The sequence below is a fragment of the Carassius gibelio genome, chromosome B2 (assembly GCF_023724105.1).
Source record: "Carassius gibelio isolate Cgi1373 ecotype wild population from Czech Republic chromosome B2, carGib1.2-hapl.c, whole genome shotgun sequence".
In the NCBI taxonomy this organism is placed as follows: domain Eukaryota; kingdom Metazoa; phylum Chordata; class Actinopteri; order Cypriniformes; family Cyprinidae; genus Carassius; species Carassius gibelio.
The window spans coordinates 16,593,643-16,817,634 of record NC_068397.1 but is presented as its reverse complement, the minus strand read 5'-3'; the positions used below and the strand labels follow the sequence as shown (position 1 = coordinate 16,817,634).

Genomic DNA, 223,992 nt, shown 5'->3' with positions numbered 1-223,992 from the left:
TGATTCGCAGAATAGGATTTGTGCACCTGCAGTGAAGGATTCAAGAAGATTTAACCGTTGTGTTGTGTTTGTGGGAGAGAGAAGAACATCTACAAGTTTGTAGCTTTTGTCTGTGACTTCAAATATACTGGAACACATGTGTGGCTATTCTCTACAATAAAAATTCCACTGTCACACGCTCAGTTGTTTTGCACCGAAAATACCTTCATAAATGTCCTGCATCCAGATGTCAGTATAAAGTCAAAATCCACTTCTATCGGGACAAATATGCACCAGCTTAATGGAAAGGTAAAGCAAAAACTCCCAGAGTGCAGCTTTAAGTTGAGATAGGTGCAAAATCCTCTATGCTCCAGTGGCTGCCAAGTCAAATATATATATTTTCGCAGTTAATAATTTCAGTGAAGTCTTAAAAAGAGATGAAGAGGTGACTGAGGCAGTAATTGCCTCCTTAATTCAGACGCTTTGGCATAGTTCAAGGACAATACACTATTCATAAATTAATTAAATAATAATTCCATGGAAACGCGGATGCTCTGTTCAATAGAATTAATTTACAGTGGCCTTTGTTTGCTATAGAACACTAATCTAAATATATTAATTTGTTTGAGAGCAAAACTGAAACACAATGTAATAGATTTTTTTGTTCATCAAAAACAAGAGTTACAATACAATTCTTTGTTTTAGACAGACCATTAACCCAAGAAGACCCCTTAACAGAGCATTTAAATTTGGTACTGTAGGCAGCGTGGGCACTATTTCACCACTGGGTGGTTAATACATTGCAATAAGCTCATTAAAATATAATTTTCTCCTTTAGTAATTAAACAGAAAATGTATATCTGCCATAAACTTCTAATTACACAATGCTTCCATAACAGGATTGGAGTCTAAAGAAAATGATGCACATATGCATTCAACTGAGGAAGGAATGAGCATGTGCCCTTTTCACCTGTGAAATAACACTAGAAATATAAACACATTGTTAGAAGGAAATAGTTAGGTTTAATAACATCATCTGATTATCACTACAGATCAAATTCAGTGCATTTTTCTTGTCTTTCATGCAACTAGTTAATTTCCTGTCTGACAAGAAACATATTAGTACCGCAATGCATGGAACTATTTTTAAGCAATTACTTGTGCATTTTGAAAAGCTTCGCACCCTCAAATCCATTTGCTAGTTATAATAGCTTGGATGTCAAAGACTAATTGAGGATTAGAGACCACTGACTGCTAAAAGCAAATGAACCATTTCAAAATTCGGGCAGCATGTCCTTTGTGCAGCAACACTTTTGACAATTTATACTGTATGTGCTACAGACATCTCGTAAAAATGACAGTTTACTCAGTCTGGCCCATACTGCGGTATGCAGTCTATTTCAGAAACAGTCTATCAGTTTGCCCTGTTCTTAACCACACCTCAGTCATTTCACCAAAAACCATTTGCATTTCTGTTTAATGGTCGTGTACTATGAAGTCTGTCTGATGTCTGACATTAAATGTAACCAGTGATGCCTGCTCGATTGTTTTATTTTTCAGCTCCACCGCATACAAACCCACATTTCCGGATATTTCAGAGATACGGGTGATTTTGAGGGTAAATCAAAATTTCACAAGACACCTACGCAACTGTCCTGTCCTGACGCATGGATCGCTCCACTTGGCTTTTCAGCAGAGGTATGCGATTGTCTTTTACTCACCTTCAAGCTGTCTCAAGCAGTGAGAATAAATATTCAGACAGCTCGTATCGCTCGACCCTCCCAGTAGTCAATTGTATTCAGCTTGACTTAATATATAAATAAATGGATTACACTTTAATCAGAAAACCAATTAAAACAAACCTTTATCTTGGAGGGATTACACCCACCTTATTTAACACATGTGAGCGCACATATAGATAATCTCCCTCAGTCTCTCCCTATGAATTCACTCTGTTATTGTGGTATATGCATACATTAGACATTCCTCCGTTTGCGATGCAACAGTTGAGTCAATGAGTTCTGAAATTGAATTTTGAGAGGTACCTGAGAAAAAGCCTCTGAGCAGAAGCTTTGCAATTACAGCATGGATAAATGTAGCATCAGTGCTGTTTCTGTCTAAACGCATGTCGCAGCACTCCATAATCTACCATAATGCTCTAGAAGGACGTGTATAAGAGAGTGATGCTTTTAAATATCATCTTGCGACATCTACATTCTCAGCACATCCTACGTGACTAATTTCAGCACAATCTTTTGTGTCCACCAGACAGTTCAGCCGCACACTGGATGCCGTGAACCATCAGGACACTAACTGCGTGAGAGGAAAGGAGCTAACATGGATAATTCTATTAAAATCCGAAGTGCTATATACTCGTATATTATAAGAGAATTTGCTAGAGGCAAAGCAGTTGATTTTCCTTACTGTGCTAAAAAGATGATGTTCTTGCTTGGCACAGTCTTTCAATGCAAGCCAATTACTTTGTGAAAACGGGAACATCATAAACATTCTCCCTCCCCTGCCTTGTGTTTGAGATGAAGAGTAATTTGGACTTCAAATTAGGGTTGGCATGCATAAACAGCGAGCACAGCGGGAGGGTATCTATATGAAACCTCATTTCATTTGGTCAAACACTCCGTAACCCCTCTCTGTTTTATCAGACTGAGCAAACATGGTTGTGATAAAAACTAATGAGTTTCATGTGGTTAATTAACTTAACATCATATTATTAAGGTGTAAAGTACTGTGACTGCACATTTGCTAGTCCCTAAGAAGTTGAAAGAGATTGTGAAAACTCACACATACCATTTAGTAGTGCACTTTTTGGAAATATCGAATATAAAATGATCAGAGAAGCACTGCAGATCTAACTATGGTTTAAAATGGAAAATGTCTCGTCCCCGGCTGAAACACAAGTTGTGTTCTGTGCGTTAAAGTTTAATGAAGGCCATGGTTCTGTATTTCAAGGAATATTTCCCTACATGCACTATGTAAATACATACATCTCACTCTCTGCCGCTGGGTAGGCTAGGATTGCTGAGCTGGATTTATTTTTACCATGGTTCAGACATTCTTATCAGATCCACAGAGACGAAACCTCACTGCTTGTGTATATTTATATATGTGTGTGTAGGCTATGTGCATGTCACAGGTTGTAGCCACAATCATTTGAAATAACCTGCTCTCTTCCCCTCTTTTTTCCCTGTAAGGGTGCAGGGAGCTGGTGGAAAGGCTATATTGATTTAGCTTCATGTATCACAAGGACAATGTTAGAGCAGAAAACCAGGTTTACCCTATCAATGATAAGTGAATTATCACAGGGATGCTATTCCGCCATGTGTACAGGTGCTGTCTAGTCTCTTCATTTGCTGATTGTGCTTGTGTTGCAAGGAATTTCAATCTTGGTTTGGCAGGTCATTGCTGTTTGTGTTGTAAGGTTTATGATTATACCACCCTTTTTTTAATTATGAGGAAGTTATACATCTAATAGAGTCATTAACTCTGTTCCAAAACCCAATGAGTTGTTGCTTCTAATTAAGAAGCCTAATTGTAAAGAACCTCAGAAGTGACTGATTTGAAATGTGTGGCAACTTCACATGCCAAGCAACTATTGCTCCATAAAAAAAAAAACCAAAACTGATTTGCTAAGCTAAGAAGCAAGTTCTGTCAGCATAAAAAATACATTACACACACACAAACTGTAGATTTTAATTACATAAACGATTATTTTTTGACATAAAGTGGCCCACATGACTTAGACTACCATTCAAAAGATTGGTAAGATTCTTATTTTATTCTTTTGTTTAAGTAATTAATGCATTTATTCAGCAAGGATGCATCAAAAGTAGCACAGTTTCCGCAAAAATATTAAGCTGCACAACGGTTTTTAAGACAGATAACCAATAGAAATGTTTTTTTGAGTCCTAAATGGGGTTTCTGAAGGATCACTGGAGAAATGGCTGCTGAAAATTCTGCTTTTTTATTACAAAATATATTTTTATTAACATAGAAAACATTTACCTTTAAATTGCAAAAATATTTTAAATATTACCATTTTACTGTATTTTGGATCAAATAAATTCACCCTTGGTGAGACTTCTTAATTAAACTCTTACCAACCCCAAACATCTGAAGTATGTGTACTTTTATATACACTTAAAACTTAAATTGTTTAAGAAACAGACTGAAATTCTGTAACTAATGTGCTTGCGTAACGTAGCAATATCTGATTCATGAATTAATCATTAGTTCGACCTGAAACATTTCAATGATTCATGAAACTAGTCTGACTTCTGATTTGTTCACAAACTGGACTGCTTCAGTTCTTGGCTCACTGACTCATTTCTCCTTTCTCAGTGGCTAACAGCTCACCTGATCTGAACGGATTTTCAGTTTGTTCGGCACCTACCATTCAAGCCACATAGACTAATTTATAATTTTTTAATGATGCTTTTGCCCATTCTTCATTACAGTTTAATGCTGCTTTTGCTCATTCTTTGTAATTGCGTGGAGAATAAGAACCAATACATTATTCAATATATATCGTATATTGCATCACCTTAGAAAGCCATATGGGTTTTAAGACTACACGAGGGTGAATAAATGATGACCAAATCTTAATTTTTATGGTGAGCTATCCCTTTAAAACCATGTTCCTCATTGACGCATATCCGAGAGGCTGCCCTTTAGATTCAGAGGTAATTGAGATCGGTGGTAATGTACGTGAAAACAGAAGCTCTGCTGCACATCTTGGAATTTAGCTGGACCGTCTCAGTCTTATCATCCTGTTTCCTTCTAATAGGGCATCTCATCAAACTGAGAAACAGAGCATGTGTAGCTTTTGAGATGATTAGTTCACCAAGCATTGCATTAACCTGACCTACAGTAAGTGATTAAAAGGGGCAGATCCATTGATCCCCTTTGTGGTTCATGCATTATTACCTTGAAACCGTCTTCATCCAACAACTCTGATTTCCCGTGCCCTTCGTATGATGATTTGCAGTCTGTGACCTTTGCAGATTTGGAGGTGTTGAGAACGGCCAGAGCGTTCATGCAGAACACTGGCACGGGACGAGAGACGCCCGAGTCTAGTCATGCCTGCCGCTCTGCTTACCTGACCTTTCCTACCCCCATCTCATGTCCTTGGCTCTTGTGAGATCACAGAGAGGTGAGCTGCTTCCTTCTAATAAATCGCAGAGAGGTAAAAAAAGAATCTGCTCCGTGCTGCATTATGCAGCCTCATGCAAGTGTAAACCAAATATGCTTTGACAGAGCTTGACATAAGCCTTTTTCATAGAGCACTGAAAAGCTAATGAGTGGTATAAGAGCACTGAAAGAGCCCGTAATAATGGATGCTGTCTGCTTTAATGCTTTTCAGGTGCGTTCAGCATCTAGCTTTCACAGAGAGGCTGGAGTCTTGCTGGCAATATAAAGAAAGCCAGAGAGCTATAGATTTTATGACAAGCATCAGTCTTCCAGTCCTGAATTATAGTGGAACCGGAAAGCTTCAATACTTTGTAGATATTTTCAAATGTTTACCTTATATATGCTTTTACACTGAGGCTAAGGACATGCTGAATCCCAGAGGAACGGGTGATTGTTTCTTTCCATACATGACTGCTTTGTACACATATAGTGAGCTGTGAAGAAAAAAAAAACTCAGTGAACTGTTGACATGGTAAAATATAGATAACTGTGTATCTTCTATCAATATATGTATGTGATTAATGGTAAATAATTTATTCTCAGTTTTAAATATGTAAGTATTGAGGTTATTATAGTAAACTAAAAGTAAATCAATAAGAAACTGAAAACCATTTTCAATATATTAATAATGACCCTGATCTAAAATAAAATAAAGTATTTTCAAATTGTATTTTATTTCATCTAGTTGATGATGCAACATTAAAAATAAAACTGAAATAAAAAACTGTTTAAAATGATTATTATTGTATAGAAACTATATTGCTTATATTTAAACAAATACCCATATGTTTTAAATAATAATTACTATTATTATTATTATTATTATATGAAAACTGTATTGTATATGATCATACTCAAATCGACACATGAATATAAATGTTAACTATGCCATTTAAAAATATTTGATTGTGTGTTTAAAGTTTTGTGAAACTGAATGGACTACTCCACAATATTTATTTTACAAAATATGAATCAAGCATTGCTATCTCATCCTTTTAGGTCAGCAAATTTAATAAACTTGGACTGCTACAGCTGATTACATGTCTTATTAATGATGATCAAGCGCCGGATACATCACGAGGCTGCAGTATCTGCCTCCGTAACGCTCCATCTTGATTTTTTCCCCCCACTAATGCTTTCTGAAATCAAATTAGGAACAACCTGATTAATCTCACCCATTATTTCTGTTTCATAATTTCATGCACTCGGAAAAAAAAACCTGGAGTTGTCCCAAGAACCCCACTGCTTCATGATTTAAAGTACAAAAATGTAAAAAATAGTTTTGGTAAAGTATTTCAGGAGCCTGAAGAATTAAATGAGTAAAATGTGTTCACAGAGCCAAGCTGAATGAATTAATGTATGAATGGATAGTTTATTTCAACCTGAACCTCTGCCAAAAATGTTCCAGATGAACAGATTCACCAAATTACCAAAGTAATTTTAATAATGGATTCTGTTCCAAAAAAGGAATCAATCATGCATTTTGCAGCATCCACTTTCATGATGGCACTAGACTGGAAGTGGGGCTCATAAAGATTGTGTTTGATCTGTGTTGGGTCATCTTTTAACACATAAACATCCAAAGAGTCTATCACTCCTCTTTCTCTATGCAGACAGCATCACTGCTCTGCTCCCCAAAGCCTAAGTTCAAGTAGCACAAATCCTTCAAATTTTCATGAGTCAAAAGTTTCTGCAGATTTGGCTGCCCCAAGATGTTTCATTTGTCCCTTACATCTGAATCACTAAATCATCTGAACGGCCTACTCATCCAAAAGGAAATTCAAATGATTTGAAATAGGGCAGTGAATCACTTCTCCAGAGAGAGCAGTTAAGGCCAAGTCTGACATCATAGCCAAGCTCATCTGAGGGCATGGAAACAGACACATAGTGAACTTGGCAAAAAATGATCTGACCACTGTGACCTTGCAGGGTAAAGTCATCCTGACCTTTCAGAAACAAGATCAACAGAACAGTATACTAACATCCTGTACTTAAGGAACAGCTCACAGATAAATTATTTTGTCGTAATTTTTTCACCCTCATATTGTTCCAAACGTTCACTTTTTTTCAGTTACTGTAAAAAAAACTGGAGCTTTCAAAATTTATAAAGGATGCAAAAAAATAATACCATTCATCGTGCAGTAATTGCATGGAAGGAGAGACCATAATGTTTTTCAAAATACTTTAATCTCCTTTAGTGTTAAATTGTGCATTTAAAAAAATAAAATAATAATAATCATTCCTTTTGATAGGAAAGGATGACATATACGAGAAAAAATACAAATAAAAAACACAAATGAAGATTTCAGACTTTTCAGTCTTCAAGGACCTTCAAACTTGAATATATTCAGAAAATATTCATATTGTCATAAAAAATTCTAATTCTCTCATGCTCACGAAGGCTACATTTATTTGATCAAAAATATTTTTTTTTTTATTGTAACTATAATTACAATGTAAAATAACTGTTTTCCATTTAAATATATTTTAAAATGTAAAATAATTTATTCCTGTAATGGCAAAGCTGAATTCAATGTCATATGATCCTTCAGAAATCATTCAAATATGCTGATTTGGGTTAACACGGGTAGCCTGGGCAGTGTGCCGAAAAATAACGATGTTCGAATTCGAGTTCTAATCCTGGCTCAAGGAGCTTTCCTGATCCTACCTCTCCCACTGCACTTCCTGTCTAATCTACACTTCCTATCTAAATAAAAAAATAAACCTTTATAAATGCTGATTTGGTGCTCAAGAAACATTTCTTATAATCAGTGTTGGAAACAGTTCATATTCAGCTTCATAATGTTTGTCATAAACTTTTTTTGTGGTAATTGTTTTAGGAATTAGAAATAAATATTTAGATTTTTTTGTCAAATTTAAAACTTCTTTACTGCACTTTTGATACATATACTGAATTTTTGCTTAATAAAAGTACCAATTTCTTTAAAATAAAACCTTTTGAGCATTAAAGCATATTAAAATCTATGTAAATAAAACAAAACAAATCAAAATAAATTTTAAGGTTGGAAATGAAAATGAGAATATCATATATAAATTTTTCATGCCAAACAAAATATATTCTAGTCATTTATTTCTTAAGAGGTACAGGAATGATTACGATGTACATTTTCAAGTGAAGTATTCCTGTAATGAAGGACTGTACTGGAGAGGTACTGTAAGTCATAAAGGAAAGACAGTGGAGGAAATTTCATGGAACAGGATTTATGTGCAGTATGCCAGCCAAACAAGTGCACAGGTTACAAGCATGCACGCGCTTCCTAAGATAAGCACCTTAAAGAATGCGAATACATTTTCAATGTTCCCTTTGATGTCACTGTATCTTTGGGGTAAACGCTGTTTGCATACCTCAGCAGGGTTGTTTCAGTAAGGATTCTTAACATGCAGCAGCTTTTTTCCAAGCTGTGTGTTTGTTATTCCTGGCATTGCCCACACCACGCCACAGTCTCCCAATCCTTTGGTGATTAGGCTGTTGATATCAGCTGCATAATGACTTCCTGCGTTTGTGTGGGACCTGAGAGGTGTATATTTAAGCTTCTGACAGTGTTGAGGGATGGATGAAGAGATCGAGAAGAGCAATTCCTCAGCGGAGTGCTGCATCAGGGGATTGTACTGCCAAGGACGGTCAAATGCACATTAACAATACTAAGGGCTTGATTTATAATGTCAAACTTACAATGTAAATCCAGAGGTTTGGTAACCCTTTTAATGGGTTTGGCTCATTAATGTCTTTATAAAGAAGATTCACTTTACAGAAAATTAATCTCAGGAGATAAATAGAAATACTTTATGGTCCCAGAGGAGAAATTCAATTAAACTTTTGATGGAAAGATAAACCACTAAAATGCACACAAGCAATGGATGCACATAATAATCTTGCTCCAAAAAATTAGGATCCCAAAGTTTTGAACAATATAAATAAGTGACTATATATTTTCTAATATGTTGATTTGTTTAAGAAACAATTCTTATTATTATCAATGATGACCAAAGTTGCTGTTGTTTAATATTTTTGTGGAAATTACGAGGATGCTTTGATGGTAGAAATTTTAAAAGAACAGCCTTTATTTAAAATCTTTTGTAACATAAACATCACTGTCACTTTTGAACAATTAAATGCACCCTTGCTAAATTAAATAATATATAAACACAGTCTTTTTAATGCTTTAAATACGTTTTTTAAATAATTGTAATAATTTTGTTCCTGTAGCATTTTGATTGGTTTTCAGAAAAGTTTTCAGAAAGTGTGCAATTACCCAAGTTAGAATATTGTGTTTTTAACAACATATATAGTTTTCTCAATACATTCCTAATGAACTCTCTATGCAGTAGAAGATAGAACGTGCATTTCATAGTGCATTCTGAATTGTTTTTCATTTCAATAACATATTGTGTCCATTTACTTATTACAATACACACTTGCATTACAAGTGAAACAATTGTTATCAGTAGAGAAAAATGTACACATGTTGGTTGAGTTCTCAGGCAACACGAGTTAATTAATAATACACAGCAGCGGCGGAAGGAGGCAGGCAGTGTAATTTGAGTTTAATCTCTAATGTGAGGAAATGACTTTCAGAGTTATTCTTACCTCACTGTTTCCATCCGCCTTCGACAGGAAGCTCAGAACTTACTGATATTAAGTCTTTCTTGTCTAAATGACTTGAAACCTTGTGTTAAAATGATCAAATATTGATGCATCACATTAAAACAAGAATATTGCTAAAATAATAAATCTCTTAACAACCCTTCGGTTACAGGAAACCAGAAGAGGAACTCCTTAAGAGCAACACAGACATCGGAGTGGCATGAAAGATTTTCTAGACGGTTTGATATGCTTGAGGAAAGATGTAAACTTTTTTTTTTCTTTGATCCGAGAATAACTTTAGTGTTGACAAGCGGGTAATGGTTTTAGGTTTGACTATGACAAAATGAAGTCACATCATGCTTTCATATTGTGCCAGAGGCTTTGGTTCTTCCCTCAGCTTCGTACGAGTTACCAAAGCAAGGATTACTGTCTCAGTTGTTGACAGTAAAATATTTCAACCAGACTTACTGTATTGTCAACTACGGATACAAACCTGATAGTAGGAAGCTATCGCTGAGAACCCGATGCAATTGTTTTGCGCCTGTCAAAGTGAACAGAGAACCCAACCTGCGCTGTAAGTGCCTTGTAGGATCTTCTCAGATTACTATGTCCCAGCAAAAGATGAGAGAACAATGAATTACAAATAAAACATTTTCCCACAACCAAAAAATTAATGGTGACAATTTGCTTATCCACTCACTGCTGGCAGAAATGTATAAACAGATATGTGGATGTTAAGCAGAAGAGTATATAGGCCCAGGAATAACTGTTTAGTTAACCATGGCATATCCACAGCGTTTTGTTGTCTCGTGCGCTGAGCGAAACAAATCACTACATTATATGCAGTGGAGGATGGCAGTGGTAAATCTGAGGCATTGAAAGAATGATGAACACACAGATGAGAGCACAGGCTCAGGGGCGTAAGTGCATCATGGGGTTCTGTTTTTAAACACCCACTGTGCCCGCCATTAGCAATGAATTGTAGTTAGTGTTCATTAGGGTAAAGATTCCTCTCTGTGGGCTGGTGGGAGCCGCTAGTCCTGCACATTGATCACAATGTGTTTGGGAGCTGCTACCTCCAGTCCTGCCCTCAGCCCACTGTGAGCTGTAAATGTGACTCTGGGAAAATCAATCATCCAAATTATTTCTTTAATAATCCTGAGCAGGTTTCCAAGTAAAGGAAACAAGAAGGTGGCATGTAGTTGGTAAAAGGTCAAATCTGAACATAATGTTTAAGGCCAGACTGAAAGCAGAAATCTTTGCAAAACATTGCCAGCGGAGAAAGATGGAGATGGAGAGCGTAGTAATGTTGTGCCTGATAAAGACAAGACTAGTCGAAACATTGCGCTGTTTGGTTAATTTTTTTTAAGCTGTAGCCTACTCCCAGTTTGCAGACATTTTTCTTTGTTTATTATTAGATACAACATGTACAACTTTAACCTTTTTAACTACAACCAACTACACTTCAAGTCCTACCTCAAAAACCCAGCTGAAAGTGTTTACTAGATAGCTAGCAACAATCTAGGCTACTTAACACAGCTTGCTTATCTATTAAGTGACAAATTTAACAAAATTATAAATTGTGTTTATATATTGAGCTAAGTAGTTAACATATTTAGATCACAAAAAAAATTAATTAAATATAATTGTTATTGTTATAAACAATGGGGAAAAAACGCAGTTAGTAACTTATTTTAATTTCACATCTTCGCACTCTTAAGATGGTTTTTGCTCATTTTGATTTAGACAAGAATAAATTCATTGACTTTTCACAAATTGTTGACAGGAACCACTGGAGTCAGAGCAGTCTTTGGTACAGTGTGGAAATGCATCGTTCAGTGTGATTTGTGAACTGATTCAGATTCATTGAAAAGAATCTGGTGAAGAAGAATGATGATTCACTCACGAATCGGACTTGATCTCGTGTTTCTTCAGTGTTCTTCTCTGATTCTTCAGTTATCTATTTTGTTACCGTATTATTCAGACTATAAGTCACACCTGAGTATAAGTTGCATCAGTCCAAAAATACGTCATGACGAGGAAAAAAAACATATATAAGTCGCACTGGACTATAAGTCGCATTTATTTAGAACCATGAACCAAGGGAAAACATTACCGTCTATGACCGTGAGAGGGCGCTCTATGCTGCCTCAGTGTAGACTGCAGGACCAATGAGCAGCATAGAGCACCCTCTCGCGCCTGTAGACGGTAATGTTTTCTCTTGGTTCATTTTTCTCGGTTCATGTCAAATAAATTTTGATAAATAAGTCGCACCTGACTATAAGTAGCAGGACCAGCCAAAATATGAAAAAAAGTGTGACTTAGAGTCTGGAAAATACGGTAGTAAAACGAAAACATTTAGAATATAACCAAATTTATTTTTTACCAAAATAAAATCACATATAATATATATTTATATTAATTGCGGCCATCAGGGAGCCTTTTATGCATGCCATTGATCTGCTTTTGAGTTCACGATTGCTTTTTAGTTTCACTTTCGAGATTCAGGATCTCTGTACTCTGATTATACTATGGAGCAGCAGAACTTACCACACATTTTGCAAGATTAGATGTTTTGTCAGTGGTGCTCCGAATCTACAAATCATTTGCCATCATATCTGATGAACTCAACCAGGTTCTAACCACGACCTGGCCCCTCCCCCATCCCCAAACATTCAAGTTTTTGTAGGCTGATTTATTTTAACGATATTCTAATAGCCTGCTTTTGTGATGTCACAAAACCCGGAAAACAAACGCTATAGTCCAAATGAACCATTCGTTGTTGTTCTTGAAAAGTTTTTTTTTTTTTACGAAATATCTACCTTTGGAGTGGACTTTGAAATTTGTAACTTTGTAGATCGTTTTATGCCCAAACATACACACTGCACACTGACTAAAATTCAAAAAGTGAAAAAGCACAATAGGACCCCTTTAAAACAATGACAGTATCAATTGAATTGACTTATTAATATAAAGAGTACATTTTTCAACACCAGGGGCCTGATTTATAATCATTGCATATGCACAAAAAAGGCATTAAAATGTGCATACGCTGTTTTCCACGCAAATATATGGATTTTCTTGCTGTAAATATGTGTGCACCGTTTGGATACTCTTGACTGTACTTACACACTTTTTTAGTGGTGTTTGTGATTTAGCAATACCAAATGGCCAAGGAATAAAATTAACATGCACTTTTCATTTAGGCTGTTAAACCACTTTTAAGTCAAATATGCATCAAAAGATATGTCAATCAATATATATTTAACATTCATCCAGGTGCAATACTTTGTGTTAATTTATTTACTAGAATGAACTGTCTATAAAAAAGGGGTGTGTGTGTGTCCAGTGTTTTAGGACACTGAGACAATGGATGCACTAGCACTATTAGAAGACCTTGCCAATGATACTATGCAGATGGAGCTTGTGTTTAGAGATTGTGAGGATTTCTTGGCTTATAATGATGATTGGCATATGAGCCAATTTCAGATCCTGAGGGCCATCCTCTTGGAATTGTGTTCTGAATTATGGCCAGTATTGGAGAGACCTTCACAAAGAAATCATGCTCTACCCGTTCCTTTGCAAATACTCACAACATTAGGCCATTTTGCCACTACTTTTCAGTTGGAGTAGGCAGAACGATTGGGGATGTCACAGACATGTCCTGAGCCATGTCATGCCACATCATGAATGGGATGTCATAATAGGGATATCACCCCGATAAATCCGTTTCCCTTACACACAAGCTGAACAGTTCAACATCAAAACACAATTTGCAGAGATCGCCAGTTTTCCCAATGATCATTAATTAAATCGAAACTGAAAGTAAGTAAAACGTGCACGTCCATTCAAAATCGATTTTAAAGGGGTCATATGACATTGAAAAAAATTATTTTGTATATATGATGCAATGTTTTATGCGGTTTAAGGTTAATTAAACATTCTTTTCCACATAATCTACATTATTGTTTCTCCTCTATGCCCCCCCTTTCTGAGTCGATTTTTACAAAGCTCATCGGTCTGATGATCTGAGGGCACTTACAGTCGAATAGAACAAAAGTCGTACGTGATAAAGGACAGGTCTGGTGGCACCGTACTGTACAGCCCTACAAAAGTACATAGATAGATAGATAGATAGATAGATAGATAGATAGATAGATAGATAGATAGATAGATAGATAGATAGATAGATAGATAGATAGATAGATAGATAGATAGATAGATAGATAGATAGATTGATAGATAGATGTGAATATATTACCTTTCTGTATGGGCTACAGGAAAAAAACTAACAAAAAAACAAACAAACACATTTTTGTAAGCAAACACACATTTTGTGTAAAAGAGTCAGAAAACCTTCAGCTAGAAGGGAAGAGGTCAGACACAATAAGCAAGTGTCCCGTCACGAGATAATATATTTGAATATAATGAGAGACAGTGCATGAAATTACACATTTATTTATAGAATGACTAGTGTCTAAATGCCATTTCATCTTAACAGAGCCTAAACTAATGTGATCTACCCATAATATAAGATGAATTGCCAGTAGCATAAAATAGATCAACGTTATGTGTGATGCTGATTGTTTCATAAATCTCCTCAATGACTGGTTCTGCTGCTTTTGATATTGACACTTTATGCATGACATTTTCTAGTGCACTCAAAACCACACTTAGATACTCCCGATGAAGATGGTGAACTCTATCATTGAACACTGCATCAGGGCTAAAATCCATATCATTGTCAAGTCAATAACAGCAATTTTGATGGTCTCAAAATCAATCACTGCAGTGCCAGTGAAGACTGGTGTCTGTATCTGCCTGAGCAGTTACTGATGTCTCTCATCTGCTCACAATTGTGCTGCTGCCCATATATAAGGACTGAGAGATGTAATTCAGTGCTAGAGATAAAAGCCTAATATGATTTGATCACATGTCTCTCCTCCTTAGGTTATATAAAGATGTCCGGATCCACCCAGCAAGGTGCTTACACAGCACAACTCAGTTATGCAATACATTTAGATCATCTTGCACTGTCAGGCCGATGTCAGGGCCCCCTTCATTAGCTTAATTTTCATATTCCAATGCTTCCATGTTCCTGAAGCAAATGATGAATTGCCTGAGATCTTTGTGAGGTGATTTCTATAAGGCCCCCTGAGGATCAACTGAATGACTGATATAGAGGAACAAGGGTGTTTCTGACAGCTTATTACATCCACAAGCAGGGATCTAATAAGGTAAACAAAAAAAGACCTGCATTTTTTGTGAACAGCCATGAATGCAGGAAATACCAGATGGTATCCACTAAGTTCATTTTTGATTAGACAAAGAGTGGGAGGACTCTTAAAATGAATGAAAAACTGCTATTGTTATTCAGGTTGTGGAACGTCTCCACAAGAATGAGGATGAACTGCAAGGAATGAAGCATAAACTAAAGATTAGATTAGAACCTGCACGGAATATTTGAAAGAGATTAACATAAACTTGCAGAGGTCAAGGTCTGATTGTCATTCAAGCTTAAATATACATAGGCCTACTTGATGCTTCATCAGTCTGTTTTTTTTTTCAGCTTTATTTATTTAAATATACAGATATTAAAGAAAAATTGATGAAGGGCTGTTGAATTATTATTATTCTATTTTTGGTACACTTGCCGCATCTCAAGATGTTGTTCTTATGTGTCATTTCAAGACATTTGTCAAGTTTTTGTCCTTAAAACATTCATGTTCATCGTAGGACTAATTATTTTTGCATCTCATCCAAAGCCTGTGTTATTAATTCCAAAATGTTATTTTAGTATTTTTATATTATTTTATTTTATATTTAGAAGAGTAATGAAGGCTTGAGACACTGATATGCTTGGGGGAAAAATGTAATAATAAAAATAATGTCTACACACTGTGGTTTCAATAATAAAATAGAAAAAAAAAACTCATTTTGTAGGATTTAAGGACCTTTGAAATCAACAATTTGGTTTACTAATATGGAACTGTAATGCGGTCAAGACATGCTTGGAACTACTTTAGCTGTGCGTTTGCTGAAAAGTAATTGTACATATTTGTCAACCAATATATATTATAGATATGTTCTGTACTATTACTCAGTCTTTTTTCACATTTTTCAATTACTAATAACTAGCCAACCAGGCAAATGTCAGTAAGATGAATAGAAATACTAAAGGACAGCTGGATAGCTGATTGCTATTATAGGCATCCTTTTGTGTTTGAAGTCAAACGAGTCCCCCTAGTGGATGAACGAAGGACACATACTCATTGTGATGTTGATGTTGGATTATTGTTACAGTATGTTGACTTTGTAATTAAATAACACGTTCTTTACAAAGAAGAAGCCCCAAGAGAATGTACTGCACATCACCAAATGTCACATATGAAAGATTCAAGAAACAATTTGTCCAGCAAGCGTAGTGTAGAATATATTTAGAAGCAGATACAGATCAAACAGATGCTTCAAAGACCTGCATTGTGTCTCTTTTCTTTAACAAAAGCCCTCAGGCTTCAGAAAAACAAATTCAATTTAGGGTGGTTCTACAAAGTGGAAACTATTCTCTTTGCTGCAACCAAAACACCAAGGTCATACTGTACGTAACAAAGCATCATAACTCTTCTTTTGGATTTATCTGCAGCTTTCAGCACTGTCAACACGCTGGCAGTGATATCTGAGTCATCTCTTTGTTTTGTATTCTTGGAAAACAGGTCCTACCAGGTCATCTGGATAACTCGCCCTCGACCACCTGCATCCTCAATCACAGGTATGGTACTTCAAGGATCAACCCTTAGACCCCCTTTAATGACCCTCTACACCAGATCACACAGAAAAGTCATCCATTTCCCAATGGAATGCTGCTGATATCTCTATGTCCAATTTCCCCCTCTGTTTCTTCATCTGCAGTCTCAGACAGAATCGCTGCATGGCTCTGTGATTTATCAGCCTGGATGATCAACTCAAGATGGAGCGCCAATTCCCTCTAGCCAGGATGTCCTCTATATATCCATCACAGGTCACACAGTCAATGCATCCATGTTTCAGAGCTCACCTTCAGTGACCACATTACAATGACTTCCAAGTCCTGCCACTTTATGCTTCATTTTATATATATATATATATATATATATATATATATATATATGTGTGTGTGTGTGTGTGTGTGTGTGTGTGTGTGTGTGCTCTTGTTTTTGTGACATATCAGGACACAACTCTATATAATGACATGGGTATGAAACAGGTTTTACAAGGAGAGGGTGACTTATGAGGACATAATCCATGTCCCCATTTTTCAAAACGATTATAAACCATAAAGAATGAGTTTTTTTGAGAAAGTAAAAATGCACAAATTTTCCTGTGAGGGTAAGGGTTAGGTGTAGGGTTGGTGTAGGGCCATAGAATATACAGTTTGTACAGTATAAAAACCATTACGCCTATGGGATGTCCCCACTTTTCACAAAAACAAACGTGTGTGTGTGTGTGTGTGTGTGTGTGTGTAAAACAAAATGTCTACATTAATATCTTAAAGGAATAGTTCACCCAAAAATGAAAATTAGCTGAAAATTTACTCATCAATGGATCCTCAGCTGATAAAAATGTCACAGAAAACTGCAAGGAAAAAGCAGAATATATTTCTTTGGAACTGGTTTGGACTGTTTTGGTTGTAAACTGTACTGTTCGTTCCCTCTTGTTTCAGATGAGATTACTTATTTTACTGAAATGTTTCACTTGTATTATAACCAGAGACAGTGATTTGATGTTAAAATGTCTTGAATCATTTTAAAATAATAAATAAATCAATTAATATTACAAATATGTAAATATTAATTTTAGATACACATATAAATGTGGATTTGGTTGAAACGATATCAGTGTACAGACCTTTTAAAGTATCTACTGTATATTTTATACTTTAAATTTTACAAGAAAAACAGTAACGGGGTAAAGAGCATATATTTTAATGTAATTTATTAATAAATAATTGATCCTCAAATCTGAGAAATTAGCCACCAGAGGGCAGCATATATCACACATCCATTAATGACATGATGGAGTCAGAGGTGCCAAAGCCACTTGAGCAAACATAACTTTTTACAGTACTTGGCGTATTGAGGATTAATTTGTAAAGCGTAATTCGTCAGTTTTATACATTCTATACTTGTCCTTTAGTATTACATTACAGACTATAAACATGAAAGGAGATAAAGAGGAGAGAGAAAAATAAGAGATAAGGAGTAACCTTGGGAAGTGTCTGTACTCATGTGATTGGCTGACAGTTCTTTTGTCTCTGTAGTTCCACTATAAAAGCTCTGCTAACGGTTCTCTCATGTTCTATCAGCTTGGAATACTGCGCACCAGAAGGATCTACAACTCATCATGATTTTTACGCAATGGATTAATTTACCTGGATATTACCACTTATAAATTCTGCGAAGTAACCTGTCTGGTTTTTAGATATTCTGATTATCAACTACTTCAAAGAGTACTTTTTCCCCAACTATTGTACACATTTTTGCGCACTCTATACACCATGGCAAATACTTGCTTACAGTTCACAGGCTTTGTGATGAGTTTTCTTGGTTGGATCGGGCTTATCATCGCCACTGCCACTAATGAATGGGTAGTCACTTGTAAATATAACATGAACACCTGTAAGAAGATGGATGAACTTGAGGCCAAAGGTTTGTGGGCAGACTGTGTGATCTCTACTGCGCTGTATCACTGCATCACACTCACCCAGATTCTCGAGCTACCAGGTACGTGTGAAATAATACTTTTTTTTTTTGTAATGAAAACCATTACAAAATAATACAGTTTCAATATTTAATACACGAGCATAACTAAAAATGACATATAGGCCTTAAATAGTTTCTTAAATAAAATATCAAACATTAAATGTGTAAAATTTGATGTTTTAAAATGTGTTTTTAAATAATGCATATAGTAGCATCGTTACCTACACTATTTATCTAACATATCTAAATATAGTTAATCTAAAAATGTGTTTAATTGAATTGTTTTATTGTTATGGAATCAAGAATAAAATGTTTACGTAATTTTCTTCTATTTTTAAGCGTACATCCAGACATCTCGAGCGTTAATGGTCACAGCATCGATTCTGGGATTGCCTGCTGTCGCGCTCGTGCTCATGTCCATGTCCTGTATTAACCTCGGAAGTGAACCAGAAAGCGCCAAGAACAAACGATCAGTGCTCGGAGGAACCATAATACTGCTGACTGGTAAGCTTGTATGTGTATTTGTAAAAAATAAGCTCATACTGCGCTCAAAAAAAGCACAATAACATACTGTTAGCATATGGCAAATGTAATATTTAGTGAAGATGTTCGCCAAACATACATGGCCTGCTGTTCCAATGAAATAAAACGTATAATTTCTGTAATAATGAGTCTTTGAGGACTGAACCTATTTCATCAATATTAAACTCTAATTAGCTTTAAATATTCACACACACACACATATATATATATATATATATATATATATATATATATATATATATATATATATATATATATATATATACAGATTTTCCTTTAGATGAATAAATCTGTAATCCACAAAAAGAGCCAGCCAGGACAGTTTTTAACCTTTCTAATGTGTCTTTCTATCACTTAGATTAATGTCATAATGCAACATTTAACAAAATAAGGTGGATTTGAATGTTAAGTGTGTTTTGTCCTCCTCAGCTTTTTGCGGCGTCGTCTCCACTGTGTGGTTTCCCATCGGGGCCCATCATGAGAGGGGGTTGATGTCCTTCGGCTTCTCGCTGTATTCGGGGTGGGTGGGCACTGCACTTTGTTTGCTGGGAGGCTGTATGATCACCTGCTGTTCAGTGGACACCCCTGCTACATACACTGACAACAATCGGTTCTACTACTCCAAACAGGGCCCCGCTCATTCCGGCCCCGCCTCCACTAACCACGCCAAAAGTGCCCATGTTTAAGCTTCGAGATTGCTGCTCAGAGCTGATTTTCTACTCCGTTTTTGCTCTCTCTCTCTCTCTTTCTCTCTCTCTCTCTTTCCACTGCTTCTTGTTTCAAAAATGCTAAATCTACAGTGGTGGTTCTTTGGATAGTTATCGTACAGCTAAACTCTGACCTTTTGATATTTCAGCAGGGTTAGTCTCCCAAATGTTACATAAGAAAGAACAGTTACTGGTGAAGGAACTGCAATGAATGATTCAGTGTTTAAAGGGTCTTCTACTGATTCTGCTCAGTACAATGTGCCATTCTAAGTCCTATTTTTGTAGTAAGAAACTCGTTTTTGCATTTTTATATGAATACTAACAGTATTGCCAGTGTTGTTTTTATTCTAAATCTTTAAGTGTATTTCGGTCTGTTTGTACAGCTATATATTTGTTTTGAAAAAATTTCAGAATAGCCGTCCAAATGAAACTATACCAAAATTGGACCAAAGCAGTAATTATTTAGCAATATTATTTATTGTAATACTGGTATGCAGTTTTTATTAAGTTTGTTGTAATAAACAATGTTGTCCATGTGAAAATGCCTGTGAAATAGTTTTTTTTGATTATAGGTGACATGTCATTTTTATAAATGAAACCCTCTGTGCTGGGAAACTGAACTGAATTGCTCTCCGCAGGACTGTATACTGTCTAGAACGCAGCGTCTGCTGTCAGATGCCCAGGCAGGTGTAGTGCATCATCATTAAACCTCTCATTCATTCTCTCTGAAACCACTCGAGACGCACATACAGTTCAGGCACCCAAGACATGTACGCATATCGATTTCTCTTACTCCAATGAGAAACTCACCCCATTACGACCAACGGGCAACTCAATGACTGGCAGACAGCGCTGATTAAAGGTTAACGGTCACATTTGGCCATAAAGGAAGATTTATGCGACAAGTCTTCGTCTTTGTTCTCTGGTTGGGGTCCTTGCACTGAATGCTTCCTGTAATTCATGGAGTTTCAGTGGATATACAGACAAAAATGGCTGAGCATATAAACAACACGTGAAAGCTTTTATACATTGTGTAAAAAAGAAAACAGCAAATTTAACCACTACAGTATGATTTATCCGTGTAGCATGATGTTTAGGTGTCAAATATTGCTTTTCATTGATCTTATACATTCAGTCTTTGGTTAGAGGTAGTTTGGGGTGAAGAAAATTCAATAAAAAATTCTATTGGAATCTACAATATTTTTCTTTTCCAGATATGGCTGAAAATAACAACCTAAAAGCAGAGGGTGGGTAAAAATAAAGCAGATATTGATTTGAATTAGAAGGAATCAGGAAGATGAAAAGTTATTGTTAATACAGCCTTGATTGGAGAAACGTTGTTTAGCACTTTTTTAAAGGGTCATGAAACACTAACAAATTTTAAAAGGTTAACAAATACTGTGTGTTGCAGATAATATACATGGTTGTTCATCTGAAGCATAAAGTAGATCATTTATTAATTTTGGGTCCATTTGTTTTGTATTTGGTGTCATGAACAAAAGAGCCCCCCTAGCATAAATGTGTCCACCTAATGATTGTACAGGCTGAAAGGACTTTTAATGTGAGCTCAAACAAAACATACACACTAGGCCCATATATGTCATCTTAATTACGTAAATATGACTCTAATTACCTTAAGTTAATAATCTAATTACGTTTTTTTTGTCTAATAATTTACCAAGATATATAGTGTGAAATATTCCTCATTCTTTAACTGCTCAGCATACTAGCTTAGCATACCACTAGCCTGTTAGCCTGCTGGATTAAAACATCTATCATCTTTCATTATTTAAGAACATGCAAATAAAAAAATAAAAAAACGAATAAAATATTGAATGTAAAATACATTTAATAAAATCACCTGTTGTACAATATAAGTACTATTCCCAAGTGTGGACCCAATTGTTAAGAGGGGAACCAGCTATTCATGGCACCAGATTTGAAATTAATATTGAGTCAGAATCAATTAATCAATTAATCAATAAATATTTGTTAACTAAAGTCTATGTCGGATGTCTCAAAATGTATGAAAACTGATTACTGTGGGTTTCATGACCCTTTTAATGTTCTTTGCATAATTTTAGAAAGGTATATCAGCATTTGTACAAACATATGACAACTTCATACACAAGTCAAAGTGCTGTAGGGGTCCATTTCTTGCAAGAGAATAATCATATTTCTAATATGAAAATTCAGCAACCAGGACTCGCTAATTTTGTTTTCCTCGGAAAACTGATAGTAGCTTAAAAAAATAAAAATATTGTGTACCTAATACACCAGTAAAAAGAAAATAGAAAAAAAAAGGAGTTAATGATAAAAATACATGCAGTTTCCAGAATGTTCTGAAAACACTAAAAGGCTTCTTACAGGAAATGACTTTGAGCAGTGAGTTAATATCACCTTGCATACATGTAAGACTTAGGATGTGCTATTATTAAAGCAACTAATAGGTTTGCATAAGCATAAAAGTGCATATTATTTACATGTTTTTAAGCATATATGGAAAATTTAACCATCTCCCACACACCATCAAAGCATTTACCATCATCGTCACATCCAGGATTAGCACCAGGATATTTTGCATCACAAAAAGGGGAGTCTTCCCCTTAAAACTGATGACGTACAATATAAGGACATCACATTTAGATTTGATTCAGGCTGATGACAGATGACACAAATGATGTCCTATGAGTGCTTCATAGGAATAACACTTATGAAGACCCTCCCATGAAAGGAGTGTGCTTCAGGTTGTGTCGATGTTTGCGCCATACAGACAGACGGGTCTGAACTGTATGAACTGAACATAACAACATGCTTTGAGATCTCCAAACCATATTGTAGTACATCGACCAACATTGCAGCAATGATAATGGAACAGTACGTCTCGATCTTTTCATCTCATTCCTCTGCATAGCCAGCAGCGCCCCTCCCAGTATGACCATGTTTGTTTTGTGCTCAGGTACGACCCTCGGATCGCTGTTATTCTAGGCTCAGCGCTCCACCCCACAGGAAACAGAGTGGGCCTGCACCGCTTACACAAACCACCCATGCGAGCATATTTATTACCTCTGATTTTGAGTTGTGTGAGACACCCTTAAAGCAAAAGGAAAACCAAGAGTCACGCTTATCTGATCTGCAATAAATGACTTTCATTGTTGCATGGAAGCAATATTAACATCTCATTACACAGTGCAACGGGAGAGCAAAACCACAAGTAGAAGAAACAATAAATAGATTCTTTAAAAAAAAATCATTGTAACTAGAATACATCCACTTCATACCAAAATATACAGCAGAAACAAAGATCAGATTTGCAAGGGAAGCCAATCTCCACATTTCCTGAACATATACCAAACAAACTATGATAGCAGGAAAGATAGTTCACAAAGTACAAACACTGTACCTTTTCTCAGAGACAAATAACAAATAGTAGCTTACTTTCAAAGCAATAGTGGAAACATTTTTTATTTTTTTAGAGACATTTTTTTTTTCTGTACGTAGATTTGAATCATACTTAAAAGGAAAGTTCACCGACAAAATGAATATTATGCCATTTTTTACTCACAAATCTGACTTCTGGTGAACTCAAATAAACAATTTTTGTCTATACAATGGGAAATCCAAAGTCAATGGGATCCAAAACAACATCATTGAATTCTGTTGTTTAGACAAAAAACATTTTCCTAAATACCTTACAGATTTGGATGAGTAAATGCTGACAGAATATTTATTCCGGGATGAACTATCCCTATCCCCTGCCCTCTTTAAGTCTATTCTTATGTGCTAACATTTATTTAAATCACAAAACTAAATCAAAATCCAAACATCTCCAGTAACCTTTTTAGAAAGAGCTCCTTAAAAATATATGCTTTCACCACTTCTCTTTAGAAGTTCTTCTGAACCCACAAAAAACACCACCAGCGGTGGCTACACTACCCCAACAGAGAACCTGAAGGTATGAAACGCCTGTAAAAAAATACTTCTCTTCGATATTTCGTGTCGCCACACTGTTATATGGTGTTCTACTCTACAGAAGTAAAATGGTGTCTTTTGTCGGATTCAGTAAACAAAGGTTTCAGACTTTGGCTTGCTTTGTAAACAGAGGCCACTCGGGAACAGGAGGGTTTTGGGGGTGTACGGTGGGCAGGCTGCTACCCTCATCTCTCAGAATGCTACTTTTGAGAGTTACATCAAGTCTTTCAACACTCACCACACATGCAAATACTCACAAACTTAGTTTTACTCTGGGCCAGTTTGTTCTGAACATGCTACACATTCAGCGAAATGCCACAGCAAAGACAAAGAATCACATCATAGACCAGATGCAAGGAACAAAACCAACCCAGGCCCCAAAATGAAGCTCTACAGAGTAGACCCGATGGGACTCAATGGACACAGCCTGCAAATCATTTACGGCTACTCAATCTTTTGTTTTTTAACATTTCAACATATTTGAGGGAGACATTTAAAGCAATATGGCATGATGTGCCCAGTGCATTATGAACACATGTGGCCTTCCAAATGTATGGACTTGAGGCCTGGCTTCGTTTTTTTTTCCGCCCTTTTCGGCTGGCAGAGCTGTAGCACAGATAGAGTTAGACTGGACAGATCAATTAAACGCCACATGAATTATGGCGGAAGAGCAGAAGAGCACAGCCAAATAAAAACAAAAAATCACACTCCCCACCACATGCAATGTTAACTCCTTCTGGTTTCCTACAACTCTTCTCTGGATTTTTTTCTTTTTCTTTGTTTTTTTTTTTTCAGCGGACACACTGACCAGCCGAGAGACACAAATCGTACTGTGGTCACACCGTCAGTATTTACACAGAGCTGCCTGCTTGCAAGGATGAAGCGGAGTCACTGGCACATAAGATGGATGGATGGTCGGTGGTGACACAGGACGGCTGACAGGCACCTTCACCAAGAAAACAAACCCATGGATATGTCCACATCAACAGAAATGACAAACAAACAAGCATGGACGTCTTGATGGTCATATTTAAAGCACACACTGACAGACGAAGGCACTATTGCAAGCAAAGTCCAATTACTATTCGTGACAACCTACAGTCCAAACCTCACTTGGGCTAGAAGTTAGAGCGGAATTGAGCGAGGCCTTTGATTCAATGGGGTCACTATCAATTCCAGTCGCATTTTATGATTACCATCTATCTTTGCTTCTCAGAATTAACTTTTTTGTATTCAATATTAAAACAGCTGCTTACTGAAAAACACAAGTGTGCAAATCGCTTTAAGTGTTTTGGGCTTCACATGTTTCCTGGTTTTATATTGACCCTACATAGTGTTGGGGCTAATAGACTTCAGGAAGTGACCTGTAAACGGACATCCTCCTGACAGCTGAAAAACGCTCATACTGGGAACCGCTGTGGGAGTGTGATAACTTACTGGGCAGTAATAAACTACTCAACGGATAATAAATTCCATGCTAGTTTCTGTAATTTGAGTTAGGGGGAATTTCAAGTGAAACAATAGATTATACATATTTAAGAGTTGGATAAAATGATTTAGTGAGAATTAGGGATCTAAATGTTAAAATTGATTTAATTTGAAGAAAGAATATTTAGGCTGTTTAGGTTCTGTGTGGTCAAAAAAAGCCTTCTAAAAGTTCAGTCCCATCTTGTGCATTCTCATGATCCTATCAGTAGTGAAAAAGGCTGCAAATTAAGGAATAGGAATAAAATACAAACTCATTTCAGAGACATAACAACCTAGCCCAAGGTTCTGCAGTTGCTGGCAGGCGAGTACATTTGGATTACATTCTCATTCCAAGGGATCGTCCAAATCGTCGTCGACTACTAATGCCTCAAAGCCTGGACTGGGTTTGCCAGCTTTGTTTTTGGCCCTGCTGTGTGTGGCGGAAGAGGAGGTCCTGTGGTTGTCCACCCTGTCCAGGCCGTCAGGCTGAGGTTCACTCTGCTCCTGGCGTTGTTGTTTCTGGTGCCCACCTTTGCCCTCATGGGAGCCCCAGCTTTGGAATGCCCCTCCTTCTCCAGAAGGGTACAAATCATCATCCACTGCAACGTTTTCGTCCACACCCATGTCATAGCGCTGGTATGTGCTGGCATGGGCCTCTTCCTCGCGTGCCGTGATCTCCAGGGTGCTGTTCCACATTCCGTAGCCAAAGTAGATCAAAACACCTGCAGAGACGAACACACAGATACAACAAAAACAATGCACACATGCATATGCTACAGCACAAATGTTGCTGATGAGTGTTTTTTCTCACTTATCAAAGGTTTATCTCAGCCAGATATAGCAAATGAGTAATAGTGGAGGTATTAGTCTGCTCATATAAGATAAGGGGCTGTTGGAGACCAGTGGTGACCAACAATAGGAACATGTGGGTCATTCCTGTTTTGCAGTTTGAGTTTTGACCTCTGTAAATTCTACTGTAAAATGCAATTTAAGGAAGTATTTCTATAAAATAGTTCACCAAGAATACAGGTATATATTAATTATAACTTATTTATAATTATTTGAAAAATGGCAAAATGAACAGGATGGAAACAATGAGCTAATACTAGAAACTGCTCAGTGAGGGAATAACAGTTTTGATGAAGGTGTCAATATGAAGTTAATTCTGATTTTTACAATCTTTCAAAATTAATATAAAACATATTAAATTATATTATCAATTTTAGAAAAACTGAACCAACCAACCAACTAAAGTGACTTACTAAATAAATGAAATAATTTTTTTAATTCCATTGGTGATAATTACGGATGTTTATTTAATGAAAATTCATCCATCTTCTACTCACCCTCGAAGCATCCTACTGTAGGTGTGTGTGACTTTCCTCTTTCAGAATAATCCAATCAGAGTTATATTAAAAATTGTCCTTTAGCTATTTTCTTTTTGTTTATTATAAGCAAAAAAAGCCTCTAACACTAGCTGTTTTCTAAAATCCTTGCTACGTGTACTAAGTTAAGCTAACTGAGACTTGATATAGCACTTGCATATCATTGCTCTTTTGTTGATTTTGATTGCTTTTATTGTCCTCATTTGTAAGTTGCTTTGGATAAAATTATCTGCAAAATGACTTAATGTAAATGTAAATATTATGTCACTTTATGTAGGATGATGTCATTAGGGAACTGTTTTGAGCAATATTACAAAGCTTGGAAGAAACACGAAGGAACGTTATATTTATAACATAGGAAAATAGTTTTAATGCAAATTAAAACTATGTTTAAATGTTGTTTTTAAATTAGATAAAAGGAAATATTAAGAAACATAATAATTTGGCAAGGTTTTATTATATGAAATTCAGTCCATGCTCATTTAAAGTTTTTATTTAAAGTACTTTTGGTCCATCTGTCCCGACACTACACTATATTTAAAAACTTTGAGGTTGGTGAGATTTTATATTTTGGAATGAAGTCACTCATTCTCATAAAGGCTGCATGTTTTTGAACAGAAAAAAAAAGAAAAAAAGTGTAATATTGTGAAATAGTACAACAATTTCCATTTTAATGTTTTAAAACATAATTTATTCCTGTGATGGCGAAGCTGAATTTTCAGGATAATTTCTCAAGTCTTCAATGTCACCCGATCCTTCGGAACTCATTCTAACATGCTGATTTGATGATTTCAAGAAACATTTCTTCTGATTATTATTGTATGTCTTATTATATCTCATTATTACCAGTTGTTAACACCATTTATAAACAGTTTTTAAAGCCGCTTATTTTTATTTATTTTTTTATTCTTTGATTTATATGAAGTTCAAAAGTTCAACATTTCTCTGAAATAAAAGTCTTTAGCATAAATATCTTCACTGTTAGTTATAAGGAAGCAGAATAAAATTAATTTCTATATTATAAATTAACCATTTCTTTGTTTTTTTTAAAAGAAAAAAAGAATACATATACTGTATCTTACTGAACCCAAACCTATAAACCCGTCTATTTGAAATAATACTGAAACTCACCCACAAAGCACCATACGCCAAAACGGATCCATGTAATGGTGGAGAGCTTGAGCATGAGGTAAACATTTACCAGCATGGCAGAGGCCGGGACGAAGGGAACACAGGGAGCCATGTAGGGCAGGCGCTTGGGGTTCTCCGGCTGCTGAATGATGATGAAGATCAAGAGCGTGATGATCAGCAGCAGCAGCACCAGCAGTAGCACGGCCCACCACTGGCCATCAGCGACCTGACCCGACCCGAAGATGATGAGAGAGCAGAAGCAGAAGATGAGGATGAAGAGCAGAATGACGCAGCGGGTGACGACGCGGCCAGTGGCCATAGTGGGCCGGTCCATCTTTCCCGGCAGGCCTAGCCGAATGCGCATGGTATAATAGTGAGGTCCCAGCAGCTTCTTTAGTTTCAGCAGGTACACGCTATCTGTCTCGCCTGACTCGATGCCTGAGGACATGTCCACTGTGCCGTAGTTGGGGTGACTGGAGGTGTAGGTGGACTTGTCAGGTTTACCGATCAGCATCTCGTTGTCTCCTAGAGATGGCAAGTTCTTGGCTCCACAGGTGTTTGTTGGAGCTCCTCCATACTCATCGCCCTCATTGACCGGCGAACAGGCTTCCTTCTCACACTCTGCTAGAACTCCCTCCTTACGCTTTGTGTTCTGCTCAGAGAGGAAGTTGACAAATCCGTGAATGTCTCCTTCAGGCTGGTAACGCAGCAGTAGCACACACACCGACACAAGCGTGTAGGCTAGCAGAGTGCCAATGGACATCATCTCGATCAGGTCCCTCAGACTGACGAGCAAAGCCAAGAGAGCCGAGAGGAAGCCCGACACAACACAAGCCACTGCAGGAGTCTCTGTGTATGTGCTCACACTGGCCAGAAACCTACAACACACAGATGCACATGAAACCTTCAATCCTCCATAAACATAACTGCGATGCTATGGCATTGAAGTGAGAGTGCTGATCTTTATTCTGATTTCAACCATTAATTTCAGTATGATTTAAATCTTTGACATGGCCATGCATAGCCAATTTTAAAGATATCATGGTTGCCTTTTCACAGAATGTTCTTTATATTATTTAAGGAGGATTTTATGTAGAAAACACAAAAACTTTAGCTAGGTTTTCACAGGCGGGGCCAAAAATATTTAAAAACCTGTTTTTGGCACTGAAAATAATAATAATAAATATTTCTTGAGCACCAAATCAGCATATTAGTCATGTGACACTGAAGTAATGGCTGCTGAAAATAATTTTTGCCATCAAAGGGATAAATTACATTTTTAAATATATTAATACAGAAGCCAGTAATTTAATAATACTTTTAATATGAATTAAAAATTTTTACTGTATTTTTGATCAAAACATAAGAGACTTCTTTAAACAGTAGTGTATGTTGTGAGACAGATGATGTGAAGCACAGCTGAAATTCATTACAGGTAGATCCTCTCCTTTTATTCTGATCATATAAGTGTGATGCATTTTGAGATGCTTCGAGCGGTGTTACTACCAAGTGTACTGTATATTGCAATGCATCTTGTCTGACCGCTTCTGATCACCTGTGATGGGTGTATTACCAGGTGTAAACAGGATGAATCATCCAGACATTCATTTCATCAAAGAAGTCTTACACATACCCATTATTCTGGCTTTGATTTAAAATGTCATGGCTCTAAGTAGCATTTATTTTGAGACTGCATGATGGCAGAAGCTCGCGACTCCAGCAGAGAATGATATTTAAATGGCATTTTAATCATTTGCAACATATAATGGAGACAGACGCATTACAGATCATCAAAGATCATTACTTAACCCTGTGATTTCATTTTTTTACCTGAAGAGCAAACCATCTCCAGCCATGGCATAGATGACTCTCGGCATTGGGAAGAGAGAGCCCAACAAACTGACTGTCAGTCCCGCAATGGAGCCAATGGCCACTATGTATTTGGCAGTTTGGAAGCCGTGTAGAGAAAACATCTCCATCAGTGGAGCATCTGTGTCGATGTCCATGTAGGGGACCATCAGAGTGAGGATCACACTCACCTGTGAGAAAGAGAGTGAGAATCACTGACCTTACGAATGAAGGATTTTTGTTGTTGTTTTGTTACTGTGACTTTAATAAATGCCTCCATTATGAATGTTAGGACCAGACTGAAATGAAACGTGGAACGAGGAACATGGTTAAAATGACAATTATTATCTAATGTTGAGAATCTTTGAAAGATTATGCAAAGTAGACTGAAACAGTACAAGGTGTCAATTTTCTTTTCTTTTCTTTTTTTTGGTGTTTAGGATTACTAGAATTTATTTCAACGTTTCTGAACACCAAACAGGTGTCATGGATGTGTTCATTTTTGTTCATCAGACATCAGGTTGTGAAAGAACAGAACATACAGACAGAGAAATGAAATGTATGGCTAAAATTAGCCTCCACGACAACAGAATGAGATCTGGAGGGGTGAACGCTGCTAACAAGTTTGCTCCACATCAGACAGTTCTGTAGGTGTGAAAATGAAGAGCCTTTTTAGTAAAGGGAACTTCATTCCAGCTAAAATCAAACCCACATGAGAAAAATTTGAGAGAGATAAAAGATAAATCAAAGGAAAACAAGGAAAACAGAAATGAAATATATAGATTATATTGTTCTGAGATGCAGAAAAGATGTCTGTTGGTGAATTAACACCCATTGTGTTACTATGACAACCTCCTACAGCCAGACTGCATTGCATGGTGATAAAGCCGGAGAGCTTTACAGTTTTTCTCAGTCACTTTGGTACATTTCTCAGATCAGAATTGAAACTCTCAAAACTACCTGTTCAATTCTCACATCATTGTGTCACTTGTGCACATCAAAAAAGCAGTTTCTCATTTCTTTGAACAAGTTGCAAATGCTTTGGTACATTCATGCAAATTATTATGTACAATTCTCTGTTGTTTCCTACATTATCAGTTGCTAATGTCATGTTGCTCAAAATTTATTATATAGTTCTCTGTGCAATAGTCTTACCCCTCAAAACATCGGGTCTTTAGTTCATCGTATAAGTCATTCAGTGTAAAATGGTTAATCTAGTTGTCATAAACCTTTTTTTACACATTATTATTAGACTTTTTGTCAATCTGGCATGAATTGTGCAAGTGAATCTTTACTAATGAAGAGAACGTAGATGATAAACCAATGATAAACCATTTCTCAGCTCAAAGGTTCATCTCATGAATCTTCAGTTGGAAAGCTTATACTGTATAGACAGAGGACAACACAAGAGTTACACATTCTGAAAATTGACTTATTTTCATCTTTGTGCCCATATTTATTTTTCCATTTCTATATCACAGTGACATTGTTTTTTTTATTATAATTCTTTGGGACAGACCACTAGTAAAAGTGTAACTGGGAATTCAATCCAGTCTCTTTCAGTCAATACCCCACATACAGTAATGTGTAAATGTGCATGTGTCATTTATAGCACAATTGTTTATACACTTATGTATTTGCTTACAATTTTTTTTTTTTGTCTGTATGCTGGTGTCTCTGTGTACTGAAAGCTTATGTCACTAAAACAAATTCCTTGTATGCGCAAGCATACTTGGCAATAAAGCTCTTTCTGATTTCTGATTCTGATTCTGATGTGTACTTTTGAAATGATTATATGGCGTACATAAGCATATGGCATACTGTTCAGTACAGTTACTGTCATCCAAAATGTTGCTATAGTTTACATCAGAACATCGCTCCAGAGTACACTGTTATATTGACAACATGACTAAACAATTTTTGCTATTTGTACGAGTTGTTTTGAGAAATGCACTTACTGTTTTGCAAATTGTGAGTTTGATTCGAGAAATGCACCAAAGCGACTGAGAAAAACTGTAATAAATTCAAACATTCTGCATGAAGAGAATAATCAATGAGTCTCAATGAACAAAGAAAAGTTATGCCACTGCAGATTATGTTTTTAAATAAAAACTCATGCATTGTTTATATTCTTATAAAGAGAAGAGTTGATACTTATACAGGTATCAACAGACTGTTAATGACATAATGAAAAATGTATCACCTGAATACATTTTTGAATAAAATACAATTTTACATCCAAAAGATAGAATTGTCGTGTTTGAATGAAAAAAAACGAAATCAGATTTTCAATGTGGTCTCATAATTCCTATATGGAAAAAAATAACCCAAAATTAGTGATGGTTAATATACCATATACTATTACTCACAGAGACATAGGCAGTGAGACAGGTGACCAGAGAGGCAGTGATGGCGTAGGGGATGGAGGTGTTGGGACTCTTGGCTTCCTCTCCGGTGGTGGCTATGATGTCAAACCCAATAAAGGCATAGAAGCAAGTGGCTGCACCCTGCATGACCTTTTGGGCAGAGCAGTTTATTATAGTTACAAGACAATGCAATTTCCTCCTCAGTGTTTATGCTGAGAGGCACTAACTGCTCTAACAGATTGAACTTCAATAAAAGATCTGAAATGTACTTTACCCCTGACCAGCCATAAGGCAGGAAACGTCCCTCATCCCAGTTGCTGACACTGACGAAGAAGAGGCCTGCAATCATTATGAATACCCACACCACCAGATTGATGACATTCAGCACGTTGTTGAACCCGAGAGAATTCTTCACACCTAGAGCAACTATCACTGTGACCAGGATGACTATGACCAGGGCCAAGATGTCCGGATACGCCTGCTCCCCTTTACCTGAGAGGTGAGGAAGGAGGAATTTACAATGAATTACCTGGTTAAACCAATTTGGATGCTGGGGTTATAAAATATTGTCTGGAAGCATAAACAAACCTAAAAAGCACTCCTTAAAAAGCATTTTTGAGGTTATTTAGGCCTCATGATGTCTCAAATACTTTATGACTCTAACCTATACAGTTGATAAACGAGCACTATAGATAGAAAGAAAGATACAACACTAGACAGAATGTAAGAACGATAGAACAGTAGAACGACAGATAGATAGATAGATAGATAGATAGATAGATAGATAGATAGATAGATAGATAGATAGATAGATAGATAGATAGATAGATAGATAGATAGATAGATAGATAGATAGATAGATAGATAGATAGACAGCTGTTTTCACAACTTGACAACAGACAGTCCTCATATGACCACTCAATGCCATCATGAATAAACCATCCATTTCTAAAAATACTCAGCATACTAACCAGGCCTTAAGCGGAAATGACTATGAACCATAACGTGGCTGCTACATGTGTGCAGAGACACACACAGATGGAGGGATATTTGATTCTCAGAGGAAAGGGATTGGTTAAAGTAAAAGAAGAGATTTTGCGACAGGTGCTGGCTGAGTAAGATTGTGTATTTTGGCATGATATGTTTATATGTAATATCTGTCTGCAAACCAAACATGGAATGCAGGAAGCAAATATTGTCATTTCTAGAGTAGCCAATATTAATATTGCATTCCTTCATCTGTAGTCTGAGGATCTACAGGTATTTGACAACTCAAATCTTTGAAGGTCAAGGGTTTTTAATGACAAGGTCCCCCAAAAAAGACAATCCCTTTGATAGGGGAGCTATATACAGTATATTGATGTGAGAGAAATGTGTGACATTCTAAACAATAATACATTTTAATTACTTTACTTTAATGAAACCATACATTTCAACCATATTAAAACATTAATATGTAAAAAAAAAATAAAACACTTCTTAAATAGTATTATTCATTTATTCATGTGTGAAACATTTGAAAAGATGATTGCATAACCTTTTTCACATGAATATTTAGCAAAACAAGAATATGTCAAGCTCTAGAATTTGCTTCAGATCATATCTGCTTTAAAAAAATATTTCTGACCTAATTTTAATAGCAAATGCCCAGCCTAAGAAATTGCTTATTTTTTCCTTTTCTGAAATTGCCGATAGGAAATTGCCGATTGATTCCGAAAGTGGAGCAGCTGTTTCACAGTTTAACAGAAGCTGTGAGGAAGGTTGCTCTGTTTTAACAAGCTTTCTTCACATTGCCATTGTCACCAGACTATTGACGGCTAAAGTTAGAGGTGCCTTTTCTTTTCTGCAGCACCATTAGCTCCAGTCTATTGATAAATTAAGCTTACTGTAGCTTGAGTTGTAATTGCTGAGTGTGTGTGTATGTGTCAAGGTTATTAGTGTCATTACCAAAAGCTGCAACACTCTGAGACATGAACTCAGTCGTTTTTACTCAGTTGGAAAACAGGCTGGATTTAATAATAACAGATAAAGAAACAAACCTATCTACATCTCAGATGGCCTGAGGATGAGTACATTTGCAATTAATTTTCATTTGGTAAAATATTCCTTTTAAAACGAATCCAGGTCTCAGACTTTTATGGTTATGTTTTAAGCACAACTTTATAATAATATTAATGCAGCTCACCCAAGCCGTTGAGCGTTCCTATGTGGTTGATCATGAAGCCGCTGATGCTGTGATTGGCCAGCGAGTCAAACATACTGCTGAGTGCACTGGCTCCTGCTGCTGTACCAATCAGATACTCCAAAATCAGATTCCAGCCAATAAAAAAAGCCACGAATTCTCCCACTGTCACATAGCTGTAAGTATATGCTGATCCTGTGGTTTTAGGCACTCGCACACCAAATTCAGCATAGCACACCCCTGTGGAGAGATAGCAATGATTACTGTAACACCTGCACTCCTGGAGGTTATCAGTATAAGCATTCATATGTCTAACTGGTTGCTGAGAAGGAATTATTGATTTTATTATTGGCAGATCAATTCTCAAATGTCAAACTCATAGAATCCCAGTGGACCAGATAAAAGGAGAGAAATCCCTCTTTACAGACTGAATCCCTGTAAACCCCACTTCAGTGGAAAAGATAAGCATTATCTGTTTCTACATTCATTCCAAGGTGTACTCTCTGACACAGTGCTATAAAGCAATATATATCATATCCCTTCAAGTTGATGTAATGTGATGTATTTTTTGAGTGAAACATTGAATGGTGAAAAGTGGCAGTTGCACACCAGAATGGAACCAGATTGAATTAAAGTTTTCTTATAAAATGGCAAAAGCTAATTGGTTAAATTACACTGATGTTGAAGGTGAGAGGAAAGTTTTGTCAACTAAAATCAGCAGCTGCATATCTTTGGATGAGAACAACGAGGCTGACAGCTTGATGAGGTTCCAGGACTAGGGAAGTGAAGAAGCAGCCGCAGATGAGCCAAAAGATGGATATTTGGTGGGAAATATGTTGGCGGGTTACACAACATATAAAGGACACTATCCAGAAACACTAACAGATGGCCAAGTAAAGCATTTTATTGTGTCACAAGCATCATGCAAACCCCCCAGTCCATTTCCTCGAGATCCATCCATTGCTTTTCAACAAGTTTTTACTCCACTACAACAAAAGCTGGTATTCAGCTACCACAATCTTGACTGCAGTCACTAAAGCTACAATATAGCATGGACAAAAGGAACTAGAACCTATCAACCTACTGGCCAAGAATGATCCATATTTGAAGGAACTGCTCAGTCGCACTGCTGGTTCCATTAAGTATCTCAGCCCAGAAAACCAAAATGAACTTAAAGGTATACTCTCTGAGAATGTCCAAAAAATTAATTATCAGTGACATTAAGGCAGAGTTTTTTTTCTCAGTGATCATGGATACAACTCAAGATGTATCTAAAGTGGATCAGATGAGTCAAGTCTTTTGGTATGTAACCATAGAGAGAGATAGTAAGGGAGCTGCAACGGTAGTGAAAATCAACTAGTCTTTTCTGGGATTCCTACAAATACCTGACTCATCCACTGCACAATAGCCCATGAAATTATATGTTTGGATGAGGAAAAAAGTCTTGATATTTCTAAATGCCGCGGCCAAGGATTTGATTTTGCGATTTTGAGTGGCATATACATGGAGTTCAGGCAAGGATAAAGAAGAGTCAAAGGCTGCATATGTACACTGCACTGCCCATAACTTAAATCTGGTCCTCGATAATTCAGTCAAGTCAATAGCAAAGCTGACAAAGATTTACAACAACATGGAAAAATGTGATGTGTTTTTGCACACAGTATAAAGAGGTGGAATGTATTGGCTGAAATGACTGAAAAACTCACTACGGGTGTCACGCTTAAAAAACTGTGTGCTGATAGGTGGGCATCACTCAATGATGCTGTGTCTGTAATCAGATACAGATATGTTGACCTGTTGAAGGCCCTGACCAAAATTTCACTTACCAGTAAAAAGGCAGATGAGTGCAACGAGGCCATGGCTTTGATAAGGCTGATGGAAAGATCTGACTTCGTTTTTATTATAATCCTTCAAAGTGAAGTTCAGGAACAGATCAATGTCATTTCAAAAATGCTACAAGAAAAGTATGCTGACCTTCATAAAGTTACAGAGTTACTTGACACTGCCATTGCAGAGACAAGGTTCCAAGAAAATCGAGGAGGCAAAAGCAACAGCAAAATTCATGGCTGAGAAGCGTGGAGTGAAACAAACCTTTGGAAATTAAAGAATTAGAAGGGTAAAGCGCCATTCCGAATAATTCTGTCAGGATGAGTGTTTGGAAGATGCTGAAAGTTACTTCAAGGTAAACGTATTTAACGCTTGCCTAGACATCATCATTTCCCAGCCGGCGATTTTCAGCTTTGTAATCAATTGCCAATTTGTTCGGAGTGGTCCAGTCACTCATACTTGCAACTGAGGAGAAGAGCACTATATACGAGGGGGCATGGAGGTTAGTGGAGAGATACAATGAAGACTCATCTCCAGCCCTTCCACAACAATTGATAGCATTCCGTGCAGCCTTTAAAAGACAGATCTCTGGGAAGACAACTGTTGAAAACAACTATATTATATCTAGCTTCAGCGACATGTGCATTAGTTCTCTTTCTTACTATCTCTATTAATTGCTTCAGCGGAGCGCTATTTTTCAAAACTGAAGCACTTGTTGAGCAGCATGTTGCAGAACAGACCCTCAGGACTGGCTATTCTCCTCATTGAGAATTCACGAAGCTGTGAATTAAACACCAAGGGCATCATGAATGAATTTGCTGAAAGAAAGGCCCGGAGAATGCAACTAAAATGAGTGAGCAGTTTAGTTTTTTTACATTTCAGGCAGACGTGCCAAGATTGTTTGTGTTTGCTTGCAGTAGTGTATCATTGACAATGGCTGAGTCTTCGTTATTTTAGACTTTTTTTGTTGTTGTTCTGTCCTGTTTGCGAAAACGTTGTTGGGTAGAGTGTTTTTTTATGTTATTGTTGTCTTTTGATACGCTACAGTGAACGTTTATAAATGTTTCTTTGATGTAGGGTGGGGTTGGGGGGGGGGCATACAATTTTTTTGCATATGTGCCACATGTGCCACTGCTCTTTACTAATATTTTTATTGCAAAATAAACATTAAAGAACTCATGCCTCATGTAATCACTCAATCAGTTTTTCAACCACAGAAAGACGTCAAAACAAAATGTCACGCAGCATTTCATTTACCTCAGGCAAGTAATCAGTGTTCACAGCTTGTTAGTTCGCTAGAGAAATTAAGTCAAGAGAAAAGCATTGCACGAAATATTAGGTTATATACTCATTATATTTTACTTTACCTGTTATAGGGATGTCTTAATTAACGTATGTTTAAATAAATCTGCTGTACCAAAAACATATTAAACCATGACATCAAAACTGAAGTACGTACCAAACTGCCATGTTTGTGTACAGTTACACCCCTATTTTCTATTATAACACTCAAAATGATCAGAATTGACAGTAAATACCTTTTTAATATTACAAAACATTTATATTTAATTTTCAAATAAATGCTATTCATCAAAGAATCTTGAAAATAGTATCCAAAAAAGTTCCACAAAAATATTTAGCAGCATTTTTCAACAATGATAATAACAGAAATTTTGAATAATATAAATAATCATTTCTTAAGCACATCAGCATTTTAGAATGATATCTGAAGAATGGAGAAATGATGCTGTAAATTCAGCTTTAACATCACAGGAATAAATAAAATGTTCTAATAAAATCAAAAACAGCTATTTTACTTTGAAATAATATTTCACAATATTATTGTTTTACTGTTAATAAAAATAAATGCAGCCTTGATGAGACTTTAAAAAAAAAAAATTAAAAAACCTTATAGATGTCAAATTTGTGAGCACATACTGTACAGTATGGAAGTTAAGAATATTTTTTCTTAGAATTATTTTACTTTAATTGAAGGTTCTTTTTTGGACCATCTAGAAAGATGGTATAAATTAAAGACTTTTTCAATGGCCAATTTTGCTAATATTTACAGAGGATGCTAATATTAGTGGAGTACACTGTATATCTAATGGCTATAAAGACAAATACTCTCTAAATTCTGTTTCTGTTTCCATGAGTGGAAAGGTCAGCTGCATACAGGAAAAAATATCCCTTTAATTTTTCCCTCCCTTTCATTTTTGGGTTCTTTATGTTGGTATCCACAGGGAAAACTAAATGGATTTTCACTCCAGCTCTATTTTGGGTGCAGCCTGCTGTGCGCAGCTTCAACCTGTAAACCTAATGAGCCAGTTCAGCGTGCGTCATCGCTACACGTCAGGAGGCATAAAGTTATACATGTGTTCACTCAGCTAAAGCCTGACTCAGGATCAGTGAATTAAAAATGATGCTATCCACAGTACAATAACACTACCTAGGCGGTGCTTAACTGGGGGCAGGTTTACAGGAAGATGACTGACCTCTTTTCTCTGTGTTTTTCTCTTTTGTGTCTGACTGACTGGAACAGGAAGTGGGGGTTGCGCTCACCTGACAGGATGGAGGCCACGGCAGCGATGATGAAAGACACAATGACCCCGGGCCCTGCCATTTCCTTAGCCACCAGTCCAGACACCACATACATGCCAGTGCCGACACAGCTTCCCACTCCCAGAGACACGAGGTCCACGGTGGAGAGAACGCGGGCGAGTTTAGTGTCGTGAGCCCCAGTGCCTCCCGTGCTCTCCAGCATGGACTCCACCGGCTTGGTGCGCAGGACACGGGACTGGAAGGCAAACCAGTTGGCCCCCCATTGAATCCGCCGTGGGTCCAGTTTGGCGAACAGCCCGCTCATCTTGGAGCCTGGTTATGGATCAGGGGCTGTGATAAATGGGACTGATACTCTGAGAAGATCTGAAGAAGCTTTGGGATATGGTCTTGTCTATGGGAGTCACACAGAAAACAGCTGAGATGTTCACTGTTCTTCAGAAGAGCATCATTATCACATGTTTCCACATGACCAGTGAAGGTGAAGGTGAAGGAACGCTGTGAACAAAATGAGATGACAAAAGTGTGATCTATCATTATTCATGTTTACCCATGCATTTCTTAAACTACATGTATACTACAAGGATGGGTGAAATTGATCAAAAGTGTCCGAAAAGACACTTTTTGTATTATACAAACAATAAAGTAATACTGTTTTTATTTAATAAATAAATCTTGAATAAAATATTACTGTATCAGAGTTTCCACAAAATAATTAAGCAGCACAACACTTATAAGAATAAGAATGAGAAATATTTCTTGAACACCAAATCAGAATATTAAAATGATTGTAAACATGCAAACAGTATTTTGTTGCCATTGCAGGTCACAATAAACAGATAAGAACTCTATTAGATTTAGAAACAGAACAGGAACCAAACTATTTATGCCATCTGTTTCCATCATTCAAACAAGAGAACTTCTTTATAAATGCACTTTCATCATGCCTGACTATAGTGAAGTTTCATTAGTCATTCATTTCCAGTCCATCTGACAAATCAGTTCAGAAAGATTATTAAAGAAATTTGAAAAATAAGCTTCAGTAGGTGATACTAAAAGCAATGGCTTTTTGTAAGAGTTTTATGGATTTGATATCTTGAGGGCCTCTTGATAGATAAGAGCTGAAGATAACATCAAGACCATGTACCATGAACTCCAATAAAATGTGCTGATGAGTCCTGGTGTGCAGCCAAATAGGAACAGACACATAATTAAAATCATAACATAATTCATTATAGCTCTCATCGGCTTCATTTCCTATCTGACATGCTTTCTCCTCTGATCTTTTCTCTCTCAAACCTCGTTCATTCCTCCAACTCCTTTTTACAGTCCTTTCCTCTTCTCTTCTCACCACTAGCCCAGTTCCTTCCCTTTTAACTCATCAATCCTGTCACTTTGAAGGATTTTGATGGATTCTCCCAGCTGTAATGATACTCTCTCTCCTTCATCCCATGTCTAACTGTCAGAAAGACAGTAACAGATCGCAGTGAAGTCTGTCCATCACAGTGACTAAAGCACATGGCTGCTGACCAAGATAATGATTGGTCTATCAGGCCACATGGAATGGGACTGTCTGCTCTTTAGCTTATTAATTACCTAAATGCATGATAATTTATTTTGTGGTTTCTAGAAAAAAAAGGAGATGTCATCCCTGTTGGTCTGCAAATGTGAAAGTAAAGGTTATTTAAAGATTATATGTCATTTCACAGCAGTGTGCAGTATAATAATTAACAATTTCCAACCTGATACAAAGCATATGTGACCTAGTATAATATCTGAACCTGTCATATCAAATTACACTGATGTTGTTTGTCTCTTTAGGCTGCTAGAAGAGTATATATTCAAACCTTGCCACTGACCTTATGACACACACATATATAAACAGTGGCCTGAGGTGTAACACAGAGCATTGGTATAATTCAAAGTGACAATATGAAGCCATAACCAAACTACATGCACAGCTCTGCCTATATATAATACTTAACACATGCATTTTATGCAACAGACACACAATACAATATATTTCAACAGAAAAACAGCACAAGGCAAAAAAAAAAAAAAAGTCTTCTCCCTAATACTCTAATGTTCTTTAGGTGTTTAAATGAACATTTAAAGAGGATCATTCTTGATTTGGACAAATCATTGTTAATTGTGACAAACTGCAAAGTTTTGGGAGTGAAAACCCCCAAACTAGGTACATGTAACAGAATCACTTAATTTAATTACAGTATGAGTTAACACTTTATTTTAAATTTATTACACGTTACATGTACTTACTATTATAATAACAATTATTATGCATAATTACATACAAGTAACCTTATACCAAACCTTAATCCTATAATAAGTAAATGTAGTTATTTAATATTGATAAGTACTTAAATGTATAATTACACGGTAACGAGGACACCTTAAAGGGGTCATATGATGCTATTTAAATGTTTACATTTTTTTCTCTTCAGAGTGTTACAAGCATTTGGTGCATGAAGAAGATCTGTGAAGCTGCAAAGACTAAAGTCTCAAATCCAAAGAGATATTCTTTATAAAAGTTAAGACTCTTCCACACACCCCTAAAATGGCTCATTTAAACATTCCCCCACATGTTCACGTCACCATGTGGGAAGCTTTGCATAATGCCGCCCAAATGTTTACACAAAGAAAGAATTCTTAACTTTTATTCTCACTGTTGCTGTCGCCGCAATGTCGTGGATGTCTGTGTGTTTTGTTGTGAAAGCAAAACTACTTGTTTGGCCTTGCAAAAGAGGATACGACTAGAAATCTGTGGTTAAGTTGTATTTCAACATTGTTCCAGAACATTCCATCACAAATTTTCAGATGTTTGCTGCACATTTTATGGAGGATGAGTACTTTTTCCTGAACCAGTAGCCTGCAATGCATCTTTGGCAAAATGGCTGTTTCTATAAAGTTGGTCAGTTCAAGGTTGCAAGTACAGTCTCTGACTCACAGCTTGTAAGTTAATTATATTTAAATAATTGGCCAATTATGATTCAAACGCGTTTTGAGAAGTGTACAGCAGGCTTGTTTGTTTGACAGAAATCAGTGATGAATACTGTAAGGTTAACCCTACCTGCTTTAAATGTCTGAAAATGGTTAATAACAGTTCAGAATTTTCTTTTAGAAAGAATTAAGAAATTAGAATTTTGAAAAGTTATTCGAAATGTAATCAGTTACAAAAGTAATTGAAATAGTAACACTACTTGTTAGATTTTAAATATGGCAACTTGTAATCTGTAACCTATTACTGTCACGCCCCTGGACTCAATATGTTGTGTTTTCCCTCCATGTTGATTGTGTCATTATGTTCAGTTGTGTCTTGTCAATTACCCATTATCGTTCCCCCTTATAAGTTGGATTCTGTTCAGTGTTTGCTTGTCTGGTCTCTTTGTATCATCATAATCCTTGTTTACATGTTTCTTTCCTGCACCACATCGTGACAGAAGACAGGACTGTGAAAAAGTATAGCAGTGTGTTTCCCTGCATTTTGTTGTTTCTTTTTTGTCAGTTATTTTTTATGTTATGGATGATCCTGTCGTCTTTCTCCTCCTGCTGGAGCAGAGGAGCCTTTTCCTCAAGGATCATACACAATTTTTTGTGGAGATCGGCAACAACAACCCCACTCCGGACCCAGAGCCCTTGTGCCCTGTGCCCACCGCTGAAGGAAAGACAGAATCCACCGCGACTGACAAGCCATGGATGGTGACAGAGCTGAGGATCGCCACAGAGCCACAGGCCGCAACATCAACCAGGTGCGAGAGCTGGCAACAGAGCTCGCCACGGTGGAGAGTGTCATGGACAGAGAAAGCTCGGAGGGAAGCTCCGCCCACTGCACCATGGCTAAGGGTGAGCAGTGCTTTGTGGTCCATAATGAGGATCTAATTAATCTGGATATATTTGCAGACATGCCCTCTCTTCTCCTGCCTTCATATCATTCTGTCAGCCCTAAATGATCTGTCTGCCTGGAACTAGATGTCTGTCTGGATAACCCACCCACCCTCCCTCTCCTGCCTTCTCCTGTCATCTATGGTTCTCGATCGCCACCGCTGTCACCTTTCAGCCCTTTTGCTCACCGTGGCCTTCCGGATCCCTGCATCTGCCTCAGGTGTCATCACCATTTGCTCTGCCTTGGCTGTCCGGATCCTCGGTGTCGCCCTGGCGCATTGGCTCTCCATCTCTGCCTCGGGCTCCTCCTCCACCTGCTCCACCATCATTGGTCGGCCCCCTGGAGTCATCGGCCCTTCCTCCACCATGGCTCCTCCCTCCGTAGGCCGCCATCATGGCTGTGGCCTGTGTCCCACCTGGCTCCACCTGCTCCAGCCTCCTCCTGTGTCCTCCCTGGCTCCTTCCTCCATGGTCTCTGTCTGTTGGCCCCCTTCCGGGGGTCCATCCTCCACCGGAACCTCATCCTTGGTCCCTACCCAGTTTCCCCCCTCTGTTATTCCACAGTGTGAGGTCGCACCTTCCTTGGGGTGAGTAATGTCACACCATGACAATTACTGCAACCCTATGTATGTCCCATATGTGTTTAGGCACCTGAACGTGATGGTTGACAGTGATAACCATAGCAACATTTTAATGTATATGTAAACATAAAAGAAACATATGGATGCCATTTTAACCATTTGGTGTTAGCCATTCTTGACTAAAATATTAGTGACAGGAGACATATTTCCAGCATCAGGGTGGTTTTCTTCATTAAAATGTATGTGTATGCAAGTACATTCATATGTTATAGGTTATATACATACATATAACACCATTCAAAGATTTGGGGTCAGTAAGATTTATTTTATTCATTTGGTTAAATATTGTTACAATTTAAAATAACTGATTTCTATTTTAATGGATTTTAAAATGTAATTTACTTCTGTAATGGCTAAGCAGTCATCACTCCAGTCTTCAGTGTCACGTGATTCATCGGAAATCATTCTAATATGCTGATTTGTTACTTGAAAAACATTTCTTATTACCATTGTTGAATTATTAATCTTTTTTTTCGTCACTTTTGATCAATGCAACTGATTAATCAACTGATTAATGCATCTTTTTTGAATGAAACTATTTATTTATTTAAAAGAATCCTACTGAGCACAAACTTGTGAATGTTGAAAGCTAATATGCATGTGAAGCAAGTATATTATTTTATTACAGAGCCAGAAAAAGCAACTCAAACAGATGGAGCCCCAGGTGGATGTCAAGTTCACCTAAATCAGTCACGGCTATCATTAAGGAATCAGGATAACAGGGTAATTGCAGTGTGATTGGTAAGACAGGAGGTGATGGAAGGTGTTTGGCCGTCTGCAGGCAATGTGAGAAGAATTGATTTCCATTGTGAGATCATTGTGTGGGGAAAAAGAGTGGGCGTTTTTACAGCTTTTGTTAAGGAGGTCTGATTGATTGAAGTGTTCCCAGTGTGAATCTGAACGGCAGTATTCGATACAAACCAGATATTGTTCATATGAGGAATAAAAACACCATAGAATTGTTTGTCTTCACTGATCAAGCTGTACAACCTAACATATAATAAATGTTTCCTTCTTTTTTTTTGGTTTCTAATTGATGTTGATACATCTGATAGTTTTTACAGCTAAATTTTATTACGCCATCACTACACCCTAAAAAACACTTTGGGACCTGGTCTATTCATATCCTTATAAAAAATTCAGGACATTTTTATTTAGATCTAACATACTTGGTCCAGTCAAATACAACATTCAATCTGTCATATGGTTAAATACATTTTATATAGAGCAGCTTTCAATGCTAATGCTCAAATTCAGGTCTCTTTTATCATTTACTTCATGATATCTATGAATATTTTAATCCAATCAACATAAAACAAATATAACAAGCTTGTCTTCATCTTGTTTTATTTAAAGGTGAGATTTGAACCTAGAGTTCCAGATGGGAACCTGACACCCCAACTACTCACCTTCCATTCACACTACATTTTTCTGCACATTAGTCAGTCTAGCTGATAACATTTCGTCCCCTTGAAATTATAAGGTTATATCTGACATTTTAGTCAAAATTGAGTTATTCACATATTCTTATTCTGTGTCAATGTATTTACGTTATATGATAGATTTTTTAATGTTGTGTACATTATGGGACTTTTTATTCAAAAAGCAATACGGTTCTATCTACACAGTCGAATGGAACACAAAAACTTTGAAGCTCAATATCTCAAAACTACTCGGAATGCAGATAGAACCTTATAATTCCAAGGGGACGATTTACAAGTTGATTAAAGCCTTATTGCATCATTTCACCTTGTGTAACACTGCTGCTATCTGCATTCAGAATAAGAAACTGAGATCTTCCACCCCACTATTCTACAGCTTTATACTTTTAACCTGACAGTACAAGACACATTAAAATACAGCAGAGCTACGGCTGCAGCAGATGGTCTGTAGAAATGGTGGGCAGAACTGCACTGCTCAAATTATGTAGAGGGATTCAGACTGCATGTATTTTTTAATTTGTTTTTTAAAAAACAGAGACTGTTCAACAGGCTGTGTTCGAGACAGTTGATTTACCTTTTTAAAATACCAGGATTAGAATATCAGTCCTTGCCTGGAATTACAGATATATGTTAAATGAAATTTTGCATATTCAGATGGAAGAGTGCATAATGTATTTGAATATTTTAAACTCATATTATAAATCCAACACATCTGAAAGCTAAAATTAATTTACTGCTGATTTGTTTTACGGAGCCCCACACATGAAATGCTGGAAAAAAATATATAAATTGTGTGCACAATTTATTAATTTGTTCCCTCAATGTACTCAAACGTGCACACATTTACCATTTAATTCCCTCAGTTTGCTAAATCATGCGCATAATTTACTAATTTGTCCTCTCGATTTATCAATTATATGCACAATTTGGCAAATCAAGGGAATGAATTACTAAATCGTGCTTTCAATTTATAAATTGAGGGTACAAAATAGGAAATATTGCACACGATTTAACCTACTATTTTTTTCCTGCATGCCATGTGTGAGGCTCCGTAGAGTTCAGAATGGGGATCAACAACAAATTTGATAATATAAAAATAATGTAAATTAAAACGTTTGCCATTGGTAAGATTTTTCTAATACATATTTTTAAAAGAAGTCTCATGCTCACTTAGGCTGCATTTGATCAAAATACAGTAAAAAAATATTATAAAAGTACAAAATATTATAACAATTAAAAAGTCTTTAGTGTCGAATGACTCTTCAGAAATCACTTTGATGTGCTGATTTGGTGCTCAAGAAACACTTTATATTATTATCATTGTTAAAAATGACTTCATTTGATTACTTTTTCATTTAAAAAAATGTTTCACTGATCCAACACTGAGCAGCAAGGATAGATAGATCAATAAACAGATAACCCACTTATGTAATGTAATACTTTGTTGAATTTCTTCTTGAATTTCTCTTTTTGGTATGAATAAAAATACAAGCATCATTTAAAAATGTACGTCTCATCTCACCCAAAAAACAAATGTGTGCAAAGAAAAGACCTATTTAAATGCAGAAACTTGCCTTCATCCACAAGTGAGATCTTTCCTCAGGCCAGTATAGTGCAACTCCTCCCTTCTTCTTGCCTTCCCTGCTCTACTCTACTCTCATCTCCTCCTCCACCTCCTCCTCCTCCTCCAGGCCGCTGCACTGTTACATAAACTGGCTGCTGAGTGGAGTGAATCTGCCTGGAACGAAAACTAACTCTATTTCAGGCCATCAGATTTATTGCTCTCGCTCTCCCCTATTACAATTCACATTTCTAAGTATCAGGGCACAGTCAGAGCCAAACTCAACCAAATATTTGACTACAGCACTCTTAAACTACTGTTTTTGCCCTACAATATTGCTAAATGTTTAACATGGGAACAATATGGTGCTGAAGGAATAGTCCACTCAAAAATGAAAATTCGCTAAAAAAGTGCTCAACCTCAGGCCATCTGTATATGAGTCTCTTTCTTTATCAGAACAGATTTGGAGAAGCAATTAAGCATTACATCACTTGCTCACCAGTGAATCCTCTGTAGTGGATGGGTACCGTCAGAATGTCCAGAGTCCAAACAGCTGAAAAAAACAATCCACAAGTAATCCACACACATCCAGTCCATTAATTAATGAATTGTAAAGCAAAAAGCTATGTGTTCGTATGAAATAAATCCATCATTAAGGTGTTTTAACTTTAACCTATTGCTTCTGGACAAAATGTGAGTCCATGATCCATAATAACGTTTCCTCCAGCGAAACAGTTCCCTGTTGTCCTCTCACATCAAAATCTGTGTATATTTCTCCTCTGATTCCGACAAGAGAACTTTTTCATTGGAGAAAGCAATAGGGGGTTGTATTTTAGCCGGAAGCAACAGTTAAAAGATTAATGATATCATCAAACACCTAAATGAAAGATTTATTTCTTACAAAAATGCAGCATTTCGATTCATTATACACTCATTATGATGGTACCTATTTACTGCAGAGGATCCATTGATGAGCAAGTGATGTATTGCTAAATTTCTACAAATCTGTGAAAATTTTTAGGTGAAGTATTGCTTTAATTGGTCAGAGATTATTAATTAACAACGAACACTGCTAAGGCAATGGTTGATATCTACTGTACAATAATATAAGCGATTAAATAAAAGCAAATTACCAATGTACTTTCATACAATACAAAAACGGTCATAAATTGTGGCCAGACACTATAAATAATCCACTTTAAAGTTAGCATTTTGGTCTTTATAATGAAAATATGGGTATGTATTTATGTAGAGAGCTCAGCTGTCCAAATTGAATTATGTCCCATGCTCACTATCATTAGCCATGCAGTGGTCCAGGTGGTCCTAATTGACAGAAAGCCTTTAATTGTATCACAGCGTGTGCGCAAACAATACGAGTGACATCACAATGGTGGTGGTAGCTTAATGGGAGCCTGCATAGGTGTGGCTCATTGAGGAAAAGAAAGCAAGTCATGCCCATGAGTCAGAGCTGAAAAGGGAAATTACAATCATGAGCCAAATTACAGAAAAAAAGAGAGATCAATTCACAAATTCAATGACAAATAGCTCTTGATTAATTAAGAGCATGCTTTTTGGTTTGTTTGTTTGTTTGTTTTTTGGAGAATCTGTATTGTTCACTCATTTGAAAATTTGTCAAAGCTACAACGTAAACATTTTCAGAATTTGAAATGAACAAAAATTACATAAATTACATGTACAATGTAATTAAAAAAGGAAAGTACATGTAATTTTGCTGCAAAACACAAATGATTGTTCTTTAGAAGTAGCTTTTAGAATACCTTATTTGTACTTTTATAATAGGTAAGTTACATGCTGTGCAATAAGGGGGGGGGGGGGGTGCCTAGAAGTCCCTTCTTTATGTATAACATTTGATTATCTTTTACTGAAATAAGAAATTATTATTTTTATTTCTATTATCAGTTAAGACTAAAATTCTCTCCTGTCTTGTACAGAAGAATAAAATGAATATGATTCAGTATAATACAGTGCATAAAAAATACGGTGGGTTGCAGTGTAATAAAAACATGAGTGTACAGCGCAGCTCAATAAATCCAAATAAATAAACTTAATAAAAAAAAACAATCAATAAGGCAAAGAAATATATCAAGATTGATTATTCAATAAAACAGCCTAATAACCTAATATAATGGAACAACGGGAAAGGAATTAATTTCCTATTCTTTTTAACTGTTTAAAGACCATTCACAAGCAAAACAACTAATGGTCAATCCACTTCTAAGGAGATGGCAAACATCAATCCCTATACAACTAATTCCTATACCAAAGTATAGAGAGATTACATCTCTTTCGGTCAAACAGGATAAAAGTCTCCCTGCCAACTATTTTTTCAAGAAGTAGTCTAATACTACACTAAAAACAACTTGATATTGTTTAAATTAGGACGTGTGTGTTTCAGCACCATGGTCAGCGCCGCTGTATTTTTACACGCCCAATTATAAACAAAGCAGCATCCATGAGTAACTGCCATCATGTCATTGGAGATTAACCTCGTTTCACTGCCTAGAGCTCCGCCACAGACACATTCACAGGCGGTGTAATCAAAATAAACCATTGCTGATCCAAAAGCCCCAGTCATTAATAATGTAGATACGCCTTTCTATTTCATAAAAAAAGCATGTTATTGAAATGTAGACATTAATTTGATAGCGATCTCGCACCGCCCCTCCCGTGAAACACAGCCAGCTGACACTACAACAAAATGTTTCTTTTTTTCCCCGTCCTTCGTTTCTTTTTGAAACATCATGCAGTGGTTTAAATAATCACTGACGAGTCAACATCTGTTTCAAATAAAGTGAATTGCGATAATATTTCGTTGTTATCCCCAAGAGAGTTGATTTAAAACACAGATTAAGTCATAAAAAAAATAAAAAAATAAAAAAATAAACCAAACAAAAAACAACAACAAATTTCATACAGTGATTCCTTGTGCCTGTAAACTGTGATTAGTTCTTATATGATTCTGATTCAGGCTGAATCAGTCTAATGAGGTCTAAGGTACATCCTGACCAAGGCTACTGTCCTGGCTCGGTCAACGCTTACCTCCCAGGCTGCTGCCGCTGTCCAGCTGTGCCGATGCTGAAGTGCGGTGCTGCGGCTCACAGCGGCGCGACACGGTGGCGTAATCCAAAGGCAGGTGGATAACAAGCAGGAGGCATTTCCGTTTGCGTGTCATAAAATTCTCACCATAAACACTACCAGTGATTTAAGATAATTTACCGAAGCACTGAAGGCGAAAATATCATCATTGTAGGGATTAAGGTCGTCGTAGGGAGGGATACTTCACTGATGCTGCAAAAAGGGACGTAAGCTAGTGTAGTAACGTAGGGGTTAAATTATTCAGACGCTGCACCCACGTGATAAGCGAGCAAATTCATTATTTATTATAGTCGTCTACGTCAGTGACGTTATAATATCATTGCGTGAGAACACAGAGCCCCGTTTGAGACAGGCAACATTAATGATCCGTCATCATTCCGCCATAGAAAGCACGATGGGAAGGAAACAGGAAGCACGGTCGCTGCATTAAATGAAAAGATGCAAAGAAGAACAAGAACATCTCCTGTCACAGTATTTTTTTGCTTCTTAAAATATGATTTAACATTTCCATATTTGCCTTCTACACATTAAAGTTGTTTTGAAATCTACAATTTATCCCTAAATTGAGTAAATTAAATGCAAAGAGTGATGTATGTTACAAACTCAATGTAAAAAAAAGAAAAAAGAAAAAAAAAAATAATAATAATAATAATAATATGTATATATATTTTATTGTTATATTGTAAATAAAAAAAGATTATTGGAGGTTTTTTTTCACAAGAAAAAAACTATTTTATTTTTTTTTTAATTCTGAATTTCATGTTTAATTCAGTGCAATACTTGCAATTTCTTTGTGATTGTAAGTGTTATTTAATAGAAATTGTAGTGTGTTTGTGTACCCTCTACTGCAGTAAGCCTGAGTTTGCTAATCAGTGTCTTCAGTGTCATTAGAAAATCACAGACAGGTTTATTTGATTAGGGTTGGAGCTAAACTCTGCAGTAAAGTGGATCTTGCGAGTCAGATCTGAGGATCACTGCTCTACAGGGAAAAAAAGGTAAGTATGTTTTGAATTTTTTTAGTTTTAAATCATGCATGATTTTATTTTAATGTTTGTTATCCCATAATGTTTCATCCCACAAAATCTCAATTTATTTTTAATCAATTTATCTAAAAATGGTAAACACTACTTAAAATGCAACATAGAGTAAATTCAAATAATAAAAAATACACCCTACAAATTATTTTAAAATCAAGTTCAATTTGCATGCATGAGCCATGCAGTATTTGCAGTATTACACTCTTGATTAATATTCAGTGGGTGGGGAACATTGTTCAGTAACAGACAGGAGTTCTCCTAGAGCAGGTTTAAACATGGCCTTAGTTCAATGTGATGGGTCACAGTTTCAGATCTTTTACTGTTGCTCTTTTTTTATCTTGGTAAAAATTTAAAATACCCTGTACTTCTCAAGCCATGTGTGTGTGATGAGTCTTTCTATGCAGAAAATATTTGGAGGGGGAAAGCAGTATCTCTATCAAATCTGTTTTCTTAAACAGGCCTGAGGACCCTGACCTTTGCTCAGTGTCTCTTCTGAGCTCTCAGCCTCTGGCCCAGTCTCTCTGTCTTGATTGGCACATGTAATAAGTTCTGAGGGCATCTTAGAATTGTTTCGGGTGAAGCATTCCTCATCATAAAACACACAAGTTTGATTCAGCTGCTTTGTGTTGTATCGTTGCCAATTAATAACCAGGTAGTTGCCATACTGTATTAAAGCTTAAATCAGGATAAAGCCATATATTAAAATCTAAAAGAAGCAGTAGCATTTACAAATAACAACACATCTAAAGCTATGAGACAACAACAAACAAAAAACATACCATTAAGCAGGGGCGCCGGACTGGGGGTAAAACCAGTACTGATTACCAGGGCCCCAAAGGAAGAGAGGGCCCTTGAAAACAGGTTTAGCCAATCACAACACACTGGACCAGCTAACCAATCTGAGCTCATCACATATTTCTGAGGGAGGGGCTTTATAAAAGCAGGAAATGATCGGCACTTTTATAGGAGAAGGACAGAGTGGTGTGGAATAAAGGCAAATTAATACGTAAAATAATATTTTTTTTTTTAAACGAAGCATTAACAAATGTTAGACTGCACCCCTTAAACACAATCAAGACTATAAAAAAAAACTGTCAACCACCCCTTTAATAAATATAACAACCCTGATACAGTCATGAAATTATGACAGTTTCCAAGCTCAAAATGCTGGCAACTCTGTTAGAGAATTAATGTTTAACAGCCTGTCTACTTTCATTTTGAGGCAGCTGAACTGAGCGTTTTGGTCTTGCCACTAATTGGCCGTGCTCAGATGTCACCCGTGGTCCCGCTTCTCTTTGAGGCCCAGACTCACCTCAGGAGCGAGACCCTGTCGCCTGCTCATTATCATTAGTGGTTAGCCCTGATTGCTTAGATGGTGCTAGGCACGCCTGCACCCAGGGATTTTAATACCAAGCCTCCTGTGATGAAGAACAAAAAGAACCCTGGCTATTCGTGCAAGCGGGAGATAGGCCAATCAGAAAAAATGGCCGACATTTCAAAAGGGTGATGGAGTCGTAAGAATAGTACACATAATTTCCTAGCCAAATGTAGAATGGTCATTACTGAGAGAAACCACAATGGAAACTTTGCATGTCTAAAGGAGTTTTGTTGCTATTGAGTTGTTTGTACAGTGCTTGGTTTGTTTCATGTTTTATTCATTTGGTTTGACATGTATTTTTATGAATGCAGTGATATTAAATTCCTGTCTAAAACAGATAATCCCATAACTATGGAAGCTCATTTCTGCCACAGAATAAAACATTTTATAAAAGTGATTGTGACTTTTTATCTTGCAATTCTGACTTTGTTTCTTGTAACTGCAAGTTAGCATCTCACAATTCTGACTTTAATGCCAACATAAATGTATTGCAGATATTGTTAAAGTTAAATCATTTTATGTCCACATTTTAAAATTAGTCTGATTCAACTGAGAATCAGAAGGCTGAATCCTGACTAACAGAGGAGGAGTTGGGGTGGGAGGCGGATAATTAGCTATTAAGCAATAAAAAAAAAAAAACTGCTGATAATACTGAGGGCCCTTATATGGCCCTGTCCCAAATAGCACACTTCATGAGGACTTTCGGTCTCGTGGACTTAAATTGTGATTCATTAAATAAATAGAACCGAATGTCAGGGCTATGTAAACCTAGTATTTATATTTGAAGCTGTAAATTCATTTAAAACTCACGGACATGTTTAAATTGTTAAAATTATGTTAAAATTGTAATCTTAGTTCAAATGGAACATTATGTATTATTACAACTGTATGCATTACATGTATGCGTTCTCTCCCCACTGCTCTTCTCCCTGTACACTAATGATTGCACATCTAAGGACCTCTCTGTCAAGCTCCTGAAGTTTGCAGACGACACCACACTCATCAGGACGGTGACGAGTCTGCTTACAGACAGGAGGTAAAAGAGCTGGCTGTCTGGTGCAGTCTCAACAACCTGGAGCTTAACACGCTCAAAACAGTGGAGATGATCGTGGACTTCAGGAGAAACCCCCCTGCACTCCCCCCACTCACCATCATGAACAGCACTGTGACTGCAGTGGAGTCATTCAGGTTCCTTGGCACCACTATCTCTCAGGACCTGAAGTGGGACATTCACATTGACTCCATTGTGAAAAAGGCCAAGCAGAAGTTGTACTTTCTCCGCCAGCTGAGGAAGTTTAACCTGCCACAGGAGCTGCTGAAACAGTTCTACTCCACCATCATTGAATCCATCCTCTGCACTTCAGTAACTGTCTGGTTCAGCTCAGCTTCTAAATCTGACCTCAGAAGACTACAGAGAGTAGTCCGGACTGCTGAGCGAATCATCGGTTCAACTCTCCCATCTATTCAAGAACTGTACTTATCCAGAGTGAGAAAAAGGGCTGTCAAAATCACTCTGGACCCCTCACATCCAGCACACTCCCTCTTTGAACTGTTGCCATCTGGTCGACGCTACAGAGCACTGAGCACTAGAACGACCAGACACAGGACCAGTTTCTTCCCTCAGGCAATCCATCTTATGAACAGCTGACAATAATGGCGAACACACTACACTTTATATTTATATACACACACTTTATTTATCTAACACACATACTTAGTATACACTTAAATTTTGCACACAATATATATGTACATACATAACTTCACTTTGTAATATACCTGCCTACAATTGTCATTTGTATATTGTCATTCACTGTCTACATATTTGTATTTTTTATTCTTTTATTATGTGTTTTATGTTCTGTCGCTGTCATTCTGTTGTACTGCGGAGCTTCTGTCACGAAAACAAATTCCTCGTATGTGTAAACATACCTGGCAATAAAGCTCATTCTGATTCTGATTATTTGAATAAGCATGTATATATTGTTTAATGCCTAGGTGGCATAAGCAAAAGCAACCAGATCAGACCAGACCGTTATTTCCGACGCGACGATCGCGTCTGTCCCAAAATACCTCTCAGTGCACCCTCGTGGACTCGCGCCGAGGGCCTTATATGTCTGAACCTCAGGACATTACCAAAGTGTGGACTCTGAGGAAGTCCACAAGTCCGGAATGTGCCATTTGGGACAGGGCCTATATGAATGCTTAGATAGGTGTCGTATTCCTATAGGTGGATGGGATCAGCTGAGAGTCAGCTGATGTGAGCTTGACTAACGTAACTTTCCAGAACTAATGCTACACTTGATATTTATTTAAAAAAAAGAAAAGAAAATGACATTACATTTAACAGTGCCATATTAATCATTATTTTTTTTCTTTTTCTTTTTTTTTTTTTGTTAGATGAAGGCATAGATCATTTAATTATAGACTTTATATGTATAATATTGACCAATAACACCAATACTGACCAACACATAATTGATAATATTGGCTAATCTACAATACTGCATTACCAAAGCATTTGTGAACACTTTTGATTGCACATCGCCAGCAGCAAATATTGCCTCTGAAAACACTTAATGGCTGTCCATAATGCTCAAGAATGGAATATTATGAGTTTTATTCTACAAATTCTATTGTACCCTTTTAGTCTCACTGTGATCTTAGTTGGTAGATTGTGATTCTCCTAGAACCGTTTTTTCTTACAGTAAATAAAATAAATGGTCACCATCTTCTCTACAGATGGACTGTTCCATTTGTAAGATGTTTGGTACACCACTGAGTCCACTGTCCAACTAATAGCCTTGCCTCTATGAAATCCATTACAAAACAATAAAATCCTGATCCTGCATTCTCACTTGTACATTCTCTGGCACTCTGTGAATTGCAGCAGACTAAAAGGGGTCATCGGATGCCTATTTTCCACAAGAAAAGTCTGTAACATAGTTTGATTCAAATTTCTTAATGGTAGTGTAAAAAAAACGTTGTTTTACCCTGTCAAAAACAGCTCTTTTCAGAGTAAGCCATTTTGTAGCATTTTTCTTTAAATGTTAATGAGCTCTGCTGACCCCGCCCCTCTCTTGTGAGCCACTTCTCTGAGGGACTGTTTACTTTAGTCGCATCATTGTGAAGCTGGCTAATTAGCACATTATTAGGAAAGGCATTTTGCAAAGATTCTTAAAAAAAACCTTATACTTACTTTTTCTGTAGGTGAAGCTGGACCACGAATGAATGAATTTGCACAAAGATAGATGCATTTAAGTAGATCGGGGTGCATTCCATTCAGAAACAAATGTAATCCACTGCATCTTCAGCAGCCCAGATGTCAGGAGTAAATGACATCTGCTGTGTCCATTATTACATCCAACAACAAAACACCTCAATCGCTAGGAGACATTCTTGTCTATATCTGCTCGGGCGGTTAAACAGTGGCGGACTGGTGACAGCTCACTCAGGAGGGATCTAAGGTAAGACACTAGTCCAGTTTGTGCTGAAACGCTACTGTCAATCAAACTATTGTGGGGGGGGGGGCTATCTTTGTGACATCACAGACAGGCATCTGAGATCGGCTCGATTTGAGAAAGGGGTAAAGATTTTAGTAGATAAAAAAAAAAACCACTGGGTGGATTTTTAGCATTATAGAGTGGTTGTGTACACACATTGCTAACACACATTTGAGTTCAAACAACTTGTAAAAGAGCATCCAATGACCCCTTTAAGTAGTTTTGACTGGTTACTACCAGACCACAAATCCAGCTCTGCTTCTAGACACCTACTCTGAATCTTCTGGACCGCAGATGACTCAGAGAGGCTTGGACTGGACCAGAAAGTTTAAAGTCAAACCAACTCGATTAATGCCAATGATACAGTCAGCCATGCAAAAAAGGGAATATCAAATAAGTCAAAAATATTTTCTTTGGAGTAAACACTATAAAGCACTGTTTCTTGAACAGTTTTCCTTGTACTTTTAGTAAACTTGGGTCACTGGGGAGAAGAGTTGGGTCTCTGGAGAAGAGATTTATGATGTTTCTCTCTTGCTGCCAAGAGGGAGTTCGACAAGTCTGCTGTGATTGGATCTTTCTTTTTCATCAGTCATCCAGTAGGAGGGCCAAGCTCCTATTAGTAAAGCAGGGCACCATCTGGTGCTAGAGTTATCCAGACTGAAGTGGGTTGGGGGGCTCATAAGGAGGGCTAATTAATGGAAACACACTGTAACGGGCAGGACGTCAGAAAGGCAATAATACCACCCATCCTTTGATCAATACAAATTAGTCATACATTCACTTAAAGCGCATTATGAAAATGGAGAACTAAGTCTCATTTAGACAGTAGATATAACTCGACACAGTATCATTATATAACTATGAAAGTCCTGAATGGTTTATTTTAAAAACAAATGCATTTACTCAAGACTAATGTTTCAGATCTAGGTTGCTTAATACCTAAAGTGCAGTTTGTACGAAAAAAAATGGTCTGAGCCGGATGAGCAGAAAATTGGTTCAAAGCAGCAGCTTTTATGAGGGAAGTGGCTTTGGAAAGTGGAAATGTTTTGATGAAGGCGTTTAATTGTGCGTGGCTGATTACTGTTGACACACTGAAGGCCTCTATGTGTACTTATGCGGCAGAATCATTACCAAAATGTAAACTTGTGCAAAGAGGAACGTCTGCTAGAAAATGAATGTAAACAACTGGAATTACACAGAGGAAATTGTTCTCTCAACCAAATCATCAGAAATGTGAATAATTACACCCTAACCACATCCACACTAACATAGCACATTACTATGGCCAAAAATACAATAGCAAGCCACAAAATAGAAATGTTATATATCTATAGAATTATACAATTTCGAGGCTATTTGTTGATTAAATATGTTAATTTACACACTGGCTGTCATAACTTGTTTCATAACAGACTTATTTAAACATACATTAAATAATTAAGACATCAATAACAGATAAAATAAAATATAATGAGTATATAGTCTAATATTATGCGCAATGCTTGAAAGATGTGACTTTGATTCTTATAAAAAGTAACAATATGTAAAACTTTCCATTGACATTTCCCTTGTACAGTGGTTTAAACAATGCTGTATTTACCGTACTGAAAATGTTTAGTACGACTACGTGTACCATTTCAGCCATAATATTTATTATATAATAGCAGTGAGACAAATCTTTCAAATGTTAAAAATCAAATGTTATGTGTGTATAATATTTTACATATTTTCTGATTTTTTATTTGGTACAATTTTAAGGCAAAATGCTTTGAATGATATATTTACTTTTCTTTTTTATTAGTCCTGCATACCTTAGTGTCACTTTGAAAGATTTTCAAGGCCTATTGTTTGGCTGGCTTACTTGAAATAAAATGATATCGGGAGTATAAGGCCCTATCCATAATGCCTGCCAAAACAGGATCAGACTTCAAAGCCAGCAGACTGAGAAAGCACATGAAGCTAATATGATCTTTTATATCTCCATTTCTCACCCTTTCACCCCTGTTTTTGACTCTGTTTTAATTGCTTTCAATTCCTTTGTAAATCCTGATGATTATAATATGGTTTCCATAGCAACCCTATCTGCAGTGCATGAACAGCATTGTAGTTGCTGTGGGAACAGAGGTCGACTCGCCTCAAAAAGAGATAGTGATTATATGCATGAAACTTGAGCCCTTTTATTATAAGTTACTGAGGACACACGCACGCTCACACACATTTGGCTACAGTGGGAAATGGCTGCAGGAGCAAGAATCTTACTCTGTAGATACTGGATATCATATTAGGCAAAATGAGACCTGTTGTGAAAGCACTGGCCATGTGGACTATACATGCTACAGCCTATGTGCAGCTTTATTAAGAAAGCAAAAATCATTGTGACTGAGACTGTACTAGTAGAGGTGAGTAAGTGTAAAAATCTTATAGAGTAAGTTTCTGTCTACACCTACACAGCTGTCCAGGCACATTTACTTGGTCTGATTCCCTCCTACAGGCCCATTCATCTGCCATCCACATGGCAAGACCATTCCTAAGTCAACTGGACTGAATGCTCTATGATGTTAGTGTCTAAAACCCAATATATAACCAATCCAAACCACCATGTACATTTCTCCTCCTCTTAAATAATGAAATATCTATTAAGAATTAATTTAGCCAGACTTCATTAGTCAGACTTGTGTGTTTAATATTCATAATATTATGGCTGTGAAGATTTATTGTGTAATTAAAGATGGCAGTCTTTTGGATTGGCGACATGGAAAACCTCTCTTGCCATACAAAGTATTACTCGATCATCTGTGGAAAGATAATCTGAGTTATGTGCAAACCTTGTGCTTTGTGCTCCACTGCTACTCTTTTATACATAAAATATGACTTTGTATGCACTCATTTGTCAGTAGCCAAATTTCCCCATTAATACAAAAGAGATGCCTCAACAAAGAGTGCCAAAAAATTAACAAAATCAAGTACGGAATTGAGACGCTAATGTATTACACTTTGTGTCAGAGAGCTGGAGTGGTTGCAGCAACAGATTTGTTGCACACTTTTATTTTACATGTAGCTTACTTTATGTTTTCCTAAGCATTTTATGTTATATTTTTGTTCAACCCCTTGAATTAAGGCTTAAATTTCATGTTTATTGTTTCATTTTAACCTCTCCGACAGCTTTGTAGTTTCATTTTAATAAAATTATTATTAATTTGGTTTTCCATAGTTAACCTAAATTGTTTTTATATTCACCTTTCTAATCCTAAATCACTTAGGAATATGTGAACTTCTCTCTAGTTCATTTAATTCTGAAATAATATTTGACTAAGGCTGTTTCTCATGACTGAAAATGTAAATATAAGTAAAAATAGTAGATATAAAATGACACTGATAGACTGGTGCTAAGGCTTTGTGTCGAGAAAAAAATGGATTAGATTTAGTGTTTAATAAGAACAGCAATCTAATCTAATATTTCTGCTCCTATTGTGATTGGTGTGAACTGGAGACAACTCCAAAAAAACCTGGAATCAAACACTCCTAGTGTTTATTCGGTTTGTAACATCTGCCTAGCCTAGAATATAACATTCACATGAAAACTGCAGTTCAGGAAGTCCAAAAAAATCTTATTCAAATAATAATAAAAATACATAGCTATATATGTTCACTAATATCCTTCAGAAAGATAAACTATTCAAATATATACGAGAAAGAAAATAAAATAAAAATGTTTGTATGAAGTATGAGCTGACCACTGGTTGATCATGGGTTATCATACTGGAACAGAGACAAAGAGATGAGTAACAAAAAAACAAAAAAACTAAACAAAAGAAAAAACAGCACCTGCCGTCTATAAACACTGCACTGGTCAAACAGGAAATTAAACTAGCTAAGTAAACTCTGGTAATGCTAACACTAGCCTCTCCCAACCAGAAATGCAAGCAATATGAAAATAACAAACATATGTGCTTGTCACACACCAGTTCAACAGTGAATTTTCATCTTTTTGTCAGTGAACTCTTCATTTGAATAAAAAACACCTCAAGGTTGGTACACACTATAGCAGAATTGTGAGTCTATTATTTGAATATCATTTGGCACAGAGAATTCAAAGTACAGGTCAGATGGAGTGTTCTGTGCTTTGAGAATAATCTCTGTGCTGTCCTTGAATGAGCTCCAAGCATGTTGCCAATTATATCTGGTATCAAAGGTCACTGGTGCAGGGGCTAAAAAAACAGAGAGAGCGAGAGAAACAGACAGAGAATACAACATAAAAACATACCAGCGCCTGAGCTGCAAACGAGTCTTTTACCAGAGCATTTTCGTCATGTACGTAGGTGTCATGAATAATGAGTCTGCAGGAGTGTATGGGCTGCTGTCTAATAGTCCTGTGGCAGTAACCGCTGCTGCCATTAGATGATATAAATAGTCAGTTTACAAGAAACAAAGATAGATTTAAAAGAAGAGGGAGAGGATAGAGAAGGGAAAGATTTCCATTTAATAGGGTCTGACTAACAAGACCTGCATGTCCATTATTCATGCCTTGTTGTGAAGTTTACCTGGATCGTTTTCTTTGGCTGACAGAGGAAACAATTAGGCTGAATGAGACAATGGATGTTTAATGAGTCTTATGAGCAGAGGAAGATAAATCCTTTCCATTAACCCAGACGACTGAACATTATATTGCTGTATACACAGTGATTTTCAAAGTTCAACATTTCATTAAGGTAGATTATTGCTTGTGTGAAACCTTATATTGCAACTGCAAATAATTGATAACATAAGGAAACACTTTCACTTTCATTTCAAACATGATCTGTGTTGCATCAAAAATGGTTAACTGAATATCTAGTTTGACCTCTGCACCATCAACTTTGCCCAGGGCTTGTCATCTGCTCATGTCCATGACTACCCTTTTGTGCCCTTCAGCGCTTTCACAATGAAACCAACAGGCTTTTTAAATGGCTGACATTTTCCAAGCCTTAGAAAAACAAGCCCATCCTCATGTGACCACCTGCAACCTGAATCTGCTTCTTCACTCTGCACCATATGTTTGTGTTTGCACAGCTGGTATTCTATATCCAGGGATGTGCACCTCTTCTTCAAGTTGGGTCAAATCTCCTGAACCTCCAGCTGTATCTGAACTACACAGTGCCCGTCAGCTACTGTCCTCATCCTCAGGCCTGAAACAACCTGATATCTGACCTTTCATATCAAAAAAATAAAAAATTCACACTAATGCGACACAGATTCAGGGGATCCGGTAGTTAGCCTGCCAAAACTCTAGACCATTTGGGCCTAGAAAGCTGCACATTCTATTAAAATAAAAAACAAGAGAAATGCAATTTCAAATACTTCATTATATTATAGTACGGTGGTAAAATGTTCCCATAAGGAACAGATTTTACAATGGACATCAAATAGCGACCTGAAACAAACAAACAAACAAATTTATTTATCACATTTATGTGGTCAGTTTCATTTTTGGCAGTTAGCATGGTTTTTTACTGTTCTCCTACAATCCTATCTGTAAATTTCCCTGTGATCACGTGGCATGCAATAGCAGATTGCTTTATCCAGGTATAATGGACCTTTGCACAGGTCATATGTGTTACATACCTATTCCCATGCTATGATTTTCTATTTTAAGTATTGGTATTTAGTAATTATTTCTGAATGCATGTGTGTGATATGAAGCAGAGCTTGTTATCCTTAGCTGTAGTGTAGCCTGCTGCCAGACAGTGAGACAAAACTCACAATCTAAGATTGATGTCTCAACACAAGCTGGAAGGAGACGTGATATTTCCTTTCCTTGTGCAGGAGAAAAAATGAAAATAAACACACCAATGGGAAGTTAATATGGAGCAGTACAGATAATCACATGAAAAGGAACAAAGTATAATTATTCTTTTTTTTTTTTTTGTCATGTAAGGAAAAAGAAGAGCGCAAACAGAACCACAAGAATGGAATATCATGTCTACAGAGTCCAGATCTGCGAGAGACTTCCACCACCATATTAGACAAACTATGTAATTTTTTCTCTTATGCCTTCCTATGATTTGTTTTTTTTAAAGGAAGAGTGATATTATGCAGTGCCTGAAAACAGTCCCCAGCTAGTTTGTGTAGTTGCAACAATAGCAGAGTAAATAAAAATAAAATTCCATTTACAACTTTTATTAAAAATAATGAAATTTGAAATTTGTGTCTATACGTCATAAACATATCACAGCAGCAGCAGTTTTCTGTTGGGGATTTGTCGTGTCGTGCCGCGCTGCATCCAGTGTAGACCACAGATCTGTTTATACTGTATACAGTATATATATGGTGGTAGACATCTTCACTGATTATACTGAGTCCAATAGTATTTTGTCACAACACTCCACTCGCGTCCATTGTAGACAAAGTTAAACATTGGTTTTTGCTTTGTTTCACAGAACTAATGGATGACTGGGTTGCACACATATGTGTGGGGTGGAGTTATCAAAATAGGAGTGAGACCCCTTTGGGGTAGGGGCGTTTTTGTTTAGGTGATTTTAAACGTCAACATTGGCTACCAGAAATCACTTACCCCACCTTTAAAGTACTGGTTTAACATGGTAAATGCAGCCGGTAAAGCTACAGCGGTTTAAAAGAAATTTAAGAGCTGACAGAGTGAGAGGAGGCACAGAGCCCAAAGACTCCCGCAGATATCAGAAGAAAAATGTGTCTGCTTATTTGTGGAATAAACACTAGGTTAGAACCATTCACAGATGACATTCATTCATCACAGCAAACAATAGGCAATCTGAAGTTAATTGAGCGATGATGGACCATTTGTGAAGCCGTACAAAGATTTCTCCAAAAAAATCATGAGCATATCATGCGTGAGTGTCTTTCTGTCTTCCAGAGGCCTTGTTGGAGACATGTGGACCCCTTTAGCCCCTATCATGAATTGCTCATTGTTTGATTTAGTGATGGATCCCTTGTCATAGTCCTGATGAAGGGAGTAGATCCAGACCAAGGCCAGCACAAAGGGCTGTAATGTCAGCGTGAGAGGAGGGGAGGATGGGAACAAGAGCATAGATGCTGGAGCGAGGGTGTTATGAAGAGACTTGGATGAAAAAAAAAAACATCTGCTTGTTATTGAGGCCTTGAAACTAAATCGATGCCATTGCTTTATTCTTTTGAAAGAGCTGAAGGCGCAAAAACTTGATCACAATGAACCGTGCAATGCGGGTACACAACGTTTCGTGAAATAAACCAGTGCTGGAGATGAAAGAGCGCCAGTGTGTACTGCTTTACTGGGGAGCTGCATGTTCTTTTAGTGAAGAGGTGATGTGATTTTGTGATTGTGGGTGAGATATTCTCATGAATATACACATGAACTCATATTCAAACACACATAGACAGACCTCACTCACAGAAATCATTGTGTACATTAAGACTTCATAAACCACATGAAGGTAATTTCAGGTTTATTTTCATAAGGAGGTATTTGGTCCCCACAATGTAGGCAAAACCTGACCTATACATGAACACTCAACACTGCTTCCCTAGTTGTTCAAACATTTACTGGCACTGGCAACATTTTCTCATGCGCCAAAACAATAAATTACTGGTTTATTTTTTCCAATGATTCAAATTCATTATTTTAGAATTTAAATTATAAATTTATTCTTTTTATATGGTATAGATTTTACATGGGAAAATTCCACATTCTTAAAGCAAGAACTTAAAACCTAATTGGAACAAAGAGAAAAATATCATTTCACTAAACACTTTTGTCATACATGGCAAAACAGTTAATTTAACTGTAACTTTCAACCAATTCATAGATTCTACCAAGACTATCACAAGTTATTCTAACAATTTCAACAAAATTTTGGCTGTGCTAGCTAAATTATTTTATCTATCTTTCAAATTTGAAAAGCTGACAAGCAGAATTCACAACCAAATGCCTCAGAAAACCAAATGTTTACATTTGTTAGGCATACAAATTCATGTACATGATAAAATAATAATAATAATAATATATGGTGTTGGTCCGATAGAACAAATGACAGAACACAATGCAAATTTTAGTCATTTTTACAGGATAATATTCTATAAATATAAATAAATACCTGGTTACTAGTTAACTGTAACTTACCTAGCTAACTAACATTTACAGTGAAAAAAAAAATCATAGATGGTTAAACGTTACATTGAAATGTTATTGTAAAACAAATTAACACGTCAAATTAAAGGTTTTTGCAAGTAAAAACTATGATTTACTATACAATTTACTGTGAAGACATTTAGTTTTTTCTTATTTTTATTTCGGTAATTAGGGTGTTTTGTGTAACATTTTATGTTATTTAATGAATTTTTATTGCATTATTTTAGTATTGGGTGTTACCCTGAGTGTATTTTTTTTCTCTCTCTTTTGATTATAACCCTGTACACCGTCCATCCACAGCTGTTGTTGTATTTTGTTGTTTTTTTTTTTTTTTTCAGAAAATGAAACAGGATATTTTTTTTACAGTGTACAAAAATATATGCTACAGTCTCAAAATTCTCTCACTTTGGCCCCAGGCAAGCAGATCATCCTTATAGTTCAGCCCTAACACACACACACAAACACAGAGACAAACAGCTGATAGCAAATTCTTCCAGAGAACAGAGCATCCTCTCCATTAAAAATATTGCAAGTGTTAGTCACCTTACTCTCTCAAGTGGTCAAATCCACTTGTGCAGAAACTGATAATTTTTCTTTCTTTATTTTCTTCCAGAAATTCAGAACAGACAAAGACAACAACCCATTTGGCTCGAGCAACTGAAACGTTCCAATGAATTCTTCAGAGATCCACAAAAGATTCATAAAACAAGTTCAAACGCAACAAGAGTCTAGAAAACAGCATGTAAGCGTGCCTTGTTTAGGACTCATTAGAGTCCCATTTCACAGTGTAAACATGTTCATTCTTCTATCGTGCATTATGAGAGATCACATTTCAAACATCACATTTTGCGTGCTGGTGTATCACATGAAAACACTGTACTGTTGGCACAATCCAATCCAAAAGAGGCCACAGGTATAACTGAACACTCACTGAATATTTAATAAATATAATTAATAGGAATATAATTAATCTACTCATGGAGCATCATGTACACATTTCAGAGCATGTGAACTAGTGCTGACAGTGTTGGACTCATAGTGTGAATGGTTGTGTCATAAGCAAGATAAATGAGGCCTCTACCTTCATTTACACAGATGCTCTTTTGTTCTTCAAGCTTTCTGATGTACAAGGCACTTCATCTCTTTTCCCAACCTGCACGTCATTTCCTACAGACTTTGAGAGCAAGAGAACCAGACTGCTATTTCAACACCAGTAAAGTAAAGCAAAATGAAGGAAATGTGACGTCAGTTTAACATGCAAAAACAGATTTCATAAGGGAGATTTATTCTGTTTAATCCTAAATCTAGAGTGAGCCTTAAATGGCTGAAAAGATGCTACTAAAAACAATGTGTACAGTAAAAGGTACTAATAAAACTTAACTACTGTACATACATGAATTTATTTATTTATATAAATATCCCCATACAACACCATTTAAAAGTTGAGGGCCTGTAAGATTTTTTATGTCTCATGAGCTATATTTTCTGTTTAAAATAACCCTTTTGTGTATTGTAATTCATTAACTTATTTAGAGCTATATTTGTGCAAAACAAAGGGTTCTGAATGGAGAAACTCAACTAGGCTAAATATAGTCCTGGTCCTCTGGCCAATTCTGCAAATAAAACAAAAAGTGAATAAGTGTTTTGTCATGCTAAACCACTTATTATTGGGAAATAAAGTAGCAGCGGTTGCTGGAAGAGCTCATCTGAATTAATAAGAATTATTGACACTCTATTTAAAAAATAAAATAAAATTAATTTATCTGTCACTACTTTTAGTTAGTAACTCCCCAACACTGGAGAATTGTTTATGTGACCTGAAGTCACCACAGAGCTGGATGTCCATGCAGGCCATGTGGTGGAAAATACAACTATGCTGGGAGTGCTGGGAAAATTGGTGGGAGTAATGTGGCTGGCCACCAGGAAAAACACTTCCCTACTGCTTAACATGAGGAAAAACAGCCTACGAATGCAAAACAATCGAGTGTCTGTGCACAACCTCAAACAAGGGTGAACAGGGTGAGAATATGTTAAAAAGAAATGAACAAAAACAATAATAAAACTAGAAAAAAATACATTTTATAATGCTTAAATATTTTATCAAATAAAAATTTATCAACTGCATATTGCATTTAAAAAATATCCACCGTATGAAAATATGAAAGGACATGCAAATGTTAATGCACCTGCGCATACATTCAGCCATTTTCCTCTCCTAAGACTCATCTAATGTTTTGTAACAATCACCCACACAAAATGAGGGAGTACAATAAAGAGCATTTTAGCATGAATTGATTCAGGATGTTGAATAGTGTTTTTAACAGCACCGGTAATGCTTAAGTCCACAAACACAAATGAAACCTACAATTTATGTCTATTTAGGCGCTGTGCTAATGCCAGCCTGCCAGTGCTGGCACTGACTGAGAACAGTTTGCGGTCTGCAGAAATTGCTTAAGGCCGTCCGTGTGCAATCAGCACTCTAGCCAGGTCACGACCTTCCAGGGCACTTCCTGCCCAGAAGGGCGGCAAGGATGAGGAATATACCAGGATGGATTAAAAGATTTCTAAAAATATCTGATCGGTTTAAACCACATTAACACCGGCATGGTGTGTTAAGACAAATACTGGCTTGATTTGATCTCTGCTGGACTTATCTCTACCACATTTTGGATTAACGTTGATTAAAGGCATTTGTAAATGGTCATATAAGAGTAAAATGTCTGATTTGCACAGGGGTCAGGATTTGGCCGGTTGGCCCCTTCTGGTAGACATCATAAATAACCATTATGTTGGCAAAAAGCTTTCTCCTTTGATCATTTTAAACAACAAACAAAAACACAAGCATTTTTTAAATTAAATTATTAATGTAATAAAGTCCCGTCAGGAGTGAGTTCTGCTAAAAAATGAAAACAGGCTGTGACATAGCCATGCACTTCCACATTCATGTCATCCAGCAGATGAGTCACAGAAAAAGAGAACCAGACCTCTGAAAATTGCTAATACTTCCATCCCTGACATTAAACTCTGATAAGGCCAATAGGCAATAGGTTTATTAAGGCTTAGGAAGGAAATATTAATCACACCTCCCATCTCTGGCCCCTCTTTATTCAAATGAACAATACTGGCTCTTGGACTCAGCCTGGTGTTGTTTCTTGTCATCCTGGAGATGACTAAGCCAACAGGACTGAGTATAATAAATGATAGTCGATGACAGTCATCATTAGCTGTGTACGAAATTGCATACTCTCTGAACAGAATTTTCAGTCCAGTCTTCTCCAGTCTTCAGAATCACATGATCCTTAAGAAACATCTTAATATTCTGAATTCTTGCGCAAGAAACATTTATTATTATCATTGATGAAAACAGGTGAGCTGCATAATATGTTTGTGGAAACCATAATAAAGTTTCTTCAGGGATTTTAAAGCTTACAAGAACAGCATTATAAAATTGATGTCAGCCAACCAAAAACACTGGATGGCATTTTTAACATTCATCAGAATTTACAACAACAACATAAAATAATCCTCACACAGAGGACAATTAAACGTTTTGCTCGAAACCAGGAAACCATTTTTTCTTTCAGCAAAATAAAAAGCCTTGATTTACACTAATAACATACAATTTGATGCTTTGACTGACAGATTCCCCAAACAACAGAGTGTTACATAATGTGTAAAGCCATGTGTGTGTTTTCTTGGAACGGAAAATCTCAAGTACACAAGGTGCCATTTCTACAACCCAGGCACACAGAACGCAAACCCCCGAGTAGATAGACATCACTAGGTAGGACTATAAGATCACTGTTCATTTCAAGTACAAAACAGGCACAGGTTTCACAGCTGGTGCACATTAGAGTGGGACGTGTTGAATCAAAGGGAGGAAAAAATGAGAGGGTGGGCACTGGACCATGCTGCAGATGGATAAACGCCTATGCCAACAGAATGTTCCCAAACTAACATTCCTTTTAAAACTACACACCGCTGTGATGGAGGGACTGAGCACCACACACCAGTGACGTGTGAGGAATCAGACATAAAGCCGAGCTACTGCTGGAAACAACGTCCTGAAATGATTTGCTACTTTGATCATCCAGTTACAAAGATCTTAACGCCACTGGAGCACAACAGCAGTTGAAAGGGTTTGTGTTTCGCGAGAGCAAACTTGATCTATCTGCATCTTCAGGCCTCCAGGAGGAGCGGCTTTGATCTGCCTGCTCTGCATGTTTCAGTAGAGATGACCAGCAGAGAGGGAAAACAGTGGAATCAGGGGCATGAGGCCAGAATAAGCAGGTCTGCTGGGGAGCTCAGTCAAGATCTCTTATATTTATTGCACTTCAGCATTACAGGGTGTCCCGACGCCTCCTTGCTTGCCTCACAAGTAGGAAAGCATGTTTTAGAGTAGTACAAGTAGTAGGACACCTCTGGGTGACCATACATATCAATAAGTGCTGAACATCCCATAAGACACACAAACTACATTAGAAGAGTAAGCCAGGTTTCAGAGCTCCCAGTTTTCAAAGAGAGCACAACAACAGAGGAAGGGTTTTTGCAGTGCACGTATCCACTCTTTGGTGATTCATTGACCTTAGACTAGGGGTGGGCTACTGTGGCATTCAAGATCCTCTTTCCTGTGGAGTTCAGTTTCAACTTTAATCAAACACACTTATAGAGTCTAATCAAGGGTTACAAGAAAGTGACATGCATGTGAGTTTGATCAAGGTTGGAGGTAATCTCTAAAGCAAGTGGATCCAGTGGGCCAGAGTTGTCCACCCCTGGTTTTCTTTCCCTAAATAGGAACTGAATGCGTTAAGCCAGTGGTTCCCATTTCTGTTCCAGGAGAACACTACATATTTTTGATGTCTCTCTTATTTGACACACACAATTGAAGTCTTGAGTCTTTACGGATGAGCTGATGAGTTGAATCAGGTGTGTTTCGGGAGACACCTAAAATGTGCAGTGTTGGGGGTTCTCCCGGACCAGGGTTGGGAATCACTATAAAACAATACCAAAACATATTTGTGATTAGCTTAATTTTACAAATGTTAACTAATATTATAGGTTTATCATAGAACTAACATTATTAAAATATAAGTACTGATTATTATTATTATATTACTTACTCTAAAAATTTGTATTAAATCAAAATCTTTTTAAGCAACCCTACAGTATGTGACTAGAGCCAGTTTGTCTTAATATAAAGTGTGAGATGGAGGTAATTCAGAGAATAAAAGCCGAATCCACTGGGAAGTCCTGTTCAAAAGCCTCATTCATATGCATCTGTTCAGAGAAGTACCCCAGGGTCAGGAGGGATCTCACCCCAATCAAAGAATTCCTGACGTTCCTAATTCAATTATAGGATTTCAGCCCTCGATCTCACTCACTCAATCATGTTTTTGTGCTCTGTCCACTGCATGAGTCAGATATGAAACCATCATGAAAGATCAGAAATGATGAATAAAAAGGGACAAAAACATAAAATGACAAAATGGACCAATTAGAATAATGGCCTTCGAGGTCTAGGTTTAATATTCTCACACTCCTGTGCTTGAAGGTATTTAGTTAGTACAAACAGTTCGATTGTTTTCACATTTGACTGATGTTTATTATTCAGTGTCGACAGTGATGAGGTTCCCAACAACGACAGGAACAGTGAGAGGTCAGTTCATTCCGCAGCTGTCCGGAATATTCCAGCTGGCCTCTTTTTCCATGACTAAACGTTATTTACACCATTAATATGAAGCACACTGCATTTTAAGCCACAACACTTACTGGGAACTGCTCTGCTCGTCCTAGACCTTTTTATTTTGTTTTCATGCTTCAGGAACAATGTCCTGGCTCAAGCCTAAAAGAAATACACTTCTCAGGGCTCAGCGCCCTCTCGATTCTCACCCTTTAGCACTTTTTGTGTACACAGGCTGCTGCAGTGATAAAGATATCCTTTATCATTTTTTGTCTGGAAACTTCCAATCCCAGAGCTGCGATTACAGTGTAGGAATAAGAGTTCCTTTTTTTAATTTTCCTCCTTTTTTGAAACCTCCACAACATTATTTTACCCTGTTTTCCGAGCGCTTTTCTTAGAAGGAGAAACAGAAATGTGCTCAAGTGGAAAAAGGAGTTTTATCCCTTTGAATTGCTCTTACTGTATATGCCAAGAAGATTCTTTTGATGTAGACACATGCCCATTTGGTTAAAGGGTGTTATCCTGCCCCCATAAAACTCCTCTGCCATGTGTCCAAACCTCATATTGTTCCAAATCTGTATACCTTTGTTTCTTCTGTGGAACAAAAAAGAGAAATTTTGATGAATGTGCTGGTCACTTCTTTCTATGCAATAAAAAATATATAAATACAAACTTCAAAAAAAGACATAAAGGCATCACAGAAAATGCAGGTGCATATAATTTTCAGTTATTTCATAGAAATGTCTTCACAGAAGAAAGTAATACAGGTTTGGGATGATATAAAGCTGAATAAATTATGACAGAACACCTACAGGATGGGAAAAGATTTAGGATAGATAAAGTCAGGTCTAAATATAAGCTTGCAGTCAAATGAAAAAAAAAATCCACAATAAAATCAGTAAAATGAATTTAGAATAGTGACTGTTGACTGTAGCCATTTCCAACAACAACAACATTTTTCTAAATATCTTCTTTTGTGTTCAACACAATAAGGAACTTATACAGGTTTGGAACAAGTGGAGGCTGAGTAAATAATCACAGACTTTTCATTCACTTTTCAACAGCGCCATCTATGATCTGAAACAAGGGTGCCACACTGCGAAGCTTAACTGTTATATGAAAACTACAGAACATTCTGTTTCTGTAAACATAAACAACGTATCTGATGACACATTAACATGACACTTCCCGGGCCGACTACCTTCCACAGATAAAGTGATGACGTTCTGTCAAGGCCAAGCAAAAATATCAAGCACTCCCACGAGAGCGGCGGCCTTCAACCTGGGTGTACTGTATTCCGGGGCTGTTATTTTCTTAACTCTGCACGACTCGGGCTCTTCAAACAAGCACAGAGCTTAACATGTGTGCTTGATTTTGCCTTTCATTCAGTCCGAGTCCAAACAGAGTCCACAAGGCAGTCCTAACTAGTTTAAGTAGAAAAATAGTCTTACATACCACACTTAAGAAGTCTTACGTAAGATGTCCTTAGCAAGCAACAGCCTATTCCTCACCTGCATTTCCCAGCACTGCCAAATGTAAGAATTACTGATTAAGTTTAAACTTGGAGGCTCTTCAAAGAGATTAGAGGTTTTTCTCGAGAAAACATTGAAATATTCCATGTTCAATCACTCTCGTGGGCTTTCTATTGTTTTGTTTTTTCTCTCACTGCTCAGATGGAGAATTACTCCAAGCTAGTATTCACAGACGCACTTTCTACACACACTCCATCATTCTGCAAACATGAAAATCACAAAATTATGAAAGACAAACATATCATGGAGAACTACTCAGCCTAGCCAATATAAAGTCTCAGAGATAGTTTTCACGCGAGCATTTGATGAAAGTTGCCTTGCTGTAATACAAGCTTTTATGTCTTTCTATGCAGAAACCTGTTCTCCCCATGGCTTCCAAATGAAGGAGTTGTGCTGCTGTAGTGTTTTCACATTGACTCTTGATTTGACTATTATTGACCTTTTTTGCAAACAGCAGCACAACCTTCTTCATGTGAGTAAACCACAGCTTAAACTATATTACTGTATAGAGGTCATTCCAAACAGTAGCCTGTGAAAGCAACAGTAGAAATGTGTTGATGTTTTTTTTTTTTTTTTTAAATCCAGGATTAGTAAAAGATGAGACCTATTTCACCAAAATCAATCTGTGATATTTGGGCAAGTGCTACTAGGCAGCTGATGGATTTCAGCCTGTCTATCAGAGACAAAATAACAGAAAACCACAGGGCTCTATAAATAAAATAACCAGAAATTGAGGAAATCATGGCTCATTACTGCTCTCCAGGAGCATTTGATTTGTGGCAGATTTCTCCAAACGAACAGACAAAAATACCAATTGTTTTAGCAGAGTTTGTCTATATCATAAATGAACAGAAAAGGTTTCAGTGTATGATACATAGCTGTAAAATGACGAAGTAAAATAAACACCTGTTGAGTATTGGAGAATGAGGGGGTTGTAGGCTGGAGCGATGCTGTCTGAACCAGCACTCAAAGCCTCCTTTGAGCTATTAGAGAAATTCTGTCTCATCTGTTTTCAATACCATCACCCCCTTCTATCTCTGTCTCTTTTTCCCTCCTGAAGCCATGCCTATTGATTTGCTGGAGAACACAGAGCCATATGTGCTTGAAGGGCATCTTATAAAAGCATACCAGAGCTTCTGAAATACTGCTTAAAGTCATAGAGAATAAAAAGACCATATTTATGTATACAGTATATACACTGATATTAAAACCAGCTGACAATAATTCAGGCAATCATCATGTTATTATGACAGATAGACGAAAAATTGCCAGTTTCTATAAAATTCTATATTACTTTGTATAAATAAAATAAATAAAACAAACAAAAATGAAACTATATCTATCAGCCATTTGAAATTCTGCAAGTGAAGTTAGCCATCACAGCATTATAATGTAGAGCATGAAAAGATTACATTTAACTGTGTTAACAAATTCTTAGTGTTTTTTAAGATAAGAAACGTATAAGTGAAATGGAAATCTAATGTAAAGATGAAATAAGCATGCACAATTAAATATCTAATAGGCTATTAGCAAAAAAAACTAAATCTAATATCAGCCTATAACAAAAATTCATGAATCACGGTGCATTAAAACTAAAATGATAATAGATTTTTGTTGTTGTTGTTAACTGAAATAAAGCTGACATAGTAATAATAATAATAAAACATATATAAGATGAAAACCTGAATGTAAAAAAAAATAATAATAAAAATATTGTTACTTTGGCAACTAAATTAAAAAAAAAAAAGTTTAGTAATACACATTAACATAAAATAAAGTTAAATATAAGTATTTACATTAAAACAAATACAAATTACGAACCGACGTAACAAAATTATAAAATGTAAAATAATATTAAAATGAAAGCTTAAAATATAAGAACAAATATAAATAATAATATATACTACCATAAAAGTATAAAAATAATATTAAAATAACCCTGATGAATCAAGTATCTTTCAAACACAAAGAGTAATTGTTCAACATCTGCCAGACAAATGGGCCTATTGTAAATGTAGAGTTAAGCCCAAAAATATACATAAAAAAAGCCTAACCTGTTTTTTTTTTTTTTTTTTTTTTTTTATGGGGATAAATCCCCAGGGTTTTGAAGATGTTAATCAACAGCAGAGAGGTGATCAGTTACATTTGATCATGTAATTTGGAAAGCTCTGAGCGAAACCATGCCTCCTCAGGAAATGCCTGAGGCTTCTTCAAACAGGAGCCACACTAGAGTTCACAATCACAAGGATCACATTATATGTACAGCTGAAGATCCAGTCTCCAGCTGAAGAGCTCCTCTCAACCCATGAAATCATTCTCTCCAGAACATCCTGACAAATAAAGCCTCTGACCATCTGAGGTGTTTATACACCTGCACAGATAACAGACAGAAAAGAAGAAGAAGAAAAAAACAGGATTCTACACTGGCTAAGAATGTCTAGAAAATACAAAGTAAATACAAAAGTAATTGTGATTTGATTAACCCCTTTTTACAGTGTTACTGTATATTTAAAAGAAAAACATCAGTTCTCAGGTTGTTATGAATGATGCATGTGCTTGGCTGGATGGGCAGCATTTCATACAAGGCTTAAACTGTATTTTAATATATTATAAGAACAAAGCAGCAAAACATTCTACCTTTACAACAACAACAACAACAAAACATTTAAAAAACAAATATATTATCAGAGCTTGCAGTGAAGCAGAGAAGGAAAAATATATTCACATACACACACACACACAAAAGTCTGAGATAGGTAATAATTTATCAAAATTAAATATTAAATTAATTTAAAAAGTTTAATTACAAATGATATTATCACCATAACAATTTGAGTGAAAGGTACATTTAAAATTGAACATTAATTTTGAGAATGTCTGTGTTGCGTTTACTTTATTGACCGCAGCCGTCAGAGCTGCATGAACGCCTCGAGTTTGTGTCAAACCTGAAGATCATTCTCCATTATGATTTGCGATGATCCAAAGATCATATTCAATCTAAGAGAAACATCGGATTGTCAGTACAAAGGAGTTTCCATAATCAGTCACAAATTGACTTATTTGATTACTGACCCAGACACACATCTTTCTTTTCATTTTATGTCATAAGATGCTTTGTTTTAAAGTGTCATAAATTGTTTTTCCACATTTAAATGAAATATAAATCACATATGTTCAAACTTGTGACCTCAGACTTTTGGCCTCCTCTGTATATATAATAAAAGGCCTTGTTTTTAGCTGTCATGTTCATCATCTGGTGATTCACCTTTCATGATTCCTGGTAGCACACTTCAAAGGGAGCCTAAAGAGGGGGTGAGGGAAGTGTCAAGTCTGTTATGAGCCCTGGGGACGTGCAGGGACACACACACTGTCCAGATAAAAGAACAACACCTCAAGCAAACCAAGCAGCACTATCAGATCTATAACAGATCTATCCACTCATCCTCCCATTCCCAACATATTTTCTCTTTCAAAAACTGTGCGAAGCATTATGATTTACATGAGTCACTGGTTGAGCGATGAAAACACTGTAATCAGCTTGGGGTGACAAAAATCACTTCCTGAAATAGAGCCAGAACATAAAGATAAGATTAAAAATCAACATATAACAAGTACATCTGGAAACACTTGACACACTTAAGTGATTGTGAGACAATCTGAACTCATGGAAAGGCCATAATCAAATATAAAATGACAGAAGATAAAAGAAAATAATGATGTCACTTGTACGCTGTTTATTCTTCCGAACAGACAAGTATGTCTATAGATAAACAGATCGAGATTGTTTTTATGTCCTGATCTTTTCTCATACACAAATCCACTTAGACCAGACTAGATCTGAAAGCCCAACACTCTCCGTCCTCACAGCGAAACATGAAGAGCCGTGCCAAGGCTTACATTATAGTAGTACTGTGGCAAAAAGCCTAGAAATTGGCTTACTCCAGCACAAGAGTGTATCTGCAGTGTCCTTTCCAAAGAAACCAAGAGACGCTGACAAGTGAAAGGACCATGAATAAATGTGTGCATACCACAAGAGTGTACAGGAATGAGTTTAAGCCTCCTGAAAGTTACGTTTTAATAAAGAGGGCATTTTCATTTAGCAGCATACTGTGATTCCTTTGGTCCCGCTCAAATCAAGAGTAAGGACTTCAAAAGAAGCAGAGGCTTAGATACAAGATCCCTCTACTGTATATGAGGCCACAGCTAATACAAAGACTTACTGACAGAATATGACCCTTTACTACCCTTTCTACTTGTCTCCTTGTCTAACTATATCACATGCTCATCACTTCAAAGAGTTTAGGGTAAGTCAACTTTGTATTGTCTTTAATGTCGCCAAAGCTGTATTTATTTGATCTTAAATACAGTAAAAACTAATACTATGAAATATTATTATAATTTAATTTTGTTTTCTATTTTAATATATTTAACATTTTAAATTATTCCTGTGATGGCAATGTGTAATTTTCAGCAGCCATTACTCCAGTCTTCAGTGTCACATGATTCTGCAGAAATAATTTTAATATCATGATTTGGTGCTCAAGAAACATGCATTATTGTCAGTGTTGCGGATTCATATTTGAATAATTTTGTGGGAAAAGTATTTTACATTTGTTTTGTAAAAATGTAGACTTACTACATTTTTGTTGGCCTGGTATGCATTAGCTCTGACTACTCAGGAACACACTGACTCATAATTCAGTGACCCTTGGGGAGGCGAATACCGTAACAGGGCGAACTGGGTGTTTTTTGTTTTGTTTTTATTATTGCTGGTATAGCAGCCTCCACTCTTCAAGATGACTTGGGTCATAAGTAAATAGACCTCAGATGGCAGCTGGCTTTGAGAGCAGGGTTAAGGTCAGCATTATTCTCTACCAGAATACACATCTGGGAATTGTTGAATCTGAGTATCTGTATTAATATAATGACAACCTGTTAAATAATTAGAAGAGTTCATTTATTAATTTTTTTAAAGCGGTATGTTTCTTTTAATTATATTTGATGCACAGGCCTTTTAATGGCTCATAGTGTATAATAAGATATAGGTGACTAGCTAAAACTAAACCTCAAGTTTTATTCAGAGGCTCAACCTGAGCAACAATATTCAATTTAGTGCAGGTTTTGATATTTATATGTCCAAAAAGTAAGATTAAATTATGATTGCTTGTAATGTAGATCAATTATAGCAGAATACTTACATAAAATGCAGATAAACAGTATTCTAAATCTCTCAATAATGTCTTAGTAAGATTATATAATGTACAATACAGAGGTGACAGAAGGATGTACAAACAAACATTCCTCAAACTCCAATGCATCACATTTGAATGATTTTGATGCATGGATAATCAAGTGAACCCAAGCAAAAAGCTGCACGTAGGCCTACCACTTGTTGTAAAATTATATAAAAATATTTACTTCATAAAAAAGTATACACTGTCAATCAGACGATAGAAGGCATTTAATTGATTTTGTGCAACAGTTTTTCACTAAGTTCTGATCATGTTGATCATTGAGAGGTCTTAGATATTTGCATGTCAATTTGCAGTAGGTAAGTCGTAACTAACTATCTACACTAAAGACAACTACACTAAACTGAAAACAAAGATGGATTGCAAATTTTCGAGGGGTTTTGGACACTTGTCAGACAATAGGCCAGCTATGTTAAACCAGATGAACACAAAGTTTGCTAGCTTGTAAAATCAGCAAGTTAAGATCTGCAAACCTCCTTATGCATTTTTTATTAGATAATTGTCATTTTAAAAACATAGCTACTGAAAAAAAAAACAGATTTATTACAGAACTGATGCAATGTCATAATTTTAAAGTTTCGACTTAGATGCAAAAGGTGAAAATGTGGGACTATTTAACCAAAGATCTAAATAAGTTTAGTCTATCCAGCACATCAGACAGTTTACATATTATACAGTGCAAATGCCTTAGATCTGAAGTCCATGGTGTAATGAATACAAACAGCCACATCTCAAGCTAGTATAATACATATTTGTTTTCAAAGGAAGAAACCACAAATACACCCCTGTATTAAATTTGAACTTCTTCACTGGTGGGAACAGCTGTCACTCCTCATGTTTCAACAATAAAACAAGGACCAAGAAATAAATGACAGATTCTTCTCCATCTGGAAGCAATGTGCAATGGTATATACGAGAACCAACTAGAATCACCCCTGGATTTGTGCACCATTAAAACTAATGGATGTGGTGGAACATTTTTTTTTCTTCCACACACATGTATATAAGACCATATGGACACAAAGACATCTACAGCTGCATTGAATCTAAATCTTTTTCTGGCCTCTAGAATGTACGTTCTTATTTCAGAGTTTAGAAATATAAACAGAGCACTTTAATTCCCAATCCGTCTCTGAAATATATAGCAGAACATTTTCTATATAAGAACCATTTGGCAATGCCTAAGGGCTCCTGTCAGCAGACTCGTATGTAAACGGGGAACGTTAAAAGAAAAAAGTAAGATAGCTTTCACATCTTAATCAAAAGCAGGATGGGCAGATCTGGACTGATAGTTTTACTGTGCTTTACTGACATCTAGTGGCCACTGTATATTATATACATGAAAATACGGAAGAGCGGTTGCGAAATAAAGGGGACAATGAAATAATATTATGTCGTAAGACTCCGTTGTGTGCTAAATATGCTAAAATGTGCAGAAAATAAATTACATAAAGAAATTGTATCAAAAACAGGACACCCGATTTTAAAGGAATGGTACCGTTGTTAACTGAAGCTTCTGCCAAAGCAGTTTAGCTGTCTTCAAGGCTGGAGACATAAAAGGGCAATAAGACTTTAAAAGAGTAGCTGTGAAAAAAAAAATTCATAAACGCTTAAAGCTTGCCAGACAATTGACATTCAAAGGGACATTTTTGTTTCAGCCTTCAAAGCTGGCACATTTCAACAAAATACCATAAAACTGACTATGCTTCTGGCAGCATTTCGACACAATGTTTAAAACAGCCCCTACAGAACAATTAAGCAATTGTAATTTCTGTGGATTAAAAATTTCTGTGGAAATTTGCTCTTTTGTGAAGAATTTTGGTTAACTGTGGGATTCTTTATGAGTCAACCATTCATTGTGGCCACCCACATTGTGGAAAAACAAACACTGCCAATCTGTACTAAATGTTGCCTAATATATATATATATATATATATATATATATATATATATATATATATATATATATATATATATATATATATATATATAGATAGATAGATAGATAGATAGGATTATTTATTTATTTATAGCGTTTTGCTTATTACAATAAAAGGTAACACTTTTTCCTGTTACCTGAATATCAGAGGAACAGCAGAAGTTAAATAAATAACAAACAATGTGTGATTTAAGTGCATTAGTGGGGTGATATCAGGCAAATTGGGCCATCAGGTAAAATGGGCTATTTAAGATTTGAGTGTCTTATCTTTTTCAAAGTTAACAGCCAATGACTGCAAAGAATTTCAAAATGTTGCCATAACAGTACTTGATATTTAGCTAATTATTTTATTGGTCTGAGGTTGCCAGAGGGAGGAGCAATGCCTCATTTTGAGACCTGGCCAGAAAAAAAGCAAGATAAGTAGCTGATATATCTAATGTTACTTCTCAATAATAAAATTGATAAATCAATAGAAAACAAATGCACATTTAGAAATATTAAAATTAATCAGAACCCATGTCTTAATGGTCTCTGTGAGGTAAAATGCTGATTTTGCTAAATAACCCAGATTTGTATATATAATTTTTTTTTTTTTTTTTAGAACTACACGTTTTTAGTTACTGGCCCAATTTACCTGAATGTGTTAAGATAAAATGAGCCATTCATTTGAGTTAAAATGGCCCACCTTCTAAATTGAGTTTAAGAAGAAATTCTGGTGGCTTCTCTTATTCAAAATTATTTATTAATGCATTTTATTACTGCATATGTGACACCTTTTTCACAGTTTTGAGTTTTGAGTATCTCTTCTCTTTAAAACTATTTGCAGTCACTGGCTGTTAACTTTTAAACTGTTGCCATAACACTGCTCGTTATTGTTATGATTACATTTTTTTCATTAAATTTGTTTTATTGATGAAATTGATGTTCTAACGTAATTTAATAGCAATGTTACACTGTTATATTATTAAATAAAATATAATTAATTGTGTTTTATCAGAAATGTCTCTATTTCACTTTGCAGTTTGACTGGCCCATTTTACCTGCACACTGCTATCTCAAAAAACGATTTCAAAATCTGTAGGGCCTGAACAATTATGTTTTATTACATCAATTCAGCACAAAAAAAAAAAATGTTAAACTGTTCTTATTAATCATAAGAACACAGTTAAATGTCATTTTTTTGTAGTGTCCCAAGTGATTAACCAAAAAGTGGCCCAATTTACCTTATTGAACCCTACTAGAAAGTACACATATTGTTGTTTTACGTCTAAGACTGTTCCAAGTCTTATTTTTTCCCTCATTACTACTACAACATTCAGATATAAAAAATAAAAGGGTACAAAATAAACAAACGAAAACACTCACAAAGATCTTTAATATTTACCACTGTTCAAAAGGTGTTTGTTCTTATTTAATAGAAACACGTTTATTATTTAATACTGCTAAGTAAATAATTTACATAAATGTAAAAAAAATCTCAGGAAATTGACTTATTTTAACAAGGCAGAATTTACATTAGACTGCAATAAAAAGACTGGGTGAGTAAATTTTTAAAAAATTAAGAAGTTAACGCTTACTAAATTGACCATTATTATTTAAATATTTTAGTCAAATATTTGTACAACGTACAACTTAAACACTGAAAGAAAATACTGTTTTAGTGTATTTTTGATCAATTAAATTCTGCTCTTGGCTAGCATAAGATACAAACACACAAAAACAACACACAAAAGCTCAGTTTTTCAGTTGAGTTTATTATAATTGCTCCCCTCGTATCCCAATCTGTGGTTTCTTACAATTATCATTCAACTAGCTATATGAAAAACACTGAACACGATCAGTTCTACTGCTTGTCCGTTTAAGCACCTTCTTACAGTTTGCACTGGCAATATAATGACCCAAGTTTCTTTCTGCCCGTCGCTGATAGTCAAGCTGCTAAAATCAAGAAACGAACCAAATATATGCATCCAGTAAATAAAGTGTGGAATTCACTCGTAGGCATGAATACTAATGTTTTGCAGATAGAGACAGAGAGGTATTTAACAGTGATATTTAGGGCCAATACTACAAACAGCAAAATAACCGAACACTGGAAACCTGAGAGACTCACGGAGTTTGATATGCCAATGTGAAAGTTTCTCAATACTGTACAGCCATACAATACTTTCCACTTGAGCTCTCAGATCTACGGCTACTTCTATACGAGAGCTAGATTTACAAGAACAAAAACTAGTTGGAACAGGGAACATCGTAAGATGACAGCCAACACAGCTGAAAACAACATTCTGCCTAACCAAGAGCATTTTCATCTGCTGATCCATCTTACAGTAAACAAAAACTACTAAGAGGAAAATTCAGAATCAAAACTAACACCTAGAGGAAAAAAAAAAAAAAAATCAAACGCAAAGATATAATAGCAATGTTCCTCATGTCTACATCAAAAAAAGGAATTTCAGAGTAAATAAAAATGCCTACTGCTATGAAAATACTATTTGTTATGAGCCAAATGCAAACTGTGCCCTGAAGGTGGGAGAACCAAAAAAAAAAAAAAAACTAAACAAATAAAGCCTTTATACCAGTAAACAAGTCAGTTGCATGTAAGATGCAATAATATGCGAATACTAAAGAAAGTGTTGCTATTGAAGCCCTTGAGCACACACTGTGCCTGTCGACAAATACAAAAAAAAAAAAAAAAAAAACGCATAAAAATTTGTTGTTTAACAAAGCTACTGTAAACAGAGTTTGTTACAGAGGGAATTCATAGCCAATGCAAAGCTCAAAGGCCCTTCTTATAATCATCTTCCCCTACAACTAAAAAGATGTAACCAACAAAGTTGGGTTATTGCTCCGTTGCTACCAAAATAAATGTATTTTATGGAGGGACAAATGCTGTAAACTAAAAAAAAAAAAAAAACTCTCAAGGGGGAGTAAAACTGTTACTCAGATCAGTTACATTATATTTGGTCTGAATTAAATGTCAGTAAATGTTGAATCTGTCTTAGGATCGCTAGTTTCCGGTCACCCCAACAAGTGGCAAGCTGTCCGAGCGACATGCAGATGAATCCTAGCCTACCTGAGACACACAGGCTTTGGCACAAATGTAGATGTACCAAAACGCCGGGAAACTAGTCAGTGTCATTCATAGAAGTAATCGTCTATGGCTGCTGCCTGATTAGCAACAGTTTAAGGCCCGTCGGCAAGAATAAAAAGGTTTCTGCAAGAAGTAGAGCATTAAAAAACTATTCCCATTTTTAATAATGAATGATAAAAGTGCTTCTGTATAATGAAGGAGGAATGGATAAGGAGAACTAAATAACAAGCGTGCAGGAAACCCATTGTGATCTGGAAATATCCTGATTAGACAACACCTCATGAGACAGGTCAAAAGGTCCAGCATCTTTACTGTTTAACAGAACCAATTCTGGGTGGTTTGTGAAGGCTGTGGCTTTGGTGACTTTTAGAACTAAAATGGAATATTTGTGGTACAGAGGCCTTCACTCAACCTGCCCGTCAGCTTCTGTTCATTAAGAGCTCATGGGCTTGATGGCAATGGGGCACTCGTCCCCCATGGCAGCCAAAACGGAGACCTACAAGTGTCAAAGAAATCACGAAAAAAAAAACAAGTTAGAGTCTTTCAAAACAAAAAACTACTTCTTGACATACAGTTATCGACTGGAAGCAGGTTCAAGCCTTTTTTTCTTTTTTTTAGAAATTCTAACACTTGTGTTTAAAGTACAGTATGTCAATGTGGAAGAAAGATTCCTCAGTTATACACATACAATAATGTATAATATTTTGGGGCAATATATGGCCCAAACTAATTATGTCTAACAGGGGGTGCCAAAAATTCTCAAACAATGTTTAATAAAGTAAATTAAAGTTAACCCTAAGAAGCTTAAAGTTTAAAAGATGCTAATGTTTCCACTTTCCATGTTCCTCCCAGTGTCAAATTACAATGTAATACAAAAGATAAATGTACAGTAATGGTCACTCGTAGTAATGAAAATGCACTTAAATGGTACTATATGCATGTTTTTAGACTTAAAATGAAAAAAAAAAAAAAACATTGTATACAGTTTGCTGCATTCATGCCATGTCATAATTAACAACCCAAGACGTTTATGTACCCTGACTAAGGGATTATGAATTTCTATGGAAACTGTTACTGATAAACAATTATTCTTTCATTTTAAAGATATCAATATAAGAAATGTGTGGAATTACAAAACAACTGCTTGACTACATTTAACTCTGCTAAAAATTCTGGAATATTGAGTGTTTGAGTGCGACAAGGCATGAATGCACCTCAAGAAAGGGAGGTCTATGATCATATAACGGTGAGGACACTTTACAAATTCAAGTTTGAAATAATGTAATGGCTACAGACCAGAAATTCATCCCCAGATTCAAACTTGCTCTCGATTTCTTTGCCCAGATCCCCCTCAGGCAGCTTAAGGTCCTCACGCAAATCTCCATTATCCTTCAACAGGGAAAGGTAGCCATCGGTGATGCCAACCAACTATCCAAAAGGAAAGACCAAAAAAGCCACATTATTTCAAAATACCACAGAACAGATCACATTTAGACATTTTCTGTGTAGTTCAAGTTCCTAAAGAGAAGAGTTTAATAACAACTACAAATGTCATATCTGAACATGAATGAAGAACATTGATTATTTTTATTTTTTTTATATAATCTGAATTTACTTGATAGTCCAGTCTCTTGATGTTAGGAACATCCATGTTGTGGGTGGAAGGACAGATATCTTCATTTTTCTTGCCAGTAAATATGTCGATTCCAACCAAGTGCACCTAAAAAAAGGTTAATGAAGCCTCAGAATTTTTGCATTTTAATAATCAAGTTACAAATTAAATAATTTGCAATGTATTATGAAATTTGGCCTTTAACCATAAGCCTTTGGCAATAAGTTTATTAACATGATACCTTGGCATGCCCATGCTTGCCAGTCTTGGAGGTAGACATCTCCACAATCTTGCAGGGACGCCCCTTAAGCACCACAAAACCGTTCTTACGCAGAGCACTGCACTGCATGGGGAAGGTCAGGGAAGCCCCAGCATCTCCACTGGTGAAATCAGTATCAAGCTCAGCCATGATGAGTTACGTGTAGAGGATTCTGTGCACAGAACAAAATGGTATTGATTGACACATGGTATTAACATAGCAAGGTTCTTCACACAACACCAATACTTGAAAAATACTTAATTGCATTGTACTACCATGATGCTATATTCCCAAATCCTTAGCACTACCGTAATACATGTACAATAGGTTTTAAAGGGATAGTACATCTAGTATAAAATAAAATTAAAAATTATTTACTCAGTCTTATGTGGTTTCAAACCTGTATTACTTGCTTTGCTTACTCTAAATGTCTTATGTCTCCGTTTCTTTTGGAACCAACAGAAACCAAAACTTATATAACCCACAGAAGAAAGTCATTCAGGTTTGAAACGCCACGAGGGTGAGTTTTTGCGGGAACCGTCCTTTAGGTGTATTAAAGCATTGGTAGTTTGCCGAATTTAAAAGTAAAATTATTAAATTCGCTGGTCATTTTTATACAGTACACTTAATTCAACAGAGAGCATCTAAAAGCTTATACAACTTTTGGCCTGGTTGAAGTGCTCTAACTGAGAAGACTGTAGTGTTGGAACGTAACTTAACTAACGTTAGACTAACCATACGAACTCCATGTCAGTGTCGTAACTGTGGAACCTACGACACATTAACTACTAGCTACCAGGACTTGGCTACCAAAAAACAAGCGTGTGAGATTAATCTCCATAAATTTGCCGAATCTAATGCAGTCGGAGCAGTATGGGTGCTTGGGCTGGATGAATGAGTCACGCACGCAAAGTTAACCGGAACTAACGTTACTGAATAGACCGAATCATTTAAAGATCGTTAATGATCTCATAAACTGTATAAACCACGATTTTGCTCGTGAACAAACACAAACTACAGCACGTCGTTCGTGACGGAGTAAACATAGAGATTCGTATCTGAATCAAGAACTTTTGCCAGGCCGTTATGCTGCTCTGTCTAGCTTTGCATCAGCTTGAAACACATGCGATATAAAACAACTCCCCACCCAGACGCTTTGAACACACGATCGACCGCTTCAGGATACCGTCTTCAATCGCCAAATCCTCTTCCAGAGTCGTATTCACCCACTGTACTGTATACAGATGATTCGTCTAAAAATGTTGCGATGCTGGAGCAGAGAGCATTGAAAACGCCAGTCATTCCCTTCCAACAAAAGACGGAAAGATCTGCGCATGCGCGTGCACCTTTACTGCAACGAGATTCTCATGCACGAGGAGGAGAAACTGCTTCAGCTGCGTAGTGCTCAAATTTGAGAAGGCTTTAAGTCAAACAATTAGGAGATACAAAACAATTCACAAAAAATTACAAATGTAAAATGCAACTAAAAAACATAAAACATTATTTTGGTTTTGCTAACAAATAGGCTATTGTAATTGATTAAATAGGCCTATACTTATTGAAAACACGTGGCAATTGCCTCGCCCTGACAACTTACCCTTGTCCTAAGAGCACACAATTAAACATTGTGCTTATAATTAAATAAAATATGATTTTATTGAAGTTTATATGTCATTATATTTGATCTGTAGTATTACAAAGTTAGATTGGTTTGGGCCTCCCATTCAAATTCAACCTTCCACCTTTATCATAGTTTCTTGAGAAACCCAATTGCCATATTAAAAATGAATTCTGACGCATCTTGTTACAATGAAAAGTTATTTTAAATAATAATATTGAACATTCTTCTTATTATTGTTATTATTCCAAATAAATGTAGCCTTAGTAAGCACAAGAAACTAATTTCAAAACCACTCAACAATCCTACCATCTGCCAACTCCAAAATTCTGAAGGGTAAATGTAGAGTAAGTAATGTACACAGCATCTTTGCAATAACTTTCCAGGTACACTGACACTCATCAAACTGCCATGAAGTATAACTTTAATGTAAGAATGACAAACAACACACAGCAAAAAGAGTTTGAGCACCATGGTGTTTTCAAAGGCCTTCCTACAGTATTTACTGTATCAACCATCAACCTACTACTGTAGCTGCAATAATCTAGGCCCTAACTGTTATTTTCTTACAGTCCTATATTCAGCAAAGCGAATCATTTGCTATGGAAGTTTGTTATTGGAATGATTCACTTCAAAATATGGACATTTTTATAATGGGAAAAATACACTAATGCAATACCACCAATATAACTCTTGAACAAAATGTAAGAATATTATTATTTATGCACTAACAAACTGTAGATGATGTTTTTTCATAGGTTAATTTGAAAAAAAAAATGAATTATCTTCTATCAGGTGATTGTTTGAGTTGAAGGACAACCAAATGTCTCTGTATTAAACTAAAAGGACAAATCACACTAATAAAACAATTCTTTTATAATGCCTGTGAAATATATTTTACAGATATAACATTGGGAATGTCAAAACAATATACAATCATTTAAGTCTCAACATCGGTTGCTACAAAGCCAGTGCATGTCTATATTTTGCAACATCTTTCACGACTATGCTGTTGTGCTAGTTAATCTCTTCACCTGGTCCTAGACCAGTTATTTCCTGTCAAATGATGAGCTAAGTCACTGAGCTAGCTCTCAGTGTGAAGCTCTGTGGAGTATACAGCAGATCAGTTGTGTCATAACAGCTGAGTTTCTGTGACAGCAGTAACAGTTTTCAGAAGATAACAGCCCCTTTCAGGCCTCTGTAGAGCCCTTGAGCTGCACCATCTCCGCTTCGTCTTGAGGTTTGGAAGGGGGAGCTCCACGTTTGCGATGGAAAACAGCGGCTATCTCCTCAAAAGTCTTCCCTTTTGTTTCAGGTACACGCATGTAGATAAAAACAGTGAAACCGAATAGGAGTACTGCAAAAACAATGAAGACATAGCTCCCACAAAGACCCTAAGGACCAAAGAAGAGTTGTAAGACCTTATGAAGAGATGAAAAGATACTGCACAACATTAAAGGTTCAACTCGATGTACCTCTAAATAAGGGAAAAACATGCCAATGATGAAATTACATGTCCAATTACAACACCCAGCTAATGCGATGGCTGCTGGCCGTGGCCCCTGACTGAAGATTTCCGCCACAATGAACCATGGGATTGGTCCAGGCCCGATCTCAAAGAACGACACAAACAGGAATATGGCTGCCATGCTGAGGTAGCTCATCCATGAGTAAACGTCCTGAGAAGCAGAATAAAAAGTGAGACATTAAACAAACACAGACCTACTTGAGATTTCTTAATTTCTGTTCTTTTGTATGTTGACTTCTATAAATATAAATATATATATAAAATGCTGCTCATACCTGAAAAGCCAGGCCCACTGTCATGGCCACAGCACAGCAGCACATCCCTCCCAGTCCTATCAAAGTGAGAGTCCGTCTGCCCGCTCTGTCCACCAAGAACACCTGTAAAAACCACATGAATTTAACACGACTGTTCAAGAATGATCTACAGTTGCCAGTATGCTGAAAGATGTTTTGAAGGTGGAATTGAATGAATTAAATTATACTGACATCTAGTGGCCTTGAACTGCTAAACACACCATTTTAACTGGGACACTTTTACCACTGAAATCTTTTGGGGGAAAATGTCCCAATTAACCTGAATTCACTGTAAATATAGACATATTAAGTTTAACAATTGTATTATTATTCATGCTCTTTTCTAGCAGTTTGGTGGACATTTTTATATTCATCTATATATGTATTGTATTGAATTTTTATTGAAAATTATTTATTAATAACTATTTTATAATATTATTATATTGTGTATTTTTTTTTATCATTGCCATGTCACCACCAGACAATATTTGGCTGCTTAAGTGATCACAATACCTTTGTGTGGTGGCTTTAAATGCTATTTATTAAGCCATTTTTACTTCATCTCGCATGAGTTTACATTTAAACCATTTTCCTTTTCTAAATTACTTCATTTTAAGTTGATTAAACTATGAATTGCTTTACATCCAAAACATGCTTGAATAAAAATCTGAAAATGACTTTGTTCTTAGGCTAAGTCTGAATTATTGCGCCTTCATGCACCAGATTCATCAAAACTTGTTCTGAATGGATTATTTGATTTAGAGTAGCTCTTGACTCATTACTCCAAACTGTTTTCACTTGCAGGCTTGCCCTTGAACTAGCAGACATAAACACTCACTCATACAAAGCCCTGATAACATGGCTGCTCTCCAGATCTGTGAGCCGAGCCGAGACAAGACAGGCTTCAGCCACCTCTCCAGATCTATGAAGCAGTGATTATAACTTCATTTGTTCGCAAGATTCAAGGTGAGATGTCTCACTGGGTCATATATGTTAAATATGTGCATGAATGATAATGTCAGCACAAGTTTGTATAAGTCTAACCTAAATAAGTGACACATTTTGATCACTGTGCTAATGAAAGCTGCTCTGCCTTCTCAAATTAGTTGGAAAATCTATAATATCAGTCTCAAAATATTGTCAAAAAGCATTAAGGGAAAGTTAAACCCGAGAGGCAACAGATCTCTGCTGTTTCTAAGAGACGAGAGCCTGTTCCTCAGCAGCCAGTGTTTGCCTTTAAATTAGTGTTAGTTTACCGACACAAGGGTGAAAATGATGTTTATAACTCCAACTCCAATAGTGGCATACACAGGCTGACCGACCCCCGCAGACTGGAAGATCGAAGTAGAGTAATAAAAGATCTAGAAAAAAAAACCAACAAAGAGAAGTTCAAATATATAATGATGTTGTCTGATAGTAATGGGGTCCATAAAATGTCATTCAAAATGTTTTTTCAATGTAATTGGAGTATACAGGTATATTGAGCGTACAGCGTTGATCCCAGAGAACTGCTGCGAAAAATGCATCATCAGGGCCACAAAGAGCTGCTGACGGTACACCGAGGAACGGAGCAGCCGCAGGATGGACATTTGGGCCTCCTTCATGGCCTCTTCTTTCTCTGCCTGCATCTCTGCTACATCCTTCGAGGTGTCGTAATCTCCCTTCAGCCTTTTCAGACCTACCAGAAAGAAGAGCTGGGAATTATTATTTTGTTGAGGAAATTCAGAATGTTCATCAACTAAACAAAATTTTTCAAAATCGTTCTAGACTAAGAGACTGATTTCTCAAACTTTTTTAAGTTGATGAACATTCTGAATTTCAACCACAAATATACAGTAGCAGTAATGACAAAGAGGAACAATATTCTTGGAAACACTTTTAGAACACTTTTGTTTCCTTTGGGTGAATGATAAAAACATTGACAGCCAATCAAAATGCATTCAACTTTAGAGTCCGCTGGCATGGACGCTGATATCGTTATAGTTTTTGTTCTTAGCTAGTTCATACAATATATATATATTAATATGTCATAATGTTAAAGGAATAAATTTGTTCTATACAAGAATAAAGTTATGTTACAAAAATAAATTTGATATCAAAATAATGTCAATATTGGAAGAATACAATTATTAAATTACAAAAATAAGATTAATGTTAAACAAATAAAATCTAAATATTAAGTCAATGTTATGAGAATAAAGTCATAATGTTACTAGAGCAAACGCATAAAGTTTGGAGAATAAAGTTGTAATGTTGCAAGTATAATATCTTCAGTTAAAAAGATTACAAACTTAATAAAGCCTTGATTTAATAGGGTAAAATAAATATAAATTACCTTCATCAATACAGAAAATGTATGTAGATGATTTAGATTGGCTAGAATGTGTTAGTATTTCCTAACAAAGAGATTATTTTGGCAAAACATCTCAGAGTCATCATTAGAATCCGGCAGTGAACGGAAGGAAATTGGATTTATTAAGGAGAAAGAACCAGACAGACATTCAGGAAATTGCTTGTTTTGTGCAATCTGTAATGACAGCCAGTGGTCAGCTCCGTTTCAGTTTGATGCTACTTTCCTTTTTATCATTCTCACTTGTATCTCACAAAATGTTTTTGTGAATTTTGACTTTATTCTTAAAATATTAGTACTTTAGTGTCATAATGTTGTGACTTTATTCTCATAAAAGGCCTATTATCAATGCATGTTTAAACATACACCGTCCAAGAGTAATGAGCGAGGAGGCTTTGGCACATACTCTTGCATGCTTCTTCCACTTTGCCTATTTTGATGTAAAGGTATCGAGGACTTTCTGGACACACAAGCAGCAGCAGACTCTGCAGGATGGCAGGAGCTCCAGAAAGACCCAGCAACACGTGCCACATGTCATCATTTCCCAGCAGGAAATCCAGACCGATGACCTGTAGAAAACAAGGACACCTGCACACATCTTACAGATTCTAATAAGAACTGAAAAAGTTTTTTTTTTTTTTTACTGAAAACGACAGTAATAGCTTAGACCTCATTAGCATCTTACTTAAAATACATGAGTTTTTTTTATCAGTTGTTCCAGTTGATTGTAAAACAGATTTTCCATGGACAATCATGTATGGTCATGTTCTTTTATTAAACAAAATGAAATGTTCAGTTGATATTCAGCTCCCACCCTTATTGTGAATTAGATGTATTGTAAAAGTGGTACTCACTTGACTAATGAGGATGCCGATTACAATAGCCAGCTGGTGAAGTGCTCCCATAGCACCTCTGTACTTCACTGGAGAAATCTCTCCAATGTACAGCGGCACCAGACCAGATGATAGACCTACAACACGTGAGATATATGAACCAGTGCACAGTCCAAATATATTGCATAAACATTCACAAAACATATAACTGTGCAATGTAATCAAATTAACTGAAGTAAATTACTTGCATATATGTGATATATATATACAATGTGTGTTCATTACATCTGTAGTGGACGAAAAGTGATTGTTTTTTCTTTAGATTGAACCATGAACTATTCAAACAACCGATTTGTTTCACATAATGATTCCTTTTGGAATGAAGCAAGTGGCTGCTTTATTGAGGGAGTCATTGAATGATTCGCTCAACTGATTAGATCAGGAAACACTGCTTCTGAATGCTGCTCAGCGACGTAAAATGTAATATATTTTCTAAATTCCTGAACATGTCCACATACGCAATCATTGATCATATTGGGAATTGGGAAAACATTCAGTCAAAGACTAATCATGAGAAACAGGTTCAAATCTTTTATTCATTTGGTTACTTGACAGACACAAAATGAATGAATTGTTCATGAACATTACTATTCCATTTGTGGAGCAAAAATAGACAAAATAACTGGCAATGTTGTATCTTAAATGTGAGTTATTTATCATTTATTTACCACTTCCTGAGATGCTGCTTTTGAAGGTGTACATTTCTAGATTTTTTTTTTTAATAAAAGCCTTGCCTTGCTTTTCTCTCATGATTCCATGAAAATAGAGACGGTTCTGTCTTACCACAGTACAGTCCCATGATAGCACGTCCTGCTATCACCATGAGGTAAGATGTGCCCATCTTAGACAGGCCCATCAGTAGCCCGGCTGTTATAGCCAGGACATTTATATACAGCATACCTTTGATCCTGTAAACCAATATTATACAGACAGCACCAAAAATATGAGTCATGTTCCACTGGATCTGAACATATAAAACTTTAATCTTTCAAGGAAGCGAAAACTATTTCTTGCGATTAACATCTTTATGCTGTTTCCTTATTATCTTATCACAAATAATAATTCACAAATACTCCACCTCCCACGGAAGTCGCTAACAAAGCTCACTAGAAAGGAGGACACCATGCCTCCGACAGCGAAGATGGCCACAGACAAGGACCAGTACATGACCACAGAAGCGTCAGTCGGTTCTTCCTGTTCTGTGGTGTTTCCTCCGTCTCTACGAGCTAGTTCTTCATTATAGACACCCAGAGATCTTGCATAGTGCCTCTCAATGACCTACAACACAAATGGCATAATGCCATGACAAATTCCTTCCCAATAACGATAATGAACAATAGTCCTTTCTCTTTAAGATATCATCTCAAAGAGATAAGTCCATATCACGCTTGCTCTGAATGCAGCCAGGAGAGTGAAGGCTGTAATGATGGTGTGATGACTGACCTTCTGTGGGGCATTGATGACGCCCAGGCTGTATCCCATCTGCAGAGAGCCCAGGGCAGCTGTGAACACTGCCAGAGCGAGTGTGCCTGTTAACTGCTGTGAGACAGGAAAACACGACGCCTCATAAAAAGTCTTTATTTTGACCTTCCACAAAAAAAGGTCTTAAATCTGTGCATGGTCTTTAATTCATAAAATCATGGCATTAAATATTTCAAGCTTTCTTTCATTTTCCAATATACTGCAAGTATCTAAACATCCTTAAATCAATATCAATACAAAATGAATGTATGAATGACATTCATGTTTTTGAAATTGATTTATGCACAAACATGTGTAAATGCAATATAAAAACCTGTTTTCCATTTGAATGAAGTTGATTTTTCTAAACCCCTTTGGCAGATATTTGTTCTTGTTTTAAGCGTAAATTCACTTAATTTTGATCAATGTCTCATGAAACAAAACATGTCATTTTACTTCTCAATTAAATTCATCTTGATATAAGAATATTTGGTAACACTTTAGTATTGGGACCAATTTTCATTATTAACTAGTTGCTTATTAGGATGCCTATTATTGCATATTGACTGCTAGTAACTTATAAAGAAAATATATATTCTGAATCCCTACTCCTACCCAGTAAATTACCTTACTATTAATAAGCAGCAAATTAGGAATTTATTGAGGCAAAAGTCATAGTTAATTGTTTGTTAATAGCAAGAAATGGACCTTAATATAAAGTGTGACCGAATATTTAAACATTTTGAATAAAAAACAAACAAAAAAAAAAAAACACCTGATACGCTGGATTATTTTTCTCTCCTTTTAGATAACATATTGACATATTTTCTTCCATTTAGTTTATTCCTTAAATTTTGTTATGCGTTTTCCTCTTAATTATATAATTTATAGTTAAGGTCAGAACTTTTTTATAAAAAGGTCTTGCAGTTAAAAAATCTTTGTTAACTAAAATAAAAATAAAGTACACATTTAAATAAGTCTTAAGTGTCAATTTTTCAAAATTGAGATTTATACATCATCTGAAAGTTGAATGAATAAGCTTTCCATTGATGTATGCTAGACAATATTTAGCCGAGATACAACTATTAAAAAATCTGGAATCTGAGGGTGCAAAATAATCTAAATACTGAGAAAATTGCCTTTGAAGTTGTACAGATGAATTATTAGCAATCCATATTACTAATCAAAAATGAAGTTTTTTTATATTTACGTTAGGAAATGTACAAAATATCTTCATTGAACATGATCTTTACTTAATATCCTAATGATTTTTTGCATAAAAGAAAAATCAATAACTTTGACCATACAATTTTTTTTTAGGTTATTGCAAAAAATATACCACCAGTGACTTAAGACTGGTTTTGTGGTCCAGTATGCCCTCTCAATGAAACCTAATATTTTTGTTAAATGAATAACAAAAAGTTATCCATGTTTGAACAAACATTTAATTCAAGAATAGTGAACATGATTAGATATAGCTGGAATATCTGAAATCGAATTAAATGTGTTTTTTGCAGTGCAGCAAATGACCAGTACCTCAAGTAAACAGAACTAAAGCCCTTGATGGTGTGAAAATCTCCAGGAATACTCATTTAGGAGTGTGCATAACACATATTAAGTTACAAGAATTATCTACTATATTAACAACAATAACGATGCACAATTACATGTAAACAAACAGTCATTCAAACAGAATGGACAGCTTTTTTTTTAGACACCTTTAACTGTTGCATTTCTTAATACTATTAAAACAGTTTTTCATAAACATAATACATTCTGGTCATTTTGGTTTATCATTTGTCAATTTACAACTAAACAGATGTTTCTTTTTTTCAGTAATGTAAAAAGTACAGCATGAATAACACCTGCATTCACTGTTCTGCCTGTCATTTCTATAATCTCTGGCTGCTCTAAAAAACTAGCAAACTTAGCCATAAGTCATATCAATAAGACCGTTTCACACCATTCAGCATTATCAACCTGTTACTTATCATTTAGATGCAAATCAAACAGAATTTTCATTATCCATATGAATTCATAAAGAAGGATTACATGGATTTACCTTCTCCATTTTGCATGAAGTGTCAAGCAAAAGCCGCTCTTGGGCGTTAATGGTGGCTCCAAGGTTCTCGGCTGCTTTCCCAATACTCAGTAAATGATCAATCCTGTCACTCCAGGATCATGCTGCACACGTATGCTTTGCTGGAGACCTTCTGCCCTGATCCACTAACGGTGTCCATGTAACAGCTCTTTATGTGCCACTTCAGGAAAATCATCTTCCCACTGAATCCCAGACTATTGTTTCACTTTTCCGTGTAGTCAAAATGATTGACATGACTTTTTATATCATTTTAAGTTATACTAATACATGTTTATGATGCAAACTTTGAAAAATGTCAGGTGTCAGCATTGCTAGATTGGTGTTTTTTTTTATTGCCATGAAGCGGCTGGATAAGACGTTGCGTGCTTGAGCAATAATAGTTCATGTTTTACACCAATCAGTGCAAAGTTCTCAGCGCTCAGAGATACCGGTGGAAAAGTGACACTAACACAAGCCAGAAAAGGTACTTATTTGTTTATTTTGTCTCATCATAAAAGAAAAAAAAGAAAAGGAGGACATACTAGTGCTTCTATCACCATAAAAGAAATGAAAATCTTGTTTACAGCTTCGACGATCATTAAAAACGTATTAAGACAGACACATTAAGTAACCATTCTTGAGTGTCAAATTAAGTAGTTAATTAAAAGAGCTCAGTGAGGTTGTTCCCCAGCACTGGCCGAACACAGTGTTTCACACAGCATACATACATACATCAGCAGGACATTATTGCTAAAAACCTCGCATTCCCTCACCATTAAAATATCTTCTTTTGCTATGTAAGAGATGTGAAAGAAATATAAATATCTATATAGTGTGCAAACATCAAGTGACTTTAAGAACATCTAAAGCATTGAACTGAAGACCCAGGCAAACATATAACCCAAAACAGAAGCAATAAACTTAAAACAGATCTAATGGACAATACATTATGGTTAATATCAGTTGACCTACTGTAGTAGTTCTGTACCATCAAGTTTCTACATTTGTGATATTTCTGTCTAAGAGACTGAATTCGGAGTACCACATAATTGTCAGATGAAGACCCTTTTCCCTTTTTGGAATGTTTCGAGCGCCATTTGACTGATTAGACATTGTGTCAACGTAAAAGAAAGAAGCTACAACTTGAGAAGTGAGACTTGCAGCCTAAAATGATGGCTGAAACAAGAGTTATGGCGTAGGAATACAAGATGCAAAAATTGAAAATCAAAGAGCCTCTAAAGATTGATTTCACACAGGTTAATTTGTGCTAGGCACTATAATGTAATAGAAATAAATGTATCATCAATTCTCAGTCGTCACTGAAATACAGGTGCTTTTCTATTTTATCCTTTTTCTTTCTATTTTTTTTCTTTTTATTTTTTGTTGATCTCAGATATCATGTAGCTCTGACACACACATCACACAACATCTGATCCAGTGTCCCACAAACATGCAACCAGTGATGAGGACCGCTTTCTTCCACGCATTACTAGATTTCTCTCTTCGTGCTTTTGTTCCTTCGTGTTTCAAACATTCCAAAAAGGACCAGAGAAAGAATTCAAAGCATGGTATGCAACTTAAAGATGCGTTCATGATCCGTTCGGCCCCGTACTTCCAACCTCAAAGCTATAAAACAAACTCAACTATACTTTGAGAAACAGTACTTTGGATAAATGTACAGTATATGGATCTTGTTGACAATATACGAATGAGCACCAGTGTTATTGTTTTCTTTTTTTTTTCCTTTTTTTTTTGTTGAGCATTTCGTTCTCTTTTGAGATATCGGACAAAAACAGGCATCACAGATATTTGTGAAACTTGCAGAAGTGTTCGCCAATATTTAAAAGTGAAACATTAAGAGACTAAAGCTTGGTCTTAGCCTGAGTGCTTGCTAATGTTATCCCCACATTTGTTATCTTTTAAATATTGTCCAATTCTTTACAATCATGCAATTGACTAAAATTCATAGGAAACTGAAAGAAAAGTCAATCAAAACCAATGGGAAACCAGGGACAGGAACGTAAACGGGAGGACCCTAAAAGAACAGGCTTTACCAGAGGCCACAGATAAGGTCTAAAACCAAGTTCAAGTTAATCAGCCCCCTCTTCTGGGAACTGTGTGCCACTGCAGGTGACGTCAGATACTGCGCCTCCATGATGAGTCGTGTGCAGAGCCAGCGCTCTTCCTACGGGACAGACCCATGTCTTCAAACTCACTCCTCAAGAGTCTCTAATATTTTCTAATCTTTTTCAGACCAAAGTGTCAATGTACCGTGCGCTCACAGATGCAATCCTGACAAGAAAAAGGCTCCAGAGTGTTGGGTCTGCAGGAGCTTCACCAGTTCATCAAAGAGTTCCTGTTCAGTGTCATGAAGAACACTTGACTGCTACCGCCTGATCGGACCGAGGCAAAGAACACCTGCAGGAAAAAATAAAGAGAGAGAAAAGAGAAAATGTCAACTTGTTTAGTTTAGATGAACAACGACATTGGTGGGGAAGATCTACAACATTAAAAATCTCACCTTGTCATTCCTCTCACAGAGGAATTTAAGTCTCTGAGCTCGCTTGTGCATGAAAACACCATCCAGATGGCCCGTTTCAACAGAGCGGATCTCTATGGCTTTCTCTCCCCAGCCCATGATCTGGTTGGAGTGGATATAAGCTGCAAAACAGAACATCTTGTTGAGTTCTCATGCACAGACAATATTTGTACCAAATACACAGTACAGTACAATAGTTCTCTCCAAAAAAGTGAACAACTTCCATTTTACTTTTGAAAATGATACTCCACTTCTAAAAATCCCTGTCAGCCAAGGTAATATCTGGGACATTTCACTAATTTCTTGTGGACAATAATAAAAAAAAAATAATAATAATAAATGAGGGGTAGACTGAGTAGAGAGACGCTCAGGACAGTTGACTGGCCACTGCTGCTTGTGGTCAGAAAGCTCTCAGATTTCATCAAAAATATGTTCAAATATGTTCTGTAGATGAACGATGGTCTACAATGACATGAGGGAGAGTAATTAATGACAATTTAAATGTTTGGGTGAACGATCCCCATTAAACCTCATTCTGTTCCTCAACAGAAGAATTGGGAAACAGCAAACAAGCCTTATCAATGATTTCTTGATAGTTACTGGTCCCGATCTTACTTCATTTTATTAAACTGAACAGACATTGTGTTAAATATTATTGCTCCGTTCTATATAATAAAGTAAGATACATAAGCATATCAAACTTTATTCACATAACATACAGTACACTCACGTATAGTGATATTTACTATATAACAAATCTCAACTTCTTGATTTATATTTCAACAAAATGTAAACTATTATTAGCTCTAATTTGGTAAATGTGACTATAAGGGAGGGAGACATTAAATTATTATAATCATTAACATCATAACTGCCCATGAGTCAGATCTAGTATGGCGTATTTATTTGCTTACACAACTTGTGTCTCATTTTGAATGGGTAGTTGCATCTTTTTGTATGATCTCTGAATGCCTTCCTTGATGTCTTTTCACAAGCCAGGCTGAAGATCAGCAAGCATTGTATAAAAATCGCCTTCAAAAATGAATAATTCTGTACGCAAGCACTACTAATAATCAAAACAGCCTGCCAAACGTCGGGAGCTCTGCCCAAACACTCCCCCATTGAGATTATTATATATGATAAAGCATGCCAAAAGCCCTAAATCCTCCAGCTATTGTGTTACTCAGACCATCTCTCTCTCTCTCTCTCTCTCTCTCTCTCTCTCTCTCTCACAAACACACACACACACACACAACCACACTCATTCTTCTCAAAACACAGAAGTTTGAATGCTTTTGAACTCTGGGTGAACTACTTTTTTCTCCTCCCACAAAGCAGAGAATGTGTGGCAGCCCTTTGTTGTTTTCATGCACTTCTGTTGGCCTTGCATCCCTCAATCTCTACCCATGTGCTGGCAGCGAACACAAACAGACACTGCAGTAGAGGCCAACAGGAAACCAGTGCCACTGTGGAATCATGCTAATTTAAGTCAATACAGCAATCTATGCTATTTTTGTAAGCGTCCACTAAAGATAAATATGAGATAACTAAAATAGAAGTCCTTCTATGGTCAGTAAATTTCCTCTTGCACAGCTGGGAAGGGTCTTGAAACAAGACTCACCAACAGAGGTGGGCATCTCTCCCCACTGCAAGACCACGTCCTTGGTGATTCTGCCATAGGTGTTGACATAAACGCCCTCATCTTCATAACACAGCAGCATCTCCATGCCATCAGTCTTGGGAAGCACCACAATGGCATGAGGAGTCACACTGCTTTGGATCTAAGAGAAAGAAGAAGAAGAAGAAGAAGGAGTGCTTAAGTAGACCATTAGATGGCCACATATTCCATTTACCTTTATCAGAATGAACCTTATTGCCAGGTACATTTACTCATACAAGGAGTTTGTTTTCGAGACAAAAGCTTCAAAAAAAGTTCTATGGAATTAAAATATTTTGGTAACACTACAGCATATCACCAATTTACACTACAACCCAACACCAAAACTTAACAACTACCTTACTAACTATTGATAATCAGCAAATTAGGAGTCTTTAGAGACAAAATTTGCAGTTAATTGTTTGTTAATAGAGAGAATTGGACCTTAAAATAAAATGTGACTAGTATTTATTGTTTCCGTGGCTCAGTGGTAGAGCATTGCGTTAGCAGCGCAAAAGGTTGTGGCTTTGATTCCCAGGGAACACGTTAGGTAAACATTTTTAGTCAGGATGCACTGTAAATCACGTCTGATAAAAGCATACATTTAATTTAATTTATTTCTGACAAAAAGTAAAGCACTAATAATTGCATTTTGGTGTCCTTGACCGATCTAATCATCCATCCATCATTATAATTTTTATAGTATTGCACCCTTTTATGGGCATTTCATATATTTTGGATTTTTCAGTGTGTTTTGAAAAATCTACCTCAAAGCTCCTGAAATCATCCTTACACTTTTCACACTTTCAAATGCCATGAAGGGAACATAATGTGTGGACTGGAGGCACATGTTATTTCACTAAGATTAGACTACAACCCCCAAGAGTAACACTGCCAAGGGAACCCCTCAACCAATCAAGAGGATGTTGCTCATGAACAACTCCCTTACCTGGAAGCACAACTAAATTGTGTTTTTACAGACACCAAACCACAGCCTAGCACCACAGATGAAAACCAAAGTTCTGCATTGCTGCATTCTGATTTAATTTGTGATATAGTGGATTTGTATTGCAAATTTATTAGCAACAAAAATGGATCCAGCATTATAAATTAAAAAATGCATCGCTTACATGTGATGGTACGTAGATGTCATAAGGGTTTCCAGAATCCACATCTATGACATGAAAGCCCACACTAGAGCCATAAATGACCTTTAACCTCTGACCCTCTTCTACAGTCAGGTCCACCAGCTGAGGCCTGTGCTGCAGCTCTGTGAATGACTGCCAGAAACAAAGAGATACAGATACAGAAGTGGATGCTGGGTCTAGGGAACTGGTTAAACATGCAGTTAATGAATGCAGACCTTTAAGGCATTTTCTTTCATTGACAAATTTTATGATAGTTAAATAGCAAGAAAGAAATACTGAGAGCACTTGGAAGATGAGGAAATGTTGTTGCACCATACCTTGAAAGCCATGAATTTATGGTACGGCTTGGGGGCCCATGCATAAATCTCCACAGAGCTCTTCAGTGCGATCACCAGAAATTTGATTCTCTCGTATTTCACTGAAAATAAAGTAAATCATGCTTTCAGTTACCTGCAGCTCACAGTGGCAGTCTGTCGTATTCAAACAAGGAAGCAGACCGTCTCCCGCTGCCATGCTCCATTAGAGGCGAGCTGAATGCCAATCCTCTGGATTAGCATCAGAGATCTCGATTAGCCTACTCAACCGCCTCCGTCCTGACAGGGAAGCCTTCATCTTTCAACCCCAATATCTTGGACATTGCTTCATTCCACATGCTCAAAAAAATGCAGTAAATGTATATGCTGCTAATATTTATATTATGTAATATTGCTAATAAAATAGAATATAAATAATAAAAAAATATATATTCCATGAAGCTGCTACTAATAGTGTTGTCAAAAGACCCGGTACTTCGGTACCAAGTCAGTACTAAAGAAAAATGAAAATGTCATGGTACCAGGTTTCTTTAAGTACCGGTGGTACCGATTACCCGGTCAACCCGGTTTCTTGACGCATACAGCGCTATGATTTCCGCGAAGCAGAAAACGCGGACGGAATCTCAAAATCCAGTCATGAAAATGAAACTTACATTTTAATATGGACAGTCACGGAATTTGTCAAAGTTAGCATAAATTAATCAAATCAAATCTCCATATGGACCAGTATCTGTAAATGTTAAGCCACAAAAGTTGGTTTAAATATGAATACTGCATGATCTGCGCATCTCTGTGTGAATGAATGAATTGTTTGTTTACTACATAGACTGAAGCATGTGACGCTTGCAGTAATTTCAGCATCTGCCATCTCAATAAGGACATAAATACATCAACAACATCACCAGAACTGTTCTAAATCACTTCACAAGCATTTTACCCTTTCATATGAGTAAAACCTGTGTCAATTTAAAGGTTTTCATGGCAACGCGTCAAAAATAAGTACATTTTTACATAAAGGCATTGTGCTAGAAATATTGCTATTATTTAGTAGAATGTATGTGATACTGCTACTGCTGTTGAAAAAATTAATACAACTTTTTAAAGAAATAAATCACACAATATTTCTTAAATGTTTTAATTTTAATAGCAAATCCCCTTTATTTACCAAAAAATAAAATGTGTTTAAATTTCATTAATTAAAAGACACATTAAATTTACTGGATTTTGTTTATGGTTTTCATAATTATACTTCTTGTAAAATCTTTAAACACAATTGTAAATAAGTATTAAGAATGGCATCGGTTTTATTTTTAGTGATACAAAGTGTTTTTTTTTTTTATTCGCATATTTTGGTGTTTTACTTTGGTACCGAAATTGGTACCAAGAACCGTGGATTTTCACTGGTATCGGTACTGAATACTGAAATTTTGGTACCGTGACAACACTAATTCTTAATGTTGTTAATAAAATATAAATAATACAATTAAGTAAGTAATTTGATATTATTTAAATTTTGTTGATGATAATATGAAGTCAGAACCTGTTAACTGTCACTCACATTTTTGAAGATAGACTTCAATGTGCATGATACAAACCTACATTTTTTTAATTCATGACTGAAAACATTTTGTAACATGATTTTGATGTACCATTTACATGGTAATACAATGTCTGATTTTAAAATGGGTTTTGAAGGATGAATTTTGAAATTTTATGTTTTCAAGTGATATATAACTTCTGATGATTTCTAAAATGTGATAGAGAAAAAGACAACTAGGAAGTCTTTTTTTTAAACAAAAGTCAAAACTCCTTTTGTAATGCAGATTTCTGAGGGTGCACTCTTGTCATAAATTAATCTATTACTTTTACTACATAGTTTTTAACAAAAAATATTGGTAAAATATATATTTGGGAGTCTTAGACCTTTCCAACGATATGTAGTTTGTCAAGATTAGATTAGATTTGATTGTAATATAGTATAGTCAACGTAGGCGTCCCGAATACGGGACGGGGTAACAGTTAGCAGGTTAAGGAAAACTAAAAGAGAAAACTCATTTAACCTTTATACTTTATTACTGGATTTAATATTTATGCCACAGTGTTAATATCATTTATACTTAAATACAAGAGTTTTATTTGGATATTAGTTGGCACAGAAAAAGATGTTGATATACAACTACAACAGGTATTGAATACTGTTCAATTTCCCTGGCAATAATTTTGACTCTAGCAGAGAAGGATGACTTACCAACTTTATAGTGAATACAGCCTTCCAGTTCCCCAACAGTGATCCAGCCCTGTTTCTTCTCTACCTCCGGATCGTTGTGCAGTATCCTGTTTCTCAGCCATGACAAGTAGTAGACACGTAGCTTGTTTTTCTTCCCTGTGAACATCAATGACAAGGCTGACATGTTAATAAAACAAATGTCTGCAATGACTGCAAATGTCAACTTTGTGTTGTTTCTTTTCGTAGTGGGACAAACCTGATATGGTGACCAGGACATTCAGACCCTCCAGCACCTCCATCTGTTGGAAGCGCCGGCGAGTGATGAGGTTATACACCTTGCCCTGACCGCTGCGGTCCAGCAGCATTAAACCGTTCTCAGTGCCCACCAAGAGGTTCACACCTGAACACCAAACACCAGCCTTGTCAGAATTGGATTATGACTCAAGAATGTATGAGAAGAGGAATTAAAAACAACAAAGGAAAGTGTCAGAGAGAGGGTGATTTACCCCATAGAGCAGCACACAGGATCTCGGAGTTGAAGCGCTTCTTGTACTTGCGGATCTCTGGAGTGTCGCTGTGAGGTCTGATGTTGGTGGGGTTGACATTGACCACAGAGATCTTGCGAGCCTCGTTCAGTTTGGCCTGTTCCTGACGCAACAGCTCATTAGCAAACAAAGCTGCAGAGGTGAGAAGACAAGAAAACACATGAAATGATACGAAAGAGCAAATATTTATCTTTTAAGAACCAAACCCCACAGAAATCATTCAGTGCCTAGAATAAGTCTATTCTAAAACCCATTTTATCCAGAATTTCATATCTAAATTGCTTTCCATAAATGTTCTTCCTTTTATTGTTGCACACTTTGATAATGAGATGTGTTTGTTTGTGATTTGTATATTTACCGGCCGCTGAGCACTCATCGTTGTCATCTGTGGGGGAGGTCTGATACACACGTGGGTCCACAAAAGGAGTGAAAGAAGCTTTCGAACCACCTCCATGACCAAACTACAGAAATATCAAATAAACCACATCAGCTGCAGTAAAATGATTTAATAGCAGGCGTTCAGAGAAAAACAGTCTGGAGTTGGGTCTAAAAATACAACCGAAGCACAGTTCCTGCTGCTTAGATAATAGATGGTTCGGAAGAAACAGCAGGACATTTTAGACTTTCATTTTTTGTGAGTCAGTAAATAATGTCTGTGACAGAATTATGAAAACATTTAGAGTAATAAGGATAGCAAATTGCTTTCCTCACCTTTTTCTTAATTATAGTTGTAGTGAGGAGAGGAGAGCAAATTAAAGGGAGAGGAGGATAGGGCAAGATTGGGATATTCCAAATTGCTTTGCCTGGCTAAATATCAGATATGTATCCCTCTTAAATGTTATCTACCTCATCCATAGATTCCAGGTCCTGGGAATTGAGGCCTGTTGGAGTTCCTGATGGGGAGTGGCTCTGCTGCACCAGGTCTGGTAGGTTCCCATGGCCTGCGAAACCATTGCTCTCGCTGTGTCCCAAGCGCTGCTTCTCATTGGTCTATAGAGAACATCAAACAGAAGTCAAACATGTGTGAGAGATGATACTTTTTTGGAGCTAAATAATATCTGTTGTGGCTGGCAGTGGTATCTCACGTCTTTCATTCGTAGGGTGCCATCCTTAGACTCATCATTGTAGGAGTCGCCGAAGGACTCATCACAGCTACTTGTGAAAGACTCATTATTTCCCTGAGCAGAGGGCCTGAGGGAGACAAATACAGGAAACTTAGGTTTAGGATTCTTATTTCTGTGTTTATTTTATTAGCAGGATAAAGGCTGGAGGAGGGGATAAAAACAGTTGAACATGAACTGCCCCCATAAGCACCCTGACTCTGATTGCTAAGGCACAGCTCTGACATCAAATGTGTTTTGAGGAACAAGAGAGAACTAAAGGTTTACACTAACATGATCCTGGGGATGTCACTGACTGACACAGTGCCATCATGCCCCACAGTACCATCCTCATCCTCGCTGCTCTCTGAGTCCTCACTGGAGGAGGAGTAGTCGGTCAGTTTAAGGGGCGGCCGGTTGATTTCATCGATTCGCAACTCTCTCAGTTCTTTAGCCAGTGCAGTCAGATCCTGAAAGAAAGAGAGATGATCATATAACTAGTAACACTGCTATCTTCAATAGCTCAGTTGCTGATTTTATTTTGTATGTTACATTATTGTTATTTTTCCTGGAACCATCAGGGTTCACTAAAATGAATTGGATTATAAGAATGTAACAGTAGTCAACACCAATAGCTTCATGGGCAGTGAGGCGCCATATAACGATCTGAATCAGTATATTTTATGGTACAAGAAAATAAACCTGTTAAAAATTATTTCACTGAATCATCTGAGTAAGTCCACAGAATTTGTATAGCTTTACTGAGGTTTAAAGGCTTTATAACTGTGCTTCAGTACCAAGCTCCAAATTTAAAGTGTCTGTCCCAACACTGGTGATTAAAATCATTCAAATGTAAAGTTTATTCTCAAATCAAAACAGCAGGTGCTCAATCATTATTAGAGGTTTGCTCAAGTAGAAGATGATTCGGTTGTTAAATTCTCACATATTCAGATACATTTTCTACCGGAAAAAAATATATCTGCAATGATTTGCGGAGTACTTTGGAGGTGTAATGCAAAGGTCATCTGTAACCAGTTTGCATTTGACATGTAATCTCAGCTTTAGGCCCAACATAAAAATGCCCCCTCTTGAACTTTAGTTGCTATAGAAACAGAAAGGGTCCCAACAAACAGCTGGGGTTATTTGCGCTGGGGCGAGAGAATCTGAGCCAAGTTGGGAGAATAACACACACCCACACATAGATTCCATTGACAAAGCCACTGGCTTGGTGAGAAAGTTGAGAGGGTGAAAGAGGACAAGCTTTTCTCAAGTCAGCGTTGCTATTGAGATTAGCAGGCAAGAATTCCCACAGTCCTCTGCCAAGCAACCTTTAGATTGAGCGGGACTGGGAGAAAGATGGATGGGAATGTTACCAACCCTAACTCTGGCTTTCCAGCCCCGATTGAGGTCCAGGTGACAAGACAGATAAAGAGAGAAAACACAGGAGAGACGTGAAGAAAGAGCTTTGGAACTGGTTAATACAGAGTCTACGTCAGCTAATTATGTAGACCGCTCTAGCCCTTTGTTCAAACATTCATCATGCCTTAATAGAAGTTTCCCCAAGTAAGGACTTGGGTTGTCCAAGCCAAAATAACTTGGAGAAATAGACCTGCCATAAAAAACAAATGTAGTAAAATAAACAAAAAAGATAAGGTTTGGTATTGTAGAAAAGCAAGTCGCTGGCAATGTCAATGTCATGGGTGTGATTCCCCGGCAATGTATAATATAATAAATTGCTAAAAATCTTTTATGCATTTGGCAGGTGCTTTTACAGAAATTGACTTCCATTGTATTTATTATTTATTTATTATTTTACATACAATTTAAGTAGTTGTAAGTGCAATTTTAGTTTATTATGCTCATATAATTCATTTTGATAAAGTTGATAGTTATTCCAAACAAGGTCTAATTTTAAATAGCAGTTTTGGCCAAGTGTGCTCAAATTTTCAGCCAAGAATTTCAGTGTATCAGTGCATCACTCATCTAAAAGCTTTGAGTGTTCACAAGTGGAAAACTGGCAGAGAGTACAGTCTGGACAATGCAACCAGTGGGACATTTGGCCTCCAACTGTAAAACAGCATCTGCGTCTGAAGGTTCTTTAATCTAGAACTGTGTTTGGAGGTCACATCTACATCTGAAGAGCACTAGAAGCACCTTCAAGCAAATGCTAGATAAAAATGAGGTGACAAAGTTGCTTCAAATAAAAGTGTACTGCATATATTTAGACAAGATATTAAGAATTACTAGATCATATTTAGGGGCTATTGGGATGCATCTTACCGCAGGTCGACCAGGTTTGTTCAACTCTCTGTTTTCCTCCTGAATGGGTTTCGAAGTCTCCTGTATTGCCACTGGAGATCCTTCTGATTTCCCAGTGTCTGGAAAACAAGATAACAGGTTGTAACCACATGTTTGAGATTAAAGGACATCAAATGTAAAAGTTTAAGAAAAACCCATACCGATCGACCCTTATTCTGATTATTGGTGAGGGGATGTAAAAGACAACTTGTTCTCCAACAGAATGAAAACTCTGAGATTGCTGGCATTACTGTTCAAACAGGCAAACAATCCACTTCATTATCTGGAGGACGAGCGCAGTTCTGCAAATCTGACATGGTAAACAGAACTGCCCAGCAAAAACAACCAGAATGAAGTCTGAACGAGTGCCAGCTTCTTCAGTCCCTTAGAGACTGTCAGACTGAGGCATTCTGGGAGGGCCACATCTGCACTACTTACAACACAACATGAACACACACACTGGCTTGTTACAAAAGGTTTGCTCATGGGGACCCATGTTTAAATCAGGCCTGGATCAAGTTCTGATCCTTTCTATTCCCCAATTGCCCGTCTGCCTCTACTGTCCTGTAAATAAAAGCTAGAAAACGCATTTCTTTTAGATGGTGTTGTGCAGTGGTCAAACCTCAAGGCTGCTTTCCAGAAGGTTTCAGGATTGATCCCTCAAAATAATTGAATTGTGACTTAAACCAGAGGGATTTTCTCATTACAAACTTGATGTCTTCAAAGTTGTGCGAGACGTTCATTTAAAAGATTTCTAGGATTCTTTTATCTAGTATTGTATTCTAGAATTGTTTTGTCCTCATCACAGAAACTCAAGCATTCTCACCTTTCGGCTGGTTCCTCTCACTGGATCCAGGCTGCGAGCCGCCCTGAGAGCTGGGTGTGCTGGAGCTGGATGAACTGTTACTGCTGGTTCTCTGCAGAGCCACATCCAGGGACAACTCTGTCCTCCTCAGGTCTGGATTACTGGAGAGTTCAAGATACAGTCAGTGCTTCAATATACCAACGTAGAGCAATGACTCCAGCATGTGATTTGACTGAGAGCTGAGTTGAGCTGACCTGGTGCGGATGAGCTGGGGGGCCGCTCGCCCCCCTCCACTGGACTCTCCGTTCCCAGGAGAGTTCTTCCTCACAAGAGCAGGGGAGATAGATGTGGTCCGCTGAGGAACCTGGGTAGTACCGCACAACTTTAATAAAACACACAAATGACCAAACGTCAGAGACGAGGGATCATAGCGTGAGCACCATAAACAGCTCTCTTAAATAACAAAGACAGACTGCATATTTTATTAATAGTCTTTGAATCATTTATTTACTACAAAGTCTTTGTCATTCAAACTACCAATCAGAATTTTGAGGTCAGTAAGATTTCTTCTTCTTTCTTTTTTTTGGAAAAAGTAATACTTTTGTTCAGAAAGGACACGCTTACCAATAATATTTTACATCTTTGATATTATGACTGAGATTTTTAAATCAAACAAATTCAGCTTTGGTGAGCATTAGATACATCTTTCAAAAAACTTTTTTTTGATTTTTTTTATCATACCGACCCCAAACTTTTGAAATGTAAAGTCTTTGTCAAAAACATTATCAAAAGATATCTCCTTCAGGTGTGAAGCCTTGAAAATAGGAAAAAGTAAAGCTCATCTTTAAAGTTCATTACTGTATAATCCTAACCTTTGGAGGAATGTCTTCTTCCATTAGCCAGGGGGAACTGCGGTCAGGCTTTTCTTCACGGCTGGCCATGCGGGGGGCCGGAGGGGGCATCTCTGAAGTCGGGTCGGAGTTCTGCCGTGGCATCTCTGGCCGATGGGACACCAGGCTCTCCTGGAAGGCTGAAACGCCCTTGGCAGATTGATCATGCAAAGACTGAGAGACTGACAGAGAGGAGCTATGGGATCTCACTGGAACCAAATGAGCCATCTAAGAAGAAGAAGAAAGCATTAAGTGCTTAGATCAGAATTATGACACTTTCACCAATGAATTTTCATGACCTTTTCAGTCTTTGGTGAATACAGGATAAGGATGTATTACAGATGATTTTTTCTAAAGAACTGTTATTTGCTGGATGGATTTCCATGTGTATTAGAACATTAACACCCCTAAAGGATGGAACTATGTTTCACACTGGTTTATAAGCGTGTTTTATAATAAATTAATTAGGGATGCACAATACTCAATTCTGTATAATAAGCGGACAATTATTTTCATATTATGGTCAACAAATGTCCAATATTAAAATTCAATCATTTAAAATGCTGCATTGTGAATTTGTGCATCACAACATTATGAAAAAAATGGATATTCTTTTGAGAGATTCACTAACGATAAAAGAAAAACTTTACTAAAAATAAATAACTAATACAGTACTGATATACTGAGGATTAAGAATTAATGATTTGAAAAAAAAAAAGGTAAATGTTATACCTGAGGCTCCACAGGGCGGTGCACAGGAGGGGTTCGTGCCGGCTGAATTCCCCCACTGCCAAAGGACTCTGAGCGTGGAGGAAGGGAAGGGTCGGAGATACGGTTAGCCACTTTATGCTGCAGGGCAGGAGAACTCTGGCGGTTCAGTTTAGAGCGCTCCTCAACCTTCATAAATAATAAAAAAAGTCACATAAGTACAGGCCAAACTGTTTAACTCAGCCACCACCAACCAAACAAGCGAAAACTAGCAAGCCCTGCAAAATGCTCTAGAAAAGACATATTTGGGAAATGCACAAGCAAACACTAAAGTTAATCAGTTGAAACTATCACACCATCTGAAAGAGAAAAGCAGTCTATTCAGCTAGAAGCTGAATTAGCTGTTGCATGTTGATCGGGTCATTCATACAACAATCGGTTAGAGCAGACCAGCACCTTCTACAAGCAGAGAGACTGAAGACCTTTGAGAGGTGAAAGGATAGAAAGGATTTCAATGGGTAAAGAATCTGCTTTGGCAATAGAAAAAGCCAATATATGAGACACTGCATGGCAACTAGATTCAAGGATTTCAGTTCCAGTCTAATTCTAAGAAAGTCATCGAGGTAATCAGTGCAGTTCTAAATATCTCATATCTACATTTAGGATATAACTTTTAGTCTTTCAGTGTCTCACAAATTGAGGGCTTCTTGTTTGCACCAACAGATCTTTACAAAGAATTAGACAGACACTGGTTAAAAACCCCAGTGTCTCAGAAAAGTGGATTCCTACTGGGGAAGAAATTTGTCAAATTCGGAGAAAAAAAATTGGCGGTTAGTGTGTAGATGGATGGCATCTTGCTCAGAGACATGATATGTCTAGAGTCATAATAGAGTCATAGAGTCTAAATGGCAACTAGATGACCCATCATTGGCGTCTAAAAAAACTGATTATTTTGGTTGAGAAGCTAGCTTTGTTTCCTATCCAAGCACAGTGCAACAAAAGAAATTTGTCTGTTTTCGATGAAATATATATATACAGTGCTGCAGGAATGAGTCTTAAAACCTGGAAATGAGATGTTCCAGAAGTCAATGGATTTTTGGTTAAAGGTCAAGGTCAAAATATTTTATTTCATTTTATTCAACTCATAAAAGTTGCCAGAATTAGCCACAGACCTTGTTTTCTATTCAGTTATTTTTCTTATTAAATCCTGTTGGCTTTTCTGTTGAGGGAATCAGGGTTTGAAAAAGTTCAGGTTGGCCTTATGTCTTTCATACAGCACTTGGAATATAGACTAATGAGATTTTGCTGACTAGGCAATCTACTGTGGCTTTGCGCTTGTTGTGGCTGGTTAGGACATGATGTAGAGAAACAAAATTCATTGAACGGATTCAGCTTTCCAGGAGTACTTCCAGAAATCTGAACACTTCGCCCAATTCATTCAAAATTCAGTGGTTGTTTTTTTTACATTAAACATTTAGTTTTCAAAACTACATAACAAAAGTGGATGTTTTAAACTATTTGAGGAGTTTACCACATGCCACCCTGCGAGAGAAAAAGAGGGGCTCCAACACCAACGTGCAATGCACCCAGAAGCACCCAGCAATGGGTGGCACTGATTATGAAGGCTTACACAAACACTGAGGACATCCAGTCGGGGTGGTGGGCCATCAGAATCAGGAGGATCAGGGGCAAACTAATGACAAAGGGGCTTTCATGATGAAGTACTGATGGATTACTTAATGGTCAGTTGCATAATGTACATATGTGATGCGATCTGGGAAAACCCGAATGTCCATTTTTTGTCAAAATTAGGATTTCATTCAGTTATTAATCCATAACATCTTGTCTATCAGATCTGAAAATATTAGGCAAAATTCACTTGTTTAGTGCAGAAAAATTATGATTTATTGCCGCAGACAGAAAAGACTGTCTTTCTCTCATGTTAAGGACACGCTATGGAGATGCTTTCTCTTAACTCCCAAAAAACTGCTGCTCACTTAGACAATCTTGCTTGTCTCAGTCTACTCAATCTTGGTGATGTCAGTGCCCTTAAAGATGTTTCACATCCAGAGATGAAGGATCAGTTACTAAAGAGGAAGAGTCCGATAACAATCTATTATATGCACAGGTGCGCGAACAGTTGCGCTGTACTGGCTTTTCTAAATGTCAACTTCAAGGTACACTATTTGTGCTATCTAAACATAGCCTACAAGGGGAGATCAAAGTTCTGAGACTATACCCATCAAATGATATACAGTGGAAAACTGTTACTGTCTAGGGTAAGGGGTTACATGACATTTTATTTTTAGGATTAAGACTGCAAATTAGTAACGTAATATAAGACAAGCTATTTACATCTATTCACAAACATTTACAAAGATCGCAGACCACCTCAATTAATGAGAGGTCTGATTGTCATCATGTTGGTGGGGGAGAACATGGAGCCTTCAGGGGATAAAATGGGGCTGACCGAGGAGTTGCGACAGCTACCTGGGGATGGTGACCTTGAGGAGGCTGGGCTTGCTTTGGGTGTGCTCCGAGGAGAGAGCCCCACCCAGCCCAATACAGAACGGAGCGGTGAGGCCATATCGGAATTTTTAGGGGATTTACTGTGAATAATATGAAGGCCATCACGTTCACAAGATTTGGAGCGTGAGATGGGGCGGTTAAAACTCTTCATGAGCAACTCCACCGAAGCGGGTGAAGACAGGTCTAGAGCAGAGGAGCAGCGATTCACAAGAACTGAATCGTCTGAACTGAACGTTGCGAGAGGCACGGCCCACTCCCATTTCGGCACGCTTAGGAGTTTCTTGGACGACACAGAGTTTGAACGCTTCTCTTTGGCCTTCATCTCTCGGAACGAGTGCTCTGGAGCTGACTTAGACAGCAAGCTGTCCTCATCGACGCTCAGACTCTCATAGTTAATGGCAATTTGTGGCTGCAACTCATCTACATCTAGTCTAAGGAACGGTGAAAGCTTTGCATCTGAGGGTGAGGCCAGGTCCTCTGAACTAACCGATTTAGTGATCACTGGGTTGGGCTTGCATCTGCGGGCCTCCTGCCCAGCCTTTTGGAAGGCCCTATGCTGTCGCACCTGCTGGCTAATCTTTTCTCGACTCTCTTGCTGTCCTGAGACACGGAAGCTGGGCTGCTGGTGCTTCATGTGATGTAAATGCTTGGCGACCTGTTCTCTAATAGGGGGAAGCATTCTAGTGGGGTCTGAGGGGCTCCGGTGAGGGACGTGACGCTGACGGGATGGGGATGAGGAGGATGAGGAAGGCTTGTGGTTGATGGGTTGGCTCTGTTTCAAGGGCCGGCCATGGACCTGAAACAGTGAGTCAAGAGTTTTTTGTTAAACACAGTTAAGTTTGTTTAAAACATCTGGGCCAAGTGCATACTACAAGACTGAAACTCAGATTGCTTTTTACACTGAGGTCTCAAAGTCTCACCAACGTCCAACACGTCACCAAATATATTCCAGTTCCATGTTTGTGGACAAGAATCAAATGTAGTGTTAAAAGTGCATTCAGTAGTTCTTTAGCTAGAGTTAGTGTTGCTATTCTTTGTGTACTTTAACAACCAATACTGTTAGACACTGCCATCTTTCAACGTGGATCAGCATGATTACACAATTATTTTTTTTGTGTAAACTACTCTATAAATCTTACCAGTATCACTAATCTGTCCAATAAAAAAATTACTCCTACTCAGGATTTTCTCTGTCATCAAATCTTTCCATGTTGTGAATGTCTTGCCAATATTTATTCTAGTTTTTCCAAATATGTCAGTCTGTCTGTCTTCAGACCTTCACTTCTTTATCCATATAATTACTGATTGTTCTATTTTCTATGCTGGTAAAGCATGATGTGTGTTACATTGTCTAAGTTTTGTTCTTCACATTACCAAACAATGCCAATGTGCATGAGGATTCTGTCCGGCATTTAGTAAAACACAGTGGATCATGAGTAAGAAATAAATACATAAATAAATTATTAGCACCAAACTATTGAATGCACCTTTAATTTGTGTGCTTTTGTGTAAAAACAAATTTTGAGATCTGTGATTACTAATTTATGCAACAACCTTCTGTTTTGTAGTGTGCGCTTGGCCTAGTAAAGCAAAAATAAAACCATAACACTGTAGCGAATGTAGTTCAAAAGAAAGACTCCAGACTGCTTCACAAAGACATTAAATACGGTTTCCTTCAGTTTATATATAGTGTTCTAAATGGACTGTGGTGGTCTTTTTGCTGACATGCTAGGATAAAACAAGAGAGTTAATCTGTCCAGTTTCATTTTGCTGACTCAGCATCAAGTATTGTTGGACTTTCAGTAAAAGTTTCCAGGCTGGTGACCCTGAAAAATGTGCTGGAAAACATTTCTGCAGTGCAACACTATGTCTTAACCAGATGCAATGTGTTTCCAGTGACAAGCATTTTGTCTGTCTGCATAGAATGTGTAACAGTGGAGGATGCCAAGCCAATCAGAAAATATTTGATGTTAAATGTACAGTTATTAGCATTATGCTTTTGGACTAATCTGATTTTACTGTTAGGTTAGAGAGTGTGCCCTGGTACTTGTTGCTTATCATGGTCACAGCTGGTCAGGACAAAAAAACAAAAACAAATAAAACAAACACAGGTTTACGGTTCACATCATCGCATCATCCATGGAGTAAGTAACACTGTGACGCTGGAAAAAAGGACAAATTCGGTCAAATTTCAGTTTTACCCACCTCTTTGGCCCAGGCAGGTTTATCACTTGGGTTGACTGGATCTTTATAATGATAGAGTTGCTTCTTCTCTGCAGGTCTGGAGTCTTGCTGCTGCTGCTGCTGCTGTTGTTGAAGAGAGACAAGGTAAGCCCTCTCTTGATGGAGCTGTCTCTGCAGTCTCTCTGCCTGTCTCTGTTCCTCCACTTGTTTACGTTTATACTCCTGAAGACACAGAGAGATTATGATAATTATATATATACTTTTTTTTTTTTTTTTTTTTTTGCAAAACATTGACAAGGGCCATGCAATTGCAAGGACTTTAACACAGTACCACAAAAGCGCAATGACTGTACACTGGCACACAAACACAATCAAAACATGCATGTGCTGGATCAATTATATGTAGCTCAAGACAAATGGGAAGATACAAATCCATTCCAGGCATAGTTCTGCCTCAATGGCAGAAATCTGGGATGGTGCTGTAGATGGAAAAAAAGACGCAAGTACCACTCTTCTCGAGAATGGAGCTACCGGGAACATAAAATCCTCAAGCGCAGCTTTTCACTCTTTTATCATTCTCTTTTCTCCTTTGTCTCCCTAGTGGCTTAGGTGGAAAGCACTTTTTTTTTTTTTGCATCATCCTGGCCTGCTCTAAACGTCAAAACCAAGATAAAAGAAAGAAAGGAAAGACCTGCTAAGGTCCACATCTCTCCCAGTTTCACATAAAATGCATCATTGCAAGTGGGATTTCACAGGAAGGATTAAGAATTATCTATCTATCTATCTATCTATCTATCTATCTATCTATCTATCTATCTATCTATCTATATATATATATATATATATATATATATATATATATATATATATATATATATATATATATATATATATATATATATATAAAATAATAATAATATTTGCTCCGCTGTCATTTGCCTGTCAGCTATAAATTAATTGTCTGTATTGTTTAGACGGTCTATTTGCTGGTGCTAATATAATGTGTAGTGAAGATGAATATATCATCATGAATAAACATGATGTAATGTACATTAATGTTAAAGACATTAAAATCTCTCTCTATACAGTTGCCATATGCTGTACAAACAGTTGCAGAGTAGTTAGCACAGTTGTGTTCCTAACAGTTGGAGTCATGCTGCTCAGATGGGAAATTCAGTTTCAAGTCCAGATTACAACATAACTTAAATCTCACTCCTCAACACCGTTACCAAGTCAAAAACTACATTCCAGTTCTTATAAATGGTGTAATTTCTCATATATTACAAGGACAAGCAAAAATAAAATAAAAAAAACACTTAATTTTAATACTTCAAAGCAAAATATAACAGAATTGTGATTCTACATGCAAGGAGGCCAAAAGATTAACAGCTAGATATGGGTCAGCACAGAAGCGGGTCGGGGGAGGAGGCACAGGGTTCAGGGGTACAGCAAGGCTAGTGTCTTCTCTCTGTTACCAGTAGGAGCGCCTGCTCTTGCAAAAGCTGTTGCTGCAGGATCTCGAGCTGTCTCTGTTCCTCTTCCAACTGACGACGAATATACTCCTACAGACCAGTCGCAACGCAAGAGATGGAAAGACAGGAAAAAAAAAATAAACAGAAAAAACGAGTTTATCATAGTTTGTACAGGATCTGGAGTAAAAGTGTGACAGGACAAGACCACAGAAGATGAATAAGTGTGAGATCAATAGAACAGCAAAATGACAATGGACAGCTATCAAACTAGATATCCAACTAGAACCATAGCTAATTCGCTAGAACGACAGCTGTTAGAATGATAGCTAGAACCTTATAGACAAAACAAAATCTAGCTAAACCTATAGAGCCATAGATAAAACTCTGTTTAGAAAAACAGCTAATTAGCTAGCCAGCTAACTAGTGAGATGAAATGATCGACAGAACAACAGCTAACTAGCTATTAAACATATATTGGAAAAAGACAAAGCTATGGTAGATAACAAGATAAAACAATAGCAAAAATGACAGCTAGATACAAAGACAGCTAACTACATTGAAACACAGCTAGGTAAAACAATAAGCTAGCCATCTAGAACCATAACAGCTATAGCTAACTGAAACCATAGATAGAACAGTAGCTAGAGCAACAGCAAGCTAGCTAGCTAGTTAAATAAAACCATAGTAAGAATGATAGCAACATTATAATAGCTAGTTAGACAGAAGGATAGCTAGTTAAGAAGAATGAACATTACTAAAATTTGCCATGGTTTTAATACAAGTAAAAAAAGAACCATATTTTAACCATGGTATTTGTAGTAAAACTGTGGTTATACTTTAAAAACATGGTTGCAACACTTTAGTTAAAGATCATGTACACAAATTAATGAAGTGGTGTAGACCCATGGAATGCGTGGGAGAGAAGAGAAAGAACAGAGCTGATAGTGTGATGAGCGAAGAGCGGGTGTAAACGTGTGAAGAGAGAGAAAGAGCACACTGCGAGTTTGTACATCAGCACACCTGAAACAGCGTGCCTGAGAGAACAAGAAAGGTGGGAGAGAATACTGATAGTGAGAGCAGAGAGAGGGGAGTGTAATCACTGTGTTCTCAAGAGCAACTGTGAGATGATGATGATGGAAAAATCTCTTCAGCGCGAGTGGTGTGTGAGCAAGCACGCAGGTCAGAGCTCTGGAAAACAGCGGCCATTAACAGATCCCTTCTTAGAAACGTACCGACAGCTCTGAAAGGTAATTAACATCACCCACACGAATGAAAGAGAGATATTCTCTTCTATTTATCAAGTCAGTGACTCAGCCTTCCCTTCATACATCATGAGATGTGTGGGGGAATGGTTCAAGGTCATGCGGCCGCACACACACACATCCCAGTTAAGGATGTTAGATGGTCAATCTTCCTGGAGTAGATAAAGAGAAAAGCAAGGGTGCCTTGCGCTCATTTCCCACATCTTATCTGGCTCTCCACAGAACCTCTTCGTTATGGAGCCATTCACAGGGTTACTTTAACAACAATTAACTTCCATTAATTGAGTGTGTAATTGGTTTCCAGTTGTGTCATCGGAGCAGCGCTGTGTGTGTACCTGCTCCCTTTCGGCCTGTCTCCTCTCCTCCTCTCGACGGAGCTGCTCCTCATAACGATGTCTCTGATCCCTCTCCAGCTTCTTCCTGAGCTCACGCTCATGCCGCTGTTGCTGAGAGACACACACACGCACAATCATGCAGCTGAATATCGGTCTTTACACAGCAACAGTGTAAAAGCATTTTTCCTTCCACATCCTCAGCGAGACTCCAATAAGACTCTGTTGGAGTGTGTGGTTTGTTAATGTGTGATGCTATTGGGATGCAACATTCAGTCAGACCAGCTGATGTCCTCCATTATCCGCATCAGTAGGTTAGAGCTTGGTGATATGACAAACATTTATTTCAGACCTCAATATTTATCAGCCTCTTGATGTCAGTGTATCTCAATATATATGTATTTGGTCTGAAAGGGTACATATATACACACACACACACACACATACATAACATATATATATGTAAGCATGTATGCATGCATGTATGTATATATGTATTTCTAAGCACAGATAAAATCTACATTATAATTTTATATATAAATGTTACTAAATATTTTTAAAAATGAAAAATTACCAACAAGGAATATCTGACTAAAACATATTTGAGCAACAAATGAAGTGTAAAGTTTGATTCATTGAAACTGTAGGGTCGATTAATTTACGTAAATCAATTCAAACAGCCCAAGTCAAAACACGTCTTCAACATACCATAACCCATTTTAAATAACCATTATTTTTAGTATTAAGAATTATGTACAGCATTATTTACAGTATTTAATTCTAACAGTAATTTTATTCTTAATTTCCAAACAAAAAAAGTGCATTCAAATCACTGTAACTGTCCCAATATTGTTTAATAAAACCAGCAAAATCACTGTTAATATTCTGCAGTTATATAATACATTACCAGGCCCTAGTAGTCATATTTCAAGAATAGAATTTGCAAAAAAAATCTAGCTTATCATTAGCATGCTAGATTTCCTCTCCCACAATGCACTTAAATCCAGTGTTTCTTAAAATAACCCTTGGCCTCAAGCTACACCGAGCCTGGTGTTAAAGTCATCACTCTCTGTAGGAGAGGAATGCTGGTCTGCATGTGTGTGTAACTGCTAATCTGGATGTTCTCTATATAAATACTGAAGACCTATGTGAGCAAATACAGAGAGCCTCAATTAGCAGATGTATATTTAAAAAAAGTTATTTTCATATGAGCTCAGAGCAGCTGAAGTCATGCCGTGAGACTACTGCTGGTGTAAACCTTGGCGGTCATGGTAAACACACTGTGGCTTGCGCGCACACACACACACACACGATGACGTACCTCTTCTAATCGGCGCCTCTGTTCTTTTTGTTCCTCGATGCGTTTCTGTCTCTCTGCCAGTAGCTGGTGCTTGTGTCCCTCGTTCTGCTGCTGTTCCAGCTGCTGTCTGCGCAGGGCCTCTGATCGTTCCTTATTGGCCAGCTGCAGCCGTAAGAAATCCCGCCTCAGAGTGGACTCTCCGGGTATGTTAATGATGGAGCTGCATTGAGATGGATGAATGAAGGAATCAGTTTGTCTTATATACCCACATGCACACATCCAATCCAACACATCATGTGGGATGTACCTGGGCTCTCCCATGTCGTTTTCCTCCTCCTCTTCTTCACTCCCGCTATACTCGTACTCCGTCTCATCTGCAAGTGTGAAAATGTCCTACAGTCACATTTCAGACATGCAAAACCCTCCCTGATGGGCTCCCTGTCAGGTGCCTTGACATTCTGTGTCCTTAAAGCATCTGTCTGCTTTTAAAGTGCCAATATTCCATGATTTTGCAGCTTTTCCCTGAAGTGCGCTTATGATGTTCAAGGATTCTAGCACCAGCCACAAATATAATTTAGTTTTTAAAGGAATATTTTTTTCACCCTCTCTCTCTGACAAACAAGCTGTACTATTGTACCTTTAAGGGACAAACCATATTTAATAGAATATCTGACAAGTGGCACCTCCAGCAAATAAATGTAGAACAAACACTTTTTTTTTTTTTGAGCAAAGCATTTCCCAAAAATAACTTAAGGTTAAGAGTATTTTAAAAGATTGTTAAAAATGAGGACAAATTATTTGAATAATGACTGGTTGTGTCGAAATATATTCGTTAATAAATACTGTGAAACCTATTTATAATATATTTGGTTTAATATTTTGTTCTATATTTTCATTGTGAAAGTTTGTGGGGGAAAATGCATCAAAACATGTTTTGGGGCCATTGTATACATTAGCTTTCAAAGTCTGGAGTCAGTAAGAATTGTAAATGTTTTTGAAAGAACCAAGGATATATTTATCTGATCAAAAATACAACATAAACAGTAATGTTATAAAATATTATAATTCTATTTTGTAAAATGATATGATGGAAAAGCTGAATTTTCAGCAGCTATTACCCAAGTCTTTCCTTCAGAAATCATTATAATACGTTAATTTGCTGTGCAATAAATATTTCTTATTATTATTATCATAGCTGAAAACACTAGAATGTGATACTTTTTTTTAAGGATTATGATGAATAGAAAGAAAGCAGCATTTAAAAAAAAAATTATATCAATAAGTATGTTTTACAATATGTTTATACAATGTGTATATATTTGTAATATTTTAAAATACAAACGGTCACTGATTTACTAAAATGCTTTTATGTCTAAAGTTTCTTCATATAGTGCTCTTCTTAATATTTATAACCACACAGCAAAATCCTTCATTTTCGATCAGCAATTTAAAGGGCTATATAGGGGGAAAAGAAAAGCCAAATGGAAAATGGAGAATGGGAGTCATGTGTTAAGTGATAAATGCTAAATGTCAGCAGAGATGGAGCATCTGGTGAGGGCATTTTCCCAGCTGTGTGCATCTTTATGGTAGCTCATTTGTTTTAGTGTGTTCAACAAAGACAAAACGGGGTATGTCTGATTTGACATGTTAATATATAAAGCTGATCAGGTTGCTCACCTTTCTCGCCTCTCTTCTTCTTGGTGCGGTCGATGTGGTCCTTGAGCTGAATGCGGATCTGTCTCTCGTTGGGCAGTTCTCGGATAAAGGGATGTTTGATGAGATGCTCTGTGCTGGGCCTCTGGTTGTGGTTTTTCACCAGACAGCTCTCAATGAATGACTGGAACTTTTTAGACCTGCAGATATGAGGAAGAGCTTAAGGGGAAAGCTGCAGGCTGATCCCTCTCTTTATTTTTGGCTTCTTGTTTTGTCAAGCTGTCTGGCAAGAGCGAATGTGTTTACAAGTTTAGGAATCATGTACATTTTGCTGTTAACAAGCAAAAACCTGTATGTCTGGTGTTACAAGCAACCCTTCTCAGGGCGTTTGCACTCAAATGAGCTGACTTTCTGATTAAAAGTAGATGGGACAGAGTGCTTGTTTGGTCTTGCAGAAGCTCTGGATGGGGGTCTGTCTTTGTGACCTCTGTGAACAAAGAGAGGGGCACTCACCACTTCTTGGACTTGAGCCTGGGAGCGGGGCTTCTAGGGATCAGAAACAGGGCTCTCATTGGGTGCATATCACAAAGAGCTGTGGGGGGAGAGAAGAGAATGTTAACACTGGATGTTTTGTACTGTCCAGCAGATCTCAGCCTAGATTTTAGAAATAGACAGGACAAAATACCCATTTGTTGAGTTTGTGCCCAAACATAAAATCAGATAGCATATTTTGTTTATTATCTCTTGAATGCTTCATTCTGTTTGGACAGTGATCAGGACCATGACAAGAAGCAATATATGTATGGCTTATATATTAATTTCCTTTACATACAATAAAGACCTGCTCTTGTCAGAAAGCATTTTATTGTGTATTGCACTCACACAATGACGCTAGAAAGCGTGCGTAGAAAGCTGGCTACTAAAGGCTTTATTCACACTGCAGTTAAACATGGATCAAATTGGATTTTCCCCACTCACATGTGACACCAATCGTGTGCCGGTTTACCCTTGGGGCGAAAAATGCACAGCTAAAAACAAAGCAAAGCACATAAAAAAAAAAAACTTTATCCATTTCCTAAACCATTTAAACTGTACTGACATTAGCACTCAAATATTGAGACCCTTGTTTTGTACAGTGACAACGCATGTCAGAATGCAAATTCTAATGCTTAAATTGAGTGCATAAATTCTAATTTAATTATATGATGGTATTTGCTGATGATGTTAGGATGAATATTCCAGGGTGGGGTGTTTAACACATCTAGGCCAGTTTCGCAGCATTGCCTGTTTAGACAAGTGCATGATATGAGTCATATTTAAAAGTCGTGTGAACACTGTCAAAGCATGTAGTTCTGATAATAGATTCTGTAAGCGCTTTTCTTGAGCTGACACTAAAAATACATCTATATCTTAAATGCGCTGCATTAGTTCCCAGCACGCCTCACTATAAAACTGCTCACAAACAATATCAAGCATCAACAAGAGGTTAAAAACTCAATTTTCAACATGTTTGTGAAGTCCAGCAGCTCGCTTTCACCAAATCAACCAAATATGAAGCTAATACCAACTCTGGAACAGGATTGTGCGGCTTTGATAGACGCAGATGGCCAGTATCAGACTACATGGGCAGGTGCGAGCGGGTTCCCAGCACAGAACGGTCGCGGTTTGAGGATACAATGTCTTTCAGCCTGGCAGCAGGGATGGCAAGCTCATTCCAATCTAGAGGACGGTCGAGCTTAGTGAGTTTGTCCAGCAATGTCACTTTTGGCCACAGATCTGTTGCTACATACCGAGGGCCAATATGCCAGTGCCAACAAAAATACATGCTCAAACACACACACACACATTTCCATTTGTTGTCAGCAGTCACAACGGTGAGTCATCTCTCCAATGGACTACATACAAAAAAGAAAAGGAGGCAGATTTGTCCTCAAGTGCACCGCCCAGCAGCTTTCTGTCCCCTGACCAAAGCAGTACCACCCTGCCAGGGCACCTTCCTACAGGATTATTCCCCTCTCCGGCCAGGACAAGATCAGTACAGTCTGCCTGCCCTTTTGCCTATCCGTCACTGCTCAGCCATCTGTGAGACAGCCTTCCACTGAGAGCGGCTAATGTGGCTTGTCCAAACTCTGACCGCGTGGAAGGTCTTACATATCTAACAGATGCAAGGAAGAGGTCTGTGACATACACATAGGTTTCAGCCAATGTCATAATGCGACGCAACTAAACATACGGCAACTTTTTATATGCGCTGGCTTGCATCCATCAAGTTTCAAAATGAAGGTACATTTATTTGCAAAATATTTAATTCACTGTAGGCACTGCTTCAGGGTTATGTAATTATTTTTTGTTGTTGTTAAACTTCCACAAAGTGAGAAATCTGCTCTGATGAACTTGAGAAATGAAGTAGCCTTCTCCTGATGGACCTTTGGATGGTGTATACCTTTATGAAAAGTCCCAATATCCCAAATCCCAATATACACAAAGCAGTGAACCATGTTACTCACGTGGGGCTCCTTCCGCCATCTCAATGGCTGTGATTCCCAATGACCACAGGTCACTCTGAAACACAAGAGAGGAAAACTCACGTGAGATGGGACATTTTTTGTTTGTTTGCCCCTTAAAATGGTGTAAAATTGGTCTGTCCCATCTAAGAGGTCTTGATCTTTTGAATGTAAAGTGCCAACAGATTTGCAAACAAGATGGTTGAAATTAATATCTGCTATTCATTCAAGAGCTATTTAATTCATTCCGACACTGGGATAAAACAGTTGGTTTCAGAGCTACAATGATTCGCCCATCCCAGATTCACATCTTTGTTTCTCTCTACACACAAATGTTACCACAGGTATGCAGATAACAAACAGGTGTGATAACCTTTCATTTCTCTTCCATGGAAGTCTGGCTGCCTGACAGTTTCACTGAAACGGCTGTCAGTAACCAATTAAAGAGTCTGATGGATTCTATTGAAACTTGTTGAGTGATTTTACATTACATTTCAAAACAATAAGATGAGTTAAAGTTCCACCCTTCTATCATCTGTCCCTTCTTCAGAGGGAAGACAGACTCACGCCTGCTGATGCCCTCTTTTATTCCAAGGCACTGCCCAAGAACAGTTAGATGAACTAGTCTGTAACACAAGTAACCTAGCTCGAAAAGTAGCTAGCTTCAAACGCATCAAAAGTCTGTATTCTCTATAAAAACCTCAGAGCTCTTGACATTTTTGACCGCAATCAATCAACTGAAATCACACAACAAATGGAAATGTTCTAAAACAAAATCAAAGGAGATGTGGTGATAAAAGCTAAAAAAAAAAAAAAAAAAAAAACTTAACTAGCAACCCTACTTAATGTTTATTATTTAATATCCATTTAATTAGTAACAGGATTAAGTTACAAATCTTAAGATGAACAGAAAACAAAACCGCTCATATATTAATAATAATTCATTTTTCTGAAAATCCTTTTGCTGAGAATTTGAAATAGGAAAATGAGATTTCGAAAAGAACAAACCTAATACAGTACAGGCTTTTATCAGTGGTGCTGAGCATTATGTCTATGACAAGTAGGTAATTTGATATGCCAATATAAATGCCATGCAGCAGAGAGTAAAACCACTGCACAAAGATGACATTTCATTCTGCAATAAAATCACTTTCTTTCTTTACATTTGTCTGAGCTTTGAGCTAAACCAGGGATGAATTTTTAAACATACATTGACATGGACTAGAGCCTAATACTAAAGAGAAACAAGCCAATATTTATTTTGACAGGAAAGGGGAGGATGATGGCGTGTCCTGTTATAGTGACATTATCAACGCTGCCAGCCGCAGCACAGATCACTGTATTAGTGTGAGTGACTTGTGGATAACGGTGACTAAATTATTACCAAGGCGAGCTTATTAGATTTTGATTGCATATGCTCACGTGTGTATTGAGTAAATTGAGAAGCCGTGATCAATACTCTCCTCCCGGCGAAATCACTGCAGACCAATTTGAAACGAGAGCGCTCTGCTGTTTTGCTGTTATAGAGTAGAATTGTCATTGGCTGCAGTAGCACAGCAACAACCAAAATTTATTTGTATGCGTTTTCTCACAACCTGATTATCACTTCAAGACCATGTCCTGAAGAGTCTCATGTGTCAAAGATTATATATTTCTGAGAAAGGAGAGCTCACCTTATAGTCATATGTGGCATCTGGATTCTCATCACATGCGATGACCTCTGGTGCCATCCAGTAAGGAGTGCCAATGAAAGTGTTCCTCCGGCTCACGGTGCGATCTAGCTGTGCACTCACACCAAAGTCCACTGGGGTGCAGATGAAACAGATGGAGAGGAAAACAGCTTGATTACTTTTAAGCAAATGCTGAGAGCTACAGAGGTACAACAGGTAGGACTAACTGCATTTGATATTTAACAGGAATGAAAACAAGCCTGAGAGGGATAGAAGTACAGTGCATTCAATGGACTGTACTGCTATTTAAAAACAAACTGATTGTTCAGCTAACAAAAGTTACCCTCCCCCCAAAACAATCAGTAGTTGTGGAAATTACGAGATCTAAGACCTTTATAAAATGTGTGCCATTGTAAACACTATAATCTGTCCCTCACAGCCTCATTTGCATCAGCGTAAGATTCAACATGGCATCTAACCTGATTAGGGTCTATAGGCCATGATGCAATTACTTCTCTACCACTGTGAGCAAACGAAGTAGATACAGCACCTAAAGTACAACGGAGGCCCTTGTTTCAAAGTTATTCAACAATTATTTTAGTGTAATGTCATATACTAACCAGATGTGATCCAATAAAGTGATAAAGATTTAGTTCTGACAAGTGGAAGATATCATGGTGTGGTCACATTTACTGTTGCTGTGTGAAAATTTGAAGACAAAATACAATAATTTCAACTGAATTGTGAATTTTCCACATGGGGCAAAAAAGTTCCCCACATAGAATTTATTCATGTTAAAGTTCACTTGAATTTGCTGCATTGAGTGGCGTTTTATGTATCGCTATACTATTGCGAAATTGGTTTGCCAAAATTCTCTAAGTTGACCACAATTTCACCAGTCGAAAAATGTCCAGTAATTAAAAGTATTTGATGTTTAATGTCTGCATGAAATCAAAGTTGCCTTTATACTTTACTAGCGCATCATTGCTATAGTCTTGATGTGAAAAATTAATCTATGCAAGTTAAGCAGCTGAAATTTTTTTTTATTTGTAATCTTTAATCAAAATCTCAACTCTGCTTCTGCTCTGGAGCTGCATTCCTTTTCTGATGACTGCTTGGGCAGAATACCCTTAAACACACACCTCCAAACGATAAGATGCTATGAGTGAGAGATTAGAGGAGGAGCATTAATTACTCACCCTCATGTCATTCCAAATACCTTTGTTTACCTTCAAAATACAAATATAGATATTTTTGATCAAATCCAAGGGCTTTCTGACTCTGTACAGACAGCAATGGAACTCCCACATTGAAGGGCCCAAAAGGTAGTAAGGACATTGTTAAAATAGTCCATGTGATATCCATGGTTATCCAATACTATGTGATCATTCTTTTTCAGAGATGAATGAAGGTCTTACGGGTTTGGAATGACATGAGGGTGAGCGATTATTGACAGTTTTTTTTTTTTTTTTTTTACAATTTCTATATACGTTTACACAAAATGATAAGGGGTACAAAAAAAATCAACAGGTGCTGCATTTGTGGTTAGTGCTACACATGCTTTGAAGATAGATGACGCCCTATAAAGAATTGTAATACATAAGAAGCTAGTTTAACAAGACAAGATAAAATGTCATAAATCAAATAGGTGCGTTGAAAAGCGCCTGTGCTTTCAGGTATTTGGCCTCTCGTCACAGTAAACACAGAGATTTAATGAGATTTAATAAAAACAAATGTTCTCAAGGCAGAGAGACAGAGAAAATAAACCTATTTCTTTTGGAAATTTCTTTTTGCAATCACAAACCTTCAGCCTTCAGGATATTTATGAAATCTGCTAGAGTAGCACTGTCAAATAAAGGATGATCAATTATTTACCCCACACAGGCTAATTGATTTACCTCTGTTTCAGTCTACTCTGTCTCACAGTCAATGCTAATTTCCTCGCTGATTCTTAAAGGAGGCACCGCTAAATAACAACAGCACATTAGCATTGCTGGGCAATGCTTCTTTCACATTCCTCTGCTTTGAATCCTTCTCTGCACAGTCACAGTGAGGCCTGTAAATGCAATGCTAAGTTATCCGAGCCTCAGGGCTGTGCTCTCACCTAGTTTGACCTCCGCGTTCTCTGTTAGCAGCACATTCTGGCCTTTGATGTCTCTGTGGATGACTTTGTGATGGTGGAGATGAGTGAGGCCCTGGAAAAGAGACAAACATGAATTAGGAGAGAAAAAAGCAGAATCCTTCATTCAGAAACTAGGTTTTGAATGAGTACATTTAATAAATGACATTTTAGACTTAAAAAGTAACAATGTTCTTCCTGAACATTTATCTGCATTTTGCCATTCTTTAAAATAAATGCAACGTGGTATGATAATGTGTCATCTAATGCAATGACATTTTTTTTCTTTGGAACACAAAACGATTCATGCTCTAGATTTAAGGTCTTCTGAATGCATACTACATACACTACAATTTAAACAGCTATAGTAAAATTTATACTTTTATTTAGCAACAATACAGTAAAATGGACAGTTACTACAAATTCTGCTTTAAATAATGTTCTTTTAAACTTTATATTCATTAATGCAGCCTAAAAAAAAAGAAAAAAAAAGAAAAATCAAAACTGACCCCAAACCTTTGAACAGTAGAGAATTTGATTAGATAGTTGAAGTACACTATAGATAGGCCAATCTATACTGTTGCTCAGGTAGAATATCTCAGTACAGTTTTTTTGCACTGGTAAATCACCTACTGTAAAACAGCGTGCTTGTCCCAAATGCTAGTTTAAGCACAGCAGGGACAACAGTGAATTAAGCAGTTACCCTGAGGATCTCTCTGCTGATGTAGGCAGTCCAGTCCTCCCTCAGTGAGTTGCCCTTGGTGTTCTTGATCAGGTCTGTCACTGAGCCTGCGCCACAGAACTCCATCACCAGCTGTAGAGGAGACAACAAGTCACTTCCTGCAAATCACAGTCGTCCTTTTGTCTTTCACGCAGTCCCTTAAAAGACTCCATTAAATCAAAGTGAGAGATTTATGGCGTTGAGTCCATGTCTGATAGCTTTGTGGTCATCTATTTGATATTGTACTGCTACATTCACTTTTATTACATGAATACAATTTCAGCACCTTACAGATTTGTGAACAACCATTCAAAAACTTTCTAAAATGATCATGTCATTCCACTTTAATATGTTCCGTTTCAATAGTAAAAATGTCAACACCGAAACGAAAACTGTTCATTAAACCATTTCAAGGGGTCTTGAAACACTTTCAAACACTTTTAGCTCCAAATCTCATTTCTGTGCAGTTGTCCCATTTATTCTAATTTTGCACTCGCCTACCATTTGCTTATCAAAAATATATTAGAACAACCCACTTAAACTGCAAGCAATCACAAACAAAACCCAAACAAACAAACAAACAAACAGCACGATAGGGGCTGCCTGCTTTCATCAGCCCGTTACTATTTCATGGGATTCATGGGATTACGCCCCACTGAGCACGGGGTGGATTTTATTTAAATTAAGACGGAGAGGAAAGTCCCACAGATCATTAAAAATCATGATAAATATTGTAGAATTCAACACAAACAACCAAGTAGGGACATTCAAATGGAGGACATAAATCTTTGAGCACTGCTCAACCGCAGGCTGAGAGAGAGAAAGAGAGAGAGAGAGAGTGTGTGTCTATTAATATGCATGTGGATGCTGGGATAAATGTAGCAGACAGGAGGGAAGGCCTGTCATCATCGTCATGCGCTGAAGATCTGATCCGCTCCTCTCCCACCGGTCCATGTCTCTCAGACCCAAGACGTGCAGTGTTTAAAAGGCCACATCACTCAGCTTTTAATTGGAACTGATTTTGCTGCAAGAATGAAACTTGCTGGCAAAATGGCAAGTAGACAGAGATCAGTAGGGACTTTCACTTTAATATCTGATGTGAATTTCATTTAATGCGTAACCGAGTATAAATCTATAAATCAATTCAAAAAAAAAAAAAAAAACTAAACGAACGTGAAACCAAAAACAAAACAAGATAAAATCTCCAAAACAAAAAAACAAACAGGAATGAAAAGAAAGGGATGAAAAAAAGAACAGAAGAACACTTCAAACGTTTAACTTTCATTTAATCTATTTCCTTCGGATTATTTGGAATAATGGGAAGGGTAATTCCTCAGAAGCAAAAGGTGATATTTCTGTAATACGAGTAAGCCCATATTACAGAAGTTAAACAAAGCCATTAATCTTTGTCGGTTTGTTTTGCCAGGGAGAGGCAGTGAACTTTTACAGATGAAAACAGGATTTGTTCTCATGAAAAGGGCAACTGACAAATAACTAAATCTATTGTTCTAGTACAGAAATCTGAAAAAACTTTGTTTTGAGAAACACTACGTTTTTAGACACCTACCTCATGGAATTTATTCTGCGTAGAAGCTAAATTTTATTTGCTGCAAATGAAAATGACAAGTGCGGCCCATTAAATAAATTGCACTGTTGAGTACCTGACTGTTGTTTGTATAAAAAATTGAAACCACATTTTTCCAGAACAAAAACAACTACGCTATCTAAAAACCGGAGCCAAGTTACAAAAATACTAGCGATTTGTCATGCTACAACACTGCTGCATTCGACAAATGAACATAACACACCAGGAAATGGTTGCAAAATATAGCTAGTCAGCTTAGCTGATCCTCAAACCATCCGATTCAGCCTTATTCTGTTGTAATTGGAAGTGACTTGTGCTTCTAGCTCCTCTAATCGTACTTCAGCGGAGTGTGTCCTGTCTGGTCACGAGCCCTTGAGCACAGCCCTCAGGTTCAAATACTCCATGTCAGAGATGTGTGCTCAACCACACAACAGCCACTCAAGCTGGCTGCATCTGGAAATGGCCTACAGTTAAATAAGGAAACACTTTACATTATTCAGTTCTCTGAAAATGAACATTTGCTTCTTTGGCCAGTATGACTTAAAGGGACAGTACTCCCAAACATGAAAATGCTGTCATTATTTACTCATCCTCATGAGCTTCTTTCTTCTGTTGAGCGCAAAAGAAGACATTCTGAAGAATGCTGGTAACAAAACATTTGTTGGTAGTGACCGACTTCCAAAAAATACTGTGGGACTCAATAGCTACCAGCAACTTTTTGCTTACCAACATTTTTCAGAAATTCTTCTTTTGTGTTGAACAGAAGAAAGAAATAAAAATATTTTGAGTAAATTTTACCTTTATGAATTGCAAGCGCAAACAAGGATAAACCATTGTGTAAGAACAGCTCAGTAATCTTAAGGTGTAAGCACATCATAATCCACTTATGACATACAAAACCACTACAACACACATTAAAAACATCATGTGCTGCTTGACCTCTTTAATGCTTTATGAATCATGAGAAACTTGCTATTTTGAGTCTAGGATGCCATAAAGAAGGAAGAATGAGATCATTGAGCACTTCTCAAGAAGCTGTGTTTAGGGTGATGGTGCTTCTCTATTTTCAGACGCTGACTCATTTTCACAGACTATCACACTCAGCTGTAGGTCGTGATTCAGCACCAATGCATGTCTCCCAGACAGAAACATGTACATACAGTAGGACTGCATGATGTTTAGGCAGTTCCACAGCAACATGAATCTCAACAGAATCAAAACTCAGTTGTCTCAGTTCACTCATTTGAAAAGACCAGTATATGCTGTGTTTGATGCAGATACCTTAAACGATTAGTTCACTTTCAAAAATCCTGATAATTTACTCAGCCCCATGTCATTGAAGATTTTGATGTCTTGCTTGCTCTCTTCAGTCGAAAAGAAATTAAGGTTTTTATGGAAAACGTTCCAGGATTATTCTCCATATAGTGTACTTCAATGGGGATCAATGAGATCCAAACTGCATTTTCAGTGCAGCTACAAAGGGCTCTACACGATCCCAGCCAAGGAATAAAGGACTTATCTAGTGAAACAATTGGTCATTTTCTTAAAAACAAAAAAAAAGTACAAAAAATGATTTAACCTCAAATGCTTATCTTGCAGTAGCTCTGTGATGCGCGTCTACGACTTCACGCATTACGTAAACACACTGGAAAGGTCACACGTAATGTAGGCAGAAGTAGTAACAAACTTATTCTAGTTTGGAAGGAGTAACAAATTTGATTTTCTCCAACTTTAAAATTGTCCGACTTGTTGTTTTACCTTTTTTGAAAAGGGCGTTTGATTAACTCTATGCATAATAATTTTGTAAACACTGGGTTGGTACTGCTGCCTACATCACTCGTGACCTTACCAACATGATTACGTAATGCTTGTAGTCGTGGACAAGCAATGCATAGCTAGTGAAAGATGAGCATTTGTGGTAAAAAGTATATACATTTTTATTTTTTAAAAAGCCTTTATTCCTCGTGTGGGATCGTGTAGAGCCCTTTGAAGCTACACTGAAACTGCAATTTGGACCTTCACCCCGTTGGTTCCTGTTGGAAGTCCACTATATGGAGAAAAGTCCTGCAATGTTTTCCTCAAAAACCTTAATTTCTTTTCAACTGAAGAAAGACATGAACAACATGGGGGTGAGGTAAATTATCAGGACTTTCTTTTTTTTTCGGGAAGTGAAGTCTATATGTGAATATACATCAAAAATACTTCTTTATTTTATTTTATTTAGTATTTTTGTTTGTTCTATATGTTAACCAGCAAGCTTTAGTCAACCTTACAGTTTGAACGGGAGGTCTTAAAAGCTAGTCCAGCAAAAACCAGCCTAAAGAAATGTGAAAATGACATGCTGGTGTAAGCTGGTCTTTTTAAAAGGGCAGGCTTTCATTGCCTCTATGTCCTCTTCAACAGACTGAAAAGAATTTGCAATGTGCTGCAAACTAATCTTTGTGCACTAGGAGAAAACTGGAGGTGTAATTTATAGGCTTCAGTCCACAGCACTAACTGCTGTTAAGGTAGTGGAAGCAATCGTAAAATAGAAAGTGCTTATGCAAGAACGGCACTGAAGCTGAGTGCCAGAGTGAATGGATTCCCTTGGAAACATGCACGCCACCTACCTGAAAGAGCAGGAGCAAAACTGAATGTAGGGTTCAATCACATGATCATGCCGAAAGCTTCCTTCCCAATCTGTCTTTAGGCTTTTGATTGTCAGATCAGAGGGAATAGTGAAGAGGTCTGTGGCCCTCGAGTCTTACAGCAGTGGGAATGTCACCCTTCATCTGAAAGGTCTGCCCATTCAAGAGCTGTCACTCAGCGCTGATATGTGTCACAAATGCACTTCATTTCCTGCGATGCCTATCTTTATTGGTGGAGCGCTTCATCTATGTGCCCCTGTGTGTCCCTGCAGCCGCTGATAAACAACACAAATTACCCTGCCACTATCAGACCTGTCTTTCAGCTGAGGAAGAGAAGGGAAGTGGAAGAGGAAAAGAGTTGTCAGGAGAAGAAAATATGCACAAGAAAAGTAAACTAGAGTGGGAGATGAAGTGAAAGAATGAGTATAGACAGCAGATTTAAATAATGCCCTATCAGCTTTACTTATTACGGAGATCATTGCTTACTTCATTATACACAGCTGTCACTGGGGTGGTAACCTATGTTACAAAAGCTTAAAAAAGTATGTTTGTTAGCTCCTTTTGAAAGGGTATCAGCCCAGTAACAGTTCTGTACCTTTTGTCTGAGAGTGTAGGTCAATCACTATCAGTAGAATTGCAAAAGACAGTAACTTCGTCACTGGAACTGTGAACATGACTTCCAAGTTTTAAATGCAATTGATTTGATATCAGTAACACACTGATATCAGTTTTCTGCAAATCTGAGCATAGCTCAGACAAATCAGTCTTTCAATAGAACAGATCACTCAGTTTCTGGTAATTTTTACAAATAATGCAGTTAAGACAGGAAAATCAAACCTATTTCTACTGGAATATTACTATTGTATACAGTGAGTAAATATTTTTCAGAGAGCCTTGAATTAATTTTGTGTAAAATAAGTGTTTATTTCATTTATATAAAAAAATTATACTGGTCTAATTGGTATAATTAAATTAAATTATTATATATAGTAGTGGTTCTCAATCTATTTAAATTGAAGGCCCACCAATTGTCAAACAATATTTGAAAGGCCTAGGCTAGTATATTCCTTCTGGCATTTCTGCTATAATCATGACAAAGCTGCTAATTTTTAAACTGCTTTATTAACACAAACTGGGAGTTTATAAAAAAAAAAAAAATAATAATAATAAAATAAATTTTGTTCCTCCATAACTTTTAAGAACTGTAGGTTTTTCACTAAAAAGGTTGTTGAGGGGGGAAATATATTTTTACATTTTTTAAATCCTTGTTTTTTTTAAAAAAAAACAACATGTATAATTTTAATAAATGAAATTCAAATACAAATTAATTAAATAATGTAATTTAAAATCATCCTGTGACCCGGTTCCCTGGCTGAGAACCACTGATGTATATTATTAGATCATCCTCATCTCTAAATATTGGCTTTGGTTTTTGAAAATCCTATATTGGTCAGTCACTACATCCCAGCACACACCAACTCACAACTAGGGCTGCCCTTGACTAAGGATTTTTCTGGTTGACTACTAGTTGTTCATTTGAAGCATTAGTGGAGTAATCGCACTTCAATAATAAATAATTTAAATTATAATAATGAGCCTTTACATTGCCTAATAAGCGCTCAAGTGCACACATAAAGCTTGCCACAGCACCAGCAAAAGTATGCGTTTGGATGTCCTGCCTGATTTACTTTATTACCACAAAGACCAGCCGTCAACAATCTGTCCTTCATGGACTGCGTGTCTTATCCAACATGCATTTTTTTCCCCCTGCAACTAAGCGACTAATAAAATTTTGGTTGACCAAGCTTCTTCCAGTCGACTAACGATTAGTTGATTATTAGGGAGCATCACTATTCACAACTGAGTGAGAAGAGTACATAAAAATAGACACATTATATTATTCCAATCTTTGCAAAAAGGCTTCACAGCCTTTACAAAGTCCTTCAATTTTCCCAGCATAGAGCTCCATTAACTCTCCATGACAACAAGTCTGTAGGCGAGACAACGGTGCTTTGATTCCTGTTCATCAATGTTCATTCAAGGACCATTTATCATACACTTCCCTATAGGCCCATAAAAGAGCACACATATACACAGGGCAGTGTGTTTGAAGCCCAGATGGATACACTCTCTCTATCTCCACCGGCACACTGGGACACGGTACTCACCCACAGCTGGTCGTCCACACCGGGAGGGTTCTTTTTAATGAAAGCACCATAGTAGGTGGCGATGTTCCTGTGGTGAGAGTATTTCTTCAGCATGTTGATCTCAGCTTTGATCTCCTCCTCTTCCTCCTGTCAAGACACATGCAGCAGGGATCATGAGATATCTCCCTACTCTCAGAAGTAAAGCTTGAGGCCTGTGGGACCACTCCAGTGACCTATAACAAGAACTGATGGCCCACTTACAGATGCAGGTGCTTTTACATGAAGTAGATGGGGGGGAAGGAGGGCAGAGAGCACAGGATTAGCTCTTGGCCCCAAGAATTACATCCTGACTGGAGTGTCCCTCCGGGAGCCCCTCAAGCCCCCCAACTCAATGAGCTCTTCTCAAGAGCATGCTGGATTCTGCTGATGAACAGCTATTTGAGCTAATGACAACCCTCTTTATCTGCTCTCTCATTCACTACAGGTCAAACACATCATTCCAGGAACAACCCATCCTGATAACTAGATTCCCTCATTACCCAACCAATGAATTTCCATGACTTGGGAGGCATGTGTGTTTACTAGGCATTTGAAAAATCATCTTATAGGATACTGCAAAAAAAAGTGCTTTCAAGCCAATTACATATTAGAAATCCATGATATCTTTACAAGATTTGTTATCTATAACAGAGTTACAGATTATTTTATAATTATCGGTATATATTAGACGTACTGCTCGTTTAACACTAATTTTCTCTAATGCTTACTTAAAATGCTTACTGAATATCCATTTTAATATACAGTACATAATAATATAATGTTGTGATGCCTAAATTCACTTCAATCATTTCAAAATGTATTGGTTAGCACCATTTAGGAAAGTAATTATCAGCTTATCTGTATTGGCCTGGATTTTATTATGCGTGTATTTTATTTTTATGTTCAAAATGTTCAGAGATAAGCATAATTAGATTATTTATATTAACTGTAAAAAAAAAATCCACTTTTTTTATGGGAGCCATAAAACGTGTCTCAAAACCTAGTGCACTGTCAAACTAGACAGCATTTTTGAGCATCCTAGGCATTTTACAAACACTCATACATTGTCTAAAATGATGTCTATGAAGGCAGTCGATAAGGTCTTGAAACAGCCTTAGTCTATAGTACAGGGAAGACATTCGTCCCACAAAACAAGGATCTATGTAACCTGCTAATCAAGCGTTATTCACCTTGAGATAACGGGGCCGCCACAAGCTATTACAAACACAACCAACGGTGGCCAGTGAAATCATAACAGCTTGTGCTGAATTCGCTACGGTTTTTCAAAATCTACAACAGCTTATTAAATGCTAAATTGACTCTAGATTAAAAAATAAAAAGATCGATTGGAAAAATCTGCCGTTAAACAGAGCAGACGTGACTGAAATACTGCAAGTGAATAAAAAAAAAAAAAACTGCAGCCCAGTGACTGTCACTTGAGGGGACTCTTACTTTAAAAACACCGGAAGCATTTTAGCTTATCTTTTCTGCTCTATTGTAAAGAGGGATGCTAAAAGGTTATATTTTATCATCCAGAAAGTTAATGAGGAGAAAACTAAACCTTGAGGATATATGGATATAATAAAACCTCAAAAATAAGATCAACTAAGCCTAAAATAAACCTGCAGATTTGAGCAGAGCTCTTTTCAAGAGGCTTCAACACCTTGTCCTCAACAGCTTCAGAGCATAATAAGAGGTCAGTACTGTAGTACAGATGAAAATCAACTCACCCCTGTGACATCCATGCACTTGATGGCAGCCAGTTGACCCGTTTTGACATGTCGGCCCTGCAGAGAAACAAAAATAGATTGTGCTTAAGAAAAGCTTTAAACTTGGAATATCATTGTGATTTCATCATGCCGTGGAAACAACCAAACCTAAATATTTACCTAAATGTTCAATTAATATATTTATAGCTTCAAATATTCCTACTCTACGTAAACAAAAAACTATTTCAAACTAAGAACATAAACTGATTATATCCTTCCATAGAGAAGAGTGTTAGGTTCAGCTGGAATACAGGCAAGAGTCATGAAATGCCTAAATAAGGCCTGATTTTCATCAACAACATCTTTAATGTGCCAGTAAGATATATTTCAAGGAAGGCTGACCTAAATTCCAGCATGTTCTGTTTATCCAAATAAATACACCCAGAGAAATAAATACACCTCACAAAAAAATTATTGTTCTATAATCACTGAGAAAGAGGAGCTTGTTAACACTACAGATTACACCTGTCAAATAATACATCTCGATGGGCATATTTGTTTAGTTAACAATCATTTATTATCTCTTCGTCATGTACCTTATCTAAAAAGAATTGTTTCTTAAAATAACTAGACTCTCATGCACACCTCATATCATAACTATGTGATTTCAGTCTATAAAAAGACATTGATAAATACTTCTATTTTAAAGATAAGAACTTTAAGCCATGTTAATTCAAATTAATAATACACTGACTTGATATCCATACAGTTCAGTTCGAACTATAAACCTGTGCACTAGGGTGTAATAGAGTTCAGGGGTGGTACAAATATTTTTTTAAATTAAGTCTCTTGTTCTCATCTATGCTAGAAAAAATACATATAGAAAAGTAAAATTGTGTAATATTACAATTTAAAATAATTGTTCTCTTTATTTATTTCTTTTTCCTGTGATGGCAATGCCAAATTTTCAGCAGCCATTTACTCCAGTTTTCAAAAATCATTCTAATTGAAATAATTAAAAAGAAAAAGCTGTTAAGAAACTCAATACAGCAGGTTAGCAACTGATTGTCTCAGTATCACTAAACCACCAACAGAAGTTTATTGGTTTAAGTCCAGAGCAACAGTGAAACAAGGCGGTCTGTCCCCATTTCAGAGTCTCAAGGATCAAGGAAGTTTTGTTCACTGGAGTCCAAGTTGTGTCAGAGCTGTTAAACCCAGATTTCACTGTGGACTACATTTTTGTCAGGAGGGAAAAAAGTGAGCACCAGCTTCATTAATACAGGAAAGAACAAGTCACATCTTCCTCATAATATTCCCATCCCATTTTGCTCATTAACAAGGGCCCCGTGATTTCCACAATGCAGAAAACACAGACAGAATTGTGGAATCATAACAATGAAATTTACTGTATAACGTGACTGTAACTGAATTTGCTAAATTTTGGTGACGCTCGTGATGTTTTCATCCTCTGCCGTCTTAGTATACGAGTACATAAACACATAAACATAATCTCCAGATCTGTTCTGAGAGTCACTTCATGAGCATTCTACTGTTTCTTAAGGAAAATATGTCATTAGGGATGTCAAATTTCGATTATTTCCATGATCGATCGTCGTTTAAATTAACGATCAATTAATCGATTAATCGTTAACCATAATACTGCAAAATGCGTCTATTGCAGGCACGCAGTCAGCGGTATGACAGGATGTGCAAAAGCCACACACACACACAAAACGCTTTCTCACTTGAATTAAAGAGGTTTTAGTCTGAATAAAATGCTAGTAGCAGGATTATAAAATGAATAGATGCGATTATGATAATTTGATAAAATGAAGAGAGCGCGCCATACTTTTGAGGTCATTTTACTTTGTTGACAGTTTCCAATCCCGCACGGAGAACGCTGAACGCGCATCTTTAAATGGTTTTGTGGTGCTCGTTGTTGTATTTTAAAGCACAATTGCAATGTTTTCAACTGACATTATTGTATAAAATTATCCGAAATGTGGAGCGCGTGTGACTGCGCTGCACATTAAGTGAACTACATCGGCGCTGCTGCACCAAAACACAGTTGCTCACATTAATTTGATCCTGCTGGATTCTGTCCTAGAAAATGTCAGATTTTTAAAAATTCGGCATACAGCGCATTAGATCGTGACAGTGCATGCGTGCAGACGAGGATGAGCGAGCGCGGCTTTGGCTAGATTTATTTGGAGGTTATTGCTCATGTCTCATTCGGCACAAATCGAAATGTTTCCATATTCGCAATGTATTTGAATGTTAAACTATTATTTATAATGTAAACTAGGCTTGTACTTAACATGCATTCGCATATAGACGGAAAAGAGGATCCTATTCATATGAGCAAAAACGTCCTTGGAACAGCAGAGAGGACCGGTATACTACGGTCTATTTAAACTGACCAGTGTAACCTTTTAATGTTTAGTTGACATTTTATTTTGATAATGAACAGACTGCGATGTAACTTTGAATCGCTAGAATATACGTGTGCAGCAGGCTCCGGGGCGATCGAAACAGCTGAGACATTAAAAAATATATATATTTTCCGCAAAAGTGTTTACTTTCATTTGTGCACACTCACAATAAAAACAGAAGATTTGTGCTCTTGTAAAATAAAGCAAACAAACAGAATGCGTTGTCATCTTTTTTTTTTTTTTTTTTGTGAACTTATGGAGCGCCCACACTTGACAGTTTAAATCCGTTAATCTTAATTAGCCTATTTAAGTTGGATATATTTCGCATAGCCTATTTAAAAAAAAAAAAAAAAACATGAAAACAAATTGTTATTTTTATGTTGGGCCTATTACTTAGTAGGCTATACATTTTCCTTAAAGCATCCCATTTTGTCCCAGGGCTTAGAACCTGTGCCCTAGTCAGGTCCATGCAGAAACTTGTGAACGATGCTCGGCGTCACCGTTTAGTGACAGCAGTGAATGCTCCAGGAAAGTGTCGGTCACAGCGCCTATTAATCGCTGTTTTGAATCCAGCAATTATTTATTTAGAAATGATAAGATCTGATTATGACAAGTGTGGTATAAAAGCTTTGTTTATTAGAGGAATAATAGGTTAACTGGAAAATGTTAGATCGCGACCATGCTTTTGGACCCCATAGTCTTCATTTACGCGGCTTTGTTCTGGTTTGCCGGTTGGTCACGAATTTCCACAAATTCAGTATATTTAAGCATTGTTTCTTTTCCTAAATCTTCATAGTCTAACCCTCTAATTTCCCAGGTTTATTTTATTATCTTTCGCTTTTAATAACTGTTTTCGCATCTCTTACTGTGGTAAACATGGGAAGGGAAATTAAAGATTTCATGAATTAAGAATTCGTTCGATTTATTAATTTGTTCCCTTATTTCACTTAAATCATGGGTTATTTAGGGAACAAAATTAATGAAACATGGACAATTGCCACATTAATAATTCGTAGGAATGAATTAACAAGTTGTAGGAATGAATAGACTACCTGTCCTGTCACTGTGTCCCGCAGCCCTGCAAAGCGCACGATATAAAACAGTTATCTGATGAAATGATTAGTAACTACATTTCTATTGCATTTAATGTTGAAGAACTTTTATGTTGTTTCTATTTTAATGTACTTTAAAGTTTAAATCACATTAAAAGCTTAATTTGTACATTGTGAATGAATGATGATGCTTTTATATATCGTCACCGTCACTCACAGCCGCTCGCACGTGTTGAGTGCGCATGAGCCGCACGCAGCCCAACATTGAATCGGTTAACCGACCATCGATAGCCTTAATCGATTGCATCTCTTATCGACAATTAATCGATCATCGATTAATCGTTGACATCCCTATATGTCATACAAACAGAACTTCAATAGTCTTCACAGCAACCTGTCAAAACAATAGCTCAGTTTAATTTGAAGAAACCATTACTTAAATGTCGTGATAGTACTACTACTAATAATAAAATTATTATTAAAACATAATTTTTTAAGGAAGATTTAGCAGAATTTTAGCAGAAGCATGTAAATATACAATGCAGAATAAAAAATATAGATTGTTTATAAACTAAATTATGCTTTAGATTATTAATATTTGAAATGGAATCTACAAAAAGAATTGGGAAATTACATTTTGGAAAAATAAAACCGATTTCATAGGGCCCTAATTAGCGCACTAGTCCCTGTTATTGGTCAGCATGACTATGGGGCATCACTGGGCAGAACATAGTTACACAAGTAGCAACTTCCTAATTCAGAGTGTCTGGCCTCAGCTATCAGCCACATCCTCCTCCAGATATATAGGTCACAAGTGTGGTGACTTTCTTCTCTACGGTATCAGCCAATCAGCAGCTGGCACTCATAATAATTAAACCTCAACGGCTCCCACCTCGACACTCAGCAATAAACTTTCCCCCTTCTTCCTTCAGACACCAGACAAACAGATAGAGGGATAGAGACAGCAAAGCACTAGAGGAAGTAAACAGAGATACCAAAAATGAAGACATATTGACAGTTAAATGTCAGAAAGGAAAGGAATTTAGAATAGCCTCTGTGGAAAAGCATAGCCTGGGAAGCAAGACTCAACATAACAAGGTGAATGTCCTTGACTATTTGTCGAAGGGCCAAAAGAGAGATTGTCAGGTAAATGATAAGACCACCTCATTGGCACCATTAATGGGAAAAAACTTGACTTGTGCAAACATGTACGGTCCCTCAGCGTAACATAACAACTGCAGCTCCACACATAAATAGCAGATGGGCCAGACAGTGCTGCCTTTCAAGGCCTCAGTGAATAGATTCGGCTGAACAACTAGAAGTTATTTTCAGCAGGTGTTCAGCCATTGATTTCAACCCAGAACTCGCAATCTACGACCAAACACAAACACTACAAACTCTTGACCTTAACAGAACTGTTTTCATCTCCCCAAATACACAATATTCTCACCTCATATTATACATAGACTGTGTATTGCACTGCATTGCATTATATGTGAGCTTCGTGGAGTCAGCACAGAGCGTGTGCTTTTAGAAATCGCAATTCCATTCAGCCACTGATCTTTGTGACCTAGATCTGTGGTAACAGCCCGTGTGAATGAGGATTATTGGATTTAAAAACATATCTTATGAATGCGGTATACTTAAGTATACCTAATGGCATCGCTCAACACTAGGTTACAAGCAGGAATAATAATAGAATCACTCGCTCTGTAGCAGAGTAAACAGAGCAGGAATGAAAGAGGGCAATGAAGATGAATAGAGCTCATTCCGTGACGCTCCGAAACACATGGGTTTGCTTCCTCCAATCCTACTGATGAAATTAAAGGCCACCGACCAAACATTTCAATTCGCAGTGTGAACGATACCAGAGAAAGGCAGAGCCGGCATTACCTTCATGCACTTGAGTATGAATTACACTTGTCAGCTAAGTAAGACTATTAGCATAGACGAGATTTTGTCAAAATTGAATAAAACTATTTGGTAAAAAACAACAACAACAAAAATATTATTATTATTATATTTTTTTTAGATAGGTAACTTTTTAACGTCTATGCCCATTTTTAAAGAAGTAATACCTATATAGATTCTATATATTATTTGGAAAATAAATAAAATAAAAAGTATTACATGCATACATAAACTATGATTATTGAAAATAAATACTTTATGTAAATAATTACATTAAAATAGGCAAATATAAAATATAAACTAATTAATTAGTCTAATATAGTCACACACTTATGATTAAATAAAATAAAAATCATGATTACTAAAAATAAATATAAATCAAATGTATTATACAAAAACAAAATGTGTCAATATAATTTTATACTTAAAAATAAGAAACATGAAATGATTTTAAGAGGAAAAGTTGAACCTTGCTGTATTTTTACAAACAGCTAAACCACAACGTTGTTAAAAGCCCTGCGGCTAAAATGATTAAAACAATTTTTGAAAAAATACAGATAGTCACTAATTGACTTTTGAGTTACTTGATGAATTCAATCCAATCTCTTAGTATTTTCTAATATGCAACAGAGACCCGATACTGAATATTTCATTAGGATTCTGCCATAACATTTCTAGTTAATTCCTGCAGTTTCAGTGAAAGCCAATTGTAATGTGCCTATAGCACAAGTGTGAACACATCTGCAGTTAAATGTCACTGTTTGACAGAGTCTCACAGTCTCATTCTGCAGCGTTACATGTTTGAGTTAGAGAGAGGACTACAGACAAAGGGCTCCAAGGGTGAGATGACAGGGATGGCCCGCAGTGTCAGGGAAACAACTGGGTTTAATGAGATAGGCCAACTGTTTGAGATGCAGGAGAGAGTTTCCCCTCTGAAACCAATTCGCTTGTGGCTTCTCCACATGACTGCAGAGGCACAGTGCAAGGTTAGCGTTCCTGATAAGACTAAATTGACTCTTTGAGTGCTCTTTCGACTGGACTTGAATTGGCACCACAGCCAAATCGCACCAGTGAAAACTTTTGACCTCTCAGTGGCTAAAAACCGTTAACACCAACTTACAGTTTACAGATACTAAGACCAGATCAACAGTTGGAAAATCGAGCTGCTTACGCATGTTCTGCTAATATTGAGCGTTTAAACACAGTCAAGCTTATTCAGTGTTTGCAGCAGTGCTGAGCAGGGAAAAAGTGTGCACACCGGCCTGCTCCAATCTGTCGTTTCACAGCAGCTGACCAGCAAAACACTCCACAAGGTACTGAATTGCCACATAAGGGCTGCAGAAAGCCAGCCAAAAAATTCGGAGCAACACACCGACAAGAGGAAAGTTACACCACATCCAAAGACTTTTGGCTAACCGTGCACATCCACTGGCGCGGAGCTGAGTGGGATATTCTAATTCACTCTCTATGGGAACTGAGCAGCAAGCTCAGAGGATTGTGCGATTGACGGTGGAGTGGAGCAAACACAGAACATCAAACAGTGGAGAAGTGTTCGATGTCATGCAAATAAGAGGCGAGTTTCTTAGGTTTCAGAGCTTAAAATAGCATTCTTGCACTAGATTTAAATTCAGATTTAAAATTCAGTTTGGACTTTCTGAATGTGGCTTAAGTCTGGATGGGTTAACAAATGATATTGTAGGGCTGCACAATTTAAGGACAAAATACAATCGTGATATTTTAAATAAAAATTGCAATTCCAATTTAAAGTGTAACTTTTTTAAACCAAATTTCTGTAGGTCTGCACAAATAACAGTTGTTGTTATATAATAATAATAATAATAATAATAATTATAATAATAATAATAATAATAATAACAGTGACGATGATAATAATAATAATAATAATAATGATAATAATACTGCTAATAATAATATTATGAGTATTATTAGTAGTATTTTTATTATTATGAGTATTAGTATTAGTATTATTATTATATTTCAAAATACTGTAATTTACCTTCATAGTAAAAAGAAAAATTATTTCACAAAATTATTTTATTTTTAAATTGAATTATTAAAAAAAAAATGTTTTCAGTGTTAAACTAAATCACATTTTTATTTGGGCGAAACACTTAAACTTTTAGACATCGAGTTCAAGTGGAGCATTATTTACTTCAAAGGCCAGCTGTTGTGAGACCCTGAAAACACTGGATAATGATTAATTCCACAATGTGGGCTTGTGTTTATATTTTTGTGTTTAATATATTTATTTTAAAGTGGAGTGGGAGAGTAAACTTAAAAAAAAAAAAAAAAAATAATAATAATAATAATAAACTAAAAGTCTCCAGGAATCAGAGCCAAAAACACTGATTAGAATGACACAAAAGCATACAGTAAACACTTCAATAAACACTTCAGCAGCAGCTGCTGGTCATAACTCAATCTATATGTTAGTAAAGACACACTCTGGCATAAAAACATCTCATTTTCAGTCACTATGTATAGCTGTAGAATCAATAAAACTAAACTTGGAAAAGTCCATTGGCATTAACTGAACAAGTTTTAATGAACGCTGGGAGTGCAATCACTCTTTTCCGTCGCCCTCAAGCAATCCCTTCTGGGATTCAAGCATCATCCAAGAGGGCCAAGAAACAGAGCCATGGCAAATAATTCAACACATTGTTTTTTCTCCCAGCGTGCAATCAGCCTCTAATCAGACGGTGGGCCTGTTGGGCCGGTCTCTCTTCTGCATACCAATTCAATTACAAAGCCCATTGAGGGCCATTAAAATGCAAGCGTCTCCCCATACAGTAGCCTAGCAACAATTACAGTAAGCAGTGCAAGTCCACTGGAGGATAAGAACTGCTGATTGCTCCTCTTTCGCTCATCTAGGCTGATAAACAGAGCTTGTGGAACGCTGCCCTGCTGGCTAGTTGGCATAGTTTGCTCGGAGCTAAATTGAGTTCAGATGGTTTGCAGACACTTTGATAGACTGGCCGATGGTTCGTTTAAATGTTGACATCTAAGTCAGTGTGAGAGAAAGTTAAAAATGTTTGTTTATCATCCAGCCAAATAGAGATGGAAGATATGAAGCCTGTTCCAAAACCTGTGAGTGGGCCTAGAGGCAGATATTTAGGGTATTAAATTCTTTTAACTGTAGTAAATGTAATTTAGTAAAGCAAAGACTTATTTAAAAAAAAAAAAAAAAACAATAAATTACCACTAGTAGATGGCTTCAGAGAAGTACTTATACAGTAGGCTTATAAGCCATTTCCACTCCCTAATATATATATTTTTGTAAGGGTGCGCCGATCTGATATTCAGTATTGGTATTGCTCTTATACTGCCGGATCGGGATATCGGTCAGAGGAGAACGATCCAAATCCGATATTGTGTGTATACTATTTTGTGTTTGTTTAGCCCCATGAAAGGCACCAAAACATTATAAATAGGGATGTAATGATTCACTCAACTCACAATTCAATTTGATGCATGGTTTTCATTTCGCGATTCAATTCACAGAACTATAAATTAAATGTGTCCTTTTATTATTGTTTGGATAAAATGCTGCGTTTCTTTGCAAAATTTAAATATAGCACTTCACACCATTTCACTTTTGTTGGTTTTGATTGCTGCTATTGTCCTCATTTGTCGCTTTGAATAAAAGTGTCTGCTAAATTAAACAATTTTAAATATAAATGTAAATAACAAAACTAAACTGAAATTTTAAAACAAGCCCCAAATCAAATAGGTAAGCAACACAAATAAAAGAAATCTCTTCATATAAACAAAATAAGGCTTTGTCTGTGCTCTTTCCATTTAAAATGAGAGGCAATGACTGCATTTTTATCGTGATCCAAAAAAAAAGATGCTGCATGCATGCAAGATGAGCAGTTTTAATCTAAATTAAATAGTATAATTTTGAAAATTGAAGCAAAAGCAGAGTGGTTTGACTTCAGTTTTGTGAAACTATAAATAAAATTATCTGCATGAAACAAACATCAGACAGCTATCGAGATGCAGATTCACCTCCTGTCAGCAGGTGGCGCTTTAAGCGTTTCCTTGGTTTCCGCTGTAAACAAAGCAGCGCTGGCTGCACTCATGAACTTTATTATGCATTATACATAAACTAGATGAAAAGAAAAAATACCATCTAAACTTTTTCTAAAGACAGTAAGCTTAGGTAAGTTAGGTAACTTAGGTAAGTTTTCATGCACTGTAGTTCAAGTTGTTAAATTACTACAATCAAGACGGTGAAACGCTCGCTAAGATGATACAATGTTCCTGTCATTATACTTGATCTGTAGATATACATCAGTGGTTTTGTATAAAAGGACTTAATCTTGCTGGGTTTTAGAGCTAATCCCAAATCATATTACTTTCTACCAGGTGTCTGTTAGAGATCACTACAGTTGACTAGAGAACACTATGAATTGCTCGTCACACGCACAGTAACTGAAATTTAAAACCATTCAAAGAAAAAGCTCAAAATATCGGAAAGATATAATACACAACGCATCAATATCTCTTCCCTTTGTGCTTTGAACTTTTCTATGTGGAGCGCTGCGTGCTGTGACTGTGTTGCTCCAAGCGCATCATTCTATACACGGGATGCACATAAGCACTTTGTGCTTTTTGCTGCTATGTAAGATTAAATAAAGTTTTCTCAGCGCATCTCCACTTACTGAAGTGCCCATTTTGCTGTACCAGACTTCTGTTAAATCTACTTGGCAATTTAAGGGAGTGTGTTTGAACTGCTCCGTTCAATCCATAACTCTCCGCTTAGATCAGAGAAGGACAAATTTACACTTTATCAAATTAAAGTTCTGTGCTGCTGTACTGTTTGACTCCTGAGCTGCAAACAATCGAAAGCACTCAGATGAGAAAGACAAAGAGAGGAGAAAAAGTCAATTTTTCTCTCCCTCTTCAAAGCGCATCTTAAGGTCGGTATGACAGAGCTCATACTGGACAGCTTATTAATCCCCCTCGACTCCCAAATGAAAAATGTTTTTGAAATGTAGAAAGGCAGCCTTGAAATTCATTCAAAGCTCAATTTCACATCTTGTGGGAATATTATATCAGGCAAGCACTGACAAGAGGGAAATTTCACAAGGACAAATGAAGTGAAAAACAAAACGGTCAGAATTCCCAACCACACTGAATAACGAAGTTGCAATAACTTTCACATTTTTTAAAAGGTAAGACTTCCTACAGCCACCAAAAACATTGTGATATCTAACAAAAAATATTAATATTTATTTTATATTTTTTGAACAAATATTAATAATTTTATTTTATATTAATGTAATTTTTTATATGATCATTATTTTATTTTATTTTATATTTTATATTATTTTATTGAGGCTGCTTCCTGTTTGTATTGTCTCTAGTATAATTAATGGAGGGATAGTTAAATAAAATTCACTCAAATCAAAAGTCCCCATTAACCATCATTCCTTATGACTTTCTTCTGTGGAAAACAGTGAATGATATTTTAAATAATCTCTTTTACAGAATGTTTTACAGCAATATGCCATGCCTTTGAGCATGCAATACAATAACCTGCATTTGTTTGTGTGCAAATCCTAAATAAGATATTATTCCACAAACAACCTCAAATCTCTGATCATTTCTGATGAGCAGTATTACTAAGAGGCTCAGAAACATGTCCTCATTCTGAGAGCTTCATTCCAGTGCAATATCCATCCCCAGTGACCTACATGAAGCAGAAATGTGGGTAATGTGTGTCTCTGCTTGTATATGTGTGTGAATACACTATTGGATGCTAATATGAGCTACTTCGTTTCCCAGGAGAGTGCAAAAAGCAGAGCCAGAGCGAGAGAGTGAAATGAAACGAAACGCCAGAGAAAAGAGCAGCAGGGTGGATGGAAATGATTGGCCTGCAGGCCACACTTCCATCTCAGTGAGGAGTGACAGTGTCACAAGGTCACAATCAGCCTGTCTCTGCACATCTCTGAACACAAATCAGCACCGAAAACAGCTGTAGTTTCAGATTTACTTCAATTGTATTTGTTTATTTAGGTGCGTATATTTATTTACTTCAATTGTATTTCTTTACTCTATTCTTATTTCTTAGTTACTTATTCACTTTATTAAAAAAAAAAAAAAAAGTTAACCAAAATACAGTCAAGCAAATATATTTACTAAATTGAATATATTTTACATTCATTTACTTCTACAACATTTACTTAATTCCAAATTTCAAGCACAATTAAAAAAAAGAAAAAATAGGTTTGAAGGGGTTTAATAAGTTTTCAGTTCTGATACCACTATGTCCTTCATAGTACTAGAAAACCACGCACACAAATCTCTGATGAATAACCATATCATTTGTCTCAAAGGAAGGTCAAACTAAGCTGTAAACATCGTTACTCCCGTAAATAATGTGCAAATAATCCCACTGCAAATAATGCCTTCATCCTGCTTCGCTTTTGACAGTTCAGCTTGAAACTGAAGAAAAAAAGAAAAAAAAAAGAGAAGTCAAAAACCAAAAGAGGATCGATAGATTAATTCAGTGGGCACTGAGAGTGTTCTGCCGTTAATGGAGAGAATCAGTCAAGCATGCAAAGTAATTACAGTGAGGCCGGGAGAGCAGGAGCATCCGCCTGGTGACACTACACATTAGAGCTGCCGCACAGGAAGCCACTGACAAACAGCCTGTCAGTCAGCAACGGCCAATCACATCGCTCGGAGGAAACAGTGATGACATTCGGCGTCATTCAAAAGGCCAGTCCTTCACACATAAACTCCTCGAGGGTTAAGGTTAGGGAATGCTCTTGCATAATGAACTAACACAGGACCATGACTGAATAAAGAAATGGCACCGATCAAACAATATTAAATAATCTAATTTCACTATTATATTGATGGAATATAATAAAAGCTGTTATCTGTTTGAATATATATTAAAATGTCATTTATTTCTGTGATGGCAAAGTTTAATTTTTAGCAGCCATTACTCCAGTCTTCAGCATCACATGATCCTTCAAAAATAAACAGTTTTTACTTTTACTGTTTTTACTGTCTTGCTTAATATTTTTGTGGAATCAGTGATTTTGCTCGTACCAACAAATATGCAGCCGACCAAAGCCGGTATCCTAACATTTTACCCTAACCATCAGATGCGCATACCCACATAAATATTGCATCCCTTTTCTCATGCTGAACAGCATAAAAAATTAAATTTGCATTACTGTATGAGTAGGTTTAGGGTTGGGGTAGGTGTAGACTTTAATAAAACACAATTTAATAAAAGTATTTACTGTATCCCTTCTAGCTACAACTGCAAACATAACTCAATTACTGTATTTTAGGGGTGTAACGGTACACAAAAATCACGGTTCGGTACTTACCTCGGTTTTTAAAGTAACGCTTCGGTAAATTTTCGGTACAGTAAGGGAAAGAAATGCAAACATTAACCTGCAGTTTGTTTATTACTATAAACTTTTTTAACAATTTGTTTACACTTTTTTAAACACTTTTTAATAATATATATATATATATATATATATATATATATATATATATATATATATATATATATATATATATATATATATATATAAAGAATAATAAAATACTCTCAATTTCATTGGCCCGATCGGAATTAAGAGCAAAGGTCTGTTTAAATGCCGACGGGAGCTGCATTTGAATTACGGTCGTTTTTTTCCTAGTTGTAGTGATGTTCATTGTTCACACTCGCTTGATGACTTTTGAAAACTTCAGAATCAGCCGCAGGGCAGGATTTGTGCTGAACGCGGAGACTTCCGCCATTTCATATGTTCGTGTAGAAACACGAAAACGTATCTATATTCCACACACAAAATATTGCATTTGGCCATTCAGTGCACATGTGCACCGTACCGAAAGCCCTGTACCGAAACGGTCCGTTACACCCCTACTGTATTTACTATACTGTAAAGGTAGGTTTAGAGTTGGGGTAGGTGTAGATGTTAATAAACCATTATTCACAGGTAGAGTTGTTTAATTGTACTACCCACTGTTCTAATGGGAGGTAGCACAAATCGACAGTACACCACACTCCGCACTGTGCTGCCAAAAGATACAAAACATGCAGGTGGTTTTTCTCTGGCCTCAATTCAGTCCCGAGACGTCGAGATAGATAAATAAATAAATACAAAAAAGAAACCAACAGAAAGATAGAACTACATAAAAATTTGTCATTTATGGAAATGGATATCCAAAAAAACAATAACCAAACCAAACGAGACAATGCTCTGGATAAACAAATCAATTATGTAAAACTGCTGGACACAAACAAAATATAAATCACTTTTCCCAGCTCGACTTTCTCGGCAGAGCAGCTTTAATTAAAAAGAGAAAAGGCAATTAAAACTGCAGTGCAAACAGCTTATGGCTGCTCAGTGGGGTCACTGTCTGTCCCCTTTTCTCTCTCTCTGTTGACTCATCATCGGCTGTTTGGATCTTTCCTCTGCTTTTAGTCAGCATAGAATTTCTGCTCTCAACACCATCCTCTCTCTCCTTCCCCTGAGACTGGATCAATAGAAATGGGATTTATACATCATGCCTATGTGATGGATGCCTCGGCATTAAGAGGATGGCCACATCTCCCACACACCTCATAACACACATCTCTCTGTGATCTACACAACATGCTATAAGATATACACTGCATGAAGAACCTTTACCATTCATGGAACCTTTCCAGTAGACAAAGGTTCTATATAGTGGAAAAAGGTTATTAGATTTATTTTCTTTTTTTAAGAATGGCTCACTAGCTGCATGTCCATTACAGATTTGCGCAAAACTTTTGTGATATTTTATATAAATTATGTTTTCTGCAAAATGTACATGTTTCCATTGGATATATTTTTTCAGTTTGAGCAATTTGAAGGGTAATAGAAAAGCATCTACTGAAGGGTTCTTTGAGGACCCAAACATGGTTCTTCTATGGTACTGTTTCAAAGCAACCAAAGTGTAAGAACGTTCCGCACATCCCACAAAACCACACAGGGCTCGGGTACAGGACAAAAAAAAAACTATAACAAAAATACAAACGTATTATGAGCACACTGATATTGCTCCAGAAGAACTGCATCACAGCAAAAAACCTTTTCTGAACCTTTATATTTAAAGCATATACCTTATTTTTATATATATATATATATTAGGGGTGTAACGATACACCAATGGCACGGTTCGGTTCGGTTTACGATTTTGGAGCCACGGTTCGGTCCGGTTCGGTTCGGTTTGCTGTGGTGGCAGGGTTCATGTTCTTTAGCATTGCTGGTAAAAGGACAATAGATTCACTTAACTTAATTATAGCAACAAAATAACTTGTCTTTTTCTTTATTAACTTTGGCTTCACATTTTTAGTGCAGTCAGCATACCTGAGTAAACAAAATTTAAATAAATACTTCCAATGTAGACTAGTCAGAATAAAACATTTATCTCTGTAGTGCAGTCAGCTTATCCGAGTAAACTAAAATTAAATATATTATAAATAAAATGTATATCTTTCACCATTGATATGGAGACATTTGATATGACAAACATTACAAGGTGCAGGAGTGCCTGGCTCCACTGGAACTAACTTTCCAAACAGTTCAGAGATTGGTGCCTGTTTTGCTGGAGGATCATCACTGCTGGATGCCACATCTAACTGCTCCTCTGAGACCAATTTTCACGTCAAAGTTCAGACGCGGGCCAGGCCTACCGCCTGTTTTATACTTCTCCTTACTTTTATATTTTAGACATCCATTAATAAGTGATAAAACAAAATTGCCGCGCTGGTGGAAACAACGCGAGACCGCGCTACTGCGACTGTGAAGAGCGACTCGACGGTGTTTAGTGTCCCGCAGCAGCAGCGCAGCTGAACAGTTCTGCGTTCAAATACACGCAATAGGCTCAAGCTTGCCGCAAAGCACCGGCAAAAGTAATTACCATAAATGTGACTGGTAAATATTAGGGAGATATTTGAATTATTTACTAATAAACTAGTGTTTTCTAAGTCTGTGTTGCAAGGATGAAGTTGCCTTTCTCGCGATTTCCTCATTAGATGCGCCGAGATCTTCACAGATTATGATTACAATGAGTTTTTGTTTTAGATTCGTTTTATTTCGTTAAGTAGTCATTTACAGCTTTCTATAGATATATTTATATATATATATATATCTCAATGTTTGACAAGTGGAGCGAGGCCAGTGCAGTGATTGGGAAATGAGCGACACCTGCTCCACTCGCCGGTCTCGCATCCCACGGAGGAGATTGGAAAGATATAAAAGAGGAGCGACGACAGTGAGTGAGTGTTTTTTTTATTTGTTTTTATCTATTTTTTTATTTATTTGTGCACGGTTTTGTGTTTATTTTGTTATTAAAGTTTGATTTGAATGTCCGCTGGTTCCCGCCTCCTCCTTCCCGATGATGGTGACGTTTTAGTATTACTTTTTTTACTAATTACTAATTTGACGTGATATTTTGATAATTGGGGGAACTAACCCTTTAATACTGACAGGTTGCTGGTAAGGAGGGTTATTGTTACTCACATGACAGCCCAATAATTAGCAAATAACAATGATACAATCAATTATCATTGACAAAATCCATCCTTCCCTACATTTTCTCATTTTGAGAATCTATTTCACTCGGATACATTACAACAGGGAAGAAAAGACAATTGCAACTTCCATTTCATGCTGACTTTAAAAATCAAGAAAGAATGATTGTGAACGATTTTGCTAACTTGTTGACTTGATTGTTTCATTACAAATGCACCACCTCAAAATGTGTTTGAATAATCCATATGCGTCTTTTCAGGTGATTTTCTGGACTTGTTGCATTGCGTATGTCGTACGTCATTGAACAAACCGATTCGACAATGAGTTGCCTACGCAATCGGGTATCAATTGGTTCTTGGCAGGAATAAACAAGCAAAATGCCAGTCACTTGTTGGAGCCAGTTGCCATGGCAACAGTCATGTTTGTATTGATTTATTGCTCTGCCCATTGTCTGCCAAAGTACTACCAGGACTGGCTGGCTCTGAAGGCATGAAACATTAATCTTATCATGCATTTTGACTTAAGGATTTGCGAAATGGTAAAGTCAAATCCTTACGATAGCCCGTCTGGAGGCAGAAGTGTCAAATGTGTTTTGCATGCGCTATTTGTCAAGTGATGTACTTGCTGACTTCTCTTTACATTTACAATAGGATTAGTTTCTTGGGGGACTTTAGATGCTTAATTCTTCATTCGCCACAGCAGGAAAAATGAATGCTGAGCAAGGTGCATTTTTCACTTAGCATGCCGCTGGACATCCACGGGGACAGACGAGCTCTCAAAGTCGGCTGGATCTGACCTGGAACAACTACTAGAACAAATAACCAAACCCACTTCCACACAAGAGACCCACAGGACCTTGAAATGATAGATGAAGCACAGATGTCATCCTATAAGCGATCCCAGTAATGCCTCTTTCCCTCTTAAGCAGTGATGGAGATTTTATCAAGGGATTTAAATCATGCTCCACCCCTAAGTCATCATCTTGAGCCCAGAAAGGGTCCAAATGGCTGCTTTCTCATCTATCCAGAGACACTGCAGCACATTTGGGTATTTTCACTAAGCAGAGGGAGTTGTGTCAGGCCATACTTAAAAATATTCTTGTTTGCCATAACCCGACCGACCCTGTCAATTTAGGACCGACTCAATTTTATTTTATTTTTTTGCTTTTAGTTCGACCGACTTGCCGATTGTAAATTTGCGTCAAGACCGACCAATTTTTTTATTTGCTGTTCAAACAACTAATACAAAAGAAATAAAATAATATTAATTATATTTAAGTATTGTAAATATATAAATTGTCTAGGCCTACATACAAACGAAGACTACGTTCTTTCTTTTTAAAAAAACCATGTGATCATCTATGTTTACACGGATGTCACACTGTGGCCTGTGCGTTCGCCTCGTCTCCTCTCAGTCAGAATCAACGGTTCGCGCTTGGTAATGATGGCTGTGGCTGCAGTAAACAAAATGTTCGCGGTCACTGTTCAAAGTCATACGGGTTCGGGCACCATAATACATCTAAACAAATCATTAAAACAGCTCGACACCGCTTTAACTTGGCACGAAGTTCTGGAAAAACTGAGCCCAGATCTTTTCCCATCCCTTCTCCCATCTAGTCTAAATCCATGACCGTGTCGACTGTCACTTTATGTTCTAAAATTTATTGCACGAATCAACCAACACAAGTTTTTTTTTTTTTTAAACGCTTCACACAGCAACTGTAGCTTCAGACACACACGCATAACAGCAAATAATACACAATGCACAATGTTGCACAATGTTTCTCTTTTTACAACAGAAATGTGAATTATGCCGGTCTTCAGATAGTCTCATACAGATTCGGGCTAGAATCTTTTACTTAAATATGATCAAAATTCGAATTGTATTCGAATTTAAAATGCACAATTTCAGTTAGGGTGAAGAAAATCTTTTTGCTTCTCTTCTGAGGCCTCAAGATATTACAAAAATATTACTGCACGTTTATTCAAAGCATTAGAATACGTGACTGTGAAAAAACAACATAATATTTAAAATAATGTTTATGAACCAATTATTATTAAGTTGCTTAAAAAACTATAAACAAAACAGAGTCATGTATGCATGCATTGTTAAATAAATAAAAAGGGTGGAAAAACAGTCACACAGAATACATTTTTTCATTTAAAAACATGAGATGCAGTGGGATGAGGAACAGAAACCCAACATAAAGTCTCGAGATATTCTTGTAAAATTAATGTATTTTAATTTAATTTTCTATGTCTCTTGTGCGAGACGCGAGTCCAACGGTGTCCCTCTAATGCGTTCTGTGTGAACAGCTTAGTTTCAAGATCTACAAGATCTTCTCCACATAGATGTTCTCTTTTTTTTTTAGTGGCTTCAACTGGATAGGCTAACATAACCTTATAATACAATGCCACATACATTATCATCGCATCTCGTGCACCACTGATAAAGATCAAGTATACTTCGGTCGTCCACACACTGTCTGCAATTTTGTCCTTTTCGTCATCCGTGTGCGGGCATTTTTTGAGAATGCGCGGACGGTGCGGGTACACAAGGTGAAAGATGAGACAGCAGCTACTGCGTGTTGAGCTCGTCCGCCTTTGAAAGTTATGTAGACACGGCTGTGTGCCTGGCGAGATGGAATGGAACACGGACTGTGAAGTACCGGGGCTCATAAGGCAGCTTCCTTAATGCACACCTAAAATTAGAATGCAACGTTTTTGCATTCGAATGTGGATTTTTATTTTAAATTCGACAAATATTCGAAATTTAAAAAAAAATTGACAGCCCTAGAATCGCCTATGTGATTTTTTTTGTTGTTGTTGAAATTTCTAATCGGAAACAAAGCCATATTGAAGCCTGCAGTAAATTTTTTGCATTGTTATGGCAGTCCACTCTGCTTATTGTTTTTCGAAAATGTTGCACTCCTTTTTGTCATTGTGCACGTAAATTCACGCCAATAAATCATGAGAAATATTGGTCTTTACATTCGTCCTGTCTGTTGAACTTGGATTTACCTATATTTGGTCTTATTTGCCGTATATAACTTATTTAGACATGCAAAATCGATTTTACAATCGATTCAATTAACTTTTGTCGCTCAAATCAAACAGGATTTTTTTTCAAAGTGACAACCCAAATAAGCAAAGTAAACGGTCTCTCATTTGTAGGTTGCACTGACACCTAGCAGTGGATACAAGTAAAACAGTACCTCTTTTTTTTTTTTCTTCTCACCTGAAATTCATGCAATAAACATGTTTTTGACAAAGATTTAGCTTTGTTTGTGGTCTATATTGCCTGCATCAAAATGAGGTTTGCATTTATGCGCCCGAAGGCACGGGTTGAAGACCCAGTCAATGACGTCACGATATGCTAATTTGTTTAAATTCATACCTACATTACCATCACTAAAATTTACTTTTTTTTTTGTTTGTTTTTTTACATTGAAACTTGAAAAAAATATATATATAAACCGACCTACCGACCCGAAAAAAAAAAAAAGACTTACTGCATATCAAAATATTTTTACGGATGGCCTCAGGTCTCCCCAGACAAAGACTGGCTCACTATACATGCAGGAAAAAAATTATTTACAATTATTATAATAATATAATAATAAATTATAATAATGTTTTAAAAATGTATTTAAATTAAATACCTTAAGTCAATAATTATTTTCATGTTATGGCTGATAACCTGTAAATAGCCAATAGCAACATGAAATGAAAAATTTAACAATTAAATTAGAATTTTCTTTTTTTTTTTTTATAGCGAAGTTAAATTAAAAATGAAACCAGTAACTGATATGGTGATACAAGACTGATCTATGCATCCCTGTTATATTTTAATACAACTAGAAATATTTGTTTTATATTGTCCCCTCCTACATTAAACAGCTTTAATGGCTTTACTGTCTTTGTATGGCATAGAGCAACATGGCGAACCTGAAACACACACTACCATATTGTAGCTAGCTTCTATTTACAGAATAATTCAATCCTCTTTTCTGGTCAGAGGGCAGTATAGAGCCCGGCTAATCCAGGAGAAACTCAAGGACTGCTGGGAGCTGAACGCCTTCAGTACTCTATATCAGCAGAGTCAGTACCAGACATAATCTGCTGACTTTATAGGCCTACACATTTCAGCACTGATGTTAGAGGAAAAATATGTAAAAAAAAAATCATGACAGAAGAAATGAGTTAAAAGACAGAAACAATTTATCTTTAGCTGCACTGTGTGATAAACAAGAAACTTTGAGAGAGTGCTCCTAAAATCCTGTGGAAATCAGGGTGCTGATTCGTTGCGGGTGTTCACATCACTAACACACAGCTTTAAAAAGACAGGCAGCGGGTGAACGGGAAATTCCTGAAGTGACCGCTTCGGCATAGTCAAGGAATTCTCCATTATTCCAAACATTAGAGACATGAGACATGACCGCACTACCAAAAATGGCATTGCAGGGAGATTCTTTCTTGGCATGTAATGAATGCCTCTTGCAGAGGGAAAGCTTTTGTTGTTTCTCTGCGTGACTGTTTAGTTATGCGCTCATGTGTCTGGACCTCATGTCAGAGGCCTCTGAGGAAGACAGGCTGCAGCTGAGGACGCTGTGCAATACCCTGCCAGGAAGCCTGTCAAACAACCAACATGATGTCTGCAGGTGAGAGGAGAGGTGGCCTGCTCGGACAGATGAGGGAGAGAGCGAGAGGCAGGCTGCGAAAAGCAATGACATGCTCTGGCAGTCCTGGGAGGTCACCGGAATGATGGAATACATTTACATAGCAGAGACACTCTACCCTAGGAAAGAGAGGAAGACTGAAGGAGAGGGGGAGGAGGGAAGGGATAGGAAGAAGAGAAGCAGTGTTTCCTCTCCCGCTATTGAAGGATTCAATTTGTGAGCTTCAAGTCCGAATTGAATGCGTTGAAATAAAAAGACTGAATACTGTGAAAGAATACGAAAACAATAAACAGAGAACACATCTTGCTTTTGCACCATGTTTGCTAGCTGCATGCAAAAATGAACACACCCCAACACTGTAGTCGGACCCTCCCCCCCACCCCAAAAAAAAAAGGCTCAGAGCTTATTCATTTAGGAATAGTTGAGTTAATTGTTGACTCACCCTTATCTTTTTCCAAACTCTTAGGAGCTGTTCACAGAGCACTTTTTTTTTTCTTTCCACAATGCTATTTTCCACTGTTCTTTTAAATGTAAATGTGCACTAAACGGATGTTGCGCTTGTGTCTTTTGCAGTATCTCGCACATGACACTGCATTATAAAAATGCAGCTTTAAGGCCTTGTGTTTTCCTTTCTACTGCCAGCATCAAATTTTTCAAAAGAAAAACAAAATGCAGGTCACACTTAATTTTAAGGTCCAATTCTCGCTACTAACAAACCATTAACTATGACTTTTGCCTAAATAAACAGCTATTTTCCTGCTTATCGATAGTTAGTAAGTTAGTTGTTAAGTTGAGGCATTAGGTTGTAGAATAAGGTCATGCAGAATGTGTGCTTTAAGAACTAATAACATGTTAAAAAGGATTAATGTGAATAGTGAGAATTGGTCCCTATACTAAAGTGCTACCAAAATGAATTCTGTGTGAATGGCTTCTTATGCTGTTACTGTTGAATTGTCACAAATCTCATAAAGGCTATATGTGTGGAACAGACTTAAATGTAAAAAGATAAGTCAAACAAAATTGAGAATTCTCATTTCCTCACCCTAATGTCGTTGTTTCACATAAGAAAGAAAGTCATACAGGTTTGGAACGATATGCAGCTGAGTAAATGATGGCCATTTTCATTTTTGATGGAACTATCTGATAAACCTCCACAGCGGCTCTCAAATCAAATATGGTGCCAGATAGTTAAAATCATTTTAGTAAATGTTCAGGATCCACTCCCTGCGACACAATTCAACAGAAAACACTGTGGAACAGACTGTGCTGTTATGATGTTAACAGCCAGACAAAGATGAAGATTAACTGAGACTGGGGTAAAAAGCAAGTGTCATCAGTCGATCAGGGGTCACATCTGCAGGCTTGGTGGTTAGCTGACGGCTTGGAGGAGCCAGACCTAAATAGCTTTTTAAAGACCGTGAATATTGATGGCAAATGCATAGAAGATGATGGGGGAAGGGGAGGGGGCATGAAGGTTATTGACATCAAGCTCTGCTAATTGAACCTTGGTTGATGATAAGGGAGCTGGAATGGCAAGACCGTTAAAAAGACCTCGGGGGAGGCAGGACATAACTGGGTTAATGGGCATCAAATCTGATGTGGCCTTCAGTGCCAGGTGGGTTAGTGCACCACACACACCTGCCATCTCCAATCATACACGCATCTACATCAAGCCTGCAACACCGATAGCGCATTCACATTCTATGCTACTAATTCACAGATTACAGGGTTCCCACACCTTTGACCTAAGAATTTGCATGACATTTCCATGACCTTTCTAATCGTTTTCGAGATCTGATAAGAATTCTGAACTCATTTTATCAATATTGCACTCACAAATTTCTAACCAGTTAAATATTGGAACTTAAGCATAACTAGATGTCAATCTACGGTTGAAATATTTCATGATCAGATAATAAGCAAATAAATTAATAATTCAGCCTTTATACACACACACATACAAAAATATATATACACATACATACATACATACATACATACATACATACATACATACATACACACACACACATACAAATACACACACACATAACGTATTTTTCGGAATATAAGTCGCACCTAAGTAGAAGTCGCATCAGTCCAAAAATACGTCATTGATAGGAAAAAAACATAAGTCGCACTGGACTATAAGTCGCATTTATTTAGAACCAATAACCAAGAGAAAACATGACCATCTACAGCCACGAGAGGGCGCTATATGCTGCTTAGTGTAGACTACAGGAGCACTGAGCAGCATAGAGCGCCCTCTCGCGGCTGTAGATGGTAATGTTTTCTCTTGGTTCATTTCTCTTGGTTCATGTCAAATTAATTTTGATAAATAAGTCGCACCTGACTATAAGTCGCAGGACCAGCCAAACTATGAAAAAAAGTGTGACTTATAGTCCGGAAAATATGGTACATATACCTTAAATTATTGATAACTCTTGACATATTGTATATACCATATACAAAAAAACTAACGATTTAAATTTATTATTTCTTTTTATTTAATTTAAATTGATCAATTCTCAGTTTGCCATGACTGTCAGAAACACTAAAGAGAGAAGTTTCAGTCGCGTCTTGCTGTAAGTGTGAGAAGTTGCTGGTTCGAGTCCAGCCTGCAACATGCCTTGATTTCATTCCCATAGCTTCCTTTTAATCTATTTAAAATACACACACAGAGCAGCTAACACGCATTCATATTCAAAACACTAACAGTGTCCTCACACCATTCCCACACTCCCAGATCCTCGTGACCAGCCATGAATGCTGCGATTCATAACGGTGTGTTCTGATGTGCAACAGAAAGCTCTGACTCCACAACAGTGGCTGCAGACTCTTACAAGTTCCTCAACACACAATGCCCATTAAAAAGCTCGGATTTACTGTACATCTCAGTCATGAGATGTCATTAATCACACTTTACAAAGCCCTGCATACAGTGCTACAGCAGCCTGCCTGCGTTTAACTCATTATCCAATTCAGCCGAGCCGTGACTTACAGTCGCCAGCCTGACCCGACCTTGGCCAGAAAAGAAGCGCCTACTGTCTTTCACACAGAACCGGGATCAGATTTGTGGTTTTCATTATGCTTGAGTGTAGAATCTAGAGAGAAGAAATCTAATCTAATCAAGATCAGTACAAAATGACCCTTTATACTCTGACTGAAGGAATGATGTTCACAACAGCATTCTGGATGTTTGACCTACAAGGACGAAGGGCTGATAATTCATAATCGTAATGAGTGTAACGAAGGCGAGAGTCAGTCCTGATGCATTTTTAATGTAAATCCATTTGACCTGGATTAGCGTTATGATGAAGAGCGCATGGTCTGATGCTTAAAATTGCAATTTATTAAAGATGTGTGGAGAGACAGTGATGCCAGGAAGAAGGTTGGTACTCCGCTCTGCTATAGAGAAAGCAGTGTGAGGTTTCCTGCGATCCAGTATCGAACACCTCCCATCTGGCCTCAAAAAAAAAGGAAACTTCACTTTGAAGTCTTGAACCCTTCTATGCAGAACGAATGCAGAAGCTCTGATGGCCGATAACGTTAAAGTGTTCTTCCCTGGTCACGACTCTGCTCACATCATAATGCTTAGCTTGTTTTCAGCATGACTGAAATAATAAGCATACACTGTGAATACTACAATCGTAAGAAACTACTGTATAATCAGTGGCAAGTAAAAACACAGAATTTTCTATTCAATATTGTGAAACAGGACTATGAACCAGTTAATGTGTTTAGAGGCTGGGCTACCCAGTGTTAATAGAAAAATAGTGCAAAAGGTAACAAAATTTTTTTTTGTTTATGGTTGCAATTGGCTTTGACAAAAAGATACTGAAAGTGTCAATAATATTGTTCTATATAAAGACATTTTGAGCACTTCTGCAATGAGGGAGAACGGTATTGACGTGGGTGACTTTTTCCGCTGACATGTAAATTTGCTGGGTTTTCTGTTTAATGATCAGTCAGCAGCATATGATTTGCAGTTTCTGCAAACGAGAGACGTCTGGTTCATAAGCATTTGACAATAATGAATTCATCACCACTGGAAAAACCAAGTCCCACAGACACGTCTGTGTCTTTCATGTTGAAAGCCTGCGGCTGGGAGAGGGACAGTCCAGACGCCTGTCTTCACTCTTCACTGAAGCACAGATTCCAGTCACAATCCAGCAACTTTTAATAAGAACACAGATCTCCAGTTAAGATACAGCACTGAACTGAAGAGACAGGAAGTCCCCATGTCTTTGTGATGCACACAGGGCTTTTAAGTGCACGGTCATGGGTGCAAAGCATCTACTGTTTAGTAAATCACATGAAGTATCAAGGTTCTTCCTTCGATCTTTCAGCCAAAACCTAAATCTAAATCAGCAAACGGCTTTTCGTCATAGTTCATGAGTATTTCAGAAATGTCTTTAAAAGGAAAAAGCTAAGTCATCACATAAAGCGATCCACTGTATCATAAAGTGAAAATAAAGAGAGCGGAGACACTCACTGAGAAACTCAAGGTGGAAGTGGTAACAGTCAGCTGTTTCTAGTCTGGTCTGGCCTGTGGCTTTGCTTTGTAAATTAACTAGTCTGCTACATGAGATAAAGGGAAGTGGTAAATGTGTAAAATGTATTGACCGGGAAAAAAGCTATAGTAGCTAAAGCATTCGTTCAAAATAAATAAATAAAAAAACTTCTGAGACAAACAAGAAGAATCACTGTCAGACACATCTCTTCATAAACTGCTTTAACATGCAGGAAAAGAACTGTGCCGGACTGGTGCAATACCAACTACTTGAGCAACTACAAACCTCATGTGACATTTTAAAACAAAACAAACCCACGTGATGAACACTCATTGCAGTCACCAAAAAGGCAAATGCTTCCTCTCCTCTGACTGGGCAAATCTAGCCTTGTCCTTGGAAGCGTTCTCTAGCTTTTCACACACACACACACGCACACACACACACACACACACACACACACACACCAAACAATATCCTAAATATTTAATTAGCCTACTCAGCTTTGGTTTGAAAAGTAAATGTGCCATGCAATAAACGGTAGGAATTCTGTTACAATGCATTTACAGCAGTATTGAGGAGCAACTAAATAAAACTGGCATTCTCAAAATACTAACTGTATTTTTTTCACTAAATGGCTACTTTTTGAACTGTACTTTTAAATGTATAAAGATAAATATTATTTACACCTAAGTTTTTTCAATCCACATTTACAAATCAGCAGCTGAAGGTGGCCGATCATGATGGATAAAATGATTACATATTCATTTTAAATCTGCCCCTAATCTTTCGGTTGGTATGAGATCTTGCTTTTTAAATAATAATGAAGCATGCTGGGGGAGCAGGTGGTACATTCTGCCATAAGGAAGATGAATACATGCATTCTTTATTCCATAAGGCCACTGCCTAATTCCTGGATAACAATGCATTAGTTTGCCATTACTGTCAATTAAAATAGCACTCATGAGTTATAGGCACCAATAAGGAAATACGTTTTTTTTTTTTCATTCAAGACTAGGAAATATTTTCCATAATAGTCGGAGAAGGGAACTCACAAGCCAGTGAGAAGCACGGCCTCATGCCCGAGCGCTTGGAGCATTGCGGGCAAATGCCAGGATGCACGCCATCTGTCATTTAGGGACCTGTTGGTGAGGGGTGGAGGAGCTCAGGCTGTTTAAAACTACTTCTTCCGCTTCCAGTCATGCATTTCCATGAATGGGCAAATAGCAGAGCACAACAGAGATAGCGAACTGCTTTAATTACTGTAGCAGTGGGGCAATCGGCAGCTTAATCACCCCTCATCACAGGCCTGCCTCGAACACCACGGATGCCTCATTTTGCCTTGGGCCCCCCAGAGAGCTGCCTCCAACAAATTCTAGTTAGACACAAACGAATGCAAGCAGCAAAACCAACATTCTTCCTCCACCTCTTCTACAGTTCCTCCATGTTTTCGACATTGGCCACCGCCTCTCCCTGTTATCGTGGCATGAATTATGTAGAGTAAGAATTGTAATTAACAAGGCATCTCCACATGAGCTCATCATTCCCACTGGCTGAATTTTAGCAACAGGCAACATACACAAGCAAATATGTGTGTTATAGAGCAGAACCTCGGCACTGAAAAGCCCCATGAAATATTCAACGGGCTCTGAGGAATGGCTTTAAATTATTCAGATTTAACAATCTTTTCTATCTTTGGAACTTTTAGCGATTCTGCATCGGTATATTTAAAAGTAGTAGAATGTTTAACCAAATGAGAATAAAGTCAGAGAAAGAAAGAGAGGAATAGGTTTAAGAACGACAGATGTTCTGCTTCTGAGAGTTGCGGAATAAAGGGAATTAACTTACAAAGAGGAGGACAGAATGAGAACGAGATTAAATCTGTTTTTTTGAAGTGCAAGATTGATGGTTGTAGGCCAGAGCTAATAACTCGAACTGCAAATCGTGTCCCCATGATGATAAAAATACAATGAGCCGGTGTGGTCTAACAGTGAAACATCTTTGTAGACAAAGAGAAAGAGGGGAAAAGCAAATCTTCCTAGAAGTGCTTTAAGACAAATTTTAGGTCAGGCCTTTTAATCAAATCTTTTTACATTCACTACCAGTCACAAGCTCATATATATTCGCACTTTATTATCAGAGCTGGGTAGTAATGGATTAAATGTAATCTGGATTACATAATCCGATTCCAAAAATGAAGTATTTGCAATTAGATTATATTACATTGAAAATACTTAAATCAGACTAGTTATTTTTAATGATTACATATTCACACAATAGCAATAAATTATTTTTAATTTGATTCTTAGTAATTCCTCTTTTTCATCGTTTAAATGTTCATTTCTAAAATACTGCTTATATATACACATTCAGAAAGTATTCCAGTTTTAAGGACATTCACACACAATTAAAAAAAAAATTACATTATTTCTTATTTACATGTGATGCAGACATTCCCAAACTTCTTTGTCATCGGAAAATCTTTTTTGAATATTTACTTGAAGTACCCTGAGATGAAGATAAATATTTTAATTATCACATTTGCATGTTTATGGTTCTCTGTTGGTTAATGGTCACATGACATGTAGGTAAACAATTTAGATATTCTTTTAACGTTTTATTTTGATTGATATTGTAAAATGACATTTTAATTTTCCATTTTTATGATTTAATGAATTAGATTTTCATTAATCTCATAAAGTCCACAGTTCATTTACAAACCCCTTTGTTTGCAAATCATTTAAGTTTTTTTATTTGAAGTGTACAATATTACACATGTAATTATAATGTCATATTTAAAGCTGCAGTAGGGAACTTTTGACAGAACTGCTTGCGTCTTGCGGAAGAACATCGTAGCCGGAACTACTTCTCTCTGTTTATGTCTATGAAGAATCACAACGGTACTGGGTTACTCCGCCGCGGTATCCCCGAAGCAATCTAAAATAGTCTGAATATAAAAACTTATTATAGGTGCACCCTAGTGATTCAGGACAAGCTAAAAACACGGTTTGGAAAATGGATTCATGGTGTACTCGTTTATTATATAAATTTTTCTACATTTTGAACACAAACAAAGTTACGGACCGCAGCTCTGATTGGTTGTTCCTTAACGGCAGTGTTAATTTTGACACGAAATTTTAATTTAGTTTTAGTCTTAGTCTTTTGACTATAATTCTTTTTAGTTTTAGTCAAGTTTTAGTCATCTGATTTGTTTTAATTTTAGTCTTATTTTAGTCGACTAAAATTGCTTGGTATTTTAGTCGACTAAAATTGCTTGGTATTTTAGTCGACTAAAATAAGACTAAAATCAATAACAGATTTACTAGACAATTTTTTACAGCTGGTATAGGAAACAAACTTAACCAAAATATATAAAACACAAATTCAACTTTATTTCAACACAACTGTGTCTTTATTTCGATTCAAAAGCTTCTATGCAGCAGCAAACACTGTCATGATAATGTAAACCATAACTAGCTGCCAATTGACCATCAATAAAAGAAAAATAACGTTAGGTCCAGGACCTTAAAGCTTACAGCTGAGCTGAACAATAAGTGCATACATTTAAAGTAAATATTTAATAAGTTGGCAGCTAGGTGGATAAAAAAAGTAACAAGATTTTATAAGGTATTCATTTGTCTAGCAATATTGTATGTTTTAAATACTACAATATTGCTAGATTAGTATGTATAATGATAGGATGTGAACATTCATGTTAGGGTTAGATATAGAAATATTTGTGATATTGTCAACAAGTAGAGCATTATAAAATATACTAAACATTAGTATTAATCAAATGTATTTATCATGATATTACGTATTAGTATTGTGCTCTCATCTAACTTGAAGAAGGGGCTATTTTACAGTACTTTTCAGCTCGTAATATTTAATGCTTCAACATCTACGCACTGCACTATTCCAATTTTGCTTAGCTCAATAAACAAAAGAACATCGTTGTGAAATTACATTTGAGAAAATGTCCGGGTGGCTCGTCTGTAAATGTCTTTTCAAATTGGTTGTGTTCTTGCCACGAATGAGCGCTCCGTGTGCTTTACGCTTTGTTTTGTTTTGTTCGTCGTCAAACGTGAAGTGAGCTGTGGTCATTTTGTCGCTCTTTTAGACATCACCTCTTCGAATGCCGTCTTCCCGGGAGCTCATTTAAAAACTGAAAACCTTCGCTTCACGTCTCAATAAGTCAGGCTCTGATTGGTTCTCTTCTCTCATGCAGTCTGGCCTGTTCCGTTTTGCCGGTTCTTTTGCTCATTCCTCGCATCTCTCCCGTCTGCTGATTTGATTTTCGTCACAGTCTATTTTCGTCTCGTCCTTTATTCGTTGACGATAATGTCAATCAATTTAGTCATAGTTTTAGTCTCCATCAGTGCCTTCTATTTTAGTTTTCGTTTCGTTTTCGTCCGCAAAAATACATTCGTGACGAAAATAATGACGAAAATATTTAGTCAACGAAATTAACACTGCTTAACGGCAGCGGTCAGTAACTGCAAATGGCAATAGGACCACTTGGAGGAGCCAGAGAAGCTTGATTTTTTTCACAGATTATCTGTCTCATATTCTACTGTCAGGACATAATGACAGGTTTAACAGTTATGTAAAAAAATATATATTTACAAAAGTTACCTACTGCAGTTTTAATATACTTCACGTTATTAATTACAACAAATTGACTATTTTTCTAACTCTAGGTATTTTAGCAATATGGTATGAGAATATCCTAATAAAAAAGTGAGAAATGACTTAGATAAAAAGTAATCAAAAAGTAGTCCGATTACATTACCTAAGATACTACTATTTATAATTTTTGTAATCTGTAACAGTCTACAATCTACAAGTATTCTACCCAACTCTGTCTATTATATTCATTTTCTGTTTTATAAAATTATGAAAAAAGTTTTTATTTCAAGCACATATAAACAATCAGATATCTAAAAATTTTACCTATAAATGAATTTATTTTCATATTTGTCCAATTTGTAAAATAAGCATTTAAGCACAATCCTTCAGATCAAAATATTACGTCATGAGAAACGTAACTGGGTAGCTGATCCATAATGTTTTTGGAACAACAATTGTTCCCAAGTACAAATCAACTGATATGAACTCATAAAAGCTGCAGGCCTAACACTTATAAAACAATGAACAAAATGTTGTTTAAATAACTTTAGACGGAGTATATCAAGTCAACACCGAAGGACATGTAAACCTCATTAAAGTGTATAATATTGGTCTCTCAAATTCAGTCAAATGTTTTCAAAATTTTAACTGGTAGAGTACAAGGAAACAAAATGAAGGAAGGGGAGCTGGTGGCAATTCTTGTACCTGTGTTGCATGTTTAATCATACAAGTATTTGCAACCGTTATTACGGCACTGCAGAACACATTTTCCTTTATGTGCGCAGTCCTGGTCAAAAACATGACGGGAAAACACCTACTTGGTTTTTCTTCAAGCATCTCTTGGCACAAATGCCATTCTTTGGGTAGCTGAAAAGTCTCTAGTGGACCATCCGGTTGAGGGTTTGGCAAGGGGACTCTCTTTTGTTTCAAGAGAGGGACAAGACAAGTATGGACATGACTAGGTACAAATGTAAATGTGGAGCATCATTATAACCAGCAAAGTGTGGAAAGTTCAAAATCATGCAAACAGACAGAATTTTAGACGACGTATTTCAAAATGCAGCATGTGAATGTTTGCTTCATCCATGATTCATCAATGAATCATACAAAAACAATGCTGGTTTTACAGTGCTGTCTGTCAAGTAAAAATATCACTGCAAGTCTTACAAAACCATATGAATGCTTGTGCATTATGAGGGTGAGTGCAAGATGAGACGATGCTGATCTGACTTAAACCTGTACCATAGTAAAAACAAGTATGGAAGACTCATACTCGCTGGCTGACAAACCGTACACAGATGTTAATAAAGCATGGTGAGATCAAGTGACCTAAGGGTGACTTCCAATGGTACCTACTAACAGCCTGTCAACAGATTTTGAATTAATTTTAACTAGGCTGCTGTACACAAAGCATACTAGAAAAAAAAAAAAAACAATTGTCAAGTTAGCTGCCAAATACAGGCCTGATTCACAGTCAAACTCTGAAAGCATTCGATTAGTATTGCTAAAGACGGTCAAGGTCATGAAATTTTCAAACAAATCATTGTAAATAATTTAAATTTTCACATTCACTATAAGCCTACAACAAAACACCTTAAGAAGTCACATCTAGTCACATTGAAATTGGATTTATTCAATAAATTGTAGAAGACATATTATTACAGAGTGCTGGTTGAGTAATAAGATTTTTAAACTAAAATATTAAAAACATTGAAAATGCTAGCTTTCAGTTAAAATTAATCTATAAAAACTAGTTCTATAAAAGTTCTAAACCATGTCGGATTATGTTTGTATTTTTCAAGTTCTGAATGTCCACTTGAAAACGTAATACTGCTGTTAGATATACTCAACTTTTTTTTTTTTAACCTTACTCTATTTTTTCTTAATTGTTGACTTTACCTGTCATTAATAATTCCATGAATTTTTTAAAACCCTGTTTACTTTGGGAAATAGCAGTTTATTGCTACTTATCTTTATGTTTTGGGATGCAAATTATAATTGAAAATGGTGAAATCTCTCTAGCTGAAACATGAGACAAAAGGGCATACACTGGTTTCTGTTTGGATAAACGGATCCAATTATACAACAAAAGATCGTAATTTAGCATGACGTCAGCAGTGTGGAATCGGGACCAATGTCTCCCAGTGACGTTTACAGCAGGAGTCACCCTACAGACCCGAAACAAACCAAAACATACAAGCTCTGAGAGAATCTGAACTGAGTCACCATTGGTAAAGATGACACAAATTATGTCTTTTCCAACTTTTAATGAGCCATAACAGAGCATAAGAAAACAACAGGGCAAAATGTCGGCATGAGCAGGTCCATTGAGATCTGAAATTACTTCATCCTATGAGTCAATGTGACGTGATGTTGCTTATTTAAACTTAAATGGACATTTTTCTGACCCATTTCAAGGGCTGTACTATGCATGTGGGGTAAAGGGCATTTAAAACTACATTATAATGCTCCAATAATTTTTTTTTTTTTTTTTTTAAACAGGGAACAGCACTGGTTGGGATTCATAGAATGATTATAATGAATCATGATTTTCCTCTGCATAAGATTACACACAAACGACAACAAACACATTTAACATATAGGCATTAACCTGACTTTTACATATTGTGACAAATAAAGAAAAAGGCTATGAGGGATGAGTTGAGAGCTTTTCCCACACAGGTCTTTAGAGCAGGTGTCTCTGCTCAGACAAGGTGTCTCTAATGCACAAGGAGACATTTAGACAGAGGTATTTTTATTCAGCAGCAGAGCCAAAAATAGGTCAATGTCATCCAAAATAACTTGAGAGCACCAGGACTCTGCTCTCAGATGAGCCCCTGCAGTTACAGATGCACTTTCAGGAGTGCCCACATCCTGCCTCTTTTTATCCAACAGGGCTGAATGAAGAAAAAAAGGCTTCTACTTCTGCTATAAAAGAAGTGCTGTCCCAAGCATAGCTGAAAATATTCTTGAAGAAACAATTAAAAAAATAGAACTAAACCTCAATTCTCCCTTGAGGGTCCTGTATCAAATGAAGCCCTAAGAGAATAAGGCATAATATCAGTAATGAACAGTTCACATGTAAAAAAAAAAATAAATCAAATAAAGACACAGTAACTAGTAAACCTATCCCATGCTAAGAAACACACATCCTATCTGACCAAAAACATGAGCAAACAGCATATTTCTGATCTCAGATAAAGTAGCGGAAGGGGAAAGGAAACTAAATGTGACAAAGTGAAATTACGGAATGACCCACTTCTAAATCCAACTTCAGTGTAGGAAAGGTGGTGAAAGTCAGACCTCAGGGATCTGTCTGCGGACCTGTCCTTCCAGGAACTGGACGAGCTGCCTCTCCATTATAAATGAGATGAGGAAAGGTGCTCACTGGAGGTTTGATGCGTCTCACCAGGCAGCTCTTGCATCAACTGACTGTCGGGACAGCTGAAATGACCATCCTTCGCTTTCTTACAAACCACACGATCTCAAAACAATGGGACCGTACAGTTCAAGTTAGCAAGTGTTTGGAGCCCACAGAAAATTTCAACAGCCCTGTCAGAGGCTGAACTAAAATAATTCTGCTAGATTTTAGCAACTAGCCTAGATTTGTCAGAAGAACCAGGAGTATTTCAGTTCCAACCTTGCTCTAACACACCTGTCTGTGATATAACCTTGATTAACAGGTTCAGGTGTGTTCGCTTACAGTTGGAGAAAAATTCTGCAGGAAAAGTGTTGGCTACACCCCGATCTCAACATATATTAAACTTTAAGATGTCTTTGGGGCAGGGGTAGCAAATCCTGCTCTTGACTACCCTTTTGTAAACATCGTTCCAAACTTACTCAAACACACCAGGTTCAAATGAGTTTGATTAGGGTTGGAGCTACAGTAAACTCTGCAGGATGGTTGCCCTCTAGAAACTGGGTCGGCTATCCCCGATTTACAAAGTCACATTTCCAAAAAACAACGTGGAACTCAAAGTGAAAAAAAAAAATCTTTTAAAAAGACTTTGCATGAGGCCTTGTTTGTTTACTCCGTTCTTTTGCTCCCTCAGGGGTGTTCGACTCTGCTCCTAGAGGGACACCATCTCACGGAGCATAGCTCTAGCCATGATTAAATGCACCTGAATGTGTTAAATCAAAGTGTTTAGGATTACTAGAAATTTACAGGCAGGTGCGCCAGAGATAAATTCTGCAGGATGTCAGCCATTCAAAAGCAGAATTGGACACCCCTGCTCAAGAGCAACTCTACTCCAATGCAAACTGAATCAGAGGCATAAATGCTGCACCAGCTCAATTGGTAGTAAGTGAAGGTTCCATAAACAAGCCAGAAACCCTCTCACACTGGCTCTTAACTGTCATGCCATTCTTACTTCCAAACTCTGACTAGATAGACTGATGCCACACAAATTGAAGGATATCAATGTCGTCAACCACAGCGTTTGATTCCATTTCATCCGCAATAAACATAACTTCATGTAAATCATACAGGGATTGTTACCATAGGGAAAGATGGACCAGACAGGTTCAGCTGAAACGGATTAGTTGTGTTTAAAAGTACACCAACCCAAGTTCTTCCACATTCACCTGTGCACTCAGACCTGATCTGTATGTCTGAGACGTGAAGGGCAAACTGGAATGACAGAGCAGAACCCCACTAAGAGACCAAAAAGAAGCCGAGCGGAAGAGATTCACCTCCCCGTCTGAGCACAGACCGTCTCGCTCCACAAATCTAAAAACATGTGTCTGTGTCTGCAGCTTCAAGGCAAAGGGAGACGCATGTACATCAGACACTCTCTTATCACATTCCACCCACTGAAGAACTTCTTTTAGGCTCCATTTGCTAACTCTGGCACAGAGCCAGCTCTCATATCTCTCCCTCCACTACTTCTCATGGCCACCCTTCTCGTCATTCTCATCTACTTCTCCCAAGCTTATGTCCTGGTTCCACAGCAGGGTGCAGCTTTGTGGCCACATGCTGTTCTGGTGGGATGTGCAAGGACCTTATCTGACTGAATAATTTAATACTCCAATCAGAAGATGCCTGGCACAGTTCAGGTTTACAGGGAGAGTTCACCCAAAAAATCAACCTCAATCTGTAGAATTGACAGAGAGTTCACCCAAAAATCAACCTCAATTTGTAGAACTGACTTTTTTCCAGAGATTTTAAGTAGAATGTTGATGCTGCTCTCTTCCATTTAATGGAAGTAAATAGTGACCAAGTCTATCAAGCAGACAAGTCCATGGGGGGCTGATTAGGGGACTGATTAGGGACCTGTATTCTCTAACTCACATTTGGCAAATCTCCATGCTTGGGACTGCCCTCCTGTCAAGCTCAATAGTACAAAAAAAAAAGCACAATACAAGTATCGTAACAGTAGTCCATAAGACTAGTGCACTATATTTGTGGTCCTCCTAAACATCATTTTTTATTCATGAATCCAGTCAGACTGGTTTTGAAGGGAATGTGGATTATTAGATGGAAAAATGTTTTGATTGAAATACCCCTATAACCCCAGTCAGACATTCAGACAGACATCACATAAATCCTTTTGCTTTTGGTTTCCATAGCTCAAAAAGCAGCTTTGGAGAAAAATTATGGAAAATTATAAAAAAAAAAAATAATACAATAAAATGTTCTTACCTTGTACACCTGACCATATGTGCCATTCCCAACCAGCTCCACCAGCTCAAATATTCCTGCAGGGTCCTGAAAAAAGAGCAATGTTTATGGTCAGCAAAAGTGCATTCACAGAGAAAAGCAACACTCTGGTTGTAAAATTAATTAAGTATTTGTGATGTTTCTGAAGTTTTCAATCTATCTGAGTTTCTCAAACTCATTTTACTTGCATAATGTGTTGTGTCTACACTGAAAGTGAGAGAGGCACTTAATCGTAATCATTGGGAAAGTTGTTGTGGAGGAGGAGTTAAAAAACAAGAGAGTTGTTGATTTTTTGCTGAATGATGCGCACCAATGAATCCTTCACAATAACAACAGGAGCATGCACCAAGGATAGAGACTGTGACTCCATGTTGGTATTAATAAACAGCAGTGTTTCAAGCAGCAAACTACAGTAATTGCTTCTCAGCTCACACAAACACAAAAACCCCTGGTGTCCTCCATCACACAACTGTTGCGGTGTACCATCTCTCATGGCCAGCACCCAACCAAGTGTGAGATTTAAATCGAACACTCCATCTAACACCTAAACAAAGAAACTCTAAATAAAAGAGTCGATGCAGGGAGAAAAGACTGGCCATTTCATGTGCCATTTAATCTGGCTTCACCCAAACACCACCTGGTTGAGTTTGTGACCTTAAACATCAAAGGCCTGCTCACAATCACCAATCTCTGTTCAACAGAAAGCTGTTGCCATAAAACGGGGAAAATGGAGTGGTATCTTTAAAGATGACATTGCTCCGAGGACAAAATTGGTATATTGCAAATGGATATTTTTTTCTTGTTTGCATTCCACTGAGAACTACTGACAGACAGTGAGATTCAGGATCTAAACTCAGAAAAGAGTCAACCATCACGAGTGGAGGTCCACACAAATGTGACTCATTTCCAAGATTGCTTGGAAAATACACTGCTCTTAATAGTTAAGCTGCAGGGTATAAATCCAACATTCACCATTATGGCTAATCCTAAAATATGGGTATGTTCCAATTGCCCAATAGTGTCCCGCTAAGTGGACTTCACAGAATATTATTTAGACAATTTAAGGGAGATTGCAAATAATAAGGGCTGTATATTATCAAAACGAACATCGAAATACAGAGACAGGGAAATTTACTCAATGGTGATTGCATACAAGTTAGGTTATACTAAATAGTTTTTGGTTACATAACCATTCAGAGGACATATAAATGGGGGGAAAAGTTATGTGTTTAATTTGTAATATTGCAACAACCTAGAAATTTAAGTATGATGCTCCATAAGAATGTAATACAGAATATTACACAGGACATTGCAGGACTATCCAGATGAACACATTTAGTCAAGTTAAGTAACTTTTCACGGACATCCCGTTCAATTTAGGAAGCACTGCACAATGCATAGAAACCCTGTAGCTTATTTCTCTCTCAATGAATCACCTAAAGAGCTGATGATGAATACATGGTTTGGCTCTCTAGGGATGAGTAATATCTTGTCCTTATGCTGACTGGCAAAAAAAAAACCCAAGCTGCAGTGTTATTCTCACAAGCTGTCGACCGTGGACAGTCCACACAACACTACTTGTGAAACTAAATGTTGAATTGATCGGAAATGTGGCTTGTCTGTTAGCCAAAGCTGTAAGGCCACTGGGAAACCAGTGTCAACAAGACACAATCTACAGTATGAGATGTGAGAAAGCGAGGGGACAGATATTACACAATGCACAGAAAACTCAAATCTCCAACAATCAGCAGATTACTAGTCACTGTTTTGGCAGCACCTAAAGTCACATCAATAGAGATATAACTTATAATTATTAGGAACGCATAACAAAAGAAAGCAATTCTACAGAGCCACACACGTCTATAAATCATGATGTCTTTATGAAGGTAATCCAGTCAACCTGTTGGCCCTGTTCCCCTCTGTTGTCCTGCCAATATCATTCAACAAGGGCTCACTTGTTTTTAGTTGATTTCTTTTCACAAGAGGCTCTAGACAAAGTAACTAATCTGTCCATTTATGACTAATGCTAATACACAAAATTAGCTGGTTTCTTTCTTAAAAAAGAAAAAAAAACAATTTGTCTATACAGTATAATAGATGTTCAAGCTTTCACCCTCAAGGTAAAAACTGGATCTGTCGATTCTGAGTGACTTCTGGCTTTTCCCATAACATTAGAGGAAAACAATCGGGTTTATGGCCATTCACAAACTCCATTTCACGCCAAGGTGGTTTCAACGCTGCAGAGAGCTTCATTGTTCGATGCTGAAATATGTCTGTCCATACAGTGGGTTCATGGGGCCATTTTCAGCAGAAGCTTTTAAGCAGATCATAATCCCAAATCGAACCATATCAAAGATGTGGGGGAGGTCAGCTGTGATCACATGACACTGACCGCTGATGATGAGTTGAACCAAGCAGGGGTGAGCGCTAACCTACTTCAAGCTTTCAAACCCCCACATGACTTTTTCTTAATCTAGATGACAACTTGCCATGATCGTGTGATTTAACCTTTAAAGCTGAACCTCAGCAACTCACTGTAAACTAAATCAAACATTTTAAATGCTAATGAACCTTTTCAAATAGTTACATTTTGGACATTTTAAATGTACAGCAAAAAAATGAATATTAATTTTCATATTTGCTAAAGATTACATTTAACAGTGTTATTCAAAAATTAAGTGAGCAAACAATCTAAATGTAAATTAATTAATTACAGAAAATATGCATATATAAATTATACTTTTATATTATTAAATGTTTATATATATATATATATATATATATATATATATATATATATATATATATATATATATATATATATATATATATATATATAATCAAATTGTTTAGCATTCACTTTTTAAAAATGCTGTTATTTTGAACTTTCTAATCAAAGAATTATATATATATATATATATATATATATACACACACACACACACACACAATCAAATATTAATATTAATATATCGCTTTTTTTTCTATTGATAGCTATGATAAAAATGTATTGTATTATTGTGTTAAGGACCATGTGACACTGAAGACTGGAGTAATAAAACAAAATTTCTGATTTAAAACAAAAAATCTTAAAATAAAAACTATTTTAAATCATAATACAGTATTTCACAATATTGCTGGATTTAATATATACTAGATCAAATAAAGGCAGCCTCGTTTAACTCGAGTCTTTCAAAAATATATTTTTACAAAAATCTTGCTACTTTCTTATGGAGTATATGGTATACATATAAAAAAGGATGCAGGTGAATGCTAAAGAACACATTTCTTATGAATATATTGTCTTTTGTGGTTTCATTCTACAGCTGGTGTCTTGACTGATTCCCTTATTCAGCAGTTCTTCTCTTCACAGAGGTCTCATGGCTGTTTCCCCCTCTCCTTCACCCCAGTCATCTCATGCTGGGCCTGTTCTTTGTCTGACAAGACTGGCAGGATGGCCCTTTTCTCCGGCTGCATCAGCAGACGTGTCAGTCACTGCTTCTATGGAAATGTGTTTCACGCTTTATTTCTCCTTCTTGTTTCTCACAGAGGAAGGATGCACATTCTCCCCGCATACTTTCCTTTCTCGGGTTCATCTAAAAAAAATGAGGGCCAGCGTGCAAACCATCAGTGAGAGCGTGATGGACAGAGAGGAGTTAACAACCTTGCCCATCACTCAGGTTTCTGTTGTTCAAGCAAACATGAGCAGAATACCGTGTTATGGTTCCCACTGTCAGGCTGACCTGCCTGACAGAAAACTAACATGGCAGCACTAGGCTGAGTGGAAGGGAAAGACAGCCTGAAAGGTGTTTATTTATAGAGTCAGAGGCACAACAGAAGCTAACACGCACAGTTGATGCAACTCAAGGAAAACCAGTAGCTACTGCTACAGTTAAATATTAGCCTATGCAATTTGCATACTTTTCCCCCTTCATAACTGCCGCCTCTGCAACTTTTATAAGGTGAACAGCTGCCACGACACTATTAAAGGGATAGTTGCCTCAAAAATTTAAATGTTCATAATTATGCTCACTCTCATGTTGTTCCAAACCCTGTTAAAAATCTATCCTAGTTCATGTGAGCAAATACCGACCTTCAAATCATTAAAAGTCATTCTTTTAATTCACAGTTGGAAATCTGAATGAATCGTATGAATCAAACTAATTCAGCTCCTGAGTTGACTCACTGATTCAATGATTTGTTTACAGGTTTTCAATGAATATATGAATAGTTTCAGTCTGTTTCTCAGACAAATCTATCAACCCTTTTCACATTTCTGGGGTTCTCAGTGGATATTTTTTGCCATCTTGAAATCACCAGTTCCCACTGCTTGGAAAAGAGTGGCCAAATGAGTCGTCAGAATATCTAATTTTCCATTCCACAAAAGAAAGTAAGTCATAGAGGTTTGGAACAACATGAGGGTGAGTAAATTATTCATTGCTGTGTGAACTATTCTTTTAAACCATCATACATCAGTGGAGTTTGTAGGGAAGGGGTGCAGCTGATTTTGGACATTCAGAGCAGGTGTTTGGGGTGTCCACAGTCTCTATCTTTTTGCTCTTCATTTTCTGGATGATCAGTCTGCTTGACACTGGCTCTGGATTACAATAGATGCCGTTTGCTCCAAACATTTCATTATGCCTGACTTCCTCTGCCACACACACACAAATCTATCTCTCTACATCCATATTTTATATGCCACAGGAAAAATGTGAGCACAACAAACTTACATTTACGTGCTATTTATAATGACACAGAATCAGGCTATATTGGTAGGTCACATATAAAAATACACAAAAGTGCTCAAAAGACTCATTTATAATGATGTGGCAAATGTAAAGGACTGTAATAATTAGCATGTTATGGTATGCAATACTGTACTACAGATACATTTCCACCGCTATTAGTATGTAATATGATATGCTATAATATAGAGCAGGATGTGCTCCAAAAGTCAACAAGTAAAAACTAATAAATGCCTGTGCAATGATCATGCTGTCTAATCAGCTTCTTGATATGCCACACCTGTGAGGAGGATGGATTATCTCACAAAGCAGAAGTGCTCACTAACACAGATTTAGGCAGATTTGTAAACAATATTTGAGAGAAAAATTGTGTGCGTTTTTTTGTGTGCATAGAAAAAATCTTATATCTTTGAGTTCAGCACATGAAAAATGGTGGCAAAAAAAACTGTCGCGTTTACAATTTTGTTTAGTATATTTGAAACAAACTATTATCATCAGTTTGGAATGACAAAAGGGTGAGTAAAAGATGACAATTTTCATTTTTGGTGAAGTCTTAAGTCACTGGGGTATATTATAAGCAATAGCCAAAAGAACATTGTATGGGTCAAAATTATAAACTTTCTTTTATGCCAAAAATCATTAGGATATTAAAGGTCCTATGACATGAAAATGTCACTTTCTGAGGTTTTTTAACATTAATATGAGTTCCCCTAGCCTGTATATGCTCCCCAAGTTTCTAGAAATTTGAATCTGTGTAAATTGAGATTTTTCTATCTTTCTCTGCCTTTGAGAAAATGTTAGCTCAAACGGGCTGATCTTGAATCTCCTCGTTGTGACGTTGTAACGAGAATTGTTACCTCCCCTTTCTCTGCTTTGCCCGCCCAAATATTTACATATAATTCAGTCGCAATGTCAACACAGGCGTTTCAAACAGACTTTTATGATATGGATTCGACGGCACTGGCACAAACAGTGAGTAACAGTGTTCATTAACGCCTGATCTGTGATCAGTGATTTCTGATGTGTAGCTAATTATTTAAGTTCACACAGACTTTCTTTCTAAATCGTTTAGTGCTGTTTATGCATCAGTGAATCAAGCCAGTGACTAAACGATCATCTTCACGTTGTTTCTCTTAGTAGCATGAAACAAATCTGTTATTTAAATTGTGATTTAACTACAGAGAGCGATCAAAGAACGCTCGCTTTTTTCCGGAGCTGTTACACATCGCGAGTATATCTGCACACTTGCCCAAACTGCCGTTACAATGAATGACGCTATTATGCTGCACAACAGAGCTCTTACTGTACTCATGTGTTTGCTGTTAGCTGTGGTGAAAGCATTTTGTGAGAGAAAACGTGTTGCAATAATGACGAGATCTCTGCATCCACGCGATAAACAGACTCTGTCTACTCAATGCTCATCACTGCAGCCTTTCATGTGATGGGGAAAAGATCGAAAAAATAATTATATAATCAACACTTCCACGATTCGTTAATCTCGACAGCTGTAATAGTAAAATATATATATATTTGAGAGGGGTTTCACATGTAATATGGATTTCGAATGCAAAGATGTCAGCCAATCACAACAGTTGTGGTTTGCTCTGGTAGTCTCACAGCAGACACGCCCCTTCAAACAGAGCATTCAAGCCAGAGGGCTAATGTCAGGATATAAAAATGCTTTTTATTTCTAAATTTTAAATGTAAAAATCATAGTAACAATATAAATACACCTAAGAAAACATTAAAAAGCATTTAAAGAAAAGGAAATAATCCATGTCATGGGACCTTTAAAGTAAAGATCCTGCTCCATGACGATATTTTGTAAATTTCCTGTAAATATATAAAAACTATGCATTTTTAAGAATTCATCTGGACAACTTCAAGGGCGATTTTCTCAGTATTTTTTTTTTTGACGCACACTCCGAGTCAAGATTTTCAAATAGTTGTATCTCAGCCAAATGTGTCAATCCTAATAAACCATACATCAATGGAAAGCTTATTTATTCAGCTTTCAGATGTTGTGTAAATCTCAATTTCGAAAAATTGACACTTAAGACTGGTTTCATGGTGCAGGGCCACATACTACGCGGATGCTGTAATTTAACAATTTGGTCATAACACTATATAGTTACAGTGAGCACTCAAAATATTTTCTCCTTTACCTAGATCTCTAACTGTCAATACACATTTAGCTGTGATCCCAGAGAAAGTTGCCAGACAAGAAACAAGGGTGTTTGCACGCTAATTATGGATTCCATTGTAGAGCACCTGATGAATGCACAACCTGCCTTTAGGCCTTTCTCAACCCATTTTTGCTCCCAAACATATGATGCACCATAAAACAATGCGTCTATGGCGGGTTAGGAGGCTCGAGCCATCTTTTAGTCTTCACAAGCCAATGAGTCACGTAAAAGGCAAATGAAGAAGATGATTCTGACATCAATACACAACCGCTGAACCGCTGATCAATACCACAGCGATAACACAAACCTTTGGCTCCAAAACCCCAATCTGGGCGCCAAAGCTCATTTCCAATCAAGGGAGGCAGGCATCTATTTTTGCTAACATCCTAAACCGCCAATCCCAATGAACACAAGCAGTGGAAGTCTGGAGCGCTGCCTCAGACCAACAGACTAGATCAACACTCTTGCACAGAGCATTGCTGAATGATTTCTTTCTACTGCAACTAAGAACTAAATTATCAATGCAAAATACTTCACAAAAAGTTTGTTAATTTGCATTTAGAGACTCAAGAGACCGTCATACTCTCATTCAAAAGTGACTCATAAGAGGTTACACTTCACAGGTGACAGACTCTGTTACTACTCACATAAAATCCATGTAAGATCATCGCTTAACAGGGACCACATCTATTGAAGTGTACTTAAAATGTTGTGGTATCTGCACGCTTTATGTTAGAGAGTGGGGTAATGTAGCATATTCAGTGGGAAATAAGTATAGGGCAGGACCTATCTAACAGAAATTGATTGGAAGGAAATATGTTAGGCTGAAATATAATTGTTATTTTTCCCACCCACATGGCCTTGCTAATCTTGTGCCCCGCAAGCGGAATTGGAAATTGGAGTTATAATTATGAGTTATAGCAGAGCCACGCTGTATTTAATTCTGGATGATACACGAGTGGTGACGTGTTCACTGATCTATAAGTATATCGATATCAATGAGAGGAAAGCAAGTTTGTGGTGAATGATTCTGCAAGCGATTTTAATTTTACAAAAACACTGTGACTTGTGCTGTGCATAACACAAACTTGCCAGATTACTACATTAGATTACTAGCGAGTTTCAACAGACTTGTAGAAACTCATTAATAACTGGTGCATGTTACTAATCTACAAACATTTGATAATTTGCTAATTATAGTTCAGGACATTGAACTATTCAAGAAAGTGTCACACTCACTTTCATAAGAAGTTTCTCTTTCCATTGACAGTGTCCCAGCTAGCATTTACTTAAACTATAAACCATGTAAGAAAGTGTGTAATGACATATAAAGACCACTTAACAGTCAACTAGCGAGGTGTACCATTTACATCTAGCTAAATTAAACTACATAAGTCAGCAATTGCGCTTAAGCGTGAAGACAGGAAATGGGTCAGTGGACGTCTGCTGGAGGGCAGAGTGACGGAGAGATGGAGGATGGGAGAGGAGATTCAGGACAGTTAACACTGCAGGGCATGGGCCAACGGCAAACTTAAAACCCACTAGCACTTTTAACCACACCAGCACTAGGCTAAGCATGAGGTGAGATGGCTCTCTGCAACCCTTAGTTTGAGCGTCTTGATGTGGCTTTGCCAGAACTGGCAGTTCAGACCATTATCAACAACTATGCATTTTCCTTTCTTGGTGTGGCGTGCATTTAAAAATAAAGTTATATAAGACATCCGCGGGCAGAATGGCATTGAATAAAATGCAGTTGGAGTGGCAGGGTGTGACAGCAAGTGACCAACACATACATAATTCCCCCACAAAACAAGAGGTGCACAAAACAGCACACATGCACACCCGGGGAGGACACCAGACCCCACGCTGTCACCCGCAGAGTCTTGTCACTGCTGCTCTTTGAGGAGCGCAGGTATGATCTCGTCATCTCTCTATCCTACACTTTTGCACATGCGGAGCAGAGCGTATGGAAGTCAGGTGAGAGGGAAGCAGACGGCGCACCACCTGGCCCTGACAGCACCGGACCCAGCACTGTTCCTTTAACCCACCGAGCTGCTGAATGAAAGAAAAGCACACAGAGACTCAAACTGAGAGGATGTTTGAATGAAAGCAGTATCTTAAGGCCTAACTCCAAGCCATATTAAAAAAAAAAAAGTCCCACCAAGCAGCGCAGCTCCATTCGTGCCATTTTATCATGAATGGGTCTGTGGCATATAAGAATGTCCAAATTATAAGGAAATGTTTAACACTGATGACAAGTTTATAGAAATGTATTTTGTGCATTATTTTGGTTTAATGTGGTTTTGAATTTCTATTTAATTATTAAAAAAATGTGCTGTGGTGTATTAAGTAAAAAAAGTAAATATATTTGCACCATACAACATCTAAATTCTAAAAGTTTGGAGATGGTAAAAATCTTTCTTTTTTTAAAAGACATTTATTTGGTCAAAAACAAAAAAATATTTTGAATGTGACAATTTTCTATTCGGCTAGATTTTAAAATGCAATTTATACCTGTGAAGCAAAGTAAAATTTTCAGCAGTCATTTCTCCAGTCTTCAGTGTCACATCATCCTTCAGAAATCAGTGTAATATGCTGATTTGGTGCTCAGGAAACATCTCTTATTATCATCAATTTAGAGAACTAAAAATAAATCTATTACTTTAAATCATAATAAAAATATACTAACTAAAGCCAAATTTTTTCGTGTTTATCTCACCACAAGATTTTGGAATACTTAACAGTGTTTTCCTTTTATTATATTAATAAGCAATGTTAACAAAATTCTAAAAATGAAAAAAAAAATGACAAAAGGTTCTTGATTATAATTATGAAATATTACAAAATAATAATTTGCATCATAGTTGCATCACGCTTATATTTTTCCCTTTTTACTTTTACTTTAGTGGCTCTAGAACCAAGTCATTGCATGTGGAGTATGAATGCCATTCTAAATGTATTTTTGAATCAAATAAAATACCGTCAAATCATTGGCCCATATCCTGTTTTAAAAGGACTTAACCTTGAGTCTTGCTACAGCTGACTGAACAGGGCCCCTTTCTACGGCTAAACCGCATGCCTGTCAAAGCCACGAGTAAAACAAACCTCGTCTGCGTCAAGAAAAACACTGCCTCATTAATATGGGTGAACGAAGGTCGTTCTGACGACCCGCATCAAAACGTTGAGCGGTACACGACCCCTCGACAAACTAAGGTCCTCGCTACTTGTGTTTGGAGCTAAAAATGGCCAGACAACAAACAGAAAGGGCATGGATCTCATTTCAAGGTTTCTGGTCCGAGCACAGAAGCTCGTTTTAAGATGTCGTCCCTAAGGACTAGGTGAGGCTGACCAGGTGATGCCAAACATGGCTCCCATGTATGTGGGACACAGACCTCCGCTTCTGTTCCAGAGAAAGAGTTTATGAATGGCCCATCTGAGCATGTGCTGCACTGAAATGTTTCCCCACTACTGCACATGTCAGCGCGCTGCTTCTGGGTGACCTATTTCCGTTCTCGCTCAAACACAACATGAGCGAGAAATCACACTCAACAGTCTACATTTAAATGAACGGTAAGATAAAAGCAAAGGATTCATTCCCAGGTGCACCGATGACATTTTATAAACAAATAAGTGAGGGTTCTGGACAGACAGCAAAAATAAGGTCATGTCAGCACCTAAATGTCTGTTTCGACTCAAGTACAGACCGACGTGCTCAATCAGACAAATCATAACCCTTGTTTTTTTCAATACAATCTGCATTTTCCCCACCGACTGAGATCGACCGATAGGAAGTGACGCGAGCAGCCTGTAAAACTCACTTCTTCCATATCAACCTGCTTCGGTGAAGGCCAGAGAGCGTGGCTTGTATGAAACGGAGATTAACATTTAACCTAATCCCATTCAAAATATGAGCGACATCTGGGGCATCATGTGATCTGTAGAGCTAAAGCATGTAGATGCAAACAGATCCATGTGTGAGGAGGCAGGGAAGGTGTAGCTAATGCACCAGACAACAATGGATGGCCAAATCAAAAGCACTCAAAGGGCTATCTGCAGTAATCTTTCCATCCCACGCGCTACTTAGCCTCGCGAGCAGTGAAAGAAGAGCACTTCACGTGCATCCCTTTAGCTTATTAGATCCTACAGCACACAGGGTAATTGGTTTACGGCTGCTGTGAAACTGTGCCTCACCATATGGGCGTCCTTAAACTGCCCATCCAGTTATATTGTGCCTAATTCACTTATCAAACACATTCGTCATGAGACGTATAGATATTTTCACACTTACGTGTATGCATTTAGCAGATGCATTTATCTTATTTATGTTCCCTAGGAACCAAACCCATGACCTAGAGGCCATGCCAGCTGCATGCGCTACCAGTTGAGCTACAGGACAACGCACATACGCGCTCGCACTAATTAGACAGACTGACACAGTTTTTATAATCCGAGGAGCGACACACAAAAACTGAGCCTTGTTAGGAAGTAACCCAGTTTATCCACTCAGAAGTCGCTGGAAAACATGCTGCGAGTAATTTGGTGGCATTAGAAGGATTTGAGCATTTATCAAGCCATGCATATGGCACGCTGTTTCCCGGCTGGACACGGATAGATCCTGCAGCACCACACAGCAAGATCAAATTTGTTTCTATTGAACGAACTGTGGAATAAAAACATGATTTGGGTAAATGATGTGCTGTTTTTTTTGTTTTGTTTTTTGGTGGTGGTGGTGGTGGTGGGGGTGATCTATTACTTCTTTTATGAATACAATAAAACGCAAATCAAACATGCAATTCTTCTGCTGTAACGAATGCGTTTTCAATTATAAATTTCAGACTTCAGTTGTTTGGATGGAAATGAGGATAATGTATTCCTTTTAATAGAAACAACAACAAATTAGGGAAATCACCCTGAATTTTGAATGAAATTTATATATTTCTTGAAGACACCTTTTTTTTTGGAAATTAAAAGGAATGACTATAATTGGTTTATTGTTACACTCCCAAAATGTCAGAAAATAACTAAATCTGGTTGAAATTTGATATGCTTGAAAACAGAGTTGCACAGTTCTTGGGAAACATCAAAAGCAGAGGTGACTTCTTTTGGATGTTATTATCTGCTGATTAGATATGATTCATCCCTCATTTATACAACACGGAAACTATCAATATGGTAAACAAGTGAAAATGCACCTGAAGGAATGTCAGCTACAGTAGATTTGGTCCTCAACCAAGCAAATCTGGCATGGAAACATGCTTAAAATCCCTTCAAGCGTTCCTAAGAACCACTTAAGATAACTGCATACAAAAGGGCAGCATAACACAGAATAATGAGATATGATCATTTTCATATATACATATATATACAATTTTGTTGTTTACAACAACATAGTATTTAAATTAGGAAAATAAAAAATAAAACTTCAAAAGTCAGGGTGCCATAATCAACATGCAGGAAGCCATTTTGTGGCCATGTGACAAAAATACTTCGACCTTTTTTTCTTTTCTTTTTTTATGAAAAGGCATGTTTACCCTGATAAAAATAAATAAATAAATAAATAAATTAAAAATAAGAATAATCATAAAACCTCGCCATGACTTCATGGCATTATGTAATTAAATGTATGACAAATGTACGACAAAAAAAAAAAAAAACATTGAAAAATGTTTCAAAACTTATCGGAAAATAATGATAGACCATTATGTAGGTGTGTGTGTTGATACTATATGTATTTATTAGTCATATGAAATATTCTAGAATATTTTTTTGTTCGTTACGAATAATTTTTTGCCGACGTTTTTCAAAAATGTAATAAATCAGCATGACCACAATCACGTTAAAGAACTTGGCGTTAAAACTAGACTGCTAGTAAAGATTTATCTTTTTCCTTGTCACTGTTTCATAACATTCCTGATAAAACAAATGGTTATAAGAGAAGCAGTAAGCGTGTAGGTCTACTTTAACATAACAGCCTAGTACAACATGTACAATACACAAACAATACCAAAGAAAAAAGACGGTCGAAATCAGGATATTGGATATGGAGTGTTGTTTTATTAACCGGATCAGTTAGTTCATTGACATTTTCTGCAATAATTTGTAATAAGTTTCAAAAAGCAGCTATTTGATCTAATAAATGCAACCCTCCGCAGCTTCTTATCGACTGAACAAAAAGGTAACAGTTCTTTGAGAAACAAAACGTCTTGTCGCTGTTCGTTCAGTCGTTATTTTGCGTTTTACTCCATTTCTACTATTGTACTGATTGTTACACCTGCCATTACGGCGCAACCGCAACACCAAAAGACATCAATGAGCATCTCCAATAAAGGAATAATAACGGATACATAACTTACCCTTAACGCGGAGAGGTCTATTTCATCCAGACTCCGAGCCGGAGAATCGCTCGCCATATTAAAGACGAAAGAAAAACGGAATTACAGAGAAACAAAGAAATGTTGTTGAATAGATCTCAGGCAGCCGTCGGCTGATCTCCTACAGCAGCGCGTTCAAATCTCGACTCGCTGATCGCTCGCGCTTATTGTAGTACAATCCGTCTTTTAACTCTGGATTCCAACGATGCTTTTGCTAGACTTCACTTGGATTTGACCCCAGCAAACAGAAAAATCGTGTGGTCTAAGGACAGCATGTTTTTCAGCAGGATCTACTCATCTTTTGGTCTCTAACTGTCGCTGAAATCTCAACGCCGCTTGTCTTGAGAGTAGCAGCATCAATCAGATGTGTGGGAGTGGCTAAAAGACGGGGCGGAGCCAGCGTCACTAGTACCGCCTATCTGTCCATTTGTTTGCTTCCACTGTTCACTGTTACAAGAAACATGCAATATTTCCTTTGCAAGCTGCATTTCTATTGCCCCGAGCCTTTCGTCATACTTAACTTTATGTTAAGTTTTTATATTTAAAAGGAATACATTATCATATCTCATTATTCTGGGTTATGCTGCCCTTTTGTATGCAGTTATCTTAAGTGGTTCTTAGGAACGCTTGAAGGGATTTTAAGCATGTTTCCATGACAGATCTTCTTGGTTGAGGACCAAATCTAGCTGACATTCCTTCAGGTGCATTTTCACTTGTTTACCATATTGATACAGTTTCCGTGTCGTATAAATAAGGGATGAATCAGATGTAATCAGCAGATGATAACATCCAAAAGTCACCTCTGCGTTTGATGTTTCCCAAGAACTGTGCAACTCTGTTTTCAAGCATATAAAATGTCAACCAGATTTAGTTATTTTCGGACGTTTTAGAATAGTAACAATAAACCAATTGTATTCATTCTTTTAATTAAAAAATAAAATAAAAAATTGGGGTCTACAAGAAATATGTAATTTAATTCAAAATACAGGGTGATTTCCCTCATTTTAATCTGTTGTTGTTTCTATTAAAAGGAATAGATTATCCTCATTTTCATCCAAACCACTGAAGTCTGGCACAGCCACCATGTAATTCAGCTGAACATTTCTGCTTGGAAACTTGACCTATATAATTGTTTAATCCACTTCTTAGGAACTCCTTACATGTTCTGCTTTCCTGATTTGTTGCAGGCTAACACACCAGTCAAGAGACAAGACATGTTCAGTCCTGGCTTGACATTAGAGGAGTGAGTCTATTACTCATATAAATCATCTGTAAAAACATATTTCATAAATGTTGAAGAACAAAATTGTTTATACTTTCGGCTACTGCATTTTGCTTTAAGAGATTTTGCTAAACACCACTGATGAACTGTTAAAAGGAAACTATTTTCAACATCATTAGCAGTTGTTAATTTGGTTATCATTGCCTATTAGTAGGGGTGTAACGATACGCGTATTCGTATTGAACCGTTCGGTACGACGCTTTCGGTTCGGTACGCGGTACGCATTATGTATACCGAACGGTTCGTTGGAGTAATTAATTATATTTGAAAAAAAAAAAAAAAAGAGAGAGAGAAAGAAATATAATGATATGCATTCAACAAGGTAGCCCAATAACCCAAACAACGTAACAGGCAACGCCCCTGACACTCCCGAAGAAGAAAAAAACACAATCTTATATGTTTATGTTAGGCTACTCAGCAGGCGCTCGCTCACTCAGTACACGCTGAAGGCTCGTTGCAAAATAGCCAATGCGTTTAACAGACTAGAAATGAGAAGATCCTCCAATAACCAACAGGTCTGGTGTTTGGGTGCACTTTGGATTCCCTTTAAGCTATAATGGTGATGGCAAGAGAGTGGTGGATAAAAAAACAACGGTATGTCGCATCTGCAACATGACAGGGTACACCAGCGGGATTACAAAAAAAAAAAAAAAAAACAGCGGGAATATCTGGGATATATGCGTCAGTACTATCTGGGAAAAGACGAAAAAAAGGAGAAACATGCACGCAGCAAACTATCCCTGCAGCATTTAGAAACTATAGCTTACAGGGAATCCAACCCAAACACCAGACCTGTTGGTTATTTTAGGATCTTATATTTCTGGTCTGTTAAATGCATTAGACATTTTGCAACGAGCCTTCAGCGTGTGCTGAGTGAGCGAGCGCCTTAGGGGGCCGTTCACATATCGTGCCTAAAAACGCATGGAAAACGCTAAGCGCGTCTTTCTCCTCCTTTCCAAAGCGCTCGGGCAGAAGCGCTCATGAGGCGTCTGTCTTTGCTAAGCAACAATGACGTGCTCTCTCCATGAGACGCGGAAATTTCAGCGAAGGATAAATGGATTTGCAGCTCTAAAAATCGCTTGCAGTAGCTCTGCTACTAAATTTATTTCAAAATTGCAATCCATATACAACTGTGAACAGCTGTTCCTTCATCTTGGCTGAGCTCTCAACGTTGTTACGGGAAAGGATGAAGCTGATTGGTTGGTTCTTGTCACATGACCCGCGGTGCGCTTGCGGCATTCTGAAAAGTTGAGATGTTTTTACATTTTGCTGTATCTAAAACGTATCGAACCGAACCGAACCGAACCGTGACATCAGTGTATCGTATCGAACCGAACCGTGAATTTTGTGAACCGTTACACCCCTACCTATTAGTGATTAAACAACATCCTTAATGTAACTTGTATTACTTGAAAAGATCACATCAAATACACAGCTCCACATTATTACTTTCATGTGATTGTTTTGAGGTCAAAGATCACAGTTTGCTTAAAACGTCACTGTTTTTGATGCAAGTAGCTCATTGATTGGCTTTTCATGAAACCAAAATGTGTTTCCAAATAGATATGATCATTTATATTTATTTGAGTACCCCTTTTTGCATGTTTATCTCTTTTTGATGCCTCCAGTTTAGAGAGAAACAGGGTGAATTCAGTGCACCTGTAGTACTCCTGAAAAGAAGTATGATAAACATGAAAAATTAAAAAGAGAGCGCAGCCGTGATGACTTCTGTGATGGTGTATTTACTCTGAATCAATAAAACAAACATATGCATATAACAAAAGTTCAGCATATAGTATGAACACATGTATCACTCTTTCCCAGTAATAACTGAATGTAAAATAAATGAGTGACCTCAAACACTTCCCATTACAATAGAAGGAATAAGAAAATGTAATCAACTGGTTAACAAACTATCACATGTTCACATGTTGTAGTCTCAGAAAAAAAAGCCATGTCAGTTACAACTGACACTGTGACACTCAAATCGCATGCTTTTTCTAAAAACAGGATACAGTATTCAGAATGTACACATAAGCACCAAATGATATAGAACATCTTAATTAATATTTACCCTTAACGATGAAATTACAGAAAATAAATTGATGACACACGAATACAGCTGGAATATTAACCACATGTTCACTGCTAAACGCTGTTCACTTACTCATATCCAATGTATTTTTTATAATAAAGACACATGAAAGATCAAGATAAACGTAATGCATAACTCATAAGTCTGCCACAACACCATGAACGTTAATGAACACAAATAACTCCATACTGGCCATGTATGACATAGAATGGCTATCGCGCTAATCGCGAGGCACTCACGCTATCCATGTGCTCAGGCCTTCTAAACTCATGACATACTATCAGTATATTGGACCAAACTGCTTTTAACATACATACATCATCAGTATCGCACTAAAGTTTATGTTTAAACAGAAGTCTATTTTGTGCATCTTATTTTGCGATTACCTGAAAAGAAGTATGATAAACATGAAAAATTAAAAAGAGAGCGCAGCCGTGATGACTTCTGTGATGGTGTATTTACTCTGAATGAAGCACATCACGGGCGCGCCACCTACTGAAACGTGCGATGACGTCATGACGCAGGTGTGCCAAGCGACAACAATTCAATAAATGTACATAACATTTTTTTAAGCACAAATAAGAATTTAAACACCATTTAGCAATATTAGAAAAATAACGATGTTATAAAAAGGATTCAAGGAAAATGTACTATATTAACATAGCTTGTATTCCATATATCACACACCAGGATGGAGATTTGCAGATGCTTTAATCCAAGGTGACTTCAATAGGTATAGTTCCACCCGAACTGGACAAATAGCCACTGAGAGCAATTGGGGTTGATAACCAAACTGTCTCCCCCTGGTGGTTACCTACTGTAGGCAAAATAAAAAGAGAGATATTTGCCTTGTTAATTAAACAATGATCAATGAAGAGGGATTTCCTGGGAAATTTGTCCCACCTAATGTGTCCCAATGTGTCCCACCTATGTATCTGAATTTGTATCAGAAGGAAGCACAAATCCTACAATATTCCAGGTGGATACTGTGTTACATTTCTAGCAAGTATTTGTTGAGCAACTGTTTCCCCAGAAGGTGCTTCTGCAGTAGAAACATACCCCCAATTCATACCTGAATCAGCAGACTGGTTTGTCTTTTGCAATTTCTCTGCTATCATTCAAAGGCTGTCATGGAATAAAAAGAAATCAGGAGTCTGCTATAGAAGACTCGAATGTGAAAAGAAAGGGCATTTGGGCAGTCCGCGGACAACAAGAAAGCCTTTCAGCTCCATGGGATGGACTGAAAGAGCTTTTTTACAACCAAATGCGCATGATTCTTCAGCCTGCAATACCAAATATAACCAACAATGTGTGCACTGAAAACACAGAAGAGTGATTTGTGCTGGGCTGTGAAGAAAGAGTTTCCATATACTGTAAGAGAGAGAGTCTAAGGAATCCTGGTCAAAGCTGCATTCAGTGCTGTGTTGTCATGTCCACTTATTATATAGTAATCTGGCATCATTGTTTTTTTTTTTTCAAGAAATAAATAAAATATAACTTCTAGCAGTGGTCAAGTATACCCACGTGTTCAAGCAAACAAAAATGTATTTTTAACCCAAGCGTTTTCAGATATGAAAGGGAAAATTATTGATGGTTATATGTCAGGTACATCATTCTGCCTCTTGGCTGTTACCGTAAATTGTGAAATAGCATTGCAGTTTTACAGTGAATTACCACACGCCTTACAGGAAAGACACGGGAAACTGTGTACAGCTAGAAAACCATGGAAAGCATATATTATTTTTAAGCAATTTTCCTAAATATGCTAGCCCAGACCTTCTTATTAAGCAACCCTGCTTATGTCGGACAATTTTGTGACATCCGGCTGCAATGATTCACCTCTCTTGGCAAAAACTATCTTAGCATAGTTTTGCACATATCTTTATTTTCAGCTAGTCTAAGACTGAGACTAAGACGGTTTTCTTCATTTTATTATTATGATCTATTTATTTATAGAATTTGTCCTTGTAAACAATATATATTCACAAGCTCAATCACTTCCCTTGGCAGAGCTGGATGATGAAATAAAATAACGGAGACAGATTTGCCACAGATCTTTTTCTTTTGTTCCTCCCATTGTTTGGTGCTCATGTCAAGGCATTACAACCGTTAGAGTTACTCTTGTTTTCTTACCTAAATTCCTTGCTGCAATGGCACACTGCAGTCAGCTTGTGTATTCAGCAGCGTCAGTATGCAGCACTTAGCTCTTGGCAGCGGGCCCTCGGGGACACATCTTTAGGTGATATCTACCGTAGGCAGCATGTACTGTACAGGCATGGAATCTGCTACAGTCTTGATATGCCCTTTCAGACTATCCATTAATGACAGTGAAAAATGCAGCTGGTTTAGACTCAACTCTAGGGATCGATCCCTGTCCACGAAGAGCCTGTTCAGATGAGATAAAGGTAAAAAGTTGCTATAAAAAAACTTACATTCGCAGTTCTGTGGAGAGTGTGTATAGTATCACTGCTTGGGGATAATGCCAGTACTCACAATGTCCAGATTATATACAATACTGCACTTATACGGTTATTTGTACTGCAGTCCACCAGGTGGCATTGTAAGAGATTAGAGCAATCCTTACAAAAATGAACCCAGGTTTTATTATAGTAACCATGATTTTAGGGGGACTGATTACCATTTCCATCTGTATTACCACAGTTGTACTTCAAATACCATGGTCAATTTGTGGTTACAATGGTTTCATTTGTAAATCCATGGTTCATTTTCGAATGGTGGGAATGCTGGTCAAAGTGGGAAATGTAACTAGGTAGAGTCTATTCTCTCAAGTTTTCTCTTAGCTTCATAAAATTATGGTTTACAACAGTTGTCACATGGACTAATTTAACAACGTTACCTTTCTGGGCCTTGAATGAGGTAGTTACGTTGCTGTCTATGGAGGGTCAGAAAGCTCTCGGATTTCATCAAAAATATCTTAATTTGTGTTTCAAAGATGAACAAAGGCTTAAAGTTTGGAATGACATGAGGGTGAATGAATGACAAAAAAAAATACTTTTGGGTAAACTATCCCTTTAAATACATTGTTTTTTGACTTCTTAACAATCGCGTGTAAACTGACATAATTATAGGTTATAGGTTTGTTTTTCTGTTTAACTAGTCTAATCCGTTTAACTAAGTCTCAATTTTCCTTTCGTTTTCTCTAAGAATGAATTAAATTACAGAATTTTAAGAAAAATGCAAGCAACAGCTGGGTGTTTTTTACTGTGTATTCAAACAGAAAAAAGTTAGGATATTTTTCTTTAGAAAGTTGTGTCGGGGTGTTTTACACTTCCCAATAAAATTGTGTTTACATATACTATTCCCCAAGCAAGCTATAGCCATTTATTACAATATTGTTATCGACTCATAAACTGTAAGTTCTCCTGTTTCTAACTATATATGGCACTTGATGCTGACTGCTAGAATAGGTCTGAAAAACAAAGAAAAGTGCAGATGTGTCAGGCGCCCCAAAATGTTGTAGGTCTTTAAAGGTTAACACCATAATTTAGTTCCAACTGATTTAGAGTGGCACACTGAATACATGTTGTGAGGAGCGCATGTACAGACATGTTTAATCTGAGCGTGTTTTGATGTTACCTTTAAATTCTGAAATACTTCCCGTTTAGCAGCTTTTAACATTTTTCATTAATACAGGGGAACATATAACTGTGGATTAGCGGCTGCATCTTATTACCTTGAAATAACAGGTTGTGAAAGTCAGGTACATTATTATGCCCCCTGGCTGTTACTGTGAACTGAGATATAGCAATGTTACAGCAAATTACCGCACATCACAGAGGAGAGACACTGCAAACTGTGTGAAGCTAAATTGAGACTCCAGACACCAAGCAAATGTGATACACAAAGTGATGACACTTTTTCACTGATTTCCAGATTCAAGTTATAACTCTGGCTTGAGTTGAACTGATTGAATTTAAAAAATTTGTAGGTTGTCTCAGCCGAAGTTAATATGAGCTTTTAGTTTCAGAAAATATTGGAGAAAAGCATGGATGATACTCATTCAGCTGAGAGGAAGATTAACTAAAGCCTTAAGGAATTCCTGGCCTGTTTAGTTCCATTTAAATTCAATTTACACCTTTTAAACAGTGTTATTGTAATAAAGATGCTTTACAGAAATAAAAACTAACTATAATCCACAAAAAGAGTGTAACAGATGGAAGAAGAAAAAAAAACAATTTTAAGTAGAAAAAAAAGGAGTGAACTACCAGCAGGCTGCCTTGACAAGCCTAGGAGATTGATATTACTTTTTTAAAGTTACTCATTTAGAGAAACATGAATAATTCAAAATGCAAAAAAAGAAAAGAAATAAAAATTCAACAAGGCACAGTTGGAGGTATGCCCTGGGGTTAAGAGGTGGTTTCTTACATAAAACTGGAATGGAGAACAGGAAAAGCTGAAATATAAGCAGACACTGGAATGGGGTGGATCCAGTGATCAGCACAGATGTAATGATCATATGAACTTCTGAAGCTCCATCTAGAGCAATAGATCTCGTCAGTCAAAGGCCACCTACTGAAAATAGGAGTGCAATAAATTAGGCTAATTATCAACCATGATAATTAAGCACAATTCATGATTCACAGGGTTATTTACAGAATTGGATGGTCCTCAATAGTTATTGAAGGATGAAAAAGTTGACTTCAGTGCATTTTATTTAATTAGGTTAAATTTAAGTACTTTATTTTAATGAATTAATAATAATTTATTAACTCACTGTAACTACTTTTAATTAATCCTGAGGACTTTTTGAAGTGTGGCTCTTGCACAATTTGGCTTTGTTAAGATTTTTAAAAGTATCCCCTTTCAATTAAAAGATATTCAGAAACATTTTCACCTATTATATTCTATACAATAGATTTGGCTATGGACCGGATCGGATGAGCAGGTTGTTACTGTTACGCGTCTGGTGGGCCTTTTTTGAGTGACTCTTACTGTAATCATACACCAGTAGGTGGCGATAAGTGGTCGTCTCTATGAGTGATTCATTAAAGCAACAGTACGCTTTTGTTTTGACCTTGAAACATCACTTTTAAAGTTATTCTAGTGGTACACTGACTTCCAATAAGTATAACAAGAATGACTCCCACTGGAGTATTAGTTTGGTGAGTGGTAAAATCTGCAAAGGGGCAGAGTGCTTTATGGAAAAAACACGCTGGCTGCATCTGAAATCTGAAAATGAAAATCTTCACTTCCTGTCTCCTGAGATACCTTCATCTGATCGACTTTTGAAGACAGCATAGAGGCATCCTTCACTGCCTTTGATATCCAACAATCCTGTGCGTTCCATTCAGCTAAGCTAAAAATAAAGAAGGTGTCTTAGCTGCGGTTAAAGGGGAGTTTGTGAAATGTATAGTATGTTTTTGACTAACTTTTTCTACGTTTAATGTTATTTCTTGGAGAAATTACTATTACAGCTATTACTATTACGCAAATATACAGCAGCATATCGGCCTAAAGTTGCTTTCAAACATTTTATTTTTAAACATTCAAGAACAAAATGCCTCCATATAGTGGTGTTGCTAACAGTCAGTTGTTTATGATGTGGCTTTGTGTCTAAAATGCAAGTTGCTTCATATACATTTTTAAAATTCTGTTATAAAAGCAGCATCACAGTCTCGTTCTATTCTGGTTTGTAAATCAATATGCTTGCTTGTGTTTTTGTGCTGAAATAGATAGCGTCTTAACTAGTTAAAGCATTGTATTGCATCGCAGACTTCAGTAGCAATACTGTATCTGTTTATATTATGAGAATAATGAGCAGTGCAAAAACGCATAAATATTAACATATGGACTCATATGGAATAATTGTGAACATCAGTGCAAATTTGCCAGAGACTGCTTTTCTCATTTCAGAAGAGGACAATCAGTTTAATGAGCCATTGCACAATACCAGAGAACTACAGTACACAGTAATTGAGACAGTGATCCTGTTTTCAAATGATACATGTAGTTAGCGAGGCATGACAGCTCAGCTATAGACCAGGTAGCTCTTGAAGAAACCCAATGCTCAAGGTCTGGATGCTATTGAGTCGGTTGAAGGCTTTTAGACCATCAACGATAAAAAGACATTAAGGTCACAGAGATAATCTATCAACTCTTTTCACTCTTGATTTCAATACCTCCGAACAGGATTCCACTCAGAGGATGTCATTAACGTTAGCTGCTCTCTATCAGGTGTCTCGTCCAATAAGGCACATTTGGGATCGAGCCAGTGGCTAGATTTGCATTTAAATTGCTTCATAATGATTGTGTTTCAAGACTTCCAGGTTTGGGCACGGATCAGAGCCAGTTCCCACGTGAAACGATGGCATTAGAACTAATGTTCACTGGATACAACTCATATTTTAAACCTCTGTATCAGCCGTTGGTGCCTAAAGGGCATGTTTTGATTGCATTTCGGTGTTAAAATGGAAAATAAGACACCATTAGAATATGATTTAAGATCAGCTATTGCAGTAAAACACCTCAAGGAAACCATTCACACAACTAAAAGTTTTTGCAATTTATTTTAAACTTATGCAGTGCAAATTTATGAACAAATGCATTTACACAGATCGAAATAGAATCACAGGTTAAAATACAGTATACCTTGTCTGTCAATTTCACAGTTAATGTAACTACAGACTACATGCTGGTAATGAAATGTGCTAGAAAAGGTGGCACAGGAGTTGTTTCTCCCAGTGAGCTCTGTTATTCAGTCGGGTTTGGCTTTGCTGTCACCAACTGAGGGAAGATCCAGCGAGCTTGAATCTTCAAAGCCAGAGATACAGGTTGAAATAAACCGAAAAAACATGTTGATGAATGTTAAACATCATTCTCATCTTTTCTATTTTAACAGATTCAGAAGCTATAGGTTTGATTTGTGCATCTTTTTCAAATAAAAAAAGTCTTGATCTTTTAAACAAAACCAACTATTCAGGCATTATTTTAGTGTGCCCACTGATTTTATTACAGTAGAACCAGTTGCATATTTTGAAACACTAATGTTTGGGGTCAGTAAACATGATTTTTACAAATAAATGCCTCATATCCTCTTCAGTATTAAGTATCAAGTTTCCACAAAAATAATAAATAACATAAATGTTTTCAACATTGATAAGAAATGTTTCTCGTTTCTGTACCAAATTAGCATATTAAAATGATTTCAGAAAGATCATGCGACTGAAAATGGGTGTAATGACTGATGAAAATGTAGCATTACCATAACGGTAATAAATTACTGTTTAAAATATATTAAAACAGAAAACAGTTCTAAAATTGTATATTTCACAATATCACTGTTTTACTGTAATTACAGATAAATGAAGCTTTGGTGAGCATAACAGACTTCTTTTAAAAGACATTAAAAACTCTAACTGATCCCAAACTTTGAATGGTAGTGGATTCCCATACAGTACTTTTTATTTCAGAAAAAAAGAAGAAAAAAAAGAACTTAAAAATATGAAAATGTCACCAAAAATAAGTAGAGTGGGAGACTGCAGAAAAAGGCTGACCCAAAGATATTCAAACACCAAGGGACAATGTGAAAATGGCAATAAGCACTGACTCGTGAAAACCGACCCGTGCCACATTTGTGAAGAGGAAAATGTAAGATTGGACTCCACACGTCGCGGTTTGGTGTTGAGAGGCAACAATTTCCTTCAGTTACTCAGCACTTTAATTCACAGACAGATTGCCTGGTCTCCCAAGAGCACTGACACTGGACAGTAAAAGCCTCTGCAGACTCAGTCTAAGAGCTGCTTCACCAGACAGAAAACACATATCACTGTACTCAGCCTGTCATGGATGCGTTTCCACTGGGGACGCTGTGCTGAAGACAAAATTATATCTGACAGGCCTTCCACTCTCCATTTTGCCCTTCACTTTGAGTGCTGCCTCTACAAATGAGCCAGCTATAGCAATAAAAATCAAATCTACATTATATGTACATTAGAATGAAAATATTTATTTAAAAAGCCCTTCTGTTTGGCGTGAGGCGACTTACATTAAATACATTGTAGTAAAAGCACAATATGTGCTGATAATCACTTATAAAATATCATTATGTATATTTATAACATTGATAAAAATACAAAACAATATGAAACTGATGATCTGACAATGGATGGACAGTTTGTCTTCATATCCGTTGCTCCTTCTTCTCAACTGGAGAAGTTTTGTCTACCATAATGGTGTCTTTGCTTTTTCCCCTCATGTTGGAAGTGGATTGTCGTTTTTGTGCTTCTTATTTGGTGCCATCAGGTCCAGATCTCAGTAGGCACCATGGCTTCTTTGGTGCCTACTGAGGGCATGAGGTTCTCCTCACAGAGGAACTCCAGAGGGAACTGGACCAGGAAGCCTCTAATCTTCTTCAGCAGCTCCAGAGCTTTAACAGGGTCCTCTTTATCAAGACCTAGTTTGAACTGGAAGCTCATGAGCTCCTGTTTGTTCCTTACCAGACCTGAGGGCAGACAGCGGAAAACCTGCAATGGCACCACATCAAGAGTCCTCAGTTTTATATGCCACTTACATTGTATTTTCAAATTTAGAACAGATGAGAAATTCATTTTAGTATGCTCATGACAAATTCTTTGGGCAACTAAAGGACCTAAAGTTGAAGCATTTAAATAACTAAAACTAAATCTGAAAATAATAATAATAATAATAAACTGACAAAAGCACACAATAAAAGCACTACTATATATATATATACACAAACAACAACAAATATTTTCTGCAATTTTAACGCTGTTAAAATCTTAGTTATATATATATATATTATTTTTAATCAAGTATAAATTTGAACTACACTAATTACACTAATATATATATAACTAAGATTTTAAAAGCGTTAAAATTGCAGGAAATATTTGTTGTTGTTTGGCTTTTATTCATCTTCATAACCATATATTAGTGCAGTCAAACGATTGATCGCATCCAAAATAAAAGTTTTATTATATATTATATAATAATATAATCTAATATAATAATATATCTGTGAGTACTGTGTATATTTATTATGTATATATAAATACACACAAATACAGTATATATTTCGAAAATATCTACATGTATTTGTTTATATTCATACAATTTTTATTATATATAAACATTTAGTATATAAAAAAAAAATCTTAAACCTATACATGCATTGGTGTTTATTTATATATACATAATAAACATACACAGTACACACACATATTCTATGTAAACAAAAACCTTTATTTTGGATGCGGTGAATCATGATTAATTGTTTGACAGCACTACCATAAACCAATTTTGCAGTAATCTATTATTATGCAAATTCTGTGTTACACATGGTATAGAAATATGCATATGTATTTGTCACCATTACTATTATTAGTTTTTGTTTATTTTAATAACATGCCTGATGTTGGAAGGTTATAATGTTGTGAGTTGGTTATAGTGAGTTGTTTTTACTCAAACCTTAAATTAATATATATTTAATTTATATATATATATATATAATATATGTTTATTTATTTATTTATTTATTATTTATTTTTTTAAAGACTTAAAATAATTATAAAAACACATAATTCAAAAAATGTATTTCATCGAATGGGATTGAATGTTGTGTGGCTGATGTGTGAGTAGTATTTACTGAAATTGCCAGCCTACAATGGTGACTCAGAATAAAAATCTCTCCTTCCATTAAGCCTCATTATTACTGGCCTGCCATGAGACAGCCAAACAACGAGTCTGAGAGATTCAGCGCTGATTGAGTGCAATACCTATCTGACAAAAGACTGAGCAACACTTCCAAATCATAATTCAAATGCTCCACAATTGGAAGATGGAATGTAGCCATCATAAATTCCATTACATGCCCAGGAGCGAATGGACAAAGACACAAGGAAGCACATGCACCTTGTCGTAGATGGTGGCGTTCCGACCCGAGATGCTCATCCAGACGTCTTTGTAGAATGCGTTGCTGATGGGGTCACTGACATCAATGGTTGGATCGTCAAAGGCACCAAGAATGGTTCTGGTTTATGACAAAACAAAGAGTTTCAGCTGTGACTCAGTTGTTTTGCTAACACTAGGATGCTTGGCTTTCCACCAGATCTTACTTGAAGCACTCCAGTCTGAGCTGCAGAGCAAACCTGCCAGCCTTGTACTTTTGACCATCCATCACTGATGGCGTAGTTTCCGAATCTTCAAAAATCACAGCTACCTCGCTGTCCCTTTTCCCCAGCATGCTGCGGTCGTTGATGTTGGCAGAGCCTGTAAAATAAGTCAAGGAATGAATTAAAGAATAAACAATAATCGGATTGTGTTTAAGGTGATATAACACTAGAGTAGTTTGAAATCAAATCAAAAATATGTTTTAAATATATTCCATTAAAACTATGAAACAATTATTGATCCTGGTAAAATTGTAAATAAATAAAAATGCCTAGTAGCTTTAAAAGCAAAACAAGTGTGAGCTGTTTCATAGATTGAAATAAGTTTGCAAAAAAAAACAAAAAACACACACACTGGTCATGACTCTCCTTAATCAAAAATATCAAGACAAATAATAATCACAGACAACAAAACAAGATTCTTTTTTTAATACTCTGCGATTCAATTGTATTCATTGTTTTATAAGTGATTGGCTCTCGAGGCATTTAATTCAATAAAAACATGAATCTTCCACCTACAGAATCAGAGATAACTCAATTTGAGCGTGCGGCTAAACGTTCCCGTCTGCCTCCTTCTGATCTATGGCTTTCTTCATTTGATTTCTTGTATCTTCTGCAGAAATCTAAAGCTTTATCTGAAATGACACTCGCTTATCTTTTATGAGTTTCTTCCGCTCCTCGTACAAAGTATTATTTGAACTTTTTTTTTTTTCATATCTGTGATACGTCTTTCAGAAAACAGAGACATGAAGATAGGCTTTTGCTTTAGATGCAGAGCAAATGTCAATACTGCACATCTGGTAGTGCAGTCATGCGGAAACTACACAGGCCACAATATTTTCCTCATTAAAAAAAAAATCACAAATTGGAGCGAAAGTCTGTTGACGTCAATCTAAATATACTATTTTAGGGAAATGAGTGGGCAAATGTGAAAACCAGCTATTTATTCGCCAGGTCAATGATTATGTGTGGCTTCACCGTCTATCCTTCAAAATGACCCGAGTCCTCCACAAGGGGGAGTATAAAGCTCTAACCAAAAAGAAATTGCATGCAGCGAATTGCTGAAAAATTACAGAGAAAGGCAAGCATGGGAATGTAACTTTGTTAACTCACCAATAATGACAGTGTTATCATCAGCAATGAGCAGCTTGCTATGAACATAGATGAGCTCAGTCACCAGTCTGCCTTCCAGCTCCGCATGAGTCCTCAGACCACAAATAGAGATGTAGTTCATCCATTGGTCATCCACTGTGGAGGTTTAAAGAGAGAATCGGGTGAAAAACTGAATAAACACCAATATATCTTGACATTTTAGACAGAATGTTACCTGACGGTTTGACAAACCTTTTCCAAATCGAATCTGTTTGACACTCTATTTAACCTTGAGATGTTTATTTAATATTTAAAATTAAATTATTATATTTTAAGTTAATAGTATTTAACATTTCAATAATTCAACAACAAATTTGCATGTTCACTGTTCTCTGATTAATGGTTCACGTGACATGCACTGTACACATTTCCACTTACTTCAACTTCAATTCAGTTGCTGCCTTCAGTTTTTAGATATAACCAAACTGGCTGTAAAAGTCACTTCAACTTAAATTATAAAACTTAAATTATAAATGGACTTCTGTTGTAATTGTGTTGGAATATCATATAACTTAAAAAAAAAAAAAATGCTGAAAATGGTAAATTAAAGTACATTAAAGTAATGGAAAGAGTGTGTCACCATTGAAATTCTTTTTACAGTGTGCTTGTCACCAAATAAAAGATTTCATTTTTAAAATTACATTTTGTTTCGATTTTTTGTTTACTATCATCACTTTATCATCTCCAATAAAAAAAAAAAAAATCAAGAAAGATGAAGGCTAACACTAAACAGGTTGGGTGTTCTTTTGCTATGAATCCCTCATAAGTCAGTGTAAATCTACAAGTTTAGTGCAGCAGCTTCATACATTTGACCTCAACTCATTATTGGTGTAAGCAGACTTCTCGTGGTGTCCTCCACTGTATGTAACCCTTTAGCACATTTTGAAACTTATTTACATTCTGAAAATTGTGTTCACTCGTCTTATATGTTGCAATGTAGTGGGAAACCAGAGAAGAGAACTGATTACCAGCACATTACACCACACCACCACACAGAGTCAGGTTCACATTAAATTATGTCTCAATCACATCATCTTACCGTTCCTTCCCCAACATCTGACACGTACAGAGATAGAGAGAGAGAGAAAGAGAAAGAAGAGGGATGGGAACACTCAGAACACTTACTTTCTTTCTTCAGCTGAGCGATTATGGAGTACTCTCCTCTGTTCATGGTCCTACAAAAGCAGACATTCAAGCGATGATTACATGTGTTTTCAAACGCAATCTCAGAGTTATGCGTTCTCTCAATAACTTAACTCACTATTAATCCCTCGGTTACCATCGTATTTACCAAAAGCAAGCTTATAAACCACTTAACCTGTCTTGCCATGTAAAATGTGTCAGGAAGCTGCAGAAAACCCCAGATAAATGACTAAATAAACCTTGCAGCAGTTCTCCATGTTTGCTGTGACACTGAAGCACTGCTTATTTCCATTTATTATCCAGACGAGTGAAACGAGCATTTAACACTTGACTGTGCCTCTCTTGCGTGTGTAATGGAATGAATTGGTAAGCTGGCATTGGAAAACAAAGGCACACTGTCTAACACGGGTCATTATCCTCACATCAGCGACATTTACCAGTTTCTTTGACAAATTCCTGCTTTCATCCAAATGATATACAGTGAGCGTGATCGGAAGGTTATTGTGGAGATGATGATGAGTTCATGAGTTGAAAGAATCTGTGAAGCTGTTTAGCGTCTTGTCAGACTCATTAAAGCTTAATCAGGGGAAGAGAGGAGAGAATGTGCCTGAGTTCACTAAAGAGGAAGCACTAACTGCGTCACTGGGAAACCAGCTACTGCGGTGAACTCACCAATGACACTGCAGAAACAGAAACAGTCGAGCTCAGTGTACATGACACGCTTGGTTTGAAAACAACACCGACCACATTTAACTATTTACATTTTAAGAAATGCCCCGCACTGTGAATGATTTATCAGTAAATGCTACAGAGAAAGAAAACAAGCCAATGTAATGTAAGAGCATCGTCGTTCACTGAAAAAATATTTTCTGCAAATGAAAAAATGCAAATGCAAAATAAATGTAGTATAACATATTCCACATCGACATGGCCGAAACAAATGATCATGCAAGCAATCAAGTTCTACCATAGAGTACATTATGTTTATTTCTTTTTATACAATTTAAGTTTTTTGTAGTTTTGTAAAGTTTTTGGATGTTTCTGGTGCTCACCAAGGCTGCATTTATTTGATCAACAAAATAGTCAACAACAGTAATATTGTGAAATATTATTACATTTCAAATAACTGTTTTCAATTTGAATATATTTTAAAATATAATTAATTCTTGTGTTTACAGCTGAATTTTCAGGATCTTTACTCCAATCTTCAGTGTCACATGACCCTTTCGAAATCATTCTAATATGCTAATTTGCTGATACTTTACCTTGCTTATTATTATCATCGATGTTAGATGTGTGATATATTTTTTTTTAAGATTCTTTGTTGAATAGAAATTTCAAGTATAGCATTTATTTGAAGCTGAACTTTTGCTATCATTATAGTCTCACTGTAACTGTTGAAGTCACTGACTAAATTGCACTGAAAAGGTTTGTCTTTTCAAACCTTTGCAGGAAAACAAACACCACTTGAAATCTACCTTCAAAAGTGGTTTAAAATGTTAAATATTTAACTAGGATAACACCGAACACCCAGACTTTTGTAACTGAGATCAGACAGATACAATTTCATGTGCCTTTTTTTTTTCTTTTTTTTTTTTACATATTTTTATGCTGTTGTCTGTAACGTATTCAAATTTTGATACTGCCCTCAGAAAAATCATCATTAATAGTAAAACATCTATTGCTAAAGTCTATGCAGGTTTGCACCATTACCATCAAAACCAATGAGGACATGCTAGTAAAAGAGAATGCAGGTTGTACAGCCAAAAAAATAATAATAATTAGATCTGGCCAGATTTTCTTAACAGTCAATCTGATTTTATAATAATAAATAATCCCTGCAGTAAATGAGCTATTTAATTAAATATGCCTCACCCTGTCTAAAAATAACTACTTTTTTACTTTTTATACTGCATAAAAATAAAAAGAAGATTAATTAGGGATCACAATCTCATTCTATTTTTTTGAGACTCAGGTGGCCTGATTTTTCCTGTCTGACCTGAGCTACCACTTTTTTGCTCAAACACACGTGTACAGTAACGGATTCATTCCTACCTGTAGTTGAAATGCATAACAGCCTGGAGTGCACTTCCTCCTCCTGTGGAAATGTCTCCCTCGAATCCAGGCAGCAGGGGAGTCACCACATACACTCGGAATGGCTTCTTCTCCCTGTGACACATTACAGCAAACAATGAATGAAACAATGAAACAATCAATCCGATAAATCCTTGGAAATACACACTTGCTTATTCTTAAATCAAATATCCTCACTTCCATTGCCATTAAATGGCAAAACATCCTTTCCAACCTATTTCTCTTTTGTCTCATGTGTGCTGCCTTCATGATTATAAAGCCATTACGGAAGGCTCTTCTCCCAGAGAGCTCTTTAAGCACATGCCAGCATTGTTACAGCACAAACAACAGTGCAGTATTTCAGCTTTGGGGGCAATGCTTGGAAATAACTAAATGAAGAGTGCCACATCCACAGCCCATGTCTGGCTCACATCAGTGCCGTGGCAGGTCCTGGCTTCTCATTAGGCATCAGTGTGTGTTAAAGACAGGACTGTCTCTGCAGCTGAGCCTGTGTGAATGACAGCAGCGAGCAGAGAGAGACTTGTGTCTCCTATAAATCATAAACTGGACTGCATTATACCATCTCAGTATGGGAGAAGGTGGTAATTTACTGATGATCTCAATAAAGAAGTAAAGCTCTAATAATATGCTTGAGGGAAATGGATATATACAGAAAGAATGGGTTTGTTTGCATGTGTTGAAATGCATGCACAGGTGTGTCATTATTTTTGAGGGAGTAAGATAAGACTTGAGCAAAGGATTTAAAAAGAATGTTTTTTTAATAACCCAACATGATAATCCGGTTATACAGTACAAATTGTGTTAAACATGTTACAGGGCAAAATTCCTAACTATTACAAGTTGGTAAAATAAAATAAAGCAAAATAAAAAATGGTGCAATAAATGGCAATGATCCACAATCAGTGTTAATGCATAAGGATTCTCACACTTACTTGTGAGCTCTGATGATTCGCTCAATAATGGCGTCGCCAATCTTGTTGTAAACATGTTTGTTATCGGCACAGCTGATGAAGAACTGGTTCTGAATCAAAACAATGAAACAAGAACAATCAGTTTCATTCATCAGGCATTTGAACACATTTTACTTCTAATAAGCTACGGTATAATTCCACAGAAAAATATGCTTATTTACGTTCTTGTATCATCTCTTGCTATACAGTTGTATAGATTTTATTTGTTTGTTTTTACTTGGTCAATATCCAAGTCACGGTTCTCCTAGAATTTCCACTGAATCATTCTTGGCATCTCCCCTGATATGCTCTGATAACCACAGCTGCTTGTCATTTATCAATAATATGAAGCAACTGAAATGTCAACGGTGTTTTATAACTTATTACACATTTCGCATTTAAACTACTAAATAGCTTTCAGCACATTTAAATCATATCACTGAACACTGACAGACAAAGTGAAAGTGGGGGATTGTGTACCTCAATGTAGATGAAGTGCTTGCTCTTGGCAATGACCTGGATATAGGCATTATGAATGGACTCCTCATGGTGCTTGATTCCCGCCGACCAGTCTGCAGCTGACCGCAGAACCTGAGAGACCATTTAGATTTACCGCCATTTTTATAGCCATTTATGGCAAAGTTACTTTGTGTGCATGCTAAGTATACATTTTTATCAGCAGGTCTATGGTTTTCCTTGTATCATGTTCTAACAGTTACAGTTTCAGCCATTAATGCGTTCTCACCTGGACTTTGGTTTGGACACAGCCTGGCACTTGGTACTTTAGATCACTGGCAGTGCTGTGAGATTTGGGAAGGAGAAATGGGTAGGAGAGTGATCTGTACTTTGGCTTCATTATCTAAAAGAGAGAAAAAAAAATCTATTAATAATGCGTCTTAAAAATGTCAGCTTAAGGTCAAATGTAAAGAAACACACGGAAGGATATTCAAAAGCTTGTCAAACATAAATAAGTTGAAAGTGTTCTCACCTTGGTGAAGTTCCAGCGTTGTATAAAATGCCTGGCCACATCTCTGGCTGCTTTCCCATGCACCACGGAGGAGATGTCATGCCAGGGCATTCTGGGGGTTGTGTACCTGTCAATAAAATCTATAGTCGAGCACATTGTTAAAAAGGAGGATCGTAAACGTCTGAAATGCATTGAAAAGACTGCGTTTAATAACACAATTAACCTTGGACTACCTGGATTAATGATCACTGAAATGACGAAAACAAAAAGCGGCCAGCCAGTGGCTCAACATGTGGCTCACCATCAAAAGGCTTGTCCAGCCGAACCCAGTCTTTGTAGACAAAGTTGCAGTAGTCTTTGCCGTGCCAAAAGCGTGTGTTTCCCATCAGCTCTCCCACTCCGGTCTGAAGACTGTGCACTGAGCCACTCTCTGTACACACAAGACATGCAAAACAGCTATGTGACTCAAAGGATCTTTTCAAATAAAATGACTTAAGTCTTCAAATCTACTTATTCTTTCACGAAAAGTGTAACCACAAGCATACAACAGACAAATACACACAAAAATTACAGCAAATTACAAATGCTGCAAAGGATAGAATATATATGATTACATGTTCAAGTGCATGATGAATGATTCAATTGTGTTTTTTAATTTTATATATATATATATATTATAATTATGTATATTCAAATCATAATACAATATTGTAAAATTAAATCACAAATCACAACATAATTTAAAATAAAATTACTCAAACTGTTTTAATAGAATAGAATTCCTATATCTCGTTATCTCATTAATATCGGTACCTAAAATTCCGGATATTTCTTTGAATTTTTCATGATTTATTTTCAGTAAATGTATTTAGATTCAAAATAAAAGACTTTGCTGCTTAGAGTTTTAGTGTGGTCTCTTCTGAAACCCCACTGTGTATGCTGAAACATATATGTTGCAAATGAAAAGAGTTTTAGTAACAATTCAGCAATAATTAAATAAATGACATCAGAGCAAATAAACAAATAATATTAAGACCGTCATTTTCCATGACAGTATTCATGGCCAATGCATGTGTAGTAATATTTTACATTTATCCACAACGTCACACCATAATTTAAAACTGAAAAATTAGCAGGAAACAAAGGAATGGTTATCTTAATAGCAAATTAATATGACTTTAGTGTAAGAATCAGTGTCAAATGAAATCTACCCTGAGGTCAAAGTCATTTCATTAGAGCATATCTCTGCTGTCTAGTCTTTAAGCCAGTCTCAAATACACTTAATCCCATCTCAGACAGACTGCAAACCTAAATCTATATGTGTGTCTTTTATGGCAGAGAGAACAAACAGAAAGAGCTAAAGCAAAAAAAAAAAAAAAAAAGGATATGGCAATCGCCTGAGCCCGGGCAGGGTGTCTAAAGCTACACCTACCATCAGCCAGAGAGGATAAGCATCACTGCACATCCAACTGAGAAGAAAAACACAGCCAAGATCCACAGCCTGACTGACATTGACAAGTAACAGAAGTTTTGACCTTTTTGCCCCATTTACTAATCCAGATCCAGTCTATAACTGAATTTCAGTATTTTGTGATAACCGGATTAAGAAAATTGCAAACTAGGTAAAAATGATATATTACTGTACAGTGCAAAAGTACATTTTCACCAAAAAGCCAGTTATTTCTATATATTTGCTATAATGTGTCAGTAGGCAATAAGTTCACATTTCCAAATATTCCAATTTGACACTAACTGTAATAATCCAGTGATTTGTATATGCACAAGGACAGACCTGGGTAGTAACTGATTACATGTAATCTGGATTACAGAATCATATTCAAAAAAATGTAAGTACCTGTAATTAAAGTACCTGTAATTGATTACTTGATTACATTTTTTTTTTTTCCAAAATGCCTACATAACATGCAGGTGAACAAATTTAACTTAATTTCTAGTAAGTGTTTCATTTTGATTGATGATATTTTAAAATGAAATTTTCATTTTAAAGTCATGACTAAATTAATTATTCGTTTTTCATTAAACTCACAAACCTCCAGAAACCGCAGTTTGGAAAACCCTGACATAACGCTTAAATTCACTTTCTGTTAATAACAACCAATGGGATATAGCTTCTTTGCATTTTAATATCAAAATTGTCCAGTATCATCCTATTTAAATGAATGTGATAGAAGTTAATTGATAAATTGATAATCGTTAAATAAAATCTATTTTGAAAGCATCGCCACTTAACAGCATTTTTAAGTGCCTTAAACTTTTCACAGTACAGTAGCTTTTTCAGAAAGTGTGTAATTTACAGGTGACACAAGCAGGTTGCCAAAAATTTTGGGATGTGGATCTGAACACCTACCTATAAGCAAAAAAAATAACAGTCCAGTCCAATCTCATATACAGTATTGTAACTATTGTAAATAGAAAAAAATGTGACCAGAACTTTGAAGAAAGTTTAGAGTGTAAACAATGACACTATTAATTTGTCAGTGAACTATCCCTTTAAGAATCTTTTTTTTAAGTTGTTAAGGTTAAAGAGGAATTAGTCATCAGCAGACTCAGAGAACGGCACAGAAATAAACCAAACACAATTGTATTGTGGGATCACTTTCAGTTTGGTCAGGAAAGAGTCTCTTACTGTTTGTGCTGTCGATGCTACTGATGCTGTCAGCATGGTGAAGGCCTCGATGGATGTGATGGTACAGACTGAAACGTGTTTTGCGAGTGCGCCCAATGCCTTTTAGTTTGGGCAGGTCCACTGAGTCCCCAGCCATCGACCGGCTGCTGTTTCCACTGGTGGACACTTTTTTCCTGGGTGTGGATGAATCCAGACCCTGAGTCCCGAAAACAGACATAATTCCACTTCATTATAACTGGCAGAAACATGAAATCACGGTCTAGAATTGCACGCTTCAAAGCTAAAAGGTGCATCGACCATGAGTGTGGCACAGTTAATGTGGCATGTGATGATGTCTCGAACCTGCTCCATGGACTGAGCGACAGAGCGTGTTACACTTCCCACATCTGTCAGTCGGTGCTCACGGTCATCCCAGCGGCCATACGCAAGGTCGATTCCCCCAACGAAAGCAACTGATTGGTCGATGACTACAATCTTCTCGTGATGCGCCCATAAGTAAACGGAAGAAGACACGTGATCAGGATGCCTCATCACCTGTTAATAGAATGGAATGGTTACAATCGCATAAGACATCACATATGATGCAAAAGCGTGTCCATCACAGATAGCTTACTTTAATATTTGGGTGAAGATGGATTAGTGTTCTTTTGCTGTATTCACTGTTGATGCCAAGTGCCAACTCCAATTCCTTATACAGCATAACAAAGATCTTCACTCCTTGTTGCTAAAATAAATACATGCATACATAATTTAAATAAATAAGTACATCAAAATCTGTAAATAACTTATGTGGAAAACAAGCAAATAAGCAAATGAATAAATGAAACAGTTAAATTAAACAACCGCAATAAATCAGTAACTAAAAACAAATAAGTGAAACAACAGATGGGAAATAAATAAAATAAGTAGATTAAATAAATAACCTTACTCTGAACCTGAATGTGTGTCTGTATATCCCACTTAATATACATGTTAAATTCGAAGCATGACACCAGAATGAATAACATTCAGGGGACTTACAGCCTTGCGCTTCAAAATGCAGTCGAGCCTCCAGCGATTGCCTTCCACTACAGGCCTCTTCAGAAAGATCTCGGGGCTCAGCCTGCACATTACACATACAATCATATAGCAGATACAGCATACCACAAGCACACCGATTAAATTGAAAAGGACACAACTTCATTTCTTAATACATGTCCTGGTCTTACTATGTGAACATCATTATAAATGTAAAAGACTTGCTTACGTTACACTAACCAGGATTTGTTGCTCTTTCACGGTTTCGATTGCTTCTACTGTGCGTGCATAATTATTAGGAGACTTCAGATAGGCTGCAGTTTTGGAAAACGTTGGCACTGGAGACTGAAGGGTTCCTGATGGTTTCACACTAATTCTTCACCTTAATTCTTAACTCTTTTGCAGGTAACGTGTCTTTTTTTCTCCATCTGTTATTTCCGACCGTGCTGTCCTTTGCAAATCCGAATATTGCATCCTTCTCATGGGCGTTCAATAATTTTTGACTTTCAGAATGAGTTTTTGGCTCATTTTATCCGTAAAGGAAACCCTGCTTAATAATTCTCCACACCTGAATATAAAGAGTTTATCACTTATAGCCTTCGAGGACAATTATATATTACTTATAAATGATTAAATACAAAATTAATAGTAGTTATTAAGATTGATGCGATTTAGAATTGGTAAAATGTGCTTGAAAAATAAAAAAATAAAAAAATAAATACCTTGCCTAATAATTATGCAAGCACTGTATTGCCCTCATTTGTAAGTCGCTTTGAATAAAAGCATCTGCTAAATGATTAAATGTAAGTAAATAAATATATACAAAAATGAATTCATAAAACAATTTCATTTATAAAAGTGAAATAATCTTTTAATCAAAATATTCTATTTATATTATCTGCAGTTTAAGTTTCAACCAGCGGGCATGAAGTGTAGGAAAGGAATTCAGATTGGAAATTTTTATAGGTTTTCATGTGGGTTCGCATCAAATGAATGTTTGATATTTGTACAACCACATCAGCAATACATTAATGTATGCAGCGATTTCTCATATAACCACCCACTCCCTCACACACTGAGGATCTATTCAAGTGGAGATATTCTTGAAATAGGGAGTTCTAACGGACTCAACACCTGAAGTGAGAGATGCTGGTCTTGCTGTATAACACACACCTCCCACTCCGAGCCCCTGATCCACTGCCACACATTCTGCATGAGTGCACAGCGCATTGCCAAACAATGAGAAACGAACACAAAAGAACATTTCATACCAGATTAAAGAGTACATTTTTTCATTTAAAGAAGCCCAAAATCAATTCAGATGTTTGATAGATACGTGTGGCTCTTTCTTGGACTACCAGTAGGTTTTGTTGTGCATCCCCATTTCACACCAAATGAAAACTTAACAGCTATACTATACCGTTTTAAACTTTTACACAGAACAAAGTACTTAAAACTAGTTAGTAAAGTAAATGATTTTTTCTTTGGCCATGGTTTGTCTCACTTAAATGACGACATGTCATCTCTGCTTTCTCTTTTCACAGCTGATATACATACGTGCATTATTTATATGTTGATTTCCCAGAAGAAATGTAAACACTGTGACACTGTGGAGCTATAAAACATTGCTCTGTTTGAAGAAGCAGTCTGTCCAGCCTGTGATGGCAACATTGGCTCAAGCAATAGTGTGAGCTGAGCTGAGAGCGTCTGTCTGCCTGAACATGTTTTCTTGTTTGAGGTTAAACAGTGAGCACTTACCACCAGTCTGTGATGAAGATCTCCTCTTTGGCCTCCTCCAGAGCGTTTGCGACATCCTCCATGTAGGTTTTGCCATTCACATACCTGAACATTCATTATTTTAGGTGTCAGATATTACAGAGTCGAAGATCTCTTAGATTAAACAAGAAGACAACCAGTAAATATACCATTTAGAGGGTATGTTCTCCTCCTCTCTGGCGAATGATCCAAAGCGGTGGGTCCTTAAAAAAGGCTTGCCATGTTTCCGGACAAAGCTTTCAATGGCCTGACCCCACCACCGTGCATGTCTATAACTAGTGAATTTCAGCACTAGTTTCCTGCACAAGACATAAAAAGAGACATTACGGAACAGTTTTAATCAGTTGAAAATGTATTCACCCTCAGGCCATCCAAGATGTAGAGTTTGTTTGTTCATCAAAAGAGATACTGGGAAATGCAGCATTACTGTATATATATATATATATATATATATATATATATATATATATATATATATATATATATATATATATATATATATATATATATATATATATATATATATATATATATCGCTTGATCATCAATGGATCCTTTGCAGTGAATGGGTGCCGAATGAGAGTTCAAACAGCTGATAAAAGCACCTCTATAACTGACAAGTAATCTAGTCCAACAATTAAAGTGTTGGGAAGCACAAAGCTTGTAACAAACCAATCCATCATTAACTAAGGGTTGTTTTAACTTTAAACTGCTGCTTTTTGCTAAATTACAAGTCTATAATCCATAAGCCTTCCTCCAGTGATAATCTCCATCCCTGTTCTTTCACATCAGATTTCTTTAAAGCTGTTTTGGACTGTTTTCCCTTGTAAACGGTGCTGGATTTGTGCATATTTCTCCCCTGATTCAGTCAAGATTACTTTTTCACCGTAGAAACCAATATTATGGAGAGGGGATGCGAATACTAGATGGACACAACGGTCTGACATGCCATAATGATTTTTTTTTTCTTATAAGCATGCAGTGTGAGTCATGTAGGATTTTTGCAATGCTTTTTATCAGCTGTTAGACTCACATTCTGATGGCAACCATTCACTGCAGAGGATCTATTGGTGAGAAAAAGTTGTATAATTTCTCCAAATCTGTTGAAACTGATCTACATCTTGTCAATTGTCAGCTATTTTTATTTTTTTGGTGACCAATATATTTAAGCGAACACACCTGGACAAGTTCTCTATCCTCACTCCATGCTTGGTCTCGGTGTATTTGGAGTCCATTTTGATCGTGAACTCATTGTCCACAAGCAGGACAAATGAAATGGCACCGGTGTCTGGCTTCATGTACAGCAGAAAAGAGTCCTTCACAATAAGCCACCTAAACAAAGAGCACAAAAGACTTCATTAGACTCCATCACAACCATGAGGTCAAAGTGTGCTTTTCTAAAGCGTTATTATACAGACAGCAGTGGAAGGCAGTGATATGGTGTCGGTTTAATCAGAGAATGAAAGTAGCACGGTGTATCAATGTAGCAGAGATAAACAGCTCACTAGACTCAAGTGTATGTGTGTGTGTGTGTGTGAGAGAGAGAGACAGTCCGCTCTATCTGAACTGTGCATTTTCACAGATAAAACTGCTTTAAAGAGTCATATGTTTAAACTCAAAGTGAAGAGCACAGCCTCACTGCATGATAACATTTAATCTGCTTTTGTGGTTTACTTGAGGAATTGTGCAATAGATTTGGTGTTTTATGAACAATTACCTCTTGGACCAGCGGTAGCAGACTTCATTGTGGCCACAGCAGTTCAAGCCTGGGATACGGTGACCTCCTGACCTTTTATAAACAATGCCTTCTCTGAAAGATACAGGTTTGTATGAGCAAAAGTGAATCTCAAGAAGCCCATTAAAAACATGTCTCTGTCATATGTCAAATAAGACAGATAAGACATGAGATAATAGATTATACAGTACGTTGTGTAAAATTAAGCACATTTTAGGGTCATGACATTTATTCCACCATAACATTCTCACAACTAACATATCCCCTCCCATATTTCAATGACCTTTAGGGTATTTATACGTTATGGGAGAAATTGTCATACTGCCATAACACTTAATTAAAACAAAATTGCATCACAGTACATTTTTATTTACGTAGGAGTACAACATTCAGTATTATGTTATATAATACAAAATTATATATATACACACACATATGCTTAACAATTTGTTGCTTGATTACATTACTGCCACAATGCAAAAATTAATTTATATAAATTTATAAACCCTACATAAATAAAGTTAGAAATATCACACTTAAAAATAAATAAATAATAAAAATGGAGTGTGTCCTTACAAGCCCTTGGGGCCCAAGTCCTGGATGAAGGACAACTGGCTCACATCAATAAACTCCATCTGCAAAAGAGAAACAATTCTGCTTAAAACCAGTGAGATAGAGAAACAGCTTCAATTAAAAGAAGTTACATTAAATCCTCAGCTATATTGACCCCTGCAGAGGAAGGGAGAGAACGAAAGAAGGAATGTGAGGGAGAAAGAGAGAGAGAGAGAGAGAGAATTACGGATGCCCTTGATTAAAGCTGCTTGAATAGCACTGAGAGAGAGAGAGAGAGAGAGAGAGAGAGAGAGATGCACATTAACACACTCAGGACACTGTCTCCATCTGTAATATTGATCCTCAGGCGGCTGCTTCATTAAGGATAACTCAACGTGAGAGCGATCAGGGTCTGAACTCCATAATCAAGAGTGAACTTACGGTGGCGTAGTATTTTCGGTACATTGCCATCCTCAGCAGCTTGTTTAGGTAGTCTTCAAGTTGTTTCTGAAAAAGGAAAATACGTATGTGTTAGCTGATTTCAAAATTTAGATTCTGTGGCGCTGGTTTTGTTCCATGATAGATAACAGTAAAAGCCAGAAATCAAAAATGCCATTCAAAATATTACTGAATATATTTATGTTGAACACATTTAAATCATTCCATAGATATTAACTATGATTTCAAAATCATTTTCTTAAAATTGTTTTCAATTGTTTAATTTACTGAAAGGTTGCAGTTATCACCACAGAAAAAAAGAAAGTATTTTTGTGTTGTTTTCCAGTACAAATATCATAACATTCATAAATCAATACAGATTAACTTGACATGCAAAATGACACAAGTCTACTTTTCTGAGAAAGTCACCAAAATCAAGTGTTTTTGATTAAAACAGAAAAAAAAAATTAAAATTTTAGGTTAAATTAAATGTTAGTTATATTGTAATTACATTCATCATAATGAATAAAGAATTTAACTTTATAATTATTTTACATATTCAAGCAAACTTTAAATATCTGATCAATATTACATAAAATAGAAATAAAGCATTACATAATGTTCCTTAAATGTCTTTATTGAAAGTACATTTTAAGAATACACAGTATTTTCTGAGACACTAAAATATGAATTATGAAAGTGATGTTTGCTTATTAGACCTAATCTATTGACCGAAAGGAAGAGCTGTATGCTAATCAGCTGATTAATTACTCATTCATTCGTTTTCTAAAGTTCTTCCTTAAACATCTAAATAGAAAATGACAAGGAAATATACTTCTGAATGTCAGGCCATTGAAAAAATAGTCAATCGATATTAAGCTCTATTCAGCAGCTCAAATCTTCAGAATCTCATCCGTAGATTATGTGATGTTCTCATGTGGCTCACATTAATGATACGATGACAAGCAGTGTGCTGTTACTACATACACACTCAGAGACCACTGAATCATGTCAGTGACGTTGTGTGGGAGAGATCTGCCTACAGACTCACACGCCTGGCCTTGGGACGATAACATCATGCTCAACAGTGTGTGTGATCACTTCCTGTCATGTGATCCAGAGCTAGTACTGCAGTAAGCATGTTGAAGTGACTCACTCTCCGACTAGACACTTGCTCCTCTCGTGCCAACTCATCTCCGCCTCCCCGGGGCAGTGCAGGCATCTGCCTCACCTCGCTCCTATTTATGCTCTTTCTTCTCTCTGTGTGGCTGAATGAAAGACAAAGATATCACAGTCTGAGACAGAAAAAAAGAAGAGTTTGTGGAGAAAATGAATAGCCATGAAATCTGAGAACTAATAAAGAGAAGAGAGAATGGGGGAAAACAAGAGAAAAGAAAAATAAATTGAAACTTAGAGGACAAAGAGGGTGAAAAAGGGAGTGTAGAGGAAGGGAGAATTATTATAGCTTCTTCAAGAATGAGTAACTGATCCTCTACACCAGGTATTTAAATCCGTCTAGGGCCATTGAACCACAAGTGGTCAGTTGAGACACATTAGCGCTTACAGCAAGCAGTGACATGCATCTGTGACGCATCTCCTGTGAACACTTGAGAAGAGGAGTGAATTTCAGACAGCACTTGAAAGCCACAGTGAGAAGAGAATGCTACTCAAAGGGATCTTCCAAATTAAATACTGCAAGCGACTGAAACCTTTCAGCAAGGACTATTCCGGAAAGAAATATTTCGTAATTTATGGTCATGAGATCCTGAGTGACAATTTTAACAATTAAACTAAAATGTGAGGCGGTTTATCGGAGATAAGTGGGATTTCATCAATTTTAACAAATTATAGTAGAAACTTTTGGTTTTATTAGACGCCATATTAAAGATGCAACATTACTGCCAGTTTTTCAAAATACTATTGATCAAATTGGCAATCACACAGACCAAAACAAGCTTCTTCTTTTTTTTTTTTTGGAGAAACAAGAATGTGAACTTAGCATGTTTCCTAAATAACTGTAAACACATTGTTTTTATACTAGCACAGTTAAACAAATTACATACGGCACATTTAACAATCAGTACACATGCTGAAATAAATATAATTTAAAGACACAAAAAGCCCCTGTATAAAACTCAAACCTTTCTATTTTAAATCAGTAATTTATTGTAAAACCGAATCCATGAAAATGCTGAATTTTCAGTAGTCATTACTCTAGTCTCGAGTGTCACATCATCCTTCAGAAATCCTTCTAATATGATTTGGTGCTTAAGAAACATTTCTTATTATAAAAGTTGAAAACAGTTGTGCTGCTTAATATTTTGTGGAAACTGTGATCATCTGTTTTTCAGGAATCTGAATCAGCGAGCTGGAATAGTGGAAGCATAGTTACAGTTTAATATTTATTTTTTCTTATTTAATTTATATATATATATATATATATATATGAAATGATGTTGTTATGTTATGACTTAGACATTTTTACATATAAGAACAATATTATTATTTGGCGGCCCACCTGCAATACCATCGCGACCCACAGGTTGAAAACCACCGATCTGAAGGATAAAGCGTCACAGTGTTCTGTGAAATCCATATGGGCTTTTCCAATCCGATAGTTATTTTCTATTTTTAAATGTTTCAAACACTCGTTTCTGCTTTTTACGTTGTCCGGTGTGCATATAGTATTTTTACTATAAATGTGACGCAGTTTCCAAATGGTTTGTGTGAACAACATACTATAATGTTTTGTATTTAATTCCATGATCAACTCCATACCAGGTGTAAAGGATCACTGATTAAGTTTATCTGTAGGGCAGGGGTCTGACCTCCGGGTGGGAAGCGGGATCCTCATAAGGGTCTTGTATCGCAGAAGCTCTCGGTGCAGCTCCATGAAGTGCTTCTCTTTCCTCTTGACTATCCAGGTGAAGTTCCCATGTTTGAGCTCTATCTTAAACATGGCTGGCATTGCCTGTGTACACAGCAGGGATGTGAGATCTGTGACATCTTTCTACCATTGCTTTTAACTAGCATGTGCTTCACAGACCTTGGACACGGTCCTGTTTTTGGACATGTTGAAGCGGTCCAGGGCCCTGGTGAAGCGTTCCACTTCGAGGATCTTAGCTGTGATAGGGACAGCAGTCAGATAGACCTGCGCCTCTGTCTCTTTAAAACCAACTGTCCTGTACACGGCAGAGAATGGGATATGGGATGCTCCTGTAAGAAAAGAAAAGGCGGACTGAGGAATGCCTGCAGCGAATGTGTGTGTGCTGAATGCTTGTTTATGACATGTTGCATCATGTTACACAGTTGTCCTCACATCACTCCTTTTATCACACGCTTAACACACATTACTGGCAAAAATAAATCCTGTTCCTCAAGTCTAACACGTTTTCAGTCATTTGGAAATTAGAAGAGTCACCTCTATAGTGGTTTATATGATACAGATTGACTGTTTAAAAGCAGCTAAACAGGAAAACAACCAAATCAATGACACAAACTTCATCAAAAATGAGACAAGCACCTCTAAAAAGACAAAACTACATGAAAACAAATGAATGTTTAGCATCTGATGTTATTAATAATCACTTACCTGAGGGGTTAAACTCGCAGTCCACCTCTTCAGGTTCATCCTCAGCATCTGAGAAGCCCAGGTCCCTGGTGTCCAGGTTTTCCACCGTGTCACTCATGTCTGCTTTTATCAGATTGAGTTACTTCTCATGGGCTCAGCGAAGCATATTTAGCACTCTTCAGCCTGAAGGTCCAGCAGTGCCTGTTTGAACACACAAACACACACAGAGTCAATACCCTAAAGCAATGGTTCTCATCTACTCTAGTATGACAATACTAAACACACCCAAATTAAAACGCAATTAACTAAATGATCACAATCTGACATAATTAGAAGAGAGCAAACTAAATCTGTTTAGCAACTTAAAAGAAAGGAGAAACGTTTTAGCTCAGACTCATCTGTGACTCGGCAGAATCTATTAAATTATGGTAGATTCCATCACAGACAGCTTGCGTGACATGCATTCATGCTTGATAATCATGAATATTATATACTGGTGCACTAGCAAGGAGGATAAAGTTGGATTGTGCCAACAACAAGTGGCTGCCAAGAGCATAAAATATTGAAATTCAATTTTGTATGATAAACAAGTCTAGTGCTGTGTTGTGTCACCACTTCATGTCCAATTTATATTCTGAGTCCTATAGCAAAACCAGCTCTAATCTAATTAGCTTTGATTGGCTGTTAAAGTCACCAATAGTCTTTTTCATATTTTTTTCCATTCAGAAATTAACGTGTTCCATCATGTTTGCATTGTGCAGCATCATAAATCAAATATCCTTTAGTTTTAGAAAGCTTTATAACTACTTTACATTGCACTATATATATATATATATAAATACACGCCTCTTTTAAATAAATATTGTTCTTTTAAACTATTTATAAAGGAATCTTGACCAAAAAAATTATTAAGCAGCACATTTTTTATCAATATTGATAAATATTTCTCAAGCACCAAATCAAGGATCATGTGACACTTATGACTGAAGTAATTGCTGCTGAAAATTCATCCCAGGAAGTTGTTTGATTTGAAAATAAATGAAACACAAACCAGCTATTGTAAATAGTAATAATATTTGTAAAGTATTTTTGATCAAATAAATGCAACCTTGACGAGAATAACAAACAAATCAGTAGTGTATTATTATTATTAACTAGCTAGCCAAACCTTGACCCCTTAGTTTGCTCATTTCTATTTAAAACATGTTCTATTTCAGTCAGGCCAAAAGTCAGAGGTCACATGTCTTCTCCTGTGGAGCAAGGGACACCTCCAATCGATGTTTAACTATAATACATGCACACAAGATTACATCAGTGTCATTCCCTCACAAAAAAAGCTATTAAAAAAGACATCACATCCTGTTTTCTACAATATCTCTGGGAGCAAATCCAAGAAAATTCCCTAAACCGCACCAGAATCACACTGAGAATTGCTTCCACAGAATTACAAAATCAAAGAAGCTGTTCATTGTTCATACCGTCACTATTCCTCCAAAATTAATTTGTCAGTTAGTGGCATGATCGAAAGGATGGATATAAAGGTAAATGACAGGTCTAGTGACCCATCTGAAACTATAAATACAGGTAGGCCATAAAAAGGGAGATGAGATGATGCCAAAACAGAGAAATCATAAGCCACTCTAGCCCTTAGACATATTGAAAAATCATCACCAACACAGTTAATAATGGATGTGCGGCAGAAAGGAGGAAATCTTTAATAGCTTGATAATCACAGATGTGGGTTTTACGTCCAAGTAGAAAGTTTCACACAGTATGTGGAGGAAACATCAGAAAAGCAACAGGATATAAACAACGGGGGAAAAAAAGAATGACAGTGGAAGAGATTATAGAAAAATGCTGAAACTGAGCAGCTGAGTCACCAACTGTTACCAACACAACACAATTCACACTGCCACAAGTTCAGTAAAACTAAATGTGACCACCAACTCTATTCTCAAGCCTTTCACACAACATAAAGCCGACATTTGTGCTGTTAAAACAAAAAATGTCATTATTGGAGTAAATGAGAATAAACACACAGGGCTGCTTTCTCTTATAAAGAGTCTAGCTGCATTTCTTTAGACTGCAGTGATTTTGCCGCCAAGTATATGTTCGCTCTATAACTACCCCACAAAACCTTTTATTAGACATAATGGAACATTTTCTCCTCCCATCGGCTGGTTGTGGTGTAGGCTGGTCTTTTCAGTCTGATCGCTGAATGACCATTTAAAATGTATGAATGAGGAATAATGTGTGCTAGAGAGAAGCGGAAATGTTTGAACTTCCCAACCCATCTTACGTAAGACAAGTCTAACGGTGAGGTGTGGCTCTTTGGCAACACATAATCTGAACTCGATATGACATCACCTTTTCCAGCCCAGCTACCTTTGGAAGCTTCTGCTTAACTTCAAAAAAACATACTTAGTCCTTCAATCCTCAGGTTGTAGGAGAAACGTCATTAAATCTTTCACAAACAAAAAGGCTGGTATGTTTCAAAACATCTCACAATTTTTATATAGCAGATACTTTTCACTTTTCACTGCTCTAGAGAATTTTTTTTTCTCAAACTCAACATGAAATTGGAATTCTGTTTTCCTTGCAATCTATTGTTTTCAGTGAGTGAGTAAATAAGATGATTTTGAAGCAAAACTTACAGACTACAAGCTCCAGGTTTGACAGTCTTTTGAGCAAATGTTCTGTATGTGTTTTATGACCTTATTTCAGGGACTTCAAAAATTTTCTACAAAATAAATTACGCATAAACATTTTTTTTTCTCAAAACCACAATCATGTACATACATGCTTTTTGCATATTATTGTAGCCCAGTTTGTACTGAATACAGTGTTTTCAGACTTTAGCCATGTATAGGTTTATAAGCAACTGAAAAAGCACAAAAGTTAAAATCACAAGGTTTTTTACCCATTTGCAAGCAATATTTTTTTTTAGCATTTAAATGGCACATATTGTCTTCGACCCATCAGCATTAATGTAAAATACTATTTTTCTGTCTAACTAATCTTTCTCCATTCTGGCATTGAACTCCAAATTTCTATTCTAAATCTAATCAATTCAATTGCAGCCCAATATCAGTGTTTATTACATCAGAGAATGGTAATAAAATAAGTTGGCTTTACTTCATTGTCTATGGTGGCCTGTGTTTACTTTAAACATACACATAACACATACCTATAAACATAGGGCAGTCTAGCTAGCTGGTAGTGCTGATAGAGAGTTTATTTCATTTATTCTCTCTGTGTGGGTGAACGTTTATGACAGTGGTATCGCATGCATGTCTCCCACCTGTGCACTGACCTTTAGAGCCAGCTTTAAAGAGGTGCACAGGTCAAAGAGAGGCAGTCAATCAGGCATGTCAACTATCACACCATTGGCACAATATTGCATTTTAATGATTCTTTAGATATCACCTTGCCCAACCACTACAGTCTCAGAATGGACCATTCCTGAGTTACTGATACAGTATACTGTACATGTGACTTTAAAGACAAAGCTATGTTCTGTGTGCTGTACTGCACACACACACACACATAAAAAGACCAGGCTAATTTCTCATATACTGGAAGTGAATCTATTTTGGAAACACATAAACATTTCAAAGCAGCCAAACATACAATCATGTCAAGCTCTCATTAAAAACTATGGGAACTAACATTTACTTCTCCACAGGGAATATTTTGCCTTCTGGCTTCTTTAGTTTCATTTGACTGGATGAGAACAAAACTTGAACTAAATTAAACTGGATAATCTTGAAACAACAACACTGGTATTCATCACAACATTGAACTGACTCAAGCTGAATAACTTAGAACTGCTTATAGCTGATTGATTATCTTCACACTGCTATTGATCTGAACTAAACAAACACTGAGCGGACATTAGCTACAGTAAATAATGACATTATTGTGTTTTACAGCTGCTTTACAGCAGTCTCCATAGCTTTAGTTTCCATAATTACTGCTGTATCTCTGTGAAGGTATAAAGCACCATATAAAGGCAACGACTTCAGTTTGTCCATCAGTATGCAACAATATGCAATATGTTTGCCCAGCAGCAGTCACAGAGATGTGTTTGAACCGAAGCACAATAAAACAAGACAAAAGTCAAGACAAAACAGGAAAAAACATGAACTTTTAGACTTATTGGTTCTCTGCGCCTCGTAATAAACAAATCTTGATGTAAATGATCCAAAGTAGGACAGGCTGTGCAGTGAACTGTAAAATAACTGCAGAACAGCAAGACCTTTAAGAGCTCTGTCTGTTAGACAAGCCAAGATAATATAAATGAATAAACACTTTCAAACTATGACCTCTCTTATTGTCATTTTCAGAATCTTCGTCTTGACTGCCAGGATTTTTTTTAAACAAACAAACAAACAAACAAAACGATTTGAGAAGTAGTATTGTGTATATACAATAAGATTAGAACAGTGTACTAATTTCCTTCCTTCTGAACAAACCTGTTCAACATCAGTTCTACCTTACGTACTAAACTACAGAAATACACAGAAAATGAGAGGGAATGAAAAGTTACACTTTGCTGAATGCTGTGGATGGGATATAAACCATTACCTCCTGCCAACATGTTCCTGCCCATTGTAATTCATCATGGAAACAAGACTCAGTGCCATATATAAGGCAACCATGTACCTTAGAGATTTATGAGAAACTATGGTATAGACACTTGAATCACTTGTGTGTCCTGGGGGAAACATCCAACTTAAGAACTGCTCTGTCATTGTAAAACATAAAGCCGTGTGGATGAAACTACTGCAAACACACTCTAAACATCATCGTAGGTTCAAGTTAATATCATAAAAAGATGACTTAGAAAGGCAGCCACCAACAAAAAGTAATAAATTCATCTTTAATATTAAGATTGTTTTTTCGTTGTTGTTCTCTGGGAAAGACAGTCTCCATGGAAGTTTCGAAAAGCCTTTTGCAACCTGTTGTGAAGTTTAGCAGGACCGTTACTCCTGTTGAAAAAGCATGATTTTAATTAAGACTTTCAGAGCAAATGCACTTTGCACCTGAAGGCAATTTATTACAGGAACACACTGTTGCTGTCATGTGCCTTTTACACTTCCGTCTGTCTGTGAGGCGTGTTAGTGAAAGCATGAAGTTCCCAGCAGTTCCCAGGTCAGAAAACCCTGATTAATGAATGACACTATTAGAGTGTAAGAGATAAGCAAACAACACAGGGGGCCATTTAAAACACAAGCTAGTGTGCTGTTGTACTGCACAGTTGTAGTGTACTGTACTCCAGCCCTTGTTTACAGCTGAAAATACAAGAGAAGGATGTTGGAGGAGTCTGAGCAAAACCAAGTTGACTTTCCTCTCTTGTGCACTGGTCACACGTTCCACCACGGATACAAAAGCCTCTCACACTGGGGTGAGACAGGAGTCAAGACATATCGGCACCAGAAAGACTTTCACATTACACAGTTACAAACTGACACACACATCCATATCATCCAAGTGTTCACTCTCTAACTCTGCAAGCTGAGATACAAGTTTGGAACTGAGCAAGAGACAACAAACAGCACAAAGTTTTACTGACCTGCCTTGGTAGACGTGATTCCCACATGATCAATCAGCTGTTTGACTCCCACAACAATGAAAGACTAACTCATAGTTTTGCAGCGTTAAAAGAGTCCCTCTCCCTTTCTGACTCCAAACAGACTAAACAAGAGGACAGTGGAGAGATCAGTCACAGGCCAATGTGTTTGAAGGGGCGGGGCCTTCTCTGGGTTCTGAAGTGTCAGTCACAGTCGCTCAGCCAATCAAGTGCAGCAAGTCACAACATGCTCCTCCTCTCCTCAGCTGTTAAATGCATTTAGAGTGAAAGAGATCTACCCATGTGATAGAAGCAGCACAAGTTTAGATGTTTACACTGGGTCGGGTCAGTTGTTTTTCCCAGATATCAGTGAGATTAAACAAAGACCAAATAGAGACTTTTGTTTAAATATCTTACTTCAATTTTTCTTTTAAGAATAAACAGAAATCTCATATATGTCTCTTCTAGAGTTCTAGAGGAGAACTCAACAATATCTGCACTGTGCGCAAGCTTGCCAAAACACAAAATAAACATTTGAGCAGTCTGGAAAATGGACAAATGCTATATATATATATATATATATATATATATATATATATATATATATATATATATATATATATATATATATATATATATATATATATATTGTATATATATATAAACACATGCACACACACACACACACACACACTTCCATTCAACAGTTTGGGGTCTGTACCATTTGAAAAAAAATCTATAAAATGACCATTTAAAATAACTGTTACTGTATGTACAGTATTATAAAACTGATAGTTACGGTCCTGGATTCTGATTGGTTGAGCCGCATTCGAAGCTGTTGTAAATCACACTACAAACATATACCTTTGTTTACTTCTGTGTGTTGCATGGCAACCACAAATGACAGCTAAGGGATTAGCTTTGAGTCATGCTTAAAAGTGCCCCTTAGCTGTTATAAATTCACGGTAAACCACGTTTCTTGGGCCTTATTGTTTTATTTTAATATATTGTGAAATTTAATTTATTTCTGTGAAGGCAAAGCTGAATTCTTAGCATCATTACTCCAGTATTAAGTGTCACATGATCCTTCATAACTCATTCTAATATGCTGATCTGTTGTTCAAGAAATACTATTCTTATTATTATTATCAAGGAATGTTGTGCTGCTTAAAGTTTTAGTCCACCCAAAAATGAAAATTTGCACAAAAATTACTCACCCTCAAGTCATTTAGGGTGTATATGACTTTCTTCTTTCAGCCGAGTTATTTAAAAAAATGTCTTTGATCTTCCAAGCTTTTTAATGGCACTCAGCAGGTGTTGCAATGCTTCAGTCCAAAAGAAGTTAAATAAAAAGCGCCCATCCCAAAAAAAGGTGTCTCACACAGCTGAACAAAGGCCTCCTGTAGCAAATCGATGCTTTTTTGTAAGAAAAATATCCATATTAAAAGCTAAATAAACACTTTAATCTAGTTTGCACTCACATGGAAGCCGTTCCAGGCTGATGACGTATGAGGTCAGTGAGTAAAAAACGGAGTAAAGGAAGCAAAGATTCCTACTTTAGCAGAGGAAAACTAGTCTCCTCTTGGCTTATATCGAAATCCTTCGACATCTTTATTCTTACAAATTCTTACCTTTATTACCTTTACAGGTAATATACCTTTACAAATTATTACCTTTTGAATATCGGTAGTTTTCTTACAAAAACACATTTATTCGCTACAGGAGGTCTTTGTTCACCCCCCCCCCCCCCCCCCCCCCGAGATGTGTAAGGGGCTGTTCACATATTGCGCCTAAAAATGCGTGGAAAACGCTAGGCGCTAGGCGTCTGCCTTTGCTAAGCAACCATGACGGGCTCTCTCCATGAAGACGTGGAAATTTCAGCAATGGATAAATGGATTTGCAGCTCTAAAAATCGCTTGCAGTAGCTCCGCTACTAAATTTATTTCAAAATTGCAATCCATATACAACTAAGATCCGCTGTTCCTTCATCTTGGCTGAGCTTTCAACGTTGTTACGGGAAAGGATGAAGCTGATTGGTTAGTTCTTGTCACATGACCCGCGGTGCGCTTGCTGCTCTCTGAAAAGTTTAAATGTTTTTAACTTGATGCGGAGCGGACGCGCCTGGAAAAAACGGGCACGTCGCACCGCGTGCACGTCGCTTCCATTATGAGCGTGCGGTATTTTCCTACATTGAAAATAACGAGCTTGCGCGCGCAAAAGATGCGATATGTGAACGGCCCCTAAGACATTTTATATTAAGGATGGGTGCTTTTAATTTAACTTCTTTTGGACTGATGCATGCGACACCAGTGCCATTTAACAGCTTGAAAGATCATAGATCATTTTTTTATATAACTCTGACTTGGATTCGTCTGAAAGAAGAAATTCATAAACACCTGGGACGACTGGAGGGTGAGTGATTCATGGGCTAATATTCATTTTTGGGTGAATTAACCCTTTATATATATAAAACATTTAAATAGTATATTTATTATATTATTATATACAACAAGAATGTAGTTTATTATTTTAGTAATGGCATTATATTAGACAAGCAGTATCTTTACAGTAACAGCTGTGTAAAGTACTGTTTATAATGTCTCATGCAAGAGCTCTGACATTGCTGCAGCTGCAGGTTGCTAAAATGACAAGCAACATCTACAAGATTCAGAGGTGGAAATGTCAAACCAACTTATCTCCAGACTGCTCAGCAGTCAGGGCCACATTTTACCCTTGGAGCAGTTTGTTCTGCTCTTCAAACAAACTGCAAGCATTTTCCTGAAGCCCTTCCTCTCCAACAATCCATCTATTTTCCATGGTGAGGAGAGTTCCACTCCACTGTGTCTAAATGGATTAATCACTGAAGAACAAGAGCAAGATGCCTAAAGGACGTCCCAGCATATCTGAGGCTTTGTGGCCAACAACAAAGACAGAGGAGAAGATAGACTTCTGAGCACCATAAATCATTTATATTTTCAATTTTCCGCCTTGTCTGATGCGGGACTTCTGGTCTAAGGAGTCTGTAATAATTACCACGGCAGGGTGTGCCAGAGTGGCCATACCTTTGCTCAAATGGCAGCCATTGCCATTTATCACAGCCGTGAGCAAACATCTCTGTCTCTCTCACACAACACAAAACAATATCTGCTCAACCGCAGAGCCTCAAGTACATGAGGAAAAGTGAGGTAAGAAATAAACGGAGAGACAGTGAAATGTAAAAAGAACAGAGATTAACAGAAATGTGGCAGGGTTTAATGGCTTTCAATGGCAGCTAGTTTCATTACTGTCACATCGACCCATAGTAACCACACAAAATGATAACTTAAATGTATTGTTCACCCAGAAATGGTTCTGTCACCATTAACTCACCTTCAAGGTGTTCCAAAGCTGTAGGAGTTTATTTCTTCTGTTGAGCACAATATATATATATATATATATATATATATATACATATATATATATATATATATATATATATATTCTGCTGTAACCGAACAGATGGCAGTAGCCACTGACTTTCATATGAGAAAAACATTCTATGGAAGTCATTGGCTAACATCAACAGTTTGGCTACTAACCGTGTTCAGAATTTACTGCATTCTTGAGAATATCATCTTTTGTACTTAACAGATGAAATAAAGACTCTTTTGAAATAAAGACTCGGTTTGGAGAGAGTGGAGGTTGAGTAAATGACAGGTTTCTGGGAGGTGAACTAGCCCCCTGGGTTTTCATTACTAGAAGAATACATTTGTGATGATGTTTTGAAATGTACATTACTGTTTTTCAAATAGAACATTTTGGACAATAGTGGACTGAGAATCTTAAACATTATAGTTTTTTTAAAGCTACAACCTATCGTTTTGATGTTATAATATACATTATATTACATGCAACTGCATTATAATGCATCGTATTTTTACTGAACCTTGAAGAGTCAGAACAGTATTACATAGAGCGCTCTTGCCCTCTAGTGGACAGTATTAGAAAAACGATTTCTCTACCCATTTCAAACCTCATTTTATGCTAACCACGTTGATGTGTGTGTGGATACAAGCGAGCGATTATCTAAAAGACAGGATGTTTGCTATCTCAGTCATTTATGCACCTCAAATCCCTTCTAAAGGGCAACAGATAAAACTACCAAATATAGCTACAATTTGGATCTACACTTCCTCTCAAGCCTCTCATTGCCCCGTGCTATAAAGATTGTATGATTGTGATATTACTGCAAATAGCACAGCTGTTGGTATGTAGCTACTGAGATTGGGGAAGGAAACAAATATAATGGAGACTTTGACCAGAGGCCACTGAAACAACACCAACTCTGGTTTGAATCACGTTAAAACACTCAGTTAAACATGACATACTGTACACAAATACACAAACTGTAACTGTAACAGTTAAACATGACATACTGTACACAAATACACAAACTGTAACACTGAATACCTTGCATCTTTCATTAGAAAGTAGAGAGGGTAGTGAGTTACTCAGATGCTAAAAGAAAGAAAGAAAAAGAAAAAGAAATTACCTCTGTTATCCAGCCAATAGTTAAATGTGTGACTGCAGGCTCAGGTTAGTTCTTCTACTACACACTGATGCTGGCAGTTTACTGAAGGCTCAATATCAGCTCAATGGCAGCTCTGTCCTTTCCAGTCATAAAACTGGTTAATGATCTCTGCCTTAATTCCCTTCCCCACAATATTCAGTCAACATCAAAATCTCATTTGCATGAGATGCATTTCTGCTTTGAATTTGTCAGTTTACATGTGTTTATTTAGCAGGAAGAGGAAAAAAAAATTAATATTTGGCCAGTGATAGAAATATTATTAAAGACGGTAGTGTATGCAAGTTTAGTCTGAAAAAGTTTAATAGTAAATAAGATGCAATTAGACAATAATTTAATGAAATAATAATAAGAAGAAATATTTATTTGCAACAACTGATGGAGTGTTCAATGGTCGTTCGCATTCGGATCGTTGTCAAGGTAACATTTGGTCAGTCACCCCCTTCGCCAAGGGAGTTCCAAACGCTTATAAGAGACAGTAATGCCCTGCACCCTTCGAAGAACACACTTCAGGGGCTCTGGCCTTCGAAGGGAGTAGGGCATAGGGATGCTCACTTCCGTTTGGAATTATACAAGAGGCTGCAGTCTCAGGACCACTTTTCTAGGAGAACACATGGGTCCCTAGTTTTTTGTAACAGTGCCACCCACCAAGTAGGATGATATAGCAG

The 223,992-nt window shown here is 36.9% G+C and overlaps 6 protein-coding genes and 1 long non-coding RNA gene across 16 annotated transcripts; 1 reads left to right on the top strand and 6 right to left on the bottom strand.

Annotated features, from left to right (window-relative positions):
* The first annotated feature begins 18,120 nt into the window (after window positions 1–18,120).
* On the top strand, window positions 18,121–20,320 carry cldn11a (claudin 11a). The gene is made up of 3 exons (XM_052549412.1): window positions 18,121–18,549; window positions 18,868–19,032; window positions 19,501–20,320. Exons 1-3 carry the CDS (start codon window positions 18,324–18,326, stop codon window positions 19,755–19,757), a joined length of 648 nt encoding a protein of 215 aa, XP_052405372.1. The 5' UTR covers window positions 18,121–18,323; the 3' UTR covers window positions 19,758–20,320.
* A 511-nt stretch (window positions 20,321–20,831) lies between these two features.
* Window positions 20,832–49,390, bottom strand: slc7a14a (solute carrier family 7 member 14a). Of its 2 annotated transcripts, XM_052549410.1 has the most exons (9): window positions 49,120–49,390; window positions 46,559–46,612; window positions 38,519–39,013; window positions 34,133–34,369; window positions 32,222–32,439; window positions 31,951–32,097; window positions 29,564–29,772; window positions 27,734–28,611; window positions 20,832–25,939 (listed from the first exon to the last, which is right to left on the bottom strand). In XM_052549410.1, the coding sequence occupies exons 3-9, from the start codon at window positions 38,820–38,822 to the stop codon at window positions 25,563–25,565; spliced, it is 2,370 nt and encodes a 789-aa protein (XP_052405370.1). In that variant the 5' UTR covers window positions 38,823–39,013; window positions 46,559–46,612; window positions 49,120–49,390; the 3' UTR covers window positions 20,832–25,562. The 2 variants fall into 2 exon arrangements, with proteins under 2 accessions (XP_052405370.1, XP_052405371.1); XM_052549411.1 differs by lacking the exon at window positions 46,559–46,612.
* Window positions 49,391–79,350: 29,960 nt separating this feature from the next.
* Window positions 79,351–84,036, bottom strand: eif5a2 (eukaryotic translation initiation factor 5A2). 2 transcript variants are annotated; one of them, XM_052547361.1, is made up of 5 exons: window positions 83,765–84,036; window positions 82,561–82,750; window positions 82,323–82,427; window positions 82,004–82,135; window positions 79,351–81,203 (listed from the first exon to the last, which is right to left on the bottom strand). In XM_052547361.1, exons 2-5 carry the CDS (start codon window positions 82,726–82,728, stop codon window positions 81,141–81,143), a joined length of 468 nt encoding a protein of 155 aa, XP_052403321.1. In that variant the 5' UTR covers window positions 82,729–82,750; window positions 83,765–84,036; the 3' UTR covers window positions 79,351–81,140. The 2 variants fall into 2 exon arrangements, with proteins under 2 accessions (XP_052403321.1, XP_052403320.1); XM_052547360.1 differs by having other exon boundaries at window positions 83,726–84,014.
* A 1,012-nt stretch (window positions 84,037–85,048) lies between these two features.
* Window positions 85,049–93,033, bottom strand: slc2a2 (solute carrier family 2 member 2). Its single transcript, XM_052547359.1, has 11 exons — window positions 92,784–93,033; window positions 90,704–90,799; window positions 90,339–90,538; window positions 90,044–90,168; window positions 89,222–89,337; window positions 88,774–88,936; window positions 87,508–87,695; window positions 87,274–87,378; window positions 86,000–86,101; window positions 85,672–85,875; window positions 85,049–85,590 (listed from the first exon to the last, which is right to left on the bottom strand). The coding sequence occupies exons 1-11, from the start codon at window positions 92,790–92,792 to the stop codon at window positions 85,387–85,389; spliced, it is 1,512 nt and encodes a 503-aa protein (XP_052403319.1). The 5' UTR covers window positions 92,793–93,033; the 3' UTR covers window positions 85,049–85,386.
* A 248-nt stretch (window positions 93,034–93,281) lies between these two features.
* On the bottom strand, window positions 93,282–182,016 carry tnika (TRAF2 and NCK interacting kinase a). Of its 7 annotated transcripts, none has more exons than XM_052547353.1 (33): window positions 181,601–181,988; window positions 168,299–168,364; window positions 132,907–132,963; window positions 131,159–131,284; window positions 124,761–124,871; window positions 124,043–124,133; window positions 121,942–122,072; window positions 120,272–120,326; window positions 118,278–118,356; window positions 117,789–117,964; window positions 116,419–116,485; window positions 116,133–116,331; window positions 114,815–114,925; window positions 113,221–113,307; window positions 111,767–111,967; window positions 110,049–110,357; window positions 107,057–107,221; window positions 106,307–106,552; window positions 105,689–105,798; window positions 105,456–105,595; window positions 104,612–104,709; window positions 102,626–102,801; window positions 102,317–102,422; window positions 102,078–102,221; window positions 101,590–101,692; window positions 101,193–101,363; window positions 100,943–101,086; window positions 100,708–100,842; window positions 98,463–98,563; window positions 98,128–98,277; window positions 96,962–97,121; window positions 95,323–95,462; window positions 93,282–95,219 (listed from the first exon to the last, which is right to left on the bottom strand). In XM_052547353.1, exons 1-33 carry the CDS (start codon window positions 181,655–181,657, stop codon window positions 95,136–95,138), a joined length of 4,296 nt encoding a protein of 1,431 aa, XP_052403313.1. In that variant the 5' UTR covers window positions 181,658–181,988; the 3' UTR covers window positions 93,282–95,135. The 7 variants fall into 7 exon arrangements, with proteins under 7 accessions (XP_052403313.1, XP_052403312.1, XP_052403314.1 ...); XM_052547352.1 differs by having other exon boundaries at window positions 105,689–105,816; window positions 181,601–181,987; XM_052547354.1 differs by lacking the exon at window positions 113,221–113,307 and having other exon boundaries at window positions 105,689–105,816; window positions 181,601–181,987.
* LOC127950364 (uncharacterized) lies at window positions 164,905–166,763 on the bottom strand. The gene is made up of 2 exons (XR_008152439.1): window positions 165,917–166,763; window positions 164,905–165,696 (listed from the first exon to the last, which is right to left on the bottom strand). It is a non-coding gene; the product is annotated as an uncharacterized LOC127950364 (long non-coding RNA).
* A 9,487-nt stretch (window positions 182,017–191,503) lies between the features above and the next one.
* pld1a (phospholipase D1a) lies at window positions 191,504–218,929 on the bottom strand. Of its 2 annotated transcripts, none has more exons than XM_052549234.1 (26): window positions 218,761–218,929; window positions 213,207–213,386; window positions 212,661–212,830; window positions 212,443–212,585; window positions 210,771–210,882; window positions 209,618–209,683; window positions 209,201–209,259; window positions 208,607–208,699; window positions 208,069–208,221; window positions 207,039–207,188; window positions 206,872–206,955; window positions 205,117–205,198; window positions 204,710–204,820; window positions 204,439–204,630; window positions 204,097–204,292; window positions 201,751–201,879; window positions 201,471–201,589; window positions 201,228–201,341; window positions 200,963–201,073; window positions 200,465–200,553; window positions 199,494–199,607; window positions 197,421–197,470; window positions 196,257–196,391; window positions 195,090–195,243; window positions 194,887–195,004; window positions 191,504–193,478 (listed from the first exon to the last, which is right to left on the bottom strand). In XM_052549234.1, exons 2-26 carry the CDS (start codon window positions 213,301–213,303, stop codon window positions 193,254–193,256), a joined length of 3,066 nt encoding a protein of 1,021 aa, XP_052405194.1. In that variant the 5' UTR covers window positions 213,304–213,386; window positions 218,761–218,929; the 3' UTR covers window positions 191,504–193,253. The 2 variants fall into 2 exon arrangements, with proteins under 2 accessions (XP_052405194.1, XP_052405195.1); XM_052549235.1 differs by having other exon boundaries at window positions 191,504–191,766.
* Between the last annotated feature and the right edge of the window lie 5,063 nt (window positions 218,930–223,992).

Excerpts from the sequence above, each read along its gene's own strand:
- slc2a2 (XM_052547359.1), bottom strand. Across the intron at positions 90,169-90,338 it reads GTTAGCGACTTCCGTGGGAG|GATCAAAGGTATGCTGTATA; the intron begins GTGGAGTATTTG and ends ATTGGTTTACAG. Across the intron at positions 88,937-89,221 it reads TCGGCATCCTCATTAGTCAA|GTCATCGGTCTGGATTTCCT; the intron begins GTGAGTACCACT and ends TGTTTTCTACAG.
- slc7a14a (XM_052549410.1), bottom strand. The coding sequence starts at position 38,822 with ATGAGCGGGCTGTTCGCCAAACTGGACCCACGGCGGATTCAATGGGGG. Across the intron at positions 29,773-31,950 it reads GTCTCACTGCCTATGTCTCT|GTGAGTGTGATCCTCACTCT; the intron begins GTGAGTAATAGT and ends TCTTTCTCACAG. Across the intron at positions 28,612-29,563 it reads GGAGATGGTTTGCTCTTCAG|GTTTCTGGCCAGTGTGAGCA; the intron begins GTAAAAAAATGA and ends TGTGTGTTGTAG.
- cldn11a (XM_052549412.1), top strand. The coding sequence starts at position 18,324 with ATGGCAAATACTTGCTTACAGTTCACAGGCTTTGTGATGAGTTTTCTT. Across the intron at positions 18,550-18,867 it reads CCAGATTCTCGAGCTACCAG|CGTACATCCAGACATCTCGA; the intron begins GTACGTGTGAAA and ends TCTATTTTTAAG. Across the intron at positions 19,033-19,500 it reads AACCATAATACTGCTGACTG|CTTTTTGCGGCGTCGTCTCC; the intron begins GTAAGCTTGTAT and ends TGTCCTCCTCAG.
- tnika (XM_052547352.1), bottom strand. The coding sequence starts at position 181,657 with ATGGCGAGCGATTCTCCGGCTCGGAGTCTGGATGAAATAGACCTCTCC. Across the intron at positions 106,553-107,056 it reads ACCGCCCTGTGGAGCCTCAG|ATGGCTCATTTGGTTCCAGT; the intron begins GTATAACATTTA and ends TCTTCTTCTTAG. Across the intron at positions 100,843-100,942 it reads TGTCCTGGTCACCATATCAG|GGAAGAAAAACAAGCTACGT; the intron begins GTTTGTCCCACT and ends TGATGTTCACAG.
- eif5a2 (XM_052547361.1), bottom strand. The coding sequence starts at position 82,728 with ATGGCTGAGCTTGATACTGATTTCACCAGTGGAGATGCTGGGGCTTCC. Across the intron at positions 82,136-82,322 it reads TCAAGAGACTGGACTATCAA|TTGGTTGGCATCACCGATGG; the intron begins GTAAATTCAGAT and ends CCTTTTGGATAG. Across the intron at positions 81,204-82,003 it reads AATCTGGGGATGAATTTCTG|GTCTCCGTTTTGGCTGCCAT; the intron begins GTCTGTAGCCAT and ends TGACACTTGTAG.
- pld1a (XM_052549234.1), bottom strand. The coding sequence starts at position 213,303 with ATGAGTGACACGGTGGAAAACCTGGACACCAGGGACCTGGGCTTCTCA. Across the intron at positions 208,222-208,606 it reads TGCTACCGCTGGTCCAAGAG|GTGGCTTATTGTGAAGGACT; the intron begins GTAATTGTTCAT and ends CTCTTTGTTTAG. Across the intron at positions 206,956-207,038 it reads GAGAACATACCCTCTAAATG|GTATGTGAATGGCAAAACCT; the intron begins GTATATTTACTG and ends ATGAATGTTCAG.